A 267367-nucleotide genomic window follows, 5' to 3' on the forward strand; every position below is an offset into this window, starting at 1 on the left:
TGTGTGAACAGAGCCTTTCTGTGTTTTTAATCCACTCCTGGTTTTGGTTGCAATATTGACTGAAATATACTGCCTGAAATATACATATACTGACTGAAATATACGTAGTGTGAACGCAGCCTAAAGGTATGTTCACACAGGACTGATTTGCTGGAATTTTCAGCTGAATTGGGCTGTTTTGGTACCACACACAGAAATTTCTGCAAACCCATTCAACTGAATGGACAGCTGACCATATACTGCAGGATAATGCAAGAGAATTTATCTTGCTGGCCCTGAAAAACCATAAGTGCTCCTGAGAAATGGAAGGAACATAATGAGAAATGGAGGGAACATAATGGAAATTTAAAATCCCACTACTGAAAGCAAATGCAATATTGACTATATAAATTGAAAATTACAATTTGCTTATTCTCTAATATATGATCTACAGTAGTTAAGGTTCAAGCAGAGCTCCTCGAACCTATAGTAAAGACAGTGTAGACACACTAATGTAATTTACAAACTATAGTATGTAAAGGTCCTCCTGTGTTGGGTTGCGGTTTGCTGTATAAATGTAAAACGTAAAAGAAACTATGGGGGATATTTACTAACAAATCTAAAAACACGATTTTGTCAAAGATGTTTTGGCATAATTTCCAATCTAATGTGTTTAGTCAAATTTATGTAAATTGTCTAATAGCATAGTAAATGTGCCTTAAAAATAATAGTCTTTTAATTAGTCTAATAAATTCACCTGGTTCGGAGCAGACGTAGCGATGCACCAATATATGCGACTTTTTGAAAAATTGAGCAGTTAATAAATTTAGCTAAAAAAGAATTCTGGCGCACTTTCGATCTAATTAACAACAAAAAATCTAATTCAAAAAGTTGCATCTAATTTGGATAGTCTTGTCTAAAAAAAGCTTCATAAATTCATATTAAATTTATTTTAAGCGCAAACTAGATATATTAGACTAAAACAGGCGCAGTTAGTTTGATAAATGTCCCCCTATGTGCTTTTTGATTACTGAGCAATGTTTTCTGACACTTTACTGTAAATAAGAGTGCAAAGGGGAAATGCAGGAATGAAGAAAGAGAACACTACTTACTGTTGTTCTTATGATGAGAGGTACAGGTAAAAGAAGTATTGGTGTTAACACAATCAGTAAAAGCCTGCGGTACATCCATAGGTAACTGAGAAAAAGCCGCATTGTTCTGGTGTGCTGGTTCCACTTGTCTATATGAACACAAAAAACCAGGATGACCTTAAATAGATGAGCTTGATTAATGTTTCTCTAAGGAATCACCTTTAACCACTCACATGCAGTTCTCACACATAGTGACCAATAAAGTTTTATTGTTTTACTGTTGGAATTTCAGTATTGATCAAATGAGAAATAATAGAAAATCATAACTACAGACTTTTCTGTTATTCCAATATTGTACTAAGAAGATTAGTCACTAGGTCAGACATTATGAAAAAAAGAAGCAAAGAAATTTCAACCATGTATTAAAAGGATATAATGTTAATAGCGTAACCTAAGGATAGGCCATCAATATGACATATGACATAGGAGAAGGTAGGTAAAGTTTGTCTGTTTGCTGCCGACACAAAAGTGTGCAATAGGGTTGATATTCCTAGAGGTGTCAGTAATATGGAAAATAATTTAGTTTTGCTAGATTAGTGGTCCAAACATTGGAAATTGAAGTTCAATGTTTCCAAATGTAAAATAATGCACTTGGGGAGGAGGAATCCTCTATCCGAGTATCACATCGGCAGTACTGTGTTGGAAAAGACTTCAGAAGAGAAGGATTTAGGGGTAGTGATTTGTGACAGCCTTAAAATGAGTCACCAGTGCAACCAGGCGGTGGGGAAAGCAACTTGTATGCTAGGGTGTATAGCTAGAGGTATAACCAGTAGGAAGAAGGAGATTGTGATCCCGCTGTATAGAGCTCTGGTGAGGCCACATCTGGAATACTGTGTCCAGTTCTGGAGACCTCACCTAAAAAAGGACATTGATAAAATAGAACGGGTCCAAAGACGGGCTACAAAAATGGTGGAGGGTGTGAGGCATAAACCATATCAGGTAAGACTTAAAGATTTGAATCTGTATAGTCTAGAGGAAAGAAGGGAAAGGGGGACATGATTGAAACCTTTAAGTATGTTAAAGGACTAAATAAGGTTCAGGAGGGAAGTGTTTTTAGTAAAAAACTGAGCTCAAGAACAAGAGGACACAGTGAGAGGTTAGTTGGGGGAAAGATCAGAAGCAACGTGAGAAAATATTATTTTACTGAAAGAGTAGTAGATACCTGGAACAAACTTCCAGCAGAGGTGGTTGGTAAATCTACAATAACATAATTTAAACACGACTGGGATAAAAATATATCTATCCTAAGATAATAAGAAAGAAAATACTAAAAGGGCAGACTAGATGGACCCAGTGGTCTTTTTCTGCTGACAATCTTCTATGATTCTGTTTCTAATATTATATTGGGGGTGCATCCAACTTGCATTACTTACCAGATGAGCACTATATTTTCTTCATCATACCAGGCACAAAACTGTAAATTTCATGGTTGTTGCACCTGGTACACTGGAGATCTCTGCAGACCTATGCAAGTTAATGGAAGTTGTGATACCAGATATGGGCACTATAAAATGTACAGAGCTGTGCCTCACAACCAAATCCAGTAGGACAAAACAGGGAAAGGTCTCTCAAGCATGAACTTTGAGAATGATTTCCCTGCAGTGATCTTATAAGATCCATTAACAGTTCTAAGGCAGTAGGCCTTGTTGGCTTGTGTCTGATTGCTTGCTTATTTATGTGCACATATCACATTAAAATCTAACAGACACTGAATTAGACTAAGTGATCACATAGAAAACCCAGTGTCAGTGTTCTCAAAACACTATTAAGAGTTTGAGGAAAAAAATTAAAGTGGAATGTTGGACAACCAGTGTAGGTTTGGATTCAGGCTTGAAATGACTTGGAGCGGAATATAAAACAATTAGACACTATACTGGTGTCTGGAGTCTTTTTTCTCACTACCCAACTGTGATGTGCAGTTACATGCAATGACTGTTTCAATCATATACATCATTAAGCTGAATTTTTTTTTTGTATAGTGGAATAGCTCTGTACCTTAGTGTACAATTGTTAAAGAACATAAATAAACCTATGGATTCTCTAAAACCAATGCAACCTATGCACTCATTCCTCTTATGTTGTAGAAAAAAATAGTATAGTACAGTGTTAGCCAGAAAAATCCATATTGTGGTTGATACTTTGATCTCAAGTATCAACCACTCTTATGTTGTGTAATTGACCTCAGTCATTATAGCTAACATGAAAAAGTTAGTCAAATATAAAGCCTTTGGCAAAGTCTGACTATAATGTCTAAGATTTTCATATAATTGTTCTGCTATATATTTGTATTAGGGTATTTTTCTTTTAACTCAAAGCATGGACTGGCTGGAAGGAGGCAAAGTATCCCGATCAGCCTAGGCTACTGTCTATAGTAGTGCACTGTATGAGGCTACTTTCCTTTACAACTTATTGGTATACATAAGAATAACTCATTGCTTGTTATTGTAATACGGCACACTTAAAAACTGTTGTACACTATATATTATAGAAATAGCATAAGTCATGACATATGAATGAAAATGGTAAGAGGTATATTATATTACAACATTTCTTCTGAAAAAGCAATGTTAAAAAGAAGAGCATTGTACTTACAGAGATGATGATAAATCAGCTTCCAAGTAGGAGTGAAATGCTACTTATGTAAAGTGATCCCTATATTGATAAGAAAGTACAAGGAAACTGGCAACTATACACCATATTTATTACTTATGGGTGTATCCAAGCTAAGACAAGTGACAATACCCTGTTCTAAACTGTAACAATTAGTAATAAAATGCAAATTCTTTAACTATGACATATCAATTGAAGAAATGCTTGTTATATAAATATATATGTCTGTATCCACCAGGGAAAAATCCACAGACAAATCTATATCAAAATCTGCATCAACATTTGCGCTCACGGGTTGCAGATTTTTTTTTCTTTTCAGAAACTTTGCAAATAAATTGACCACTTGTAAACTTAGCTGCAAACATTTAGTAACATGACATTAAATATATAAAATTATAAAAATCTAATAAGAATGAACACAAACATACTGTATGTCCTAGGTTACAGTTGTTGCAAATGAGAACATACCGATACTATACTGGAGAATATCTCTTCAGAATAAAATAGGCATATATAAGTTTTCCACATAAAGTGTACTTACTTGAAGTATAAAAGTATAGTGAATCCAGCAGCGCTCTTTTAAACTCATGTTTGTTCCTGAACGCTTATAATGCATTGTTTTGAGATTTAAGCTTCAAATACCCTGCCTATAATCTTCTAACAATGAATGCTTTCATGCTGATAAATATTCTACGTACAGAAAGGGACATCTAAATGAAACATTTTAGCATCAGTGTAATTCCCATTCTGGTCCTGGTCCTGTTTCATCTATCATAAAAGTCAGACAATTTCTGTGTCAGCAACCAAAGGTGTCATTGTTTTATTTCCCCTGTCTATGTTACAGAGCTCAGACATATGTACTTGTCATTGTGACATAAAGACATTTTTCCATGACGATTATTTCGGGGGGAAAAAACCTTAAGATTTCATAAATTTTATAAATCTGAATGTCAACTATTATTTATTACATATATGAAGAGACACCAAAGGTTTGGTGAGTGCAATACCTTATCCAGACTTGTGCTGTTTGGGGGCAGCTTCCTCCGCCAGCGGTGCTGGCTGGGAGTTTTCTTGGGGGGCATTTTGGGTCTGGTCCTGTGGCATGGGGGTTGCAGGGCTATTCCATGGCCTCCCTTCCCTGCATGTGCACACCTGCGGGGGTGGTGGTCACTGACCGGCACAGTGTGGACTTAGTGTAGGGACCCATGTGTATGAAATACCTGCACGCGGTACATGGGGCACTGTGGCTTGATCAATTCATACACAAAATTCTGATGTTTTTTTATGCAGCCGAGAGGCACTAGTGTCAGCCATAGGTGTGAGGTGCAGCGCTATTTTTCTTCCCTGAACCGTAAAGGTTTGGGAATGTTGCTATAAAGAATGGGTATTTGTATACTGCCTCCTTTTTACATACATTTAAAGCGACTCTGTACCCACAATCTGACCCCCCCCAAACCACTTGTACCTTCAGATAGATGCTTTTAATCCAAGATCTGTCCTGGGGTCCGTTTGGCAGGTGATTGTTATTGTCCTAAAAAACAACTTTTAAACTTGCCGCCCTGTGTCAAACGGCCGTGGGCTACAGTATCTGTGCCCTAACTTTGCACCACCCCTCCATCCCTCCTCCTCATCATTAGGAATGGCACTGGCAGGATATTTCCTATTCCTCTGCAGTGAAAACTACACAGGTTGCCTTAACGATCCAGCCCATGGAGGCAATCTGCCTGGAGCATTCCTAATGATGAAGAGGACAGGGAGGAGGGACAGAGAGGTTTTGCCAGCCTAATGCATAGTCATTCTAGGCCACACCAGTTTGGCATAGGGCTGCAATTTTTTAAGGACAATAACTGCATCACCTGCCGAACAGACCCCAGGACAGATCTTGGATTAAAAGCAGCTATCCGAAGGTACAAGTGGTTTGGGGTGGGGAAGGGGTCAGATTGTGGGTACAGAGTCGCTTTAAGTAATATTGTTACCTTTTTGAAAGCAGAACTGTATAAAATGACTAAATGTCTAGCATGTGCATTCTTTTTTTACATTTCCAAAGTAATTTAACATATTTTTAGACAATGGCACACATGACTTTTCATTAATACATTATTACTTTATCAGTGCCAATTCCCTAACCATCAGAAGCTATTGTATGTACTGTATATTGCATCGATCTATATATATATTTTTAAGTGTTCAGTTGTATAGTAATACATCTATGTCTGTAGGCTATGATAATATTACAAAGCACCATCACATTTTTACATGCAGTTCACGGGAATAGGAGCTGAGCTGCAGTCAGTATGCAGTGAATAGAGGCAACTACCTCTGGTTCAGTTCACTGTATAGTGCTGGGGTAGAGCCTGTGCTGGACAGATGATTGATGGATGACCTACTGTATTCTGAGGATAGGCCATTAGTAATTTTTGCCTGGAAAACCCTATTAGTTTAGGTAGTTTCTGATGAATAATATGACAAAGAATCTCCAATCCTGGCGCTCCACTTTTCATTGACACCATTTACCATGCGGGAATATTATTGTTATGGTATAGTGAACAATTGCACATTCTAGGATAATATGTTTATTTTTAAGGGTTTTATATATAAAGTGGTAAAAGGGCTAATTTTAACTACTATTGGGTATTGGGGGAGATGCTATGTCATATTTGTAAAAACTTTAAAAAAAACAAACATTTTTTTCTCCCTTTTAAAGTCGCCACTATTACATGCAATTACTAGATTGCATATATTGTTCAATGCTATGCCATATCATAGCATTGATCAGTAATATTGACGATCTGCATATAGAGTCTGGCTGTGGCAGACTCTTTGTGAAGATCGCCAAGCTGACTCGGCTCCTGTCTCTGTCAGTTAAATGCAGTGATTGCAGCATTGAAAGGGTTAATGGCGGGAGGCTGCTTGATCACAGTGGCCCATCATTAATAGCAGCTGGTGTTCACACACTATGAGGCGAGCTCAGTTTCTGAGCTCTATTTATAGTTCCATGTCTGGGAGGGTGTACATTTACGCCCAAGTCCAGCCTGTGAGGGGGGCGTAAATGTACGCTCTCGGTCGTTAAGGGGATAATGTAGTTAATAATATTATCTTGCACAAAGCCCTGCTCCTAGAGTACTGATTATAACTAGGGCATGCCATATATCAAGATAACTAAAGCACAATGGCAGGAAAAAAACTATTTTTATTTTAGAGTTTTTACTTTTTATCATTGCAAAAAATAGATTGAATGTCCAAAAATTCAATTAAAGATTTTTGAAAGAGTCTTATATCAGATAAATAAATGTTTATTAGATTAAAATTTTTCACGGTAATGAATGTCAAAAAGTGTATTAATGTAGTGTGGTGTTAGTGTATTAACATTAGCCATTTTTTTATTTATTTATTTTCCAATCTCTTTTTATTAGTTTTAACAATAGAATGATACAAAGCGTTGCACTTTGTCTAAAGAGAGTATCAATAAGTGACTGGGTGTGTGGACCCTACTACAGTGTGATTCATGGATGAATTTGTTGCAAAGACATTTCAATCATACAGTATATAGTGATATTACTTTATTTATGCTTCTTTTCACTTGGTGTGATCATAGGTTCCAATAACTTAACTAATTAAATTTTTCTGAATGTTGGATTTTCTGGTTTGTGCTAATAATTTACTTTTGCAAAGCTTTATTTTTTAGAAAACTTTATGGGTGTTTTGCAAATACTTCTTGACCTTTACAGGAATTTTCTGGCATATAATCTAAAGCTTTAAAGCCAATACTAACCTAAATAATTTAATTCATTTAGATGTCTTAATTGTTGAAAACCTTGGTAATTCTCCATAATTTCAAGGCACCTTAGAATGTTAGTCCAACCAAATGCCAAAGTAAACTATGCCAATGCATTCAATGCAGCCCAAATCTCAAAAATATCAAGTACACAAAAATCACAAGGATGCTTATAAACTTAGTTTATTCATGAATGTTTCAAAAGTTCATGTCAATAGAGTTTCAGTCTATTGCATTTGAAGATCAGTTTACTTATCCAATTGCATATAGATTACATACATAGTATCTGTAAACCATATTTGTGGACATTTCAGTCTGGCAATCTTTGTCAACTAGTACCTTTAATGTGAGGGCAACACCCCGTTAGTGTAACCTTTATTATGCATGTGAAAACATTATATACAAAGGTTTTGATATATTTATCAGTTTATGAATTGAGATTTAAGCTATGTGGTGTAATTCTATACCAAATTTACAAGGACCTATAGACAATACTGAGACCGCAGTAACATCTAGAGCAAATATTGAAGACATAGGCTAATCATAGAGTAGGTGTCATACTCGAATGAGGCCCATTGATTTCTATATCTGTAGTTTTACGGATCCACAATCCATTCCACAAAAAATAGGATATGTCCTAGTGTGGACTGTAATCGAGGAACAATTAGATAGATGCCTATGGATATGCATCTTTTGTGGCTGTTACGTCCAATCCATAACATCCGCAAAAAAAAATGCAAATTTAAACTATCACCTTCCGGATCTGCAAAAAATACGGATTGCTGATGCACTAGGGGCAAATTTTTTTCGGTTTGCGGATGACGATTGCAGTCTTAAAAATTTACTGAACGTGTGAATAAATATAGTGCAACAAACAGGTCAAGGGTGCCTTCACACCTAGCGACTCACAGCATAAATTACGCTGCGAGTCGGGTAGGTCCTGGCAGATCACTTTCACTACATACACTGAACGACCGCTGCATGTATGTAATTCTGCCGGCCCCTTAACCCCTTCAGCTGCCGCCCGGCTCCTGCTTCGCTCCCGCTCTGTATACATTACCTCTCCTCGCTGCACGGGTCCCGACGTACTGCTCTCCCGCCCGGCCAATCAGTGTATTGCCCTGCTGCAGCCACTGATTTGACGGGCGGAAGATCAGTACGCCGGGACCCGTGCAGCGAGGAGAGGTAATGTATACAGTGGAGTGGGAGCAGTAGCTGGGCGAGAGCTGTAGGGGTTAAGGGGCCGGCAGAATTACATACACGCAGCGTTCATTCAGTATGTAGTGAAAGTGATCTGCCAGGACCTACCCGACTCGCAGCGTAATTTACGCTGCGAGTCGCTAGGTGTGAAGGCACCCTAAGGTAGGGTTCAGAGAGTAGCAGTTTATGGAGCTCCTCAAATTACCAGAGTATTTGCCATACCAAAGAGGGGCCGGAATGTGAATGTGCTATCACCCCTGGCTTATATACATGGTTGACACTCCTGGCTTATATACATGGTTTGGCATATTTCCTGGATTTACAACTATACTGCAAATCACTGTCACAAATCAGCCCCAAATATAGTCTCCCATAATTTTCTCATTCTACTGTCCTTGGTAACAAGTTTATTATGTCCTGGTGAAAGTGCTTGCCTTGCTCCTCTGGATAAGCTCCCATGTTTTCTTTGAATTTATCAAAATAAAAATTAAGGATATGGACTTTGACTGACATCCTGAAACTAATTGCAGCATAGTTCTTTATTAGAGTCTGAACCAGGTGCGCACAAGTTTTTCAGCCTTGTCATTACCTAGGAAGCCGTGAGCCTTTGTGATGAAACTGTTCCAAGACGCCTTCTGCTTTCTATTCAGCTTCTAGGGAAATTCTCTGCACTACATGATCTTCTTGATGTGTCGTCTGTTGAAGATACCAGCTGTAACCTTTGCTTCAGACAGCTTAGGAAAAAGATATTGAAAGTATTTGACTCCTAATCTAGAGCCCCAACAAATTGTTTTATGAGCCCTAACTTGATGTGTAGTGGTACCATCAGCACCTTGCAGGGGTCCAAAAGTAGCTCCCACATTATTCTGTCTGCTGAGGCTAGTCCTGCCTGTGATAGTGCGCCTGAGTGTCCCAGCTGTCCCAAAGGCAAAGAAAGCAAGGATACTTTAAAAAACCATGTCAATTCTTTAAGGAGAGAGCGGAGGCGTGCAAGCCCTCCCATTCAAGGAGGTATTCAGCGGAGGCGTGCAAGCTCTCTGTGAAGTCTGCGGACAGAGGTTCCCAACAGAATCTCTGCACTGAATCCGTAGTGTGAATGGGCCCTTAACATTGGTGTATTTCTCTTTCAGGTACATCAAAACATTACTGTGCATTAATTCATTGTACAACAGCTGCCATCCCCATGCTACAAGCCAAAAGAAGGCTGAAGTATCTAGAAACACAAGATAATAAAAACTGTTTTATTAAAACATAAGTCTAATGTCAAGAAGGCTTGAACTTTAAGGCCGGGTTCATACTACGCAACAAACATGGCCGTATGTCATAACCACGGCCGTAATTGCACAAACAACGCCTGTTATTTGTGAATTAACAGCTGTTGTTTGCGCAATTATGGCCGTTGTTATGAAATATAAGGAAAATCCACTTTATTCACACCAATGCAACGTTTCGGCTCTATGTGTGTAGCCTTTCTCAAGCAGTGATACAAAGCACTCCAATAGCATAGTATATATGCAAGTGTACATAATTACAGGTCATTAATCAATCATGTGAAAAGAAATATAAACATTGTGTATAGTGAGTGATCAATAGTCAGAAAAAAGTGCATTCAAATGAATAATCATGTAAAAATAATCGGAGACCACACTCTCATGGTCATAAGTAGTGATCATCATAAATACAGTGCAGAAAATCAGTATATATCATAATAAGGTGTCATTCACAGCTGTGTAATTAATACAAAGAAACAAGGATACATACATACAAAGCGCCAGAGCAAGAAATCCACATGGAGAGGACAGCGCCGGGAACTCTAGCGTCGCCCGCTGATGACGTCACACTCGGCTCTGCGTCCGGATCACGGCAAGCCGCGTCACATGACAAGGGGATGTCACGTGATCAGCGTGATCATGGGCGCATGCGCCGGCCAGCCACCAGCCGTCAGCGGCACACGCATGCCCAGTTAGGTCCAACAAAAGAAGCCACCATATTGGAGAAGGGAAAAGATGCCCTTACAGCATAAGTCATGTAGAGTATGGGTAAGAATATTAGACTGCAAAGCGTATGATATGCTATGGTAAGAGAACAGACTCATGGTGGCTGAAATAATATAAATTGATGGTAATCTTAGTATCTAGTAGTACCTTAGTATCTAATGACCAGTACCAAGATGGAACACGGGGTAAAAGTGTCAAAAGGACCTTTGGGGGTGAACAGCAGGTCAACAGAGGGCAAATAGATGACACACAGCACCTCGCAGTCCTGTGGGCACCAATGTCCTAAGAACCCGCCCCATAAACCGCACAAGTGCAGAAGTAATGGGGTAGGTAACATGACCACATCTGCTCCCTCATGGTAGCATAACTGTATTTACACAGCTTAGACACAAACCCCATCCATATATCCGTACCTATGGTCATACATTCTGGGGCTTAAAGGGGCCAAGGGAAACTCATAATGGAGAGGAATACATCAAAAGACATGAGATATAAAGTATTAAAGGATTTAATATAGTCACCCATACAAAATGACATAAAAAGCTAGTGCATGGAAGAAAAATTAAATAATGGCGCTAGATGACGGAGTTGTGGCATCAAAAAAGAAGCAGAGGAATAAGTTCCATGTGTGGATTCCGGCAAATGCAAGTAGTAGCTTGAAAACAATCCATAGTCATTCTGAAAGCAGTTTTTTATTCTGCAAGAAACATGAGAGAAAAGGCCATCAAAATAAAGTATATACATATATATATATATCATCATCAATATATGATGAAGATTCCCAGACGCGGGTGAATAATGATGTAGTATAGTTAAGTAGGATGAATATAGTAGAGAGGATGGTAGGGGACTAAGTATCAAGAATGTCCCTACCACAGCGCGGGGGCAGAGAGTAGAGCAAGGCATCAGAGGGTGCAAAAGAAAAAGAAGGAAAAAGAAACAAGCAGGAAGAAGAGGATGAAGAGACAAGAGGAGAAAAAGGCCAAGAACAGTTTAAAGACCAGTGGCCGGTCCCAGATTAAAGTCAATGTTCATACCACCAGGTGTAAGGGTCCCCAGCTTGTAAATCCACTCCAATTCAGATTTCTTCAGACGAGCAACCCTGTCCCCACCCCTCCTAGACCTAGGAATGTGGTCCACAATAGCAAATTTGAGGTCAGAGACCTGATGGTTGTGTTCCATGAAGTGTTTAGGGACAGGCAACTCACATTTCTGGGTACGTATAGTGGATTTATGTTGGTTGAGCCGTATTCTGCATTCTCCTGTAGTCTCCCCCACATACAACATGTTGCAGGGACATTGTAACACATATACAACGTATTCAGTTCTGCAGGTGACAAAATGTCTGATAGGAAAAGAGCGGCCTGTCCTAGGATGTGTAAAGGACTCACCTTTGAGCATCTGGTTGCAGTGACTACAACTAAGACATGGAAAACAGCCGGTCTTGGGTTTAGTAATGTAGGTTTGTCTAGAGGTTGTGGTGGGGTCTGGGCCTAAATCTGCTCTGACTAGTTTGTCCCTCAAGTTCTGAGGGCGTCGGTAGGCCATAATGGGTGGAGTGCAAAATTCTGGGATCTGTGGATAAGCCCTGGACAATGTGTTCCACTCCCTACGTATGATTCTAGCAATATTCCTGCTATATGTACCGTAGGTGGAAACAAAAGCAATTCTAGGTTGTCTTTGTTGTACATCCTCAGGTTTGAGTAGGTCTGGTCTATTCAGGGGGGTGATCTTTTCCCTTTGTTTGTGTATTATGCATGTGGAATATCCCCTGTCAAGAAACTTGCAGCACATTCGATCTAGTTGGGTTTCACACTGTTGTGGGTCCTCAACGATTCTTTTGACTCTGAGTAGCTGGCTAAATGGTAGAGATTCTACCATAGAGCGTGGATGGTGACTGGTGAAATGCAAAAGTGTATTGCGGTCAGTTGGTTTAGAGTAAAGATCAGTGCTGATTTTGTGATTTTGTACTGAGATTTTAGTGTCCAGGAAGTTCAGAGATGTTCTAGAGAAGTCCCTGGTGAATTTGATATCGACATCAACCTCATTGAGGAATGTGAAGAATTCATCTAATTGGGGTTCAGTACCCGTCCAGATGACAAAGATGTCATCTATGTATCTCCACCACCTCAGTACATGGCCGAAGTGGTGGGACACATAGATGTGATTTTCTTCCAAGGCTGCCATAAAGATGTTGGCGTACGTGGGCGCAACATTAGGGCCCATCGCTGTGCCCCTACGTTGAACAAAAAAATCATTTTGGAAGAGGAAATAATTTTCGGTAAGAATAGTATGCAGTAAAGTCAACATGAAATCAATAGCGTGTTGTGAAAAGTCACTGGTGTTCAATGTCTGTTTGATGACTTCAAGGCCCCTGGTGTGGTTGATGGACGTGTAAAGGTCTTTGACGTCAAAAGAGACAAGGATACAGTCTGGGATGTCCCCTAGTTCAGATAGTCTAGTGAGAAAGTCTGAAGTGTCTTGAATATAGGACTTGGCTCCAACTGCATATGGGCGGAGGACTTTATCAAGAAATTGTGCTGAAGGATTAAACACAGAGCCCATCCCCGAGACGATGGGACGTGCTGGAGGTTTGATCATAGATTTGTGTATTTTAGGGAGACCATAGAGTACTGGGATAATGGGGGATTTAACAGTCAGAAAGTCTTTAAGTCCTTTGTCAATGATGTTGAGCATGTATGCCTCATCCACTAGGGTGTCAATGGTGTGTTTAATATCATGTGTGGGGTCCTGTGGTAGACGTTCATAAACTTCTCTGTCATTTAATTGTCTTGTCATTTCGTCAATGTAGTCAGAAGTATCCATGACCACCACAGCCCCACCTTTATCCGCTGGGATTTATCCGCAAGGATTTATCTCGTCTAAGATTGTGTAGTGCTTTTTTCTCTTGGAAGGACAAATTGGAAGGAGTAAATTGTGTGTGTTGTTCTTTAAGTTCTAAAAGTTGTTGTTTGGTAGTCAGTAAAAATGTGTCGATCACAGGGTCATGTAAGGGTGGATTGAAACCGCTTTTGTTGCGTAAGCCCACCTCCTTGAGTGTAAGTTCACTAGGCATATATGCTTCCTCCCTCTTGATTTGTTGTGAGAACCACACCTTGAGTTTAATATGTCTGACTAATTCATACAGATCAAATTCAATCTGAAACCAATTGAATGGTTCCACAGGACAAAACGATAAACCCTTTTGCAAAACACACATTTCATCAATAGACATTGTTTTAGATGAGATATTTACCACAGTACAGTCCATTAGTGATCTCTCGATTCCTGATCCCTGTTCTGTGGAGGATCCCTGGTCTGCGGGGGATCTCTCATCCGAGTCGTTGGAGAGTCCTTCTGCATTGTAGGTAATTGGTCCTTCTTGGCAGCGCTTCCATAGCTGGGTCTTGTAGTGTCTTTGGTGCTTCTTGCCACCCCTCCTTGTCTTTCTCCAGGGGTGTCTACTTGGCCTAAAAAAACGGCAGAGTCAGTGAAATCACTGTCTGTGTCAGAGTTTTGTGGGCGTCTTTTACGTTTCTGGGGGCCTTTTGACGGGCCTCCTCTTTTGAGTAATGTACTATCTTTTTGCCACATATAAATTTTTCCAATTTTGTAGTCGTCGGCGTCTCTTTGCCATTTCTGACTTTTGGTGGTTTCCAATGTAGTTTTGAATTCATCAAGTGATTTGTTGGTCTTATCCAGGAAGGTTTGTAATTCTGTGGTGGAAAGTACAGAGTTAAGATTCACATCATATTCAGACATGTGTTTAGTTGCCAGATCTATCTCTTTTTGTAAAAATTCCATATTCAAAACAATCAAGTCAATCGAATACTTGTTAGAAATGTTGATGAACCTTTGACAAAATTCCTGGTTGTTAGGGAATAAATTAGGAATTAAATGTGTGCGCATGCTTCTGGGGATCCTATTGTGCTTGAAATACTCATTCAGGGTTAATAGATGTAATCGCATGTTCAGCAATTTTTTAGACTCTGCTTCCCATTTCCTTTTTATGTTCTCGACCACTGGTTTATGAAGAAAAGAAACACATCCCATTGTCTCGGGGATGGGCTCTGTGTTTAATCCTTCAGCACAATTTCTTGATAAAGTCCTCCGCCCATATGCAGTTGGAGCCAAGTCCTATATTCAAGACACTTCAGACTTTCTCACTAGACTATCTGAACTAGGGGACATCCCAGACTGTATCCTTGTCTCTTTTGACGTCAAAGACCTTTACACGTCCATCAACCACACCAGGGGCCTTGAAGTCATCAAACAGACATTGAACACCAGTGACTTTTCACAACACGCTATTGATTTCATGTTGACTTTACTGCATACTATTCTTACCGAAAATTATTTCCTCTTCCAAAATGATTTTTTTGTTCAACGTAGGGGCACAGCGATGGGCTCTAATGTTGCGCCCACGTACGCCAACATCTTTATGGCAGCCTTGGAAGAAAATCACATCTATGTGTCCCACCACTTCGGCCATGTACTGAGGTGGTGGAGATACATAGATGACATCTTTGTCATCTGGACGGGTACTGAACCCCAATTAGATGAATTCTTCACATTCCTCAATGAGGTTGATGTCGATATCAAATTCACCAGGGACTTCTCTAGAACATCTCTGAACTTCCTGGACACTAAAATCTCAGTACAAAATCACAAAATCAGCACTGATCTTTACTCTAAACCAACTGACCGCAATACACTTTTGCATTTCACCAGTCACCATCCACGCTCTATGGTAGAATCTCTACCATTTAGCCAGCTACTCAGAGTCAAAAGAATCGTTGAGGACCCACAACAGTGTGAAACCCAACTAGATCGAATGTGCTGCAAGTTTCTTGACAGGGGATATCCCACATGCATAATACACAAACAAAGGGAAAAGATCACCCCCCTGAATAAGGATGTACAACAAAGACAACCTAGAATTGCTTTTGTTTCCACCTACGGTACATATAGCAGGGATATTGCTAGAATCATCCGTAGGGAGTGGAACACATTGTCCAGGGCTTATTCACAGATCCCAGAATTTTGCACTCCATCCATTATGGCCTACCGACGCCCTCAGAACTTGAGGGACAAACTAGTCAGAGCAGATTTAGGCCCAGACTCCACCACAACCTCTAGACAAACCTACATTACTAAACCCAAGACGGGCTGTTTTCCATGTCTTAGTTGTAGTCACTGCAACCAGATGCTCAAAGGTGAGTCCTTTACACATCCTAGGACAGGCCGCTCTTTTCCTATCAGACATTTTGTCACCTGCAAAACTGAATACGTTGTATATGTGTTACAATGTCCCTGCAACATGTTGTATGTGGGGGAGACTACAGGAGAATGCAGAATACGGCTCAACCAACATAAATCCACTATACGTACCCAGAAATGTGAGTTGCCTGTCCCTAAACACTTCATGGAACACAACCATCAGGTCTCTGACCTCAAATTTGCTATTGTGGACCACATTCCTAGGTCTAGGTGGGGTGGGGACAGGGTTGCTCGTCTGAAGAAATGTGAATTGGAGTGGATTTACAAGCTGGGGACCCTTACACCTGGTGGTATGAACATTGACTTTAAACTGGGACCGGCCACTGGTCTTTAAACTGTTCTTGGCCTTTTTCTCCTCTTGTCTCTTCATCCTCTTCTTCCTGCTTGTTTCTTTTTCCTTCTTTTTCTTTTGCACCCTCTGATGTCTTGCTCTACTCTCTGCCCCCGCGCTGTGGTAGGGACATTCTTGATACTTAGTCCCCTACCATCCTCTCTACTATATTCATCCTACTTAACTATACTACATCATTATTCACCTGCGTCTGGGAATCTTCATCATATATTGATGATTATATATATATATGTATATACTTTATTTTGATGGCCTTTTCTCTCATGTTTCTTGCAGAATAAAAAACTGCTTTCAGAATGACTATGGATTGTTTTCAAGCTACTACATGCATTTGCCTGAATCCACACATGGAACTTATTCCTCTGCTTCTTTTTTGATGCCACAACTCCGTCATCTAGCGCCATTATTTAATTTTTCTTCCATGCACTAGCTTTTTATGTCATTTTGTATGGGTGACTATATTAAATCCTTTAATACTTTATATCTCATGTCTTTTCATGTATTCCTCTCCATTATGAGTTTCCCTCGGCCCCTTTAAGCCCCAGAACGTATGACCATAGGTACGGATATATGGATGGGGTTTGTGTCTAAGCTGTGTAAATACAGTTATGCTACCATGAGGGAGCAGATGTGGTCATGTTACCTACCCCATTACTTCTGCACTTGTGCGGTTTATGGGGCGGGTTCTTAGGACATTGGTGCCCACAGGACTGCGAGGTGCTGTGTGTCATCTATTTGCCCTCTGTTGACCTGCTGTTCACCCCCAAAGGTCCTTTTGACACTTTTACCCCGTGTTCCATCTTGGTACTGGTCATTAGATACTAAGGTACTACTAGATACTAAGATTACCATCAATTTATATTATTTCAGCCACCATGAGTCTGTTCTCTTGCCATAGCATATCATACGCTTTGCAGTATAATATTCTTACCCATACTCTACATGACTTATGCTGTAAGGGCATCTTTTCCCTTCTCCAATATGGTGGCTTCTTTTCTTGGACCTAACTGGGCATGCGTGTGCCGCTGATGGCTGGTGGCTGGCCGGCGCATGCGCCCGTGATCACGTGACATCCCCTTGTCATGTGACGCGGCTTGCCGTGATCCGGACGCAGAGCCGAGTGTGACGTCATCAGCGGGCGACACTAGCGTTCCCGGCGCTGTCCTCTCCATGTGGATTCCTTGCTCTGGCGCTTTGTATATATGTATCCTTGTTTCTTTGTATTAATTACACAGCTGTGAATGACACCTTATTATGATATATACTGATTTTCTGCACTGTATTTATGATGATCACTACTTATGACCATGAGAGTGTGGTCTCCGATTATTTTTACATGATTATTCATTTGAATGCACTTTTTTCTGACTTTTGATCACGCACTATACACAGTGTTTATATTTCTTTTCACATGATTGATTAATGACCTGTAATTATGTACACTTGCATATATACTATGCTATTGGAGTGCTTTGTATCACTGCTTGAGAAAGGCTACACACATAGAGCCGAAACGTTGCATTGGTGTGAATAAAGTGGATTTTCCTTTTTGGAAGTGCGGTCTCCCTCATCTTCTTGAACTTTCCATACGAACCTGGGTCCGGTTTGGTGAGACTTTCACCCATAACCTCTTTTTCCTTCTTGTGCTGCTGAAAAACTTGTTTTTTTGCATTACGTAGTGTGAACATAGCCTAAATTAGGATCAATAGGCGATTACTAGAGATGAGCGAAGCAGTCCTAAATTCATTTTGTGAGGTTCGTGAATTTTGGGTCAGATTCGCAAATGTTCGTGAATTGTATGCAAACTAATCTCATTGAAACAATCAAACTATAGTAGCTACAATAGTGGGACTATCGCAGAGTAATTTTTTTCAACTGATGCTGTTGTAACAGTGTAAAAAATTGGAAACTGACAATTAAAAAAAACAAAAACGTCAATCCCCCTCCCACCCTCTCTTTGGTCACTCCCAAAAAGCCTCACCCGAATGGTGCATTCACAAGTTGCCCCAGAGCTGCTGTGTAAAATCATCAGTGGATCTTTATGCCATTGAGTACTATGTAGACTTTGGGAAATATGTAGTTTCTTATATCACGTTTGGAGGCCATCATCTTCTGTGCTATATACCTAATCAAGAACCCTTCCTATAGGTTTAAACCACTCAAGAAATCAAAGGAGCCATTAAAACGTCACATAACAAGTACCCTATCAGGAACCATTATGCAAGCTCTAAGCATCCTCAAGATATCTTAAAAACTCCAAGAACAGCTATTGTCCAGTTACCATGCGTCTCCTAAAAATGGAAAACAAATGGTAAAATTCCTTGGCACAAGTGCCAGGGATGGAGCCCTACGGCTATGTTTAACAAGAAGAGAAATGTCTTCTTTGTGAACCATAGTCATTGGGATTTCTGTCTGGATAATCATGTTCTTGGGGCATGTGTGAACAGTGTGTAAACATATCTATAGCGGTTGAATGAGTTTAGGAAGCAGGATGTGCGTATCATCAGCGGTGTGGGAACTGAAGGCTGATATTAAATTATTATTCAAAACCGTATGAAATCATTATTCAATTGGAAGAGGAACCAAAAAGGAGGTGTGACAGAGCCTGGCACAGCCAGAGAGACAAAACTCCTCTTTGACACTTGGTAACACTAAGATTGCACATTTTCTGTTACATGAAAAGATAAGCTACAGGTACCATGTTGAATAGGGTGCTGTGACCTATATAACCCTGTCAGCAACTCGGGTCGTGTCTGAGTGCTGACAAATTACCTTTAACTTATCAATATGAATCTATTAATAAGTAGTTTCTGCTTACATTTTCTCAGTATCCCAAGGACCAAAATGGTATGTGCTCCCCAAAATTGGTTGCACAATTTTCTCCTGAGTACTATGGTATTCCATATGTAACTATATACTTCTGTTTGGGCACACATCAGGGCTCAGAATGGGAAGAGCACCATTTGTAGTGCAGATTTAGGCTGGGTTCACACTACGTATATTTCAGTCAGTATTGTGGTCCTCATATTGCAACCAAAACCAGGAGTGGATTGAAAACACAGAAAGGCTCTGTTCACACAATGTTGAAATTGAGTGGATGGCCGCCATTTAATGGCAAATATTTGCTGTTATTTTAAAACAACGGCTGTTATATTAAAATAATGGCCGTTATTTACTGTTATATGGCGGCCATCAACTCAATTTCAACATTGTGTGAACAGATCCTTTCTGTGTTTTTAATCCACTCCTGGTTTTGGTTGCAATATGAGGACCACAATACTGACTGAAATATATGTAGTGTGAACCCAGCCAAAGTTGTAATGCTTTTGGGCTATGTTCCCAAACAGTATTTTTGGTCAGTATTTTGTTCAGTATTTTGCGAGCAAAACAAGGAGTGGATTGAAAACACAGAAAGGCTATGTTCGCACACTGTTAAAATTGAGTGGATGGCCAATAATGCCAAATAATTGCCGTTATTTTAAAACAACAGCTGAAAATAGCCTTTCTGCGTTTTCAATTCACTCCTAGTTTTGGTCACAAAATACTGAACAAAAAATACTGTGTGGGAACATAGCCTTAGGGTGCAAATTTGCATTTGCTGTATTCCCCTGGTATAAATACAAAGGAACCCCCTAGAAGTTCCCCATTGTAGACACTGTACCCCTTACAGAAGTCATCTAGGTTGTGTAGTAAACATTTAAACCCCAGAGAGTGAAATTGTAAAGGTGCGCTGGCTCTTTAGATTTTATTTATCAGCATGTGCCACAATTTGCATTCCTGCTCCAATCCTACTTCTATTATATACTTATTTAAGGAGCCTCCCACATAGCATCTGTGTCTAAGCACTTTCCACTGCCTGCCTGTGACCTGATTCTGAGTGTACTCTGCCTGCCTTGACCAATTGTCTGTCTTCTTTGTCTGCAGGAACTCTACCAGCCATGAACTCTTTCCCGATTATATATTTGGTACCACAATATATTCAGATTAGCCACATGAGCAGCTTCCCATGAGGCACCACGGCAGCAACCTAGGAGTTCCCTTCTGCAAAAATCTATACTGCAGTGTTGGAGTAAAGGGTGAAGAACCCGAGGCTTGGCTTCTTGGCATGGTTTCATGGTACATGACAGCAGAGAACTGACCACAAAGAAATCTAACCCTGTTATATGGGATTACCTGGCAGCATTTGTCTGTCTGCAAACTTTCACAATAATTTCCAGGAAAACAAACAGAGAAACCTTCAGTCACAGCAAGAGCTTCAGTTTATTCAGTATATGTTACTTAACCCCTTCCTCTGGTGTACATGCTGGGCCATAGTGTCAAAGTAATTTTTATTTTCAATGGTCGCCTCCCAAGCAAAACTTTTTTATTTTTACATTAACATAACTATAAAACGACTTACTTTTTGCAGGACAAGTTGTACTTTTTATTGATACAATTTTGAAATATGTATGACTTTTTTGTTTGTTTTTTAAACAGTTTTTAGGATTAGCAAAATACAGCAATCTTGGGTTTTTTTAAAACATTTTTTAACACTTTCATAGTGTTGGATTAATGAAAAAAAATAGTTTTATTGTTAAGACGGTTGTTATGAACGTAAAGGTTGATATAGACGTGATACCTAATATGTGTATGTTTTATGTAGAAAAATGGCATATAAAGGGAAATGTTTTGGTTATTTTTGGGAGGGGGATGGGGGAATTTTTTTAACTTACATTTTATGTTATACACATTTCTTTGTAACTTCTTTGTTGTCCCACAAGGGGACTTTTACAGTGATCATCAGATCACTATTGTAATACACTGCATTAGTCCTCAATTGCATTGCATTGAGCCTGTTAGCATGACACAAGCTCTGTACCTGACCATGCTGCAGACAGCACTAGGTACAGTACTTCGGTATTTATGGCAGGCCCAAGACCATCACAATGCCCTCAGCTGTCATGGAAACCTATTGGCATCAGTATGTCACCTAGAAGCCAATTGGTAAGTACTGTGAAGCAAACACTTTACATGTTGCAGGCACAATCTACCAGGAATGAAGTAGATACAGTGGTGGCCCGGCTCCCATAATTTCTGCATGGGAGACCCACGCCAAATTAGTTTAAGCCCGCCTTAAAAAGATGGTAGCCAAGAATATGGACCCTTAATGACTGCCGTAAAAAGGTGATCATTAAGAGGTTTAACTCTTATGGTTTGGCCACTCCTTATTTTGAAGATGTCTATAATGGCCAAACCATGCTTCAGAATTCCAGTATGTTTTATGTTTTTAAATTATATATTTTATATTACATATTGGTACTTTTTAATCTACAGATCTAACTTCTAGTCAGTATGGTTTACTTATGACCCTTAAGTCTTGTCCCTTCATTCTAGGGCTTACTATGAAGAGAATGCTTCCCATAAGCTTTTTAACTACAGGGTAGACACACAATCTTATCCTATCTTAAGCAGAAGAGCACTAACAATTTTCTTTCACTTTTTTTACTTTTTTTTTTTTTTTTTTTTACAAAACAGCATCCTACTTTTCAAAGATTTAAATTGAATTAAATGGAATTAGGTATAAGGATAGCAGAACATAGTAGTAAATGCTGCCCATGACATTTCTGTCAAAAGTATTTACTCTTAGATTAAACATGAAGAGGGGAGAATGAAAATCTTAGCATTTACTGTTAGTTAAATGTTCTGATTACGTCTACTTGTTGTGAAATAGTGTGCAGAGTGCACATATAGCTTCATCTATCTGAAGGGACCAGAGAGCTTTTTCTTTGTTTTTGTTTTTTGTTTTTTTTAACGGCTGGTTGAAGGCCTGGTTGCTGGAATTCATGGAAAAGGGTGACCCTGCACTCTGTCCATGTAGTCCTATATCAGAAGCCTGGTGTGCCCATTGAAAAATGATTGAAATGTTGTATAGATTGACAAGATAATATAAGACTGCAGAAGGGATTCAATTTTATAGCTTACTTTTTTAAATTATCATTTATTATCAAATGTTTATTAAGAACTAGTCTAAGGGCCCTATTACACCAACAGATTATCTGACGGATTTTTTCAGCCAAATCCAGGAATAGATTTGAAAAGAGGAGAAATCTCAGTCTTTCCCTCATTACCTGTTCTCTGTTTATAGTAAAATCTGTCAGATCATCTGTTGGTGTAATTGGCCCCTTTTTCATACACACATTTATTTAGTACAAATTGGATACAAACACTCAGTTGGGGGTCATCGCTTAGAGAGGATTGTCCAAGTAGGTAGGGATAGTCACTGGCATAAGAGCAGGTCTATACTGTTCTCTACATTATGTGACAGAAACATGGACCTGACCAAATGTTTCTGGTGACCACTGATTGCAGTATGAATCCTATGCACTTTTTGTGGACCACATACTGTACATGAGTTAACTCAGCTGATCTAGGACTGATTTACTGTAATGAGTGCAACATTAGCGCCTAAATGTCAGCACCTCTTCCCATGATGCAGTTAGAAATCCAGAGTAAACTCCATGAGCGTGTTTCTGAGGATAGGAAACCATTTGTCACCTTCAGGGATAGCTGCAAACTTTATTTACACCTTAGACCTCGGTCTTCAGGGTCTGAGAACTAGAGAGTTGGGATAATAATGTTGTTCTTTCAAGTAGATCCCCAAGGGTGGGCTTTATCTTTCTCATCAGACTCTTCTAAGCTGGCTGATTTATTTTACTTTATCTTAGGGCTACGACATGACTAATCTGATGTTCACAGAATCCCAGTTAATCAGGGACATAGACCAGTGGATACTGTGCAAACTTTCAAATATAGTCTCTTAGGCTATGTGAGAGTTCATTTTCAGCAGTTTTATCAGTACCTAGGTTGCATATATGTAAATTTTAGATACTTTTGATAATTTTTTTCCAATATTTTTGGGGCATGATATGCAATTTTGTATTTCTTTTTTGCCTCTGCCATTGACTGTGCATAATCTTTTTTTAAACATTTTTAACAAATTTTACACAGTCTTTAGGTCACTCTAGGGAACTTGTATAAACATGCGATTACTTATACAGATCAATGCAGTACACATGAGCGAACTGAGCCTTCCAAACCCAAATTTGTTCTGAACTTTGCAAAAAATTCTGTTCACTACTGAACCAAACCTTTTGCAAAGTTCGGCCAGGTTTGGAAAGAGTGGACACAAGAAAGAAAACATTCTCACCTGTCCACGCTCCACATGTGTAGTCTTGTTGCTCCCTATGCTGCTCTGTCCCAGTAAACCTGTGATTGGCTGAGCAGGCTCTTACTCCTAAAACAAGAGTGACAGCCAATCACAGACTGAATAGGAAAAGACAGCACCGCAACCTGTGATTGGCTGAGCAAGCTGTCAATCTAGAGAAAAGAGTGACAGCCTGCTAAGCCAAAAAAAAAAGAAAAAATATAGACACTATAAAAATAAGCACACACACCATCAATAATTTGTAGACAATAATAACAATCTTTATTATATTCACAGAAAAAAACACCAAAGGGTTGAAAACAAATAAAAAACACACACTAAGGTTATGATGAACAATGGAAGGAGAGTCAAATAACTCACTCATCAGGGAATCCTATCATACAGTCTAAGAATTACATGATCCAAGTAAACAGTAAGGATCCTATATCAAAGCAGCTTACACTAGTCTAGTATATTACAACATCTATAAGTAATGAATATATCTGGAAACCTGCACTAAGACAATGCCATATAGTACAATAAGTAAAGTTCTGCAGTGTACACCAAATAATGAAAAGAGATCGATTACACTGAATAGCACAGGTATCACAACAAAGACCAGGTACAGCCACTAAATCGTAAAAAGAAGAAGTATCACCCAAGGATCAGGTAAGGTAGAAGACCCTGAACAGACCCCATGCGTGTCGTCACTTTCGGAGGTCAACAAGAGTGACGACACCCATTGATAGCTGTAGTTTTCTGTCAGTCTGTGTTGTGCAGTGACACGGTGCACAACTACTATTAGAAATGAAAGCCCCCAGTAAAAGGGTAAGTTCACATGTACAGGATTCACAGCAGATCTGCAGCAGATTTGATGGTGCAGATTTAATGCTGTGTTCAGTAATTTAGTTACATTGATATCTGTGGCATCAATTCTGCTGTGGATCTGCATCATCAAATCTGCTGCGGATCCTGTACGTGAGAATGCACCCTAAGGCCATGTTCACACAACGTAAGTTTAGTATTAATCTTAACTTACATTGTGCTGCGGATAGAGGGAATCCTGGCCGGAATCACTAGCAGCCGCACAAAAAACTGACAAGACCGCATGCTCCATTGTTGGCTAGGGTGAATTGGGATGCGGGCGCACACTGAGGCACCCACATCCCAATTCAGCACAGGTCACAGAACGGCCGGTGTTTTACAAAGTGTGAACATGGCCTAAAGGTGCTTTCCTAGCAAAACATATTGATAAGCTATCATCTGTTTGTCGCCCACAATAAATAGTTCTAAGTAGAGATAGGGGTGCATATAAGTTGTGAATAAAATAGTTGTCTGTAAACCAAATAGTAATAAAGTTTGTAGCGCACCTATGTTTAGAATGTGAATAGATACATTTATTAGGTACAAAATAAGGATGGATAGTTTATAGTTGACAAAATGTTGTACCATCAGTTTTCTGAGAAAAATTCAAAAGTAAACGAAATTGTGTGCCACAGCATAGTGGAAAAATATCAATACCTCTGTAAAAAAAAAAAAGTATAATTGCCAAACTCTTGTTGCTACCCTGACTTCTAATTAGGGATGGTCCGAACCCGCCGAGGTTCGGGTTCGTATAATTCCCGCTGTCTGCCCTCTCCGTGGAGCGGGCGGATACAGCGGGAGGAACGCCTGGAAAACTGGGATACAGCCTATGGCTATGGCTGTATCCCAGTTTTCCAGGCGGTCCTCCCGCTGGATTCGGATGCACGGAGCGGGCAGACAGCGGGAATCATTACCGAGGGTTCGGGTTCTTACGAACCCGAACCGAACTCTGTTCGGACCATCCCTACTTCTAATTTACTTTATGTTTTTTGTTGAAAAACTCTTTAAGGCAACAGCCATATAAATTTTAAAAAAATTACCTCCAACTCTAAGCAGCATCTCATGGATTCATACAGACAGCCAAAGAATTTCATTGTTCTAATATTTTGTTGTGAATACAAAAGTATTGTGCAATATTTGTGACTATAGTTGTAAATTACAGTGTTTTCTATTTAATTTTCCAGCTCTTACCTTACTATAACACTGTAATCCTGAATAAGCAGAACTTTCATACTTGTAAATACCAGTTTCAGTAATTTAGCTTCACTTGGTTTTCTATTGGCTTAAAGCTTACTGTATTGTAATACATGTTTCAAAATCTAGTTTAGAGTTATGCCAAGAACTACACCCATAGCTTATATCTGTTTTGGATCTAATTGGATATATTTAGGACTAGAAGTAAGCAAAGTAGTAGTATGTCTAAGCTTAGACTAGACAGTCTAAGGACGCCATGCTAATGCCTAATACTCCATGTTGCCTTTGCACACATGGACAGCTATTATCATGGAGAAGTGAGTCCTGATGTAGAAGTATAGATTTTCTAAGAATATAGGAAAAAACATGAAAAAAGACATTGTGTAATATTTATTATGCTTTCACAAGGCTTTCCATCAGAGAGGGTTTTATTTCAAAATTAGACAGAATTAGCTGGGGAAAATGCATCCATTACAATAAAAGTATACAATTCTATTCTCCTTGAGGAACAGACAGCGGTTGACTTTTGGGGTCATCAAATTTATCATTTGTTGTTAGCTGCATAATCATGAAAATTCCATAAGACAGAATCCACAAGAGGATAATAGAGGACACAAGTCCCATCCAGATTGCAGGGGTGAAGAACGATGTGCAGTCACTTGCATAGGAGAACTGGTTGTTTTTTATGTTAAATCCTTGAATCTGCAATATAGAGGTAACAGGTCAGATTTGTATGCTGTAGGGTAGTTTGTAGGTTAGGTAAGGTAAATTTCTTATAATTAGCAAATAAGCATTAGATATGATATGTTACCAAAGAAGTTTTCTGAATTACTTCTGTAATACTAAAGCCTAGTTTTATGAATTACCTTTTTTAGTGCAACTTAATGGGCATTGCTAAATTCTTTACCAGAATGTAGACCAGTTTATAAAATCTAACATCTTAAAAAAGACCCAAATAGTGTAAATAAGTAATAGAAGTCACATCTTTACACAGAAACTATCAGCATTTAAGCTACAGGCAAATTTAATGACAGTAATATGCTAAATGGCGTCACATTTTAACAGACTGTACTAACCAAATATAAGCTTCGGACAGTGGCTAAAATTGTCCTTTTTTTTTTATTTTTTTTTATAAATGTCCTAATTTTGGTTTGGTCATATCTAGTACAATGCAAAAAATACTAATATAAATTAATGCTGAGTCACCAAAAGGGGTCATTGTCATATTGATTTGCATATTGGCTAATTGATAGTAAAATGTACCTGTCATAAAAAAAAAGAAAAAGAAATGTCACAGGGATCAGGAGGATAAGTGGGGAGACAGGGGCAGCAGCATGCTGTTCTTCTCGTTGTCAATGAGCTCTGTCCATACAGCCCCATAGACTTATACTGGAGCTGCCTGGGAAGAGATTGTTACGCTATTGCGCACATCTCTCTGCTCGTACTCCTGATCAGAAGGGGTCGCAGTAGTGAGCCTCGACTTATCAATACTTTTCCCATGTCCCTGTGACATGTAAAAAAAAGTTTTTGGGTAGTGCCCTTTTCAAATTGTGACCCTCCAGTGTATTTATACCTTTTAAGTAATAATTTATATTTAGTAGAAATGCCTAAAGAACGTTAAGGCATTATAGAAACTACTGTTTGATAGACAATAATGCAATTTCTCATTCCAATATATGGGCATGGTGGCTGTTACCACTAGGTGGTTGTATTATGTGTGAATATAAGTTCAAAAATGCATTCTCATGATGAACAAGGAAACAAGTTGAGTATGCTCTCACCTGAAACTCAGAAATGAATATTTCCCAGTTGGTCGCCTCTTTATTGGAGGGAACTAATCTCTCGCCATATGCAGAGCTTGTTCCTATTTGCTGGCAATGATAGGAGTATTCTGCAGGTGCAGAGGCATATGTTGTATAAAAAGAAGCATTCCTCAGCATATCTTGATCGGGAATTAACATAACAGATTCTAATTTGAACCAGTTTCTAGCGGAGCCAGGGTAAAATGTATTAGTCATATAAAATCTAAAATAAGAAGAAAGAGAAACTTTTGTAGCCTGGTCATTTATAAAAATACAGTTACTAAAGATCTTAAATATTGAATGTGTTAACGAGCAAGTAATTTTATTGGTTTGGGTTTAATATATTTCACATTTAGAAATGTTAAAGTACTAAATTCAAAAACTACAGGTTAAGGCTCAATAATGTATTATGTATATAAGGATCAATGGATTAATCTTTTATTATAGTGGCATTGCTTATGGTTTGACTGGTCTCCAAACATTTTTTTTGTTTAGTTATTCTTTATTAAAAGAGCTTGCCCAAATAGTACAACCCTTGAAGCTAGTGATTTAAACTTTATTCCTTTAAGAGTACCTTTCATTAAGAAGAACTTGACATTATCAAAGAGGATTTTGTTGCTGCTGTGCTCCCTCCCCCTAATATCATACCAATGGCTATTTTTAATGACATTGACTCTTTAATAACACTCTGACTCTTTAATAACACTCTGTAAATACTATGTCATTATAGTATGTCAATATAATCAACTTTAAAACTACTTCACATACTATATGTATTTTATATTTTATATGTCAATAAAATAACTTCATAACTATTTAACTTACTGTAAATACAGGTCTTCTGGTCCCCCACTGACTGCAACTGCTGCCACCTCTGAGATGGACTGTCAGGTGTCACTCAGATGAGTTTGTTATGGAAGAAGCAGCTGCAGTCAGCGGAGCACCTGGAGATACCAGGAAGCATGTAAACATTTCTTACTTTAAAAAGTTAAATATTTTTATTAAAGGAAAGTAAAACATCTTTTTTTCTCGCCACAATACCTCTTAAATGTTATTGTGCAAAAGTAGTAAGACAGGTATTGAACCTGAACCTATTATACTTACTATACAAGATGCTGGGTGACCTCCAACTGGCAGTGCCTTCCTGCTGTACAGCCTCCTCTCTCATCCTCTGGCCCTGCACCCTCAGGCTAATCCTCTATCCGCGGTTGGTGCCCAAGGGTGGGGCTTATTGGGATGGGGCAGGCATATCAGGACATACTGGAGGCCCTAATTTTCTGGTAAAACTGGGAACTGGAGGGTGAAAGGCTGTGGCATCACTCCACTGGGGTCTGGTGCCCTACATTCTGGGGGAAGCAAGCACTTGCCCAAGTAAGTCGGGTGCTGACACTGGCCTTGGATTGAATAGGCTGTTATACATTACCTCTCCAGCTCCCTGTCTTCTCCTGCCCTCTGCCTGCTTCCTGGTGGTTCCATCTTCAAAACAGGCTTTGAGCTGACAGGCCATTCAGCCAATCACTGGCCACAGTGGGTCTGGTCAGTGATTGACTGAGCAGCATTTGAGTGTGCTGAACTTTTTTCCCTCTGCCACCACATGGCCTAATTGTTCACATCACATGACCTAAAAGGTGACCAAAAAGCCATGGAAAAAAACACCATACGCCAGTTTGCAAAAAAAAAAAAAAAAAAAAAGGCACATCCTCAGCATGCTGCATTTTGCAAAAACTTTTAAACTATTTTGCAAAAAAAAAAAAAAAAAAGATTGCCATGGCCTTTTTATTAGCGGTTTTTAAAGATTTTAAGGCAGTGTGAAGCCAGCAATCCAATTTTGCTTAGCTTGGCTTAGCTGGAGTAGAACAAATATCCTCAAGAACGAATGTGTGACATACAGTATCCACAGTTTATCAGTTGCAAAATCTGTGAGAGAATAAGCATGTGCTGAAATGGACACTAAACTAAGCTTTTAAAAAAAAAATAAAAAATTCACATATATGGCACTGTACTTTGTTTTAAATATCAGGATGAAAAGCCACAATGAGACTATGTTCCCACAATGTAAAAATAAGAGCAAATAACAGATGACTAATAATGATTAGAGATGAGCAAACCGGGTTCGGGTTCGAGTCGATCCGAACCCGAACGTTTGGTATTTGATTAGCGGGGGCTGCTGAACTTGGATAAAGCTCTAAGGTTGTCTGGAAAACATGGATACAGCCAATGACTATATCCATGATTTCCACATAGCCTTAGGGCTTTATCCAACTTCAGCAGCCACCGCTAATAAATGCCGAAAGTTCAGCATGCTAGAGGTTCGCTCATCTCTAATAATGATCATGACTATTAATAACGGCCACTATTGTGCAAAAAAAGCCATTATTTGCTCTTATTTTTACATTGTAGAAACACAGCCCAATCTGCCGCATCTGAATGTAGCCTAGAGAAAGCACTTTTAGGGTATATTCACACGAACGGCTCGCAGCGAGATTCTCGCTGCGAGCCCGGCAGGTCATGGCAGTTCCCACACACTATATACTCGCTGCGGTCTAAACGACCGCAGTGAGTATGTAATTCTGCCGCCCTTAACCCCTTCTGCTCTTGCCCGGCGCCCCCGCTGTAAGCATACATTACCTCTCCTTGCTGCACGGGTCCGGCGTCCTGCTCTCCCGTCCGGCCAATCAGTGGCTGCGGCTGGGCAACAAACTAATTGGCCGGACGGGAGAGCAGGACGCTGGATCCGTGCAGCAAGGACAGGTAAAGTATGCTTACAGCGGGGGAGCCGGGCGGGAGCAGAAGGGGTTAAGGGCGGTATAATTACATACTCGCTGCAGTCGTTTAGACCGCAGCAAGTATGTAGTGTGTGGGAACTGCCAGGACCTGCCAGGCTCGCAGCGAGAATCTCGCTGCGAGCCCGTTCGTGTGAATATACCCTAAAGATGCCTTTACATCCAGTACAAAATGTGAACAGAGTTTCTAATAGTGATCTGGTTAGAGAAAAGAGCAATGTTCCAATACAGTTTTAATTCTTGCTTACCTTATTTCAAGGCTGCTGAGTCCTTTCTCATTCAGTGAATATAATAATGACAAGCTAAAATTACAAATATAATGTTAATTTATGTTTATAATATAAAAAGAACCTCAGAAATTATGCAACCTTAATCTTATATTTATGTACACACATTGATAAAAAAAAAATGCACCCAGATAGAAATATTGGATTGCTGCAAAATATGGCATGCAGTTATGTCTCAGGCAGATATGTCATCTGAGTAGACACTTGGTCTAGCGTACCTCTTGGTGAGAGATTGTTGGTTGCTAGACATGCCTCTATGATGCCCAGTGAAAAGACTGTGCATCATTGGATTGAGAGAAGCAGAATGGTCGTTTTAATGAATTGCCTGCTATCTAGAGAATTTTGACCAAATTGTTAGGAGGTGTTGAGAGCAATGGTTAGTTAGGGTACAAACCCACTTGACGTATTTGCTGCTTGAATCAGTCTTAAAAATAAGCAGGCAAAACGCAGGTTGGCTTTATACGATTGTTCTGCGTTAAAATACGCAGTTGCGTATTTTTGAAGCATGAAGCTTGTTGTTAGCAAAGCATCAGTTGTTAACAACCTGTGCGAAAAACGCATGTAGCTTCATGCTTCAAAAATACGCAATTGCGTATTTTAACACAGAACAATTGTATAAAGCCAACCTGCGTTTTGCCTGCTTATTTTTAAGACTGATTCACGCAGCAAATACGTCAAGTGGGTTTGTACCCTCAAGGGCGCTTACACACAGCAAGCAGGTGCTGAATGTTCCAGGCAGTCCTTAAATGGGTACTACTGCACTTACAAACTGTTGCCTTTATATAAAACATTATACACATCATATTGTTCCCTTACCGCACTCCACTGTTTCCTCCTGTGGCGTCTCTGGATTCCCCGCTGACTGCTGCCGCTGCCATTTCTGGGACAGACTCACCTTGTCGGAAGTGGCAATGGTCAGCAGGGATCCCAGGAAAACTGCGGGAGCATGACAAAGTAAGACTAAAGCCCATATTACATGGGGCGACTGACGGCACTCACTTGCTCCTCGTTCCCCGCTCGCTGCCGCCGCGTGTATTACATGGGTGAGTACAGGGGGGGCCACGGGGAGCTGCACAGGGGGGGGGGCTGCCTGGGTGATCTCTAGATTGTCGTTTGTCAGTCAACAGACTAACGACTGCAATGATCAGCCAACATCGTCCTTCTATTACACTAGACGATTATCGTCTGTAAAGGCCGAATACGGACGATAATTGTTTAGTGTAATAGGGCTTTTATATGTTTATTATGTTTTATAAAAGGACAGCACTTTATAAAAAAATGTTGAAGAGCCAGAGTACCTCTTTAAGGTGAGCAATTCAGTTTTGCCTTTGCTGTGGAGCAACACACTGCTGGTGTAATGATCTGGGGAGCAATTACATACCACAGGCAGTCGCCCTTAGTAATGACACAAGGGATATCAGACAAAATTTCACACTAACCCTAAAGTACAATATGTCATGACGAAAAAATCTCAGAATCACCTAGATAAGTTATAACCACATAAAGTGAGACAAATTTGAAAAATAGGCTTCTGTCCTTAAAGGGTGCCTATCATTTAAACAAACTTCTGATATGTCATAGCAATCAATGGGGGTCTGGGTGCTGAGACCCCTGCTGATTGGTAGAACGAAGGGGCAGACATGCTCAGCAGTGCAAGTAGTGCCCCTTCATCTCTGCTCTCACAGAATTATAATGGAGCCTATGAAACTTCTGGTAGAAGTGACTAATGGAAGTTCCATAGACTGTTATAATTCTTTCCACCACGACTTTATAAGTGGTCGCAGAGATGTAGGTGCAGAGTGCATGCTGCTGAGCGAGTCTGCCCCTTCATTCTAGTAATCGGCTGGGGTCTTAGCACCCAGTCCCCCAACGATACAAACCTCTGACATGCTGCTATGACATGTCAGAAGTTTGTTTAAATGATAGGTACCCTTTAGGGCCAAAATTAGCCTGGTCCTGAACGGGATAAAGTATCCTGGCATCAACATTGTCTTTTAGACTTTTAGGCCACGTTCACACAATGTATATTTTGAATTAATTCAAAATATGCATTACGCTTAAATCAATGGAATCCCGGCTGGAGTGTGTGAACCCGGCCTAATTGTTGTTTAATATAACAAAATCTATTTTGTGGCATCAATAACTTGTCTAAAATGCAATGTAATTAGGGATGGTCCGAACCTGCAGAGGTTCGGGTTCGTACGAACCCGGACTCTCGGCAATGTTTCCCGCTGTCTTAAACCTTCGTGCAGAGGGTGGATAAAGCGGGAAGACCGCCTGGAAAACTAGGATACAGCCTATGGCTATGGCTGTATCCCGGTTTTCCAGGCGGTCCTCCTGCTGTATCCACCCTCTGCACGGAGGTTTAAGACAGCGGGAATCATTGCCGAGATTCCGGGTTCGTACGAACCCGAACCTCGGCAGGTTCGGACCATCCCTAAATGTAATTTAAAGTAAGTGAATACTTACGTGGTATTGGTAGCAGAGCAGTCAGATAAATTGGTGTTTGCCGAGGGTACTTGAAATGTAACATTTGTCAGATCAAGTTCGAGGGATTTGTTAACTCTGATATAAAATTGGGTAGCATAAATAAGGATACAAGTAACATCTGACCCATTGGTCACATTTAGTGGAGAATAAGAAATAGAGGTATCAGTTGCCAGAAGCTCTCTTCCTCTTTTATATACCATGTCAAAACTCTTAACAACCTATGATAAAAAAAAGGAAAAATACATTTTTCATTAGTTTGTCAAAACATAAACTCACAGACAACATACATGTATAAAACAAAAGACTATAGAGCACATTAACTTTTTCTTTTCTACTTTTGAGTCACATTATGATAAACAGTCCACTAATATTTATCTAAATGTTTTCAGTTATATTTGTTTAAGATGCTATAGAAACTTTAAGGCTGGGTTCACACTACGTATATTTCAGTATTGTGGTCCTCATATAGCAACCAGAAAGGATCTCTTCACACATTGATGAAATTGAGTGGATGGCCGCCATATAACAGTAAATAACTGCCATTATTTCAATATAACAGCCATTGTTTTAAAATAACAGCAAATATTTGCCATTAAATGGCGGCCATCCACTCAATTTCCACATTGTGTGAACAGATCCTTTCTGTGTTTCTAATCCACTCCTGGTTTTGGTTGCAATATGAGGACCACAATACTGACTGAAATATACCTAGTGTGAACCCAGCCTAAACGAGGGAAGGTAAGAAAAGAGGAGATAAGATGAGATGATTTCTTACTGAAGAAAGTTCCTTTACAAAGTAGGGATAATACAAATCTGCTGACTAGAGATGAGTGAACTGTTCGGACTTTTATTCCGAAAGCAGTTCGCTCTCTCATTATGCCTGCGATCCCGGCCACATAGTTGCGCTCCTGGGAATATGCAGCCAGGATATTCCAGGGAATCCATGGTGAATTCCCTGGAATATCCTGGCTGCATATTCGCGGGATCGCAACTATGCGGCCGGGATCTCAGGCATTATGAGAGAGCGCCAAAAGTCCAGCGGTCCGCTCATCTCTACTGCTCACCTCCAGGATGAAAAAGTCCTATTAGACAAAGGGATCTACAGGAGGAAACGAGGGCCAACCTGTAAGATCTGCACTCTCTTCCTCCTCCTTCCCCGATCGCTGACACACACAGACATTGAGCGGGGAGAAGAGGGGGGAGCTGCAGGAGGGGCTGCCCATAAAAGAGAGTGTCGGTCTGCTCCTATTACATGGAGTGACGGCCAGCAGACCATAGCTACCATTGTCAGAATTATAGAATATGCTGAAAGATCAGTCAATATTGTGCACGTTGGCTGATTACGCAAAACAATTATTGTTCAGAATGGCCATGGCCGATAATTTTTTTGTGTAATAGGACTCTAACCAAACCAATGTCACGCAATTGTTGACAGCTGCTTTCATGTTCTTGCCCCTTGTCAGCACAGCTAGAGTCAGTACTCCCCTAAACCAAAAATTATTAGGTGTAGGTTCTGAGACATTAAAAGATGTAAGTCTGTGAAACATTAGGGGTATAGACATAGATGCCTTTGTGGCATGTGCTCTTGGTGCTGTTGGGAGCCTAGTAACCCCTTTGCCTCAACCAGGAGTACTATCATACAGGACTTTATGATTTGTCATTTTCTAAAGCTCTGTTAGTTTGTGACTGTGTGAAATCTTCGGACTACGTGCTAAGAGAAAAAAGGGGAGGAGTATATTTTAGTAACTATATCTCTTACAAATTTATAAACAAACAAGCTTAATTCTGGTTAGTTACCATTTCTGCACTCTCAGACAGTATTGTCTACCTACCACAGTCTTAGTGGCACATGAGGTCGCAGACATTGAACGCTAACGTCCGCCATGTCATCTTGGCATTTGTGAAAGAATAGCTATGTGCTGACTGAGCGCCTCAAAAGTACTGTACATAGCAAAAAGGTTAACAAATTACAAAGCTAATCTGGATGGAACTTTAACTAGTCTTTGCAACACAAATAAAATTCTAATGATTACAAAGAGGAGTACAGTATTCGTGTATATCTTTTATAACATGTATAAGTAGTGTTGGGCAAACTTGCCGAAAGTTCAGGTTCAGCAAGATTCGTCTGAACCCATCTGGAGAAGTTGGATGCAGCTCTAGGACTGTCAGGAAAACATGCATACAGCCTATGGTTGTATCCATGTTTTCCAGGGCTCCCTAGGGGGGCATCCAATTTCTCTTGTCGCTTGAAGTCAAAGGCCTAATGTTTGGGTTCAGACGAACTTTGCCGAATCCGAACTTTTGGCAAGTTGGCTCAACACTATGCATGAGCATTATCACTTCAAAAATCTTTTTAAATGTCATAGATACATGCCAAATGTTTTGATCAGTTAGTATCCTCCTCCACTCCGAAACGGGTAAAAGAGGCGCAGGTCCAAGGGGTAACAGTGATATAAAATATAAAATTTATTAAAAGAATTATGCCAGACACAACGTATTTTGAGACCAATCCGGTCTTGAGAAAGAGACTGGACCAGTCTTGAAATCTGTTGTGTGACTGGCATCTTTTAATAATTTTTATAATTTATTAATTCTAAGAGCTATCTTCTTTTTTTATTAATATATATGTATTGCAGAAAAGAGTGGAGTCTTCAGCTCACATATTTCTTTATTATAAATTCATTTAACCCCTTCCCGCACGAGGACTTAACTGTACATCCTCGCGCGGGTGCGGGCGTTCAGAGCGAGGCCGCGCGGCGATGTCCGTTACTGAAGCCGGCCGGGGACCGCTCCAAGATGGCGCCGTCCCCGGCTCGGCACTCGTTTGTTTTTGGCTGCAGCAGCCGAAAGCAAACGAGTGCCGATCTCATTGATCTTTGCTGTATAACTATACAGCAAAGATCTCAATGAGAGATCAAAGTGTATATACTAGAAGTCCCCCAGGGGGGCTTCTAGTATATGTGTAAAAAAAAAAAAAAGTGTTGTCATTAGTAAAAAGCCCCCTCCCCTAATAAAAGTCTGAATCACCCCCCTTTTCCCAGGTTTTAAATAAAAGTAAATAAATAAACATGTTTGCTATCGCCGCGTGCGTAATCGCCCGAACTATTAATCACATTCCTGATCTCGTACGGCGCCAGTGCAAAAAAATCCCAAAGTGCAAAATTGCGCATTTTTGGTCGCATCAAATCTAGAAAAAATGTAATCAAAAGCGATCAAAAAATCGTATATGCGTAATCAAGGTATCAATAGAAAGTAAACATCATGGCGCAAAAAATTACACCTCACACAGCCCCATAGACCAAAGGATAAAGGCGATATAAGCCTGGGAATGGAGCGATTTTAAGGAACGTATATTTGTTAACAATGGTTTGAATTTTTTACAGGCCATCAGATACAATATAAGTTATACATGTTATATATCGTTGTAATCGTAACGACTTGTGGAACATGCATAACAAGTTTTACCCCAGGGCGAATGGCGTAAAAACACATTCCCCCCAAATAAAAGAAATGCGTTTTGGTTTTTTTTCAATTTCACCACACTTTGAATTTTTTTCTGGTTTCGTAGTATACTTTATGCAAAAATTCAGCCTGTCATTGCAAAGTACAATTAGTGATGCAAAAAATAAGGGCTCATGTGGGTCTGTAGGTGTAAAAATGCAAGTGCTATGGCCTTTTAAGCACAAGGAGGAAAAAACGAAAACGCAAAAACGAAAATTAGCCTGGTCCCGAAGGGGTTAAAAGGCTGACATGTTTTGGACGTACTTGTCCTTAATCATGGCTCTGTGAATATGGATAACACATTTCTAAAATAATATAGAACAGCTACAGGAGATTCCACAAGGTGGTGAAAATCCTCATAGTATAGGTCCCCTGTTTGTGTCTGGTATCATTCTCATACACAGACGTGTGGTCTTTATTAATATAGCTATTTTTTTTTGCAAGATAAGCTGTATTTTTCAGTAGAATTATTATGGGCCACACATAATTTATTAAGAAGTTTTTATTAACATTTTTGGAAAGAGAATGATAAACAAAACTCAACAATGCCACCATATTTTTTTCTGTTTCTTCCTGCATTTTACCATGTAGTACATTGATGATGCTATATTTTTTGTGGGTTGGTTTTTGCATTGCTGCATTCCCGGAGCCTAAACTTGCTTGAGTTTAAGTCTTTATTGGGACTATTTAGGGGTACATATAATTAATTTATTTTGGGGATGGGAGGGAGGTTTTTTGCATGTCTATTTTATGATTTATGGTGTAATTGTAGAAGTGTGTTAGCTTTATTGCTCAGGTCGTTACATCATCATGGTACCATGTTTGGAGATACTTTCATAGAACACAAAAATAGAGTTTTGTGTTTTTTTTCCTTGTGCTTTTTAAAGCTTATTTTACTTTTTTGGATTATTTTAAAGTTGCTTTAGAAGATGCCATAATAGAATCTTGAAGTGTTAGGGTAAAATGACCATGCAGTGTCCATGCAGAGAGTCATAATCGTATAGGTCCTGCATGCACCATACTATTACAAAACAGGCTGTCAAGGGTTTAAGGGTTTAATACTGATATTTACCAACATCATAGGTATAGTAAGAAGGTCACACATTTTCATTAACCGAGTCTACATATCACTTCAGTTGTATAAGACACTAGACAGCTGTCTCCATGTATCCTTGATACCATTACAAACAGAAATAAGACACCAAATATATATTACTTTACGTAAATAGCACCGAAGATTTTAATAGTGAATATTTACTAGTGGGTCTGTTACTGTTTGTTTTACCTAAAAAAAAAACAGTGGAGTTTCTAAAACTGATGCACACTAGAATAAAGTACAGCACATCATTATACTATAAGTACCTTTAAACAAATGGAAACACACAAAATAGTGTCAAACAAGCTAAAACTTTGGCTGTCCAGGCATGATGGGAATTGTAGTTTTGTAACAGCTGGGGGGGGGGGGGGGGCAAAGGTTCCCCATCCTTGTTCTAAACGTTTTAAATTATTATGCACCTTTATAAAACTTACCATGATTTAAACTATTGGGCCATGTTCACACAATGTAAGTTTTTAATTAATCATGGTCATTGGTGCCGATTCACAACAACAGCCGTGATTAATTTAAAACTTACATGCACTGCAGGCTGAGGGAATCCCAGCTTAAGTGTTTACACATAATATACACTCCAGACGGGATCCCTAGCGGCCACATGAAAAACTGACTTGTCAGTTTTGTGTGGGCGCTATTCATTGAATAGCAGCCGCACAAGCCTGACAGGTCACACAATGGAGCGTGTGGCTCCAGCCGCACGCTCAATTGTCAGCTAGGGTGAATTGGGATGTGGGCGCACACGGATGCGCCCATATCCCAATTCAGCACAAAGGAAGATTATCCGGCTGGTACTGCAGTACCTGCCAGGATGATCTTCACAAACACTGGCCATTCTGTGACCCAGCCAGGTCACAGAACGGCCAGTGTTTTATGCTATGTGAACTTACTGTATAAAAGCAATATTGATATTATTTCTCATGGTCCCCACGTTACGATGGCCTCTGCGTGACACATTGTAATATTCTCATCACTACACTGGAGAGTTGGGGGATATGCTCCACTGTAAAACGCTGACCTAATTAGGGTAGTAGTAACACCCAGCTTTAATCCTCCAGTAATGGCCATGGATTACGTTAAGATAGTTTCTTTTTGAGGCTTGTTTTATTTTGTAGTGTCATGGTAGGTGAAAGAGATTTTTCAATGAACTCTGTCATGTGTTGTCTTTCCTTTAGTCTATTTAGCTAATAAAAAACCCATGACACCTATGACTCTTCTAAATACTATAGGAATTTCCTCCATTAACTAAATTGTGTGGCATAACAGCTCCACAGGCAAGAAAACAAATGAAAAGAGCTGATTATTTAAGCTCTAACTCCACACATTCTTATATGCACCCAAGGGCTAAAATGATAAGAGGAAATGTGGAGAAAAGTCCAAAGAATAGTGAATTCATACTGGAGAAGATGCTTATGACCATTCCCAGAGAAGATGCTTATGGGAATGGCTTTAAGAAACTAACACAATTAAGCCATAGGGTTTAGCCATTCCTGCTATCTCATATTTAGATCAATGCTACATATTTAGATCAAGGCTAATATGTCTAATTTTGTTGTAATAAGGACCAAAACAATATGTAAGTATGTAAAACAAATTTTAAAACTTACATTTGTGTATAATTGTGTAATTATATATATATATATATATATATATATATATTTCTCTTATCTTTATCATAAAAATGATAGTCTCTCTGTCCTTCTGTCTGTCCTCCTGTCTGTCTGACCTCTATAGACTTCCAAACGCCTGAACCGTTTGACCCCACATTTGGCACACAGATACATTGGGTGCCCGGGAAGGTTATTGCGAAGGTCCCGTCCCCGCCAGATGTACAGGAGGGGAGGGGGAGGGGGAAGAGCGGCGCCCTATAGAGATGAATGGGAAAATCTCCACACTGCAAACAGGTGATATAATTAGCTGCAGCAGACACGGCAGTTGGAGCCTTAGCAACCAATAGGATTACTGCTTTCATTTTCATAGGGAGCAATGGTTGCTAGGGAAGTTGCCTCACAACATCCACAGTAATAACTGGTAGACCCCCTACTCCATCTATACAGTACATGTATATACAGGGCCCCCTACTCCATCTATACAGGACATGTATATACAGGGCACTACAGGTATACCAAACTGTGACTGGGTAACACTGCCACACCAGACCTGACCAATACTGCCATACTGTGACTGGATAACACTGCCACACCAGACCTGACCAATACCGCCATACTGTGACTGGATAACACTGCCACACCAGACCTGACCAATACCGCCATACTGTGAATGGATAACATCGCCACACCAGACCTGACTAATACCGCCATACTGTGACTGGATAACACCATCATATCAGACCTGACCAATACTGCCATACTGTGACTGGATAACACCGCTATACCAGACCTGACCAATACCACCATACCGTGACTGGATAACACTGCCACACCAGACCTGACCAATACCGCCATACTGTGACTGGTTAACACCGCCATACCAGACATGACCAATACCGACACACTGTGACTGAATAACACTGCCATACGGGTAAATACAACCCTGCAGGTATACAGGACCCCAAAACTATACACTACAGGTACACGGGACCTCCACAAAACTATATACTACAGGTATACAGGACCCCAAACTTTACACTACAGGTATACAGGACCTTAAAACTATACACTACAGGTATACAGGACCTCCACCAACTATATACTACAGGTATACAGGACCCCAAACTATACACTACAGGTACACAGGACCCCAAAACTATACACTACAGGTATACAGGAACTCCACCAACTATATACTACAGGTATATAGGACCCCAAACTATACACTACAGGTATACAGGACCTACACCAACTCTATAATACAGGTATACAGCACCTTCACCAACTCTATACTACAAGTATACAGGACCCCAAATATACTACAGGTATACAGGAACTCCACCAGCTATATACTACAGGTATATAGGACCCCAAACTATACACTACAGGTATACAGGACCTCCACCAACTCTATACTATAGTTATACAGGACCCTCAAACTATTTACTACAGGTATACAGGACCCCCGAACTATATACTACAGGTATACAAGACCTCCACCAATTATACACTACAGGTATCCAGGACCCTCAAACTATAAACTACAGGTATACAAGACCTCCACCAACTATACATTACAGGTATACAGCACCAACTATATACTACAGGTATACAGGACCCCCGAACTATACAGTACAGGTATACAGGACCTTCACCAACTGTACACTGCAGGTATACAGGACCTCCCTCAACTATACACTACAGGTATACAGCCCCCCCAACTACACACTACAGGTATACAGGACCCCCCCAACTATACACTATAGGTATACAGCCCCCCAACTATACACTACAGATATGCGAGACCCCTAAAAACTATACATTGTGGGTATACAGAACCCCTCCAACTATGCACTACAGATATACACTAATTCCACTGATTAACTCAAATGAAACAATACCTTTAGCTTGGCCTCCTGGGCACCTTAGAACAAATCTAATTAACACACTGACACTTTATACCCGGGCAGCGCCGGGTACATTTTCTAGTAATTACTATTGTTTCATATTGTATGGAGAACATAGCAAATTTGTAAATAATAATTTGGTATAAGTTTAAACTTGAAGAGGTATTCCTATGTTAAGTTATCCCTATTGCCTATCCACACAAGCTGATCAGTGGGGGTCCAATCACTTAGACCCCCCATGATTTTAAGGACAGTGACATAATTGTCCCTGGAATAAATGCATTGAACTCTTTTGGGAACTCCATATGGCACCACTCATTCCACAGCCATATATATTTCCTTGACCCCCACAAATCAGCTATAGAATATCACATTCATATATCTAACTTTTAGGCTATGTTCACACGCTGTATAAACAATGCCCGTTCCACATGACAATTTGCAAGTAAATATATACACCTATAGTAAGAGGATTGGTTGGGTAAATACAAAATTATGCTTGCTTGGATAACCACAATATATAACACCTATAACCCTCCCAAACCAAATACACACACACACAACTATAATGTATACGTATATATATTTCATTAGCAGAAAATCTATCCATAAAATACATTAAAATATATATAAACCCCTAAAAACAACAATACAATGCACACAGGTTTCGGGTTCCCCTTATTTACATTATAATTATTCAATACATGATATACAACATCCAGCAAATATATAGTTAATATTATACCAAAAATAATAAAGTGCTATAGGTAAACCACAATAAATAAGCAGTAGTAAGTTCAGACTATAATGTATCAATTGCACTTAATCACCCTAAAATAGAGTCACACACATGTATTTAGATATATACATGCCCCAGCTGGTAATTATAGTGCAATATAAGGTTAGGTTCACACAACATCAAAAAACGGTGGTTTTTATATTCAAAATAATGGCCGTTTTTGCCGCGATTAAACAACATGGCAATGCATTGAAATCAATGGGAGGGCGGATGTCCAATGCACACAAAACCGCCGTTTTTTGACGTTGTGTGAACCTAGCCTATATCTAAATACACCTGTACGCATTGTATTGTTCTTTTTAGGGGGTTATGTATATTTTTAATAGTTTTTATTGATACACTTTCTGCTAATAAAATATATATGCATTTAATATAATTGTGTGTAGTTGGTTTGGGAGGGTTATAGGTGTTATACACTTGCAAATACAGCACTTGTTGCCTATTGTGTCACCCCCAGACCTCCTAGTCTGTAAGCTCTTGGGAGCAGGTCCCTCACTTCTTTTTATATTGTTATTTAATTATTTAAATTTGTAATATGTGTATGTAAATTTAACTCATGTGTTGTTAAAACAAAAAAGAGGAAATTATTTATTTTTTATTATTATTATTATTACTATTGTATTCAAATGCACAACATATACATTATAGCTAATATGTAACAGAAGTTTAGTATCTTGTAAAGATCCTACGTTCATTTCATTAACCTTATTAAAATATTATATTAAAATTCTTAAACTTCTTATCTGATTATCTATAATCCTTCTGGTAACTTTCCTCATGGAACACCCAGTTCTTGAATCGCCTTTACTAATAATCATGACCCTAGGTAATATCAGATATGTGCAATGTGAAGTGTCAGGCTTAGTATCCGATTCTTTTCTATTGACATTAAAACATTGTGTAAGGGTACAAGTCGTTCTAAAAGTTTGTATTTATTTTAGAAGATTGAACTTTGACACTGCAAAACTATGCTAACAACTAGAAGGAAATACTTAACTTTGTCTCAGCAATGATTACTATAGCAAAATGTGTTTTCAGTGTATGTGTGCTGCCAGACTGTGAAAAGTTTTAAAATTGCTTTACTGTTTATGCAAAACTCTGAATGTTCTACATGAAAAGGGTTTTGGGGTATGTGAACTTATAGCTAGAAAAGATATACTGTGACCTCATGTATACCGTATCCTACCTAGAAATACAGGCATGTGCAGGTTTAATGCGGTTTTTAAGTAAATCCATTTAAATTTTAAAACAAAACTTAACAGGAAAAGTCACTGATAAATTACAAGTAAGCCATTAACTCTAGTGAACAAACCTTATATGTTTGTATAAGAATTCAGTGACATCCTGGAATTACAGCATTAAGAACATTGCTACTGGTTAGAAGTGTGACCTATGCCGTTCAATAATCTTTTTAGGAGATGAAGTGCTAATATATTACTATTAACAATAAATGTGTTTAATCATTATACAAATAGTGGTGAAAAGCAGGAGACATGTTCCACTTCAGTTATTAACCTATAGAATTGTGGAATACTGTATTGCTAACAATCTTTCACAAACTTTTACTTATGTATGCACACAGTTAGTCTGTTGCAGAATATTATCATATTCAAACAAACAATCTGGTATATTAGATATATAGTGAAGCTTAGTGAAGCTAAGCTAAAATTACAGAAAACAGGGTGCTCCCTGGGGTAGTATTCTCTGGTAAGCACATAACCCATACCAGAAAATCAAGAAAGAAAATACAGTGTGCTGCTCTAGAACTCCTCTCCATTTCTCATTCAATAGATGTGAATATCATTATTAAAATGCCATAATCAAAATTGCTTATTTATGTGTAGCAACCTGCTGTATGACCATGAAAGCCTAATGTAGATCTTAAAGAGGTATTCCACCCAAGAGCTAAAAATGAAATGATCCCATAGCTGATCTTACTCACCAAGTTCCCCTGAGTATTTTGAGCCTGTGTTTCTAAGCTGCCTCTGTCCCGGAGTTACAAGTTTTTCTAAAAGATGGTCTATATCCAAGATGGTGCCAGCCAGGAAACTACATTTTACCATCATGCAGTGTGCTTCTCCCTGATTGGTCAGTTTGTATACCCGCCCCCTTAGCTTTCTTTCCTGCCCACTGCTCATCAGTACTATGTGCAACTAAAGCTACAACTGAAAGAGAGCAGCCCTAAGGGTGGGTTCATACTGCGGAATTCCGTCGGCTGTCCGGGCACATGGCAACGCGCCTTTCCGCCGGCTCCATAGACACCATTGTATGGGCCGAAGGATTCCGCTATCCGCCGAAAGACGGGACATGTCACTTCTTTCGGCGGATAGCAGAATACGCCGGCCCATACAATGATGTCTATGGAGCCAGCGGAAAGGTGTGCGGACAGCCGACGGAATTCCGCTGAGTTTATCCGCGAGAATTCCTCAGTATGAACCCTACCTAACAGAGCAGACTAATCCCTGACAATAGTAATCAGTGAAATCATTCTAAAATATAGTATAATATACCTCCAAAGCCTTTAAACCCCCTGCTGGCATTACTCATGCAACACCTCCTGGCGTTACTCATGCAACACCCCCTGGCATTATATTCCTGCAACACTTATTCTTTAATTATTTGCCTGCAGCACATAGCCCCATGTAAACAGGGGATGTGCCACCAACAATGATGAAACTGAATGGCCACCTTTATATTCCATGGATGGTTTATTCAGCTCTTCACCATCAATTATTGGCCTGAGTAGCGATTAACTTGTGCATCATTGATTGGTGCTTGTATCGGATACCCATCTGCCATCTAATACACCCTGTATTTTGATCACTGTACTGTATTCTAGGTACTAGCTTAATTGACTAGTTTTGCCGAATTATAGTCACAAATAATTCTAAAAGAATTGATTTGATGCACTTGTGAATTCACCTTATGGTCAGGCACCTACATTTTTTGGAAGGAATCAATAAAAACAAGTGTTACACAACCAATCAAGAGCACATACTTTGCACCTTATTTTTAAAGAGAATGCATAAGGTTCCATGTTCCATATGCCAGAGTTCCATGTGCTGTGCTTGACTGTACTTGCCCAGTAGGCACCAAATTTTAAACATTTCATGCCATTGTTTGCATAGAAAGACAACACAGTTTACACCAACCAGATGGTGCTATAAAACTATCATCTTTTTTTTCTGTAAACTTGTAAAATTAATTATAGGTATTGTGATTTTGAAGCCTGATAAGAGAAATAATGCACCTGTATATATTTCATTTCCTGCACAGGTTTTACACTAGGTTCACACACAGTAAAATTAAAGCTGAATACGACTATAATTTTGAGTAAAAATAAAACTATGCATGACAAGATGAAAAAAATCAGATGTATTTTGCAAAAAACATGCTCATTGTTTGTATGGTGGTAATTAGAGGTGAGCAAATTAACAATCGAAACAAAGCAAATCGCTTTAAAGTCTGCTTTGCCCCGTGCTCCCGCCGTACTTTTCATTGTGCTCTATGCCTAATTGGAGTGCAGGCACACCCGAATGTGTCCGCATTCCAATTAAAATAAAGTGATGTTCACCCGACCAAATGGCCAGGTGAACATCACAGACAGTGGCCGTTCTGTGACACAGCCATGTCACACAACAGCCACTGTTTTGCCATGTGTGAACATGGCCTCATCCTGAGTAGCCATTTTAATACCTCTGTAAAGGAAATTACTGGTTGCATGGGAAATAACATTTTACATTCTGATTTTACGGAATCCTGTTTTTTTGTTTGTTTTGTTTTTTATCAAAGCTTAAAGATGTTTAAAGATGTATTTTTATTTACCATACTGTAGTTTAATTCATTAAAGGGGTTATTCAGGATTAGAAAATTAAAGACATATAGGGAACAATACACTTAATTTTCAGTGAATACCTGTTGGTTTTGCCCATTTTTGGTCTATGCGGTATTTCTAAACAACTTTTCAACATGAAAATACTTATTAGATCTGGCTTTGTGTAAATAATAGCATATTCTGGGACTTGCTAAAATTAGTTTTAAAAATCGCAGCTATTAGACCAAACAATAAATTTCCCCCTAAGCCTATCGTGATACACTTAAAAACCATTTACCACTAAAAAACAACCAGGTTTGTGCAAAAATCGATGAGCAGTTACAAGGTCTGCAAGAACAAGTGAGGAAAGAAGGAAAACCCCAACCAAACCCACTATACATTTTACAAAAAATGTATCGGGAAGGATAAGGGGACTCACCTCTTTTTCTTTGTATGTGAACAGGTTTCATAACTATGTACAGTATACACATGAATTGCCTTCATTTTCAAAAGGTTTGTAAGTATATCTCAATAAATGTAGTTTTTTTTATTGTTCCCTATACAGTGCATCTTGGTTTTTTTTTTGGTTTTTTTTGGTCTGATGCTCTAACATCTATAACACTTACTTTAGACAAAACTTGTTTGTTTACAGTGTTGGTACTGTGCCATATGCTATGAATTACTACATATATTTATGTAACACTATATCCTCAAAGTGGAGAGCAGAGTTATTTTTACATACTATAATGATTAATAAGAATCCATGTATAAATGCTAATTTCAGATGTTATTGTATATCATACTGTTAATCTGTGCTGAGCTGCCACATGTCCCAGTGTAATTCAGAACAAGAATAATATATCGACTGATCCTCTCACAAATCCCAAACTATCAATTTATTAGCAGGATGTATGGGCAATCAAATCAAAGATGTTTATAATGCTCTGCTCTGGACATTTTCGATATGACACTGTCTCACAAGGATAATTAGACACTTGGAAATTGATCTGATTCAAAGTAGATAACTGGTAGGCCATGTTTACAAATGTAAATTTCTGCTACAATATCTATCTATCTCCTATCTATCTCCTATCTATCTCCTATCTATCTCCTATCTATCTCCTATCTATCTCCTATCTATCTCCTATCTATCTCCTATCTATCTCCTATCTATCTCCTATCTATCTCCTATCTATCCTATTTTAAAAGGTTTGTAGAGACATAAGTTTTTTTATTTACTTTGGATGGTTTAATTCCTGTGTAGATTGCAGTAAAGTTAAATCCTCTGTCCTTCAGTTCATGTGTGATCCTCCCAATTTGTTTATCTGTAAATAAAAAGAGATAATAGAGTTTAATTGTGGTTGGTTTTATACTGATATAAATATCTAGATTATAAGCAAAAGCATCAATATATAGGAAAAATTAGTGTAATTAGAAAACATAAATCACCAGAATATTAAAATAATATGCTCCTCAAATTGGTACCAATAAAAACAGTTTGTTTGACACAATATGCCCTTACACAACTTCATCAATTAAAAAAGCAAAAAGTTGCCGTCAGAGGAAATGTTTAAACACTTGTTTTTATTAAAATAACGGCCGTTGTTTTCAGTCTTCAATGTACTCTAGTAGTAAGGGAATTAATTATAAACTTAAGTAGCTAACAGCATATATACATATACTACCTATTTTCAAAAAAGGTCAAACTACCACAATTACGGCGGCTGCACATTACATTAAGTGAATGGCTAATTGATTTGCGGGCACACCTGACGGTGTCTGCAAATTGATAGTAAAAAAAAGAATGTTACCTCTGTAACGGCTGCAGAAATGTTCTGAATGCAGCCCGGTGGTCAGCAGCTTAACAGCGTCCGTTGCTGTGCTTTGATATAGTTGTAAACATACATAATGTAACTCATATTACATGGGACAATAATATGCTTACTTGTGCCACATAAGTAAGTGCTGTGCCGTGCATATATTACCCAAGAAGTAATTCCACATTGGACCCTGAATATCCATGCACCCCAATGCGTGGTTCAGCCCTGACAAATGGGCGTCTGGGATGTGTGCAAATTCAGGGTCCAATGTGGAATTACTCCTTGGGTATATATGCATGGCACAGAACTTTGTTATCTTTGTTAGTTATGTTCAATGAGCACTTCACTCCTACAGGGGCACTCAGGTTCCTGTGATTGGTGGGGTTCCAGCAGTGGGGCCCCCACTAATCAGTTGTAGTTTTGGCATAATGCCTTGTTGCTTCCAAAAAGCCACAATATGCAGCCGCCAAAGACTGATGATTTTAGCGCCAATAATTTCCTTTCCCTCCAAATCTTGCAATTTCCCCAGATACCCTATTTGACCACATATGGGGGGGTACTGTACTCAGGAGAAATTGTGTAACAAATTTGAGAGTGCTAATGCATTATGTTCCCTATGAAAATGAGAAATTTTGAGCCAGAAATAATTTTTACTGGGGAAAAAATTTTTTTAGTGGCCCAATGCTAAAACCTTTCCTATAAAATCCTGACTACATCCCTGGATGAGTTTTTTTAAATGGGTTATCCAGTGCTACAAAAACATGGCCACTTTCTTTTAGAGACAACACGACTCTTGTCTCCAGTTCAGGTGCTGTTTGCAATTAAGCTCCATTTACTTCAATGGAACTCAGCAGCAAAACCCCGCCCAAGCTGGAGACAAGAGTGGGGCTATCTTTGGAAGAAAGTGGGCATGTTTTTGTAGCGCTGGATAATCCCTTTAAGGGGTATACTTTCCAAAATGGGGTCACTTTCACTGTACTGGTACCATGGGGGGCACTGCAAATGGACATGGTGCCCAAAAACAGTTCCATCTAAATCTGTGCTATATATGCAAAATGGTGCTCCTTTCCTTAAGTCATACTGTGTGCCCAAACAGCATTTTATGACCACATATGGGGTAGTATTATGCTCATCAGAAAGTGTATAACAACTTTTGGGGTGCTTGTTCTCCTGTGTTACTTGGGAAAATGGAAATTAGGCTGAAACTATATATTTTTTATGTTTAAAATTTAATACATTTTGTGAAACATCTGGGGCAGGGGTTGTCAATAGGTGAAATCTTTGAGGGGTGAATTTTGGCAATTGGTACCTGAAAGAAATACCTTCGTAAAGGAGGTGCTCCTTTATATCTAAGGCCTGTGTGCAAGGCAGGAGGTGCACTAGGGCCACACATGGGATGGGATATTTAAAAAAAAAACTGCAGATTTTAGGTAAGGCTATGTTCCTACTGTGTTTTTGCCTTTAGTTAAATGTATCAGTGTAAAGAGAAAAAATGGATACGAAAACAGACAGTAAACACAGAGTCAGTTGTATGCCACCGGTCAGACAGTGTCTTCCATTGACTGCGTCTTCCAAGGGAAGTCCTGTCTGAGAGCTGGTGATGCTGCGCTGTGGGGGCACACTGATTAGTAGTTATACATTCTTTGTTATGTTCCCCCCAACCCACTGCCTGCATCAGATTTTTTGTTGTGACCGGAATCCTCCTTTAACTCATTTATCCTTACAAAGAATCACAAAATTCCGAAAATGCTAATTTATTTCCAATTTTTTGGCAAAATTCTGGAGTTTTTTTTTAATACAAATAATCACTGAATATATCAACCAAATGTTATAATATTAATCACAAACAATCTGTACCAGAACCCCCAGCTATTGTGCCATTATTTATAATACTAATGTCTAAGGGCTTATTCCCACACCCAGTATTTTACAGGCGCTATAGACGAGGACTCTTTCTATACCCTGCATAGCTGCTTCATTACAGTGCTGTGAAGATTCAAGGACCTTTCCTGCTCCCGGCTTGATATTGATACATCATGCCTGAGAGAAAAGACACCACTACAGGGCTTCCCTGTCCGTAGCATCTGTAAAATACGGAACATGGAAATAAGCCCTTGTGTGGCAGAGGGGCCTTTGTACCTCGTCAACTGCAGCAACTACCTCTGCTGCCCCCTAAGTTGTTATTAATGGCTGATGAGGTTCCGTCTCTCTTTACCCCCCTCCCTCATAATAAGTAATAAAGGGAACACTTGTAACACAATCTTTTATTTGAAATTTAGTTATAACTGTGAATGAATTGAGCGCAATTTCAGAAGAAGGGAAGAAGGGAAATATTACATCAATGAAAAATGGAATTGTGGAATTGTCCACAAAACACAGTGCCACAACTGTCAATGGGTTCTCTAGGTTTTGCACATTTATAGAAAGAAAACAGACGTGATTTTTCTAATCCTGTATAGAACCTTTAGGGCAACTTAGATGATGACATACAGCTATGAGCTAAATGCACAAACAAATGCTGCATTTGATTGAACTTTAGATGCCTAAAAGCATAACAGTTTGTCTCATTTACTGAATATCAGTTCTATTTCTGTTCCTTTCTCGCTAATCCTGGCTAACAATGCTCTAAAGCGTGTTCCAAACATATGTGTCCTTCTCATTAAAGCGTTCTGATGCCCTTAGAAACAATAATACATTATTTAGATCTCTATGGAAAAAGGCGACAACTGTAGCTATAGTTACCGAGAATGTCAGTGACCTTTATTTTTCAGCAAAGAACAAACTCTTATTTAAATCCAGGCTAACATGTTGTTAGTTGTACATAGCTAAGGACAACTATTTTTCATTCCACCTTAATTTGTAAAAAGAAAAAAAAAAATTGACATTTTTCTTACATAGTAGGAGGAAAATTAAAAGTATGAGTTAAAAGTATATCTTGCTAACCCTCTTATCTGTTTCTGCCTGTTAAAAAAAAGTTTAACACAACTAGACATTTTGGCTAAGCAGGGTAATGTGTAGGTTTCTGCTATGCAGGAGAGGACATTGCACTTAAAGCGAATGTACCATCAGGTACATTCACTTCAAGTATTACCCATTTATAGAACGGCGCCGGCGCATGGGAAGCCCTCTATGGTGCTGCTCAATTGATTCTAATGGAGCTGCGTCATAGAGGGGTGGGAGTTTCCTCCCAATGGGGGCAGGCCGGCCTGCCTCCAGTGCTTGACCCCCCGCCCAGTAACCGTGAATAGAACAGCGACGTTCACAGGAACTGGGCCGTGGTTCAAAAATAGGACGCGCCGGGGCCATTCTATTCATGGGTAAAACTTTAAGCAAATGTACCTAATGGTACATTCGCTTTAAGGAACAATATCCTTGTGTCTCACATTGTATAGCCTAGCTGCTAGCTCTCCAGGAGACACATGTAAGTAACTCCCTTATACTTGTACATGTAAGTATACTCACTTGTGCTAATGGTTTTCGGCAGCGTGGAGTTATTTCAGTGCTTTGACCCTGTTCATATCCCGTTGACGCCCACATTACCTCTCCTATGGCTATCCCAAATCCATAGCGCTTTTTCATAAGGATAAATAGAAGACAGTTATTTCCACCTTTTCAACAGAACTGTAGATTCAAGAGAGTCAGAGGAGAGGTAATATGGGCGTCAGCGGGATCTGAGCACCAGAATAAGGCTATGTTCACACTACGTAAGAGACCGGCCATTCCGTGACCCGACCGGGTCACAGAAGGGAGGGTCTCAGAAAAGATCGTCCAGGCGGGACTGCAGTACCATCCAGATGATCTTTAGGGCCGCAGAGTTCTGATGCGGGCACATCCGTGCGCGCCCGCATCAGCACTCCCTACTGCTCACTATCGAGCTCCATAGTGTGCACTGACAGGGTTTTCTGCGGCCACTATTCAGTAAGAAACGGCTGCAGAAAATTAACATGTCAGTCTTCTACCGCGCGGTAACGTATATTTTCGTATTAATCACAGCTGTTGTTGCAATAATCAACGGCTGTATTTTTACGAAAATATACATTGTGTGAACATGGCCTAATTCTGCATCCAGGGAAATTGATCAGTCCGGGTCAGTATACAGGAGAGCCTGTTGCCAGGGCTGCTATAAAAAAAAAAAAAAAAGGGAATGCTTCTTTAATAAAGAAAAATTCTATTAAATTTTGCAGACATCAGAATAACTTAATCAACAGTGTGAAAATATTGTACACAGTAAACCATGTCTGCTTCCTACTTTGCTTTTCTACTTCCTGCTTTGACATCGCTCTGGATTCCTCTGACAGAAGTGTTTTGATAGTTGCCCAAAAACTGAGCATAAGATGTTGCAGGTGACCAAAGGGGCGAGGTATTAGCTGCATTGTCACACTTTCCATTACAGGGATGTCATGACAGCATCTCCAGTATATGAAACTACAGAAGTTATGGTACAGAAGTGATAAAAAGGTGAGGGGTACAGTTCTGTTTTTTTTTTTTTGCATCTCATTTCCTGCCTTTACATAATTAAAAAAAAAAAATGTTTTCGTCATGTGATCATTCAGGCAACTCACTATATTATTATGATCATTATTAAAGCACCATTGAGGTAGCACTCACCCCAAAACATGCTTTTATAGCCTCTCTGGCGATGCCTTTATGACACTTCAGAACACCAATAAAAAGGATAGACTCACTGCTTACATAGCTATTTAGCCATGTCAGAAACTTCTAGCTGACATTTACCCTTTTATTCCAGAGCGCTGTACATATGAAAAAGGGTGTTTAAATTCTTAGGCCGGGTTCACACTATGTATGACACTGGCTGTGTCACAGAAGGGCTGGTGTAAGTGAGGTTCTTCCTGACAGTAGCGGCTGGATGAACTTCATTTCTCTTTAACTGGCATGTGGGTGCATTCGGGTGTGCCCGCATTCCAAATCACCATAGCCGACAATATAAAGTGCGGCCGGAGCTGAAAGCTTACAAAGTATGTAGATGTATGGTAGAAATCTTGGGGCCAGGCAATAAAAGAGAGGAAGGTCTTGTAAATATTAGAGATTTTATAAAGGAATGGGTCAGAGACATATGGAAGCAGCAACCTTATATACTTTATCATTGTTACTCCTCTGAACTGGATTTGCCAGGTAATGGTAATCAGAGAAGGGATTCGCACAGGAGGAATGATGGGAAAGATGGATTGACCAGGCAGCAGAGTTGAGGGTGGATTGAGGGGTGCATGAGTGCTAGATAGAAGGCTACAGAGAAGGAAACCTGTCACCCCTGTGTCGGGGTGAAGGCTGCTGACCCCCGCTAGAGCCCCGGATACTTACCTCATCTCGCCAAGTCCCGCTCCTGGAGCTGGTCCCGGGACGGAGACATCCTAGTCATCCTAGTCATCCTATGCGCACTGCATAGATGAGTTCGATGCCTATAGAGAATGAATGGAGCCGTCGTTCTCTATGGACATCGGACCCATCTCTGCAGCGCGCACGCCGGGCTTCCGACAAGGATATCTTCGTCCCGGGACCAGCTCCAGGAGCGGGACTTGGCGAGATGGGGTAAGTATCTGGGGCCCGAGCGGGAGGGTCAGGCAGCCTTCACCCCAGCATGGGGCGTGACAGGTTCCCTTTAAAGCTGAAAAGGATGAGAAATGCAAATGTTGAAAAAAGTAGAGAAAACAGCTCTTTCAAGAAATGTTTTTGAAGAAGGAGGTGGTAAGAGCTTGGACAGTTTGACAGTTCTTGGATAGCTATCTTTCAATAAAAAAAAATGTATTTGCAAAAATATTTATCTTGAAAAACCCTACAAGTTTACCTATGTTAGATGAGAATACCCCTTCAAGGGGTTATTGCTAGGTTTACACCTGCATTCATAATTTCTTTTTTTTCTGGTGCATAAAGGGGAAAAAAAGAGAAAAAGACATATGAACATGTCCCATTAATTACTATGGGACGCATCAGGTCTCGGCCTTATCTTCAGTTTTGCTCTATAACAATCACTGTCTGTTTTTTAAATAGAGAAAAAATTGTTTGCATGCAAAAATTTCTTCCCCATTCAAAAAAAATCATACAGTGAATGTATATTCAAATTTTGACATTAATGTCTTTGTTTAAAGATGAAAACAGATGGTGCATCCATTTGACATCTGTTTTTCACAGATGCATTCCACAACATGAACAGATCTGTTATAAACTCTTAGGCGCCATAATGATGATGATGATGCAGGGAGTTCCAAGGTCTAGCCCGCAGTATACAGTCTGTGCACCGACCATTTATTGCTGACATGTGAATGGTCCCTTAGTGTCTAGGATTATTTTATAGAATGGTTATTTTGACATTATTTTATTAATTCTATCTTGGATTTGTCTTACTTACCATTCTCGGTGAAGACCATAGCAGCAGAATCTTTATTTGACCTGCAGAAAGAAGAACATATGTTAATTTCATGACAAGAACCATACATGCTATTGCTAATGCGTTCATGCACTGAATGAACTTGGATAGGCATAGAAACACTCTTACCAGCACACGTTACTTTATTAAACTTATCAGGTCTTTAACCCCTTCACACAAATTCACATGCATATACATCTGGGGTTGCTGCATGTAAGCAAGTTAAAGGGAATCTGTCAGCATCTGGGCCCTACCCGAGGTGCTGTCAGTGTGCTGTAGCGTGAGCATGGTAACTTTTGGGAATTTGTCCGTGGAGTGGATTATGCACAATCTCAGGTCTCCTACTGTAAAGAAGAGTCAAAGAGGAGTTGTGGCTCAAGGTTTGTGCTGCACTCTGGCACACCTCCCCACTGCTTCCTCCTCCCACTTCTTCATGAATAATCAATGCTGCCTGACCTCCTGGTCGCTCACTGTCAGTCAGTATCTGCCAAAAGAGGACTGATCTGCAATCAGATGTAGTTGAATCTCCTAGCCTATGTTGGAGCTGTGGTGTAGGGGTAAATAACCTGTCTAAAGACCAGCAACCATTTTTTTTTCCTTTGCTTTGATTCCCCTGATGGAAATTAAATATAGTTATTTATTTTTTCTCATTATTGTACCAATTTTAAAAGTGCAAAGAATTCCCAATCGGGTCCAAATTAGTTTGGTCTTTTTAGTACAATGATGACAAAAATAAATAACTATATATTAATTTTTTACTTTTCTCATCTTTGTATTAAAAAATTAATTTGAAAACTAACTTGCACCCGATTGGGAATTCTTTGCACTTTTAAAAATAATACAATGATGAGACAACAAAAATAACTATATTTCATTTCCATCAGGGGAATTGAACAAAAGAAAAAAAACTGTTGCTGGTCTCTAGACTGGTGATTTACCCCTAGACCACAGCTCCAACGCAGGCTAGAAGATTCAACTATATCTGATTGAAGATCAGTCCTCTTTTGGCACAGCAACAAAGGAGGAGTCCAGCTCCCGGCCAGGTAAATGCAATTCGAGCTTTTATTGTCAGCTTCGCACCGTGCACACACTGCGGCAACCCCCCCAAAAAGACGCCAACGTGTTTCAATTGCCCACCGCAATCTTAATCATGGCTGACCTGTATCTGAGAGGCTCACAGCTTATAGCCACAGGTACCCAGCGTGTATCGGGCCCAGCTCCTCCCCTCACTCGCACCCGTGCCGTCAGCACCTGTGCTAATTAACTGGAACCACCCAGATGGTCAAGTTTGACTGTGCAAATAAAATCAATATAAGATGTAAAACATTTGCAACTATGTATACAACCCTAAATAATAATAAACAATCATGATAATCAAAAAACAATAAGAACAATCACATGGAAAAAAATGCAGTACTGACAAATTCAGCTATAAGGCTTCATGCACTCGTGGACAGAAGGAGAAGTGTGAATGAGAGCCTATGGCAGTGTAATAATACAACAGCATTTCTTTACGTAAGTTCATGCCATGCGGGAAACAGGTATTAAGGCAGAACATCCAGAATGCCTCTTTGTCTTTTAACTTTTTTGCTGTATCACCGCCCCTAGTGGGCACACGGATTTTCTCTATGGCAAAGATACAAAATGGTTGTGTGGAACCCCCGTGTGCATCAATGAAATGGCGGGATGCCCCCGAAAGTGTTCTGCCACCTGGGTGTTTTATGTCATGTAGGTGTTCGCATGCTCGTATCTTCAGTTTGCGTGTAGTGCAGCCTACGTACATAAGATGACACTCTGTACATTGGATGATATACACTACATTGTAGCTGTTACAATTGAGAAATGAATTAATTTTGTACGTTTTAGTGCCGGCTGAATCACTATACTCTGTGCATAGTTTTACATACAAGCAGGTTTTACAAGGATGGTGTCCACATTTGTGGAACCCATTAATAGTTAACCACGTCGGTTGTTTAATTTGTTTTTTTTATTCTGGTCTCAGGTAGCGAAGGTGAAAGGGTGTCTCCTAACGTTTTGGCTTTTCTGGAAACTACATCGATACCCTGTGAAAGTATGTTTTGCAAGATGGAATCTTCATGTAAAATTGGTAAATATCTTCTGACAATTTTGCCTTTGTCGGTAAACTGAGGACTGTATCTGGTAACAAATGTGGGTCTCCTGTTTTTCCCTGTAGCCCTATTCCTGGTCTTGCCGCTGAGTAGCTCATCCCTGTCTCTCGTATCCGCTATTCTACATGCTCTCTCTAGCATCCATTTTGTATATCCTCTATCGGAAAGACGCTGCATGCATACTGATTTCTCACCTGCATAGCTGTCAGTTAGATCACAATTTCTTTTCATCCTCAGTAATTCACCAACTGGGATGGATTTAACAGTATGTGTAGGATGGTGGCTGGTGGCATGCAGTGGTGTTGCCTGAAATAATTTTCCTGTGATTGGTGGTGTGGACTGACTGCCCTGTTTTGCCCTCCAATGTTAGATCCAAAAAGACCATAGTGTTGGAATTTGTGTTCGCTGTGAACTTTAGGTTGTAGGGGTTGGAATTGGCATAATTTATAAGGAATCCACATCATCCACAAAGCTCACAAAGGGGAAATACCTCCCCCTATGCGTCCCATTGTCTCTGGACGCCAGTCATTGTGTGAGAGACTTTGTGCATGGCTAGATGGGGTATTACAACCCCTAGTACAAACTGTTCCAGGATATCTCCAAGACACTACAGATGTATTGCAATCCGTACAGCACATGACATAGGAACCACATTATGCATGGGTGGGAATGGATGTAGTCTCGCTTTATACATGTATTCCACACATTGTAGCTTTGCAAGCTTTGGATTTTCATTTACAAACACATAGCGAGTACGACCAAGACCTTATCACATTCATTAAGCTCACCACATGGTTCCTCATGACACACAATTTTTTCTTTTGTTCCAATCATTATTACCTACAGATCAGTGGAGTCTCCATGGGTGCAAAATACTCACCAGCGCTCGCTAACCTAACCATGTCCTTCTGGGAGCATCAGTACATTTACACGGTTTCCAATCCCTTTCTCCGCTCCATACAATGGTATGGGAGGTACATTGATGACCTCCTCATTGTATGGAGCGGAGAGACGGATGATGTGGATTCCTTCATAAATTATGCCAATTCCAACCCCTACAACCTAAAGTTCACAGCGAACACAAATTTCAACACTATGGTCTTTTTGGATCTAACATTGGAAGGCAAAACAGGGCAGTCAGTCCACACCACCAATCACAGGAAAATTATTTCAGGCAACAACACCCTGCATGCCACCAGCCACCATCCTACACATACTGTTAAATCCATCCCAGTTGGTGAATTACTGAGGATGAAAATAAATTGTGATCTACCTGACAGCTATGCACGTGAGAAATCAGTATGCATGCAGCGTCTTTCCGATAGAGGATATAAAAAATGAATGCTAGAGAGAGCATGTAGAATAGCGGATACGAAAGACAGGGATGAGCTACTCAGCGGCAAGACCAGGAATAGGGCTACAGGGAAAAACAGGAGACCCACATTACCATGTTACCAGATACAGTCCTCAGTTTACCGACATAGGCAAAATTGTCAGAAGATATTTACCAATTTTACATGAAGATTCCATCTTGCAAAACATACTTTCACAGGGTATCGATGTAGTTTCCAGAAAAGCCAAAACGTTAGGAGACATCCTTTCACCTTCACTACCTGAGACCAGAATAAAAAAACAAATTAAACAACCGACGTGGTTAACTATTAATGGGTTCCACAAATGTGGACACCATCCTTGTAAAACCTGCTTGTATGTAAAACCATGCACAGAGTATAGTGATTCAGCCGGCACTAAAACGTACAAAATTAATTCATTTCTCAATTGTAACAGCTACAATGTAGTGTATATCATCCAATGTACAGAGTGTCATCTTATGTACGTAGGCTGCACTACACGCAAACTGAAGATACGAGCATGCGAACATCTACATGACATAAAACACCCAGGTGGCAGAACACTTTCGGGGGCATCCCGCCATTTCATTGATGCACACGGGGGTTCCACACAACCATTTTGTATCTTTGCCATAGAGAAAATCCGTGTGCCCACTAGGGGCGGTGATACAGCAAAAAAGTTAAAAGACAAAGAGGCATTCTGGATGTTCTGCCTTAATACCTGTTTCCCGCATGGCATGAACTTACGTAAAGAAATGCTGTTGTATTATTACACTGCCATAGGCTCTCATTCACACTTCTCCTTCTGTCCACGAGTGCATGAAGCCTTACAGCCGAATTTGCCAGTACTGCATTTTTTCCATGTGATTGTTCTTATTGTTTTTTGATTATTATGATTGTTTATTATTATTTAGGGTTGTATACATAGTTGCAAATGTTTTACATCTTATATTGATTTTATTTGCACAGTCAAACTTGACCATCTGGGTGGTTCCAGTTAATTAGCACAGGTGCTCACGGCACCGGTGCGAGTGAGGGGAGGAGCTGGGCCCGATGCACGCTGGGTACCTGTGGCTATAAGCTGTGAGCCTCTCAGATACAGGTCAGCCATGATTAAGATTGCGGTGGGCAATTGAAACGCGTTGGCGTCTTTTTGGGGGGGTTGCCGCAGTGTGTGTACGGTGCGAAGCTGACAATAAAAGCTTGAATTGCATTTACCTGGCCGGGAGCTGGACTCATCCTTTCTCTGTTGCTTATCCCCACGCCTGTTGGAGCGTGAGCCCGTGCTGGGAGGCCAAGGTGGAGGCGGTAAGCTTGCTTTTTCTTCTCTTCTATGTCTCTTTTGGCAGATACTGACAGCGTGAGTGAGCAGGAGGTCAGGCAGCATTGATTATTCATAAAGAAGAGGGAGGAAGAAGGAGTGGTGACGTGTGCCAGAGTGCAGCACAAACACTGAGGCACAACTCCTCTTTGACTCTTCATTACAGTAGGAGACCTGAGATTGTGCATAATCCACTACACAGACAAATCACCAAAAGGTACCATGGTATCACAAAGGTATTACCAAAGGTATCACAACAGGACTTCTAAGTACAGTACACTGTCAGCAACTCAGGTAGGGCCCAGGCGCTGACAGATTCCCTTTTGGCTATGTTCCCACCATGTAATAACAATGGCCATTCTTTAATGAACGGCCATTGTTTAACGCTAAATCATGGCCGTTGTTGTTAAACAATGTCCAGAATTAATGATCATAAACTTTAATTCCAGCCTTTGTTTTACAACAAAGACTGTTGTTTGCACTTTACAGTATGAAGTAGGAACAAAGCCTTAAACTGGGACCTATCATCGTTCGTTTTGGCTGGGAATCACTTTGATTGATCAATCAGTCCAGATGGACCAATCACAGTATAATATATCAGGAGGGGCTGACAGCTCTTTGACAGCTCTTCAGTCTCTGACCTCCTCAATTGTATGTGTATTATTTTTTTTTTACAGCTTTCACCACATGGCATAGGTAATAACATAATTTTACATTTTGGGTTATTACGGATATGACAATACCAAATATGTATAGTTTATGTTTTGATGTAGTATCTCAGTCCCCACAGTGCCAAAGAACTTGCCATGAACTGGCCATAAACTTTAGATAGCTTCCTGCCAAAAGTTATCAGCAGCTTACTAATGATTAAAACAAAAATAATAGAAAAGTGATGATTTTGTGATGGTCCTGCTCCGAGACCTGAAAAACTTTTCACACCATGTTTATTTAGATGAAAATGCAGCCGTATTTTAATAATATCAGTCGCAAATAAAGAGCATAATCATTCTTCATGGGCATAGTTATCCAACTACAGCCGTATTTCTGCACCATCCTATGGTGTGTGAACATGATCATAAGGTCTCTCGAAGTGTCCCAGAAAGCTTTTAGGCTATGTTCCCACACAGTATTTTTGCTTAGTATTTTGCAACCAAAACCGGGAGTGGATTGAAAACACAGAAAGGCTATGTTCACACAATACTAAAATTGAGTGGATGGCCGCCATTAAATGGAAAACAGTGACCATTATTTTTCAATAAATGACGGCCATCCACAAAATTTCAATAGTGGATGAACATAGCCTTTCTGTGTTTTCAATCCACTCAGCAAAATACTGAGCAAAAATACTGTGTGGGAACATAGCCTTCGTCTGCCCTTGGAGATGTGTAGGCTCAAAGGGAGACACACTGTTGCATCCCATTCTGAACTAGAAAGTGAGATGGGACGCAGTGGTGTACAGTTGAATTCACAGTAGATGGGAGAACACCTTAAAAGACTTTAAAGTGAGATTTTGTTTAAAGATGAGAAACTATTCCATATGTTGATAAAATTGTGTAATTCCCAACACTATATTCCTTCATAAAGTGAATAATGTTCTTGCTGTGTCTTTATCACAAAGTGATATAAGATACAGTACAAACAGAGAAGTGATGCAACAAAGGCATTACCTGGGTCCCCGTCAGCAATAATGCATAGGCGTCAACTATAGATTTTTCAAGCTTCTTATAATAGAGTTGTCTTTTGAAGGGGTTATCCAGCGCTACAAAAACCATGGCCACTTTTCCCCCTACTGTTGTCTCCAGTTCAGGTGCAGTTTGCAATTAAGCTCTATTTACTTCAATGGAACGGAGTTTCAAAACCCCACCCAATTTGGAGACAACAGTAGGGGGAAAGTGGCCATGTTTTTGTAGCGCTGGATAACCCCTTTAAGTTTCTGCTTCTGGATGTTAACTCTTGTAGTCTTTATGTATGTGTTATATACAGTCATCTCCTTTCTTCTGAATTGATCTGTCCCAGCAGTCTGACACTAAAATGATAATGTTTACTGTACCTGGGTATAGATTGAAGTCGTATTATAATCAGGTTTGGTTTATTGTGATCCAACTCTAAAGAGGATACATTGAAATTGTCAACGCTGACTATATTCCAGTCATCTTGCTGATTTAGGTAGCTTGGCAGGTTATTTACTGCTTTCTTCTCTACTGAGGGCAGAATTAAAGTGGTGGGTGATGAATCCAAAATTTTCTGTAATAGATGCAAAGAGTATATTACACCTTCAGCAAATATACGATTAGCCTATTAACATGTATCTACATGTATCATCGCTGAAAGATTTATGTGGCACACGATAAACTGCAAAAGTATCATTCCATGAACCAGCAATTATGTCTAGCAAATAGTTGTATGTAAAGGTGACAAAGTGCTTCAGTACCTTATGCATGACACATAGGCTATGTTCACACAATGATTTTTTAAATAAAGTATTGAAGTATTGTCCGCTAAATTAATTTAAAATAACGGCCGTTGTTTACTAATTTCAATGATCCGCACTGAAGTCAGTACAAACGACGGCCATCAGTTCACACATTGTATTCAATGAGGGCCAATGTGCAACTTAATGTTCAGGACATTTATTTGCGGCTAATATTTAGTGAACAGCGGCCGTTATTGATCTCCTCCCCCATTCAGAAAACTTGTATGTTTATGAGGGAATTAGGAGAGAGAGCTGTCAGATAAATATCAGTATGGCAATACACAAAAAGACAAATTTTGGCACTTACTTGAACATTGAACAGTGGGTTTTCAGTTCCATATGCTGTGCTGTAGTATGTGAAATCATCAATGTTCAGCTAAAAATGGGAAAAAAAAAAGAAAACTCATAAACACAAGACACGTACATACATTACAAACAAACTTATTTGAATTCATCTATGTGGTTAAAAAAATGGAGGAGCAGTGTGTGACCACTCTCTTTGGTGTTCTTGGCTTTCCCTGCACTAAGCATAACAAAGTGTGATGCCTTTCTTATTCCTTTATTAAAAGGTACTTACAGTGTCTTGGAGAAACATGACAATAAACCTTGTTTTTCTATCATCTTGTTGCAACAAATGATAAAATTCATTGCTTGAAGTAATATGCCCAGCATTTATGGTTGGCGCTGTACCCCATGTAAACCTGAAAGAAGAAAAATCTTCTTAATCCTTGAGTTATATATTAATACAATAAAATACTTTGTAAACTGGCACATCATATAATATATTTTTTTATAATTTATATGTTTGTATTCTGCTTTTGTTCACAGGTATGAATGATGAATATATTTTAATTTTGCAGCACAGAACCTTTGAAAAAATATTTTCTACTTTATTTTACAATGTGTAAAGAGGCCCTGTAGCCAACTTCCCCAAAACAGAGAAGTTATTGTCAGTAAGTAGCTTAGGGTGCCCTGATTACACACATTTTTCTTCATATGCCCTCCCATTCTGGAGATATAGTTATAATATGACAAATAAGTTAATAGTCAAATGGGCGTGAACGTAATTTTAGCAATGGGAGTGAATATCAGGTGATGGGTTTCATTATACAGTCAGGGGGTGCTGAATTTTGATATTCCTCTATAAACTAAGAGCACCTTCCAAAATGTGAAAACAATTTTTATTTGGCCATAATGTAGGATGGTTAGTTGTAGCAAGGCAGCATACTAAGTGCAACATAAAGGTCTATTAGCTGGTAGCTCCAGTCAAAGTTATATATACTTTTTAGTTGGCACGGTGTCAATTTACTAGCTTATTCAAGTGTCATTACTATTGCCAAACTGCTTCTTGTCACAATAGAAATAAAGCTGGCATCTATCCGATACTTCTACATATTTTCCTGGTATCTATGACCTTTATTGTGCACCTGGGAATAAATAGTACAGTTAATAAGACAGGGGCATTCTCTAATGAATTGTCATATTAACATGCAGCCCTTTTCTTTGCCAGTATTAACAATAATTATATGAAAAGATTTGCACTGTACAGTCTTGTAAGGCTTGTTAGCATTACATATTCAGTGAAATAATAAGATTCAGTTGGAGTAATCTAAGTGTGTCTTGGCAAACTATCTTATTCACTGTGTTCTTTTAAAAGCACAAAAATGCAGTGTTATGGCTGTTACTGTACTGTAAGCTGTCAGTTATAGGAAAACTCATGGGATTTCAGGGTAAGAAGAGAAAGAGTAAGGTCTCACAAAACACACACACATACTAGCACAAACTTGTATATGTCAGTAGCAGAAGCCCAAGTTCTGATATGGTGATGGGCCCCTATTGTCTTATGGCCTCAAAAACTAGCAGTCAGCAACTTCAGTTTAAAGTATTTTGGAGCAAATCACTTATTCAAGGGATTATTTTTTATAAATCTATTTATAAATCACCTATTACTTTTTTGTGACCTTTTAACCCCACAAATACCAAAAGCAGACATATTTATAACAGTACTGAAGAGTCTAAAGAGTCTCTAAGAGAGGGTAAGTGCGGTAGCCTGTCTATTAAAAAGACCTGGTCAATCCTGCCTTCAAAAAGGCTACAACATTCAAGAATGGTAGATGTACTGGTGAAAGGCCTGGTCAATTCTGCCTTCAAAAAGGCTACTAAAGCATCCAAGGAAGGATAGAAGCTACTGGTGAAAGACCTGGTCAATCCTGCCTTCAAAAAGGCTAAAACAACATCCAAGGAAGGATAGAAGCTACTGGTGAAAAGCCTAGTCAATCCTGCCTTCAAAAAGGCTAATACCAAATCCATGGAAGGATAGAAGCTACTGTTGAAAGGCCTGGTCAATCCTGCCTTCAAAATGGCTAAAACATCCAAGGAAGGTAGAAGGTGCTGTTTAGCAGTTTGAGCACCGCCTGTTGGCGCTTACCCACGGCACTGCTGCTGCGCCTAAAACTAAAATAGCCGGATTATGGCTAGATTAGAGATGCGCAAATACGATTTGATCGAGTAGGCATTCGATCGAATATTGCGGTATTCGAAAGATTCGAATTCAATCGAGTAGTGAGGCAAATACGCGGGAAATATTCGAAAGCCCCCCCATTGCAGTTGGCGCTTTTTTTTAATCCAATGACCATGCAGGGAGGCCGTGAGGGACCCTGGGAGTATGCACGCAACGCGAAACCGGCGTATACCCTCATATGATAGCTGAACCACATGACCTCAAATCTTAAATACTTGCCTCCCGCCTCTCGACCGCAGATGAGCTTTCAACCTAGCCAGGGAAAGATCTTGCAGCAGGGAGAGATAGGTTTTAGTAGCGTTTTGGTTAGGCAGGATTACTACAGAACCCAAAAGTCCTTTTCAGGGCTAAGATCAAGCGAAAAAGTCATCTCTGAATCAAAAGCACTTCTCAGTGTTAAGAAATAGATGATATAACAGCAGCATCAGTATCAGCAGGTGTATTCATTCCAGTACCCTGTGTGTACAAGTGATTTATAATGTCCCTGTTTAACACCACTAGGGGCACATTATACATACTGTTCCAGTAGCCCACTATGGGCACTTGATATATACTGTTTCAGTAGTCCAGTAAAAGGCACGTGATACATATTGTTCCAGTAGCCCAGAAAAAGGCACGTCATACATACTGTTCCAGTAACGTTCGTACAGCATTACGCGTGATACGCGCGAATAACATCGAATCTGCGGACGCACATTGAAAATTCTCGAAAGTCGAATATTTCACTACTCGCTGATCTCTAGGCTAGATTTAGCCTCACCCCCTCATGCAGTTGTGCGTGAGAGGAATATCTTTGGAGATAGGGACGAAGAATAACAATACAGTCAATACAGGCCCCGGAATTTGAGTTGATCGAATGAATACACTTTCAATCCTTTAAAGAGTCTCTAAGAGAGGGAAAGTGCGGTAGCCTGTCTATTAAAAAGACTTGGTCAATCCTGCCTTCAAAAAGGCCACTACAACATCCAAGGAAGGATAGAAGCTACTGGTGAAAGGCCTGGTCAATCCTACCTTCAAAAAGGCCACTACAACATCCAAGGAAGGATAGAAGCTACTGGTGAAAGGCCTGGTCAATCCTACCTTCAAAAAGGCTAATACAACATAATAATAATAATAATAAATTTATTTGTATAGCGCCAACAGATTCCACAGCGCTTTTTTTTTCTATGCATACAGTACAGAGGTACATAATACGCTGTTAAATTGGAATAAATAAGTACATAGTTAATAAAAATAACAAAAAAAAATACAAAATACAGAGTATAGACGAGACCTGCTCGTTGGAGCTTACAGACTAATTTTCATAGACACCAGGCATAAGTGCTTTATTTGTCCATGGTCCAGCCATTGTACATAATTAGAATTACAGGATGAGCCAGTAACAACGCCAATGTCTGATGCAGGTAAACATATAAAGTGCAGGAACAGTCAGAGAAATAGAGCAAGGGAAACAGAAGGGGGAAACAGTTTAGGGAACGTTATAAGCGAGCCTGAAGAGATGAGTCTTCAGGGCACGCTTGAAACTATGGGCATTGAGTATTAGTCTGATGTGTTTGGGTAGGGCATTCCAGAAAATTGGTGCAGCACGAGAGAAGTCTTGGAGGCGGGAATGAGAGGTTCTGATTATGGAGGATATTAAGGTTAGATCATTTGCAGAGCGCAGAGCACGGGAAGGATGGTAGGTGGAGATGAGGGAGGAGATGTATGGAGGGGCAGAGTTGTGGAGAGCTTTATGGGTGAGGGTGAGGAGCTTGAAGTGGATTCTGGATTTGATGGGTAACCAGTGCAGTGACTGGCACAGAGGAGAGACATCGGTATAGCGGCTGGAGAGGAAGATGAGTCTGACTGCTGCATTCAGGATAGACTGGAGAGGGGAGAGCTTAGACAGAGGAAGACCGATTAGTAGGGAGTTACAGTAGTCAAGACGGGAGTGGATCAGGGCGACAGTCAGAGTCTGAGCAGTGTCAGTGGTGAGGAATGGGCGGATTCTGGAGATGTTTTTGAGATGGAGATGACAGGAGCGTGTAAGAGCTTGGATATAGGGAGTAAAGGATAGATTGGAGTCCAACAAAACCCCCAGACATCGAGCCTGATGCACAGGAGTGATGCTAGTACCACAGACTGAGAGGGAGATGTCGGGTTTAGGAAGGAAAGGAAGCAAAGGAAGGATAGAAGCTACTGGTGAAAGGCCTGGTACACTCTGTGACACCCCCTTTACACTCTGCAAGCAGTAGTGAACTTAAATATGGTCTGAGTAAAAAAGACAGAATTCTGGAAATATACTAGTGGTCCCACTAGTTTTGGGGGGGCTGTGGGATACAATCTAGTGGTGGCTGCACCAATACACTCTGTGACACCCCCTTTACACTGTGCAAGCCAAGCAGTAGTGAACTTAGATATGCCCTGTATAAGAAATACAGAAATCAGAAAATTTAGTAGATGTCACACTAGTTTTTAGGGGGCTGTGAGATACAGTACAATCTGGTGGTGGCTGCACCAATACACTCTGTGACACCCCGTTTACACTCTGCAAGCAGCAGTTAACTTAGATATAGCTTGAGTAAGAAAGACAAAAATCTGGAAATATACTAATGGTCCCAATAGTTTTTGGGGGGCTGTGAGATACAATCTAGTGGTGGCTGCACCAATACACTCTGTGACACCCTCTTTACACTGTGCAAGCAGTAGTGAACTTAGATATGCCTTGTGTAAGAAATACAGAAATCAGAAAATATAGTACAGGGCCCACTGGTTTTTAGGGGTCTGTGAGTTACAATCTAGTGGTGGCTGCACCTATACATACTCTGTGACACCCCCTTTACACTCTGCAAGCAGTGGTGAACTTAAATATGGCTTGAGTAAGAAAGACAGAATTCTGGAAATATACTAGTGGTCCCAATAGTTTTTGGGGGGCTGTGAGATACAAACTGGTGGTGGCTGCACCAATACACTCTGTGACACCCCCTTTACACTCTGCAAGCAGTGGTGAACTTAAAGAGGACCTGTCACCCCCCCCCGTGCCGGGGTGACAGGCTCCCGACCCCCCCGCTAGAGCACCTTATACTTGAGATGGTTTGGTGAAGGAGATTTCAGCACCCGAAGCCCAGCGTGCACGCTCCTGAGATGAGTCCAACTCTCAAAGAGACTGACTGGTGAGTCTGATGCTCCGTCATTCTCTATGAGTGTTGGACTCATCTCAGGAGCGCAGAGGTCAGACACTTCCTGGTCTTGAGAAGGGACTTGGGATGTGACATGTCAGGCCTATTCAGCCAATAAGTGGCTGTAGTGTTGTCCCACCTCTAACGATTAATGGCTGAGCTGTCATGTCACATCCCAAGTCCAGTCTCAAGACCAGGAAGCGGCCAGACACCCTCTCCCCGGGCGTTCTGAAAAAAATGGATCCCAGCCAGAGTTCTCCTTTGAATAAGTTAAATGTCTTATACAATACAATTAATGTATTGCTACTATTTTTCTTTTGCTTTTCATTAAAATTGAATTTTATAATATCTTAATATACTCTCAGAATATATATGTACATTGGATATTACCTTTTGTTCTCAAACCTAAATGATATTGTGATAAGTGTAAACGCCATGGAAGGTTCTAATACGGGGAAGAATAAAGCATATTGGATATGTTCCCAATACTGTAAATACGCTAGCAAATTATTTCTACTGACAACACAGCATGGTGGTGCACTGTGCCAAACAATGTGCTTATTTCTGAGGAGGCCACTTCTCTTGAAATCAATAAGATTTATGATGTCCAGCCAATTTCTGTCATGAAATGTGCTTTTAGAACATTTGTCCCTAGGAAGTAAAATGTGATCACTGCTATCCCTACTGGTAACACATTAGTGGCAAGATTTAAAAATAGAATCTCAGTCCTTAAATAAGTATACCACATTCAGCATGCTTCTTTAAACCTACTACTATTTGTAAAGCATATGCTGTATATCATTTGTGGTGTGAAGTAAGATACATTTTTTACTGAAGTGCTGCCTCTTGTGTTTATTTGGATTTCCTCGGACGTGGGTCCAGTCCGTTGAGGTGGGCATTCATCTCTATCAAGCTGTGATATCCTTGTGCTGCTTTGCCCTTTTGTATTTGTTCTTTTTCACTATCACTCAGAAACAATCCCCTAATATTAGATCCAATCTCATCTCTCACTAATAGGCGTTGTTCACACAGAGTCAAAAATAGAGAAAAGGTGGACGGTTTTGCTTTTTAAAAAACGTCCAGTATTGCCGCAATTCAACTGACTGCAGTGCAATGCACTGAAGTCAATGAAAAGACGCACGTCCAATGCACACAATGTATTGAATAACGGACTTTATCGCCGCGGACATCAATAATGATCATGATAATTATTTTCGGACGTCTTTTGCAAATAGCGGACGCTTTTTATTAGTTGTTCTTACACAGTTTTTCTTTTGTCACCGTTCTTTCTCCGTTTTTACTGTTAAATTCAATGGACTTTTTAATTAGGCCGTACCCAAAGGGCAATTAGTAACCCAAACTAGACTAATGTACCAACAGCATTAAGGGGAGGCCAGACAGCTAAATGAGGTCTGTTTTTTTTAGACTCAAAATGACAGATGTAATTTTAAAGTGAACTTAAAAAATTTGTGTGAACATAGTGTGAAATACTGTTATGACCCTCATGACTATCCCATGCATATAACTTGCCAATTCCTGGGAGCAAAGTGCTAAATACTGTGCTAAGCCATATAAAATGTTCCTGGTGGTCAGTCACTTTACTGGTGTTGCGGCACAGTATTCCTCCATCTGGCAACAGCATGGTACTAAATTAATGGCATCTGAGCAGCATAGAAAGAAAAATCTTTCTTTTAGGATGTTTCTTTAAAAAATAAGTTATAAAATGATCAGTACTGATGTAAATTCGCAAGCAAGTATAGTTTGACAGCAAGTATAATGCTACTGCTGAGTTGCTGACCTACAGAGGTATATACCACAATGCAGATCACAAGACTTTCCATGGTTATTTTTTAGCAGTTACTCTGGCTATAACTGGTCGGGACCAGGATCTATGTGTATGCTAGTCACAAAACTCCACCCTGTCTGTTGATATATAAACTGTGACAAGTTAAGAGCTGGAATAAACTGCTTGGAATAAGCTCTTCACACAGTATGCATTTTCTGTGTTCACTGCACTCAGGTATAGAAACTCAACCAACCACTTCAAGAGGGTTTGTTTTCCTAAAATACAACTTATTTATACACAAACAATCTTTAATAGTTATAAGGTTAGCATGTTTTGTGCTTGAAAAGTAAAGTCACATGAAGTATAATACATTGAACAAAGCAACTAAATGTTTATGGCTATGCTCACATGACGTTTCTTCAGTCCACTTTTTTTTCTCAAATGAGGGTCATTTATACATGCAAATCATCCTTGTCCTACTAAACTTCATATTTAGTACAGTTAAATAAATATGCAAAATCTTATTTAGTGGGTCATTCCCCCCCAACTGATATAGGTACATTTGTAGAGCATGTCCAGGTAAATATTTTTGCCGTCAAATAAATACGCTTGTGGGGGGGGAAAAAACTTTACATGTAAATAGTGGGCAGGTTTGTACTTCCTTCCTAAGTATGTATGAAGGCTGGCAATAATTTTTATGTTTTGGAAGAACATTTGCTTAATTTTGGGGTCATTCATCAGTGTGATTACTTTATGTCCACAAATCTGAGGCCATGACAAAGTTTCTCAATGTCCATAACATTAACATATTAGAGTGGTCGGGTAATTGGTCTGACCTTAATAACATAGAAAATGCCTGGAATGCCAGGTTCAAGAGACACGACTCGGCAACATCATTAATCTAAAGGAGTCGCTGAAGACACTGTCTTCAGCGCCTCCAAGTGCTTCGCCAGCCTTGCTGAATCCATGCCTAAAGGACTGCAGATGGTGATAAAATGTAAGAGTGACATGACAAAATTCTAATTGTACCAAATATCTACAGTCCAGTCATACACTTAAATGTTAAGATTGTGTTTTTGTTGAATTATATATATATATATATATATATATATATATATATATATATATATATGTAAAATATATAAAGATGGAGATATATATATAAGACAGACCACTGCTTTTAGAACAGAGTGGTGGTTGATAACCTCCTAGACAATAAACTGTCAACAAGGGGAGGTAAAGAGCAGCATATCAGGAAAGAAGGCATGTTTGCTAAATTTATGTATTTGTAAAAAGGCTAGGTTCACACTATGCTGTTCTTTTAACATTTAAAGGAAAAAAGAAAAAATGTAGTGTAAACCTAGCTTAACTTGACATGCCCTACTAGCTTACTTATATTAGTTGAGCTTGAAATACACCTTTAACTCCTTAAGGTCAAAGCCAATTTTCGTTTTTGTGCTTTTGCTTTTTCTACTTTGAAAGGCCATAGCACTCTTATTTTTACCTAGAGACCCACATGAGCCCTTATTTTTTGTGACACCAATTGTACTTTGCAATGACTGACTTTATTTTACCATAAAATATGCTGCGAAACCAGAAAAAAAATCATTTGCGCTGTCATATTGAAAATGAAAAAAGGAATTTGTTTTCATTTCAGGAAGTTTCGTGTTTACGACGCTCGCCCTGGGGTAAAAATGACTTGTTATGTCTGTTCCTCAAGTCATTACGATTACAACCATATATAACATGTATAACCTTTCTTTTATGTGATGGCTTGTAAAAAATTCAAACCATTGTTAACAAATATATGTTCCTTAAAATCGCTCCATTCCCAGGCTTATAGCGCTTTTATTCTTTGGTCTATGGGGCTGTGTGAGGTGTCATTTTTTGTGCCATGATGCGTTCTTTCTATCGGTACCTTGATTGCGCACATGCGACTTTTTGATTGCTTTTTATTACATTTTTTCTGGATTTGATGCGACCAAAAATGCGCCGCTTACCGTGCGAGATCAGGAATGTGATTAATAGTTCGAGCGATTATGCGCGTGGCAATACCAAATATGTTTATTTATTTATATTTATAAAATGGGAAAAGGGGGGTGATTTGGACTTTTAATAGGGGAGGGGATTTTTTATTAATAAAAAACATTTTTCCTTTTTTTTTTTTTTACTTTAACTAGAAGTCCCCCTGGGGGACTTGTATATACACAGCACTGATCTCTTATAGAGATCAATGCTGTGTATATACACAGCAAAGATCAGTGAGATCGGTGATAGATTGCTTTGGCCTGCTGCAGGGGACAGCAATCTATTGCCGAGCTGGGAGCAGCATCATTGCGACGCTGAGGCCCGGCACAGGCAGAAGGACGGATCTTCCCCCCACGATCACATCGCGGGGGGAGATCCGACCCACTTGACACCAGGGATGCACAGAGCAAAACCTTTAAATGCAGCTGTCAGATTTGACAGCTGCATTTAGAGGCTTAATTAGCTGGCGCAGCAATGGGACCCGTGCCGGCTAATAGAGGCACTGCCCGGCTGCAGATAACAGCCGGGAGCAGCTCCACTCAGAGCGGGGTCCCAGCGGGACCCCTCTCTGAACTCCCCCTGCGGCACCATGACGTATCAGATATGTCTTGGGTCGCTAAGGGGTTAAAGGCCCTTACATTACAGCAAGTGATTATCAGCCATTAGGGCCAATAATTGCTTGATGTAATAAATCCTGTTAAAAGGCAACGATCAGCTGAAATGTACAATGTTGGCTAATTCTTGTCTTTCAATATGTTAAAAAAAATTGGAACAATTAACAACGGTCTGCTGGTTGTCACTAGGTGTAATAGAAGCAGAGGCAGCAGACCACTACTATCTTCTATGGGCCACTCCTGCAGTTCCCCAGCCCCCCCCCCCCCGTCCTTACCCACTTGCTGTTGATACATTTAACAGTGTCGGCAGCGTAAGGGGAACGAGGAGCAAGCGAGCGTTGATCGGACAGGTAAGCGCTCGCTTGCTCCTAAACATCAGCCCATGTAATAGGGACTTTAGGCTATCTTCACACATAGTATTTCTCTCAGTCTTTTGGCCAGTCTTTTTTCAACCAAAACCGGGATTCAGTTGAAAAAAAAAAAAAAACTCTGCGCAAATCTTTCCATTATAATTTTGCCCCGTCAGTTCCACTCCTGGTTTTGGTTGAAAAAAGACCGACCAAAAGAGTGACAGAAACATTATCCAGGCTTAGGAAAACATAGTCGCTTTCTTTCAAAAAACAACAAGGGGGAGATTTATCAAACATGGTGTGCAGTAGAACTGGCTCAGTTGCCCCTAGCAACCAGTTGGATCCCACTTTTAATTTTCCAAAGAGTCTGTGAGGAATAAAAAGTGGAATCTGATTGGTTGCTAGGGGCAACTGAGCCAGTTCTACTTTACACCATGTTTGATAAATCTCCCCCCAAGACTTTTGTCTCCAGTTTGGGTGGGGTTTTGCAAAACCACACAACACATGGAGATAAAAGTTGTGCTGTTTCTGGAAGAAAGCAGACATGCTTTTTTTTTACTCGTTTAACAAAATTATTTATTTATTTTTAGTGCCACGGTACATGTAAAATAGGTGACTAATACATACTATGTCAACATACATATAAAACAGTTAAATGAACATATACAGTAGAAAGCAGAACATTTTTGTAGGATCAGGGGCCCCTCTGTTTACTTTCTACTAGTATGTACTGTTATATTTGATGTGTACTCATCGTAATGCTTGGATTAATGAATGGTTACTTAGTGTTTTACTAAAATTGTAATGAACAAATGTTCATTAACTAATGAACCTGAATAAATAATTAAACAAATTAATAAATAACATTGTGGCATAGAACATGAGGAATATAATAGGTCAAAGTTCAAACAGTAGTTAGTGTAAAGCTGGAATAGCTGTAAAGGTACACATAAGAGCAAAGCTAGCTGAACCCTGACCAGCTATTGCCTGTGCATTGAGGTGTGTTGCTTGATGTTGAGGGACGGAATGATATGAACATAATGAAATGTAATGCCTCATCTGCTTTGTTTTCAAAAGAGAAAAGATGCAGTGTCACCAGTGTGTCTTACAGGGGCTTGTTCCCATCCACTCAGTATGAACACATGGACACTCAGCAGGTTTGATAGTGTGCATATGTATAGGGAGTATGGTAGAAATCGTTATTAGCCTGCAACTATTTAGGCTAGGTTCACACTACGTAAGTTTCCGGCCGTAGCGCGTTCCGTGAATAAGCGGCCGGAGATTTACGTAGTTTGCGTACAATGGAAAGTATAGTATATACGGCTGCACAGTTCACACTACGTAAGAACTTACGCCCGGATCGTATGCGGCGCCGTAAAAAATGAACCAGACCATTGTTTTGGGACGGAAATGCTACAACTTATGCCCGTAGCGTAACATGCGGTCCCGTACGGAGTGGTGATTTCTTCATTTTTGCACTTTGATTTGCCGATCCAAAAGGTTCTGTGGGGTGTCCGGGGCTAGCCGAAGATATCCAAGTAAAATACTGCTGTCAGATCGCTACATACGCCGCTCAGGAAGCGTATGTAGCTTACAGGCGTAAGTTCGCGGACCGTACGTAGCTGGCCGCAACTTGCGTAAATCCCGGCCGGAGTTTTACACGTATATGTCCGGCCGCGAAAAATATGCAGCCGTACATATACAGTATGTAGTGTGAACATAGCCTAAAGGTGTATGGCCACCTTAAGTCAAATGTTGGTTTAGCAGTAAACTGTATCCCTTAACCTAGAAATACAGTATTCATGCTCTAAAAAGGGGGTCATACTTGTGGCGCTCCAGCTTTTGTTGCAAAACGACAATTCCCATCATGCCTGGACAGCCAAAGCATGATGGAGCATGATGAAATCAAACATATGCAACCTGCTTGCTAAGAACTCACCTGCCATGGCTCCTGCGGCGTCATCTTCAGTCCCGGCTCCGTCGGTTGGCGCTAGGACTCAGCACCGACGCGGCCGCCCTAGCCGGGTGACGTCACGGAGACCCGACGGCGTCCCTGGTTACCAGGGACACCGCGGCTCCGAGTCACTCACGGCGGCCGCCCAGACTCTGCAGCTGAACGGCATTATGCTCGGGCTGAGGGGCGGATCGCTTCCCCACTCGGTCCGCAGCATGCCAGCTGCTGTGTGTTTGGGATCAGGAGGTCGGACCAATGGTGTGCTGGTCCGGCCTCCTGACCCAGTATAAAGTATTCTCACTAACCAGCTCACGTCGCTGGCTATTAGTTGTTTCTGATCCCAGCTCCCCAGTCCCCTGTATTCTGCCATACCCTTTCTCTATTGTCTTGCCTGGAATCTGACCTTTGCCTGTCCCCTGACTTCCCGTGTCTTTCTGATTTCGTTCGGTTTCTGACTTGGCTAATTGACTCCCCGCATTGTGTTTGTCTGTCTGTCTGCGTTTTATGTTTTTGCACGTATACAGCATAGGGATTGTCTTCGTGGTTGTCCGCGACCGCTTAGGATCGTCCGAGGCAAGTAGGCAGGTGTCAGTGGGTGGGATCAGATTCAGGGCCCACTGTCCCGTGTCTTGTCTTCACCTGCCTTTCTTGACACTGCTTCTATACAAGTTTGATTTAGATGTCTAATTCCAGATCCTAATTACTATTATTGAATATATATGGGTGGCTGAACATTCAAATGTATCCATACCCTAGGCTTTAATGTGACAACTTTTTGTGAAAAATCACAATTCATTGCATGATTTTAAATTGGGGAAGCCTTGAAAAGATATTATTGATGAGTGGGATTAAATATACAGTGTTACCTTGGTTTAAGAGTAACTTGGTTTAAGAGCGTTTTGGTTTAAGAGCGCACAGTTTTTCAAAATTGTGACTTGGTTTAAGAACATTACTTTGGTTTAAGAGCTCCCTGTACTGGGTGGGAGCGTGAGTGGGGGAAGGGGCATGTTCTGCATAGCGGGGTCTACAGCACTGTACTCTGACCCAGGAAGTCTCCCTCACCTTCCAAATCATAGCAGGTCCTTTTCAGGCTGGGGCTTGCATCAGGGGACAGGACTGTGGAGGTAATGTCTCCATAGCTGTAACCCCTTTCTCCCCAGAGAGTGCTGCATGTATGTGCCCACATCTGCCCTTCTCATTCCTTCATGTTCCCTACAGTCTCTGTCAGCCCTTGTGTTTCCCATCCTCTCCATTACTGTACAGTAACTTATAATATCACATATTCTGCTGTTTCTGAATGTGTGTTTCATCTGTTTTGCATGTTATTCAGAATAATAAAGCATTATTTTTGGGGTGTGGAACCAATTGTCTGCATTTCTATGATTTCTTATGGGAAAATTTGCTTTGGTTTAAGAGTGGATTTGGATTACAAGTATGGTGCCGGAACAAATTATGCTTGTAATCCAAGGCACCACTGTACTAAAGATGCTTACAGAATGAGAATAACTGAAAATGCGGCCTAAGGCTTCACTCCAATATTAGACATTTTTAAGGCATGTTCACACACACAGTATTTCCCTCAGTCTTTTGGTCAGTCTTTTCTAAAACCAAAACCAGGAAAGGGTAGAAAACAAAAACTGTGCAAATCTTTCAATTATAATTTTGCCCTTTCCGTTCCACTCTTGATTTTGGTCAAAAAAATTTCTGACCAAAAGACTAACGGAACTGACTGAACATAGCCAAACTGTGCAAATCTTTCCATTATGATTTTGCCCTGTCAGGTCCACTAAAAGGCTATGTTCACACAACATTTATTTCTTTTTTTTTTTAAAGAACGCACGCTGATTGCAATAAAATCAGGGTCTGCTCTTTTCTGCAGTGGTGGCATTGCAATGTGTTCCGACCATTATTTTACCGTCCATTCTTTACAATGGACGTTAAAATAATGAACATGCCTATTATTTCCGAACGCTGTTTTCCCAACAGCTTCCGGAAAAAATACCTGTTCACACAATGTAAAATATGGCCAGCGGCCGTACATTAAATTGTAGTCAATGGTTAATTGAATTGGGGGCACATCCAACAGTGCCCACAATTCAATTGTAAAAAGATAATGTTCCTGCAGCAGTGTCGCCTGCAGGAACGTGCCAAACACTGCCCGCTGCCCAGCAGTATATCACTGTTATACGTAGTGTGAACATAGCCAAATACTCACAAAAATACTGACCAAAATATGATGTGTGAACATTGCCTAATGCAGATCTTTCTCTCTCTATATATATAGGCACAATACACACCACATGACAAAGCGCATTATGCAACTGAAAACAAGTCCAGAGCATAGATGGACATTTTTCTATAGACTTTAATATAGTACTTTATTATGGCCACATTTTATTCCTATTTTACTTTGTCATATTTTGCTTTTATTTTACTGTGTATAAACATAACCTCACAATGTTCCCAACACTATATATTGTTATCATCATAATATCTGTTCTTTTGATTATCAGTCACAAAGTGAAAATCTGCCCATTGTGCCAGGGATATATGAATACATTTCTAATTGGATTAGATTGCATCATGTAATGACAGCTATTGTGTTGATCCTCAAGGTAATACTGGAAATCAGAGTCATCAGTGTTTACATTTCCCACTATATTATATTTCACTAGGCTGGCTTCTAAATGCCATAAAATCTTGGAAAAATGTCAATAAAAACACCAGTGGCCAGTTGTTAGCTGGAGGTCAATGGAAGTTTACAATCTGCCTTACACACATCCAAAATGCAGCATGCTGAGGGTGTGGCATTTTTTTTTTTTTTGCAAACTTTGCAAATTTTTTCTATTATAGACTTCAATGGGATTGTTCTGGTTGTCTCAAAAACACCATTGCTGTGCGTATGGTGTTTTGTTTTTCTTGGCGTTTTTCTCATGTGATTGCAGAGTAAAAAAGTTCGGCACACAAAAAAGGTCACTCACACATAAAAGTCAAAAACAACAGAGAAAATGCCAGAAAAAAACGTGAATGCATGGAAGTAACACACTGGCAATTTTCCTGAGGTTTTTTTTGGAGGCATGAAAAACGTCACATGAAAATGATATGTGAGGGCACCCTCAAGAAAGTACACAGCTACAAAACTCAACAGAACCCATTCCACACAGGTATGTTTATACCACATTGCTATTGTTAGGACATGATCAGGGGTTTTAATACATAATAAAAGTCCACCTCAACTAATGTATTAAACAACTGCATGAAACCATCCATATAGGTTAGCTGCACAGGGGGGCATTTAACAAAAGGCGGCCCAGGTGTACGCCACGAAAAAGAGCACATTTTGTCCTTTTCTGTGACCTCCTTCCGCGCCTGTAGATTTGTGCGCCTGCCATGGGGCATGGATCAGGTCCCTGCTCATTTACTTCAGCTATAATAAGAATAAAAATCTCCATACTATAATGCAAAGAATAACACAATCTGAAAAAGCACATGATGGAAATACAGCACATAACATAGTTGCTAAGCAGTAACTTTCAGCAGTGGTGGAGTCTTGGTTCAAGAGCTAAAAGGACTAAAACATAGAAAGTCAAGTTTTCATTGTGACCATAGCTGACCTAAAAAAACACTACTAGATTTAATGGTTATGTAAAGATTCCAATTATATACAGAATAGGTAGGGTGCCTCTCATGCAAAGTATAATATTATTTATTTTGATCACTTTGCTCACTGAGATTGTAGTGTTACTTTCTTTTAAAGGATTCATGACAGGCTAAACTGTGTGTGTGTGTGTGTGTGTGTGTGTGTGTGTGTGTGTGTGTGTGTGTGTGTGTGTGTGTGTGTGTGTGTGTGTGTGTGTATAAACTGCACAGTTCTATTGGTGTCACACTGAACTATAATTTCGTGTTATATATGTTGTTTGGAAAAAAAATATGTAGTGTAATAAAAGTAATGCTGTTTCAGTTAAATGTTTGGCCTGAACCCTCCCTTATACTTGCCCCCTCCTTAGGGTGGATTCACATGTGGTGTCATAACTTCACATCCAAATCCACTGCAAATCTCCATGTCTCACATGCAGAATCTTAGGGTGATGCAGAAGAGGAGCTAACAAGCCTTTCTGACTTTTAATAGTATACATAAAGTGCCAGAGCAGCATTTTTTTGCCCTAAATGAAGGAAAGATCTCTAAAATGTATGCAGATTTAGCAACCTATTGTAAAATCTGTAAGACAGATAGCAGCAGATTTGTCTGTGGCATAAAAATATGCTATATATATAATTCCACCCTCAAGTTTAAAAAGGTGCAAAGGTTTTGCTTCCACAATAGTTAGTGAGTTTGTGTTGTGTGAGCGCTTGGTGCAAAATCATAAATTCCTCTATGCCTTAAAAAAAAAATGTCCCCTTAAGGCCTCATTTACACATCAGGAAAATCTATCCAGGTTTCTAATCAGGAAATCTGGATAGATTTCCTGACCCATAGGGTTCTATTGGGCATGGGCACCCTTCAGTATTTTTCCTGCAGGGTGTCCGTGCCAGAAAATAGGCTAGGAAATTATAGGACATGTCCTATAATTGTCTGGAATCTCCGTATGGATGCCCCATAGAACCCTATGGGGGCAACTGGAATTGCAGACAACTCCAGATGCGCATCCAGAAATGGTTTGGAATTCCAGATGCACTGCTTACAGCCTGGACCAGCGCCAGCACCTGGGCAAGTGCAGCCGGGTGCTGACATTGGCCCTTTAACTGTATGCTCACCTAATTAGAAGCGTATACAGTTAAAAGCAGCATTGTATTTGACAGGGCGAGGAGCAGTTGCTTAGGTGCTCCTTCTACTCTTCAGTTGTTGTTTTTTTTTTCATTTTAACCCTTAAAGGACCGGGCCATTTTCAGTTTTTGCTTTTTCGTTTTTTCCTCCTTGTGCTTAAAAGGCCATAGCACTTGCATTTTTCACCTAGAAACCCACATGAGCGCTAATTTTTTGCGCCACTAATTGTACTTTGCAATGACAGGCTGAATTTGTTCATAAAGTACACTGTGAAACCAGGAAAAAATTAAATGTATGGTGAAATTGAAAAAAAAACAACACTTTTTTTACTTGGAGGGATTTTTGTTTTTACGCCGTTCGCCCTGGGGTAAAACTGTCTTGTTATATATGTTCCTCAAGTTGTTACGATTACAACGATATGTAACATGTATAACTTTTATTTTATTTGATGGCTTTTAAAGAATTCAAACCATTGTTAACAAATATATGTTCCTTAAAATCGCTCCATTCCCAGGCTTATAACGCTTTTATCCTTTGGTCTATGGGGCTGTGTGAGGTGTCAGTTTTTGCGCCATGATGTGTTCTTTCTATCAGTACCTTGATTGCGCATATTCGCTTTTTATTACAATTTTTCTGGATTTGATGCGACCAAAAATGTGCAATTTTGCACTTTGGGATTTTTTTTGCACTTACGCCGTTTACCATGCGAGATCAGGAATGTGATTAATTAATAGTTCGGGCGATTACACACGCGGTGATACAAAAGATGTTTATTTATTTATTTTGATTTATAACATGGAAAAAGGGGGGTGATTCAAACTTTTATTAGGGGAGGGGGCTTTAATAATAATAACACTTTTTTTTTTGTTCACCTATACTAGAAGCCCCCATGGGGGACTTCTAGTATAAGTCTACTGATCTCTCATTGAGATCTATGCCGTATAGTTATACAGCATAGATCAATGAGATCGGCACTCTAATAGCCGCGGTCCCGGGCTACATGCGGCACCCGTGACCGCCCCGCTCTGAACAACCCTAGGCGGCCCAGGATGTATGGGTACGCCCAGGGTCGTCTAGGAGTTAAATCCATAACACACAGGGAGTGTAAGTATAAGTAACATATGTTTTCTATATTATCTAATTCACCTGGTTTTGGCTTTTAGGCTATGTTCACACTGTGTACAAACAATGGTCGTTGTTTTAATTTATGGAGTCTATTAAATTCAATGATGTTCATTTTTTAAAGGTTAGTATGGCTGTTATTTTAACGTCTGTTCTTGTTTTTAAAAAATACACTGTGTGAACATACTCTAAAGGTGCAGTAAAAACCATGTAAGGGAAGCCAAACACTGTGTTATGTGAACAGTCTAGTAAGCATAATGATCTAGCTTTGGCCATACCAAGGGAATTGTAGTTTCGCTACAGCTGGAGGGCTACAGGTTTGAAACTTGTTAGTCAAATGTGTTGTCTGTATTGCTTTTGTTTGCCCATTATAATATGCGTGAAAATATAGATAGATAGATAGATAGATAGATAGATAGATAGATATAGATAGAATGAATCCCTATTTACTTGGCCTGTCTTCAGTGTGCAGACATGACCTTTTGTGAAACTCATTAGCAAGGAGTGACACACCAGGGAGGGGCTGAATCCCACTGGTCTTATCAAATATTTATACTCTTTTTGTGACATGCTTTTTCTTCTTCCTATTAAATCAATAGTCTTAGCATTTTAATAATCAACATGAGCATTACTTGGTAATAACAGAGACAACACAGACTAAAAACTGACAAAGGCTGAATACTATTACATAAATGGTCAATAGCACATATATTTGGAAACCTCTTTGTTTTTTTGAACAAATAATTTTGTCATGGGAGTGGAATTTTTAATAAACTTTCAAAATATCAATATTGGGCAAGATATGAATTAATAATAAACAGATTATCCCCTTAAGGACAATTTTTGTTTTTGTACTTTAGTTTTTTCCTCCTTGTGTTTAAAAACCCACAGCACTTGCATTTTTCACTTACAGACCCACATGAGCCTTTACTTTTGTGACACCAATTTACCTTTGCTATGACAGACTTAATTTTTCCATAAAATATTGCTGCTAAACTGAAAAAAAAATATTTGTGTTGTAAAACTAAAAAAAATAAGGCAAGTTATTTATTTTATTTTTTTTCATTTCGGGGAGTTTTCGTGTTCACACCTTTTCCCCTATGGAAAAACTGACATGTTATCTATGTGATAACTCACCATGTGCAAGTGTAGCCCATTAGGAAGTGTTTCCCATAGAAGATAGGAGCAAGGTAAACCAGGGAATAATGTCTGTTTCACCAGCTGCAAAATCATGTGAATGAGGAAAGTCCACAGCTCCTTAAAAATGTTTGCATTTATTTCATGTCCTTAAAATGGTACTAAACGAAATAAAAAACACACCGACGTGTTTTGGATCGCGGTCCCTTATTCATGGCAATAGTATCAAAACAACATCAATCATTTATATATACAAGGAACACCAACCCATAATAACAACACATGGGGGTAGAATGAAGACCATATGATCATGAACACAAAACATTATAACAAAATCATTACCTTGTAAATGAATGACAAATTACTCCTATATTTCAGGCCTCAAGGAAATCACAATATCCAAAAGGCCTCTCTCTTTCTAGGCAGATGCAACTAGTCTCCCTCACGCCATGGACAGCATACTCTTTCAATAGCACGAATTGTGAGACTAGGGAGCTCCCCTGGTGGACATCAAAAAAATGATGAAAAAAAAACAGACATACAGTAGTTTTACTATATGAACGAGTAGAAACTGGAACAAGCCCCCTCATGGTGCGAGTCCTGGTGAGCAGCCGCAGCAGTGACTGGTCCTGGAGCAGGACATAGGTGATTGGGCACACAGAGCTGTGATGGAACCACGGATGGTGGCCGGAGTGAGTGAAGGCTGGTGGTTTGTTGGCTGGAAGCCCTGGGAGAGCTAATTAGCAGCAAAGAGCCCAGGTGAGATCACTCCATGTTATTTGTGCTACTGCTTTGCTAAAAGTTTGGGGTTGATGAACCGGTGTGACTAAGAAACAATGGGGCAGTGTAATGCTGGGTTTACACGGAACAATTATCGTGCGAATTTGCACGATAACGATAGAATTCGAACGATAATCGTACGTGTAAAACCAGCGAACGATCGCACGCCGAGCGAGAAATCGTTCATTTTGATCTTTTAACATGTTCATAAATCGTCGTTCGTAGTTTGCAAAAAATTCGCTGATCGTTCCGTGTAAACAGTCGTCCGGACGCCCGCAGCCCCGCCCGCCGCCTGGCCCCCCGCTCGCAGCCCGGCCCCCCGCTCATCCGAAGCCCCCTGCGCCGGCTCGATCGCCACCCCCACAACCATACTTTACCTGCTCCGCGTAGCAGGTCTTCCACATTCCCGGCTCCCCTCTTCAGTGCACTGATTTGCTGAAGAGGGGAGCCGGAAATTTCAAATGGCTCCTCTTCAGCCAATCAGTGCTCCTCTTTAGCACTGATTGGCTGAAGAGGAGCCGTTTGAAATTCCCGGCTCCCCTCTTCAGCCAATCAATGCACGGCAGCACTGATTGGCTGAAGAGGAGCCGTTTGAAATTCCCAGCTCATCTCTTCAGCCAATCAATGCGCTGAAGAGGGGAGCCAGGGATTTGAAGACCTGCTACGCGGAGCAGGTAACGTATGCTCGTGGCGGCGGGGGCAATCGGAGCGGCGGCGATCAGAGCGGCGGGGGTGGCGATCGGGGCGGCGCAGGGGGCTGCGGTTGAGCGGGGGGCGGGCGCGCGATCGCAAAACGATTTTTTCGTACAATATATCGTACCGTCTAAACGCTGATCGTTATAAAAAAAAAACGTTACTTCGAAATCGTTAATCGTGCCAATAATCGCCTCGTGTAAACTTAGCATAACTCAAGACTGGCGATTCAGCTGAAGCAAATTTGTATTTCTTTGTGTTCCATACAAATGGAACCGTCAGATAAAATTGATATACTAAATTAAATCACACCAGTATAAATTGACAGACTCATGGTGCGTTTACACAGACAGATTTATCTGACAGATTTTGGAAGCCAAAACCAGGAATGGATTTGAAAAGAGAAGAAATCTCAGTTTTTCCTTTATGACTTGTTCTCTGTTTATGGTCTGTGCCTGGCTTTGGCTTAAAAAATCTGTCAGATAAATCTGCCTGTGTAAACGCACCATAAGGCCTTATGCACACGTTCAGTATTTTAAGTCCGTAGATTCTTCCCGCTATCCACCCGTACAATCTGCCAAAAATTATGGCTGCTCAAGCTAAGTAGTGCATCCGCATTAATGTAATTTTTATTTTTTACTCTGTCCTTATTTTTTAACATGTAAATTATAGCTCATCCGTATTTTTTTTTTAACGGAAATACGGATGACAACCAGATTATAATATGTAAAAAAAATAGCAGATCCTATTGATTTCTATGAGAGGTTCAGTAAAAAAAAAAAGTCTGCACTAGGACACGTCCTTTTTTTTCCGCATTGGTTTGGTCCATGTAATCTACTGATCGTGAATAGCCCAATAGACAACAATGTGCACTAACTTGAATATGAAAATACAAATCCATAGATTATGGGTCGTGTGAATAAGGCCTAACGCTGAGGTTCCACCATTCAACTTATTACCTTAGTGTTTCCCTCAGCTAAGCAAAATGATAATATCAGCTGCTAAAAAAAAGTCATACTGAATTTGTGATGTTATCCTGCATTAGAAAAACATGGCCACTTTCTCCCAGAGACAGCACTACTACGGTTTGGGTGGGATTTTGCAGCTCACTTCCACTGAAGTGAATGGAGCTTAATTGCAAGCCACACCTGAACTGGAGACAAGAGTGATTCTGTCTCTGGAACAAAGTGGCCATGGTTTTCTAACACTGGATAATCCCTTTAATCTATCTTTGCTCTAGGCTGAGCTACCAGGTGGATTTAAACCAGTGCTTCTCAATGCCAGTCCTCATGGACCACCAACAGGTCACGTTTTGAGAATATCCTATGCACCTGTGTAAAGAACAGCTGTGATAATACCTGAGTAGCACGGAGTATAACTATATCACCTGTGAAATACTAAGCAAATCCTCAAAACATGACCTGTTGGTGGGCCATGAGGACTGGAATTGAGAAACACTGCTTAAGGGTATGTTCACACTTACCGGATCCGCAGCTGATTTTCTGCTGCAGATCCGCAGCAGATTTCATTTAAATAGCTGAACACAGCATCAAATCTGCACCATAAATTCTGCTGCAGATCTGCTGCGAATCCTGTAGATGTGAACGCACCCTAAGGTTGCCTTCACACGTACCATATCGCTGCTTATTTCTCGCACAAAACTCGCATCAAACTCACATGAAAGTAGCCGTGTTTTTTGTCGTGTTGAACTCGCCTGTGAAAATCAAAACTTGTAAACTTGTACGCATGTAAAAATCGCACCAAACACGCAGCGAGAATACACATACAGTGGCTTGATAGCAATCAGTATCACTGTGGATTTATGTGCGAGAAACAGAGATAAATACACAGCGATACGGTACGTGTGAAAGCACCGTTAGGGTACATTCACACGTACCAGATCTGCAGCGGATTTCTTGCTGCGTATTCACAGCTAGATCTGCTGCGGATCCCTGCCCAGTAAACTCTATGGGCAAACAAACTCGCAGCAGGATGCACATCCTGCTGCCAATCAGTGCGCTGATTGCTCGAGCGGGACGTGCCGAGAACCCCCGAAGCAAGCCGAAGCGTGGACCAGGTGATGTATACGCTCCAGCGGCCGGGGGGTTAACGGGGCAGGCTGCTGACAAACTCGCAGTGGGATGTATATCCTGCTGCGAGTTTGTCTGACAATAGTTTACTGAGCAGGGATCCGCAGCGGGTCTCGCTGCGAATTCCCTTAGAGAAATCCTCTGCAGATCCGGTACGTGTGAACTTACCCTAAGGGTGCCTTCACACGTACTGATCCGCAGTGGATTTCACACTGCAAATTCGCAGCAAAATCTGCTGCGAATCCAGTGCCTTTCATTCCTATGAGAGCACACACTCGCAGCGGGACTGACATCCCACTGTGAGTATGTGAGTTAACCCCCGGCCGCCTGACAGACTGACAGAAATACGTGTGTAATATGTGTAAACATAGCCATACACTAGGATTTTCTTCATAAAACCCTGTTTCAGAAAATCTTTAGCATCTGCCCCTGTATGAACTATACATATTGCGTAGTGTGTGTGTGTGTGGAGGAAGGGGGGGAAGCAATGTTTTGTCAGCAGCCTGGGGCACATGGTACAGTTAGAAACATTTTTGAATGCACTGTATTACATGACTTATGATGAAAAGAAACATGGAAAAAAGTGACAAAAACCACATACACTTTTACACTATTCTTCATACAGTATTAAAGATTATGGAGGACATAAAAAAATAAATAAAACAGTTTATATGGCACTTTTTCTGAGCAGAAATGTGTGAAGAAAGACTTATTAACAATTTTCTTGAATACTATTTTAATGCTCTAATATTAAATTAATGGTAAAATGTTGTTATAATTGGATGTTAATGCTTCTGCTCTACTGAAAAACATCGATTTTGAGGAACACCAATTTTCTGAGCCTGTTAGCTGTTGATTTGTAAGACTATTTCTCAGAATACCAACTGACATTCTATTGTACACAGGCGAGCAAAGTCTTCTTTCAATACACAATCTCATAAAAAATTAATCTGAATGATCTGCTGGCCTATACATTTTTCATAAGTCTGCCTAGTGAGCAAAAAGACTTGGACGTATAACCAGATGGTCCCCTCAACTGGGAGTAATATGTTTCATACTGGACACTTTCTGTAGATGACAAGCAATAACAAAGAGAGAACTTTTTATTGTAATTGATTTGTAATAAAGTATTTAAATGTTCATAATAATGCCAATGAACCCCAACTTATTTATTTATTTTTACAAAATATCTAAATAGGATTATCACTATATTGCAAAGCTACAATGTAATAAACTGTCCCAGGTGCATGTAATAAACATTTTTCAAAGTGCTACTGCTCTGAACAGTTTCTGACACAGACAGTGGTGGCAGCAGAGAGCACTGTGTCAGACTGGAGAGAATACACCACTTCCTGCAGGACAAACAGCAGCTGATAAGGATAAGTATTGGAAGGCTTGAATATTTCAAAGAGAAGTAATTTACAAATCTGTATAACTTTCTGACACCAGGTGATCTGATTTTTTTTTTGTTTTGTTTGGAGTACCCGTTTAGCCTAGCCTGACATACAACCCCTTGAAATCAGGTCAGGAATTAACAACTGCAGCTGTCACCAAAACTGATATTCCAGATAGCTCAGGCAGGATTGTGGGTACAGCCATGATCCTGATTTTCTTTTATTGCCAAGGATCTGAACTTTAAAAATGTCAGACATATGATCCCTAGTAGCCTTGACATATCCGATATGTCTTTGGCTAGTGATTTGCCACCTTGCCATGCAGAGCCGGACTGGACATAAAAGGTAGCCTGGCACAAGCCCACATACAATATCGATTGTTGGCACCTATTGTAAAAAATAGTGCATTTTGTTGTAATTTTCATCTTCCTTCCTCACACCACTCACTTCAATATGTAAACCCGACCATAAACACAAGAGTAATTAGAAAAGTAATTAGAGTGGTACATAGGAGAAACTGACCATATGGCCAGCACAGAGGCTCGATTCACCCCAGTGTAGGGAGTAAAAAAAAGGTATGGTAAACGATAGCAAACTAGAGCTTTTTGGAACAACTTGAAATCGTTCACCATAACACACAGAATGATAGTCGTTAGTTGCAATTGTTACTGCAATCATTTATTCCTTCTGATCCCAGCAAAAGAACAAACAATGCGTATTTAGTGAACATTTAGCAAAGGATTAACGATGATCTTATGGTCATCTTAAAGCGAATGTACCACTATACATGAACAGACTGGCGGGGATGCCGATGCCGCAGTCCTTTCATTGAACCGTCGCCCTGTTCCCACGCATGGCGCTGGTCTATTACCTAGCACAGGCCAGGCTTTAAGTACTGGAAGTGCGACCGCCGGCCCCCAATGTGACAATATCCCCTTCCCTCTGTGACACAGCTCCATTGATTCTAATGGAGCCGCACCACAAAGGGATGGGGCTTTTGTCACACTGGGGGCCAGCAGGTCCCCCCATGCTGTATATAGGCAGTTGGGGGGGGTTATGTGGCAAGAATCCTATTCTCCTGCATATTAGGAGAATGGCTAAACAAAATGATTTACCGTAAGTAATACACCAATCTGTTTAGCATTTCTGTCACTATTTTATGCTGCCCTCATTTAAGGTTCACACACAGTATTTTTGCTCAGTATTTTGGTCCCCATATTGCAACAAAAAACAGGAGTAGATTGAAAACACAGATAGGCTATGTTCACACCCTGTTGAACTTTAGTGGATTGCTGTCATTTTATGACAAATAATAATAATTACGGCCATCCACTAAATTTTAACAGTGTGTCAACATAGCCTTTCTGTGTTTTCAATCCACTCCTGGTTTTGGTTGCAATATGAGGACAAAAATACTGTGTGAACATAGCCTAAGGCAGCAAAAACCTAGAGACAGATTCCCTTTAAATTCAAACAATATAACAATTTTTTGCTTGATAACAGGGCCCTTACACCTGGTAGCCCAAAGGCCTTATTGCCACATGAGGAAATAGTCATATAAACACAACCTGGTAGTTGGGAGCTCAGTTATAGATATTACATATGGGTCCAGGACATACAGGTCAAGGCCAGACTACAGATAGCATGGAATTCAGTACCATAAACAGAACCATAGTAGTTATATAAGGCTGGGTTCACACTGCGTTTTTGCAATCCGTTTAACGTATACATTTTATGGAAAAAAACAGATGCATAAAAACGGATGCAATTATTTGTCATCCGCTTGGATTAGTTTTTCGAATCGTTATCGAAACGGATGCGTTTTTTTTTAACAGATACAAAAGTAGTGTTGACTACGTTTTTCTGCCCATTAAAAATTAACCAATTTAAAATGGATATGTTAAACAAATTGCAAAAACTCAGTGTGAACTCAGCGTAACAAAAAGACATTTGTCATATCAAATTGGAATGATATAAAAGTTTTAAAGGATTAAAATTGAAAGCACTTTATGTCTTTGTCCAATGTTCTTTTAACCAAGGCTACTTGAGACTCATCTGAGGGGCCTTACTAGCTGGCCATTTTGTATAATAGAGACATGACTCAGAAGCATTATATCATCATCAGAATAAGTTCTATTTCATTAGCAGAATTTATGGAGACTGCTCATTGAAATTATTGTGACTGATTACAGTTCGCCTCCTAAAAAGAAACCCCCCTCTGGTACAAAATGTTCTGCTCTTGAATGTGAACCTAATTTCCCGCTGCACATAGAAGTTTGGGAATAAGCTGGGTGACAGGGAGTACATTTATAATCTGTTATCTGCAACAATAAATTATGCCTGAATGGAACAGTTTGCACAGAAGAAGAGCTTTTACTGAAAGGCCTGACTTCTTTTTTTTTTGTGCACAAGATGAAATTTAGGATGTATCATTCATTATCTGGAAAAGACTCAATTAAACAATTGAAACAGCAATTCAGTGAAACATATCAAAATTATTACAGCATTTCTTCATTCAGGCTTAACTACTTGTTAACATGCAGTAAGACCTGAAACTAAATTTTCATTAAGGAATCATTTCATAGCGATAGAAATAGAAGAAATGATATGGCATTAATGCTATCTTCAGACTATGCAAATAGTCTCCAATGAAATCTGTATCAGGTAAACTTTCCCTTTTCAGACTCGGTTGCTCTAGTGTAATTATTATTGGCACTGGGATAGCTATGTTGCACATTTTGCTGTATCTAATATACTGCCATACCTATGTTACAGTTACATGTAATAATTTCCAATCTGAAGCACTCACCTTTCAGTTGACCATAGAAGGACGGGTACATGACTTAAAGAGTTCACTTCTGAAACACAGATACAAAACAGGAGCAGAAGCCCAGACAGAAGCTGCATGTCTGCAAGTGGAGAAGAATAGAGAATGATTCTATACAGCTAACTAAGCCTTACAAAAGGAGAAAACCAGTTGTATCCACAGCTTCTGGTTAGGACCAAGACAGGGTGCCCGCTGTTTTGGGTAAACAAATGGCAGCTTGTATAAACAGTAAATACACCACCCCCGCCTTGTTTTCTCTTTCAACCCAAAGTGCAGGGTAACTAAGGCACATAAAGCCATTTTAAAAGTTTAAAAGCAGAAGCTTTAGCCATGAAGGAGCACCTTGTGGATTTTGGGGCATCCCTTAATGTAGGATATTTTGCAGGCATCATTTAACTTTGCAGAAGCCTTGGGGTGCTAAAACTATTTTGATAGTTTATATTTTTATTAGTGCCATTTTGCGGTACATGTGACACCCTGAACACTTTTATAAAAAAAAAATTTATAATGTGAAACAAATTGAAATAATATTTTCTGCAGGTTGGTACATCTACAACTATACCTATTATACATAATTTTAAATGCTCTTTTACATTTTGACTTAAGGCTTAAGCTTAAGGCTATGTTCATACAACATATTTTGTGTATTAATCGCGGTTGCACACTGCAGTAGCGGCCAGAATAAACTTCACTGACACCGGCCGTTCTATGACACAGCCGGGTCACAGAACGGCTGGTGTCATACATAGTGTGAACCCGGCCTATATCTGCAAAAGGGCACCTGTGATTGGTCTCAGTACCCTTACTAGCGCTCTTTCGTGTACTCAGCTTTCCCAGTACCCTGATCGTTGCCTTGTTTCCTAACCTCGGTTCTGCCTTCTGATTTTGGACCTGATGTGCTATCCTGGTTTAACTGTTGGATTCTGATTTTGTATTGGGCTGCTATTTCGGTTCTGATTCATAGATTATAAGCTCTTGTGAGCAGGGTCCGTACTCTATATTTGGCTTGATGGTTATATGTGTATCTCTGTAATGTCTGATTTTGTCAGTGCTGCAAAATATTTTGATGCTATATCAATAACATTATTATTATTCCTTCCTGTCTCCCCTCTATGTAGTTCAGTATATGCATCTTCACCCAGTTGGGGGATGCCATTTAGGGCAGAACATCCAAGTAGGTAAGATAGAGGCTGTGTGAGAGGAAAAGGCTGCACGATCCCTACCTACATGTGACACTGTGTTTTGATCTGAGACCTGTAAAAGAGGTGTGGTGTTTTTTTTCCGGGTTAAGTTGATGTTTTTTTGCAGAACTATTTTGGCATACATGTGACATTCTGATCACTATTTATATAATTTTTAGGGAAGAAGGATTAACAAAAAAAGAGTAATTTTGATGAGTTTTTTATTTGCAGTCCTGCCACAAGTGTACCAGTTTATTTGAACATGTTTATTAGTACATGTTTTTAGTGCATATTTAACCTCAAGCATCTTTGATTTCATCACTTTTTACTATGGCCTTAGTGTCCATATTCAACAAGCCCATTGCCCCCTTTAAGGAGATAGTTGTCACAACTGTTGTGTTGTTTTGAGTGCCAAATATCGTCCCTTGTTTAGCATGATCCTGCAGATGACATCACAATATCAGCTGAAGGAACATTATTATTTTACTAATAAGCCCTTTTGGGTGTCTCTAATTTAAAAGATCCATAGACTTCAATGGGAAAGGTTGGTCCCAAAAATAATGCTAGAGCTTGTTATTAGTAGGGTGAGCTCTAGTTTCTATTGGTACCATTTTGGGGGACAAACTTTATCACTTTCTTTTACAGAGATAAATACAAACTGCTCCACCATATAGGGTTTTGCAGTACCAACAGACATATAGGGAGAGATTTATTACAGGGCTTTCCCACTTTATAGTAAAATAGTTCAGTGTGCAGTTTTAGTAACTGAATTCACGGCACTTACTGACAGCAGCTCCCTGTGTGCCTCATCATAGAGCTAAAATCAGGCTCCCCTCCTCCAGGCTGTACTACCCTGCTCTGTGGTGAGTCTGTCCATAAGATGGCCGACATGGAAGAGCATGTGACCATGCCCCCACCCTCCTCCATGTCGGCCATCTTATAGACAGAATGCCCACAGAGCAGCACAGCCTGGAGGAGGGGAGTCATCTTAGCTCTACAAGGTACACAGGAAGCTGCTGTCAGTAAGTGCTGTGAGTACACTTAATGATACTGTAGACCGAACAGTTTTACACTAAAGTGGTCAACTGTTTTAAGGCTGTGATCGGGGCATACGCCAAGAAGAAGGCGCAAATTCACCCCTTCTCCCTGTTGTACACCTGCCATATCGGGCAGCCGCAAGGCGAAGTGGAGGTGTGGCCTTGCAGGCGTGGTGCTTGCAGGCTCTAATCATGATACAAATCTACTGTACACCTGCTAGAAGCAGGAGCAGACTGCTGGCGCCCGGCGCAGGGCCAGCTGGGTTTGCATCTTTTAGTGAATCTGGCCAGGAAAAACCCATATGCCAGTCTTCAAAAATGTCCCCCATATAGTACATCTAGAGGATTTCCTGATAAATATCTCTGAAATTGTTAAAAATTAAGCATTTTCTACTAGATACTTGTGTATAGAAATAGCACAGTCTGCTGTACTACTCCACACAGGACAAGAAAAAGGGTAAACTGATGTATAACAGCCTACAGGATGCCAAATAGACACTCTTTCAGCAACTATCCAGTAAATATGTTTGATATAGGCATTAGGAGCGTTCCTGGCAAATGCAGAAAGAGTTCACTGCAAACACTGTGCAAATGTAGTCTTAGGCTATGCTCCCACACAGTATTTTTGCTCAGTATTTTGCAACCAAAACCAGGAGTGGATTGAAAACACACAAAAGCTATGTTCACACACTGTTGAAATTCAGTGCATGGCTGCCATTTAATGGCAAATAATTGCTTTTAAGTTAAAACAATGGCTGTTGTTTTGAAATAACGGCCCTTATTTGCCATTAAATGACGGCTATCCACACAGTTTCAACAGTGTGTGAACATAGCCTTTCTGTGTTTTTAATCCACTCCTGGTTTTGGTTGCAAAATACTGAGTAAAAATACTGTGGGAACATAGCCTAAGCCTCACACAAAGTATCTTTGTTAGTATTTTTAATTTTTTTTACCCAAAACCACAAATCCAGTAGTGGGACTGACAAAGAGAAGCAGCTTTTTTATATTTTGAACTCACTCCTGGTTTTGCCTAAAAATAAAGATAGATATATGTATATATATATATATATATATATATATATATATATATATATATATATATATTTGCTGTTATTTTAAAACAACGGCTGTTATATTGAAATAATGGCCGTTATTTACTGTTATATGGCAGCCATCCACTTAATTTCACCATTGTGTGAACAGATCATTTCTGTGTTTTTAATCCACTCCTGGTTTTGGTTGCAATACTGACTGAAATATACTGACAGAAATATGCTTAGTGTGAACACAACCTTAGGGTACAAACACACACACCGTATACGCAGCAGATACGCAGCAGATTTGATGCTGTGTTCAGTTATTTAGATCTAATCTGCTGCGTATTTGCTGCTTATCGCAGCAGTAAATACGCAGCGTATATGCCGTGTGTGTTTGTACCCTTATAGTGTCAGATAGGTGACCTGTATGTTAGTAAGCGCCCAGACGGGCAAGACCTTTTGTTTGTTTTTGTTCTTAAAAGCACAGTGTTGCTGTATTTCTGTTTGCTGGACTGTTTATGCTGCAAATAAACGTCAAGCTGTTATTTTATAAGTCCAAGTCTGCTGTGAACTGTGTCCAAACACACCATCCCCCGGGAAGAGCCCTACAATATATATATATATATATATATATATATATATATATATATATATATATATATATATATATATATATCCAGGGCTGCCATCAGGAATTCCAGGGCCCCATACTGCCAACTTGTCTGGGCCCCCACCTTACCAAAGGCATTAATCCAAAAAATCTTCAACTCAGGACATACGTTTGGCTATTTAAAGCCACACAAAGTGACACGTCTATAGCTCAGATACAGATATCAGTGACACGTCTATGGCTCAGATACGGAAATCAGTGACACGTCTATAGCTCAGATACGGATATCAGTGACACGTCTATAGCTCAGATACAGATATCAGTGACACGTCTATAGCTCAGATTCGGATATCAGTGACACGTCTATAGCTCAGATACGGATATCAGTGACACATCTATAGCTCAGATACAGATATCAGTGACACGTCTATGGCTCAGATACGGATATCAGTGACACGTCTATAGCTCAGATACGGATATCAGTGACACGTCTATAGCTCAGATACAGATATCAGTGACACGTCTATAGCTCAGATTCGGATATCAGTGACACGTCTATAGCTCAGATATGGATATCAGTGACACGTCTATAGCTCAGATACAGATATCAGTGACAAGTCTATAGCTCAGATACAGATATCAGTGACAAGTCTATAGCTCAGATACAGATATCAGTGACACGTCTATAGCTCAGATACGGATATCAATGACACGTCTATAGCTCAGATACAGATATCAGTGACACGTCTATAGCTCAGATACAGATATCAGTGACACGTCTATAGCTCAGATACGGATATCAGTGACACGTCTATAGCTCAGATACGGATATCAGTGACACGTCTATAGCTCAGATACGGATATCAGTGACACGTCTATAGCTCAGATACGGATATCAGTGACACATCTATAGCTCAGATACGGATATCAGTGACGTCTATAGCTCAGATACGGATATCAGTGACACATCTATAGCTCAGATACGGATATCAGTGACACGTCTATAGCTCAGATACGGATATCAGTGACACGTCTATAGCTCAGATACGGATATCAGGGACACGTCTATAGCTCAGATACGGATATCAGTGACACGTCTATAGCTCAGATACGGATATCAGTGACACGTCTATAGCTCAGATACGGATATCAGTGACACGTCTATAGCTCAGATACGGATATCAGTGATACGTCTATAGCTCAGATACGGATATCAGTGACACGTCTATAGCTCAGATACGGATATCAGTGACACGTCTATAGCTCAGATACAGATATCAGTGACACGTCTATGGCTCAGATACGGAAATCAGTGACACGTCTACACTCTCTCCCACATACACTCTCTCTCACACAAACACACATATACACACTTACTTTTTATCCTTGAGGCCCCAGGGGGGGGGTCACTAGTGAAGTCTCTGCTCCCAGTCAGCATCCTGCAGCCCCTCCTCCTTTCCCCCGACTGCAGAGCTGTATACTGGAGGGAACAGACGTCACAGCTGGGAGGGAGGGGGAGGCAGGAGAGGGGGCCCGCTGCATCTTCCTATCTCCTGGGAGAGCACACAGGCCGGAAGTCACCAGCTTCGCACGAGCCTGGGAGCTGCTGAGGAGGGGGCCGGTCCATTGTGGAGGGAGGGGGGGGGGGGATTCTGCAGCCTGGTCCACAGACAGTGCAGGGGGGAGGAGGGCCTAATGATATTAGTTAAGTAGAAGGGGCCCCTTGCATCTGCAGTAGCTCTCCCCTCTCCCTGCACTGTCTGTATACCAGGCTTCTCACAAAGTGAAGTGTGTGGGAGACCCGTGCCCCCCCATAGGCCGGGCCCCATACACCTGTACTGCCAGTAATGCCATGATGGCGGCCCTGTATATATCTATCTACAGTATCTATGATGAGTGAAGCCATAAAGTTAGACACACAGAAGAGGGTAGATATAGACTATGCATATTGACGTCTATAATTTCACCTTGATTATTTATTAATCTTCCTCCTTGGTATATCTTCCCTGCCCCATGCAGAGTTCTAAAGTCCAGGCACATGAGCTCTGGCTAAAATCATTCTTTACTCGACTTTGATCTTTATGTTCAGATTATATTCACCATAATTATATGCTGCCAAAACGTAATGATATCCTGAATGTGAAGACTCCTTCAGAGGGTACAAATCTGTGACTGCAAATTGTATCATGTCACTTTAAGTAAACACCTATCTAGCCCTATTACTCATGAATGATTATTATTATAAATGGTTCACTATTACAACTGAATGCTATTTTTTAAACCAAATTTATGATGTAATATATTGAATACAAGGTTATTAACTTTACTTGTATTCATACAATGGCCCTACATGCCAAAACTGGAAAAGGCATAAGGTTCTGTTTTGTATACAAAACTGTAACTAATCTATCTAAAACATGTTGTTTTTTTAATGAAAAACATGATCATGAGTGCCCAACCTGTGGCCTTCCAGCTGTTGCAAAACTACAATTTCCATCATTCTTGGACAGCTAAAGCTTTGGCTTACACACACACACACACACACACACACACACACACACACACACACACACACACACACACACACTGTCGTGGAACCATATATAACAGTATAAGGCACCTCTTATCTAGTCTAGTGGAATGCAGGGGTGAATCTGGATGAAGCACACACAGAACCTTTGCTGTTGTTTACAGAAGGCTGGTGGAGTATGATCTGCCAGGATAAGCTTGTTTCTGGAATAAATTATATTCATTCATGTCCATCAAAATCTGATTGTTTGTGGTCTAATCAGCAGTCTGCCAAAGCATCAGCACCTGTACACAGTGCACGGAGCCAGAAGTAGACAGCTCATCCATTCCTGGCTTTGGCTTCAAAATCTGTCAGATAAATGTCTGTGTAAACGCACTATAAATCAAACTTCTGTGAAATCAAACTGTCCTCTTAGGAAGCAACACTGATTGACAATTAATTTCACATGCAAATAGCAAGACACACTCAATAAAAGAGTCGATCTGCCGGTGGGGACCAGAGACCACTTCTCAGTACCTATGCTTTCTGGCGGATGTTTTGGTCACTTTTGAATGTTGGTGGTGCTTTCCCACTCGTGTTAGCATGAGATGGACTCTACAACCCACACGAGTGGCTCAGGTAGTGCAGCTCATCCAGGATGGCACATGAATGCAAGCTGTGGCAAGAAGGTTTGCTATGTCAGTGTAGTTTCCAGAGGCTGGAGGCACCAGGAGACTGGCCAGTACACGAGGAGATGTGGAGGATGCCGTAGGAGGGCAACAACCCAGCAGCAGGACAGCTACCTCCTCCTTTGTGCGAGTAACAGGAGGAGCACTGCCAGAGCCCTGCAAAATGACCTCCAGCAGGCCACAAATGTGCATGCATCTGCCAAACAGTTAGAAACCGACTCCATGAGGATGGTATGAGCATCCAACGTCCACAGATGTGGGTTTTGCTCACAGACAAACACTGTGCAGGACGCTTGGCATTTGCCAGAGAACACCAGGATTGGCAGATTCGTCATTGGTGCCCTGTGGTCTTCACAGATGAAGCTAGCACATGTGACAGACATGGCAGAGTCTAGAGACGCAGTGGAGAGCAATCTGCTGCCTGCAACATCCTTCATGACCAGTTTGGCAGTGGGTCAGTAATGGGGTGGCATTTTTTTTGCAGAGCCGTACAGCCCTCCATGTGCTTGCCAGAGGTAGCCTGACTGCTATTAGGTCTCGAGATGAGATCCTCAGACCCCTTGTAAGATGATATGCTTTTGCAGTTGGCCCTGGCTTTCTCCTAATGCAAGACAATGCTAGATCTCATGTGGCTGGTGTGTGTCAGCCGTTCCTTCAAGATTAAAGCATTGAAGCTATAGTCCGCCTATTCCCCACACCTGAATCTGATTGAGCACATCTGGGACATCATGTCTCGCTCCATCCACCAACGTCACATTGCAACACAGACTGTCCAGGAGTTGGCAGATGCTTTAGTCCAGGTCTGGGAGGAGATCCCTCAGGACACCATCCTCCACCTCATCAGGACAATGCCCAGGTATTGTAGGGAGGTCATACAGGCACGTGGAGGCCACGCACAATACTGAGCATCAGTTTGACTTTTTTTAAGGACATTACAACAAAGTTGGATCAGCCTGTAGTGTGTTTTTTTCACTTTAATTTTCTGTGTGACTCCAAATTCAGGCCTGGTTAATAAATTGATTTCCATTGATGATTTTGTGTGATTTTGTTGTAAGCACTTTTAACTTTGTACAGAACTAAGTATTCAATGAGAATTTTCATTCATTCAGGTCTAGGATGTGTTCCCTTTATTTATTTATTTTTTTTTTGAGCAGTGTATAAAAATTATACAGTGCTACTAAAACCTCATTAGAGAAAGAAATGGCAAAATCTATTAAGGAGGGAAATAAAACCTTTAGATATACTAGTGACAGGAAGAATTTCAGCATTACTAAAACAAGTAATGGGGAGAATGTTTATTGATGGAGATAAGGCAGTTTCTGACTATTTGAAAAGGAGAATTTTCAGAAGGAGGCCTTCACAATCACAGTATGGTTGGACATAGGATTGGCTTCAGTTGTAAGGTTTCGGCTCCAATGTTTTCAAAAGCTGATGTTTCAGAGGAACTTGCCCGTTTAAGCTTGAATAAGGCATTGGGTCAAGATAGTGTCCACATCAGGGTTACTAAAGAACTCTGATTTGTGATTGCTGTCCCCTGACGGATCTGTGTAACCAATCCCACTGATCCCTCCTAACAGGAGATGTCCCTGATGATTGGTGGACAGCCAATGTTATACCCATCCACAATAAGGGTAGTAGAGAAGAGCCCAATAACTACAGGTCAGTCAGTTTAACATTTGTAGTAGAAAAAATTATAGAAACACTTCTTTAAAAAAAAAAGATAATAGATCACCTTTGATGGATCCAAACCAGCATGGCTTTACTGCTGGCAGATCATGTCAGACTAATCTCATTGATTTCTTAGATTATGTCACAAAAGTGCTGAATAAAGATGGTGCCGTGGATATCGGCTATCTGGACTTCAGCAAAGCCTTTAATACAGTTCCTCTATAAAGAGCTGATAGAGAAGTAAGTGAGAATTGGAATGGAGGTGTCAGTAATATGAAAAATGATTTGGATTTACTAGATAAATGGTCCAAACAATAGAAACTGCAGTTCAATGTTTCCAAATGTAAAATAATGAACTTGGATAGAATTCGGTAAGTAGAATTCGCCAAGTATCATATCGGCAGTTCTGTGTTTGTAAAGGCCTCAGAAGAGAAGGATTTAGGGGTACTTATTTCTGGCAGCCTTAAAATGAGTCACCAGTGCCAGAATTTACATGTCAATTCATTGGGCCGAAAGCGTAATCTGCCTGCGAATAATGGAGACTATGGGATGGGTGGAAGTTCAAGCTTTGCCACACGGCGGAATCTGCTTAAAGTTCTTGATTTTCCATAGTGTGCACATACCCTCAAACAGGGAGAGGAAAGAGGGAGAAGACAATTCAGTTTGCAGCTTTTCAGGGATTTGGGAAATCCTCTTTGATTCTTTGTACCAGAGAATAAAAGCATTTTTTCTATGTTACAGGAGAACAGACAGACATATGAAATGAAATGTGTGTCTCCATCACTATCTTATCAAACAGTGTCAGCAGAGCCTAAGGCTATGTTCACACACAGTATTTCTGTCAGTCTTTTAGTTAGTATTTTTCAACCAAAATCCAGTGTGGAACTGACAGGGCAAAATTATAATGAAAAGATCTGCACAGAGTCTGTGTTTTAAACCTACTCCTGGTTTTGGTTGAAACAAACACTGACCAAAAGACTGACAGAGACACTATGTGTGAACAAACCCATAGTGTGTACTCTACAAGTATATATAAACCCTAAACATGTCTACTATTCTTATAGCTTTTTTACAATTCTTGACCATGATGTTGAAAAATCATTTAGTAAGAGGATAAAGAACAGAAAGTATTGGTTACACTTTCACTACAACCATAAGGCATTGATAGTATTAATACAGTACAGAACAGAAATATAAATGTATGTCTACATCTGTGAGTGTTATTTTAAAAGGGAAACAAATAAAAAAAAATACAAAACTGTGGCAGTTTATATTCAATGTCTTTCTTTATTCTGATGACAGAAACATATTATCCAAATCATGTTTAGCTGTAACTCCACCTTTACTGGATTTCACAGAGCAATTAGTCTAGCATTTCATAATACAGTCAGTTTGTCAGTACAAGGCTGTCACACGAATATTATAAATGCATTCAGTGGGGGAAATCATCTAGACTTGGAGACTGGCTGCAAGGGGTTTACTAATAACCAGATCATTAACTGTAGACATCTGATCGGATTTCTCCCGATGAAGGAATGGTGCCATCTCAGGGATCTGTGAAAAATAATTCTTGGCAAGATTGTGCCTATGCTTGATCTTTCGAATAAAAACAATGCCATAAGCCTAGATAGGAAGAGATAAAAATAAATAAGAATTGGAAACATATACATAGCTGTATTATCCCAATTATATGAGGAAAGCAGATTGGATCTCAACAACAACTTTAATGTACAACCTCTTATTGTGCATGATCATAGTCATAAGTGCAGGTCTACAAGAGTAAATGAAAAAGTACATTTGAACTCCACAAAAGGTATTTTGGCATGTATGATTCCTTTCCTGCTAGTTACTCTTGTAATTGATCATCTATATAGATTGCTAAAAATCATGTAATCATAAAAAATCATATAATCATAAAAAAAAGCTGTTGCATGTATACATGATGAGTTGCACTACATCTGTATAAATCTCCCAAACTATATCCATTATTAATCTTTTAGCTGCCTTTCCCTCTTGCTCTACACTCCACACATCTCATCTTCCTCCTCCTCTCACCATAGACTTGTAACTTGTTTAGGGATCCGATTTTAAAGCGACTCTGTACCCACAATCTGCCCCCCCCCAAACCACTTGTACCTTCGGATAACTGCTTTTAATCCAAAATCTGTCCTGGGGTCCGTTCGGCAGGTAATGCAGTTATTGTCCTAAAAAACTATTTTTAAACTTGCAGCCCTGTGCCCAACGGCCGTAGCTTAGATTGTGTATGTATTAGGCTTGCACAACCTCTCTATCCCTCCTCCCTGCCCTCATCATCATTAGGAATGCTCCAGGCAGATTGTCTCCTATTCGTCAGCTGTGTGAATACTGAACATGGGCTGGATTGTTAAAGGGAACCTGTCACCCCCCGTGCCGGGGTGACAGGCTCCCGACCCCCCGTTAGAGCCCCATATACTTACCTAATCCCGCCGGGTCCCGCTTCTGGAGGTGGTCGGGTGACGGAGATCTCAGCCGCTGCAGCCCGGCGCGCGCGCTGAGAGATGAGTCCAACGCTCATAGAGAATGAAGGAGCGCTGGACTCTCCTGTCATTCTCTATGGGTGTTAGATTCATCGCTCAGCGTGCGCGCCGGGCTGCAGCGGCTGAGATCTCCGTCACCCGACCACCTCCAGAAGCGGGACCCGGCGGGATTAGGTAAGTATATGGGGCTCTAACGGGGGTCGGGAGCCTGTCACCCCGGCACGGGGGGTGACAGGTTCCCTTTAAGGCACCTTTGCAATGTTCAGACAGGAGAAAATGTTCCAGTGGCATTCCTAATGATGAAGAGGGTGGGGAGGAGGGATGGAGGGGTGGTGCAAAGTTAGGGCACATATATTGTAGGCCACACCTGTTGGGCATGGGGCTGCAAGTTAAAAAGTTGTTTTTAGGACAATAACTGCATCACCTGGATAAAAGCAGCTATCCGAAGGTACAAGTGGTTTGGGGGGGGGGGGGGGGGGGATTGTGGGTACGGAGTCACTTCAAGTCATATCCAGTAAACAAAACTCATTGCTAAGCTGATTTTGAGAGTGCATGACCATTTAGCAGGAAGGAGGGAGGGGGAAAATCATTGATAACAGGAGGAGGTAGCATGTTTGTCAGATAAGATATATTATAAAGTTTCTTATAGTCGCTTGTACTATAAAAGTTTGCTGAAACATTGCTCAGAGGGCTCATACTGGGCCACCTCCCCAACTTCTCCAGTAGTCTAAAATATTTACAGTAACTTCGCTTCATCATACAGTAGTCACAGCAGACCCTGCTACCTTTGCCAGTAGTCACAGTAATCCGTCTATCTAAGCATACCAACTCCCTACAGCAGTTACAGCAACCCTTAAGCTATGTTCACTTGTCATATAAGGGTAGCTTCACACGTACCAGAATTGCAGCATATTTTACGCTGAGATTCCTGGTTCTGTCAGTTTTTTATGGTTTTCCATACTCGCAGTGGTTTTTTCGTTCTGCTGTATGTAAAGCTCATCCTCCTAACCCACCGCTGACCGGTGAATACTTTACCTGTGCGTGCTCTGGCCTGCTTCTGTGGCTCCTGGCTCCCTGATGTCCCATTCAGTGTGCTTTTCTGCTGCAGCCACTGATTGGCTGAGCCACAGAAGCAGGCCGAAGCGCAGACAGGTAAAGTATTTACCGGTCAGTGGAAGGTAAAGGGGGGCGTGGTTTACATACTTGCAGCGGAATGAAAAATCCGCTGTGAGTATGTAAACTCATTCAAACTGACGGTACCGGGAATCACAGCGTGAAATCTGCTGCGATTCTAGTCTGTGTGAAGCTACCCTTGTAGTATTTTTTTGCTTAAACCAGCAGTGGGTCCAAAACATAGAAAAGTTTTTCAATTATTATTGTTGTTTCTCCCTGTGTCATTCCCAAAATTAGCTACAAATACTGACCAAAATGTCATGTGTGAACCTAACCTTTATGGCAACCTGTCACTATGTTTCGGGGCACTAAACTATTAATACATTTTTATGCAGCTGGGTTTTAGTGCCTGAAAGTTGCTTACATTTATTTCACCCATTCCCACATTCCTACTTCATAACTTTACTGAAGGACACATCTCCAGCGGCTTTGATTGATCGTATGCCTATTGCAGTACACTTTGCTTTTCTACCCATGCACAATAGAGTTAGGTGTACTATTCTCAGCTTTATCAGTACATACATAAAAAGCCCATGGAGATGAGTCCTTGACTCATCTCTGGAAAAATAAATTATAATAAATGTAAGAACATGGGAATGGGTAGAATTAATGCAGAAAGCTCTGAGACACTAAAGCCCAGCTGCTTAAAGATATGCTGGTGGTTTAGAGTCCCTAAACTTAGAAGCTGCTTTCCTACAGAAGTCCCCCTGCCCATATAGTAGCAGTCAAAGCAGTTCTTCCTCCTTCAGAAATAGTTACCCCTTTTCAATAGTAGTCCCAGCAGCCCCACTCCCCTTCAGTAGTAACAGAGACCACGTTCGGGTGGCGCTGTCATTATAAGGCAATGCTGTGCGTTTAATCTGGCCTGCCAGAGTGGTGATTGGTCAGTGACTTATGATGCATTTACACAGAAAGATTTATCTGACAGATTTTTTATGCCAAAACCAGGAACAGACTATAAACAGGTAACGGTTCATAAAGAAAAGACTGAGATGCCCTTTAAGGCATATGAGCGTAATACATGAGAATTTGCCATGTATATTACAGAAATAAGTCCTGGACTGACCACTCTGATGACCTGAATTGACAGCAGTCAGTTTGGGTCATCATAACTGCAGCCAGTCCAAGATTTGCATCCATAATACTCTCATCTGTGGGGAGCCATAGGGGGCTATGGAACGGACTTCGGAACTCCTGGCATCATCATTAATTATGATGCCAACAGCTCTGAAACTGTTTAAATCATCTCGTTACTGTACTGACACGCTGTGCTCATAATACAGAAAGTGCAAACTGCTAAACAGATCCAGTATACTGTATATAAGATTCCATTGGTAAAAGAATTAACTTACTCACTAATTGGGTTTTACAAAATAGAAAACTTATCATGGTGCTATTTTAAGAATTTCACTGGTACTAAGTGACTATCACTTTGAGATAGCAAAGTACACATTTCCTGTGAATGAAGCAAATAAGTTGCAGCCTCTCAGGAACGTGCAACACGTTTCTTGCTGGTTTAATAATTAAGACCGCAAGAGCTGATTTGCAATGCCATCTGTTGGCAGGAATCTATAGTCTAGAGCTAGTGAATGGAACAAGCACACGTTACAGAGCCATGTGAGTTATGAAACTTTCTGTAAGAGATAAATGAATCTGGCTGCTGAAGTAAATTATTACTTTAACACATGCATACTCTTTTGGTCACAATGGAGTATCACTGTACTTGTTAGAGGGGTTATCCAGCGCTGCTCTTGTTTCCAGATTTGGTTGGGTTTGAAACTCAGTTCCATTGAAGTGAATAGAGCTTAATTGCAAACCACACCTGATCTGGAGACAAGAGTGGGGCAAAAGTGGCCATGTTTTAGTAGCGCTGAATAACCCCTTTAATAATTTTTATTAATCAAGTTACTGACTGTCCTCTTCTTTATGCAATATACTTAACATCTTAGCTAAAAAGTTATCTACCTCTACCCCAGCTTAATAGGCTTTTACTGCATTGCTATATCTGCACAATTAGATATACATCACAAAATCTCTGGGAAAACCAACCTGCAGCTAAATACTTACACCTGATTGCCTGCATTAAAATGGAGCCTTTCTAGCTGACAAGCAGGGGTGAGAAGGGAGTCAAACCAGGGAAACTCCCTACAAAGGTGTTTTCACCTCCAGCTTACCACTTTAAACGCTTATAGTAAGTGCATCATACAAGATTATTACAAATGGACAGAGGAATAGATACATCTACACAACTAGGATTGTGCCGCAATTTATATTAATTAGCACATTAAGGCTATGTTCCTACTACGTAGCAACAATGGCCATTCTTTAGTGAATCCCCGTTGTGTAACGCTAAACCACAGGTGTTGTTGTTTAACGATGGCAAGGGTTTTACAACAACAGCCGTTGTTTGTGCTCATCTGTATGTAGTGGGAACATAGTCTGACACTTTCCCATTGCGGCAATTCTTACTGCTTAAGGGTACTATTACAGGGAACGATAATCGGCCGAATTGGCCCGATTCGGCCGATTATCGCTCCGTGTAATAAATGCAACGATCAGCCGATGACAACGATCATCGGCTGATCGTTGATATAGGTTAGACCCTATTTTCGTAGGGCGCCGACCGCGCACCGCTGCGTGTAATAGCGGTGCGTGGCCGGCGACTAACGATATACATTACCCATCCACGTTCCAGGGCTGCTCCTGCCGTCCGCTTCTCCCGGGGTCCCGCGCGCGCTCTAGCTTCACAGAGGCCTGTCAGCTGATAGGCCACTCAGCCAATCACAGGCCGCGGCGGTCCCGGCCTGTGATTGGCTGAGCGACCTACCAGCTGACAGACCGCTGTGAAGCTAGAGCGCGCACGGGACCCCGGAGAGGCGGACGGCAGGAGCAGCCCTCGAACGTGGATGGGTAATGTATGCCAGTTTAGCAAGGGCTGCAAGGACATTGGTAACGATGTCCTTGCAGCTCTTGTCAAACGATTATCGGGCCGTGTAATAGGCCCAGTAAACGAGCAACGATCTAGCAGATCGCTGCTCGTTTACAGGTATTATCGGGCCCTGCTCGGCCCGTGTAATACCACTCTTACTGTTCTTTTTGCATCCTAGCCTTCTAAGATCCATAATATTTTGAGGGCTTAGTTTTATGCACGGCACTTCAATTTGTAATACAATGCAACTAACAATTTGTAATATAATAAAATAAAAAAAACAACTGTAGGTTAACACAAGTGCACAATGTTTGGAAGCTTTTATTTGGTTTTCGGAGTTCACTGTAAAAAATGGCATGCTATTTTTTTTTCTGCCGATCAATGAGATTACAGCAATGCAGAGTTTATACTTTTTTTTTTTTTTCATCTTTTACTACTTTAAAAAAATAATTTTTGTTGCTTTTCATTGTCATACTTTGACCGCTGTAACCTTTTTTATGAGTGAAGTTTTATTTTTCCAAAGTGATATGTAGTTCCACTATTTAATAACACCGGATCACAGGACGGGTTACCGAACGTCCGGTGTTACTGCAGTATCGGCCGGACGATCTTTACTTCTGCTGTATTCGGGTGCACCGCTGCATTAGTGCAAATTAGTGCTTGATTACAATGGGCTGCTGGAGCTTATAGTAACCAAGTGCCAAGCCAGGATCAGCGTCATTGTGGCCTGGCAGGAAGCAGGGATTGCCCCTCAGCGAGGGAAGGAGTGGGGGGTTGGAGGGTTGATCCCTCAACTAGACCCCAGGTGATGTCAGAATGGGTTAAGGGGTTCAATAATACTATCTACCATTAAGCACAAGGAGTGAATGATGCATGTTGCATTAGGTTTTTTCCATGTGCCTTTTGATGCAGTTCTTTAAACAAAACTAAGGGTGGATTTAAACAAAAGACAATGGGGCAGATTTATTAAAGGATGTAAAATTTAGACTGGTGAAAAACTTTCCCTAGCAACCAATCACAGCTCCTCTTTCCTTCCACCAGAGATGTAAGCTGAGCAGTGATTGGTTGCTGTGGCCAGTTTGCACCAGTCTAAATTTTGCACCCTTTGATAAATCTCCCCCACGGAGATTCTTTCCACTTTCTTTCACTTTTTCCAAATACATACTAACATACAAATCTGCATCAAAACTGCAAGTAAGAAGGCACCCTTAACTTCTACTTAAAAAAAACAAACAAGGAACATCATAAATACAGAAAGGTAACTGTGAAATCCAGACAAACCCATTATTCATTACCTGATCAGCATTTGCAAGCTTCAAATGAGCTGCTGCCTCCTCTTTTGTTAACAGAATACAGTTCCACGGAGACCACTCATAATATTTGTTCCATCTCACTATGGCTAGTTCATAGAGGTCATCACAGGCACTTAATGCAGAATTAGAGCCCCAAATATTCTCAACAAGATACTGAAGATCTTCTTGCTGCAATGAAAAAGTCAAGTTCATTTGAATAGCCAAAACTGTATTAGGAAGCTAAAAAACAATGAGATAATTAGAAGTACTCAGCAATCAAGCAGATGTTTTATCTAAACTTTATAAATCCTCTACAATTTTTGTGATGAAATGCAGAAAATTCATAGGTATAAAAAAACACCACAGACTATCAACATTGCATCAATACAGTGTCATTATGAGGAACCAGCTCATGTGAATTTCCAACACCATCCAGCTGCGCATGCAAGAGTGTTTATGCGTCAGTTCACAGTGTTCAGAAAGCCTACATTAACACCTAAACAGAAAACACTGGAACATTTAATGCCAACAAGAGCGGAAAATGTATTCTTGAGCTCATAGGCCTATTATAACCATGTGCAAAAAGTAATTATTGTTCTGTGTCATATCTGTAAATTATGTATTTGCCATGAACAAAAAACTCTAAATAGGGTGATCCCACAATTTTTCCAGGGGTTGTAATAATAAAACTTTCGCCCATGGCCTCTGAACCATGTCTAGGTACAGAAGAAACTACTGTCTGATCAAGTTTGGCATAAATATTTAAAATAGATAATGGATGTGATTTTTGTATCAGATATGCATTTTAAAGCTATGCTCACACTATGTAAAAACGGGCGTTATTATGAAATACGTCCATTGTTTTTACATAGTGTGAACATAGCTTAAGCATACTGAAAAACATTTAGAGATTTTTTAAATACTCCTTTTCAACAAATGTTTCTCAAGCTATGTTCATACATCGTCGGAATGATAGACGTTGTTTTAAAATAAAGGCCAGTATTTACCATTAAATAGCAGACGTAAATTTGACGGTGTGTGAACATAGCTCGGTTTTTCTTTATATATATTTAGACAATGTTTAGCTAGCCAAGCAGTCCTTTCTGTTCATTGATATAAGCAGCACCTTAGTTTTTAGTTTATTAGTGTTTACATTATAAGGATAAAATGTGTAACATTACTTCTTACACTTGCTTTAAAGGGTACCTATCATTTAAAGTGTCATTGTCTTTTAATTTTTTTTGCAGAAATCAATAGTACAGGCGATTTTAAGAAACTCTGTAATTAGGTTTATTAGGCGAAAAATGCATTTTTATCATGAAAAAGCAGTTTGAAGCTCTCCTCACTGTCTTCATGGTTATCTATGGGGTGGAGAGAGATGAGTCACCAAAACAGGACAACAAAGAGTTAATTTACAGCTGCATCACTGGGCTATCTCCTCTGAAATAAGCACTGACCTCTGAATACTGGCTTTCACACATGTCCCGCTGTGTAATCCTTTGTTCTCTGCTCTCTGCTGGCGATTAATCTCCCTCCTCCCTCCTCCCCCCTCCCCTCTTCATAGGTTACACAGGACACGTCTGATGTAAACAAGATGCAATTTCCTGATAATGAGCAGTAAATGACAGGGGGGAGGGGACCTGGGAAAAGTCTTTTTGAATGCAAATAATGGCATATTTCCCTAATAAATCCAATTACAAAGTTTCTTAAAATTGCCTGTACTATTGATTTCTGCAAAAAAAAAAAAAAAAAACAACAGTGACACATTAAACAAACTCCTGAGTCCTGACATGTCATAGTGATATGTCAAAGGTTTGTATAGGTTGAGGTCAAGGTGCTGAGACCCCCGACGATTGTGAGACGGAGATGAAGAGGCAGAACGCACACTACTGATTTTAACAATCAGGTTCAATTTAATATTTAAAAATAAATAAAAGAAACAGAAAGTACATGCTGAATAATTAGTATTAAAGGCGTATTCCTGTCTCCACTAATATAATTAAACTCGTGGGGCACGTCTCATTGTCTAGGTTACTGAGCAACACTCTGCTTTTAAAGCACTGGTGGGACCGATATATATACAAATACAGTGGTGCCTTGGATTACGAGCATAATTTTTTCCGGGACTGTGCTTGTAATCCAAATCACTCTTAAACCAAAGGAAATTTTCCCATAAGAAATCATTAAAATGCAGACAATTGGTTCCACACCCCAAAAATAATTTTTTATTCTGAATAGCAGCTAAAACAAATGAAGCAAACATTTAGAAAGCTAAATATATAGTAACTAGGGATGAGTGAACCAGCTGAGGTTCGGGTTCATATGAACCTGAACTATCGGCTTCTGATTCTTGCTGTCTGCCGCTCCGTGGAGAGGTGGATACAACCTTGAGGACCGCCTGGAAAACTGGGATACAGCCATAGCCATAGGCTGTATCCCAGTTTTCTAGGCAGTCCTCAGGCTGTATCCACCCTCTCCAGGAAGCGGGCAGACAGCGGGAATCAGAAGCCGATAGTTCAGGTTTATACGAACCCAAACCTCAGCCGGTTCGCTCTGAAGCAGGGCTGCTGTCAGAGGTCTGTGTGGTCACATGACAGCAATGGGGAAGGGGTGTGTATTTAGCATGGACAAATCAGGAATCACAGAGCTGTGTAGGAGGACACTGACAGAAACTTTTCTATACACCAGTGTGTATAGCTGAATGTAAGTGCAGGCACATTATAGCAGCAGTGTGTATAGCTGAGTGTGAATGCAGGAAAATTATAGCATCAGTGTGTATAGCTGAGTGTGAGTGCAGGCACATTATAGTAAGAAAATGGGAGAGAAAGAGCTAGCATATCAGGTAAATGAATGTATTTGCAAAACAAATTAACTTGGCAAGCCCTACAAGCCCTACAAGTATATGTCAGTTAAGATGAAAATACCCCTTAAGTAATCACCTGCCAGCGCACAAGCACACTGAATTTATGTAGAGAGCGCACACTTCTACATAAATCCTGGCATATCTAAGGTGTTAAAAAGACAGATTTTTGTGCAAAGCGGATGTTTGCTTAAAAATGTTGCAACTTTTTGAAAAATACACTAGCTGTAGGAATGATAACTCACCTCCATTATTTTTCTGTTAAGAGAAAAAAGAAAGATAGTTCCCAGCAGCAGCTTACTTCCTCTAACTGGTGCCTGTTTTCTGATCCTTTTAAGTGCCGCTATATTTGTGTAATTCAAACGTATTAAAAATATATGCAAATTAACCTGTCAGGAGCACTGGGGAGCTTCCATCCTGCCTGCCGACTCCTGACCCATATTCCAGCCTGCTTGCTTATGCATATGCATAGGTAGTCAGGCATCTGAGCTGGTGGGCAAACCGAGGAACGCCCTATTGCTCTTAACAAGTCAATTTGTATTTAAAAAAAAAAAAAAAGACTGGTGCCTTTCAAAGGAGGTAAGTGGCTGCCAGGAACCAGTATGCACAAATTTGCTGATAGTTTTCCTTTAAATAAAGTTTCAAAACTATATGATATAAAAACAACTTACCTGGAGTAGGAATGCAATTTTGGCATCATCTCCATAATCTGCTTCAGATTTTTTCAGTTGCTTAAGTAACATCTTGTATTTTGTAAACTCTTCTCTCTGACGAGCTTCATTGTCTAGTTTCGAACATTTTCGGCAACGCCCAATAGTGCGTGCATTTGCAGACAGAGAAAACTCAGTTGAGGGGAGATAGCTTTTGCAACTGGGACAGAAATATATGTTTTTCCTTAAGACTGCAGAGTCCTGAGGTACCTGAAAGTATACATACACTGTAGGTATTATTATTCTGTACAAAAAAGTCTACACAAGAGTAATACTGTTAAGAGGATGTTCGATTTCCATGGGCTAAATTAAAGTAGGACTCCAATGAACAGGGAAAAATCCAGTAACATAATAAAGAAGCTATACTTACACACCCCAGTCCCCCGTAGTGGAGAGTCACCAACTCTCTCTCTTTTACCATCTGGCCTCGGGTTTCTCCCGGCTTCTAGTGTCATCGCCACCAGGCGGAAACTACCCACTCAGACAGTAAAGAGAGGTAAAAAACAAAAAGTGCAACACCAACCTACAGGTGCAAGTGCTTACCATACATACTTCTCCCCGCCATATACATGATAAAAACTTTATAAATATTAAAAACAGTGTGGACAGAGGCATTGGGTTGCTGCCAATTTTTGCTTTTTTCTGTTGTATGTGGAGGGTGTGACTACCTCCTGTTGGATTGCACTTCACCCATGTCCTGTAAGTGCTATAAACAAAGATCATTTGGGCCCTATCTGTCCTGTGGTAGGCTTATTGTTAGTTCAGGAGAGGCCATAGTCAGTGTGAGAATGCTAGAGTAGGACCATGTCTCTGAGGACACCTTAACGTGGTGACATGGTACACTCTGTTTGATCAAATAGTTAGGTAAGATCCTCATTTAAAAAAAATATCTATAGAGCAGGTTTTTATTGTGTGTACGCCGAGGGGAGTATGTACGGTAAGCACTTGCCCCTGTAGGTTTCTGCTGCACTTTTTGTTTCTGTACTCTAGCCACATGCAGCATGCAACTTACAGTGTGAACAGAGGCCAGTGAATGTAGAGGTGTCCCACTTCAGTCACTGACTAGCTAAGAGGGCATTTCTGAGCCGGTTGTAATGTCACAGACGACGAGAGCTACAAGAGGTTGTTGGGGGGAAATGTGAGTGGTGACGTTGCACTGTGGGGACACAGGGACAGGTAAATTTAGCTTCTATTATGTCACCACCAGCCCCTGCCTGTTCTGGATTATTACTGTTCGCTGGTACACACTACACTTTATTAAATACCATTTGTAAACATTGTGAAGCCATGTTGTCTGAGAAACTTACACAGAGGCCCAAATGTACTAACATTTTCTATGTACAAACTTAGAGTAGACAGTCTTCAAGTGTTACCAATTTATCAATGTGGCACAGGCTGTTTGATGAATCCCATCTGTGCCCATCTTAAGACTGGCTTCTCTATCTTTAGAACAAATATAAGACTTCTGAGAGAGATGTTGGCACATGGTTTTGTGACTTATGCTGCATTTACACGGAACGATTATCGTGCGAATTTGCACGATAACGATCGAATTTGTATGATAATCGTACGTGTAAACGCAGCGAACAATCAAGCGACGAGGTAGTAATCGTTCATTTTGATCTTTTAACATGTTCTCAAAAAATTGTTGGACGTTCTCAAAAAATTCGCAGATCGTTCCGTGTAAACAGTCGTTCACTGATTTAGCCTATGTGCGAGATAGGCTTAAGTGATCGCAAAACGATCGCGAAACAATTTTCTGTACGATATATCGTTCCGTCTAAACGCTGATCATTAAGAAAAAAAATTGTTACTTCGAAATCATCAATCGTACGATCGGGCGGATTATCGCTCCGTGTAAACAGAGCATTAGGCCATACCCTTTACTGGAGCCACGCCTCTTTTTTGAACGTGAAGAAAAGTCCTGTGTGGCACATTTTGGACAGAATTCTGGCACAGACACATTGGTACCTAGGCTAGAGTTACCTAGAGTAGATATTCTGATATATGTATAAAATATTTCACAATAACAAATTTGTTACATGTTTGCTGTTGCACATTCCTGACACTTTTCATTACTTTCATTATACATGTTATAGAAAAGCTGATTGATGGATGTATGTCAGTTTCAATTTGCTTTTATACATATGGAACAAGACTATCACATTTCACAAAACTGACATTTTTTTTATACACTATTATAAAATAAGTTAACCTGTATTTTATACTGTCAGTGACACACAATGTTTGAGACAGGATTCGGCTATGTTCACACAACGTTTTTTCAGCCCTTTTAAAATGACGTCGGTCATTTTGAGTCTAAAAAAACAGACGTTATTTAGCTGTCTGGCCTCCCCTTGGTGCAATGACGGGTGTTGGTACATTATTCTAGTTTGGGATTACTAACTGGACTTTGGATGTGGCTTAATTGAAAAATCCATTGAAATTAATAGTAAAAACGGAGAAAGAACGGTGACAAAAGAAAAACTGTGTGTGAACAACTAATAAAAAATGTCCGCTGTTTGCAAAAGACGTCCGAAAATAATAATCATGTTCATTATTTTGATGTCCGCGGTAAAAACGTCTGTTATTCAATACATTGTGTGCATTGGACATCTGACTTCCCATTGACTTCAATGCATTGCCATTGCAGTCAGTTAAATCGCAGCAAAAACTGACGTTTTCTTTAATAGCAAAATCGACTGTGTTTTCTCTATTTTTGACGTTGTGTGAACATAGCCTTCCGTTGTCACGGATACAGTCTGTCACAAATGGCGGCCAGGCATCCAATCAGTTTCCGGGAGAAGGTGTGCTATGCTGGCTGTGCCAAGAGATGCTCCTCTGTCTCTGTATAGTAATGATTCACTCCTGTGCCTCCATATAGAAATAATGCCCCCTTAGCACCCACATAGTAATAATGCCCCCCTTGTGCCACTATACAATATTGCCCCCTTAATTTTTTTCTTTTTTAATGTATGTATTATTTGCCATCTCATTAAAATATAAAAAATATGCCTAAAAACTTACTTAATAAAGCTAGAGTTACTCTCTAGAAAAAAAACCTTATACAATTTACCTTGAGCATCCTTGTAATTTCAGGGTTAAAAGTGGGTGTTTTTATATATTGCATGAAAAGTGTAGAAATTCTCTTTCGAAGTCCCTCTAGATTACAGTTTTGCACCCCCCGCATTAAGAGGTCAGCTTCCCGGTCAATCAGCTCTACAATCTCTTGGGTTAATTTGCAATTGTGTTCCTGAAAATAAAAGCACAATTAAATAAGTGATCAGTCAGGAAAAAAAACCTTGCAAATAATTTTCACAAACTATTTACATAATGTATTATTTGTAACTTAATGAAATCTATATTTAATAAAAATGGGTTCTGGAATCCTAGCCTGGACAATAGATGAAAGGGCAAGAACAAAGACTGTAAGGGTGCCTTTGCACGTACAGTATTGCAGTGGATTTCATGCTGCAAGCTCCGCAGTAAAATCAGCTCCCATGCGGTGTACTGTTAACCTCCGCCTAGACCCGCCCCCCCCCCCCACAGACCCCCATCAGGTAATACAGAGCCAAAAGGGGAAAAGGGGGGTGATTCTGACTTTTATTAGGGGAGGGGGCTTTTTATTAACAACAAAACTTTTTTTTTTTTACTCATATACTAGAAGCCCCCCTGGGGGACTAGTATATGCACACTGATCTCTCATTGAGATCTATGCTGTAAAGTTATACAGCATAGATCGATGAGATCAGTGTTCTATTGCTTTTGGCTGCTGCAGCCAAAAGCAATAGAATGCCGAGCCGGGATCAGCGCCATTACGGGGCAGACACCGGCCGGCACCAGACACAGAGATCGCTCCTCCGTGACAACGTCACGAGGGAGCGATCTCCCCACTAGACAACAGGGAATCGGTTGCAGTAAGTCTTCAGATGCAACCGTCAACTTTGACAGCTGCATCTGAAGACTTAATTAGCGGGCACGGCGATCGGACCGTGCATGCTAATAGGCGCAGTCCCGGGCTACATGCGGCACCCGGGACCGCGGCGGTTCAGAGCGGGGTTCCCGCAGTTACGTCCTCATGCGGGAAGGGGTTAATAATATTTTAATGTTTACATTTTACATGATTTGAAACTGAACATTAACACATGTGGGAATGTTTTTGCCCAATTCAAAGGAAAAGTCACAATTTTTTTGTGCAAGTGATTAAAACCAACACAAAAAGCATTTATAAAGACCCTATAACTTATCAGTCCAAGCTCTAAGTTAAACACTAGGATGAGTTAAAAGACTAACTATAAGCTTGGAGGGTAAGGCTATGTCCATATAACGGTTTTTCCTCTTAATTTAAAATGACGTTTTTGTTTTTACTATTAAATTCAATGGACTTTTCAATTAAGACACAACCAAAGGCCAATTAGTAACCCCAAACTAGAATAATGTGCCAGCAGCTGTCATTGTACTAAGGGGATGCAAGGCATGCCAAATGACGTCCATTATTTTAGGCTCAAAATAACGGACGTCATTTTAAACGGAGTTCAAAAGACATTGTGTGAACATAGCCAAAGATGTATTTTTCTGTGATGAGACATATTTCAAAGACTGCTTATTTAATATAGTAACTAGATAAACCTTTAGTAAACTGAATAACCTATTATATGACTGCTTCAAATGTTACTTCAGATGTAAATATGCTAATGATTAATAAACTGATTGAAATAATAATAACAGCACAGGACATTAGTGAAAGTAATCTTACCTTGACAGTATGTTTAAGTGTTAAAAGTGCATCAAGCCTCTCATCATGAGTAAAATATTTAGTGTTAATACTGTTGTATATGTCACGTAGTTCCCTGGCCCGGATAGTGAATTGGGTATCCATCTCAGTAGTTTTTCCATCAAACGCTTTCCATCGTTTAGGTTCACAGCACTTTATTAAAACATAAAAATCAAATATCATCTAAAAGGAAAATATGCCAGGCCACTAAAATTTTACTGACTGAACTCTCCTCATACCCAGTGAGAAGACATAACCCCATGTTTTTTTTTTTTACTTGATATTTAATTTCAAATGAAACAAAACCATAGCAATGATATCAGTAGCGATCGTAGCATGCAGGATGGACTGTTATATTCCACACAGCAAAAGCAACATGATCATTTTTCACCAGACAACCCCTGTAATAATTCAGTGATTAGAGCTTCTGTGAGTGACGGAATGTGTCCATTTGTAAATGAAAGGGGAGGGAGTGTTTACAATTTTATTCCACTTAAGATGATTATATAAAACTGAAACTACACCTCCGGGACCTTGAGATTGGAGAATTCCAATCAGTGAGTAACCCCTTCCATTTTAGAAATGCATTGCCACAAATGCTCTATGGTGCCAGTTTCTGGTATATTTTTTAAAATGAAATATGTTAAAGAGATGGTTTGGTGCACTGGGGGTGTTCCTTGGCCCGTTAGTTCACTGTCTCATCCACTCACACTACACCACCTATTTATGCATATTCATACACCCTTGTGCAGTAATACTAACCCGGCGCAATATGTGTTGCTGGTGAGATTTGGGAAGGGAGAGGTCAATACCGATGCATATATGAATATGTATAAGTAGGATAAAAATACCATAAAACTGCGCCACTGAGGAACATAAGAAGAGCTGCGCTGGAATATGCTTGTCTTTCTCTATGGGTACATATTGGCAGGATCATTTGTACAAACCTGCTGAGAGTTTCCCTTTAAATAAAATATAATAATGTTTATCTAAAAATGTGAAAAGGTAACATGTTATCTAAACTGCATAGTGGATGACATTACAGTTAAAAAAACTGCAGAATTTTCTTTCCATTACTTCACTGAAAAAAATAAAAGTTAATAAATAATTTATGAGTATAAAATCTAAAACCTTAAGCAGCATTCGACAGCAGAAAACAACAGCTTTATTGTAGCATACAACAGAGAAAAACCTTTTCAGCAATTCATACAGCTGACATGTTTCTTCCTTTCCATTCTTATAACCTGGCTGAGTAACAATGAGTAACAATGTAAGCTTGAAAAGAGTCAGCTGTCTGAATTGCTAAATTGTTGTATACCACAATAAAGATGTTGTTTTCTTCCTGATCCTCCAAGGTGCTAGATGTTACATAATAAGTTCTTGGTGACTGGTGTCTTTGTTCTTCCGTGCACCAAGGTGTGAAAGTACACTGTTTTTCCTGCTCTTTTTGCGTTTATTTCTGGCGTTTTCTTTTTTTAATGTCATATGATATTTAACAAAGTGATTCCAGGATTTCTATTGATGAAGTGGGGAAAAATACTCCAATATGCATATAGACATGATGTTTTACTGGCATTTTTACCACCCTGTAGACATTTGTGGGAGGAAAAACGCTAACATTTCTGTGGAAAAATGCTGAACGTAGGCCCTGCTGCAATTTTAAAAATTGCAACACAACTGAAAAACACCTAAGCAAAAAAACGTCAAGTGGGCATTGCATTTTATATTTCCCCATTGACGCTCAGTTAGCATCTGGGCGCAGCATTTTTTTACAGACAGCCTAATGAAAAGATTTACACTTTTTTGTGTCTTTTCAATCCACTTCTGGTTTTGGTTAAATATATTGACCAAATAACTATGTGTGAACTTAGCCTAAAGGTAACATGGTATTTATGCAGCATGTTAAACAGTGCCAAGTTTAAAATACAAACAGTAAAGGTTACTGTTTACACACAGTAAAATCAAATCAAAATACAGCCGTAATTTTAAGAAAAATATGTCTGTATTTTCAATGTAATATGTTCTATTGAAGTCTATGGGGAACTGACCATCAGAGCAGAGTGGAGAAAAACAGGTGTAAGGCTATGTAAAAATAATTAATGACCATTATTAATGACCATAGACACTTATAACAGCTGTTGTTTTAAAACAACAGCCGTTATTCCATTAGCTGTTTTTTTGTGGGAACATAGCTTAATGGAGTACAGTTGTAAAAATAATGAACATGCTCAGTATTTACTACTTGTTTTTGAAAAAAAAAAAAAAAAATGCAGTTTTCACCTGTTCATAAGCTTTTTATTTGCAATCAATATGATGGCCATATTTTGGCATTATTTTACTGTGTATAAACATAGCCCTAAAGTAACGACTTTTTTTTAATAATAAATGTTGAAATGTTTGCCTGTATAATAAAGGACTGCACTAACAGTATGTATTCTTCTTATATATTTTAATTAAAGGACAACTCCGGCAAAAATTTTTTTGGGCTTATTTAACACACTACACAAAGTTATATAACTTTGTAATGTGGTTAAATACCCGGTCTGGCCCCCTTCCCCCACTTTCCGACCCCCGACCCCCCACCCCGGAAGTTAAAGAATATATACATTACCTATTACAGTCGTCACGGTCCTCTTCTCTGGTGTCGGGTGATGTCAGAGCTGGGGGCGGTCCGGGTCTTCTTCCTCCTCGGCGTCTTCATTGAGAGTGAATGGGAGAGAAAAGGCTGCTGGTGCACATGCGCACCAGCAGCCTTTTCATTGGCTGGAGCGCATCACATGGCTTCCAGCTTGCTCAGCCCTGATTGGCTGAGCTTGCTGGAAGCCATGTGATGCGCTCCAGCCAATGAAAAGGCTGCCGGTGCGCAAGCGCGCTGGCAGCCTTTTCTCTCTCATGGACCCGGAAGAAGGAGACATCGCTGGACGGCGGACGCAGGTGACGGTGAGGCGGACGGCAGGCGAATGGAGTGGCGATCGTCACCGGAGGGATGGTGAGTATGGTGTCTGTGTTTTTTTTTTGGGGGGGGGTCCCGCCGGAGTTGTCCTTTAAAGAAAAATCTAACCTGCTGATAAGTCCCTATTACACATCACATGGGGCACTAAGGATAAAGGTACGTTTCTTCCGTATGCTAAAGAGGCCCTTTGGTACACTAAAGGTGGTCTGCTAAGGCCGGGTGGGGTGGATGGGTACACTGGGGGTGGTAGTCCCGACCCCGGGAACCAAAACGCCTAATCAACACAGGGATTAAACCCCTTAAGGGTGCCTTCACACCTACTGGATCCACAGCGGATCTCACTTCTGCGGATTCGAAGCGAGAATCGCTGCGGATCCGGTATCAATTCACCCCTATGATAGCACATATTCGCAGCGGGATTAACATCCCGCTGTGAATATGTGCTTTAACTCCCTGGTGCCCGCAGCCCCGCCGTCGCATCCCCCATCCCCGGCACATCCCTCCCATCCCGGCCAAAAACCCCCATCAGCCCATCTCCGGCCCGCCGCCGCGAGCATACATTACCTGCTCGGCGGCGCGGCTGCAGTGAGGCTCCAGGCTCCGGTCCCACTCAGCTGATCTGAGCCGGGCCGGAGCCGTCAGCCTCACTGCAGCCACACCGCCGAGCAGGTACTGTATGCTCTCGGCGGCGGGATGCGGGCAGCGGTGGGCTGATGGGGAATTGTGGCCGGGATGGGGGGATGCGACGGCGGGGCTGCGGGCACCAGGGAGTTAAAGCACATATTCGCAGCGGGATTAACATCCCGCTGTGAATATGTGCTATCATAGGGGTGAATTGATACCGGATCCGCAGCGGTTCTCGCTTCGAATCCGCAGAAGTGAGATCCACTGTGGATCCGGTAGGTGTGAAGGCACCCTAAATCACAGAAACTGTGCAGAGAATGAAGGTAAGAAATTTATCTTTATCCTTAGCATCCTGTGCGCAATAGGGACATATTAGTAGGTTAGATTCTTCTAACCTGCTTATACAGTGGTGTCTTGGAGCACAATTCGTTCCGGGACCATGCTTGTAATCCAAATCCACTCTTAAACCAAAGCAAATTTTCCCATAAAAAATCATAGAAATGCAAGCAATTGGTTCCACACCCCAAAAATAATGATTTATTATTCTGAATAACATGTAAAACAAATGAAACAAACATTCAGAAACAGCTGAATATGTGATATTATAAGTTACTGTACAGTAATGGAAAGGATGGGAAACACAAGGGCTGACAGAGACTGCAGGGAGCAGGAAGAAATGAACAGGGCAGATGTGGGCACATACATGCAACACTCTCTGTCCGAGGAGAGAGGGGTTACAGCTATATAGATATTACCTCCACAGTCCTGTCCCCTGATGTAAGCCCCAGCCTGAAGTGGATCTGCTATGATTTGGAAGGTGAGGGAGACTTCCTGGGTCAGAGTACAGAGCTGTAGACCCCGCTATGCAGACTATGCCCCTCCTCCACTCGCACTCCCACTCAGTTAAAAGCAATGCTCTTAAACCAAGTCACAATTTTGAAAAACTGTGAGCTCTTAAACCAAAACGCTCTTAAACCAAGTTACTCTTAAACCAAGGTACCACTGTAATTTCCCTTTAAAAGAGATTTCCACCCTAATAGCACTAACAACCATATACTGGTGTATTGCAGCATCCGCTTATTTCCTGATGGTAACTGTGCAGAGGAAAAATAGTGAGGGTGAAACAGCATCAAACCAGTGCTGCATACTTTAAGTTCTCATACTAATGGGGGTTTCAGAGGTTAGACACACACTGATCATGGGATCAAGTGATGTCATTTTCTAGAGTATGCCTTCACTTTATGAGATAGGAATAGCCCTTTAAAATCCTTTTTTTTGTAAACAGAAAAAGAGCTTGTGTACACAAATCCATGAACCATGGTGTGTCAACTAAGGACATCTATTTATTAGACTTTTATAGTAGAACACAATGTTTTTATAATAACCAGTGAGTTTAGGTTACCCAATAACCACAGTTTATGATCGACATGGACCAGGTAATAGATCTGTATGATGATTCCTAAAGAGAATTTAAGTACAAAGTTCAACAGCACATTTACTCTGGGGGAATCTATTTCCTTTCTGAGGTAATGTGAAACTATTTTACCACTCGATTTGCACATAATATAATTAGCTAGCCATCAAACAGAGCGCTGCAGGATCTGTTGGCACTATACAAATAAATATTATTATTATTATTATTATTATTATCAAACACACAGTATAAACAATATACTGGTGCTCATATAAAATTTTGGAATTTAGAAAACATATTATTAAATAATTCATTCATTATTCATTTAAATTCATTAAACATAGTTAAAAATATTAACTATATTATTTTCCAGTACTACGAAGAAATCAGTTCTGCTTAATTCTGACAAGATATATACAAAGTGTGGGATTACAGACCTTATTTAGAAGATCTTGTATAGCTCTCTGTTGGTTTTCTTCTCCTGCATCTATTTTGTGTCTGCCAATGGAGCTGATCAACTGAGTCTCTTGTTCCAGAAGAGCACATAGGGCAGCTTTTCTTTCAGCTCCAGAATAGTTTTGATTAATTTGCTCCACCTCTTCTTTTCGCCATACTATATCCAAAATATAAATACATTCTTTAATATTAAAATTATAAATTCAATATATGCAACAGAAAATAATATGATAAATAATGAACTACACTTACCTCCCTGGCTCCTGCGTTGCTGACCATCTCAATGCTGTGTCCTTGCTGTGCCACTGCTTCCAGGTTGTGGGGCAGTGTCCCGCCTGAGCTGCTGATTTACTGAGGGGGACTGCAATGTCACAACCCCAGAACATGGAAGTGGATGCACAGTAGGAACAGTGGTAAGATGTCGGCTACAGCACAGGAGCCAGGGAGGTAAGATCGAATAGACTTCTATTGGTATGACTGTTAATTACAGTCCACACCAGGGCATGTCCTTTTTTTATCGGAATATGGATCTATAAAAGTACGGAAAGTGTAAACAGCCCAATAGAAATCAATGGGCCTGGACTGTGTTTTTGCAGTCCTTTAACATATCCATTTTTAAATGGTTACTTTTAACATACACAAACGTGGTCAAAAAGAAAAAAAGAAACGCATCCACTTTGATCTGTTTTTTTTTGTTTTTTTTTTTGTTTTTTTTTTTAGAATAGAAGCCTATGGAAAAACAGATCCAAATGGATTTCACACGATTGCTTCCATTTTTTCCATAAAACGTATACATTAAACGGACTATAAAAACGCAATGTGAACCTAAGTTTTCCATCTGCAGACACATATGAGGGCTTTTTTTGTTGGACCAATTGTACTTTAGGCTTTGTTTACACATGGTTGAAAAGGGCGGCTAGCATTTAACACCAAATAATGGCCATTATTTGTATAATCCTTAGGGTGCCTTTACACGGAAAGATTATCTGACAGGTCCCGGCCTGTGATTGGTTGAGCGCTCTGTCAGCTGACAGGCCATTCTGAAGCTAGAGCACATGGGACCCGGGGAGGAAGACAGAGCGGAGGAGAAGACCTGACAGGTATTGTATGCTGCGCTTCTCAAATCGTCGGTCGCCCGCCGCGCACCGCTATTCCACCGTAGCGATGCGCAGTGGGGGACCGATGATTTTAGGTCTGGCCCTAAATGAACGATCAGCCGATGACACGATCATCGGCTGATCGTTTTCTCTATTCCACCGAGCGATAATTGGCCAAATCGGGCCGAATGGGGCTGATTTGGCCGATTATCGCTCCCGTGGAATAGGGCCCTTAGGCTTTCCTTTATGACCTGATCTCTGTTTATAGTCTGTTTCTGACTTTGGCTTCAAATCTTTGGCAGATAATCTGTCAGATATAATCTTTCTGTGTAAATAGACCCTTAAAAACATCAATTAAACGGCCAAAAAAAGACTGTGTGAAAATAGCCTCATAGTGCCACTTTTCATTTTAATACAAAATGTACAGCAAAACCAAATTATTTTTAAGGTAAAACTAATAAAAAATAACATTAGATGGCTTTCATTTTTATGTAGTGTACTTTACAGTATAATGACAAATGGTATGTTTTCTGTAAAATTTACAGCAATACCATATTTATATAACTTTAGTTTTATTTCACTATTTTAGGCCATTTTAACACACTGATCTTTTAGGGCTGTTATTTGATACTCAAACTAACATCCGTTGTGTTGAGTGATACAAACAGCGGCCGTGGTTGTATTCATTGTACGAACCAACAGCCAAAGACTTTTAAAATTCAAATAGAGCCTGTTATTTTACAGTGTGTGAACATGGCCTTAAAATGTTTTTTACTTCTACTTAAAAATTAATTTGCTTAAAATTTCTGATCTCTATAACTGTTTTATTCTTTTTATCTTTATTGTTTGTGCTGTTATATGTAGTTGTTATGTCAGGAACTCACCTGACCTGGCTCCTGCGGCGTCTTCCCCGGCCTCTGCTCCGGCGGCCGGCTCGAGAACGCGCCGGAGCTCCGCCCGCCGGAGCAGAGTGACGTCACGGAGACCCGACGGCGTCCCTAGTAACCGGGGACGCCGCGGTCTCACGTGACAGTCAGTCAGCTGACTAGTCTTGCAGCTGATGCGGCTCGTGCGGGCTGAGTGGCAGATCGCTCTGCCACTTGGTCTGCAGCACCGCAGCTGCAGTAATTGCTGGATCAGGAGACCGGACCAATCAGTGTCTGGTCCGGGCTCCTGGTCCAGTATAAAGTAATGTGAAAGCCAGCTGGTAATTGCTGGCTATTAGTTCTTCTAGTCCCAGCTCCCCTGCTCCGTCCCAGCGTTCCCTGCCCTATATCCCGTTCTGCTTGACTTCTCGTGTTCTTGACCCTCCGCCTGACCTGTGACTATTCTTTGCTTGCCGATTGTGTACTGCGTTGCCCGTGTGGTTTGACCTGGCTTGTCGACTTCTCTTTATTGTGTTTTGTCCGTCTGTCGTGTTCTGTGTTCCACGTGTTCAGTGCAGGGAACGTCTTCGTGGTTGTCCGCGACCGCCTAGGGTCGACTGAGGCAATTAGGCAGGGACAGTGGGTGGGATCAGATCAGGGCCCACTGTCTGGTTGTGTTGCCGTTGCTGACAGAATAGCCAGCCCAGATTTTACCGCCATGGACAATCGGACGGCCATGTCTAATATCGTGGACCAAATGCAGCGGCTCAACACTATGGTTCAGGAGCTTGCTGTAAGGGTCCAAAACCAAGAGACGACACCCCGACAACTCACGGTGACTTCCCCAGCATCTCCTGAGCCACCCGTTCAGCTCCCAGATAAGTTCTCGGGGGACAGGAGCAGGTTCCGTGCATTCAGGGAGGGGTGTAAGTTATTTTTTAGATTGCGCCCCCGCTCTTCAGGAGACGAGTCTCAGAAGGTCGGGATCATCATATCCCTCCTTCAAGGGCCGCCGCTAGAGTGGGCATTCTCCCTGCCCCCTGACTCCCCTGACCTGCAGACTTCTGACCAATTTTTTTCGGCCTTGGGGTTACTTTATGATGACCCAGACAGTGCAGCCAATGCTGAGCGTCAATTGACTGGGTTGAGACAGGGTCGACGTCCAGTGGAGGAGTACTGCTCCGAATTCAGGCAGTGGAGTGGTCTCTCCATGTGGAATGACTCGGCCCTCCGGTTTCAGTTTCGGGCAGGCCTTAGTGACCGACTGAAAGATATGTTGGTGGCATACCCCCCTCCTGACTCCTTAGAAGAGAGCATGACTTTAGCTATCAGAGTGGACCGGCGACTTAGGGACCGACAGAGAGAGAGAGGTACCCCCGACCTACCAAAAAACCCTGAGTCACTGTTTCCTAACCCCAAGCCTTCCCTTCCTGTCTTGTCCGCACCTGAAGAACCCATGCAGGTAGATACTACTGAGGCTAAAACTCGAAGAGCCCATCGCAGACAGAATAATCTGTGTTTCTACTGCGGGAAGACTGGACACCAGATCCGACAATGTCCTTCTAGGCTGAGGTCACCGCCGGAAAACTCCAGCGCCTGAGAGATTATCGAGGGGGTCTCTCAGGCGCACAGGTACCCTCCAAAAATAAGCTACTGTTACCTATTTCTCTATCTGTGGGAGGTAAAAGTATCAATGGGTACGCCCAGATTGATTCTGGATCCTCCGCAAATTTTATTAATCCTGTGTTCTTTTCTGGTTTAGAGGTATGTCCCCTGCTGCTCCAGCGTCCTGTTAATGTCACTGGAGCAGACTCTGCTCCCTTTGCCCAGGGGGACGTACGATATGTGACCCCGTGCCTGGAAGTTAAGGTGGGGTCGGTCCATGTTGAAAGTCTTGATTTTCTTCTTATGCATATTTTGTCATCAGATGTAATTCTGGGGTTATCATGGTTGGAGACACATAATCCAGTGTTTGATTGGTCAAGCAGGGAACTGGTCCGGTGGGGGCCTGGATGTGATTCTCATTGTATTGCTGTGTCTCTCTCAGGATGTGCTCCTGAGGAAGGAGAAATTCCAGAATTTTTGTCAGACTATGCTGATGTCTTTGATGAGAAAGCGGTAGAGGTGTTGCCACCCCACAGACCGTATGACTGCGCCATAGATTTAGTTCCTGGTGTCAAATACCCGCGAGGTCGCATTTTTAACTTGTCATGCCCTGAGAGGGAAGCTATGCGGGAATACGTTAAAGATAGTCTACGTAAGGGTCATATCCGTCCCTCCTCTTCCCCCATGGGGGCAGGGTTCTTTTTTGTGGGTAAAAAAGATGGGGGTCTCCGACCCTGTATTGACTATCGGGAACTAAACAAAATCACTGTTAAAAATCAACATCCGTTGCCGCTAATCCCCGATTTGTTCAATCAGATTGTGGGTGCTAAATGGTTTTCGAAGATCGACCTGAGGGGGGCGTATAATTTAATTCGTATCAGGGAAGGTGATGAATGGAAGACCGCATTTAACACCCCAGAGGGTCACTTCGAATATCTCGTCATGCCCTTTGGGTTGTGTAATGCCCCAGCGGTCTTCCAACACTTTGTGAACGACATTTTTCGGGAACACCTTGGTCGTTTCCTTGTTGTATATCTTGACGATATTCTGGTTTTTTCCTCAGACTGGTCGACTCATTTGCAGCATGTTCGTATGGTAATGGAGCTTCTGAGACATAATAATCTCTGTGCCAAGTTGTCGAAGTGCCAGTTCGGTATTCAAAAGGTCTCGTTTCTGGGTTATAATATTACCCCTGATTCGTTTAGTATGGATCCCATCAAAGTAGCAGCCATTGAGAATTGGGAGCGACCTTGCAACCTGAAGGCCTTACAAAGGTTTTTAGGTTTTGCTAATTATTATAGAAAATTCATCAAGGGTTTTTCTATCATAGCCAAACCTCTCACTGATTTGACCAAAAAGGGGGCGGATCTGGCACAGTGGTCCACAGAGGCTATCAAGGCCTTCGACACACTTCGTCACTGTTTCTCAGAGGCTCCAGTGTTAATTCAGCCAGATTTTGAGCGCCCATTGATTGTTGAAGTGGACGCATCCGAGGTAGGGGTAGGAGCAGTTTTGTCACAGGGATCGAACACCCTTACCAACCTCAGGCCAGTTGCGTACTTCTCGAGGAAATTCTCGCAAGCAGAACGCAACTATGATATTGGTAATCGGGAGTTACTAGCCATTAAGATGGCATTTGATGAGTGGAGGCACTTCTTAGAAGGTGCCAAGCATAAGGTTACTGTATTAACTGACCACAAAAACTTAGTATATCTCGATACTGCCAAGCGTCTTTCTCCACGTCAGGCCCGGTGGGCCTTATTCTTTGCTAGATTCAACTTTGAGATCACCTATCGACCTGGTTCTCGCAACATCAAGGCTGACGCCCTCTCCCGCAGTTTTGATCCCGAAAACAGTTCCGAAAATCAGGTCGATACGATTTTACGGCCTGGGGTGGTGGTGTCTGTCCTGCAACCAGACCTGGTGACACTAATCGCGCAGTCACAAGACCTTGCCCCCCATAACACACCTGAATCTCTCCTCTTTGTGCCGCCGAATCTTCGTCTCCGAGTGTTGGAGGAGATCCATAGTTCTGTGTTGGCAGGGCATCCGGGGGTGGCAGGTACCAAGTACTTACTCTCGCGTCACCTTTGGTGGCCAACCTGGGCTCGTGATGTTAAATCATTTGTTGAAGCCTGTGAAATCTGTGCTAGGTCCAAGGTTCCCCGTAGACCACCGGAGGGTCTATTACATCCCCTGCCGGTTCCTACGAGACCCTGGACGCATTTATCCATGGATTTCATTACAGATTTGCCGGTGTCTAGGGGTAAGACAGTCATTTGGGTGGTGGTGGACCGTTTCTCTAAAATGTGCCACCTCATCCCACTACGTAAACTCCCTAGTGCTCGTTTACTAGCCACGCTGTTTGTCAATCATGTTCTGCGCTTGCATGGGGTACCGGAGAACATTGTTTCCGACAGAGGGGTCCAGTTTGTTGCTAGGTTTTGGAGAGAATTTTGTGGTAAATTGGGTACCTCGTTATCCTTCTCTTCTGCCTTTCATCCCCAGACCAATGGACAGACTGAGAGGGTTAACCAGTCACTGGAACAATTTCTAAGGTGTTTTGTGTCAGATACTCAAGACAAATGGCGTGATTTCATTTCCCTCGCCGAATTTGCTATCAATAACCATGAGCAACATTCTATCAAAATGTCGCCATTTTTTTGTAATTATGGTTTTAACCCCAGATACTCATCCGTTCACTCCGCCGAGTCTGTAAACCCCTCTGCTGAGGCTATTTTTTCGAAACTGTGCACAGTTTGGGCCCAAGCTCATCAGAGCTTGGTTAAAGCCCAAGAATCTTACCAAAAGTATGCTAACAAAAGACGCATATCTGGCCACCAATATGTAGTGGGTGATAAAGTCTGGCTCTCTACCAAGAATCTTAAACTAAGAGTACAGTCCGGGAAACTAGCACCCAAATACATCGGGCCATATACCATTCTGGAAATCATTAATCCTGTTACTTTTAGACTTAAACTGCCTACATCTTTAAGAATTCATTCGGTTTTTCATAAAGCCTTGCTGAAAAAATATGTACCGCCAGTGTTTCCGTCACCTCCTCCTGCTCCGCTAGTCGTCCAGGGTGAACTGGAGTATGAGGTAGAGAGAATTCTAAACTCTCGGTGGGTGCAGGGTTCATTACAATACCTAGTCCACTGGAAGGGTTTTGGACCTGAGGAGCGTACATGGGTGGCAGTTAGAGATATACACGCTCCTCAGTTAATCCGACGATTTCATACCCAGAATCCGTCTAAACCCGGTCCAGTGGATAAGGGTCCTGAGGCCCCTCATAAGAGGGGGGGTAATGTCAGGAACTCACCTGACCTGGCTCCTGCGGCGTCTTCCCCGGCCTCTGCTCCGGCGGCCGGCTCGAGAACGCGCCGGAGCTCCGCCCGCCGGAGCAGAGTGACGTCACGGAGACCCGACGGCGTCCCTAGTAACCGGGGACGCCGCGGTCTCACGTGACAGTCAGTCAGCTGACTAGTCTTGCAGCTGATGCGGCTCGTGCGGGCTGAGTGGCAGATCGCTCTGCCACTTGGTCTGCAGCACCGCAGCTGCAGTAATTGCTGGATCAGGAGACCGGACCAATCAGTGTCTGGTCCGGGCTCCTGGTCCAGTATAAAGTAATGTGAAAGCCAGCTGGTAATTGCTGGCTATTAGTTCTTCTAGTCCCAGCTCCCCTGCTCCGTCCCAGCGTTCCCTGCCCTATATCCCGTTCTGCTTGACTTCTCGTGTTCTTGACCCTCCGCCTGACCTGTGACTATTCTTTGCTTGCCGATTGTGTACTGCGTTGCCCGTGTGGTTTGACCTGGCTTGTCGACTTCTCTTTATTGTGTTTTGTCCGTCTGTCGTGTTCTGTGTTCCACGTGTTCAGTGCAGGGAACGTCTTCGTGGTTGTCCGCGACCGCCTAGGGTCGACTGAGGCAATTAGGCAGGGACAGTGGGTGGGATCAGATCAGGGCCCACTGTCTGGTTGTGTTGCCGTTGCTGACATGTTACTGGTAAAATTTTATTTTAGATGGGGCTTTTGATTTGCTTTTTGTTCATTTTTTCAGCAACTTTAGCATTTTTTTGTTTATGCTGTTTACAGTGAGGGAGTAATATATTTAAATAGTTCAGGCAATTACACATGCAGTAATAACCAAATCTTTGTTTATTTAACAAATAGGGACATACTCCAATTCCGGCAGATTAACCCTGTAGATCCTGTGGTCTGCAGGATTGACAGAGGCAGGGGTCCCAATGGTTGCCTAGTTGTCGAACATCATCTTATGACCTTGAGACTGCTAGGTAAGGAAGCCTGTGAGGATCCGCCAATTTTGAGAAATTAAGGTCCCATTGCTTTCTGTTGGGCTGTTCACACTGTCCGTAGTTTTACTGATCTATAATCTGTATTCTACAGATCCTCAAAATATACCAACAAATTCTGCTACAGACCATAATTGCAGCACAGATTCTCCAATAGAAGTCTATGGGAACGTACGTAATTTTGTGCATCTGCAATTTTTATGGAAGAAACGCCCTTAACGTCTACAAATACGGATAAAAAATACGAATAAATAATAATTGTAAACCATTCCCACTTATTTAAAGAACAAATGCAGGGACTTTTTTTTAAATGAAGTAGGGAGGAGGTGGCTAAACATAACATAAACCTACCTCCCCGGCTCCAGCACAGGGGTCCACTGTACTCTGAGGCCACTGACTGGCTGGGCGGGCCAGACATGCCAGACCCGGGTCCCCGCTCAGACCAGGAAGCGGCAGGGGGACCGGAAACCGGAGCAGAGAACAGCAGACACCTATGCTGGAACCAGGGAGGTAGGTGTAGGTGTTGTTATTGTAAATTGTAAATGTAAATTGCACACTGTCTGACAGAAGTCCTCAAACGTGGCGCCTGTACCAGTCCAGCACTTCTCCCACCAGCTGCTCTGCACACAACACCCAGGACATCATCTCCTGCTGAGGGAGCTCCAAGTGAACTCCGTGGGTTGGGGGCTGCTTGCAAAGTGAAGCTCGTGAAGGGTGGAGAGGGGATGTGCTGCTGATTACTTAGTAAAGTCTGTAAGGGGGAAGTGCTGTGGGCCTACATACAGTGTGAGGGCTGCCTGTTATTTGTTGCTGTTTGGAAATCTGTCCCAAGCTCAGCCAAGGTACAGATTTCCAGGGTGGCGGGGCAAACAAGAATTGACAAGTAACGCAGAAGCAGATACAGGGTTGAGGGGAAATTCAGCTACATGTAACTTATAAATCTATATTGCAAAAATTCTTATCATGACCTAAACTAACTAAAACCAAATTGTCAAAATATTTTATAGTTACGCTTTAATTTGACGGCCACTGCAAACAACAGACTTTATTCTATGCATTTTGTGAACTAGAGGTCCTTGTCTCCATAGTCTTCAATAAAGAATCATTGAAGACAAAAAATAAAGGACATTATTTTGAGTATCAAATAATGGTCCGAACCGAGTTCGGTTCGGGTTCGTATAAACCCGAACTCTCTGCAATGATTCCCGCTGTTTGCCCTCTCCGTGGAGAGGGTGGATAAAGCGGGAGGACCGCCTGGAAAACTGGGATACAGCCATAGCCATAGGCTGTATCCCAGTTTTCCAGGCGGTCCTCCCGCTGTATCCACCCGCTGCACGGAGCGGGCAGACAGCGGAAATCTGATGACGAGCGTTCAGGTTCATACGAACCCGAACCTCGGCAGTTTCGGACCATCCCTATTTCCTGGTGCACACACTGGTGCACACGGGATTTATGTAGAGGCAGTGCACCTCTACATAAATCACCGTACAGGGGACATTTTTACGCCTGGTGCAAAAAAAGCCGGACTTAATAAATGTCCCCCAGTGTGTCAATATGGACTAATACTGACAGTATAGTATGCAGCAATACTGACAAAAAAGGAAATAAAAGTTGAAAAAATGTTTCTTTAATAAAACAAAAAATAAAGTGTGAAAAAGATTGTCCTTTTCCAATTAAGCCCTTTATTACAGAAAAGTGAAAGGAAAAAAATACATAATATTAGGTATTGCTGCATTCGAATCAACCCATACTATTAAGCTATAATTGTTAGGAATATGACTTTGCGCTCCTCGGTCCGTGCCGGGCGGCCGAGGAAGCGCTGAGTTTGTCTGTGTTTTTTGCAACTGTGTCTTTCTAAATTGTGTTTGAATTTACCAGCCACACCCGCCTTGCCTGTCAGACTTCTGGCAGTGTAGGGGTTACTGCACTGCTAGATCTGCTCAGTTGAACTTCAATCATCTGCTGGACCTAGTCTCTGATCATTGGTAAATAGCAGCAGGCTGCTCAGTTCCCTGCTGACTATTAGAGTTTACTCGTCTACTCAGCTCCCTGTTCATTTACTCTGGTCTCTGTGTTCCTGACCTTCTGCACCTGACCTTGACTATTCTCCTGCTTACTGTTTTTGTACTACGCTGTCTGACTGTTGCTGACCTGGTTTGTCTGACACCTCCTATTGTGTTTGTTTGTCTGTCCGTGCTTTGTGTTCCAGATAGCGAGAGTAGGGAGCGCCTTTGTGGTTGTCTGTGTCTTGTGGCAAGTAGGCAGGGACAGTGGGTGGGGTCAGCTTAGGGCTGTCTTGTCAGACTGGCTTTGCCATACCTGACGCTAACAATAATGTTATTTATCTCACACGGTGAATGCCATTAAAAAACTCCAGAAAAAGTAAGCCAGAATTGCTGTTTTCGGTTACTTTGTCTAAATAAATAAATAAATAAAAATGACCAAAAGGTAATGTACCACAAGAGTGGTACCAATATAAACGTCACCTCGTCCCGCAAAAAAATAAGTCTTAAGACAACTTCATCAGACCTAAGTTTTGAATCATCACCTTGTAAAATTCTTCTTCTGATACTTTATACCTACATTCAAGAGCATGATAGAGCAACTCAAAATCTTCCTTGCTCTTTGGGTTCATTCTGCGCTCATATTCCTTCCTGAGTCTTTCCTCCTTCTCTTTTCTTTTTCTTGATTCCTCTTTTTCCTCCCATTCAAACCTTAGTCTTTTCTCTTCTCTCAACTGCTGCACCACTCCTTTGGCGTGAAAACGGCGGAAGTAGGTCTGTATTGTAATCACCTAAAATGATACATACAAAAAACATGTATGCAAGCTTTCCCTCAGAAAGGACCATAACAGAACTGCATTTACAAGGCTGAATAATTCAGCTCATTATACTGTAAGCATACACACAAAAAACATCCATTCTCTGTGCATCTGATGTACAGTCCTTCTTTCCTTAGCTCAACCATTTAGACTTCTTCATTTCTCCATTTAGACTTTACTCGCATAAACAATTCATATACAAAGGATATACAGTAATACCTCTGTTCTCAAACACAAACCGTTCTGGAAGTAGGGGAGGAAGGACGTCCCTTCGCACCAAGCTCCGGGTCACCCCATTACCTGTCTGTGAGAGAACTACTATGCACTGCTAAACACAAAGGTGGGATAACTGTCACCAGGGTTCAACCTTGCCTACACAAGGGATTTGTAAACAGTCAGGACTATCCACCTCCAGGAATAGTCCGCAGTGGAGCAAATAGCATAAGCTGAAGTACTCCATTGGATCTAGCTCGGCCTGCTTGGGGACCCTTGAGAGGTTAGATTCACTCAGTTGTTAAATTCTGGGACTTGTACTACCAAAACCTGGCACTCGCTGGTTTTGTTTGGTATAAGGTGGTCTTTTTTCCAATCTTCTGATTCTAACCGTGAGTACGAGAGTCTTCTTCCTACACAAAGTCACTACCACCCATTCCAGCAGAGTACTGCACAGCTTAGGCAATAATAATAATAATAATGTTTTTATTTGTATAGCGCACACAGATTCTGCAGCACTTTACATAGTTTCACCAATTATTGCTCCCTGTCCCCAGTAGGGCTCACAATCTAAACTCACAATCTAAATTCACCTATCTGTATGTTTTTTGGGGTGTGGGAAGAAACCCACGCAAATACAGAGAGAACATACAAACTCTTTGCAGATGTTGCCCTTGGTGAGATTTGAACCCAGGACCCCAGCGCTGCAAGGCTACAGTGCTAACCACTGAGCCACCAACTCATTATCAACAGGAAGAACAATGTATTTTGTGAAAATTTAGGCGCATTTTTAACCTTTCAAAAGTCTTAACTGTATTGTACTGAAGATTTTAAGTAAAGTGTTATCCCAATTCAAGTACTGGACATTCATTACTCTCCACCAAACCTGCATCCACACTTGTGCTACCTTTTTAAAGCCCAGTGCCTGCGTGTCCGGGGGTGGGTATCACCACTCCTGGCCACTATTACAAGTGCCCAAGCAAAAACACCACCTAACCCACTGCTGTTGACACCTAGCAACCCCAGGCTACAGCACATACCCTACTGAAGTCCCAATAAGTGACGGACAGTGAATCCCTCATAAAAGATCCAGTAATAGCTTATCTGCCTAGTTAGGAAAGACAATCTCAGTCACCAAGATACGTGGCACACTTTTCTGTGGCTTCAAAATTCCCACACATTTTCTACAATATTGAAGGGTCTATTCACTTACTGCTTTTAGCCTTCTTGTATGGAATTCATCAGCAGTCACATACTTCTTTGGCTCTATTAGTTTGTCTGTTACATTTGTAACATAGCAACCGATTTTTGTCATTTGTGTGCCCATTGTATTCCTTGACTGTTGGGGTTTGTTCTTTTCAAAAACTGTCTAACAGAAAAACAAAGACTGTAACATTTAAAATAAGTAAAATAAAGTTCATATGAAAAATCAGTTTAAGAAGTAGAAGAATTACACATTGTTATTAATAAACTGGTTTTCCAAATATAAATATTGATGGCCAGTCCTTACGATAGACCATCGACATATGACTGTCATAGTGCCAATTAGCTTGGCTTGCCTCGGTTCACTTTATGGTGTCCGTGCCAGATTACTGCAGATCAGCTCCCATTCATTTTATTAGAAACTGAGTGTCAGTAACCTGGTAAAGCTACTAGACCAGGGATGTCAAACTCAGGCCCTCCAGTTGTAGCAAAACTAGTCCCAACATGCCTGGATAGCCAAAGCTAAAGCTTTGGTGTCAAGGCTTGATGGGAATTGTAGTTTTAAAACAGCTGGAGGGCCTGAGTTTGACATGTCTGTACTAGACAATGAGAAGAGCCATCTGTTTCTGGCTCAGTGTAGATCTGGTCGCAAAAGCTCTGCTGAGCGGTTGAATGCTGGGAGCATCAGGTGTCAGCAACCCACCAATCAGAGAATAGGCCATCAATTTGTGTAATGCTACGTTTACACGGAACGATAATTCGCCCGATCGTACGATTAACGATGTCAGAGTAACGTGTAGGGCTGGGCGATATTGCCAAAAAATAAAATCTCGATTTTTAAAAAATTTTGGACGATTCTCGATTTAAATCTCGATTTTTTTCATTTTGCTAAATAAACAGGACATTTTTCTCCCTGCAGCATCAGATACTATTTTATTGACGTTTGAGACAACGGTATTGCTTCCCAGTGTACCAGTGCTCCCCCTGTGCCCCCATATAAGTAGTTTTCCCAAATATGTGCCCCATATAGTATAGGAGATCTTCTTTGTGCCTCCATCTAGGTAGGGAGTAGTAATGGGGGTATAGTGGATAAGGGGTGTAGTAGTACAGGTAAACATGAGGAGTGTGGTAGTAGTACAGGTAAAGATGATGGGTGTAGTTGTAGTACAGGTATAGATGATGGGTGTAGTTGTAGTACAGGTATAGATGATGGGTGTAGCTGTAGTACAGGTATAGATGGGAGTGTAGTAGTACAGGACTAGATGAGGGGGGCTGGGGGGGGACTGGGGGTGACAGAGGGGCTATGGGGCAGACTGCGGGTGACAGAGGTGTTATGGGGCAGACTGGGGGTGACAGAGGTGCTATGGGGCAGACTGGGGGTGACAGAGGTGCTATGGGGCAGACTGGGGGTGACAGAGGGGCTATGGGGCAGACTGGGGGTGACAGAGGGGCTATGGGGCAGACTGGGGGTGACAGAGGGGCTATGGGGCAGACTGGGGGTGACAGAGGGGCTATGGGGCAGACTGGGGGTGACAGAGGGGCTATGGGGCAGACTGGGGGTGACAGAGGGGCTATGGGGCAGACTGGGGGTGACAGAGGGGCTATGGGGCAGACTGGGGGTGACAGAGGGGCTATGGGGCAGACAGAGGGGCTATGGGGCAGTCTGGGGGTGACAGAGGGGCTATGGGGCAGACTGGGGGTGACAGAGGGGCTATGGGGCAGACTGGGGGTGACAGAGGGGCTATGGGGCAGACAGAGGGGCTATGGGGCGGACTGGGGGTGACAGAGGGGCTATGGGGCAGACTGGGGGTGACAGAGGGGCTATGGGGCAGACTGGGGGTGACAGAGGGGCTATGGGGCAGACTGGGGGTGACAGAGGGGCTATGGGGCAGTCTGGGGGTGACAGAGGGGCTATGGGGCAGACTGGGGGTGACAGAGGGGCTATGGGGCAGACTGGGGGTGACAGAGGGGCTATGGGGCAGACTGGGGGTGACAGAGGGGCTATGGGGCAGTCTGGGGGTGACAGAGGGGGTATGCGGGACTAAGACAGGTGCGGTAAAGTGTGGGGCCGGAGAGAGTTGCAGGACGGCGCGGTGAGGTGCAGGGACGGCAGTCAGGAGAGATGCGGCACCGGCGGCTCCAGCCTCTTCACAGAGCCGCGGCTGACCTCTCCCGCCCCTTACACGTTAGTGCCGCGCTGAGCTGCGTCCCGCTCTCTTCCTGTCACACGTGCAGGTCCTGTTCTGTGGAGGAGGCGGCAGGGATCGCAGCAGAAGGAGATCGCGCCGCTGCGGGTCCTGGAGCTGTACAGCGGGCAGCGGCGCGATCTCCTTCTGCTGCGATCCCTGCCGCCTCCTCCACAGAACAGGACCTGCACGTGTGACAGGAAGAGAGCGGGACGCAGCTCAGCGCGGCACTAACGTGTAAGGGGCGGGAGAGGTCAGCCGCGGCTCTGTGAAGAGGCTGGAGCCGCCGGTGCCGCATCTCTCCTGACTGCCGTCCCTGCACCTCACCGCGCCGTCCTGCAACTCTCTCCGGCCCCACACTTTACCGCGCCGCCCGCCATGATTTTTTGTGAAAATCGAATTTACGATTTTCACAAAAAATCAAATCGATTCTAACTGTCTGGGCGAATTAATCGAATTAATTCGATTAATCGCCCAGCCCTAGTAACGTGTTTTTTTTTCATAACGATCAGCGTTTAGATGGTACAATATATCGTATGGAAATTCGTTTTGCGATCGCTTAAAGCCTATCTCACACATTGGTTAAATCGGCGAACGACTGTTCACATGAAACGATCTGCGAATTTTTTGCAAACGATCAACGACGATTTGAGAACCTGTTTGAAAGATCAATCGTTGATCGTTCGCTGCGTTTACACGTACGATTATTGTTCGAATTCGACCGTTATCGTGCGAATTCGCAAAATAATCGTTCCGTGTAAACGCAGCATAAGACCCCCTTTTTTAAATGAATAATAAAGTTTATTAGGATGTGTAACAAACAAATACAATACAGCATATATTTGGCATGTACTTATCCATACACCTGCAGATAAAAGACAGTGTTATGTTCTGTGTATACAAAATTAAAGGGGCAGTGCAGTGTAAAACTTTTTCTCACTAAATAACACACATTGCAAAGATTACAAATTACACAATTATTGAGCGCTGCAAAGGATTGCCAATCTTTGTGCTTGTTTGCTGTGCTGTTCACAGCAGCTGTTGTTTGGCACTCAAAAACAATGGCCGTTGTAGTGAGTGTTAAACAATGGCCGTTATTGCACTCAAAATTGCATTGATTACGATGCACAAACTGCTGGAAATAATTGACAATTTTTTCCACATCCATACCAAACAACGGCCGTTGTGAACAATTTTTTTTATGCAGGTGTCGATCCAATTTCTGTGGATATGTATTTTGTAAGGGAAAGTTGGATGTTGGTAAATTGTGTGACATTATCACTTGGTAGTGTTTTTTTTATCATCCACTGGAGTATCTGTATATATAACTGTGTGAACAATGGCCGTTATTTGCATTGACTTTAATGCAAAACACTTTTTTATGAAAAGAAAGGCTGTTGTTTAAATACTAAGAACCACTGTTCTTGTCATAAAAAATACATTGTGTGAACATAGCCTAAAGGCCGCATTACACGGGACGATTATTGTGCGAAAAATTGTTATATCTTTCGAATTTAAACTATAATCGTTCAGTGTAATTGCAGGCAACAATCGAGAAATTGTTCGTATGTTATTGATCATTTTAGATCTGGACCTAAAACCATCGTTAATCGTTTGCTGTAATTCCACATTCGTTCGCTTAAGTTCTGCATTTTTTCACTAATCGTTCAGTGTAATAGCACATTATCTATTGTTTTGCTGGGATCAGAAGGAATAAACGATCATAGTAACAATCGCAATAACGATCGTAACTAACGATTATTGTTCTGTGTAATATGGTGAACGATTTCAGGTTAACGATAAACAATCTCGTTTGCGATCGTTTATTGTTAGTTGTTAATCGTTAAAAAATCGCTTTGTGTAATAGGACCCTTAGGCTGTGTTTCCATATTTACCTTTGAGAACTGCAGAGAAAACATATATAAAAAAATGCATGCCGAAAGAATTTTTTAGATTGATTTTGATAACCAGTAACTGGCAGAACCAGTCTTTCTTTATTATAAACAATCAGACGCTCCTGATTATACTGATCACACTGCAACCCAGACAGACAGTTTAGCTTTTGATTATGTAAACCAATAACATGAAAGCGAAAACATCACCTTGGAAAATCCTATTTCAGCAAAGTAAAGACCGGTTTGAGGCTGTAATGATATTGAGTTACACTGTCTATGGGGAGGGACCTAGGTGGAGGAGTGAGGTGGATGAGTGAGGGGGAAAGAAAATGCAGCACAGGAATGAACTCTGCAGGCTTACTATCACACAGAAAGTGCCGGATCAACAGGTTACACTGGTCACTACTGTTCTGTACACAGCAGTTTATTAGAGAGGTTGGGAAGCAGGATCCACATTTTTTTGTCTATCAAGTGTATGGGGCCATCATACAGACAAATCTGCAAAAAGATTCTGCAATATAGCATCCAGAACCTTTTTAAAGGTGCCTTTACACCTACCGGATCCGCAGCGGATTTCACGCTGCAGATTCGCAGCGAGATTCGCTGCTGATTCAGTGCCATTCATCCCTATGAGAGCACATACTCACAGCCGGATTGACATCCTGCATGGCATCCCTGCGCTGCAGCACTGATTGGCTGAGCGGGAACAGATCCAGGAGCTTCACATGCTGCTGTGTCGCCGAGCAGGTAATGTATGCTTTCGGCTGTGGGGCTGCGGGCGGCAAACCCACATACTCACAGTGGGATGTCAATCCCGCTGCGAGTAAGTGCTCTCATAAGGATGAATGCCACTGGATCTGCAGCGGATCTTGCTGCGAATCTGCAGCGTGAAATCCACTGCGGATCCGGTAGGTGTGAAGGCACACTAAAGCAATTCTGTATCCACCAACCAAGCCCACCAAACCACTGGTACCGTCCATTTGATGAGAGTAAATCTTTACCGGTCCTGTCTTTGCCCTAGGTCTGCGGCGCCTCTTCTTTCTTCAGCCCACCCTCCTCATCATTACGAACACCCATGGCAGGATTTCTATTCATTGCTAGTCTAAAATGCACCTGTAACGCTACAGCACAGGTGCAGTTTAGACAAGTGCTAAATATGAGAAATCCTGCTTGGTGGTGTTCGTAATGGTATAACGGGTGTGTTTAACACAGAAATGTCGACCAAATGAAAAGTCTGTACAGTAAATGCCCTCAATACTTGGTCGGGGCACCTTTTGCATGTCCATTCCATGTCCAAAAATTTTTTCAGCATGAAGTGCTCTAAAATTTCCTGGTAGACGGCAGCGTTGACTTTGGTGTTGATGAAACACAGTGAACCTACACCAGCAGATGACATGACTAAACCTCAAGCAGCTTGGATTGTGTGCTTCTCCACTCTTCCTCCAGACTCTGGGACCTTGATTTCCAAATGAAATGCAAAATTTACTTTCATCTGAAATCAGCACCATGGACCACAAATCAACAGTCCAGTGCTTCTTTTCCTTGGCCCAAATAAGACGCTTCTGGCGTTGTTTATTGGTCAGGAGTGACACATGGAATGCAACACTTGTAGCCCAGGTCCTGTAGACATCTGTATGTGGTGGCTTTTGAAGCACTGACTCCAGCCGCAGTCCACTCTTTGTGAATCCCTCCCAAGTTTTTGAATGGCATTTTCGTTCCTGTTAAGACTGCGGTTCTTCCGATTGCCTGTGCACATTTTTCTACCACACTTTTTCCTTCTACTCAACTTTCCATTAATATGCTTTGATACAGCACTCTAAGAACAGCCAGCTTCTTTAGCAATGAACTTTTGTGGCTTACCCTCCTTGTGGAGTGTGTGAATACCTGCCTTCTGGATATCTGTCAAGTCAGCAGTCTTCCCCATGATTGTGTTGAATACTGAACCAAACTAAGGGACCTTTTATAACACTTAGGAAGCCACTGCAGGTGTTTTGGGTTAATTATTCTTATTTTCAGAAATAATGACTTTTAGGTTTTTCTTGGCTGTAATCCATAATCATCATCTTTAACAGAAATACACACTTGAAAAAGTTCACTCTGTATGTAATGACTCACTTTTTGAATTGAAAAACTGGAAAAAAAAAATTTTTGTTGATATTCTAATTTATTGCAAACCACTGTAGATCTGCTTTAAATATTACATGAATAGACAAGATTCGGGTGCTATGCATAAAGTGTAAAAACCAAAATGCATCAGATGCCTGTACACGTGTATACATCGTTTCCAAGATACATATTAAATTGTAGACACGAAAACACCACAAAATAATAATGAAACCGTACCTGTGAATCTCTGCAGAACACTACAACATTTCTTTCTGGTCTCTTTTTGGGTACAGTTTGTGTTCCAGCATGATGAAACACCACCCCAGTCACTTTATGCCGATATCCACCCAAATAAGGTTTTCTGTAGTTAAGTCTTTCGATTTCTACTGCTATATCTTGATAGGATTCATCTCCTAAACAAATAAATAACAAATATACCTAACAGATATCAGATGCTTCTTGGACACACTTTCAGTATGCTCAGGAAGCAATGAAAGTAATTTATATATCTAATTTAAAAATGTAAAGTATAGTAGAAAGAAAATGTCAAACCTGTTTGTACCCTAACGGTAATGACATCTGGCATGCTGTATTCATGCTGGAGTTTCATGGCTTTTATAGGGTAGTTTTCAGGATCCACAGACTGCATGTCGAGTTGAATCATTCCATGAGGTTTAATTCCAAGATCCACTAAAGTCTGAGAGTCTTCTACAATTCTGCCTAAAGTGACAGGAAAGCACGTCAACTATGTTCCACACATACCGTGAAATTATGAACAATACAACAACGTGCTACAACTTCAGTGACCAAATATTGTGACCAGGTCATTATTAACATAATACCCAGTGCCACCAGTTCTGTCAGTGTCTGGTCTTCTGAATCTCCCAAGTTCCTGCTTTATCACAGCCCCAGAGAAACTACTCACTCAGCCAGTGGGGGACTGCAGGAGTGTCCCAGTGTCCCAGTGTCCCACCTGCAGTGTGAACAGTCATAGATGTGCTGCCAACATTTCCCTTTTTTTCTGTTGAATGTAGGGGGTGTGGCTACCTCCTGTTGGCCTGCACTCCACCCATGTCCCAAGGTATAAAAGAGATCATTTGGCTCCTATCTGCCCAGTTGTAGGCTTATTCAGCCCAGGAAAGGCCATTGCTAGTGTGACCGTGTCTCTGAGGACGCCTTAACGTGGCGACATGGTACACTCTGTTTGATCAAATAGTTTGCTAAGATCCTCACTTTTCAAAAAAAAATAAAAAATTATATTTAAATTTTTAATATCTACAGAGCAGGTGCTTACCGTGTGTACGCTGGGAGGATAAATATACGGTAAGCCCTTGCACCTGTGGGTTGCTGTTGCACCTTTTGTTTTTTGTCTGTACTTAAGCCACAAGTAGCGTGCAACGTGCAGTGTGAACAGAGTCATAGATGTGCTGCCAAAATTTCCCTTTTTTTCTGTTTTAGTGTCCCACCTCAGTTACTGATTGGCTGAGCAGGCATTTTTGTGCAGGGCTGTTATGTCACAGGAGCGGGAGCTTCGAGAACCCAGTGGGGAACTGTGAGCAGTGGCGCTGTGCTGCAGGGGAACGGGTAAGTAGGAGTTTTTCATTATGTTCCCACCACCCCCTGCATTTTTCAATTTTGCCCAGAATACCTTTTTAGACTATGTTCACACTACTTAAAAAACACAGCAGTATTTCATAACAACGGCGGTAATTGCGCAGACAACGGCCATTGTTATGAGATACGGCCGTGTTTTTTACGTAGTATGTACATAACCTTAATGTGTATACAATTAAATATAAAGGTAAATATAAAGGTTTTTAATATTATACTAGCATTTATGTTAAATAGGAACTGTCATAAAAAATAACTTTTAACATGTGACAGGGACATGTCAAAACTTTTGACTGGTTGATTGGTCAGAGTCTCAGCTGAAACCCCCAAAGAATAGTAGAACAAATCAGAAAAAGTGCATGGTAGCATTTCAGTCTCTGGCTTGCAGCAATCTCCATCCAGGCAGCTCCATTGTATGTCTATGGGGGTGCCTGAGTGGAGCAGATTGACGGAGAGGAAATGCTGCCTAGGGCTGCTCTCGGCTAGGTCTGCTGATCAGTGAGGGTCACATACAGTAGGTGAGACACCCCCCCCCCCATTGATCATAACTTTTGACACATGAGTTAGCACTGAGAGGCACAGAGAAATTTCTATATGAAGCACTATGGCAAAGCTTTAATGCCATTTTTCCTACCTCTTCCTTATACCAAGAAGATACAAAGGGACTGCTGAGAAGGTGGTAATTACATGGCCCCAAGATTTCAATAATCTCTCTTTTAGCGACTTTTTCACTAAAACAATCAGTAGGGCAACTATAGGAGTGGAAATATAAATATGTTTATTTTTTACCTTCATACATTATTTTTATAACTGCTTCAGGAATTTTCATTTGAGATGCAAAGTAATTCTTAAGGTGCTCAATAGATTTTCCAATAGAAAATGCAACAGTAATTACTTGGCCATCTGGAACTAGCATCACCTTCACTGAAAAGAAGAAAACAGTTACAATACAACTTATCTGTGGGCCCCTCTCAATGTTTAAGTACTATATATATATTATATTTCTGCCCTTTTTGTAGACATAATAAACATGTTATGCTTACATATGTGCTGACTGTAGCTTCACAACTTCTGAGACAAACTTGTCTCTGGAGTGTCAGCCCACTTAACCAATCACTGGCTGAGAAAGGACAGCACAGTGGCCAGTGATAAGCTAAGCGGGCTGTCACTCCTGACGCTTGTTTGTCTCGGAAGTAACAGAGCTGCAGGACAATGGGGAGACAATGGAGAGGCGGCATCGGCGTAGAGAGTTAGGCATTACATGTTTATTAAATTTACCAACAGTGCAGCAATATATAGAAAACAATTAAAATGCTTGATAACCGCTTTAAACTTCCTGAGACCTCTTCATACTTTTATTAGCCAACACCATATTTTTAAAACACTTGCACCATTTTCCACAACATACAGAAATCAGGAAAGAGCTCATGCTCTAGGTTTATATACTAGATATCTAGAAGAATAAATACCTGTAGCTGTAGCACTGGAGTCTTCTGAAGAAATGTTCTTTTCAAATGTTTGTTCTGAAAACCTCTGTGTATCAGTATCTGGGTCCTTCAGAGACTGGATTTCCTCCTCTGATAGAATAGAAGACTGCACATTGCTTTCTTGCATTTGATGTACCTCTTGAAGGTGCTCAGTGCTTCCCTCAGATTGAAAAACACTGTCTCCATTGTTTTCGACTGTTTTTAATAATCCTTCATCTAAAACAAATTCAGATGATTCTACTTCAGGTGTTGTACTATACTGTTTTTTATAGAATAGCTTTTCTGAATATGGCCACTCACCTGTTAGGCTTCCTGTTTTCTGCATATTTTCATCTTCTGCAATATCTGGTGTCTCTTCACTCTCCATACGGGATAGCTGACTGAGATTTTGTACTTCTCCATTCTGAAGATCAAGGCTCTGGACTTGCTCATGATGTATCACCTCATACTGTACATGTTCTACAGAAGCCATTTCTTGCTTTACTTCAGTATTTTCTGATGTAATCTCTGTGTCTGTCTGCTGAGCTACATCTGAACTTCCAGACACAATTGTATTTTCCATCTTACACTCTTCCATCTTTATTCTACTTGCTACCCTGTGCAAACAGAACATAAGAAATAAACTTTCCAGTAAATAATTACTATTCTCCTACACAGGGCCGCCATCAGAAATTTCGGGGCCCCATACAGCCGAAGTGTCTGGGCCCCCCCCTTAACAAAAAAAAAACATGGGATGTATTTTTGACTGATGTCTTTGAAGAAACTGGGTGGCTGTGGGATAATTCTGGAAAGCTGGGTCTCTTTGGATACATCCTACGCCAGCCAAGTTCCGTGCACTATTAATTAAAATAAAAACGATGGAACCCAAGGGCCAGGGCCGGTTTTAGGTCAAATGTGGCCCTGGGCACAAGTTAAAAGTGGGGCCCCAAGTGCTTAGACATTAAACCACTACACAGTCATAGCTAAATAAAGAAGGTGGTCTGAGAGGAGTGTTGCTGGGGTCTTAAAAGATCAGGAGCACAAGCCCCCTACACATGGCCACAAAATATTTCTATGCATTGGTACCAAATAATACTGCTGGGATGTGGGGGCAGACAGGGTGCAGGGATGTGGGGGCAGACAGGGTGCAGGGATCAGGGATGTGAGGGCAGACAGGGTGCAGGGATCAGGGATGTGGGGGCAGAAAGGGTGCAGGCATGTGGGGGCAGACAGGGTGCAGGGATCAGGGATGTGGGGGCAGACAGGGTGCAGGCATGTGGGGGCAGACAGGGTGCAGGGATCAGGGATGTGGGGGCAGACAGAGTGCAGGCATGTGGGGGCAGACAGGGTGCAGGGATCAGGGATGTGGGGGCAGACAGAGTGCAGGGATGTGGGGGCAGACAGAGTGCAGGGATGTGGGGGCAGACAGGGTGCAGGGATGTGGGGGCAGAAAGGGTGCAGGGATCAGGGATGTGGGGGCAGACAGGGTGCAGGGATCAGGGATGAGGGGGCAGACAGGGTGCAGGGAGTTGGGGGCAGACAGGGTGCAGGGATCAGGGATGTGGGGGCAGACAGGGTGCAGGGATCAGGGATGTGGGGGCAGACAGGGTGCAGGCATGTGGGGGCAGACAGGGTGCAGGGATCAGGGATGTGGGGGCAGACAGAATGCAGGCATGTGGAAGTAGACAGGGTGCAGGGATCAGGGATGTGGGGGCAGACAGAGTGCAGGGATGTGGGGGCAGACAGAGTGCAGGGATGTAAGGGCAGACAGGGTGCAGGGATGTGGGGGCAGACAGGATGCAGGGATCAGGGATGTGGGGGCAGACAGGATGCAGGGATCAGGGATGTGGGGGCAGACAGGGTGCAGGGATAAGGGATGAGGGGGCAGACAGGGTGCAGGGAGTTGGGGGCAGACAGGGTGCAGGGATCAGGGATGTGGGGGCAGACAGGGTGCAGGCATGTGGGGGCAGACAGGGTGCAGGGATCAGGGATGTGGGGGCAGACAGAGTGCAGGGATGTGGGGGCAGACAGAGTGCAGGGATGTGGGGGCAGACAGGGTGCAGGGATGTGGGGGCAGACAGGATGCAGGGATCAGGGATGTGGGGGCAGACAGGGTGCAGGCATGTGGGGGCAGACAGGGTGCAGGGATCAGGGATGTGGGGGCAGACAGGGTGCAGGGATCAGGGATGAGGGGGCAGACAGGGTGCAGGGAGTTGGGGGCAGACAGGGTGCAGGGATCAGGGATGTGGGGGCAGACAGGGTGCAGGGATCAGGGATGTGGGGGCAGACAGGGTGCAGGGTTCAAGGATGTGGGGGCAGACAGGGTGCAGGCATGTGGGGGCAGACAGGGTGCAGGGATCAGGGATGTGGGGGCAGACAGAATGCAGGCATGTGGGGGCAGACAGGGTGCAGGGATCAGGGATGTGGGGGCAGACAGGATGCAGGGATCCGGGATGTGGGGGCAGACAGGGTGCAGGGAGTTGGGGGCAGACAGGGTGCAGGCATGTGGGGCAGACAGGGTGCAGGGATCAGGGATGTGGGGGCAGACAGGGTGCAGGGATCAGGGATGTGGGGGCAGACAGGGTGCAGGGATCAAGGATGTGGGGGCAGACAGGGTGCAGGGATCAGGGATGTGGGGGCAGACAGAATGCAGGCATGTGGGGGCAGACAGGGTGCAGGGATCAGGGATGTGGGGGCAGACAGAGTGCAGAGATGTGGGGGCAGACAGGGTGCAGGGATGTGGGGGCAGACAGGATGCAGGGATCAGGGATGTGGGGGCAGACAGGATGCAGGGATCAGGGATTTGGGGGCAGACAGGGTGCAGGGATCAGGGATGAGGGGGCAGACAGGGTGCAGGGAGGTGGGGGCAGACAGGGTGCAGGGATCAGGGATGTGGGGGCAGACAGGGTGCAGGCATGTGGGGGCAGACAGGGTGCAGGGATCAGGGATGTGGGGGCAGACAGAGTGCAGGGATCAGGGATGTGGGGGCAGACAGGGTGCAGGGATCAGGGATGAGGGGGCAGACAGGGTGCAGGGAGTTGGGGGCAGACAGGGTGCAGGGATCAGGGATGTGGGGGCAGACAGGGTGCAGGGATCAGGGATGTGGGGGCAGACAGGGTGCAGGGATCAGGGATGAGGGGGCAGAAAGGGTGCAGGGAGTTGGGGGCAGACAGGGTGCAGGGATCAGAGATGTGGGGGCAGACAGGGTGCAGGGATCAGGGATGTGGGGGCAGACAGAGTGCAGGGATGTGGGGGCAGACAGAGTGCAGGGATGTAAGGGCAGACAGGGTGCAGGGATGTGGGGGCAGACAGGATGCAGGGATCAGGGATGTGGGGGCAGACAGGATGCAGGGATCAGGGATGTGGGGGCAGACAGGATGCAGGGATCAGGGATGTGGGGGCAGACAGGGTGCAGGGATCAGGGATGTGGGGGCAGACAGGGATCAGGGATGTGGGGGCAGACAGGGTGCAGGGATCAGGGATGTGGGGGCAGACAGGGATCAGGGATGTGGGGGCAGACAGGGTGCAGGGATCAGGGATGTGGGGGCAGACAGGGTGCAGGGATCAAGGATGTGGGGCAGACAGGGTGCAGGCATGTGGGGGCAGACAGGGTGCAGGGATCAGGGATGTGGGGGCAGACAGAATGCAGGCATGTGGGGGCAGACAGGGTGCAGGGATCAGGGATGTGGGGGCAGACAGAGTGCAGGGATGTGGGGGCAGACAGAGTGCAGGGATGTAAGGGCAGACAGGGTGCAGGGATGTGGGGGCAGACAGGGTGCAGGGATCAGGGATGTGGGGGCAGACAGAGTGCAGGGATGTGGGTGCAGACAGAGTGCAGGGATGTGGGGGCAGACAGGGTGCAGGGATGTGGGGGCAGACAGGGTGCAGGGATCAGGGATGTGGGGGCAGACAGGGTGCAGGGAGTTGGGGGCAGACAGGGTGCAGGGATCAGGGATGTGGGGGCAGACAGGGTGCAGGGATCAGGGATGTGGGGGCAGACAGGGTGCAGGGATCAGGGATGTGGGGGCAGACAGGGTGCAGGCATGTGGGGGCAGACAGGGCGCAGGGATCAGGGATGTGGGGGCAGACAGAATGCAGGCATGTGGGGGCAGACAGGGTGCAGGGATCAGGGATGTGGGGGCAGACAGAGTGCAGGGATGTAAGGGCAGACAGGGTGCAGGGATGTGGGGGCAGACAGGATGCAGGGATCAGGGATGTGGGGGCAGACAGGATGCAGGGATAAGGGATGTGGGGGCAGACAGGGTGCAGGGATCAGGGATGAGGGGGCAGACAGGGTGCAGGGAGTTGGGGGCAGACAGGGTGCAGGGATCAGGGATGTGGGGGCAGACAGAGTGCAGGCATGTGGGGGCAGACAGGGTGCAGGGATCAGGGATGTGGGGGCAGACAGAGTGCAGGGATGTGGGGGCAGACAGGGTGCAGGGATGTGGGGGCAGAAAGGGTGCAGGGATCAGGGATGAGGGGGCAGACAGGGTGCAGGGAGTTGGGGGCAGACAGGGTGCAGGGATCAGGGATAAGGGGGCAGACAGGGTGCAGGGAGTTGGGGGCAGACAGGGTGCAGGGATCAGGGATGTGGGGGCAGACAGGGTGCAGGGATCAGGGATGTGGGGGCAGACAGGGTGCAGGGATCAGGGATGTGGGGGCAGACAGAGTGCAGGGATGTGGGGGCAGACAGAGTGCAGGGATGTAAGGGCAGACAGGGTGCAGGGATGTGGGGGCAGACAGGATGCAGGGATCAGGGATGTGGGGGCAGACAGGATGCAGGGATCAGGGATGTGGGGGCAGACAGGGTGCAGGGATGAGGGAGCAGACAGGGTGCAGGGAGTTGGGGGCAGACAGGGTGCAGGGATCAGGGATGTGGGGGCAGACAGGGTGCAGGCATGTGGGGGCAGACAGGGTGCAGGGATCAGGGATGTGGGGGCAGACAGAGTGCAGGGATGTGGGGGCAGACAGAGTGCAGGGATGTGGGGGCAGACAGAGTGCAGGGATGTGGGGGCAGACAGGGTGCAGGGATGTGGGGGCAGACAGGATGCAGGGATCAGGGATGTGGGGGCAGACAGGGTGCAGGGATCAGGGATGTGGGGGCAGACAGGGTGCAGGGATCAGGGATGAGGGGGCAGACAGGGTGCAGGGAGTTGGGGGCAGACAGGGTGCAGGGATCAGGGATGTGGGGGCAGACAGGGTGCAGGGATCAGGGATGTGGGGGCAGACAGGGTGCAGGGTTCAAGGATGTGGGGGCAGACAGGGTGCAGGCATGTGGGGGCAGACAGGGTGCAGGGATCAGGGATGTGGGGGCAGACAGAATGCAGGCATGTGGGGGCAGACAGGGTGCAGGGATCAGGGATGTGGGGGCAGACAGGATGCAGGGATCAGGGATGTGGGGGCAGACAGGGTGCAGGGATCAGGGATGAGGGGGCAGACAGGGTGCAGGGAGTTGGGGGCAGACAGGGTGCAGGCATGTGGGGCAGACAGGGTGCAGGGATCAGGGATGTGGGGGCAGACAGGGTGCAGGGATCAGGGATGTGGGGGCAGACAGGGTGCAGGGATCAAGGATGTGGGGGCAGACAGGGTGCAGGGATCAGGGATGTGGGGGCAGACAGAGTGCAGGGATGTGGGGGCAGACAGGGTGCAGGGATGTGGGGGCAGACAGGATGCAGGGATCAGGGATGTTGGGGGCAGACAGGGTGCAGGCATGTGGGGGCAGACAGGGTGCAGGGATCAGGGATGTGGGGGCAGACAGGGTGCAGGGATCAGGGATGAGGGGGCAGACAGGGTGCAGGGAGTTGGGGGCAGACAGGGTGCAGGGATCAGGGATGTGGGGGCAGACAGGGTGCAGGGATCAGGGATGTGGGGGCAGACAGGGTGCAGGGTTCAAGGATGTGGGGGCAGACAGGGTGCAGGCATGTGGGGGCAGACAGGGTGCAGGGATCAGGGATGTGGGGGCAGACAGGATGCAGGGATCAGGGATGTGGGGGCAGAAAGGGTGCAGGGATCAGGGATGAGGGGGCAGACAGGGTGCAGGGAGTTGGGGGCAGACAGGGTGCAGGCATGTGGGGCAGACAGGGTGCAGGGATCAGGGATGTGGGGGCAGACAGGGTGCAGGGATCAGGGATGTGGGGGCAGACAGGGTGCAGGGATCAAGGATGTGGGGGCAGACAGGGTGCAGGGATCAGGGATGTGGGGGAAGACAGAATGCAGGCATGTGGGGGCAGACAGGGTGCAGGGATCAGGGATGTGGGGGCAGACAGAGTGCAGGGATGTGGGGGCAGACAGGGTGCAGGGATGTGGGGGCAGACAGGATGCAGGGATCAGGGATGTGGGGGCAGACAGGGTGCAGGGATCAGGGATGAGGGGGCAGACAGGGTGCAGGGAGGTGGGGGCAGACAGGGTGCAGGGATCAGGGATGTGGGGGCAGACAGGGTGCAGGCATGTGGGGGCAGACAGGGTGCAGGGATCAGGGATGTGGGGGCAGACAGAGTGCAGGGATCAGGGATGTGGGGGCAGACAGGGTGCAGGGATCAGGGATGAGGGGGCAGACAGGGTGCAGGGAGTTGGGGGCAGACAGGGTGCAGGGATCAGGGATGTGGGGGCAGACAGGGTGCAGGGATCAGGGATGTGGGGGCAGACAGGGTGCAGGGATTAGGGATGAGGGGGCAGACAGGGTGCAGGGAGTTGGGGGCAGACAGGGTGCAGGGATCAGAGATGTGGGGGCAGACAGGGTGCAGGGATCAGGGATGTGGGGGCAGAAAGAGTGCAGGGATGTGGGGGCAGACAGAGTGCAGGGATGTAAGGGCAGACAGGGTGCAGGGATGTGGGGGCAGACAGGATGCAGGGATCAGGGATGTGGGGGCAGACAGGATGCAGGGATCAGGGATGTGGGGGCAGACAGGGTGCAGGGATCAGGGATGTGGGGGCAGACAGGGATCAGGGATGTGGGGGCAAACAGGGTGCAGGGATCAGGGATGTGGGGGCAGACAGGGTGCAGGGATCAAGGATGTGGGGGCAGACAGGGTGCAGGCATGTGGGGGCAGACAGGGTGCAGGGATCAGGGATGTGGGGGCAGACAGAATGCAGGCATGTGGGGGCAGACAGGGTGCAGGGATCAGGGATGTGGGGGCAGACAGAGTGCAGGGATGTGGGGGCAGACAGAGTGCAGGGATGTAAGGGCAGACAGGGTGCAGGGATCAGGGATGTGGGGGCAGACAGGATGCAGGGATCAGGGATGTGGGGGCAGACAGGGTGCAGGCATGTGGGGGCAGACAGGATGCAGGGATCAGGGATGTGGGGGCAGACAGGATGCAGGGATCAGGGATGTGGGGGCAGACAGGGATCAGGGATGTGGGGGCAGACAGGGTGCAGGGATCAGGGATGTGGGGGCAGACAGGGTGCAGGGATCAAGGATGTGGGGGCAGGGATCAGGGATGTGGGGGCAGACAGAATGCAGGCATGTGGGGGCAGACAGGGTGCAGGGATCATGGATGTGGGGGCAGACAGAGTGCAGGGATGTAAGGGCAGACAGGGTGCAGGGATGTAAGGGCAGACAGGGTGCAGGGATGTGGGGGCAGACAGGATGCAGGGATCAGGGATGTGGGGGCAGACAGGATGCAGGGATCAGGGATGTGGGGGCAGACAGGATGCAGGGATCAGGGATGTGGGGGCAGACAGGGTGCAGGCATGTGGGGGCAGACAGGGTGCAGGGATCAGGGATGTGGGGGCAGACAGAGTGCAGGGATGTGGGGGCAGACAGAGTGCAGGGATGTAAGGGCAGACAGGGTGAAGGGATGTGGGGGCAGACAGGATGCAGGGATCAGGGATGTGGGGGCAGACAGGGTGCAGGGATCAGGGATGAGGGGGCAGACAGGGTGCAGGGAGTTGGGGGCAGACAGGGTGCAGGGATCAGGGATGTGGGGGCAGACAGGGTGCAGGCATGTGGGGGCAGACAGGGTGCAGGGATCAGGGATGTGGGGGCAGACAGAGTGCAGGGATGTGGGGGCAGACAGAGTGCAGGGATGTGGGGGCAGACAGGGTGCAGGGATCAGGGATGTGGGGGCAGACAGAGTGCAGGGATGTGGGGGCAGACAGGATGCAGGGATCAGGGATGTGGGGGCAGACAGGGTGCAGGGATGTGGGGCAGACAGGATGCAGGGATCAGGGATGTGGGGGCAGACAGGGTGCAGGGATCAGGGATCAGGGGGCAGACAGGGTGCAGGGAGTTGGGGGCAGACAGGGTGCAGGGATCAGGGATGTGGGGGCAGAAAGGGTTCAGGGATCAGGGATGTGGGGGCAGACAGGGTTCAGGGATCAGGGATGTGGGGGCAGACAGGGTGCAGGGATCAGGGATGAGGGGGCAGACAGGGTGCAGGGAGTTGGGGGCAGACAGGGTGCAGGGATCAGGGATGTGGGGGCAGACAGGGTGCAGGGATCAGGGATGTGGGGGCAGACAGGGTGCAGGGATCAGGGATGTGGGGGCAGACAGGGTGCAGGCATGTGGGGGCAGACAGGGTGCAGGGATCAGGGATGTGGGGGCAGACAGGGTGCAGGGATCAGGGATGAGGGGGCAGACAGGGTGCAGGGAGTTGGGGGCAGACAGGGTGCAGGGATCAGGGATGTGGGGGCAGACAGGGTGCAGGCATGTGGGGGCAGACAGGGTGCCGGGATCAGGGATGTGGGGGCAGACAGAGTGCAGGGATGTGGGGGCAGACAGAGTGCAGGGATGTGGGGGCAGACAGGATGCAGGGATCAGGGATGTGGGGGCAGACAGGATGCAGGGATCAGGGATGTGGGGGCAGACAGGGTGCAGGGATCAGGGATGTGGGGGCAGACAGGGTGCAGGCATGTGGGGGCAGACAGGGTGCAGGGATCAGGGATGTGGGGGCAGACAGGGTGCAGGCATGTGGGGGCAGACAGGGTGCAGGGATCAGGGATGTGGGGGCAGACAGAATGCAGGCATGTGGGGGCAGACAGGGTGCAGGGATCAGGGATGTGGGGGCAGACAGAGTGCAGGGATGTGGGGGCAGACAGAGTGCAGGGATATAAGGGCAGACAGGGTGCAGGGATGTGGGGGCAGACAGGATGCAGGGATCAGGGATGAGGGGGCAGACAGGGTGCAGGGAGTTGGGGGCAGACAGGGTGCAGGGATCAGGGATGTGGGGGCAGACAGGGTGCAGGCATGTGGGGGCAGACAGGGTGCAGGGATCAGGGATGTGGGGGCAGACAGAGTGCAGGGATGTGGGGGCAGACAGAGTGCAGGGATGTGGGGGCAGACAGGATGCAGGGATCAGGGATGTGGGGGCAGACAGGATGCAGGGATCAGGGATGTGGGGGCAGACAGGGTGCAGGGATCAGGGATGTGGGGGCAGACAGGGTGCAGGCATGTGGCGGCAGACAGGGTGCAGGGATCAGGGATGTGGGGGCAGACAGAGTGCAGAGATGTGGGGGCAGACAGAGTGCAGGGATGTGGGGGCAGACAGAGTGCAGGGATGTGGGGGCAGACAGAGTGCAGGGATCAGGGGTGAGGGGGCAGACAGGATGCAGGGATCAGGGATGTGGGGGCAGACAGGGTGCAGGGATCAGGGATGTGGGGGCAGACAGGGTGCAGGCATGTGGGGGCAGACAGGGTGCAGGGATCAGGGATGTGGGGGCAGACAGAGTGCAGGGATGTGGGGGCAGACAGAGTGCAGTGATGTGGGGGCAGACAGGGTGCAGGGATGTGGGGGCAGACAGGGTGCAGGGATGTGGGGGCAGACAGGGTGCAGGGATCCCAGCACACATGCACACATCATCCCCCCCAGCACACATGATTACACACACATCTACACTTACTTGCTGGGAAGCTCCAGGACCCATGTGCTTCCTGTTTTCCTACTGCTCCTCACACAGCATGGCTCTGGGACCCTCCCCCTTCTCCTCCGACATTGCAGCACAGGAGAAAGCTGCCAGATAAGGTTGTGGGGGGCGGGGGAGGGGCCCGGGGGAGTGAGGAAGAGGAGGGGGCCCAGGGAGAGTGAGGAAGAGGCCCTGTGTCTTCCTGCCTGTGCGGTACAGCTGTCAGGAGCTTACATACAGGGAGGCTGGACTGCCGGGCCCCCCTGGATCTTAGTTTTAGCCCGGGCCCCTGACAGCTGTACCGCCAATACTGCCCTGATGGCGGCCCTGCTCCTACACAGCAAATACCACAATGTTAACCAAAAATGATCATATGTATATGCAGTGTCCAAGAGCGGGTGTAGACAGCTTCTTTAAGCATGTATAGGTCGGTACTATGTTTGTCTATATGCACTTAGACTGAAGCTGTAGTATGCTGCTCTCACCACCAGGTGTCACTGTGACTTGTACCTTACATGGCACAACTGAAGGAGAAACTATGTTAAGGGTTAACTGAATTGCCTATTGATTTTATGTATTCCATGCCACTGTCTGATGGTTTATGTCTAACCAATCCTACCTCAGAGGTCACTACCCTATGACAGAGGGTTATCTTAGTGCCTTTGCCCAATTAGATTCCCCCTTAAGAGCCATATATGTAGTGAGGTTGTGTGTAGTCGGGGCAGATTCTAGTTACAGTGTTACAGAGAGAGAGTACACTATATATCCAGAATACTGCTGCAGAGATCCTTCAAGGGCCTGGCCTGAGGCCAGGACCCGTTTGTGGGACTTTATGCAAAAACTTATTCTTCCTCAAGCTTTGTCTTCCTAGCCATGTCCGGCTAGTGTAGAAAGGTCGAGGTTGTGGTAAAGGGGAACAAGGTACAACCCTGTCTACACTGGGTGGCTATTCTTCTTTTATCCTGATGTTCATTTCAGGTACAAGTCAGTAGTTAAGCTAAGAGTCTCCACTGCAAGTGCAAACTGCTAGGTTTTCTAAGGGGTTGTCCCGACGGCTAGCTCTACCCACAAGGTGGAGCCTACATCACTGGTTCTATGTCACACATGCCCACAGACAGCATTAGGTGTAAATTCATACCTATGGGTGTAGGTAACTCTTCTCTGAAGCCCCACGGCTGAGAACCTTAGGGTCTAGAAAGGGCCCCACTACCTGAACCACTCATAAGCCCACTACTGTCCTCAAGTGATTACATCCAAAACAAAGTCTATTTTAAGTAACTATTGTATTCAAAGACTGTGTCAAGTGTTCATCCCTATCTTCCTCCAATCGCCAATGCTAAGTCTGAAGAGTATCATCTATTATATTCTCTTATCTGCCAGCAAGCCAGCTGTGATCCGTACTAGTGAGAAACTACAAGTTTTCATTGTCTTACAAATATTCCTAATCTGTGTAAACTTTATATTGTACTCAGAAAGAATTGTAAAGATTCCCAAGTAAGGGTAGCTTCACACGTATCATATTGCAGCTCAGATTTGACTAAGGGTACAAACACATACACCGTATATGCAGCAGATACGCAGCAAATACGCAGCAGATACGCAGCAGATCTGCAGCAGATTTGATGGTGAAGACTTGATGCTGTGTTCAGTTGTTTAGATCTAATCTGCTGCGTATCTGCTGCGTATCGCAGCAGTAAATACGCTGCGTATACGGTGTGTGTGTTTGTACCCTTAATGAATGAACACAGCATCAAATCTGCACCATCAAATCTGCTGCGAATCCGCAGCTGATTTGACAGTGTGGATGTAATGCTGTGTTCATTCATTTAGTCAAATCCGCTGCAGAAAAAGAGCTGCAATACGGTACATGTGAAGCTACCCTAAAGACTTACCTGTTATAAATTACCAGGACTCAGTATTTGTTAACATGCAACACCTGCAATAACTTTAGCCAACAATATGAACAGGACCTGCACTAACTACCCTGTCCTACAAACCAAGAGGCTGTGTGTCAGTGTATGTAGGGGTGGGCACATACCACCCTTGGCTATCGTGACAAGTGCCCCAGTGGTACGTACCATCTAGTCCAGCTACATAATATCTGGCCCCCTGGATTGTTGCATACAACCGTTAACAAATGCTAAAAAATGTTAAAAAATTATAAATAACACTGTAATGTGATCGTTGCAATGCATAAGAATGCACTGCAGCGCCAGGAACAGTCACAGTGGATCAAACGGATGGAGAAGCCATGTAGTGGACTCTTTCTCTGGCCTATGTATCAATATCATGCTGGGAGCGGGGAAAGTGTTTGAATCTCTGCAGCACTGTAATGAAGCAGCCGTGTGATGTGTCATTGAGTGCTGCGAAGATTCAAACACTTTCCCCGCTCCCTGCATGATACTGATGCACAATACTGGGAGGGGAAATGGTTCATTACAGGGCTTTCCCATTCATAGCATCTGTACAATACAGGACATGGGAATAAGTTCCTGGGCGTGAAACACGTGTCGGGCCACCCGGGGATACTTTTGGTTCTGTTAAAGTAAGGCCTTAGAGATTTTTTCCCTATATACTGTGCTTTTCTTATATGCTTGTTTCTGTGGTCTATGGGGGAGATTTATCAAAGGGTGTAAAATTTTGACTGGTGCAAACTACCCACAGCAACCAATCACAGCTCAGCTTTAGGCAGTGCTGAAAGGAAAGCTGAGCTGTGATTGGTTGCTGTGGGCAGTTTGCACCAGTCTAAATTTGACACCCTTTGATAAATCTCCCCCTATGTGTTTATAACCTGTGACTACCATATGCATAATTGCATGGGCAGGCTATTTTCTACACAAGTTTTTGTATGAGGTGTGCTTTGCCAACACAGACCAGTAGATGGTGCTAACATGCCATTACATACTCCATTTAGTTTTTGTGTGGTATCAAGTTATTATTATAATCTTAAATCTAATATTGTACTTTTACTTTATAGCTCCACCTGGGATACCAAAATCCAGATCCTTTCTTGTCTGTGTGGTTTTTCCAATGGTTGTTGTACTACATGTATTTTATTGGTTATTTTTAATATTAACATGCACTAATAAAGATATATTTTTGTATGAAATTTGTGTTGCGTTGATTCTATAGGAGATATGTTTTAATTTTGATTGACACAAGATACTGTACAGTTATATGACTAGGGGGCACAGCTACCTATTGGGTGGGTATAATAAGACTTGATTTAAACAACAGGTCATTCTCTGATGACACACTCCCTTTAAGGGCCCATTCACTCATACAGGACCTGCAGATAACAATGTAATCAAATGATGGAAATCTGTAGTTATAAATCTGCTGCACATCCTGTAGACGTCAATGGAACCTAAAGCTGTAGTCACTAAGAAGGAAGGCTGTTATACCTACAATAAACATGGGGGTGACTGATGTGACTACTATGGATGTGAGTGGCTGCTGATATTACTGGGAAAATGGAGTAAGGCTGGTAAATTTACAGGAGAAGGGAGAGTGGGTGCTATGGTTGCTTTATATGTGAGAGGGCTGATATTACCATTGGGATAGTGCAGCAAGGATGCTGTGGCTATTTAGAATTTAGGAGAGTCTGATGTGACTACTGAGTAAGCAAAGTGTGGGCAATAGGTCAGGGACACACGGAATACACTGCTCCCCCCAACTGTCCCTGCCTTTGGGGAACAGAACTCCTTAACAGGCCCCAACCTGAAGACTGCAACTACAACATGGTGGGGGTAGTAGTTACATGGGGGCTGAGGTCCTGTCCCCATAAAGGGACTCTGACATAAAGGGAGCTCATGCCTCTACTGGGGAAGTCAAGGGGGCTGCTGTGACTACTGAGGCTGCTATGCTTCTGTGAATTAGAAACCTTACAAAATGCTTTTGTATTTAGAGACTATTTAGAGGTTGGAAGTGCAGAGAGGAATGGAGGACCAGCTGTGTGTACAATGATGAGAACTGTGACTACTGCGGAAGTTAGGCTGGGTTTCCATATGTATAGTGATCCACTACTGTGACTGATAGGACATTAGATGCTACAAGCTGGATCCTTTACATCTGGTCTCCCATCCATTACCTCATGGGCTAAAATGGGGCATAGTGCCATCACTCTTACTACAGTCATCCATGTCATCTTCCTCATACAGCGTAAAAGGTTCCCGGTGACTGATTCCTATAATGATCTCTCTCGGGACACGCTGGGAGTTGTAGTCCTACAACATTACAGACCACAATGGTATTAGCTGCTCTATCAGTCGCACTGTCTGGGTCACAGACACAACAGTAATAAGCAAAGTTCAGACAAAGTGTATAAGCTCCGGTCCCGGACAAGGATTCATTACGATAGCTGTGGGTAATATAACTATTGCTCCTCATACATTACATTCCGCCCCCATCCCACCACTCACCAGCCCCGGTGTCCTGGATAACTTGTTGTCACCGGCGTGTCCAGGGCAACGGCCGGCAGGCGGGACACGCGTTTCTTTGGCAACACGAGGGCGGGGCGACCCCGCCCAGGGCGGGAACCTGTGCAGTGCTGAGTATTAGGTGTCTCGCCTCCCGGCCGCCCCGCTGTACCCGGTGAGAGGCGCTACCGCCTGTCAGTCCCCGAGCAGAGGCCACATAGTGAGTTAGATTTCAATTGGAGGCAAAATACATACTTGAAGGTAACGTTAGCGCTTTTCAAGGTTTAACATCCCCACAGAATGGAGCTGCAGGGGAGAGCTGAGGCTGCATGGAGCTGGCTTTGGCAGGTTGGAGGGAATGTATGGAGCAGCGGGGCCCACATGATCATTCCTGCTCTCCATTGCTGTTGGGCCCCCAGGATCTGTTTATTATGCCCTATCATCTGCATGCCTAGCACAGATGGAAATACTCCTAAATTGTAAAAAGAAAAACCCTCTAATAATAAACGTTCTAATCTCTGACACTTTTCAAATAAAAAATGTAAACATAAAAGAAACATATCTGGTATTGCCCCATGGTCTATTACAAGAAAACTCTTAAGAGTTAGGTTTTTGTTTTGCTAATACATTATTACATAAAGCACTGTATAGAAAACAAATTGCCACACTTCTGGTCCTCTTTTAAAAAGAAGAGAGAAGTACAAGTCCTCCCTTTATATTTCCCATCCTATTTGAAGCCACTTCTGGCTTTGGCGCAAAAACTGCAGTGGCAGTTTACCAAAAAAACTGCCATGTGTGAAACCGCCATAAGTTTTCCATTTTATAGTTGTTTCATCTTCTCCACCCAGTGGCGTAGCTTTCATGGAGGCAGACCACGCAACTACTATGGGGCCCATATGGTCTGCCTCCATGGTACTAGCTATGGCACTACAAGCTACGCCCTCCCCCTAACCCAGACATCAGCTTGCACTAACCCTCCCCCAGACCAGCATACTTATACTCACCTGACCTGACGTAGTCCCCCAGCCCTCATGCACTGGGTAGCTGGGAGAATGAAGCAACACAAGGGCACTGTGCCAGGCTGGGTGAGTATGTGGTGGTGGGGCTTACAGGATTCATCGGGCCCCATACACATTTTTGCTATGGGGCCCCAAGCTACACCCCTGTCTCCACCCTATCAACAGTTCCCTTTCTTCCACCTCCTTTAGAGGAATGGTGCTGCTGAGGAATCGACCACACAAACAACTTCCTTTGCTGGTAAGAAGTCATGATTGGCATAGGCCAACTGTAACAGCAACAGGTCCAGGGGTTAACTGGCATGGTGGCAACTCCAAAGTGCCGTGACAGTGCCACCCATCAGGATACGTGCGGACCGCCTGAAGTAACTGGCTAGCACCTGAAATATGCCACTGTCTGATCAGGAATGACTGCGAGGTAATCAGAGAGTAAAACACTAATTAAATTAAGAAAGAAAAAGTTAGGGCATGTGCACCAAGACCTCCACTGATCAAAATTCAGGTGGATAGGTATCATTCTGAACTTAACGAAATATTGAAATATACACAAAAAAGCCAGTTATGTTGAAATAAAAACAGCGGCACTAAGCCATGTATGCTTTTGTGAGCTGCTTCACACTCACATTGTGCTTCTGTATTGAAGTGAAATGTGAGCGTAAAACGGTTGTCACCATAGATCCGGCTGGCATCTGTTTATGTCCGCACATTGTATGTGATACAGTTTCATAAGAATAAAGTCCGTGAAAAGCATACAGGGGTGAGTGACGCTCTTTTTCTACTTGCTATATGATTGACTGTTCTGTGGGTATGCAGGTTGAGTGCCACCTGGCTTTTCTTCTGCGATTTCCAATTGACTGCAGCCCACATACACTGGTGTACTGCTGGCATGCTACTTCTATTGCAAGTATGAGGAAATGAGATCTGTGCAGATCAGTACTTGTAGGGTTTACCAAGTGAAATATTTTTACAAATACATTATTTAGCAAACTTGTTTCCTCCTGATCTGCCACTCCTTTCCTAACATTGTTGACAGCTTGTTGTCTAGGTTACTGACCACTTCTCTGCTCTGAAAGCAGTGGTCTGGCTGGTATACATTGCTATAGTATACATATTTGTAGATTCTGTAATATGTATATATAACAGTCCACTGCTTTTAGAGACGAGTGGTGGTCAGTAACCTAGACAACGAGTTGTCAACAATGGGACTGAATAAGCTGGTATGTCATGAGGAGGAGGAGGAGGCAAGTTTGCCAAATGAATGTGTCTACAAACATATTTACCTGGCGAGCTCTACAAGTATAACTATGTTTGTTGAGACAGGAATACCCCTTTAAGAAAAATGGTAAATTAAAATCAGATAATGTTATTTGTCTAAAACAGCCAGAATAGCTCCTGATTTTTTTCATGTAATTGTAAATTTCCTTGTACTGTTTCCTTTGCATTTACATTTAGAAGCCCTTTAAAGCCTAGATGAAGTTTGTGTAATACAGAACTGCGTGTTGGCACCTAAAGGTTATTTTACAATGCACTACGCATCTTTTAAATGTCATGCAAGACAGCAGTAATTCAAAAGTTGTTACTTTTTGATGAGGTGCCATATCATGTTTTTCTAAAGGTTGCTTCATCTGACAGCTGGCAAGGAGTAAACTAAGCTGGTTATAAGAAGGATTATCAGATTACATTCATTTCTATCACTGGCATATTTAACCCACATCAGTAGGTTCACATATAAAACGGATTTCACAAGTAATATATTGTGTACAGTAAACTAAAATAGGAATCTGATGAGATCTTAGATGTTGAATCACAACTGTTTTGACATTTTAAAAGCCACCTAATGATGGCTTCTGGAAAAAGAAACCCTTTCAAAGTCGTCCTATGAACTCTACTGAAGAGAGGCAGAAAACTGGTGATTTCATTAAAGTTCAATACCAGAAACTAGACTACGAATTCCAAATAACAAAAATGTATAGTATAAGAAGGGGATAGCTATGTCTTATGTTCTCAGCCCACTTTGATGTTTGTTGTGGACAATTTAGTCTAAAGTCAACATTTTTACAGACTAATTGGAAACTCAAAACTGACCATAAAGATTTATAAGTAACAAATCTATGGCTGCTGTCACTGGTAGCCAGCCAGCATGGTGGTACTATTGGTTCGGTATAAAAAGTGTGTGAAAAAAAAGTTGAAAACTATTTACAGTTTGTGTATATATATATATTTTTTTTTATACAAATTGAATGAATGTACATTGGATGACATTCTCTAAATCACACATAACTCAGCCTTATTTCAACCACCCGATAACTACCACATCTGAGGTCTCGGCGTTGTGCAATCTCCGCTGTGCAGCTGCATAACAATACAATAGCTAGACTAAGGGGTCATTCACATGTCCTTAGAATTCCGTCCGTACATGGACAGTGTTCTGCGGACTGCACCTGGGAGTTCCCAGCATCATGAATAATTATAATGTAAGGACAGAATTCTACAGATGCGTGAATGACCCCTAAGGGTGGGTTCACACTGAGGAATTCGCGGGAGAAGTTCACCGCTCTCCCACATCTCTGCCTGCCCCATAGACTCCATTCTATGGTCAGGCAGATTCCGCTGTCCGCCCAAAGAATGGACATGTAAATTCTTTGGGCGCATAGCAGAATCCGCCTGATCATAAAATGGAGTCTATGGGGCAGGCAGAGATGCAAGCGGGAGCGTGGGGGGCAAACAATGGAATCCACAAGAACTTCTCTGCACAAATTCCTCAGTGTGACCACACCCTAACAGGCAAAAGCTAGTAAGCCCTTGGAAATTTTTTGTAAGTGCTGTTTAAAGGGAAGCTGTCCCTAAAGGCATATGGGGAGCTGAGGATGAAGGGAAGTTTTTTTTGTAGAAGTAATTTACAAATCTATATAACTTTCTGATACCAGTTGGTTTACAATTTTATTTTGTGGTGCAAAAATACCAGTGTGCTATTGTGTATGAAGAACAAGACGAATGCTCCAATGACTAGGTAGCAAGGTAGGTGATGTAGACACTTTTAGTGCACAACTATAAAAAAAAAAAATCTATAGTAGGGGAAAAAAAAAACAGTAGTCTTTAATTTTTTTTGTTGAAACTGTTTTCCTACTGTCCACTAGATGGCGCACTACTCACAGAATGCTGGAGGATGTGAGGCTTTCCACAAGATTTTATAAGGTCAGGTCAATCATGAGGTCCAGCTCAGATATTTGGGTCATTTTTGGTTGATGGTTAGTGAGACGTTTTTTGGTATATGTAAATTAGCTTGCCTGGTGCACTGGGGTGTAAAAGTTGAACTTTTTATTGGTACCATTTTGGAATATGTATAACCCTGAGTTTTTGCATCCAACTTACTGTATCAGTTTTTGAGTGTTTAATTTTAATGTTCAGAAAAACGTGGTCAGCCATGTTTGTGTACGCTAAAATCTAAAATAAAATCAGTATGTGGGGAGACCAACCCATTAATCCCCGGCCAGCCAAAGCTTATAAATTACCTGCTCTATGATCCAGCTTGCTTCAGGGGTTCCCAGCTGCACGTCCAGCTCAGCCAATCAGTGTACTGCCCCGACACAGCACACTGATTGGCTGAGTGGGAGGTGCACCCTAGAACCCCTAAAGCAAGCCAGATTGCGGAGCAGGTAATGTATAAGCTCCGACAGGGAGTTAACGGGGTGGTCTCCCGACATACTGGCAGCGAGTATGTCTTCTCATAGACTTTACAGGGCAGGGATCCGCAGCGAGAAATCCGCTGCGGATCCCTCCTGTGTGAAGGCACTTTTATAAAGGAAACAGAGTAAAAACGCAGTTTGAACCTAGCATACGTGCAGAGCATACTCTTTACACACTCTGAACATGACATATAAAGGGTTAGGGCTTATTCCCACGTCCCATATTTTATGGATGCTACGGATGGGGAAACCCTGTAGTGGAATGTTTCCATCCCCGGCATGTAGTTTATCCCTGGGTCTAGCTGACTCCTGTTTCACTGCCGAAGGCACCAGAAACATGGTGTTTGTCATCCTATGTCACTTACACCTCTACCCTACAGTTTACACAAAACCTGATCCACCATGTAGGCTGCAATTTTAACAAGAACACAACAACAGCTGCAAAAAAAGTACTTGTAGAAAATATAAAACCAAACAAGAAGAAGATATATTTTATTTTAAATTCAGAAGACATTATGTTAAGTTGATGTCCCGTGCTCCCAATGTATACACAGATATGTACAGTTAGCAAAGTTATTAGATTGGCCATTTCCATTGGTTTGCAGGAGGTTCATCAATAAGGGGCTCCCACGGCTTCCACTCTAACATTTTTCTTGCCAGCTGCAGTTCATTTTCTGCCTGTTACAGATTAAAACATAGGTTACATTTGAAAATATATACATAGTAAAACTCCTGAGCCAATTTTCTTTTTTGACTTCCTTTCCTCCTAGTCATAACTATGTTTCCATCAACTGAGCCATACGAAGGCCTTTTTATATGGCACCAATTGTACTTTTCTAATTAAACCTTTTAGTTTACTATAAAATGTACAGTAAAAAAAGTTACAGATAAAATGCTGCCTTGAAGGTCTCCTTGCTCACAATGACTTTTACTTCTAGCCATAAATTTTCTATAGGATGGACATCATGGCTTTGTGATGTCTCCTTACCTTCATTTTGTTGTCCTTAGGCACAACAAGTTTGTAAGTATGCTTGGTGTCATTGTCTATTTAGAAACCTCATTTGCATCCAAACTTCAACATGTTGCTTCAATTTATCCACGTAAGGGAGGAGATTTATCAAAACTTGTGCAGCAGGCTGTGTGTATGTATGTATGTATGTATGTGTGTGTGCTATGGCTGCAGCAGGCTCTGTGTGTGTGTGTGTGCGCGCTATGGCTGCAGCAGGCTATGTGTGTGTGTGTGTGTGTGTGTGTGCTATGGCTGAAGCAGGCTCTGTGTGTGTGTGCGCTATGGCTGCAGCAGGCTCTGTGTGTGTGTGTGTGTGTGTGTGTGTGTGTGTGTGTGTGCGTGTGCGTGCGCTATGGCTGCAGCAGGCTCTGTGTGTGTGTGTGTGCTATGGCTGAAGCAGGCTCTGTGTGTGTGCTATGGCTGAAGCAGGCTCTGTGTGTGTGTGTGTGCTATGGCTGAAGCAGGCTCTGTGTGTGTGCTATGGCTGAAGCAGGCTCTGTGTGTGTGTGTGTGTGTGTGCTATGGCTGCAGCAGGCTGTGTGTGTGTGCGCTATGGCTGAAGCAGGTTCTGTTTGTGTGTGTGTGTGTGTGCTATGGCTGAAGCAGGCTCTGTGTGTGCGCTATGGCTGCAGCAGGCTCTGTGTGTGTGTGTGTGTGTGTGTGTGTGTGCTATGGCTGCAGCAGGCTCTGTGTGTGTGTGTTTGCTATTGCTTGCCCCCACAGTGACCCTCAACATCACTATGTGTGACTATCAGTATGGCTGACCCCTCTGTGTCACAGGGATTTGGCAGTGTTAGCAGTGTTTCTTCGTGTATGGTGAATATTAGTTAGAAACATCGAAGACTGTCAGCAGGAAAAACTCCATCTAGTCTAGTTGTGAAAAGTTCAGGACATGGAGGCTGGAGACTGGCTGAATCCTCTGCACACACAGGAGAATCTACTTTATATACAGTATTCCTTTATTCACTCAGAAGTTGTAACAGGATTATGTAGGACATTAGGGAGAAGCTGCTGAACCAGTGTGATAAATAACTCTACTGGTTTCTGACCGGCCATTTATGAAGGAGCAGGAGTTGGAGTCGGGAGTCTGAGTCGGTCCTGATAAAATTCAGGAGTCGGAGCTGCAGCTTACCGACTCCACAGCCCTGTAATATAATTGCAGACCACCTGTTGGGTGGTCCAAAATTAAAGGTAGTGTGGTATAAAACCTATTTTTTTTTCTTTTTTTACTAAACAAAACACATTACAAAGTTATACAACATTGTAATGTGTGTTATTTATGTGAATGGCCCCCTTCCCCATGTTTCCACCTCTTGACCCGGAAGTGTGATACTGTATACCCACGGAATCACTGTCAACTCCGGCCGCCATCTTGGGATGATCACGTCATCTTCAGAAGGCCAGCCTGACTGCTCCAGCCCTCCCTCATGCCGTGAGTATACAGTATCACACGCCAGGGTCAATGGTCGAGGGGTGGAAACACGGGGAAGGGGGGCAAACAACATAAATAACACACATTACAATGTTGTATAACTTTGTAATGTGTGTTATTTAGTGAAAAAAGGTTTTATACCGCACTACCTCTTTAACCCTGCAATGACGTCTCTAAACTTCCTTTGAGCTTGTGCGCGCACAGGGTGTTTCTATTGTTTTTTCCAGCGGTTTTTTTTTTTTTTTTTTGCAAACTGTGCAATTTAGTTAAAATACCACGGTACCAATTTAATGCTAATTGCATAGTCCCTTCACTGATAGAATGGTTATAGTGCTAGGAAAAGAAGTTCAAGTGTTTTACCTGTACAATGACCTCTTCTATTTGGCCACAGTTAATCTTCTCTTCCAATTTTTCAACATTACTTTCCTACATGGGATAAAAAAAAAACAAAAAAAAATCATCAATCTGACATAAAAGCAGTCTGACTTCCCCAGGGCAAATGATCAGATCTGAGCAACAAGAGACTGTTCTGGGCACCTTTTTCCTTAGACAGACTGGTAAATCTGAGCCAAAGTTTTGGTTTCTGGCAGAGTAGCACAGTTTTCAGGAAATGCTTCTGTTGGAACATGAAAGGAGTTTATCACCAAGCTCATTCTGGGCCAATAATATTGCCACACGGACCTTGTTGTAATGCCTCTTGATGACTAACATGTCCCTGTCTCTGGCACGAAGTAAGGCAAAACCATTGCCCCAAATATAGGTGTTATTGTGCTGCAGACTACAGTAAAACAAACGTTTCCCAAACCCTTTTTATATGCAGTGTAAAAAATAAATAAAAAAACAAAAATCACCAAGTGCCATGTCTCTTATTTCAAAAGGAAATAAATGAGGACAAGCCCTATTAACTGTCAGGATGCCGGAAGCCATAGTGGAGCGTGGACAGTGGCACTTTACATACTCACAGCGGAATGAAATATGTAAACCTATTCAAAATGACAGTGAATTGCAGCAGAATTTGCGGCGTGAAATCCGGTATGTGTGAACCCACCCTAAGATTACATTCACATTAACAAAAGGGCACTATGAGTGGAGCACTTTTGTTATTGATTTTCAAAGCACCCTTGGTCCTAGAGCGCTGTAGAGAAAAAAAAAAACACAATGGTCAATGAAATAACTTAATAATGACAAAATATAGACCTGTATGGGCGGCTGGAAGAAGAAAAGAAGCCCTGTCAGAGGAGAAAGAAGTGATTTTCTTTTATAAGATATAGTACAAGTAGTAGTTCACTTATGTACTACTGATTTATGAAAAATATTCTGAAACAATGACTAAGGGTGCCTTCACACCTACCGTATCGCAGCAGAAAATCCGCTGCGGATCCGCAGCAGATTTAACTAAATGAATGACCACAGCATCAAATCCGCACTTACAAATCTGCTGCGGATCCACAGCGGATTTGACAGTGCGTATTTAATGCTGTGTTCATTCATTTAGTTAAATCTGCTGCTGATCTGCTGCGGATTTTCTGCTGCGATACGGTAGGTATGAAGGCACCCTAAAAGGTAGTTCACCAAAAAAAAAAAAAAAGTTTCAAATCAACTAGACATTGGTAATTTACTTCTATTAAAAAATCTCAAGTCTTCCAGTACTTATCAGCTGCTGTAATTCCTGTGGGAAGCAGTATTCTTTCCAGTCTGGATGACAAGAGAGATTTTCTATGGGGATTTGCTACTGCTTTGACAGTTCCTGTCATGGACAAAGGAGTCAGCAGAGAGCATGTCAGAGCAGGACATACAGCAGCTGATAAGTACTGGGATACTTGAGAGTTTTTTAATAGAAGTAAATTACAAATCTCTGGACCTTTCTGGCACCAGTTGATGTGAAAGAAAAAAAATTTTGGTGGATAACCCCTTTAACCCTTAGGCGACCCTGGATGTACCCGTATGTCCAGGGGCGCCTCCCCGCATTTAGAGCGGGGCCGTGCGGCTACCGCGTTCTGAACCGCCGCGATCCCGGGTGCCGCATGTAGCCCGCAATCGCAGCTATGACAGCTGCCTCCGATTACCTGATTAGCGGGCACAGCGATCACACTGTGCCCGCTAATCAGGTAATCGGAGGCAGCTGTCAAAGATGACAGCTGCCTCCGATTACCGGCTGCAGATGATCGGTGGTGGTATAGTGGGGAGATCGCTCCTCCCGGCCAGGGACCGCTCCAAGATGGCGCCGTCCCCGGCTCAGCACTCGTTTGTTTTCAGCTGCAGCAGCCGAAAGCAAACGAGTGCCGATCTCATTGATCTTTGCTGTATATCTATACAGAAAAGATCTCAATGAGAGATCTGAGTGTATATACTGGAAGTCCCCCAGGGGGGCTTCTAGTATATGTGTAAAAGTAAAAATAAAAGTATTGTTATAAGAAAAAAGCCCCCTCCCCTAATAAAAGTCTGAATCACCCCCCTTTTCCCAGGTTATAAATAAAAATAAATAAACATGTTTGCTATCGCCGCGTCCGTAATCGCCCGAACTATTAATTAATCACAATACTGATCTCGCACGGTAAATGGTGTAAGCGCAAAAAAAATCCCGAAGTGCAAAATTGCGCATTTTTGGTCGCATCAAATCCAGAAATATTGTAATAAAAAGCGATCAAAAAGTCGTATATATGCAATCAAGGTACCGATAGAAAGTAAACATCATGGCGCAAAAAATTACACCTCACACAGCCCCATAGACCAAAGGATAAAAGCGCTATAAGCCTGGGAATGGAGCGATTTTAAGGAACGTATATTTGTTAACAATGGTTTGAATTTTTTACAGGCCATCAGATACAATAAAAGTTATACATGTTATATATCGTTTTAATCGTAACGTCTTGAGGAACATATATAACAAGTCAGTTTTACCCCAGGGCGAACGGCGTAAAAAACACAAACCCCCCCAAATAAAAGAAATGCAGGGTTTTTTTTCAATTTCACCACACTGAATTTTTTGCTGGTTTCGCAGTGTATTTTATGCAAAAATTCAGCCTTTCATTGCAAAGTACAATTAGTGGCGCAAAAAATAAGGGCTCATGTGGGTTTCTAGGTGAAAAAATGCAAGCGCTATGGCCTTTTAAACACAAGGAGGAAAAAACGAAACGGCAAAAATTTAAATTGGCCCGGTCCTCTAAGGGTTAAACAGTAAATCATGCTATCATGTAGAATTCACAATCATGGACATGTGAACGCATCTTTAGGTTAATAAACAGACAATGAATAATCTTCTGAAACTACTTACAGTTTTTATAGCAGTAAATCTGTCATTTATGATTTGCTCAGTGTATTTCCGGTATGCTGCATCCTTTGGAACGGTCTGCAGTGTAGCAAGTATTTTTGTATATAATATTCTCAAGCGCTGTCAACGAAAAGAATACAATGAACTTGTTAACACAAAATAGCACAGCTATATAGCTTTAAATATGAAACCATGAAAGATATATGCATTCGCCTGGACAGAAAAAAAAATGCTGGTACCGTTTTGCTGTCCTTTCCAGAGGTCTGCCTGTGTATTTGGTGTAAAAACAACTTTCATTATGGCGGCTGTGCAGGGTGTCAATGAGGCGGGGCCTAGAGTATCCGTGCCCTAGGCCTGCAACACCTATCTTCCCATTTATTTCTTTTTTTGGCACACCCCTGGGCTGGATGAAGGCAGGGAGAAAGGCGCTACAGGCCTAGGGCACGGATGCTCTAGGTCCTGCCTCACTGACACCCCACTACTGGAATAGAAGTTGTTTTTACACCTAATACTGGCAACAAGAGACAGGCCTGGGAACAGGAAATCAAAACAGTACTGTTAGGCTCTCTGTTTTCCAGGACTCCCTAGAGCTGCATCCAACAGTATTCAAGTGATCAGTGAGGCAGGGCTCTGACTCGACCTTGCTCATCTCTAGTCCTTAACCCATAGACAACCTAGGACGTACCTGTAGGCCCTGGCCGCCAGTCATCAGACGACCCTGGGTGTACAGGTACGTCCTGGGTTATGAAGCACGCTCTGGAGCGGGGCCGGGCCCTCACCGTTAATGACAGCCTGCAGCGATCGCACAGCAGCCTGTCATTAACCCCTTAGATGCTGCAGTGTTTAAGTGTAAGTGACAGGAGCAGCTCCTGTCACTTACCGCGAGGAGTCCCGATCGCCACAGGCAGGCTCAATAAGCAGAGCGCTTATTAAACTGATCAATGCTATGCCTATTTTTAAAAATACCCCAAAGCCTCTCCCCCAATAAAAAATTTAAAATCACCCCCCTATCCCATAGTATAAATAAAACATAAAAATAAATAAACATTATGTATCGTAGCGTGTGTAATTGTCCAGTCTATTAAAATATAACAAGCGTTATCCCGTACGGTGAAGGGTGTAAATGAAAAGAGGTAAAAAGCGCCAGGATTACCGATTTTTTTGTATATATATATATATATAATAAGTGATCAAAACATCTGAGCTACACAAATATGGTATAAATAAAAACTAGAGATCATGGCGCAAAAAAAATGACTCCCCATACAGCACAGTAGGCGAAAAAAAACGTTATAGGAGTCACAATAGGACCATTTTATTAATTGGAGAAAAAAAAAAAAAGGATTACAAAAAAAAAAAAAACATTAGAAAATATGTATAAACCTGCATAGGGTTGTGTTCGGACTGACCTATAGAATAATTGTATCATGTCACTTTTACCATATAGTGCATTACGTAGACACAGGAACCCCCCAGTAGTTACCATATTGCATTCTTTTTTCCGATTTCACCAATTTATATTATCATAAATTATATTTTGAGGGTTCCGTCACACGTTATGGTAGAATGCAAGACACCATTACAAAGTACAACTATTCCTGAAATAAATAAGCCCCCACATGTCTCTGTAGACAGAAAAATTAAAGTGCTAGAGCTCTTACAAGGGGAGGAGAAAAAAAAACCAAAAATGCAAAAATGAAAATTGGCACGGTCCACTGGGTCATTTTGGGCTTGGTCCTCAAAGGGTTACAGGGGTACTCTGGCCAGGATCCTTTTTTCCACAATGGCCGGGTAGGGGATGGGTGAAAACAATTACATCTATTTATCTCCCCTGCTCCAGCTGCTTCCTGATCGGTCTCCTGCTTCTGCTGGTGAATGGCTGAGCGGGCCTGAGAAGTCACATCAGGTTCCCTCTCACATCAAGTTCCCTCTCAGACTAGGAAGCATCCACAGACCTGGGACCAGAGCAGCCGGATGAAAAAAGGGTTGCCAGCTGGAATACCCAGTTAACAGTTCCACCATTATGCTGCGTTTACACAGAACATTTATCGTTCGAATTTTCGCGATAACGATCGCATTTAAACGATAATTGTTCTGTGTAACACAGCAAACGATCAAGTAATGAGCATTGTGATCTATCAACATGTTCTTAAATTGTCGTTGGCCTTTCAAAGATTCACCCTGTGTGTGAGATGGTCTTAAGCGATCTTAAAAACGATCGCAATAACTATTTTTCTCCGTCTAAACGCTGATTGTTATAAAAATCAAATTGATGCTTCAAAATCGTTAAACGATCGATTGGGTGAATTATTGCTCCGTGTAAACGCAGCATTACACTTCCTAATGTATAAACATAGCAAAAATTTCAAAGTAGACTTACTTCATGTGGATTTTGGGCAACAGCCAACCCAACTAAGCCAGTGGTCTGAAAGAGAAAAGCGCAGGTTTCAGCAAAGAACCCCACAGTAAAGTCACACAACAATCACAACAGACTTCCTATAAAAAGGGACATCGGAATACTTTACAGTGTCTCTGTCATCATAACTTTCAAAACAACTGTGTGAAGGTAACAGCATCCAGACGTTATAAAGTGCTTTATTCTCTCATGGCAGTAACATAGCAGCTATGTTACTGCCATGAGGGAATAAAGCACTTTATTTTTGCACTTTACAATGTCTGGATGCTGTTACCTTCACAGTTGTATGGACTTTTATCCTGCTGGGCTACAGGAGTGGTACCTTTGTTTCATCCTATTCCATAGAGAGACTTTTTTTGATATATGTCCTGAGTCTGGAAAGACCTGTAGGAGTGCTATGGTATATTTTTGATTTTATCATAACTTTCAAAATCTAAATCAACAGTAGATGTGATGTAAAGCACGTTTGTAATTTACATTCATTATTTTTTTTATAATTGGAAACTCAGCACTTCCTCTGTTCTGACTTTTTTTCTTCAAAGAGTCTAAACACAGGAAGTCCTGTGTATCCCAGGCCATCTGAGAGCTCACGGAGAGAAGGCAGTCATGTGACTGACATATTGAGCCGTGACACTCTGGACTGCCCAGAATTCCTGTGTCTAGTCTCTCTCTCTCAACCAGAACAAGACTAAAAAGCCTCAGGAGACTGGACCTGGATTTCTGGTAAGTACAGCTTTGTTTTAAAGCATGATAACTAACAAAAAAAATAACAAATGTAAATTGCAAATGTTTCCGAGCCTCCTCCGCATAACTAGGAGCTACTTCTCCATTGTACTATTAGGGTGCCTTTACACGTACCGTGCCGTTTATTGCAATGAAATCCGCTGAGATAATGATTACTATGTAACGCAATGGCAATGTATTTCCGCCGCAGCAGTGTATTATGTGTGTTTATTTGTACCATGCGGATTTTGTGCGGGAAATCCGCTACAGATCCTGTACGTGTGAACGCACGCTAAAACCTGGTACACAGAGAGAATTTCCTGCTAGTGAACGGTTTTATCGGAGTGTCTCTGGACAGAACCACAAGTTGGGAAATCCTGGGCTAATGCACATTAATGGGGAGTGTCTGGATACATGTGCTCACCAGAGATCTTAGGCCCCTTGCACTTCAGTCAGGAAATCTGTAATCCCATCATCTAGATCCTTCTACATAACTGCAGCTGATGTGTGTGTACAAACAAATCTAGGTTCATTCACTAATAAAATCCTTCTGCTAGCAAGTCAGGCCCTTGTAGACTAGTGGTAACCCTACTCTGCCATGTTTCTGTCACCCAGCTCCTCTCCTTACTGTGTATGAGAAGGCAGGTATTAGCATACAGCCCTGGGGGAGCGGTGACAGATGACGGCAGGAGATCATTGTGTGGGTACATGATCACATATGTATATAACACTGACACATGACTGCATAACGAGGCAACACACCGACACGGTACAATGTCATACTGAGTACCGGCAGATTTCCCTGCACAGACACACATCCCAGCTGCACGTAGTCCCGGTGACCTCCCCGGTCTCACCTTCTTCAGAACGCCAGCCATGGCTGCTTCGCACTGCACGCTGGGTAGATGCAGCACTAGGCTCAACCAAGCGATGCCAGAGTAATAGAACGCACAGGGACAAGGAGCACTTCCGCCTACGTGCGGATTCTGCGCTTTACGTCATCACGTAGCTCTACTACTGCCGGATCTGTAGTAGTGTGCGCTGTTATGTGGCCTGAGCTGTGCGGATGTCAGGGCGTTGTGTGCGGCACATATACTGTGTATGTAGTGCAGAGGCGGAGTGCGCATGAGTCCCAGAGATGATATATAGTGTGCGCAGGCTTCTACATTACCTGAATAAAATACACTGGTCACAGGCTGAGAAACAGTGCCATAGTAAGTAGTGGCCACAGTTCCATCCACTATGTACAGCCCTTCATTACAGGTACCTTAGAAGAAGCTGCAGCTTTCCTGTAACCTGTTCATGTGTGACATGGTGCTTTTATATCCTAGATCGGAGCAATAGGGCATATCTCCCAATGCTATCACAGCATAGATAGATAGCTCTCAGCAACTCATATTCTGGTTCTTGTCCTAACTTTTATTTTTGTGGCAGCTGCGCATGGCTGTAATGGCAGGTCTACACTGCGCATGGCTGGGGCCACACTGCGCATGGCTGTAATGGCAGGTCTACACTGCATGGCTGTAATGGCAGGTCTACACTGCGCATGGCTGTAATGGCAGGTCTACACTGCGCATGGCTGTAATGGCAGGTCTACACTGCGCATGGCTGTAATGGCAGGTCTACACTGCGCATGGCTGTAATGGCAGGTCTACACTGCGCATGGCTGTAATGGCAGGTCTACACTGCGCATGGCTGTAATGCTGGGGCTACACTGCGCATGGCTGTAATGGCAGGTCTACACTGCGCATGGCTGTAATGGGAGGTCTACACTGCGCATGGCTGTAATGGCAGGTCTACACTGCGCATGGCTGTAATGGGAGGTCTACACTGCGCATGGCTGTAATGCTGGGGCTACACTGCGCATGGCTGTAATGGCAGGTCTACACTGCGCATGGCTGTAATGCTGGGGCTACACTGCGCATGGCTGTAATGCTGGGGCTACACTGCGCATGGCTGTAATGGCAGGTCTACACTGCGCATGGCTGTAATGGCAGGTCTACACTGCGCATGGCTGTAATGGGAGGTCTACACCGCATGGCTGTAATGGCAGGTCTACACTGCGCATGGCTGTAATGGCAGGTCTACACTGCGCATGGCTGTAATGGCAGGTCTACACTGCGCATGGCTGTAATGGCAGGTCTACACTGCGCATGGCTGTAATGGCAGGTCTACACTGTGCATGGCTGTAATGGCAGGTCTACACTGCGCATGGCTGTAATGGCAGGTCTACACTGCGCATGGCTGTAATGCTGGGGCTACACTGCGCATGGCTGTAATGGCAGGTCTACACTGCGCATGGCTGTAATGGCAGGTCTACACTGCGCATGGCTGTAATGGCAGGTCTACACTGCGCATGGCTGTAATGGCAGGTCTACACTGCGCATGGCTGTAATGGCAGGTCTACACTGCGCATGGCTGTAATGGCAGGTCTACACTGCGCATGGCTGTAATGGCAGGTCTACACTGCGCATGGCTGTAATGGCAGGTCTACACTGCGCATGGCTGTAATGGCAGGTCTACACTGCGCATGGCTGGGGCCACACTGCGCATGGCTGTAATGGCAGGTCTACACTGCATGGCTGTAATGGCAGGTCTACACTGCGCATGGCTGTAATGGCAGGTCTACACTGCGCATGGCTGTAATGGCAGGTCTACACTGCGCATGGCTGTAATGGCAGGTCTACACTGCGCATGGCTGTAATGGCAGGTCTACACTGCGCATGGCTGTAATGCTGGGGCTACACTGCGCATGGCTGTAATGGCAGGTCTACACTGTGCATGGCTGTAATGCTGGGGCTACACTGCGCATGGCTGTAATGGCAGGTCTACACTGCGCATGGCTGTAATGCTGGGGCTACACTGCGCATGGCTGTAATGGCAGGTCTACACTGTGCATGGCTGTAATGCTGGGGCTACACTGCGCATGGCTGTAATGGCAGGTCTACACTGCGCATGGCTGTAATGCTGGGGCTACACTGCGCATGGCTGTAATGCTGGGGCTACACTGCGCATGGCTGTAATGCTGGGGCTACACTGCGCATGGCTGTAATGGCAGGTCTACACTGCGCATGGCTGTAATGGGAGGTCTACACTGCGCATGGCTGTAATGGCAGGTCTACACTGCGCATGGCTGTAATGGGAGGTCTACACTGCGCATGGCTGTAATGCTGGGGCTACACTGCGCATGGCTGTAATGGCAGGTCTACACTGCGCATGGCTGTAATGCTGGGGCTACACTGCGCATGGCTGTAATGCTGGGGCTACACTGCGCATGGCTGTAATGGCAGGTCTACACTGCGCATGGCTGTAATGGCAGGTCTACACTGCGCATGGCTGTAATGGCAGGTCTACACTGCGCATGGCTGTAATGGCAGGTCTACACTGCGCATGGCTGTAATGGCAGGTCTACACTGCGCATGGCTGTAATGGCAGGTCTACACTGCGCATGGCTGTAATGGCAGGTCTACACTGCGCATGGCTGTAATGGCAGGTCTACACTGCGCATGGCTGTAATGGCAGGTCTACACTGCGCATGGCTGTAATGGCAGGTCTACACTGCGCATGGCTGTAATGGCAGGTCTACACTGCGCATGGCTGTAATGCTGGGGCTACACTGCGCATGGCTGTAATGGCAGGTCTACACTGCGCATGGCTGTAATGGCAGGTCTACACTGCGCATGGCTGTAATGGCAGGTCTACACTGCGCATGGCTGTAATGGCAGGTCTACACTGCGCATGGCTGTAATGGCAGGTCTACACTGCGCATGGCTGTAATGGCAGGTCTACACTGCGCATGGCTGTAATGGCAGGTTTACACTGTGCATGGCTGTAATGGCAGGTCTACACTGCGCATGGCTGTAATGCTGGGGCTACACTGCGCATGGCTGTAATGGCAGGTTTACACTGCATGGCTGTAATGGCAGGTCTACACTGTGCATGGCTGTAATGGCAGGTCTACACTGCGCATGGCTGTAATGGCAGGTCTACACTGCGCATGGCTGTAATGGCAGGTCTACACTGCGCATGGCTGTAATGGCAGGTCTGCACTGCGCATGGCTGTAATGGCAGGTCTACACTGCGCATGGCTGTAATGGCAGGTCTACACTGTGCATGGCTGTAATGCTGGGGCTACACTGCGCATGGCTGTAATGCTGGGGCTACACTGCGCATGGCTGTAATGGCAGGTCTACACTGCGCATGGCTGTAATTGCAGGTCTACACTGCGCATGGCTGTAATGGCAGGTCTACACTGCGCATGGCTGTAATGGCAGGTCTACACTGCGCATGGCTGTAATGGCAGGTCTACACTGTGCATGGCTGTAATGCTGGGGCTACACTGCGCATGGCTGTAATGGCAGGTCTACACTGCGCATGGCTGTAATGGCAGGTTTACACTGCACATGGCTGTAATGGCAGGTCTACACTGTGCATGGCTGTAATGGCAGGCTGCGCATGGCTATAATGGCAGGTCTACACTGTGCATGGCTGTAATGCTGGGGCTACACTGCGCATGGCTGTAATGGCAGGTCTACACTGCGCATGGCTGTAATGGCAGGTCTACACTGCGCATGACTGTAATGGCAGGTCTACACTGTGCATGGCTGTAATGCTGAGGCTACACTGCGCATGGCTGTAATGGCAGGTCTACACTGCACATGGCTGTAATGCTGGGGCTACACTGCGCATGGCTGTAATGGCAGGTTTACACTGCGCATGGCTGTAATGGCAGGTCTACACTGCGCATGGCTGTAATGGGAGGTCTACACTGTGCATGGCTGTAATGCTGGGGCTACACTGCGCATGGCTGTAATGGCAGGTCTACACTGCGCATGGCTGTAATGGCAGGTTTACACTGCACATGGCTGTAATGGCAGGTCTACACTGTGCATGGCTGTAATGGCAGGCTGCGCATGGCTATAATGGCAGGTCTACACTGTGCATGGCTGTAATGCTGGGGCTACACTGCGCATGGCTGTAATGGCAGGTCTACACTGCACATGGCTGTAATGGCAGGTCTACACTGCGCATGGCTGTAATGGCAGGTCTACACTGTGCATGGCTGTAATGCTGAGGCTACACTGCGCATGGCTGTAATGGCAGGTCTACACTGCGCATGGCTGTAATGGCAGGTCTACACTGCGCATGGCTGTAATGGCAGGTCTACACTGCGCATGGCTGTAATGCTGGGGCTACACTGCGCATGGCTGTAATGGCAGGTCTACACTGTGCATGGCTGTAATGCTGGGGCTACACTGCGCATGGCTGTAATGGCAGGTTTACACTGCATGGCTGTAATGGCAGGTCTACACTGCGCATGGCTGTAATGGCAGGTCTACACTGCGCATGGCTGTAATGCTGGGGCTACACTGCACATGGCTGTAATGGCAGGTCTACACTGCACATGGCTGTAATGCTGGGGCTACACTGCGCATGGCTGTAATGGCAGGTTTACACTGTGCATGGCTGTAATGGCAGGTCTACACTGCGCATGGCTGTAATGGCAGGTCTACACTGCGCATGGCTGTAATGGCAGGTCTACACTGCGCATGGCTGTAATGGCAGGTCTACACTGCGCATGGCTGTAATGGCAGGTCTACACTGCGCATGGCTGTAATGGCAGGTCTACACTGCGCATGGCTATAATGCTGGGGCTACACTGCGCATGGCTGTAATGGCAGGTTTACACTGTGCATGGCTGTAATGGCAGGTCTACACTGCGCATGTCTGTAATGCTTGGGCTACACTGCGAATGGCTGTAATGGCAGGTCTACACTGCACATTGCTGTAATGGCAGGTCTACACTGCAAATGGTTGTAATGGCAGGTCTACACTGCGCATGGCTGTAATGGCAGGTCTACACTGCGCATGGCTGTAATGGCAGGTCTACACTGTGCATGGCTGTAATGGCAGGTCTACACTGCGCATGGCTGTAATGCTGGGGCTACACTGCGCATGGCTGTAATGGCAGGTCTACACTGTGCATGGCTGTAATGGCAGGTCTACACTGCGCATGGCTGTAATGGCAGGTCTACACTGTGCATGGCTGTAATGCTGGGGCTACACTGCGCATGGCTGTAATGGCAGGTCTACACTGCGCATGGCTGTAATGGCAGGTCTACACTGCGCATGGCTGTAATGGCAGGTCTATACTGCGCATGGCTGTGATGGCAGGTCTATACTGCGCATGGCTGTGATGGCAGGTCTACACTGCACATCGCTTCAAGGCCGTGGCTACACTCCGCATTTCTGTAAGACTGAGGTTACCCTGCACATGGCTGTAAGACCAGGGCTACACATGCATGGATGTAAGACAGGGGTTACACTGCTTATGGCTGTAAGACCAGGGCTATACTTTGCATGGGTGTAAGATAGTGGTTACACTGCACATGGCTGTAAAACAGGGGTTACACTGCACATGGTTGTAAGACAGATTCTCTTTTCTTTACTATGACTATGAGCTGAAATCCCAGTGCCGTAGTTTGGTAGCTGTAACTCGAGTTATGGCTAAAGGTCTGGACAATGAAATTTTTACATATAAGTTTATAATGAACAATGCATACTAAATGTTTATTTGCCCAGTGACTGCTGTAAATAGATAATCTAGAATATGAAATGATTTTGCTTTTCAGTCAGCATCTGGTATTCAATAAGTTTATTTTTACTCCATCATATTTTTACTTGCATTAAGTCTAATCTACTCCTAAAAATAGTGTAATGGTTCTAATCTGCCACCCACGCTTTAGGAAGCTGTGAGGTTGTGCACATATGAGAGTACTTTTAGTTCTGAAAAAACCCTATTCCAAAATAAACACTTTATTTACTCCATTTATTACTAAGTCAAAATCCACAAAAGAATGGCATATCTAACTTTACTAATCTTCTACATAATAGTTATAAAAATGTACATAGAAATATTAATAGAAAAGTAGAAGGGCTGATAAACTGCTATCATAATGTAAAAAGTCCAGCAATAATTGCAGACCGTGCATAATATATGAAATCAGTGTATTGCAAGCTAGTGACTTACTACATACATTATACTATGTATAAGATTCTGGACATGCATCTGGCACTCTGCATTGATGAGCATATAAGTGATGTCACTGCAAAGTGCCATCCCAATGTTCTTTAGGAGGGGCGAGCTGGCCAGGGCAGATCAGTGCACTAACAGCGGTAATGCACAAAACGGCCTCAATTGCATATCTAATAAAGTGTAGTTTTCTAGAAAACTGCACTGAGGATTAAGGTAAGAAAGCCCCAGGCGCTATGGGGACATAGCTGGTTAGAGGCTTCAAACTGCTGTTAGTTTCCCTTTAAGATGAACTATAATAAAAAGGTTTGCGCTTTTTTTTCTGCTTTAGACTCACTCTTGATTTTGGCTAAAAACACTGACCAAAATGAGGCTCAAATACTGGCAAAAATACTGTTTGTGAACCCAGCCCTGAAGTCATGTGTGGCTCCCCTGAAGGACCAATATTAGAAATAACGTGAACAGTTTTGCCTGGATTGTTCTTTTAAAGGAGAAATCCGGCGAAAATTTTTATTAAAGTATTGTTTTGCCCCCCAAAAGTTATACAAATTACCAAAATACAATTATTATGGGAAATGCTTATAAAGTGCTTTTTCACCGGACTTCTCCTTTAAGTTACTGAAATAGAAAAGTTACAGTCTTAGGCTGGGTTCACACTACGTATATTTCAGGCAGTATTTGGCCCTCTTGTCAGGTCCTCATAGCAACCAAAACCAGGAGTGGATTGAAAACACAGAAAGGCTCTGTTCACACAATGTTGAAATTGAGTGGATGGGCGCCATATAACAGTAAATAACGGCCATTATTTCAATATAACAGCCGTTGTTTTAAAATAACAGCAAATATTTGGCATTAAATGACGGCCATCCACTCAATTACAACATTATGTAAACAGATCTTTTCTGTGTTTTCAATCCACTCCTGGTTTTGGTTGCTATACAGCCTCAAATATACGTAGTGTGAACCCAGCCTAATTACAGTGTTCCTACACAGTGGCTCTATTATGATACCATCCATATGAGCATTGCCATCCCTGCACACAGCTGTTTACCTCTTCTCTCTGTCATGGAGAGATGTTAGCAGCCACTAGAGGGCACACTAATGTATCATTCTAAACCTGCACTGATATCTATGATCAGGAAAGGAAGAATAGAGCAACCATGTAATGACAATACTAAAGGGGTACTCCAGCGTGGGGGCTATTTTGGGATCTGGCCGGGGAGGAGGTGGCTGAGAGAAAAGACGTCCACTCACCTCCCCGGATCCAGCGGCAGGTCCCATATCACGGCGCTCCGGTCCCCAGTTCCCGGATGCTCCCTGGTGTCGTCTCATGTCCGCTCAGCCAGTCAGTGACAGAGGCGGAATCCGTTTCAAGTCTGCTCAGATTCCACCTCTGTCACTGACTGGCTGAGCGACTGGCTGTCACTCAAGCCCGCGTCAGACACCAGGAAGCCGCTGGGGATCGGAGCGCCGTGATACGGGACCCGTCGCTGGAACCGGGGAGGTGAGTGGACGTCTTTTCTCTCAGCCACCTCCTCTCTGGCCAGATCCCAAAATAGCCCCCACGCTGGAGTACCCCTTTAATTCTCTGTGTCAGAAGCTTGGGACGGTCTGCAAAGCCCCCCTCCTGGAGACTAACCGTTCATTCAATACATATCTTCACCTTTTTTGTTTCCTTACCTTAGTTTTAAACATGCTGCTTTCTGCTAAAGACACAAAAAACTGTGGGGCTTATTCCCACATTCCTTGTTTCATGGGCAGCAAGGGTGGGAAAGCCCTGTGGAGTATTTCCCCCCCATTCCCCCGGATGGCTTCATCTACAATATGATGCTAGGAGTTGGGAAACTTTGAATATTTGGGTCACTGTAATGAAGCAGCAACGCTGGGGGAATGATTTAACATATATTTTACCTAACTGGAAAACCCTTTTAAGCCTTTGGGTTTTTAACTAAATTGCTCTCCTGATTGTCACCCCTACCTGGACCAGTACTGATAAGGGGTCTCCATTTCCTCCAAAGTTAGACCTGCAGCAACCATGAGCAGGTTGGGCCTGCTGGGAACTTGTAGATGAAGGATACAGGATACAGACTCCAATCTGTTTGGTCCTCTCCTACTTGGTGCTGTCTGAATTTCTATAACGAATGACTTAAGGTCCTTTTACATTATCCGTTTAAAGGGGTATTCCCCCCAAGAGCTAAAAAAATGTAATGCTCCCAAACCTAGCTGGCTGTACTCACCAAGTCCCCCTGAGTATTTTGAGCCGTCTCCCATCTTTCTAGCTGCTACCGTTCCTGAGTTACAACTTTTTCTAAAACATGGTCTATATCCAAGATAGGAAACTACATTTCCCATCATGCAATGCTTCTACCTGATGATGGTGAAGTAGCAGAGCTGAGACAATGAAGGAGATGATGAGAGTGTAGCAGAGCTGAGTTGGCGGAGACGGTGTAGCAAAGCTGAGTTGGAAGTGACGGTGTAGTAGAGCTGAGTTGGGGATGACAGTGTAGCAGAGCTGAGGTGGAAGTGACGGTGTAGCAGAGCTGAGACAATGAAGGAGATGATGAGAGTGTAGCAGAGCTGAGTTGGCGGTGACGTCGTAGCAGAGCTGAGTTGGCGGTGACGTCGTAGCAGAGCTGAGTTGGGGATGACAGTGTAGCAGAGCTGAGTTGGCGGGGACGGTGTAGTAGAGCTGAGACAATGAAGGAGATGATGAGAGTGTAGCAGAGCTGCGTTGGCTGTGACGTCGTAGCAGAGCTGAGTTGGCGTGACGGCGGAGCAGAGCTGAGTTGGGGGGACGGCGGAGCAGAGCTGAGATGGGGGGACGGCGTAGCAGAGCTGAGTTGGCGGGGACGCCGGCGTAGCAGAGCTGAGTTGGCGGGGACGCCGGCGTTGCAGAGCTGAGTTGGCGGGGACGCCGGCGTAGCAGAGCTGAGTTGGCGGGGACGCCGGCGTAGCAGAGCTGAGTTGGCGGGGACGCCGGCGTAGCAGAGCTGAGTTGGCGGGGACGCCGGCGTAGCAGAGCTGAGTTGGCGGGGACGCCGGCGTAGCAGAGCTGAGTTGGCGGGGACGCCGGCGTAGCAGAGCTGAGTTGGCGGGGACGCCGGCGTAGCAGAGCTGAGTTGGCGGGGACGCCGGCGTAGCAGAGCTGAGTTGGCGGTGATGCGGGCGATTGCGAGGGGCGGAGCTTGCCGACGGCGATTGTGGGTGGGCGGAGCCAGTCGCGGGCGATTGCGGGGGCGGAGCTTGCCGTCGGCGATTGCGGGGGCGGAGCTTGCCGTCGGCGATTGCGGGGGCGGAGCTTGCCTGCGGCGATTGCGGGGGGCGGGGCTTGCGGCGGCGATTGCGGGGGGCGGAGCTTGCCGGCGGCGATTGCGGGGGGCGGAGCTTGCTGGCGGCGATCGCGGGGGAGTGCGGAGGGGGGGCTGTGTGCTGCGGGTGAGTGCTGGACGGTGCCGGGAGGCTCTGGACACAGGGGGTGACCGGGTGGCTGCTGTTAGAGAGGGATGCAGTCACAGCTGCACTGATCACTGTCTCCCTCTCTAACAGCAGCCACCGCATCAGTGTTCTCAGTCACTTCACTGTGCTGGGACTGAGGACACGTGATGCCGACACGGAGGGTGGGGGCCAGGAGCAGGAAGCGTGTCGGTGTGGACTGAGGTCTGATGATTCTCTGCAATCCATGGAGGTGAATGCAGCTGGATAACAGCAGAACTGTGCAGAATACATAATAACTGTATATTGGAAAGATGGAAAGCTACGGGGGGGGGGGGGGGGGGGGCAGCGTATTAATGCAAAAATAATTTTGGGGTGAATACCCCTTTAAGCTGCCACAGCTTGCCACAAATAAGCGATATCTGTGCTCATTTGTAGTGCCTTTACATGACACGAGAAGTCGAGTAGCCAGGCTGCACGAACGATTCATGTATTATTCATGCAGTCATAGAAACTGACAGCACAGATACACATATATCTGTGCTGTCAGTTTCTAGATCATACAGTAGTACATACTTACCTAGTGTGCATACTTACCTACAGTACATACTTACCTGTGATCCGGCATCCTCTTCTCCGGCTCTCCCATCCAGACACTGTGTCTTCAGGGCCTTGCCTCCACCAGCTGTCAGTCATTCTGGAGGAGACGGCAGCCTAAAGAATCAGCGGCTGGACGGGAGAGCCAAAGAAGAGGATGCTTAAAGGCCCTATTCCACTGGCCGACTGACAGGAGCAAGCAGCGAACTGGTGAGTCCGGCAGGGGTGCTGCGTGGGTGATCGCTAGATCGTCCGGGCAGCCCATAGCATACAGCTCCTATTACATGGAGCGACGGCAGCAGATAGCTGCTGTATGAGTTGTTTGTCTTTCAACATGTTTGAAAGACAAAAGACGCAACGATCAGCCGACATAAACAATACGACCAATAATCGTTCCATGGAATAGGGCCTTAACACCCAAACCTATATCTTGACCATCTTCATCCTGGTGTTGGAAAAAGGGTATATCGCTTGAGGGCACTTATTGCTCACAGGGCACTGAGAATGTTCCTTACACCCATCCTCAGCGTTGTTTCTGTTGAGTTTACTCACTAAGCTAATTAGGTGTTTTGGCGCACTGGGGGTGGGACTACTCCCAGTGCACCAATCCGCCTCAAGATCAGTGCACTGCGGTAGGAAGTCCCAACCCCTGTGCACCAAAATAGGGCATCCATATATTAGTTAAGACTCTCTGTGCAGGTAGGATCCCTATAGGTGATATCCACCATGTAGCATCACAAAAAGGTCTTTGTGGTCTGGAGCGGTAGCAGGCTAGTATTGTAAGGCTTAGAAGTGCCAGAATAAAAGGACTTCCCCACCCTGGTGTTACTAGACTTCTGCTGTTTGTTTTTTTACCTGGCTTACACAGAGACACACACACATTATATATACATATATATATACATATATATATATGTATATATAATGTGTGTGTGTCTCTGTGTAAGCCAGGTAAAAAAACAAACAGCAGAAGTCTAGTAACACCAGGGTGGGGAAGTCCTTTTATTCTGGCACTTCTAAGCCTTACAATACTAGCCTGCTACCGCTCCAGACCACAAAGACCTTTTTGTGATGCTACATGGTGGATATCACCTATAGGGATCGCATAACAGGGGGCTGCTACACATATATATATATATATATATATATATATATATATATATATATATATAAATGTGTAGCAGCCCCCTGTTATGCGATAACCAGCCAGTTAAAAAGCCAAACTGGGAGGTGGGTGGTCCTCTTCTCCACTGAGTAGTTTCCTTTTGTCATTAGTGGAGCAGGCTGTCTGCATAGGAACTGTCGGGCAGAGTCAGCACAGCCTCCAGTGACTACCACTGACTCACAAGTTAGTGAAAGAAGCACCCTGAAGGCCCACGCTGCTAAAAGCACATCTGATATACTGAGGGAGGAATATATGTAGCATAACACACAATAACAAAGCTGAGGAAGATGACTGTAATTTGCACCAAAAAGAGATGGGCACAATGTTAATAAATCACAGCAAACAGCAAGCACTGTTCAAATAGAACTGTCATGAATTGTGATTAGTGATGATCGAACAGTAAAATGTTCGAGTTCTAGTTGAACCTCAAACAGTAGTGGTGTTCAGTTCGAGGTTCGACTCAAACCCGAACCCCATTAAAGTCAACGGGAGATGTTCGGGTTAATTTTTATACCTATACAGGTAAGGAGAAGCTGGAATTACAATCCAGAAGAATAAACTGGATACATGGAACAATTTAGTAAAGAAAATTTGGCTCTAAGAATGACAGGAAAAAAAGTAAGAAGGTAAAATACTTTGAATCTTTCAATGGATAACTGAGGAAGCAGAGTTAAGATCGTGACGTAGCAGACTTGAGGTAGTAAGGTAGTGACAGCAGAGTTGAGGTAGTAAGGTAGTGACATAGTAGAGTTGAGGTAGTAAGGTAGTGACATAGCAGAGTTGAGGTAGTGTTGTAGCAGAGATGAGGCGGTAGTGACATAGAGTTTAAGGGGGGCAGTAACGTAGCAGAGTTGAGGCAGTAGTGACATAGCAGAGGTAGTGACGTAGCAGAGTTGAGGCAGCAGTGATGCCAGTTGTAGGTCACTCAGCTTTCCTAGCATGTATAGTAGTCAGTATAATGGAGGTCCCTCAGCTTTCCTAGCATGTTGTATAGTAGTCAGTATAATGGAGGTCACTCAGCTTTCCCAGCATCTTGTATAGTAGTCAGTATAATGGAGGTCACCCAGTTTTCCCCAGAACTTGTACAGTAGGCAGTATAATGGAGGTCACTCAGCTTTCCCAGCATCTTGTATAATGGAGGTCACCCAGCTTTTCCAGCATCTTGTATAGTAGTCAGTATAATGGAGGTCACTCAGCTTTCCCAGCATCTTGTATAGAAGTCAGTATATTGGTGGTCACCCAGCTTTCCCAGCATCTTGTTTAGTAGTTAGTATGATGGAGGTCACCCAGCTTTCCTAGCATCTTGTATAGTAGTCAGTATAATGGTGGTCACCCACCTTTCCTAGCATTTTGTATAGAAGTCAGTATAATGGAGGTCACTCAGCTTTGATATTGGAAAGATGGAAAGGCTATTTATTAATTCAAAAAATGATTTTTGGGGGAAATACCCCTGTGAAAAATACACTTTTTGCCATTGAGAAAGATTTAGCAACAGAGAGAACTCCTGTATACAAGGCGCGAGAAGCGCTGAAACGCGTAAACTTTTTTTATTCACTGTACCTGATGTGAAGAATAATAATCAAGACACATTTTTATGGGAGTTGCCATTTCGGTGCTGGACTTTTTCTCTTTTGTGTGTATATATATATATATATATATATATATATATATATATATATATATATATATAAAAATAGATGTAACTAAGCAGGAGCATGGTTGTGTGAGGACGTGCTAGCTTTTGTCTCCGGGAACAGCTCCTCACTATCAGGACTATATCCTCCACCATCCTTGCCCCGTTATGCCCACCGGCTCTCGGAAGACCTCCTCGACACCTGTGGCGTCTCCACAGGCATTTTTGGCCCGCTTTCTCCTGTTCCGAGAGGCGCAATCCGTCCACGGCCCAGCAGCGCAGCAAGATGGCCGCCGCGCCTGTGACCAGGAGCTCTGCTCTGAAGACGGTTCCTGCCTTCCCTGAGCTGAGCCAGACGTTACCGGAGATCCTGTGGACTCCTGGTGAGCTTGATCTGACCTCCCCGGCCCCCTCTGATCGGGACCCCCGTTCTTCTCTTACTCCGTCCCAGCTCCTGACTGAAGTCCGGTCCCTCCTGCACGCTCTTCCGACTCGGGACGACCTCACGACACAGCTGGCCCGTATGGAGGAGAGACAGCAGTTGCTGCAGCTGTAGCGGGCCTGGAGACCCAACACGCCGCTCTGGACCAAGCGGTAAATGAACTGACCCCCCACATGGACGCACAGGAGGCCGTCCTGCGAGACCTGATCCTGCATGTCGACGATTTAGAAAATCAGGGGCGACGTAACAACATAAAGATAAGGGGCCTCCCGGAGGAGATTGGCCCAGACCGTCTAGTGAGGTACATTTTCAACAAATACTTGGGAGACCCTGCGGGCACCTATATAGAACTTGATCGCACGCACAGAGTGGCGGGCCCGTGCTCGCAGGACAAGAATCGTCCTAGGGACGTCCTCTGCCGCGTGCATTATTTTCAACAGAAGGAAGCACTGCTCCAGCGTGCCTGGAAACTGGGCCCCCTGACCTATGAAGGAGCCGAAATAACCCTCCTGCCCGACCTATCCAGGCGCACTTTGGCCATGTGTCAGCTGCTAAAACCACTTCTGGACATTATCCGGGACTCGGTGGCCTCTTATAGATGGGGCTACCCGTTCCATCTGATTATCAGGTCAGGAACTACTTCTTACATCCTGCGCACGCCTGCATATCTACCCGATGCGCTTCAGCTGCTAGACCACGGTAAACTAAGATTACCTGACTGGACCCTGCCGATCCTCCCGCTTCCCGTTCCCCGCGCCCAGTCACGCGAAGATCTAGGTCTCCGCTGCGAAGAGGTTCTCGTTCCCCTTGCCTAAGAGACCCCCGCTCTCCAGCCCGGCAGCCGGCGGCATCCCGCAGGGATCTGGCACATGAAGCTCTCTCCACCTGAACACCTTCACCACACCTTGGGACTTCGCTGTGAGTTATGTGAGACTGTTGTACTCTTCCGGCTATATACCCCAGCCTGTTCTGAGGTCGGAGCGATACTGCCACAATGTGCCTTCCAATCTAGCGGCTGTGCCATCCGGGTGCCTCCATACTCCTTCCCCTCATCTGTATTCCCCCTCCCCTGATCCCCTCTTTCCCCCTTTCCTCCACCTTGCACAGTGTTGAAGCACCGCATACCTGCCCGTGCCAGGACCAGGACGAGGCAGGCTGCACTGGATCTCCTCCCGTTCTTCAGTGACTGGAACTGTTCGTATTACTGTTTGGGGGGTGGGGGGGTTGTTTTTGTTTGTGTTTTTAGGGGGGAGGAGGGTGGGTTTGATGTTTCTCTAGGGTCTGGTTGTATTTGGTTTATGTTGAATGTTGTGCACATTTACTTCCTAGAGGACCAGGCACTGGAAACGCCTTACCGGTACTCTCCTATGGTGACGTAATTGCCATATCTTTGCTGGGTTGACAGGTCTGGGCAGGGTGGCTGTGTACCCGTTCTCTCATAGACCGGCAGTTGCGTAGTTCCTTACCCTTGCCTTTGGCCATCACGGCTACACGGTCACTCTGTTCTCTGACCTGGACCTGACCAGCTGTCCACTTGCTCACCCACATTGACCGTGCAGTGTTTCAAGAAGGCGCACGCACCCTCTGTCAGTGCCCTCCTCTTGCCGTTAAGCTGCTAGGACTGCTGCAAGGGTATACACAGTTATTCCCCTTCCCCATGAATCTGCTACATTAGCTGTTAGTGTGACCCTCCCTCCCCCCACCCTGTCCCCCGTTTGCCCCACCCTTTACCTCCCCCATCCACCCCCCCTCATCCTTTCTCCCTTCCCCACGTCCCTCCCCCTTTTCCCTCTACCCCCTCTCCCTGCCTACCCATCCTTGCCCCTCCCTGTCGTCTCCCTTCCTTGCCCCTTCCAACACGATTTCTTACACGCCATCTCTATATCTGTTACCTGTCAACCCTTTTTGGGGTCCTTCCCCATGCATCAGTGGCACTCCCCCGTTCTGACGGTTGGGCTGGCATTGTCCCAGGAACATGACCCGAGCTGCAGCCGCTCATAGAGGTGTCTGCATTCTCTGGGCTGCACATATCTTTTTCTAACCTCTAGTCTCAGCTGCTCTGTCTCATCCTTCCCCCTTTCCCCATTCTCGCTTCTCGCTTTCCCATTCTCGCTTGCTAAACACCTCACTAACTAACTAACTAAGCTAAATAGCAGCATGCAAGCTGGCAGAGAGCAGTCTGTACAGCACAGTGAATGAGCAGAAAATGGAATCCAGAACACATCACAGTGATTATATATATATATATATATATGAGATGGTCATGTGATTTTAGCAGTCAATAAGACCCCTACACCTCAGCAATGACGTTTCTGACACTTCTATGTGCTCTGCACTGATTGGCTTGCAGAAAGGCACTCAAACACTAACTCGAAAGAACAGTAAAAAGTTTGGTTCGAGTTCGAGAAAATTGAGACGTTCAACTCGAACTTAATTTTCTTGAACAGTTCAATCAACACTAATTATGATCTCATGAAGGCTTGAATTTCCACCAATCAGGGCACAACATTTTCTCCCCCCCCCATAGAATTCTATAGGGGGTAGAGCTACTTGAAAAAAAAAACCCTGTATATATATATAAAACATGGCCACTTTCCCCTCTCTCTTGTCTCCAGTTCAGGTGTGGTTTGCAATTAAGCTCCATTTACTTCAATGGAACTGAGTTTGAAACCCCACCCAATCTGAAGACAAGAGAGGGGGAGTGGCCATGTTTTTGTAGCGCTGGATAACCCTTTTAACTAAGAAAACACTAGAAAAAGGACCAGAGTACCCCTTTAAGAAGATTTATTAAGAAACTGTCTAGGAAAAAAGATTCCACTCACCATGTTCAATGGGAAGCTGTGGTGTCTGTAGTCTCATCTGTAAGTAAAATGTTCTGTAGCAACTGTGGTAGCTGCCTTGGGATTTTCCAGTTCTAGTAAACAATGAACCCTATATCTAAGGTGATCATAAGGCGACATTCACACGTACTGCATCCATGGCCGTCTTACCCATTGGGCATGGTAGGCGGCTGCCCGGGGGCCCTTGCGTCCTAGGGGGCCCCTGCCCTCTGTGACATACCTGTATTTTTTGCTTTATAAGACGCACTTATAAAACTAAGTGCGTCCTATAAAGCGAAGACGGCTCCCAAGCAGTGCTAAGCACCGCAAGGAAGCCGTCCCGCCCGCCATCTCTATTGCCGGTCACTATGCATATGCATAGTGAGCGACACCTCCGCCCGCCCGCCCCTTCTATCACTTCTCAGCTGAGCCGATCAGAAGCCCAGGAAAGTGCAATGAGCAGCACCTTCCTGGGCTTCTGATCGGCTCAGCTAAGCGGCGATAGGAGGGGCGGGCGGGCGGTCCCGGAACTCACCCGTCCACCGGCCCCAGCAGCTCCTCTCCGGTCAGCGCGCTCCCGTCATCCTCCGGGAACAGGCAGCGGGGTACAGAGACGCTGCCTGTGTCCCAGAGTGTCGTGCAGCCTCTATCATTCATGATAGAGGCTGCAAGACACTTCCGGCACAGGCAGTCTCTCTGTATCCCACTGCATGTGCCGGAGGATGACATGAGCGCGCTGACGGGAGAGGAGCTGCTGGGGCCGGCGGACGGGTGAGTAACTGGTTTGTTGTTTTGGGGGCACTGGCTACTATGGGGGCACTGGCTACTATGGGGGGGGGGCACTGGCTACTATGGGGGGGCGCTGGCTTCTATGGGGGGGCACTGGCTTCTATGGGGGCTCTGGCTTCTATGGGGGGCATTGGCTACTATGGGGGCACTGGCTACTATGGGGGGCACTGGCTACTATGGGGAACTGGCTAATATGGGGGGCACTGGCTACTATCGGGGCACTGGCTACTATGGGGGGCACTATCTACTATGAGGGGCACTGGCTACTATGGGGGGATTGGCTACTATGGGGGGCACTATATGGGGTGATTGGCTACTATGGGGGGCACTATATGTGGGCATTGGCTACTAAGGGGGGCACTATATGCAAAGATGCGGGGGATTTGATGGGGGGGGGGGCAATTCGCACCTCTGCCCAAGGGCCCATAATGCTGTTAAGACGGCCCTGACTGCATCCTCTGTGGATTTTAAACCTAATGTTACAAATTGCAACTGATGTTAGCGCAAGTCTCTCCTCTGACCTGGAACTTTACAACAATGTATCTGTTTGCAGTGAAATGTGTCATCCATACTGGATGTGTGGATGACGCAGTGATAAGTGTTAGAGGCTATTACAACTAGAGTCATGGCTGATGGATCACATTGACACCATTAGTAGTAGCAGATCGTGCTATACTTACCATAAAGAAATACCAAAAATCCTACAGGAAACCAAGATGTTGGCACAAATACAAGTGTGAACAATGAGGCCTAGAAACATTTCCAGCATTATAATGTAGACAAGAACACTCTCATTCCATTACAGCAAGCAGAGATTAGGAAATTTGTTTAAAAAAATGAATGTAAACATAAAAAAAAAAAAAATCCAGACTGTAGACAAGTACATAGGGGGACATGTATCATTTGGCGTATCTTTGATTTCCGGCGGAAAGTGCCGTTTTGAGAATATTTTATTCGCAAAACGGCCATTTTGTGAATAAGATATTCGCAAGACGGCACTTTCCGCCGGGTTCGCAGGGGGGGGGGGCGGGGAGGGTGTGTGGAGGGGGCGGAACGGGGGCGCGGACTATGAGTTCATTATCTTTTTCTGTTAAAGTTACGCCGAAAACCTACTCCAGTCCTCAGCTGGCGTAGGTTTTCGGCTGTGCGCATCGGCGCGCACGGGATTTATGTAGAGGCAGTCCGCCTCTACATAAATCTCCGTAGCGCGGGAGCTGCGGGGGCATTTTTAAAACGCCGGACTTAATAAATGTCCCCCGTAGTGTCTGCACATTGTGCTATTTTTTCCATCCATCACAGTTTACCATCTGTGCCCCAGTAAGAGTAGCGCTATTGTGATAAAGCACATAGAGAGCTAATAGCCCCTACAGTCATGGTCAAAAGTTTTGAGAATTATATAAATATAAACTTTTACAAAGTCTAGTGCTTCAGTTTTTAAAATGGCAATTTGCATATACTCCAGAAAGTTATAAAGAGTGATCAGCTTAACAGCAATTACTTGCAAAGTCAATATTTGCCTAGAAAATGAGCTTTATCCCCCAAGACACATTTCAACATCATTGCAGCCCTGCCTTAAAAGGACCAGCTAACATCGTTTCAGTGATTACTCCATTAACAGGTATGGGTGTTGATGAGAACAGGGCTGGAGATTAATCTGTCTTGATAAAGTAAGAATGACACCACTTGACACTTTAAAAGGAGGCTGGTGCTTGGCATCATTGGTTATCTTCTGTTAGCCATGGTTATCTCTAAAGAAACACATGCAGTCATCATTGCACTGCACAAAAATGGCCTAACAGGGAAGAGTATCGCAGCTAAAAAGATTGCACCTCAGTCAACAATCTATTGCATTATTAAGAACTTCAAGGAGAGAGGTTCCACTGTTGCCAAAAAGGTTCCAGGGCGTCCAAGAAAGACCAGCAAGCGTCAGGACAGTCTCTTAAAAGTGTTTCAGATGCGGGATCGGGCTACCAGCAGTGCAGAGCTTGCTCAGGAATGGCATCAGGCAGGTGTGAGTGCATCTGCACGCACTGTGAGTCGGAGACTCTTGGAGCAAGGCCTGGTCTCAAGAAGGGCAGCAATGAAGCCACTTCTCTCCAGAAAAAAACATCAGGGACAGACTGATATTCTGCAAAAGGTACAGGGAGTGGACTGCTGAGGACTGGAGTAAAGTAATTTTCTCTGATGAATCCCCTTTCCGATTGTTTGAGACATCTGGAAAACAGCTTATTCGGAGAAGACGAGGTGAGCGCTAGCACCAGTCTTGTCTCATGCCAACTGTAAAGCATCCTGAAACCATTCATGTGTGGGGTTGCTTCTCAGCCAAGGAAATCGGCTCTCTCACAGTCTTGCCTAAAAACACAGCCATGAATAAAGAATGGTACCAGAATGTCCTCCAAGAGCAACTTCTCCCAACCGTCCAAGAGCAGTTTGGCGATCAACAATGCCTTTTCCAGCATGATGGAGCACCTTGCCATAAAGCAAAGGTGATAACTAAATGTCTTGGGGAACAAAACATAGAGATTTTGGGTCCATGGCCTGGAAACTCCCCAGATTTTAATCCCATTGAGAACTTGTTGTCAATCATCAAGATACAGGAGGACAAACAAAAACCAACAAATTCTGACAAAATGATGCAGGCGTGTGTCTCCACCCGTGTCATAGACCATTCTATGCACGGGCGGATTCCATCGTCCATCCAAAGAATGAATACGTTGGACGGAGAGCAGAATCCGCCTGTGCATAGAATGGAGTCTATGACACGGACGGAGACGCGCGCCCGCATCAGTCCGCCGGTGGGTGCCAGCTGCGGAACGCATGAAGGGTTATCTGTCCCGATTCCGCAGTGTGCACGTACCCTTAGAGTGTATGATGGAAGGGACACCCCAATCCAGCCCCCAGATGCCCCCCCCCCCATCCTCGGACTTAGTGGGGAGATCGTTCGGGAACTGATCTTCCCACTGCTGCATAAAGGTTACCACCTGTACGGGGATAATTTTTATACCAGCACCCCCTCTTCCGTTCACTCGCTGCCCGAGCTACTGTAGCTTGCGGCACGATCCAAAAATATCAGAAGCAGTAATAGAGCTCTAATATTTAGCAGCCATGGAGCGGACCCAGCGCTTCTGGATATGAAGGACCCCGTATCGCACCAGGGCAACATTTTCCAGGTGACGTCCCGCACACTGGAGATTGGGAGACCCCAGAAGAAGTGCAGAGTGTGGCGTAATAGGGGGATCAGGAAGGACACCATTTTCCAGTGTGACACCTGTTCTGATCACCCCGGCCTCTGCATACTGGATCGCTTCAAGGCGTACCACACGTCATCGGAGTTCTACATTTTCTAAATTCTGTCCCTTATTCCTATTTCAGGGGTCACGTTGATCTGGGGATTATTCTGATTGCCATTATGGAGTCAGGAAGGAATTTTTTCCTAGTGATGAGGCTACTGTCGTCTGCCTCACAAGAGTTTTTTGCCTTTCTCTGGATCAACACAGGTTGAATTTGATGGACACCTGTCATTTTCAACCTTATAAACTAATAATTGAAAAAAAAAAAAAAAAAAAAATTCACTGCCAGCATAGGTATAAGTATTCCTCCAACTGAAAAAATGCTCGAGCATCCATCGACTAGCGTCTATCATGTCCATGCGGTGATGTATGACTGCGGACGATCATCTATTTCCTATCATTGGGTCTCCTGACGATTTAGGATATGAAACGCGTTGAGACCGGTATTTGGGAGGATCGATAAGTATATGAACTTAATTGTTCACCCGATTCTACCCTCACGTATCAGTAATTTTAAATCTTTGTTTTTGTTGTGTTCTGGTTATGCCCGTGCATTGGATTAGTGTTGTTACAACGTTGCTTTCTATGTGATTGAGGGAAATTGGGATACATATTATCAAGCATCGCTGTACATTACTATTAGGTACTTATCAAGTGTACTCTTGAGGTGTCTTCTGTGGTTACGGGGCCAATATGTGTGTCCATCTAACCAGCTAACCGGCACCACTACTGAACAGCTGGAGCCTGTAACAGAGCGGTGTGGCAGCCCGCTCTGCTGGTGGAGACTGTGACCGGGGACCCGGTCACAGCAACAAATAGATACTTGGTTGGCTTAGGATTACGGACATACACTATAATTTTATTGTTGCCTTTTCTGACATATTGATGGCCAGAGTCTGACACCTCACTGGATAGAGACACACACACCTGTACCCGTTGGACATCCTTGGGATGGGGTAAAACGTTTAGGTGTTTACCATCGCCCCACATAATACTGGTTATGTTCTATCACATATAATTTATTTACCAGCTTGTGTATGTGTGTGTCTCCTCTTCTTTATCTCTTTCTGCCCTCCTTTTCTTCTTTATCCCTGACTCCGCCCTGCGTCTGGTAATACCATACCTATTTACCTCTGGAGGCTAGTATTTTAGTCTACTCACTAGTACATGCGAGCCTAGGCAGTTAATATCAAGTGAGACAGCATAGCTCACTGTGCGTGTGTAGGGTTATATAGGAACTAGGGTTAGGTTCCAGAGCGGGGCCGCCCTTATCAGGGCGTTTACTCCGCCTAGGGCAGGATATATAGGGAGAAGGGAGTATAGGGGGAAAATAGGTCCTGTCCCTCAACATTGACCTGAGCCCCTCCCCGATACCCGGATCCACATACTACAGGGGTACACACATCAGGGTTCCCCTAGTATATTATATTACTGTGGCATATCCATTCTTTTGAAACTAATGTGAACACAGCTTTGGTTGGAGAATATCAATGTTTGTTTTGTTTTGTGACTTTTTTAGCGGAAATATTTATATTAAAAGTTAAGTTTTAGAATTCCCTATTCTTTTTTAAACTAATAATTGGCCTAATACCGCCAGATAAATTAGAATTGTCCCTTTTCCCCAGCTAAATAGGTATGGCCGCCATTCCCATTAGAGCAGGGGTGGGGAACCTCCGGCCCGCAGGCCGCATCCGGCCCCTGAGACCTCCCGATGCGGCCCGCAGCTCCCCTGTGATGCGCGCCGCTCTGGAGGAGGAAGGAGCCGGCATACACAGCATCCTCCGGTGTCTGTGACAGCTGCCGGACACAGGAGGATGCTGTCTATGCCGGCTTCTTCCCCAGCAGACGTCATTTCATTGCGCGCCGCCTGCAGGAGAAGAGCGGCACAGAGGACTTGGGACAGAAGAGGACCTGGGCAGCGTGGGAGCGGAGGTAAGGTGAGTGGGATGTTTATTTTTTTTATTTGGGGGTTAACTAGGCCACCAGGGACATGCCTGATGGGGGTTAACTAGGCCACCAGGGACATGCCTGATGGGGGTTAACTAGGCCACCAGGGACATGCCTGATGGGGGTTAACTAGGCCACCAGGGACATGCCTGATGGGGGTTAACTAGGCCACCAGGGACATGCCTGATGGGGGTTAACTAGGCCACCTGGGACATGACTGATGGGGGTTAACTAGGCCACCAGGGACATAACTGATGGGGGTTAACTAGGCCACCAGGGACATGACTTATGGGGGTTAACTAGGCCACCAGGGACATGACTTATGGGGGTTAACTAGGCCACCAGGGACATGACTGATGGGGGTTAACTAGGCCACCAGGGACATGCCTGATGGGGGTTAACTAGGCCACCAGGGACATGCCTGATGGGGGTTAACTAGGCCACCAGGGACATGCCTGATGGGGGTTAACTAGGCTACCAGGGACATGCCTGATGGGGGTTAACTAGGCCACCAGGGACATGCCTGATGGGGGTTAACTAGGCCACCAGGGACATGCCTGATGGGGGTTAACTAGGCCACCTGGGACATGACTGATGGGGGTTAACTAGGCCACCAGGGACATAACTGATGGGGGTTAACTAGGCCACCAGGAACATGACTTATGGGGGTTAACTAGGCCACCAGGGACATGACTTATGGGGGTTAACTAGGCCACCAGGGACATGACTGATAGGGGTTAACTAGGCCACCAGGGACATGCCTGATGGGGGTTAACTAGGCCACCAGGGACATGCCTGATGGGGGTTAACTAGGCCACCAGGGACATGCCTGATGGGGGTTAACTAGGCTACCAGGGACATGCCTGATGGGGGTTAACTAGGCCACCAGGGACATGCCTGATGGGGGTTAACTAGGCCACCTGGGACATGACTGATGGGGGTTAACTAGGCTACCAGGGACATGACTGATGGGGGTTAACTAGGCTACCAGGGACATGACTGATGGGGGTTAACTAGGCCTACCAGAGGCATCACTGGGGGGGGGGTTAACTAGGCTACCAGGGACATGACTTGGGGGTTAACTAGACTACAAGGGGCATCACTGGGGGTTAACTACAATAGCAGGGGAACTAGGGGAACAATACTTTGCCTTGCCCCGGGTGCTGCAAACCCACGCTACTAACTGCCGCACACGGTATGCGGCCCTCGAATGATTTTATTAATGCCCGACCGGCCCTCGACATGCAAAAGGTTCCCCACCCCTGCATTAGAGGATGCCATGATGCAATTAATAAAGCCTCTGTGCGGCCAGGACAGTAGAAACCCCCAAGTGACCCCATTCTGGAAACTACACCCCATAAGGAATCTAACAAGGGGGGCAGTGGGGATATGGCCCCCTGGTGACGGCCACATTTGGGACGTGAAAATGAAAAAAATTGTATTTTTTATTTTCACACCACATGTTCTACATATGTGCCCGTCACCAGTGGGGTCCATATGCTCACTGCACCCTTTGTTAGATTCCTTATAGGGTGTAGCTTCCATAATGGGGTCACGTGTGGGGGGTTTCTACTGTCCTGGCCCCACAGGAGCTTTGTAATTGCGACATGGCCTCCATCCTCCATTCCAGCCTCTAAATGGCGCTCTGTCCCTTTGGTGGCTTGCCCTGTGCCCATATGGCACATTATGTGCACATGTGGGGTATTTTCGTACTCAGGGGAAATTACCCTACACGTTTTGCATTTATTTTCTTTTTTTAACCCCTTGTGGAAATGGAAAAAATCAAGGCTAGACCAACATTTAGTGTAATTTTTTTAATTTTTTTTTACTCTAAATCATTGATCTTGTCATGATTTTTTCATTTTCACAAGGGGCTAAAAGATAAAAAGAAACACAAAATGTGTAGAGCAATTTCCCCCGAGTACGGAAATACCCGACATGTGGACATAAAGCTCCATGCGGGTGCAGGGTAAGCCTCCAAAGGGAAGGAGCGCCATTTGGTTTTTTGAGGCTGGATTGGATTTCGAGGGGCCATGTTGCTTTTAAGCCCCTGTGTTGCCAAGACAGTTGAAACCCCCCACAAGTGACCCCATTATGGAAACTACAACCCTCAAGGAATGTAACAAGGGGTGTAGTCAGCATATGGACCCCACTGGTGACGGGCACAAATGTGGAACAATGTGGCGTGAAAATGAAATATTACATTTTTTACACTATAATGTTGGTCTAGCCTTGAATTTATCATTTTCACAAGGGGTTAAAAGAGAAAAAAAAAATGTGTAGAGCAATTTCCCCCGAGTCCGTAAATACCCCACATGTGGACATAAAGCGCCATGTGGGCACAGGGCAAGCCTCCGAAGGGAAGGAGCGCCATTTGGATTTTGGAGGTTGGATTTGGCTAGAATGGATGATGAACGCCATGTCGCATTTACAGAGCCCTCATGCTGCCAAAACACTGTAAACCCCCCACAAGTGACCCCATTCTGGAAACTACACCCCTCAAGGAATTTAACAAGGGGTGCAAAGAGGATATGGACCCCTTGATGACGGGCACATTTGTGCCATGAATGTGAAAAAATTAAAATTTTCACTTTCACGTCACATTATTCCACATTTGTGCCCATCACCAGTGGGGTCCATATGCTCACTGCCCCCCTTGTTAGATTCCTTGAGGGGTTTAGTTTCCAGAATGGGGTCACTTGTGGGGGCTTTCTAGTGTTTTGGCAGCACGAGGGCTCTGTAAATGCGACATGGCCCTTGAAATCCATTCCAGTGAAATCCAGCTTCCAAAAGCCAATTGGCGTCCCCTCCCTTTGGAGGCTCGTGCTGCGCCCGCTTGGCACTTTATGTCCACATGTGGGGTATTTCTGTACTCGGGAGAAACTGCGCTACACGTTTTGTGTTTTTTTTTTCCTTTTATCCCTTTGTTAAAATGAAAAATTGAAGGCTAGAACGTTTTAGTGTAAAAAATAAATTTTTCTTTTTTCACGCCATATTGTTCGAAAAATCTGTGAAGCACCTGTGGGGTCCAAATGCTCACCGCACCCCTTGTTACATTCCTTGAGGGGTGTAGTTTTCTAAATGGTGTCCCTTTAGGGGTGTTTTTTAGGTTTTGGCACCCCAGAGCCTCTGCCAACCTGAAGTGGTACAGTCAAAAATGACCAAGTATAACAGAGGCGTTGAAATTGACTAGGCACTCCTTTGTATCTGAGGCTTGTGGTTGTGTCAAATAGCGCAATAGGGCCACATATGGGGTATTTCTATAAACTGCAGAAACGGGGCAATAATTATTGGGGTGCATTTTTGGGTAATAGGTTTATAATTATGAAAAATATTGGATTACAATAAAATCTCTGCACAGAAAATTAAAATTTTCAAATTTCTTACACACTTAGCTTTTATTTCTGTGACTCCCCTAAAGGGTTAAAACACTTTCTGGATGTGATTTTGCAGAGTTTGGGGGGTGCCGTTTCTGAAATGGGGTGCTTTGTGGGGCTTTCTAACATACAGTTCCCTCAAATACACTTTAAACCTGAACAGGTTCCTAAAAATATCTGATTTTGAAATTTTACTGGAAATTTGCTGCTTATGTTTTAAGCTTTCTATTGTTTAAAAAAAATGAAAAATAGTTTAATAAATGCCGCCAACATAACGTAAACATGTTGCTAATGCTATTTAATATATAATTTGTGGCATAACCATTTTCTGTATAAGCAAAAAAGTTTCAAAGTTGGAAAAATGCATTTTTTCAAATTTTTTCACGTTATTTTGTTTTTTTTCATAAAGATTTGTTATAAGTATCGACTTCAATTTACCAGAAATGTAAAGTACAATATGTCACGAGAAAACAATCTCAGAATCAGCCAGATAGGTAAAAGCATCCCGAAGTTATTAATGAATAAAGTGACACTGGTCAAATTCATAAAATTTTTCTCTGTCCTTAAGGCCATTTCAGACTCTGTCCTTAAGGGGTTAAAGGCCTGGTAAGGGCTATGGGAGGGCCCGGTTTGGGGGGCTGGGGTGGGCCTGAACTGGTCCGGGTGATGGTAGGGTCCAATTTAGTGGCCTTGGGCAGCCCTGGGCTGGGAAGGCTGATGGGAGAGCCCAGTTTAGGGGGTTATGACGGGCCTGGGCTGGTAAGGGCGATAGGAGGGCTCAGTTTAAGGGGTTGGGGCAGGCCTGGGCTTTGAAGGGTGATGGTAGGGTCTGATTTAGGGGGCTGTGGTGGGCCTTGGCTGGGAAGGATGACAAGAGGGTCTATTTTAGAGGCCTGGGCTGTTAAAGGAGACGGGAGGGCCCGGTTTAGGTGGCTGGGGGGGTTAACGCTGCAGGGTTGGGCCTGGGCTAATAAGGTCAAGGGAAGGGTCCGTGATGCGGGGGTAGTTTTAGGGAAGGATAAGTAAATTTGGGTTTGGGTGGATAATTGGGTTAGGGTGGAGGGGCTCCTTCTTTGTGCCTTCACCTTGACGTGGTGAGGGAGCTTGCATGCCTTAGTGATCCAATGAGCTTAACTGCTGGGAGTAATACTCCTGGTGGGGACACCTGTGCTAAACAGGTCAATGGGGAGAGGCCAGACTAAGCAAAACACCTGGAAGAAAGGGCTGGTTCCTATAAATATTTAAATACTAAAAAATGTACCCAGTGTCAATGTGTTAATTAGATTTGTTAAAAGGGTGCCCAGGATGCCAATCTATACCCTCATTTATGGGGAAATTGTCAGGAGCCCTATATAACCCAACAGTTATGCACTGTTTATGTAAATTGTAACTAATGCACATTAAAATTGTAATCATATTGATTGCTAAGGCTTCAGTATACTTTCCCAACTACCATTATTGTGTGTGTAAGAGGAGGGGGGCATGGTCAGACACTAAAATGAAGCTGCCTTTGAAAATGAAAGTAGTAATCATATTGGTTGCTAAGGCTTCAGTGAACCTTCCCAACTACTATTATTGTGTGTGTGTGTGTGTGTGTGTGTGTGTGTGTGTGTGTGTGTATACATCCCAAATGTCCCTCTTTTGGAGGGACAGTCCCTACTCTTGACCCAAGTCCCTCTTTTCCCCTTACATGTTTCTTTTTTTTTAACCTAAGAATTAGATTTGCATTAATAAATTTTTATGTAGCTCTAGAAAGTGTCTGGTTTCTTACTGTAAAATAGACCCAAACTTGCATATTATTATATCATGTGGTGCAAGTTGGATCCTAAAATTTTTTATATTATGATGAATCCTGTGACATTATGGCCTTTTTCACACACACGGTTCATATAGCCCTATACACACACATCTGTGGGAGTTACAGATCCGTTTTGGGGCCATGATCTGTTCCACAAAAAAACGATTAAGTGACAGTGGGTGCCTGCAAATGCAGACAATTACTGTCTACAGTTCCATAATTACAGACAAAGTTTTATGTGTGATTTAGACCTAAGTATGCATTCACACATACAGTATCTTCTGCACATTTGCAGATATCAATGTAACTAAATGTATACATCAATCTTCAGCAGATCTTGTATGTGTGATTGCATCAATCTGCAGCAGATCCTGTATGTGTGATTGCATTAATCTGCAGCAGATCCTGTATGTGTGATTGCATTAATCTGCAGCAGATCCTGTATGTGTGATTGCATTAATCTGCAGCAGATCCTGTATGTGTGATTGCATCAATCTGCAACAGATCCTGTATGTGTGATTGCATCAATCGGCAGCAGATCCTGTATGTGTGATTGTATCAATCTGCTGCAGATCCTGTATGTGTGATTGCATCAATCTGCAGCAGATCCTGTATGTGTGATTGCATCAATCTGCAACAGATCCTGTATGTGTGATTGCATCAATCTGCAGCAGATCCTTTATGTGTGATTGCATCAATCTGCAGCAGATCCTGGATGTGTGAATGCATCCTTGAATTAAAAAGTATAAAAATGTTTGTAAATTTTTCCTAGAGTGAACCACGTGTCCCTCATTGGCCGTCCAAAAAGTTGGGAGATATGTGAGTGTGTGTGTGTGTGTGTGTGTGTGTGTAAGAGAGAGAGAAAGAGAAGGGGGATGTAGTCATCATCTTTGTGCGGTAAAATCTGATCTCCAAAACATTTTACCAGTTTTTTCTATGGGTCTGTTTTTTCCCAACCCTCTCCTCGTGAGCTACCACCAGGCCTGGCTGTCATATTTGTGATTGTGATTCATTGAATCTGCACCTTTATGTCTCTATTAGAGATGAGCGAACCGGGTTCGGGTTCAAGTCCATCCGAACCCAAATGTTCGGCATTTGATTAGCGGTGGCTGCTGAACTTGAATATAGCCCTAAGGCTATGTGGAAAACATGGATATAGTCATTGGCTGTATCCATGTTTTCCAGACAACCTTGGAGCTTTATCCAATTCAGCAGCCCGGGGAAGACACCCAGCTGTAATTATGTCACCTGTGTGTGCAATGTGGAGATTCTCCCATTGATTTCTATAGGGCAGTCATCCCCATCCCCCTCCTCTCATGTACATCTGGCAAGAACGGGATCTTCGCTCTAATCTTCCTGGGTACCCAATACATCTGCGTGCCAAATTTGGGGTCATACAGTTCAGGAGTTTGAAAGTCTATAGAGGACAATCAGACGGATGGACAGATGGACTGCCAGACATTCATTTTTATTATATAGATTTAAAATACAATGCAAATATACTATAGGTTATACATTACTACACTACACTACACTACAGTCAGAGGGACACACCACACACATTACTATTCTTGCTTGCTTTTGTTGTTGACTACTGAACTTTGTGATTGGCAAACCGGCGCTGACAGGACCTCTGCACCTAAGACTCCTGTCTACCACTAAGCTCTATCTGCATTCCTGCTAGACCCTCCACCCTCGACATTAAAGGGGTTATTCTCCCCCCCCCCCATTCCCTCACCTTACCCACTAAGTTATTGTTGTCCCCCAATCCCCCGAAGTCATAATTCCTATATTTTTTTGTCTATATCACCTTGTGATGCTTACTCTTCTTGGTAAAACACAAAAGTATCCGGTTAGATTAGGTTAAATGTATGTTGAATCATCCCCCCTCCTGGAGACTAACACTTCATTCCATACATGTCTTTACCTTTTATGTCTCCTTCCCTTAGTTTTGAACATGCTACTTTCTGCTAAAAACACAAAAAACTGTCGGAGCTGTAAGTCCATCTCGGCTCTCAACCACCTCTCCCCCTTCCTTGTCAGACGGCTAATGTAAATAAGTTCCCATCTGCAACATTGTAGAATGTTTGTAATGCTGTGAAGGTAAATTTAAGGTGATGTTGCTGATGAACTCCCTGTGATTTATCCTGCCAGCATTAAAACATTGCAGATAGGGACCAGCTGTCTCAGAAGGAAGGGTGTAGGAGGGAGTTGAAAGCAGAGGCGGACTAACAGCTAACTTCATGATGACTTCTGGTCACAATGCATCTCCATAGAATCTGACATTTTAGGCTCTTGACTCCAACACTCACCTCACTGTATTACGTCACACTGTAATGGGGCCCACTTTGTGCTCCCATGTAATATTTAGACCCAATTTGGGCCCTCGTATAATACTAAGGCCTCCTCTATGCCCTCACATAGTAGATAGCCCCCCACTGTGCCTCCATATAAGACCCTCTCTTTACCCTCAGTCCCCTCTGTACCTCCATATAGTAGTTAAGCATTCTCTGTGCTAGCTTAAAGGCTCTTTCTCCAGTTCAGGTGTGGTTTACAATTAAGCTCTATTCACTTCAATAGAGCTGAGCAGCAAAACCCCGCCCAAGCTGGAGACAAGAGTGGGGCTGTCTCTTAAAGTAAGTGGCCATGTTTTTGTAGCGCTGGATAACCCCTTTAATCACAGCACCGCTGTCAAACTGTCTCCCCGCTCCCAGCATGATATTGATACATCATGCAGTGCGGGAAAACAGTCCAGGGATTTATCTTCAGTGTCTTCCATGCTTCACAGAGCGAACACGGAACATGTGAATCCAGCCTTAGACAATGAATGGACCGGCAGTGCATACGTATGACATTGACCTCATTTTGACCTGAGACTTGAGGCCCATATTGTCAAGATCATGAGGCTACCCCTTGCAAGTATACGCTTATCCACTATACTGTGGCTAGGAGATAGCTGCTGTAGGACAACCCCTTTAAACGGACATTAATACTTTTCACATTCTTGCTTTGTTGAACAAATGACTTTTATTAATAACTATTTTGGTGCAGCAGTGTTTTCCTTGTTTATACTGCCTGATTGAGTGTTCCAAGGAATTTGTTGTAATCCACATGTAGTTCTATTCTATGAGAATGCATGTACTTGGATTGCTACTTCACAAGGTCATAGCTAAATATAACCCAGCACTTCATGTTTAATTTTAGAAAGCATGCAAGACCAGTGTTTTGCAGGCTTCTGCTCTGGTCACAAGTAAAGGCCTCTGTTAAGTCATGTTCTATTGAGGACTGGAAAAGGTGAGGAACACTTTATTTGTTGACTTTAAAGGCATTTTTACTTGTAAAATAATAAGCAAACTTCTAGCTATAGCTCAATGGCCAATTAATAATCTGCAGAGCTGTTTAAGGTGTTCTCAAGGACTGGGTAGTAAGGCTTCTGACGTGGATATGGTATTCACTTCCACTTTCTAACTGTACTCTATATAGCAAATTGGTCACTGTGGGAGGATTTATGAAGGTGGCGCAGATGGCAACAATTCACATCGTTTTGACAAAGCCCCTGTGTTGCGCAGAAACAATGAGATTGTTTGCCACCTGTGCCTCTCTCACTAGAGAAGTGTGGAGAGGGCGGGGCAGTAGGCGTGGTCATACTCAGGGAGGGGGGGCTTGGCCTCTGCACGTGCCGTATTTCACTGAAGGTGGACAGGGAGCATAAATCCTGGATGTGCCTGGATTTCAGTGGATGCTTGTGCCTCTACATAAATCCTGTGCACCCATGCACTAGCAAGGGATTCCAGCGTGTGAGATGCCAGCATAAAGGCACTATTACACTGAGCAATTATCGTGTACAAACCTGCCAAAACGATAGATTGTTAGCGGTCATTGTTAGGTGCAGTAGGTGTAAGCCAGCATACAATGAACACAAAATTGCTATATTCTTGTGAGCTTTCAGCATGTTGAAAAATTGAGTGGTCATTGTTGGTCTTTCAATGATAATTGTGTAATAAGAAATCTTTCAGTCGCTCTTAGGTGCGTATTTATGCAAATTATTATAATTTGGTTTGTTTATACAAAGGAAACACGTCACAAAGGACCACTAAAGCATTCACCATTTCAGTGAAAGTCTTAGGAAAAGGTAAGAGAACCTATATATGCTTTCCTCATCTCTGGGCAAGCTCTATGGTTAGTGCCAGTAGCCTGGTCATTGATATTTGCACTTAGATGCCAAACCAATATGTGTACTGTATTATGCCCAGCTCCTGGCACATTGATATATGCGGTACTAATCACACTGAAGCTGCCTTGCACACATTGAACTGCTTCACTCTCATAACAAATGAGCGATAAATCACTGGTCGGCGTCTTTCAGCATGTTCTCAAATCATCGTTGGACGTGTTTAGATCTTTCATAGATCTGTTTGTGCAAATGTTCTTTAACTGAGATGTCCACCTTGTAATGTTGCAGTGGCATGGCCAACAATATGCATTTAGTAATGTTTATATCTACTTATAAAAAATGTATCACCTAGATTTATTTTTACTAATTAGAGATAGATACTTTACCATGGTTTTATTTCTAATCTATTTCTATTTTCTGATTGTAATTTTTTATAAATTTCATTTGTAGTACATTATTGTGGCATGCCCAACAGCAAGCCTCATGGGCTCATTTCACAGAAGAGGGGGAACTCTACATGCCATGTATATACTGGTGTCACCTGTTTATAAACAAAGCACGGCTGGGAAATCTGTACAGGATGGGAAGTTTCAGCTTAGTTTTTAGACTAGCAGTCAAAAGGGAAACAGCAAGATTTTAGAATGCGTTAATAATATACATAGCAAAATGAAAAATAATAATAAAAAAACACAAAGTTCATTAAAAATATTCTTAATATAGAAACAATTTAAATACGTTGTAGTTTTTTTCATAAACATTTTATTAAATAATATTTGTTTATATAGTGCAAACAGATTCTGCAGCACTTTACAATTTTGGTGGTATATACATATATAATTATCCATACATGAGGAGTGAGGGCCCTGCTTCCAAGAGTTTACAGACTATGTGGAGAGGGTTGGGGACAAAAGGCAAAAGTACTTCATTGTTACTATGGTCTAGCCATATTAAACTTTTTTCGCTGTATACAACTCAACAGAAACATTAACTGCAAAAAAGAACAAAAGTAGGAATAGACAAGCACATTTCATTAACGGAAGTTCACTTTGAGGCCATGTTCCCACTGCATAAGTTTTGTAATAGTCACAGCCATTGTAACAACGGACGTGATTAATACGGAACTTACAGTACGTAGTGGTACCTTCTGAGGAATCCCGACCGGAGTGTATACACATAGTATACACTCCGGACGGGATCCCTAGCGGCGCTGCAAGAAACTGACATGTCAGTTCACACTAAGGAGCGTGCGGCTCTGGGGAATTTGGCTCGGGGGTGCAACTCCGGGGAATTCTTTTTCTGACACCAGCCATTTCGTGACCCGGACGGGTCATGGAACGGTCAGTGTCTTACAGAGTGGGAACATAGCCTGAAACTGGATGCTCTTAATGGACAAGGTGTTTTTCACATAAAGTTAGACATGCCTATCCACCCACCAAACAATAACAGAAATAAGAAAAAAAACCAACAGACCAATTGGATCCAATTGATACAGCTCAGCAGTCAAAGTGTAAACCCAAGGGCTCCCCATCTCAGACAGTATTTAGACCCTGGAGGAATGTATCGCATTCTACCATTTAGATAATACCCTTAGAAAGGCCAGGACACTGCCAAAGTTCAAGTGTCTTCTTAAAGGGATATTCTCTTCTCATCTCAACCAATATAGTTATACTTGTAGGGCTCATCAAGTTAAGTATTTTTTGCATATACATTCAATTAGCAAAGTTCTTCTCATATACCCGATCAGTTTCTTCCCTTTTTGACAGCTAATTGTTATATAGCTATAATGTAGACATATCGCAAGATAGTGTGTGTATATATACTGTATAATATATATAAATAAGTATACTTTATCTATATATACACCAGCCAGACCATTGTTTTGAGCAGAGTGGTGATCTATAACATTGACAACAAGCTGTTAAAGGAGAAGTCCGGGAAAGTTTTTATTAAAGTATTGTATTGCCTCCCAAAAGTTATACAAATCACCAATATACATTTATTATGGGAAATGCATATAAAGTGCTTTTTCCCTGCACTTACTACTGCACAAAGGCTTCACTTCCTGGATAAAATGGTGATGTCACCACCCGACTCCCAGAGCTGTGCGGGCTGTGGCTGCTGGAGAGGATGATGGCAGGGGGACACTGAGGGACACAGGCAACTGGAGGGACACTGAGCATCCCTCTGCCATCATCCTCTCCAGCAGCCACAGCCCGCACAGCTCTGGGAGTTGGGTCGTGACATCACCATGTTATCCAGGAAGTGAAGCCTTGATGCAGTAGTAAGTGCAGGGAAAAAGCACTTTATGAGCATTTCCTGTAATAAGTGTATATTGGTATTTTGTATAACTTTTGGGGGGGCAATACAATACTTTAATAAAAATTTTCGCCGGACTTCTCTTTTAAGAATGGAAGGAAAAGAGTGGGATATCAGGAGAAGGAGGCAAATTTGCTAAATAAATGTATATGTAAAGATATATACAAGTATAACTATATTAGTTGAGATGAGAATACCCCCCCCCAACTGTTTATTTTCTAAAGTTTTTCACTTTACAGACAAAAACAAGGTATAATCCAGTGTTTGAGTGCTGAGTAAAGAACAAACAATATCTCAAAATAGGCAGTAGGTACAAAAATGAAAACTTTAAAGGCATAAACAGAGAAGCCTTGAAAGCCAACTCGAGGAGATACCAGATTTATATAAGCAACTAATACAGAGAACCTCACAAAGAAAAAGTCAAAGACCGACATAAAAGGGGAAGGAGAAAAATTAGGAAAGATTAGGTGTATGAAAAGCAGCATCCCATGGATCCCATATAGCATGGACTTTTCTACAAGATTGTCATCAAAGTTCAGTGACTTCCCATTTGTAGAACATCTGTTATTTTACGAAGTTGTTTAAGCTGCCGTTAGTATATGGAGAAGGAATTTAGCTGCCGGGTTTGTGAATAGACTTTGGCAGAATATTAAGAAGGTAAGACCCTACCTCTAGAGCAGGGATGTCAAACTCAGACCCTCCAGCTGTTGCAAAACTACAATTTCCAGGCTGCACAGGCATGATGGGAATTGCAGTTTTGTAACAGCTGGAGGGCCTGAGTTTGACACCTGTGCTCTAAAGGAATATCCAGGGACAAATATGTCTATAGAAGCACAGTTGACCAATATCCCCCTAAGAGTCTGTTCACAGAGAGTAAAACAGGCGGAATTCCACACGGAACCCCTGCCACAGACTCCGCTCAGAATCCAGCCTGCTTTACTCAGTGTGAACAGACCTGTGCCATAGAGTATCGCTCTTGGAAGTACCTCCAACATAGCTGAAAGACTTGGGGGAACATACGATGTAGTATCTCTGGGGTGTGGTACCAGTGAAAGAAAATTATATATTTATATATTTATAAGTCTCCTTGTATTGCATGCATACTGAGGATTTAGTTGCTCTTGACCAAATTGTCTGCCACATCTCTAGTGCGAGCTCTCTTCCTAGATATGATTCCCATTTGTGCATATACCCAAACTTTGAGGAAGAATCCTCTGGGATAGGGGACGGGAGATTGTAAATATCAGATATCAACCCCCTGGTGGACACCAAAATTTAGCATAATCACTCGAAAGACATGGGCAGAATAATCCTTTTAAAATCCTCAGTAAAGTACCTTCAACTTGAAAGAACTTCTAATATCCCTGCCCAAATGTGAATTATCAAATCACAGTGGAAGAGGGGCCTCGGTGGCAAATGTCAAATCTGCATTATGGATAGAGATGAGCGAATTTGCCGAAGTTCGGGTTCATATGAACCTGAACTATAGGCTTCTGATTCACGTTGTATGTAGCCTCTGTGAACAGGGTGGATACAGCCTTACGGACCGCCCGGAAAACTGGGATACAGACATTGGCATAGGCCATACCTCCCAACTTTTGCTGGAAGGAAAGAGGGACAGTCACGGCAATGGGCCACGCCCCCTATAGCCACGCCCCCATAGCCACACCTCCATAACCGCATCACCTATTACCATTATATAGGAAACAAATTTTACCACCAGATCTTCACCGCATAGTGACTTATCCCCCCCTTATACCATTACTACATAACATCCACTATACACAGAGCAGTACTCTCCCTCAGCAGTGACCATATAGCGGTGAGGCTGTATACCTGCTTACCTTATAGGTGATTATATTGCAGTTATTCAGTGACTCACAGGGGACATCTTCTCTTGTTGATCACTTTTGTGGTTCTTCGCCATCATGCACGGCCATCTTGAAAACCTCTCCGGCCATCTGCGAGATAAACATTTTAGGCTCCTCTCTCCAGTATCATCCTCATCTGCTTCACAGTAACTCTCTGTGCCCCATATGGTACAGACCCCTCTGTGCCTCCATATCTCACTGTAGTAACCCCCATCTCCCCATAGGACACACTGTAGTAGCCCCCATCTCCCCCACACACTGTAGCAATCCCCCCTCTCCCTAGTAAATCCCCCTGTAGTAATCCCCCCTCACTTTGTTAATCCCAGTGTAGTAATCCCCACTCTCATCTTAGGTCCCAGTGTAGTATCCCCCCCATCATAGGTCCCAGTGTAGTAATCCCCCCCATCATAGGTCCCAGTGTAGTATCCCCCCCCCCATCATAGGTCCCAGTGTAGTATCCCCCCCCATCATAGGTCCCAGTGTAGTATCCCCCCCCCATCATAGGTCCCAGTGTAGTATCCCCCCCATCATAGGTCCCAGTGTAGTATCCCCCCCATCATAGGTCCCAGTGTAGTATCCCCCCCCATCATAGGTCCCAGTGTAGTATCCCCCCCCATCATAGGTCCCAGTGTAGTATCCCCCCCATCATAGGTCCCAGTGTAGTATCCCCCCCCATCATAGGTCCCAGTGTAGTATCCCCCCCCATCATAGGTCCCAGTGTAGTATCCCCCCCCATCATAGGTCCCAGTGTAGTATCCCCCCCATCATAGGTCCCAGTGTAGTATCCCCCATCATAGGTCCCAGTGTAGTATCCCCCCCCCATCATAGGTCCCAGTGTAGTATTCCCCCCATCATAGGTCCCAGTGTAGTAATCCCCCCATCATAATAGGTCCCAGTGTAGTATCCCCCCCCCATCATAGGTCCCAGTGTAGTATCCCCCCCATCATAGGTCCCAGTGTAGTATCCCCCCCATCATAGGTCCCAGTGTAGTATCCCCCCCCCATCATAGGTCCCAGTGTAGTTTCCCCCCATCATAGGTCCCAGTATAGTATTCCCCCCATCATAGGTCCCAGTGTAGTAATCCCCCCCATCATCATAGGTCCCAGTGTAGTATCCCCCCCATCATAGGTCACAGTGTAGTATCCCCCCCATCATAGGTCCCAGTGTAGTTTCCCCCCCATCATAGGTCCCAGTGTAGTATCCCCCCCCTCATAGGTCCCAGTGTAGTATCCCCCCCCCCATCATAGGTCCCAGTGTAGTTTCCCCCCCATCATAGGTCCCAGTGTAGTATTCCCCCCATCATAGGTCCCAGTGTAGTAATCCCCCCATCATAATAGGTCCCAGTGTAGTATCCCCCCCCATCATAGGTCCCAGTGTAGTAATCCCCCCCATCATAGGTCCCAGTGTAGTATCCCCCCCCCCCATCATAGGTCCCAGTGTAGTATCCCCCCCATCATAGGTCCCAGTGTAGTATTCCCCCCATCATAGGTCCCAGTGTAGTAATCCCCCCCATCATAATAGGTCCCAGTGTAGTATTCCCCCCCCATCATAGGTCCCAGTATAGTAATCCCCCCCATCATAGGTCCCAGTGTAGTATTTCCCCCCATCATAGGTCCCAGTGTAGTAATCCCCCCCATCATAGGTCCCAGTGTAGTATTTCCCCCCATCATAGGTCCCAGTGTAGTATCCCCCCCCATCATAGGTCCCAGTGTAGTATCCCCCCCATCATAGGTCCCAGTGTAGTATCCCCCCCCATCATAGGTCCCAGTGTAGTATCCCCCCCATCATAGGTCCCAGTGTAGTATCCCCCCCCATCATAGGTCCCAGTGTAGTATCCCCCCCCATCATAGGTCCCAGTGTAGTATCCCCCCCCCATCATAGGTCCCAGTGTAGTATCCCCCTCCCATCATAGGTCCCAGTGTAGTATCCCCCCCCCATCATAATAGGTCCCAGTTTAGTATCCCCCCCATCATAGGTCCCAGTGTAGTAATCCCCCCCATCATAGGTCCCAGTGTAGTATCCCCCCCATCATAGGTCCCAGTGTAGTATCCCCCCCCCCCCAATCATAGGTCCCGCTGTAGTATCCCCCCCATCATAGGTCCCAGTTTAGTATCCACCCCCCCCCCCCTTCCAGGCAGACCCATCCCTAATAGAAAATAATAAAAAAAAATATACTTGCCTAGTCAGGGATCAGTCACTGAGCTGTCTGTCTTCTCCCAGCTGCTGCTGTGGTCACAGGTAGTCAGGAACAGAGCAGGAGAGAGGCAGCCTGACACACAGCCCCCTGCCCCCGCAGCTCACAGCTCCAGTCCCGCGGCTCCTGCTTTCTTCTTCTCTCTGACCTTTCACTGACCTGCGACGTCACCAGCAGCCGCGGCAGCACACAGGAGATAACAGGAGAGAGGAGGAGAGAAGAGGAAAGCAGGTACCGTGCGGGGCTGGAGCAGAGAGCTTCCGGGGCAGCAGCTGACCTGTGTGTGGGGCTGTGTGCTCCAGAAGCTCTCTGCATGTGACTGTCTGTCTGCTCCCTGAAGCCATCCGACACTGTCAGCAGCCCCAGGGGCCGCCGACACTGTCAGATGGCTTCAGTGACGCCATGAGGGGGGGCGGCGGGACACAGGGGGGCCGTTCCGGGACAGCAGGACATCACCCGAAAATCGGGACTGTCCCGCTTGATCCGGGACGGTTGGGAGGTATGGCATAGGCTGTATCCCAGTTTTCAAGGCAGTCCTTACGCTGTATCCACCCTGTTTACGGAGGCTGCAGACAGCGGGAATCAGAAGCCGATACCAAAAGACATGTGAAGTGAATGCCACCATTATTTAATCATACCGGAAAGCCATAAAACAATTTTGTTGTTGTATTACTTTTATGACATTTTGTTAACCGACACCTGAGATTGGAAAAACTACAGGAAACTGCATCCAAATATTTATATTGTAATAAAACACAGTATACTTCTTATGTTTCTCTTCCCATGCAGTTATCATTTCAATATCAAATTGCTTTGAGGTATGGAGGAAACTGATGAAGAACAGTCAGATAGTTATGAAATCCAGTTGGGCATTCAAGAATCCTTGCAAGCAATGGTGCCTTCTATTCGTCAAGATGGGTAAGGAAGCAGATTGCTTTTTACAAACAGGGTAGTTATATTTTACCCTCAATATTTTGGATTAGAAAAATTACCCAGTGCTTCCCAAGTATGTTTTTTTGCATGTATAAAGCTCTTTTTTGTACCTTCACCCGCCAGTTCTCTGAACAAGCTGTATGTTGTGAGGTTCCTGCTGCTTTCTTTGGCAGGGGAGCCATGGACTATTAGGCCTAGTCACAGTTGGGATCATTGCAACCTCAATAGTCATGCCACATCCATAGTTATTCCACTTGGATACTACATTTGGAAAAAACAGTGGGTAGAGTCCTGGAAAAGCAAGGAGGCTAAAATGTTTGCACAGAAAATTCTGTAAAGTTGACAAGGTGGCATGTGTTTAATGGAAAATAAATGGAACATGCCTGAAGGGCGCCTGTGTAGAACTGGTATCTATCACCATATATATATATATATATATGGGATAATATTGGTCTTAGTATAGTGACTGTTTATTCAGTCACACTTTGGTGGTATTGTTCAGTCAATGTGATGATAATTTGTGTTTATAGTCTGTAAGTATTATTTGTTTGTGCTTTATCAGTATGATAGTATGATCTGTATACTGATAATATGTTACTTGTGTAGTAGTACCATGTATGGTAACCATATGTCTTATTTAGAGATACACAATATCATCATACAAAGAAGATTACCTCACAGCGATGTTGTCTTTTAGAAAGAGATAGTCAAGTAGGAAAGGTCTTTGAGGTTGGGAGTGGCACCAGTTGACTTTTCTGCCTCAGGCACAAAAATACCTTGTTCGGGCCCTGTAATTCAGGGGTCTAGACATTAACCCCTTCACTGTCCAAGACCACCTAGACAATAACCTTTGGTGCACCAGACCTAGATGCTGTTTAACAACATTTGCCTGGATATCTGGCTAGGTTTTATCAAATTAATGGGGTGCTGTATATCAGTATTTATTTGCTGTGGTTCTTGTAGGTAACATTGCCAACAATGCAGATGAAAGACAGAGAGACATGCCATAGCTAGAACCCATAAGGAAAATTTGTGAGACCCAAACTAAACTTTATCACCTGGGGTTCATGAGCCTTTAGATATGCCCCTTGGTATATCTTACATGCACCAGAACAATTCCATTTGCATCATCAAAATCAAGTTTTCAGTAGTTTAGCAATCACCAGCACCTGCTGTCTGCATGGCTGCAGATGCTTTGGTAGCCCTCTGTTCATACTCTATATCATGGGTCTCCAAACTGCAGCCCTCCAGACGTTGCAAAACTACATTTCCCATCATGCCTGGACAGCTAAATCCTAAGCTTTAGCTGCCCAGGCATGATGGGAGTTGTAGTTTTGCTACAGCTGGAGGGCCTCAGTTTGGAGACCCATGCTCTATATATACTAGTAGGTAGATTTCTTGCTGGGTCAAAAGGATATAAGTGGGTTCTATGTAATTTAACTTGTAGAAATGAATGATGGATCCTGTTTGGTGAAGAATATGAGAAGGCTAAGCTCTATTTTGGTATTCCTTTAAAGTGATAAACTGGCCAGGATAAAATTGCTAGGGGTCAATTGGAGATCTGTCCCTGAATCTGAGCTGTAGGATTAAAGGCTGGAATGTTCATTTCACTATCAGATTCACTCCAATGAGTAGGCGTAAGTAAGAAAAAGTGCTCTCGTAGAAAGGCACAAGAGTAACACATGAGATGTTCTGGCAGAATATTGGAGTTAGTATCAAAGCAAATAGGTCACTTTAGGAAAGATGAGCAAGCAATTTCCTTGTGAAGGATGCAAAGAAGATTTTCATAATTTATAAACTTACACTATATAGCTCATATATCCAGTGGAAAGACTACTAATGGGAAAAGAACTCATTGACATCTGCATACAATTAACACCCTCAGGAATGGGCCAATTTTGGCCTTAAAGGGATTCAATTACCACCAAAACAGCCCTGCAGCATTACATATACTGCTACAAAGCCCCCAGCACTAATTCTGACCATATAACTAATTGCTACCAGCTCTCTTCCTGACCCCTGAAAGTGAACTTTTAAAATTTCCTGTACAGCATTCTAATTACTTCTATTTAGTCATTGGGGCGATCCTTTTCGGCCAAGAAGTTATGGCTGGCGGGAGATTTCTGCCTTTCTGGCCACCCTGTAATCTTGTATGGATGCCGACATCATTACTAGTTTGGACACGATTTGCTCACTCATTCACATTTTGTATTGTAATTGATTAATAAATGATTTTGACAAATTTAACTTTCAAGTATGTTTGTGGAACAAGCTATTGCACCAGCATTTCTAACATAGTCAAGCACTTAAGCTTCTGGAGCTCAGTAGAAGATGCAAGCCTGATAGGAATTCTGTGTCATAGACCAATAATGTCTGATGACCAAATGGTTTATACAGAATTGTCTCTGGTTTAGAAGCTGATTTGTACGTGCCAAATGACTGGAATTGTTTTGTCAAGATAAAATTAGAAGAAGAACATCCTGGTTTAAGCTTATTGTTGTACAAACAAAACACCAACTTGAACTTATTTATTTTACAGGTTGTTATGATAATTATGGACTCTTTGGTTGGATAGTGGATCATTTTTTTTAATGTTTTGTATATAGTAGAACATAGTGCTCCCAGAAGTATAGAAAAGTGGATAATAGACTGTAGTATACAGGTGTACAGAATAGGAACCACCAGTCTAATATGAGGCCCAGCGGCCATAGCGAAAATTGCCAGAGATTAAGATTGTTTTTTTAATATAGAAAATTACATGGAAATGCAAAATAAATAAATAATCAAAAAGACTTAAAATGTTTTGTTCAAAAACTTCATTGAAATAATATGTAATTATATTCGGGCATATGGACATCATACAGGAGGTTTCCCACTTAAACTCTCACTCCATCACAGAAAGCTGTTATGAATCCGTCAGCTGCAATTCATGTTCCAAACTGCTGACACTGTTAGACAGCTGCTAGGACAAGGAGACACATTGTACTTTTTATATATCTGTCTGTGCTTCCAGGATGTAGAGACATGCTTTTATTCTTTGGTACACAAGGCCAAAGAGGCTTTAACAAGCTCCTGCTCTTCTGCAAGCTGGAATGCTCTCTTCCCTCTCTTCCACCTCCCTGCTTGATTGACACCTGAGTCCCAAGCAGGGTGATGTATATAAGGGGGGAGAAAGCTGGGAGTAAGGAGGTGTTACAGCTTGCTGCAATTCAGGAGCTCTGGAAAGCCTATTTGATTCGTTTTACTATAGAATTTAAGTATTTCTCTACAGAAAGAGAAAGATATTTGAAACATCCTATGTGTCTCCTGGCCAAAACAACTAGCTAACTGTGTCAGCCATTTGGAACATGAATTACAGCTGACAGATTCCCTATCCTTCACGAGCAAATGCTTGAGCCCACATCCAAAATAATCAGAAATGAAGATCATATATAGAGATCAATACATATCCCGTTTATTCCGCTATGGTAATAAATCAGGGAAAATGTTAGCTAACCTTGCTAAAGGACGTAGACCTACTACACATATCCCTGCTCTCAAAGATACAGCGGGTAATATACAAAAAGATCCTAAAGTCATATCACAACTTTTACAACAATTTTACCGCTCACTATATTCCAAAGATAGGCTTGATCTAGCTGCTGGTAAGAACTTTCTAGAGTCATTAACTCTACCGTCTCTTGATACCCCTTCTCTTGATTCTCTCAACGCCCCAGTCACATTGGAGGAAATTACTGCCACTATCTCTACACTTAAAAATAACAAAGCTCCAGGCCCTGATGGCTATAGTGCTGAATTTTATAAATCTATGTCTTCTGCCATCTCCCCCACTCTTCTTTCTACTTTCCAAACTATTCTGACTGACCATCACATGCTCAGACAAATTAGATTACTCAGAGTGGCAGAGTGCACATGTTTCTTCTGTTGGGGATCTGCTGGATACTAATTCCAACACTTTCTTATCATGGGATGTCGTCAGAACACGATTTAAATTGTCCTCATTTCATTTACCTCAATACGATTCTATAATTGAATTTCTTATTTTCAGAGTGCGGGACATAGCAGAAGCAGAAAGTGATATAGAATTTGATAATCTATTCCCAACACCACCGGTTCATAATTCTTTATCACATACATATGGAGAACTTAGATCACGCTCTCAAAAGAATTTATCTAGACAAATTTTTTTCAAAAAATGGTCCTCCGTAATTTTTTCAGAGGATCTGACCCAACAAATATTGAGAGGATCTCAACTAGTGCATTCTACCACTCCTAATGTGGTTCTACGTGAAATACATTTCCGCTTTATACACAAGGCTATATATGCCTTTAATATTCCTTTTTCCAACTCCCACACTTCTCACATAAACAGTTGCCCGAAATGTTCACTTCCTAAAGCAGACTTGTTTCATTGTGCCTGGGCCTGCACGCGAGTGCAGGAATTTTGGGACTCTGTGCAGCTCTATCTTTTGTCCACTTGGGGCCATGCCATACCACTTCTCCCTCTTAGTTATCTTTTTCATTTTATTGATATAGACTCTACTACTCCCTCTCCTTAATTACTTACTTCTAAAGGAATTCATTTATCTCTATTAGTTTCCCTGAAATGTTTATTAAGACACTGGATACTGGATACTCTACCAGACATTTCTGAGGTAATCTCCGCTCTGAAGGAGATCTTTTATTGGGAACTTTTGGATGTATTCCGCACCAAAGAAAAATCAACAAAAACATTTATGTCCAAATGGTCACAATTTCTAATTCATGATTTTACTATAGAAGAGAGAGACTCTGTCATTAATCAATTTAAGGACACTGATTGGTATAGCATGGCCGCCCAAAGGGAACTCTGGGAGCACTCCAAATATCTTAAGCTTTTCCCTTTCTCTGTTAAAGACAATTCTCTCCATTCTATTGGTAGCATATTTCAATATCTGACATCTATACCATGTTTTAAGGTGATATTATAAATTACTGTTTTTCTACTTACGTTTTTGGTAAGACTACGTTGTATTGTATATGATAATATATCTTTTAAGGTTATTACAAAGTATCTGTATGATATTGTAATCAATGTATCAATTGTATCTGTATGATATTGTAAACATACAATCCTTTGTTGCCTGTGAGCAACTTTCTTTTTGAATATGTAATGAATTTTCAATATGTATGTTCAAATATTACATAAGCCACTAATAAAATATCGTTTAAAAAAAAAGAAAAGAAATGAAGATCATCTGCACTGCAGTACCAGCCAGGATGATCTTCAGTATCACCGGTCGTCCTGTGACCCGGCCAGGTCACAGAACGGCCGGTGTTGCACGTAGTGTAAACCCGGCCTAAGGCTGGAAACACACACAGCTTCTTTTTTTTTTTTCTTTTTTTTTTAAGGAACACTGCCACAGCAGTTTTTGTGCCAAAACCACAAGTGGTTTCAAAAGGGATGGACAATAAACGGGGATGACTTGTACTTCTCTTTTCTGTTGGATCCTTTTCCGGTTTTTACACAGCAGCAGCACTCCCCCCCCCCCCCCCCAAAAAAAAAAAAAAGTGTTTTTTCAGCCTTAATGGGTATTGTTTATTGTTTTACCAATACATTTCCTTATGGTATTCAAAGTGGACCATCAATATTGACTATACAAGTTCCACTGCCACTTCATATTAGTGATCAGCAGGGTCGCAGAAGCAGGTGGACCCCAGATAATCAGACATTGGTGGCCTATCAAGGTAATATGTCTGTGATAAGCCAAACTCTTTGATGATATTTGTTACAATTGGCTTTAAAACCATCTGAATCCATTAACATATAGTGCTGATTAGTAAGAATTAGAAAAAATAAATATATATATATATATATATATATATATATATACACACACTCACCGGCCACTTTATTAGGTACACCTGTCCAACTGCACGTTACCACTTAATTTCTAATCAGCCAATCACATGGCGGCAACTCAGTGCATTTAGGCATGTAGACATGGTCAAGACAATCTCCTGCAGTTCAAACCAAGCATCAGTATGGGGAAGAAAGGTGATTTGAGTGCCTTTGAACGTGGCATGGTTGTTGGTGCCAGAAGGGCTGGTCTGAGGATTTCAGAAACTGCTGATCTACTGGGATTTTCACGCACAACCATCTCTAGGGTTTACAGAGAATGGTCCGAAAAAGAAAAAACATCCAGTGAGCGGCAGTTCTATGGGCGAAAATGCCTTGTTGATGCAGGAGGTCAGAGGAGAATGGGCAGACTGGTTCGAGCTGATAGAAAGGCAACAGTGACTCAAATAGCCAACCGTTACAACCAAGGTAGGCAGAAGAGCATCTCTGAACGCACAGTACGTCGAACTTTGAGGCAGATGGGCTACAGCAGCAGAAGACCACCCGTTACTAGCATGGTGTACCTAATAAAGTGGCCGGTGAGTATATATATATATATATATATATATATATATATATATATATATATATATACATATACACTCACCGGCCACTTTATTAGGTACACCATGCTAGTAACGGGTTGGACCCCCTTTTGCCTTCAGAACTGCCTCAATTCTTCGTGGCATAGATACAACAAGGTGCTGGAAGCATTCCTCAGAGATTTTGGTCCATATTGACATGATGACATCACACAGTTGCCGCAGATTTGTCGGCTGCACATCCATGATGCGAATCTCCCGTTCCACAACATCCCAAAGATGCTCTATTGGATTGAGATCTGGTGACTGTGGAGGCCATTTGAGTACAGTGAACTCATTGTCATGTTCAAGCAGAAATCGAGACTCATCAGACCAGGCAACGTTTTTCCAATCTTCTACTGTCCAATTTCGATGAGCTTGTGCAAATTGTAGCCTCAGTTTCCTGTTCTTAGCTGAAAGGAGTGGCACCCGGTGTGGTCTTCTGCTGCTGTAGCACAGTAAGTTGGACGTACTGTGCGTTCAGAGATGCTCTTCTGCTTACCTTGGTTGTAACGGTTGGCTATTTGAGTCACTGTTGCCTTTCTATCAGCTCGAACCAGTCTGCCTATTCTCCTCTGACCTCTGGCATCAACAAGGCATTTCCGCCCACAGAACTGCCGCTCACTGGATGTTTTTTCTTTTTCGGACCATTCTCTGTAAACCCTAGAGATGGTTGTGCGTGAAAATCCCAGTAGATCAGCAGTTTCTGAAATACTTAGACCAGCCCTTCTGGCACCAACAACCATGCCACGTTCAAAAGGCACTCAAATCACCTTTCTTCCCCATACTAATGCTCGGTTTGAACTGCAGGAGATTGTCTTGACCATGTCTACATGCCTAAATGCACTGAGTTGCTGCCATGTGATTGGCGGATTAGAAATTAAGTGGTAACGTGCAGTTGGACAGATGTACCTAATAAAGTGTCCGGTGAGTGTATATATATATATATATATATATATATATATATATATATATATATATATAATCACTGCAGGAAAAGTGATCCTGGACTGTATGCATTTTACTTCTTTTCTTTGAAATGCAGCATTAGTATTTTTTTGCCTGGTCACATCCAGTCAGATGAATTTATTCCATAGTGGAAACCCCACAGACCCCATTAGAGCCAATAGAGTCCATCAACCTCTGTTGGTGTCCAGCATGAAGCTATATAAGCCCCCTACTTCTTGGTGGCTCTGTTTATTGCTGTTGAATGGAGATTGCAATATAGTCCCCAAATGAAGCCTTCATTACAGTTGTGGCACTAGCTTTATGTCATCTTAAATGACAGCTCTAACATTGAAATATTCTTGCAGATTTGTACCACCAAGTAATATAAACAGAAAAATAGTGGCTGCTATAAAACAAGGTAAGCTAAACAGGTTAGTGCATTTTGGTTAAAGGGGTACTCCAGCAGGGGGGGGGGGCACTTTTTTGCTGGGACTGGGAAGGAGGTGGCTGAGGGAAAAGACGTCCACTCACCTCCCCGGTTCCAGCGGCAGGTCCCGCATCGCGGCGTTTCAGTGCCCGGTTCCCGGCCGCTTCCTGGTGTCTGACGCGGACCCGAGACGTGACGTCTCAGGTCCGCTCAGCCAGTTAGTGAAGGAGGCGCGATCCGTTTCAAGACCGCTCAGATGCTGCCTCTGTCACTGACTGGCTGAGCGGACCTGAGACGTCACGTCTCGGGCCGGCGTCAGACACCAGGAAGCGGTCGGGAACCGGGGACCAGCAAAAAAGTGCCCCCCCCCGCTGGAGTACCCCTTTAAATCATTAGTAAAATCATTTTTAGTAGAGAAAATAGTTAAAATGTTTTGTTTTTTTAGGAGAAATTACTGAACTGCAGACATATATGCAATACAAATATGCACTTGATGAAGCCGATGAAAAAGGCTGGTTCCCCTTACATGAAGCAGTTGTCCAACCTGTCTGTCAGATAACAGAAATCATTCTTGATGGTAAGTTTCTATAAAATACCTCAAATTATTATGATGCCAAGCCAAGCTTTGTTTATATCTGGTATTATACTTATAGACCTTATATGCAGGGCTGTATTTACCATTAGGCAATCATCAACCTGTGCCTAGGGCAGCAGTGTTAGGAGGGCAGCACTTCAGTGATTAAAAAAAAGAAAAGATAAATACTTTTGATTTAGCTGCTGCTGCCATACTGTGGCCTGGAGAGAAGAAAAAAGTTTTGCCCTTTGGTTGACTCGACACAGATCAGAACCAATGTCAAATTTACCTGCAGAATTAGAGATGCTTATTATGAGGTAATATTGTGATTGATAACCCTACAATACACAATGAATTTAGGTCATGTGGTTTCCCCTGCATATTTGTGACAGATCTTCATAAAAAAAAAAAATAATGATGAGGATTTAGGGGGACATTTATGAACATTACGCCAGGGAGAAGGTGCAGATTCGCCCCTTCTCCCTGGCGTACACCATCTGTATGTCCCGCTCACCCGATGGAGGGGCGTGATGAGACGGGGAAGAGACGTGGCCTCCTCCCACGCCTTATTTATCATGATTTACGCCTGCTCGCCGGCGCCTCTTAGCGAATCCTGCAGGGAAAAGGGGCGGGGCTTATTATAAGACTGACGTACTTGTATGCCGGGCTTCATAAATCCCCCCTTAGAGTTCCAAGTTACAATTCTGTAAAGTTCCAGTTCTGAGGCATTCCGCAGAATTTCTGCAGCATGGCAAATTGTTTGCCATTGCCTCCTTTTTCCCGAAAATGTAGTTTTATTATTTCCCGCGTTATATGCAAACAAGCGCTAAGTAGTAACTGTTCCTGGGCTGTAATTACTCCTTTCTATGACGTAACCCCTCCTTTCTGGGTGTGATTCCCAGGACCCTACTACATGATTCAGAACGCACTAGCACTTTATTATTTTTTACTATATCTATATAGTGTCCTACTGTATGATACCTAGTATACATCCCCCTGTGTTGTGATGTAGGTTGTTGGTCAGGGATCCTAGCACATTTGATTCGGTAACAACAGAAACACCTCCAGGATAGCCACCGTTCTTTTAATGTTTGGTTTGTCTCTCTTTTTTATGAATTGTTTTAATATATATATTTAATAAAGATATAATAGTTTTTGCTATGAAAAATCAGCATTTGTTCTTTTTTTTTGGTTGAAGTTACATGATTCAGAGGCAGGATTACAGCCTGGGAACCATGAGTAGTCAAGCATTAGATGCCGTCCACATGACTAGTTAGAGCTGATTTGTATACAGAGCAGGAAGGACTAAAACTATGTTTTCAGCTAGATGGAGGCAACAGCAAACAAGCAATTTAGGAAACGCTGCAGTATTCTTTAGAATATCATTATTGTAACTTAGAACCCTAAATCCTCATGATTGGTTCCCTTTAAAGCAGGGATGGGAAACCTTCAGCCATCCAGCTGTTGCAAAACTACAATTTCCATCATGCCTGGACAGCTAAAGCTTTGGCTATCCAGGCATGATGGGAAATATCGTTTTGCAACAGCTGGAGGACCAAAGGTTCCCCATCCCTGCTTTAAAGGTTATAATATAATACAATTCAGACAACCTTTAGCAAATTGGAATGATTAGTATATAGTATTATGAGCTTTAAGCATACTGTACACTTACTATGTGTAACAGCCTCTTTCTTTTTGTCATTGATACCCTTAACTAAATTTTTCTGTCATTCAATTCATACAGCTTTACATAAAACACAGTGTGAACAGAAGACAAATGATGGGGAGACCCCACTGACCCTTGCTGCAAAGTCCAAATTTGTTGAAAATGTGAAAGCGCTTTTAGAGAAGGGCGTCTGGCCGAACAGCAAGAACAGTAGAGGGGAATCTCCTCTTCTTATAGGTATGGCTTATTACTTTTTGCGAGCTTCAGCTTTTGTTGATCTTTCATTTATTACCTAAATTTACCCCCTTTAAAATAAGGAACATGATAGCTGCTGTCTTCTCTTAATAGCTATACAGATTATTTAAAGCTGACCTCCCTGTTCCATAAACAAAATACATTTGCCAAGTATGATGATAATGGGGCGAACAGAAGGGTTGTCATGAGAGTCCTCAGCACAGTCTATTAGCTTCACTCTGTGAGCATTGAATCTGGTGCCTTAGTTTTTGATTTGCATTTATATTGCATGATATTGTTTAATTCTTCTCATTTTCAGCTGTAAGGATGGAAAGTTATGAAATGATGTCCCTTTTGATCAGTTACAACAGTACCATTAACCAGCCATGTGTGAAGAAATGGTCTGCAATGCATGAAGCTGCAAAACTTGGACGCAGAGATATTATGTCTTTACTGTTGAAACATGGTGGCAATGTCAGCCTTAGAGATGGCTTTGGTGTGACGCCCTTAGGAGTAGCTGCTGAATTTGGCCACTGTGATGTATTGGAACAACTAATACATAATGGTATGTACAATTCTATGGCTGGGTTCACACTGCTTTTTGCAGTCCATTTTTATCATCCGTCTACTCCCCCCCAAAAAAAAACAAAAAACGATGCATTTGTGTGCATCCGTTTTGATTATTTTTTCCATTGACGGATCAAAAAATGGATCAAAATGCATCAGGTTTTTTCCATCCACAAAAATGTCAACCACGTTTTTATGTACGCTGAAAAAAGGTTGCGCTTTGATCTGTCTTTTATTTTTTTTTTTTTTATTTATTTTTTATGGAAGTCAATGGAAAAACAGATGCACACACGTATCTGTTTTTTTTTTTTTTTTTTTTTTTTTTTAAACTCGTTTATTAAACATGTCAGGCATCGTAAATACAAACAGGATATGTGTTCGCATACAGGGAAACATATATACAAGAAGATTCACAAAAGTATAGTCCTTGTGATGCGACATATTCTAGTTACGAGGCAAAAAGCATACTACAGAAACATCAACATAAGGCAAGGTCAGTACATTCCCAAAGCACTTAAAGGGTAAGCCAAATAGCACCGCAATTCACTATTGAAATAGATAAATCTCATCAGTACATAGAAGAAAAGAGAAAAGTTAAAGTATACATCCCAAATATACATAGGGCTAAGGAGGAGAGGCGGTCAAGGTATCCCTAAGATGCGTAAATCCGTTCGTGGAATAATTAGTATCCGAGTGTTTACACCACATTCCCCATACCTTATGGAGTTTGGCAGGGCAACCTCTATGTTTAAATACTAAATTCTCATAGGACACAACAGTATTTACCAAATTTACCCATTCAGATAATGTGGGGGATCTAGGATCCATCCACTTGAGCGCAATAGCCTTCCTAGCCATGAACAGCGCTTCTTTTAGACAGATCAGCTGATGATGAGTCCATACTTCATAATCCAGGATACCGAGCAAACATCCCTTGGGCTCTAACGCAATTGGGCGCTGCATGACGCTACTAAGTAGCTTAATCACATCCTCCCAGAAAGATCGTATGAACGGACAATCCCAAACCATGTGTCTAAAATCAGAGTGGGGGTGGTGACATCTATGACACTCTGGTGAAGGATGCCGTCCCATCTTATGTAGCCGAGCCGGCGTCAAATAACACTGATGGAAAATAAAAAGTTGCGTCAATTTATTATTGATCGCAGGCGACACATACAGATGGGAGGACAATGCTTCCTTACAGTCATCATCCGACAAGGATGGGATCCATGCTTTCCACTTATCCAGCACGGGGAGTGGGGCAGCTTTTATTACCGCATCCAACAAATACGTATAGAGAGTAGAAATTATTCCACGAGGACCTTGAGACCTAAAGATACCTATTAGAGGGTACTTAGACATGGGGCGTTTAGGGATATCAAACTGTGCAGTAACAGCGTGACGAAGCTGCAGGTACTTGTAAAAACTCTGCCTAGGAAGGTCGTACTTTTCCTGCAGCTGTTGGAAAGTGCGAAACCCACCATCTGCGTAGACATCGGTCAGAAAACTAACCCCATGGTCTATCCAGAATGTCGGGTCGAGGTTAGGGCCTAAATGGGTCAGGGAGGGGTCATACCAAAGTGGCATATCCACGTATCTGTTTTTTCATCTGTTTTTTTTTTTTTTTTTTGCAAAAAATGGTTTAAAAAAAAACAGACTGCAAAAACGTAGTGTGAACCCAGCTTAACATGTTATGATAATGACATTTTTAGAAACACCCTTAAAAAGGTGATCCCATCTGAACAGTTGGACCCCCGGCAATCAGTTTAATATGGATAAAGGATTACAAGTAGAGATGAGCGATCCTCAAGCATGCTCGAGTCCATCCGAACCCGAACTTTTGGCATTTGATTAGCGGTGGCTGCTGAAGTTGGATAAAGCCCTAAGGCTATGTGGAAAACATGGATATAGTCATTGGCTGTATCCATGTTTTCCAGACAACCTTAGAGCTTTATCCAAGTTTAGCAGCCACCGCTAATCAAATGGACTCGAGCATATTAGAGCTTCGCTCATGTCTAATTACAAGCTCAGATATTACACCCCACCCTTCCCCCTTTAACAGTTACATGTATTTCATTTCATTTTGACTTGGTTTGTTCTTGATGTGTAACTAGATGTCACAATAAGTTACCATATAAGTTAATGATACCTATGTAGGCATTGAGACAAAGCTGATATGATTTTGCTTCAGCTGTGCCATATAAATTATGGTAAAAAACACATAAAATATGCCATGTGTGAGCAGAGCCTTAATAGTAGAAAAGTAGTCTGATCACTAGAACAAGCAGGGAGAGAACAGCACAGCTGAAACAGATTTACATTGGTCACGTGGCACAGAGGCAGAAGAGAAAAGACATTTAGCGCACACATCTTCCTACCCGTTCTGGTGATAAAGTGACAGTGTCCATTTAAAATTCACAGCTTTAGGCCAGACACAATGTAAGTTGCAAAGTTGTTGCAACGGCCGTGATTGGTACGTAACTTATGTTGTGCTGCAGGCCGAGGGAATCCCGGCCGGAGTGTATACACATAGTTTTCTGCGGCCACTATTCATTGAATAGCAGCCGCAGAAAACCCTGTCAGTGCATGCTCCATAGTGTGCAGTGGGAAGTTCTGAAAACTCTGGAGCACTAAAGATCATCCATCCGGTACTGCAGTACCAGCCGGGATGATATTTTCTGAGACTGGCCGTTCCGTAAATGGCTGGTCTCACACTAAGTGTGAACATAGCCTGCTGATAAGTACTCTGGTATGTTACAGCAATGGTGTCTTGCATCATGGGTCTATTATTATGCGGTAAATAAGAATACAATGAAACAAAGTGCTGACCTTTTACCTATAGAATTCTATATATACTAAGCCAATGATATATATTATTTACAGTTATACACATAAAAATATACACATACGTAATGTTCATATATGCATAAACACATACTGTACACACATGTACATTACATACACATTAACAGTATTAACACACACACAGCTTATTACATAGATAAACACAATGTACAGCTGAATTACAGCAAACAAATGTAGAATTATAGCAAACGATTAACAATAATTTTAGGGTCAGATCTAATTCAACAATCAACATCACACAAACAATTTTTTGATTATTGCCTACAATTATACAGGACAATTGTTTTTTAAATTTGAACAATATAACGATTTTTCACATGATAATCGTCCCATGTATTAGGGCCCTAAGTTCATGGTGAGGAGGTGGGGGAGGGGCCCAGGGTAGTGGGGACGAGCCTTGCTACTTTCTACATAATCACTGTGTCTATATACACTGCTCAAAAAAATAAAGGGAACACTTAAACAACACAATATAACTCCAAGTGAATTAAACTTCTGTGAAATCAAACTGTCCACTGAGGAAGCAACACTGATTGACAATCAATTTCAAATGCAAATCACAAGACACACATAATAAAGACCACAGACCACTTCTCAGTACCTATGCTTTTTGGCTGATGTTTTGGTCACTTTTGAATGTTGGTGGTGCTTTCACACTTGTGGTAGCATAAGACGGACTCTACAACCCACACAAGTGGCTCAGGTAGTGCAGCTCATCCATGATGGCAAGAATGTTTGCTGTGTCTGTCAGTGTAGTGTCCAGAGGCTGGAGGTGCTATCAGGAGACAGGCCAGTATACCAGGAGATGTGGATGAGGCCGTAGAAGGGCAACAACCCAGCAGCAGGACCGCTACCTCCACCTTTGTGGATGGAGGAACAGGATGAGCACTACCAGAGCCCTGCAAAATGACCTCCAGCAGGCCACAAATGGTTAAACACCATGTTAGACCATATGCTGGTGCGGTTGGCCCTAGGTTCTTCCCAATGCCGGCCAATGCTAGTTCTCATGTGGTTGGAGTGTGTCAGCAGTTCCTGCAAGATGAAGGCATTAAAGCTATGGACTGGTCTGCCCGTTCCCCAGACCTGAATCCGATTGAACACACCTGAGACATTATGTCTCGCTCCTTCCACCAACGTCACGTTGCACCACACACTGTCCAGGAGTTGGCGGATGCTTTAGTCCAGGTCTGGGAGAAGATCCCTCAGGAGACCTCATCGCCACCTCAGCAGGGGCCTGCCCAGGCATTGTAGGTAGGTCATACAGGCATATGGAGGCCATGCACAATACTCAGCCTCATTTTGATTTGTTTTAAGGACATTACATCAAAGTTGAATCAGCCTTGAGTGTGTTTTTCCACTTTAACTTTGTGTGACTCCAAATCCAGGCCTCCATTGGTTAATAAATTTGATTTCCATTGATGATGTTTGTGTCATTTTGTTGTCAGCACATTCAACTTTGTACAGAACAAAGTATTCAATGAGAATAGTTAATTCATTCCGATCTAGGATGTGGTATTTGAGTTTTCTTTTGAGCAGTGTAGTAAGCTGGGTGCTTATCCAGCTTTTTGTATGGACACTGTGACTGGGATTACAGGCAGGGGTATAGTGAGCAGTTGGGCACCGACATTTTTAAACAGTCACAGGGGACCAGACACCAGTGCAGGTTTGGCCCCTATGTTTGCAAGGAGGCACACTGAAAGGCATACAGTCATACATACAGATGCATACAGATGTTTTCACCTAAGCAGCAGTGGGCCCCTGCACATGTGGTATGTCCACCACTGTATCTACCCTATTAACAGAATGTCCATAAAAAGTGTATGGACCTTCTGTGATTCCAAACACAGCTTGCGGCAATCTCCTAGCATAGCCATGGAGAGATCAGCAGAGCGCTTGTACCCCTTCTTTTTAACAAGAGGCTTAGTGCACAGATAACTGCCAATCAAAAGTTCTTACATGTTCGTATTACATATCAGCGGTTTTTTGGAACCTTAGGTGCACTTTACAAATATAATTTTTTTCTCTTCTAGGTGGAGATATAAATGTAGAAGCAGATGATGGTTCCACAGTTCTCTCTGATGCAGCTGCTGGAGGAAATCCAGATTGCATTGCTCTCCTTTTGGAATATGGTGCTAGTGGAAATATACCAGATAAAGAAGGTTATCTTCCCATACACAAAGCAGCCTATGGAGGACATTATCTGTGAGTATTTATTGTAAGGGCATAAAATGAATTGGGGAAAAAAAACTAAAAAAAAAAAAACATAACAACCTACCTAAGACCATGTTCACATAACGTAAGTTTAATATTAATCTTGGCCGTTGTTGCCGATTTTCAACAACGGCCGTGATTAAAGGGGTAGTGCGGCGCTAAAAAATTATTCACAGAATAACACATATTACAAAGTTATACAACTTTGTAATGTATGTTATGTCTGTGAATCGCCCCCTTCCCATGTCCCACCACCCCCGCCCGTGTACCCGGAAGTGTGTGGTGCATTATACATTACCTGATCGGTGTCATCAGCCGCTCAGCCGCGATCGGCTAAGCATAACTGTGCTCAGCCAATCGCGGCTGAGCACAGTTGTGACGCAGCAGAGGGGGGACGGCGGCAAGGATTCTGCCGTCCGTCCGAAGATGACGTTTGGCACAAAATGGCGGACCGCCCTCGACACGGATCAGGTAGTGTATAATGCACTACACACTTCCGGGTACACGGGCGGGGGTGGGGGGACACGGGAAGGGGGCGATTCACAGACATAACATACATTACAAAGTTGTATAACTTTGTAATGTGTGTTATTCTGTGAATAATTTTTTAGCGCACTACCCCTTTAATACTGAACTTACATTGTGCTGCAGCTAGAGGGAATCCCGGACGGAGTGTATACACATAGTATACACTCCCGCCCGGGCGCACTAGCGGGCACGCAAAAAAATTACATGTCAGTTTTCTGCAGCCGCTATTCAATGAGAACTTGAGAACTTGTCAGTTCACACAATAGAGCGGGCAGCTCCGGGCACACGTTCTATTGTGTGCAGCGGGGAATTCGGATGCGGGTGCACAATGATGCATCCGCATCCAAATTCAGCAGAAGTGAACATCATCTGGCCAATACTGCAGTATCATCAGGGATGATCTTCAGTAACACCGGCCGTTCTGTGCATCACAGAATGGCCGGTGTAATACGTAATGTGAACATGGCCTAGTATTGTAAAGGTACCCTTTACCAAAACTGTTTTCACTCTTGACCTCTAAGAAATGTAAGGGGGAATCTGATTCTGTACAGCATGTGAATGGGAAAGTGGAGTCTTGTGCTCAGATCTGGCCACAATGCAGGGTAAACAAGTAAATTCACCTACAGTACTTTACATTTTACCTTTGGTCATTTAGTCACTGGTCTATAGAATACAATGGGAGGACTGATTCACTTATTTTCTCCTATAAATTCTCCAAAAATAAATCACCAACCTGTCGAATTAAAACATCAGTGGATCCCAATGGGCAGTGAATCAACTAAATGCAAATCAAGCAAAGGTTTTCCTCAGCTACCACTAAGGGGCAATTCACACCATCGCATATATATATTAGTCCTTGTTTGGAATTATCATTAATTATAATATAGAGAGCTCTGAAAATGTTTAAAGGACAACTCCCGTGCTAATTAAAATAAAAAAACAAAATCAAGCATAAACATAGTTTTCACACTTACCATCCCTCCTGAGTCTGTCTCCGCTTAAATTTCCTGCTGCTTGCAGGTCCCTGACCTCCAGTTGCTGTATTCATTTCTTCTTTACTTCCTGGTTTCGGCTTTCCCCTAATGTACTTTATCTACTGTGATGTCTGTGCCCAACCACCCCACCCCTTCCCCAACAAACACACACACACAGTGAAAGCTGACATCTATTAGTTTAGGGCTGCAGGATGGGGAGACAGGCAGAAGTGACAGAGGAAAGAGCAAATGACTCATTCACTGCCTGAGCTCCGGGAGAGAGAAGTGCTTATCTGCACGGAGGAAAGAGGAGATAACAGGATTCATTTACTCACTGACTGCACTGGGCACTGGGAGAGAGAGGTGGAGGAGGGAGGTCCCTGTAACTGCTGGGGAAAGAGAAGGAGACTCATTCACTGACTCTGTAGAACTGTTAGATGGCTTACAGCTTGCTCAGCCAATCAGAGCTAAGTAAGCTGAGTCATCTGACAAGGGAGGCTGGCCTAATGGGGCTTCGACCTGCCTCCCTCTTGATGACATCATTGTCACAAAATGGCTGCCACAGAGCAGCCTGATGACAACAGTCATCAGATATGAATGGGTTTACTTCACTTCCTGGTTGAGGGGGGAAAAGATAGGGAAGGGGGCAGATAGGTGATTGAAGCATATTACAAAGTTATGTAACTTTGTAACGTTTTTCAGTTACTGGGAAATAGCTTTTTTATGGGAGTTGTCCTTAAATCTACTTTTCTGACACAACATGCCAGTACAGCAGCACAAATATTTAAAGTTATTCCTCTTCCTACTGCCCCAAAATACAGTAAACAGAACTCCGCATGTTGGCTGATTGTTGTTTTGTAACAGGAGCTATTACACCGAGATTATTGGCCGTAACTGCCAATAATTAGACTATAATTGGCCAAATACAGCCAATCCATTGCTGTCTTTGGCCTCAAAAATCTCTCAGATAATCTGTGTGTGTAATAGGGCCTTTACTTTGCTGTAAGATAGCAGCACTGACCTCCCCTTTGTTCAGAGTCTATCTTCACACAATGGTCTCTTCCAGCAGGTCTCTCTGAGCTTTCAAGTTAGGGTCCTATTACACTGAGTGATTTTTAGCAATTAATGACTAACGATAAATGATCGCAAACTAGATTGTTTATCGTTAACCTAAAATCATTCACAATATTACACAGAATGATGGTCGTTAGTTACGATGGTTACTATGATCGTTATTGTGATCGTTACTATGATCGTTTATTCCTTCTGATCCCAGAAAATCAATGAACAATGAGCTATTACACTGAACGAGTAGTGAAAAAATGCGGCACTTGAGCGAACAAATGTGGAATTACAGCAAACGATTAGCGAACGATTAACAATAATTTTAGGTTCAGATCTAAATCAACGATCAACGACATACGAACGATTTTTCGATTGCTGCCTGCAATTACACAGAACAATTATCGTTTAAATTCGAATGATTTAACGTTTTTTTCGCACGATAATCATCCCATGTAATAGGGCACTTAGTGATCCTTCACACTAGCCAATTGCAGCCTGACTCAAGGCTCCCATTCCTTACACATCAGAACTTGATAAATAAATGAAAGAGGAAATCCATTACATTCCCTTATTAATATATTTGAGAAAATTTTTATATTTTTGACTTCTGTTAATTCATGAGGTTTCTTGAGGTGGTGACAGAGAAGATAAGTCTTTTAAAAAGTTGTAAGATGTTGTCTGTCAGGAGCTGACATGTTTTCCAGCACATTTCATAGATGCTCGGATCAGGTTAAAATCGGAGGAATTTGGAGACCGAGTCAATACCTTGAACTCTTAGTCATGTTCTTCAATCCATTTTTGAAGATTTTTTTGCAGTGTGACATTATCTTGCTGAAAGAGGTCATTCCCATTAGGAATTACTGTTACTATGAAGGGGTGTACTTAGTCTCCATAATTTTAAGGTAGATGGTGTGATCAGCAAACAATGCTCTGTGTGTTGCGACATCAGCCCACACAGACAAGCCTTTACTCCCCTTATGCATGAAGGAGCCTAATGGTTCATTTACACAGAGATTTATCTGACAGATTTTGGAAGCTAAAGCTAGGAATAGACTAGAAGCAGAGAACAGGTCATAAAGGAAAGACTGAGATTTCTCCTTTTTTTTAAATCTATTCCTGGCTTTGGCTTCCAAAATCTGTCAGATAAATCTCTCTTTGTAAACAACACACCATAAGGGCCCTTTTACACAGAAAGATTATCTGACAGATTATCTGCCAAAGATTTGAAGCCAAAGCCAGGAATAGAATTGAAAAGAGGAGAAATCTCAGGCTTTCTTTTATGACCTGATCCCTGTTTATAGTCTGTTCCTGGTTTTGGCTTCAAATCTTTGGCAGATAATTTGTCAGATAATCTTTCTGTGTAAAAGGGCCCTTGTATGAGTTAAGGCCCTATTCCACCAACAGATCTGACGACAGATTATCTGCCAAAGATTTGAAGCCAAACCCAGGAACAGACTATAAACAGAGATCAGGTCATAAAGGAAAGACTGGATTTCTCCTCTTTTTAAATCCATTCCTGGGTTTGGCTTCAAATCTTTGGCAGATAATCTGTTGTCAGATCTGTTGGTGGAATAGGGCCTTAAGGGTGGTGTCAGGAAGCAAAGAAGGTAATATTCAGATGTGAACCACATACATATATGGATAGGAGTTGAAATGTACTATTTTTTTATGGAGCACATTATTACATTAAAAATATGAATATATTTTCATCTCACAATTATGTATTAGGATTATACCTATCCATTTTTTTGTTTTAAAAACTGAGACCATGCATTGCCCTTTCTACTTCATAATAGTGGGTATTGTATTTAATAAAGCACATTTAATAAATACCCTGTGTTAAAGGGGTCTCCCTGGTGACAGATTCCCATTATAGTAAAATTCCTGCAGATAAAGAACTGCGGCCATAAAGCCGTCATCAACATTTCTGAATGGGTTACCTGTCCGTGATTCAAAAATGTGTGAAAACACAATACACCCCTCCCCCCTCCTATTGTTCCTTTGCAAAAGTACACCGAAAGTGGCAAGTATTTATTTTGTTTTGTGTTTCCCTTTAGCGCATTAAAGTATCTTATCCCAGTAACATCGCAACATGCAATTCAAAGAAGTGGATTAAGTCCTATTCATTCTGCAGCGGATGGACAAAGCGTGCAGTGCCTAGAGCTACTCATTGAGAATGGCTTTGATGTCAACAGCCTCTTGGCTGAACATTTATCTGAAAATTATGGTGATAAAAGATTAACCGCATTGTTTTTTGCAGTATCCAATAAAGATGTTTTGTGCACAGAGACGCTACTAAAAGCTGGTGCCAATCCTAACCTAGACCCACTGAACTGTCTCCTAGTGGCTGTACGATCTGGAAGCCATGAAATTGTTAGACTTCTTCTAATACATAATGCCAACGTCAACTGCTACTTCATGCTTGTGAATGACACTCATTTTCCAAGTGCAATACAGTATGCCCTCAGTGATGAAATCATGTTGCGGATGTTGTTAAATAATGGATATCAGGTTGAGAAGTGCTTTGACTGTATGCACGGGGACATGTATGGTGGATCATTTGTATGGACAACTTCTGAAGAAGTGCTCCCGGGTTGGACATCATGTGTCATAAAAGATAGCCATGTGAGTAGCCTATTTCTTTTGATATTTATGTACTAATTTTCTTTTCCTTAGAAACTATTTCATTGTTATCGTCTGCTTAAATTGTACCTATATAAGTACCTATATATGTAAAATATATAGCTGCGTTACATTATCTTTGGCTGTACAACATTGACTTTTAAACCATCTAGATGGATCTGGTTGTATGGCCTGTCCTATACTGGGTATACAGCTGTTTTTTTTAGATATAGATATATGGAAAATATACTGTGAACTATAGTGAAAGAAGATATGCTGTTGTATCAGTAACTTACATTTAAAATTGCCCAGATCTCTCACCTGCCTTAAAAACTAGAATATCCGTTTACAATAAATTAACGGTTACATAGTTACATAGTTAATACGGTTGAAAAAAGACACGTCTATCCATGGGCGGATTAACTTTACCATAGGCCCCTGGCTCTTCACCAAGCCTGGGCCCCCCACCCTACTGTAACTATGGCAGCACTAACCTGGCATTCATAGTACAGTATAGATAATGTCATGATGTCCTTATTTGTGCAAAATTGCCATAAAAAAAACTGATTTTTGCAAATCATGGCGGAAGTGTAGCCAGGAGACAGTACACCACTGAAAGTATAAGTCTTTTTGGGTGGTCATGGGCCCCCCAGGAGCTCAGGGCCCCGGGCTGCCGCCCGAAACGCCCCTATTATAATCCACTACTGCGTCTATCAAGTTCAACCAAGGAGGGGATGGATACAGGGAAAGGGGGAGGGGTGATAGGTTCTATACATATGCATTTATATTATTTTGGTCTAAGAACTTGTCTAGCCCTGTTTTGAAGCCCTCTACTGTTTTTGCTGTGACCAGATCCTGTGGTAGACTGTTCCACAGATTTACAGTTCTCATGGTAAAGAAGGCTTGTCGCCTCCGGAGATTGAACCTTTTTTTTCTCCAGGCGGAGGCAGTGCCCCCTTGTCCTTTGAGGGGGTTTTACCTGGAAGATTTTTTCCCCATATTTCTTGTAGGGGCCATTTATGTATTTAAATAAGTTAATCATATCTCCCCTTAAACGTCTCTTCTCCAGACTAAACAAATGTAATTCTTTTAATCTCTCCTCATAACTAAGATGCTCCATTCCCCTTATTAGTTTAGTTGCCCGTCTTTCTACCCTCTCCAGCTCTAGAACATCCTTTTTATGAATCGGGTTCCAAAACTGGACAGCATACTCCAGATGAGGCCGCACCAAAGCTTTATAAAGCGGTAATATTATATCCCTGTCCCGAGAGTCCATGCCTGTTTTAATGCATGACAATATCCTGCTGGCCTTAGAAGCCACTGACTGACATTGTGTGCTGTTCTGTAGTCTATTATCTACAAGTACACCCAGATCCTTCTCCATCAGCGACTCTCCTAGAGTAACTCCCCCCAGGACATATGATGCCATAGTCATAGGCTGTATCCCAGTTTTCCAGGTGGTCCTCCCGCTGTATCCGCCCGCTCCACGGAGAGGGCAAACAGCGGGAATCTGATGCCGAGCATTCAGGTTCCCTAATTATTTTTAGCGAAATAGACACCTATTTATGTGCTTAAAAACGACATGTAAACCTGGCCTTAAGAACCTTGTCTAAGACTGGAATAGATGGGCTAGTTTTTGCTCTTTAAAACCATCTTGTGACTGTTGTATAACTTTAGCCTGTTAGCCTTTTTTACATCAGTTTTTTTCAAGCCAACATTTTGGCACATTGATCCATATTTGAAAGTGTTTTAAGGGCAAGATATACTGATGAGCTATGCACAGGATGATGATCAGCAATTTGGTGCCTGTACCACATAGTGGATTGAGTCACAATGGTGGTGCTACGGTAGATTCCCATTTAACCCCTTCACGTCAGCAATCTGTATATATACGTTCCTATTGCACATGCCCCGTGCAGTAGGAATGTACATATACGTTCCTGACTGAGGGGGGCTTTATGATGAGAGTGGGATCGCTGCAGAGATAGCGATCCCGCTCTCATCTGTGTACAGCCCCGGGGGTAATGAGAGTCAGCTGAGATCCCGCATCTGACCCCCCATTAACCCCTTAGTGACCACCGAAGCGGCGGTCACTAATGGGCCGATGCCGCTGTATTTCATCTCCCTCCACCGTGAATCCACGGTGGGGTGGGGGGAGATGAAATAAGTAAAATCAGACCCCAGACCAGCCCCCCTAGTGCCACCATCACTATCCCCCCTCCCCGCGGCGGCCATCAGATCCAAGATGGCCGCCGCCATCACTGTGAACAGAGTATATCTGTTCACAGTGATCAGAAGTGAAAAATGAATGAAAATCCCATGCTCTCCACCACCAGAGGTAGCGGAGAGCATGGGGCAGTCATCGGGACCCCCCCTGTGGGGTCCCGGTACAAGCGATCAGCGGTATATACTATATACCGCTGATCGCTTGTGCCATGTGCTCCAGGCACTTTTTTATCCCCTGTCACCATGAATGATTGGTGACAGGGGATAAAAAAAAAGTGATGTCCCCCCACCCCCCAAGTCGCCCCTGTCACCCCTGTCCCCCAGTCACACCCCCCCCCCCTACCCCTTATACATTACCTGATCCTGGAGCTCCTTCCTCCTCAATGTCCTGGCTGGTTATGAAGTGCGCATGCGCTCCACAACCTGCCAGCTCTGAAAATTTAAAGTGACAGAGACCAATTTGGTCTCTGTCACTGAACTATGATTACTGTGATAGAAAATATCACAGTAATCATAGTAATATAGTGAAAATGAATGTATAAAGTACAAAAAGTGACAAACACACAAAAAAAAACAAACACACACTTTTTATTATAGTAATAATTGCAGTTTACTCCCAAATTACCCCTAACCCCCCCAGATTACCCGTAACCACCGCACGTTACCCGTTACCACCCCAGGTTGTCCGTAATCACGTCAGATTGCACGTAACCCCCCAGATTACCCGTAACCACCGCACGTTGCCCGTAATCATGCCAGATTACATGTAACCCCCCAGATTGCACGCAACCACCGCAGGTTGCCTCTGACCACCGCACCTTGCCTCTGACCACCGCACGTCGCCTCTGACCACCGCACGTCGCCTCTGACCACCGCACGTCGCCTCTGACCACCGCACGTCGCCTCTGACCACCCCAAATTGCCAGTGACCCCGTCCAGATTGCCCGTAACCACGCCAGATTACAGGTACCCACCTCAGATTACCTATTAGCACTTCAGTTTATCCGTAACCACAGCAGGTTGCCTGTAACCACCCCAGATTGTCCGTAACCACCCCAGATTGTCCGTAACCACCCCACGTTGCCCGTAACCACAGCAGTTTGCCTGTAACCACCCTAGATTGTCTGTAACCACAGCAGGTTGTCCGTATTCAGCCCACGTTGCCCGTAACCACCCCAGATTGTCCGTAACCACCCCAGATTGTCCGTAACCACCCCAGATTGTCCGTAACCACCCCAGATTGTCCGTAACCACAGCAGGTTGCCTGTAACCACAGCAGGTTGTCCGTATCCACCCCACGTTGCCCATAACCAACCCAGGTTGCCTCTAACCACCCCAGGTTGCCTCTAACCACCCCAGGTTGCCTCTAACCACCCCAGGTTGCCGTAACCACAGCAGGTTGCCCGTGACCAACCCATGTTGACCGTGACCACCCCATGTTGACCGTATCCACCCCAGATTACCCGTAACCACCTCTAGATTACCCGTAACCACCCCAGACTGTCTGTAACCACCCTACATTACCTGTAATCTAATTTTTTATTTTTTTATTTTAGTAACTGCACTATTCTAATAACTATTACTAGCTGCGGTTTTGCTCCAGCAAATTGGCGCTCCTTCCCTTCTGAGCCCTGCTGTGTGCCTATACAGTGGTTTATGCCCACATATGGGGTACCGTTGTACTCAGGAGAACCTGCGTTACAAATTTTGCGGTACATTTTTTCTCCTGTTCCTTGTGAAATTTCAAACTAAACCAACATATTATTGGAAAAATTAAAGTTTTTCATTTTTACTGGCCAATTTTGAATACTTTCCTCTAATACCTGTGGGGCCAAAATGCTCATCCTACCCCAAGATGAATTCTTTGAGGGGTGTACTTTCCGAAATGGGGTGACTTTTGGGGGGGGTCTATTCTGTAGACATTAAAGGGGCTCTGCAAACGCACCTGGTGCTCAGAAACTTCTTCAGAAAAATCTGCACTGAAAATACTAATTGGCGCTCCTTCCCTTCTGAGCCCGGCTGTGTGCCCATACAGGGGTTTATGCCCACATATGGGGTACCGTTCTACTCAGGGGAACCTGCGTTACAGATTTTGTGGTGAATTTTCTCTCCTGTTCCTCGTGAAATTGAGAAATTTCAAACTAAAGGAACAGATTATTGGAAAAATTCGAGTTTTTCATTTTTACTGTCTACTTTTGAATACTTTACTCTAACACTTGTGGAGTCAAAATGCTCACCACACCCCAAGATGAATTCTTTGAGGGGTGTACTTTCCAAAATGGGGTGACTTATGGGTTTTTTTTTTTCTCTCTGCTGACACTACAGGGGCTCTGCAAATGCACCTGGCGCTCAAACCTCTTCAGCAAAATCTGCAATGGAAAAGCTAATTGGCGCTCCCTACCTTCTGAGCCCCGCTGTTTGCCCATACAGTGGTTTACGCCCACATATGGGGTACCGTAGTATTCAAGAGAACCTGCGTAACAAAATTTGGGGTGCTTTTTCTCTCATGTTCCTTTTGAAAATGAGAAACTTTAATCTAAACGTATATATTATTGGAAAATTTAAATTTTTCATTTTTTTACTGCCTAATTGTGAATACTTTCCTCCAGCCCCTGTAGGGTTAAAATGCTCATTATACCCCTAGATTAATTCTTTAAGGTGTCTAGTTTCCAAAATGGGATCACTTATGGGGGTTTCCGTATGCAAACCTCCTAAATCAACTTAAAAAAAAGAACTGGTCCCTAAAAAAATCAGTTTTGGAAACTTTCACGAAAATGTGTTAATTTGCTGATAAATTTCTAAGCCCCGTAACACCCTAAAAAAGTAAAATATGTTTATGAAATGAAGCCAGAATAAAGAGGACATATTGGTAATGTGACTTAGTAACTAATTTATGTGATACTACTTTCTTTTTTTAGAAGCAGAGAATTTCAAAGTTCATAAAATGCTAATTTTTTCAATTTTTCATGATATTTTGATGTTTTTCACAAAAAACACACAAAGTAGTGACCAAATTTTGCCACTAATATAAAGTGCCATATGTGACGAAAAAACAGTCTCAGAATCGCTAGCATACGTTAAAGCCTCACTGAGCTATAAGAGCATAAAGTGAGACAGGTCAGATTTTGAAAAATGAGCCTGGTCTTTTAGGTGCAAATAGGCTTGGTCTTGAAGGGGTTAAGAATAAGTAAAACTTCAGATTTTAAAAGAATTTTCTGTTTTTCTCCCTTGTAGTTTTGTGATTTCATCACCGTGTCGTGGATGAGGCATTTGATTGGAAAAGTTATTCGAGTGTTAGTAGATTATATGGATTATGTTCCAATTTGTACAAAACTGAAATCTATTCTTGAAGTACAAAATGAATGGGCTGAGATCCTGGAGATTATAGGTAATATACATCATCTATATTATCTATGTAAGTGTTTCTCAATGTTTCTAAACCCAAGTGATTCAATTGAAAAAAGAAATGTAGCTGAATACCCTTTGGCCCACTGATATCACAACCTTGGCGTGGTGTCTTCTGAAAAGCATCAACCATGTTACCACATAACAAAGCTAGTCACATTGCAGCTTAATAGTGTCATTTACATGGTTCATCAGAGCCAGTCTGTCACTGCAACATGGTCTGGAGGCAACACATGTACATCCTAGACTTTGGGGTTGTACCACCAAAATAGTTTAAAAACTAAAAGTTATATGAATTATGCCGTTGGGATTTAGGCATTTTAGGCATCTACTATTGATCTCACCTGTATGTGTGTATATACTCATTAGTAACAGTAATCTAATGGTCCTTTTACACTATAAGATCTTTGGCCATCAATGCAAACGAGCGCCAATCACTGCATTATTCGTGCAGCCATTTAAATGCATTGCTATTAACCGCACAGCTCCTGTGTGTGGCCAATAGCAATAAATCTTTGGTGTTGTACAAAAGATGTGCTCAGCCGATGAGCGGGCTCATCACTGTCAAATTTTATGTAACAGGTCCTTAATAGGTTGTTACCATTTGATTACTGTTATTATGGATATGTAGGGATGAAGAAGCTGAATGCAGCCCTCAGAAGTTCAGGAAAACATGGATACAGCCTATGGCTGCATCCAACTTCAGCCACCAGTAATTAAATGCCAGACATTTGGCTTTGGACAAACCAAAGCAGGCTCAAGGTTTGCTCATCTCTGTTAATGACCATTATATTTCAGAATGGGTGTGTTTCTAGAATCAAAAATGGCCTATGCAATGAATATAGTAGGTTACACTCAGGGCCAGACTGGCCATCTACCATTCAGGAAGATGGGACAGGCCCACGGAATTCAGGACACCTGCCCCATTGAGTGTCACATTCAGCTGTGTGTGTGCATTTAAGACACACATGCAATATATTGGCTGTAGGCATTTGGAACTTCGGTACATGCAGTGTCTCTTACACACACTGCCTGTGCTGGTAGAGAGGAGAGTGCATGCCTGAGACCAGTGGGAGCTTCGGGGGAGTGTGTAAGAGGTCAGTTGTCTTTTTACTTTTTTTTTTAATCCAGCCCTCTACTGTATGGAAGTGCAAGGGGGGAGGGGGGGCTTAACTACTATAGGAGACTGCATGGGGGGCTTAACTACCATAGGGGACTGCATGGGAGACTTATCTGCTATAAGAGACTGCTTGGTGGGGGGGGGGGGGATCTACTATAAGTAACTGCATGATTGTGAATAGTGCATTTCATAAATATCTCCAGATCCGGCCTGTTATACAAATACACAATTCCTTAACACCCCTGAATATTTCTTCACAATCAGTTCTAACAGAATGTGGGGAGCAAGGGAGTACTTAAGGGAGCTATTTCCAGGGCCAATTTGTCATTATTCCAAGCTAAACAGTCAAACACCCCTCTAACTGTACGGGGTAAGTGGGTACAGGAGATAGGTCCCATTTATGATTCCCAATGGCAAGATTTATTGTTATTATTGTCATTGTTATTATCTCCTCTTTTATCCTTATGTTATTGTCATTATTATTATCTCCTCTTTTATCCTTATGTTAAGCCTAAAGAATGCTGCAACTTTTTAGGATTCATCATTTTTATAAAAACTCATATATTATGCATAAAATAGGTTATAGACAAGACACTAGCTGCCCAAGGTGGGAAATGAAGGAGGCCCATATACTACATATGTTTTTGGGGGTGTCAGGAGTTAGAAGACTATTGGAAAAGTCTAGTGGATTTGATAAAGCAGCTGTATGGTATAGATTTGAACTTTTTACCTAAACACTGCATATTGGGCTTATTAGAGGATAAACAATTGGACAACTATACTGCTCTATACTGCAAAGTGTGCAGAAAACAAGCACGGAAAACAATTGCTTCCTAATGGATCCAGGCAGATCCCCCTACTGAATTCAAAAACAGGATGAACACAGTTATTCGGTTGGAGAGGGTGTGTACATTAAAAGCAAATACCGTCAAAGATTTTTGCAAATATGGTGGAGATGGTTGAACACTCCTGGTTTACCAAGCCCAGTTCTCCTGCAGATTTGTAGGAACCCTTATCAACAATTCCTCAGCACTCTTAGTGGGTAGCGGGTGAACCAAAAACTATAAAGGGGAGGATGATGAGGGATACTTTGGTATTAAACACGCTTTGGGGTTACATTAACACGCCTTGGAGTGGCATTATTGAGAAGGTATTTAGATGACTCTATGCATCATAATTAGCATGACTATGGGAGAATAAAGGGAAAGGAGGTGGAGTTTACGGCATGACAGGTTTTTAGACTTCATGTGTTTTTTTTTCTTTTTACTTGGGGGGTGGGGGTTAAAAATAGTCTTATTGCTGTGCTTTTTCTTTTTGTATAATGTGCAACTGACTCATCTGCAGCAATGTATGTATTATGCATTTACCAGTATGTTGTACAATTGACGTTATTGTGTGTATTACCAAAGTACTGTTTATTTGACTTTAAAAAAAAAACTGCATGATGGCTTAACCCCAGGGAACTACACGGGGGCTTATCTACTATAGGGGACTGCATGGGGGCTTAATTATAGAGAATTTCATGGGGACTTAACTACAGGGGACTACATGGGGGCTTATCTACTATATAATAAATTATGTTAACATAAATAGGTAATTCTCTAGGAGAAAAAACAGACATGCCAGAACATCCATGAACTTATCACAGATCCTTCTGCTTCTTAGCACTATATACTACTAACATCAGGAGTTAGTTGCATTTTGATCGAAGTGCATAAGCCCACATACCATTTCAAGGTTCCTGATAAGTGTGGGCTAACTAAAAATGGTGCAACCCCATAGAATTACTTAACATAAATAAGTGTGGTGGCTGAAGGTACTCCAGTCTGACATATTAGGCCCCGCCACCTCTGATTCGGCAGTCACGGAGTTGGAGGAGCCTATGCATGGTAAAGAACACAAAGGTTGTGAAGCCCCGCCCATACAGCACCCTCCACCAACAATAACATGCATTTTTGAGGGGAGAAACCACCAAGAAATTCTTTAAATGGTAAGATATGAACTGTCCAGAATACAAACTTAAGAATTGTCCTGAGAACTACTTATATGGAAAGGGAGTGACAATATCGCTTTCAATGTTATTCCAGACATGGCTATACAATATATAGCTGAAGATTATGACAGGACCTGTCATGGAGTATCGTTTTTAAAGTATGAATAAAAGTTATATTTTATAGTTCACGTCCCCCGGTGCTGGCTCCACCACCTATAATCTTCAGCTGTTCCTTGCATCGAGGCGCCTAGCCCACGCCCAGGAGCTTGTGCACCTCTATCAACTATTTGACCGCTGCAGTGAATAAATTTATTCGCAAATGGCCACTTTCCTCCCGATGCGGGAATGGGGTGTGGAGGGGGGGTACGGGGGGCGCGGACTCAGAATCCACGCGATTCATCTTTTTTTTTTTTTTTTCATAAAAATAAGCAGGAAACCTAAATCTCCGAAGTGCCGGAGCTGCAGGGACATTTTTAAGTCCGGCGCAGAAAACACCGGACCTAATGTCAGGATCGGGCGATACAGACAGGACAAGACAGTGGGCCCTAGGTCTGAACCCACCCACTGTCACCTGCCTACTTGCCTCAATCGGCCCTAGGCGGCCATGGACAACCACGAAGACGTTCCCTACACTGATAAAGTGCACACAGAACGAGACGGACGAACAAACATAAAAGAATGGTGAACAAGCCGGGTCAAATCCACACAGGCAGCACAGTACAAAATCAGCAGGCAAAGGGATCGTCAAATAGTCAAGCAAAAGGTCAGATAACAAGTCGAGCAACACAGAGGGATTAGGAGAGGAGTTCGCAGGAACAGACAGGGGAGCTGGGACCAGGAGTTAACCTTATTAGCCATCGCTGGAACTCAGTCTCTGCTTTGCTTTTATGCTGACCAAGAGCCCGGTCTGGATCCTCATTGGACCGGCGCTCTGATCTTCCAGGTACAGACAGGCAGAGAAACCTGTCAATCACAGCAACAACACAGGTGTAAAATCAAGTCCAGGAGCTTCTCAGCTTAACTCCTGCATAGCCAGAAGCTGAGAAGCAATCGGGTGTGGCACACAAAAGCAAAACACCAGGTCCAGTTCACACAGGCTATTGCAGATTCCTGACACTAAATAAATGTCCCCCTACATCATTATGTAGCCAACCTTTTTGCTGTATATTATATTGAGAGTATTTAACTGAGTTTCCTGCTTATAAATGTAATTTTTTCTTAGGAAATCCCCGTCCATTGAAGCATTTGTGTCGGCTTAAACTACGTAAAATTTTTGGTTTGGAGAGATTGCAAAACCTATCATCTATGAAGAAAGTTCCTCTGCCTCCACTTCTGAAGTCCTATTTAATGTACAAAGAATATGATTTATATGGCAAGGGCTTACATTTTGACACACAATGAATTAATGTTCACATATTAACGCTTAATAACTCTAATTAGCATTTGTGGAATTTTATATGACCCTATGACTGTCTACTGGACCCTATGGGCACCTGCAAGAAAATAAATTTAGTGTATACCTCTAGCACAGTGTTAAGAACATCAGAAAAAGTTATTTTACTGTACTGTGTTACTACCCTTTTTTGGCAGGATACCTTTCAATATTCAAAAATTTGTCCAGATAGTTTTAGTGCAGATGGTTTTAAGTCATGTCTGGGTTTTATTACGTTAGGTTTATTACATAGGCCATAAAGGCTACTAAGTATATATCTACATTAGCAATACAAAGTTTCATCATTACTACAGCTCTATGAATCTTTTCTTCACAAAGTGAAAAATAAAGTGTAAAAGTCTAAGGCCACTTTCACGTGAGCGTATTTGTAAATGTCATCAATATGGCATGAGTAATGCACTGAATTAAAGGGGTTGTTTGGGAACCAGAAAATATGCTCTCTTCTCCAGCACCTTCTTCCACTATTCTGATGTATACTTCCAAGACAAGAAGGGGCAAGTCCATTGTGCAGGGAGCAGAAGACATAAGTTGTTTTCTGCTACTCTGACAACCTCTTTAAGAACCTGGAGGAATTTATCATTGAATGTGTAAATGTATGTATGTATGTATGTGTGTGTGTATATATGAGGTCTTTGCATATACATGCATGTTGTGCACCAAGTGCATTAGCAAATAGTGTAGTGTATGGGAATATGCACGCTGAGGAATAGGTGAGGAATTGAAGAGAAAAGTTTTCTGCTTGAAATTCCTCGCCTATTCAGCTCTGGCAGAATTTGAGCAGAATTCTAGCCCCATTGACTTATATAGGTTTTCTCTAGCGGAAAGAATTGACATGTCAGTTTTCTGGGCGGACAGCGGAATTTGCCGGAGGCTAGAATAGAGTCTATTGCACAGACGGTAAGTCAAGCAGGGGCAAGCGGTGGAATCCGTGGGATGTTCAATTCTTTAGGCAGACGGAGGAATCCGCCCCAGCCTAGAATGGAGTCAATGGCACAGGTGGAGAGTCAAGTGGGAGCGCATGGGGGCGAGTGGTGGAATCCTTCGGATGTTCTCTGAGCGGATTCCTTAGTGTGAACACGCCCTACCAGGGAAGGTAGATGAGTGGCCTATCCATCATTATTTAATCGAAACCACCTGCAACCAAGAACTAGGGCTAGTAGAAGTAACCAGACAGGTGTGGGGAAGAACCTGTCAATCACAACACATTAAGTACTGGGAATCAGACTGGTGCAAAGGAAACATACAATTTAGACAATTATGGCAGTCTCGGACATACTTTATGGGCAGAGGACTGCACTGAGGCCTGAACAGGCATGAACATAACAAAGCTAAACTTTTCCTTTCAAAGGAACAAATAACAAAGAATTTATTCAGCTATTCTTCAACAGAGGGAGAATAGTTATCCTTCCAATTCAATACTATCAAAATCTTGGTATTACTGAATGATTGACTGAGCAAAATTTATCAAAATTTATGGTTCAGTTGTGTGCAAGAGTTCAGTACCTTTTACATAGGGCGATTTTTGCCAATGATAACTGAGAGTCTCATTTGGCCAGCGATCAGCTGAGGAGTGGGAAAAAGCCTGTTTGCGGCTGGCCGCATCTTTTGTGCAGCCCTATAAATCAAGGTTTATCTGCCACACATCTCTCTGTGGAAACAGGAAATGTGCAGCAGATACCAATGTATTTAAATGGCTAGGGATTGTTTGTGCATCCCGGCTGCTTCAATAGTTGTGCCGTGTCACTGCAAACTTGTGCCGATCTCACAAACAGTCGAAGTGCTGGTGTGGAAGTAGACAAAGCGGAGAGAGTCTCTGCGGGAATTCATTTTCATTAGGTACAGTACCTTTTAAAGTCAACAGAGTAATCCACATGTTACAAGCTAACAGAGGCAAAGTTCTTTTGGTCCAACACACAGCAAAAGTGCCTGTACAGTGGCATCCCAAGGAAGTGGTGACTAGAAGTATCATAGTGGACTTGCCACACAGATGGTTATAGTGCAGGCTAGCTGGTAGTATTGTGCAGATATCACAAGGCAAAGTGATATTGCTAACCTTATGATGGTCCCCTGTGAACCAACAGATCTTTTATCAATTGGGTACTACCTCCCACCCCCAGTGCACTAAGCTGCCTAATTTACATAAAAATAAAGATTAAAGATTTAAATTAAAGATTTATGAAAATGGAGCTGAGGATGAAGATAAAAAATTACCCTCATTCTCATTCTGTGTTCTAAGGGAACATAAGAGCAGGTTAGAGTCTTCTAGTCTGTTAGTTTCTCTTTAATTCTTTTATTGCCATCTGCCATTACCTGATAATAATAGAACAGTGTGAAATAGCATTCATACAGTATGTACAGTACTGTAAAAAGTGATTCCTCATCAAACTATAAGGTATATATGGCATTGGACCACTGCAGAAACAATGCTCTTCCCAATCAAACAGTAGTAAGCCATACTAATAAAATGAGTCAGCAGGAAAGTCTCTGTGTAGTTGTGTGTGGAAAACAGGCTCCCTCTTCCTTCTTCCCCTTTCATATATAGTATCTCTGCTGTGGGTAATATAAATCCTCAGTAAGAACTTCATTTTGTCTTTCCCTCTGTCGTTGGGCTGTCCGTACACATTGAAGTTGGCCAAACCCACCTTAGGGAGATGGGCCAGACACACTTAGGCTGCTGCTTACAATACTGGGGAAATGAAGAATTAAGAGCTCTGAAGGATTCGCTAATTGATAATTACAATGAGGAGGTAGTTGTAAGCTTTTCTGTATTTCTTGGTGTGCTTCTGTAAAGAAACCTTTGTGATCATATCAGAAAGGCTCTATAAATTGTTAAATTAGTTTCCAGAAATAAGAAACTTTTCTAGAACAGTCAGTTAACCTTATGCATTATTAAACCACTTTAAGCCATTCGAGATCATTGTGTCCTGGAAATGTACAGTAACACGGAAGATAAAACATGTTGTTCCGTCTGTGCATACAAAGCATTCAGAGGGCTTTAAAGGAGATTCCCATTTCCATGCAAATAAAGCGTTTTACTGTGTAAAGAAAAGCTGTGTAAACTCTGCAATATACTTATGCTGCTATATTTAACAAACATTGCATATTGAGAGGAACATTGGGAGGAAGACATTTTGTTTATGTACTCAGTTCATAGAGATTTATCTACAACCAAATACAACTATGAAAAACCATCTTTGTGCAGGACTATGTGTGTGAAGTTTTAGTCGATTTGGGTTACCCGATGTAGGCTCTATAGGTGTGTGAAATTATTCAGCCTCTGGATGTAAAAAAGAATGGCCCAATTCAATGACAGCAAAATGAGATTTTATAAAGGTTTTTCTTGGCCTAATTTTGGCATTTACTGGAAGTAAAGCATTATTCCTCCTCCACCATACTTTACAGAGGGCACAATGCAGTGAGGCAAGTACACTTCTCCAGACATTCACCGAACCCTGGTTCATCCATAAGACGTCCATAAAGAGAAGTGATTCATCTCACCAAAGAACACAGTGGCGGAGTGCTTTACACTACTCTATCTGACACTTGGCATTGGTATTTGGTCATGTAAAGCCTGCTGGGATCTGCTGGGATCAGGAGATATAGCCGGGGAAGGGATGAGGCAGCAGTGCTAACCACTCTCCGGCCACCTGCTCTGTCCTAGGTAAACTTTAGACTTCCTTGACAGACGTAACTTTGATAGAGTGATGGAGTGAAGGGCATGGTTGCTGCGGTCTCTCTCCAGCTATATCTCCTGGTCACAGTGGGTGTTAGCGGTAATACCTCCTGTGATTAATTTTGACATGTCTGACGACGTCAAAAAATATTTTTCTTGACAGGTACACTTTTAACCTCAGAGGTCAGTGCTCCTACCCTGTGTGGCCTTCCACTTTATGGCTGAGATCCTGTGACCCTCTAAACACTTATATATCTACTTATCTATAATAGCACTTAAAGGTAATTGTGGCATATTGATAAGGAGAAGAGATTTTACCATCTGACTTGCATTGGTGCCATTCTAGCACAGTACAGCAATGGAATTCAGTGAACTCCTTAGAATGATTCTTTTACAAATGTTTGTAAAGGCAGCCTGCATTGGCAGGTGCTTTATTTTATTCAATTGTGGTAAATGGGATGGAATGAAATACTTGAATTTAATGATTATGAGTAGAGATAATTGATTCTTGCTCGGGTTTGTCCAAACCTGAACATTCTACATTTGATTATCGGTGACTGAAGAAGCTGGATGCAGCCCTAGAGAGTCCTGGAAAACATGGATATAGCCTATGGCTATTTTATATTGTATGTAATGAGAACACAGATTAAACTAATGTATATGCACATACTGTAAAGTAGGGTTGTTAAGAAAAAAAATGATGATGTTAGTAAGTTATGAAAATGTAGAAACATTAGAAGGTTTACAGTAAAGTATTTTATATTTCATTTTTGACAGCACTGAGTAATATTTAGTTATAAATGTACCCTTTATAAGGTAGTGTTTAGAGTGTTAGTAATCCCACAGTCTGACGGGCTGTAATTCACATGTGATGTCACTATGTCACTGTCCTTCTATCCAGCTGACATTTGAGGCTTAAATAGAGTATGCCTTCATCCCTTTTTGTTCTAAGGGAACACCCATTGAGCTTTTCTTAAAAGGCTGGCTCATCTCATCTGGCTTGTCAGTTGGTGCTCACAAAGGGCAGAGCAGACAGCTCAACTATTTTCATCCTCCCCCTTGGTACTTTTAGTTGCCTGCATTGACTGGTTCTAGCCTTCTCTGTAGCCCCCAAGGCGACCATGTCTGCCTTTGGATACAGGAGAGAGATCAGCAAGTATGAAGACATTGATGAGGATGAGTTACTGGCTTCACTGTCACCAGAGGAGCTCCAAGAGCTGGAAAGAGAGTTAGAGGACATTGAACCAGACCACAATCTTCCAGTTGGGATGAGGCAAAAAAGTTTAACGGAGAAATCCCCAACAGCTAACTTCAGCAGAGAAGCACTAATGGCATATTGGGAAAAAGAAACCAAAAGGCTAATGGAGAAGGAAACTGGAACAAGTTCTGAGGTGGGTAAATGAATTGCTTACATCTGACCTTGGATAAGTGTATAAAAGTAACAACCAAATATAGTGTAGCCTGCTCAATAAAATATATTTTTTTAAAGATTGATCTCAGACAGTAGAGAAATATCAAATATTATTAAGATGGTTAGATATAAATGTTTATATACATTTTAATTTTGTACACTGGTATTTGTAATCCAGTTGTATTTATAGATGCAATGGAAGCATAAAATACCATAGGAATAGATATATAATAACAATGTTATTTACATTGTACATCCAGTTGCCTCTTTATTGGATTCCCCTCTGCTTAGTCAAAGCTCTCCACTTGGGTATCTGATTGCTTTCCAAACATGGTAGTTATCAGGGGTTATTATATTGCTTCTATATATAACCACCACATAATCTCGCTTTTGTTTCTCCCTTAGGAGAATGACAATGTGTTGGATGACAGCCTCATTAGTCATCAGATGTAGGGTGTCCTTGAAAACTGTTTGCTTCCTAATGTTTGGGCAACTTATGAGCGACAGCCCCCTTAACCCATGAGAAATTAATAACAAATATATTTAAATCCAATCAATCCATGCAATAGTAAATAGATTTGTGCCAAAAGGGACCCAAGTATTTTAGAAGGGATACCTTTATTAGCTAACAGAAAAAATATATTTACAAGCTTTTGAAGTACACACATTTTGTCCTCAGGTGAGCTTACAAATGAAGAATAGCACAATGTTGGGAAAGGATATAAAGAGTATTATTAGAAGTAAGGGGATAAACTAATACAATTGAGGTTTTGTTACACAGTTGGAAGGTCAACAGAATAGGGGAGACCAAATATCTGGGGTCACTTTGCTGTATGTCCTTATAATGGGTCATAAATCCAGGTGTCCTTGTTTGAGTCTGTGTAAATGACTGGAATCTTGTTCCAAAAATCCAAGTAAAACAATTGGAATCACATACGCATAAGAGTAAAAATTTGCGAATACAACTTCTTAACCCCAACATTTACATTTTTTTTATCAAGCTGTCTTATAGTAAAATGCTCATTTTTGCCGATAGCAAGCAATCACAGCTCAGCTTTCATTTCTCATATTGCTCTGGTAAAATGAGAGCTGAGGTCTGATTGGTCAATATTTGTAACAATGAGACTCATACTATAAAGCTCCCCCAAACTATTTAGACATTTGGATGTCTATAGAGAACAGGCTATGATAATGGCTGATATCATGAAATAGTGGCAAGGGCTGCATACATCCAGCAAGGTTAGGATTTAAAAAAAAACAAACCTTCCTGGGCATCCAATGTACTTAAGAACCAAATTTTGGACTAAACTGTTCAGGCATTTGGATGCCTATACAAGACCAGCTGTGATAATGGCTGATAACAAGTCGGAGCAGGTTATTTGATGGGAACCATGGAAATCCATACACAATCTCATAGTTAACCTCACTGTGCACTAAAACAACAAACACCCACATACTTACCTGGCGCTGCAGCTGTCACATCTTCCAGTCTGCATTCTTATGTTGTTCTTCCAATGATGTTCCTTTTCCCTGTTTTGCATTTTACGCATTTAGGCTGGGTTCACACTATGTATATTTGAGGCTGTATGTTTGAGGCTGTATAGCAACCAAAACAAGGAGTGGATTGAAAACACAGAAAGGCTCTGTTCACATAATGTTGTAATTGAGTGGATGGCCGCCATATAACGGTAAATATGTGCTGTTATTTTAAAACAACGGCTGTTGTATTGAAATAATGGAAGTTATTTACCGTTATATGGCGGCCATCCACTCAATTACACCATTGTGTGACCAGATCCTTTCTGTGTTTTCAATCCACTCCTGGTTTTGGTTGCTATGAGGACCTGACATGAGGACCAAATACAGCCTCAAATATACATAGTGTGAACCCAGCCTTAAAGTTTAAATAAACTTTTATACAACTTTTGACATCACAAGTTGCAATTGTGGGGTCCAGTTGCTTAGACCCTTAATGATCGCTAGAATGGACAAAAATTCTTGAAATACATAGTGATACATAAAGATCTGAAGGCATCCATACGCTCAGATGTGCACTTCTGTACCTTTGTTCTAGTCATCACAGATGTCTCAGAAGCTGGTCCCCCAGCCAGAAATCAAAAGTTGAATAAAAGTTTGGGTACACGTAAAGCGCCACTGTCGTTTGTAAAAACTTTTGACATGTCCTAGACAAATAGAGAAGAACATGGTATGCTTGACAAAGACCCTTGTTTTGGGTTGATACGCTGCAATCCTGTACCCTGAATGAATGTGAATAAAATTTACATTGCTTCAATATGGTTGCTATAGGAACTCTTCTTCTCTAAGTCTACAGTGCCCACCACAAGGATTGTGGGTCTTGCAGTGTACATCCACCTTAACCACCACATAGCCACTTGGAAACCTATGTCCACAAGGTGCTGTTAGACTTTTTCTCTTCTTTGGAATGTCATAGAGACATGTCAAAAGTTTTGATTGGACTGGGTCTGAGTGTTCAAACTCTTACCCATCAGTAGAATGAGTGCTTCCCGCTCTGTGTAAGGGGCCTATTCCACGGAGCGGTAATCGGCCGAATCGGCCCAATTTGGCCGATTATCGCTCCGTGGAATAGGCAGAATGATCAGACGATGATCATGTCATCGCCTGATCGTTCATTTAGGTTCAGACCTTAAATCATTGTTCGCCTCCAGCGCATCGCTACAGTGGAATAGCAGTGCGCAGCAGCGACCGACGATTTTAGCAGCATTATACATTACCTGTCCGGGCTGCAAGTCTTCTCCTTCTCCCAGGATCCCGCGCGCAGCAGCTTTGGAGCGGGGCTGTCTGAACAGACAGAACGTTTAGCCAATCATTGTCGAGCACCGCCACGGCCAGTGATTGGCTGAGTGGTCTGTCAGTTTAGACAGCCCCGCTCCGAAGTTGCTGCGCGCGGGACTCCGGGTGAAGGAGAAGACGTGCAGCCTGGACAGGTAATGTATGGTGCAAGGGTAACTGTAACGATGTCCCTGCAGCCCTCGCTTAACGATCATTGGGGCAGTGGAATAGGCCCAGTAAATCGTTTACATGGTTGATCGGGCCCCCATCGGCCCATAGAATAGGACCCTTAGAAAGAGTCGGGCTCCATAGAGATAGTGTGCCAAGCTCGTTTTTGTAACACAAAGCAGGAGTGGACCTCAGACCCAGACCGCTCAAAACGTTTGACATGTCTCTATGACATCACAAAAAAAGCTTGGTCCGATGCGTCCAGTTGTGAAGAGGGTAAATCTTTTATTCAAGCAACATACCTGGCTTGACAACAACCCAGTTGGGTCGAAATGTTGCCACTGTGTATGCAGCTTGAATAAAAGATTCACCATCTTCACTACTGGATGCTGTCAGACCAAGTTTTTTTGTTATGTTCAATGGTCTCCACTTGGGATTTGAGACCCTCTGAAGTGTGTTTCATTTCTATTATGGGAAGAGGCTCTCTCCCAATATGTTGTGTGACCGTTGCTGCTGGACTTTTGCTTTTTTGTGGTTTGTCTCTATGACATGTCAAAAGATTTTACAAATGGCAGTGACACTTTAAAACCAGCCTTATATTGCACATGTGTATTTTTTTTATTTTTATTGTGAACTAAGAAAGTAAACTGAGAACTATGTATTAGGACTTTTGTTAGGATATTGTTACAAAATAACTATAACATCACAACACTATAATAACTACTTAATACTTTCACACCAATTGCGTTTGCTCTTCAGAATTATAAGGAGGAGGAAGAAGAGGGAAGTGAAGAAGATGACTTTATAGGAAGCAACAGTGAGATTTCTGAGGAGGTTTATACAGAAGAAGATGAAGATGAAGAAGAAGAAAAAGAAGAAGAAAAAGAAGACGTGGAAGAAGAAGAAGAAGTAGTAGTGGAAGAGGAGGAAGAAGAAACTGAAGAAGAACAGCAGGAAGTAGAAGAGAGTGAGAAGGAGGATAGTGACAACGAAGATAACAAAGAAGACATTGAGCGTATAGAAAAAGCTCGCCAAGCTATAAAAATTCCAGAAATAAAATGTAATGGAGTTACAGTGGACAAACCTACCTGCAATGGCTTCACTGCAAATAATGGCAAATATAACAGACAGCCTGGTGAAACAATGAACAATAAGACATCTGCAAGTCTTGTGCTCTCAAACCCAACAGTCATTGATGAAGTTCTAGAAAGTATTAAAATCAACGATCCTGAGACATTTGAAATCAACCTAAATAACATGGAGAATGCAAAGGCTGACACATTGGTGGCATTTGCAGAAGCTCTAAAGGACAACACAAATGTTAAAACATTTAGCTTAGCAAACACTCATGCTGATGACAATGTTGCCATAGCTATTGCTAATATGCTGAGGGTTAATAGAAGTATTACTTGCCTAAACATTGAATCCAATTTTATAACAGGTAAGGGAATACTAGCCATCATGAGAGCTCTTCAGTATGCAAACAATGTGCTGACAGAACTTAGGTTTCACAATCAGAGACACATCATGGGAAGTCAAGTAGAAATGGAATTAGTGAAATTGCTAAGAGACAATACAAGTATTGTGAAGCTGGGTTACCATTTTGAGCTCCCAGGTCCGCGCATGTCTATGACAGGCATTCTAACTCGAAATATGGACAAACAGAGACAAAAAAGAATGCAGGAACAAAAGGAATCTGGTTATGATCCTTCATCTAACCTAAGTCCAAAGCATTTGCAGAGAGGGACTCCAGGGTCCTCGCCATACCCTTCACCCAAAAGCTCACCATGGTCATCTCCAAAAGTCACTAGAAAGGTTCAGTCTACTATTACTATGCCTCCACCGCCCCCACCACCCCCACCACCTCCTCCTGCTCCTCCACTACTTCCAATAATTCAAGAAAAAAAGATTCCAACTAGAAATATAGCAGAAGTTATCAAACTTCATGAAAGATCAGCCAAAAAAAATCAAAATGGACAGAGTAAGACAAGGGGGAAAAAAGGCAAAAAAGAACAAAACAATTTTTTGAAAGAAATTAAAGATTCATTAAGATCAATTTCAGATACTAAAAGTGAAGAAGGCTCAAGACCGTCAACACCACAAAGATCTGCACGTGATGATCTTATGGAAGCTATAAGAGGCAGCAGTTTAAGGCAACTTAAGAAGGTATGATCATACACATAAACATGTAGTATAAAATAAAATGTTTGCGTCACATTGGATTAAAAAAACAAACAATATATTATTATTATTTTATTTATATATTTTTCCCTATAGCAGCATTGCTTCTGTGTGAAAATGTAACTGTAATGTGGTGCCCCACAGAGACACCATAAGTCAGCACATGAAGTGCCAACAGCTATGGAAACATTTTTAACATTAACCCTCTGCTGCCTAATACCTTTCACATTACACTTCATACACAGTCTAAGTGTACTGCAGTAGAACTACAAAGGCTGTTGAATTGATTGAGCTTGGCATAGAGGACGGCTGAACATAACTGCTCTAAAATAGCCTGTCTTGCATGGCACTTGTGAGGGGATGTTTAATTCCATTCAGCCCACCTGCAGAGTATTATCAGAATATATATATATATATATATAATATATATAAAAATTTTCTTTTTAATTGACATTAATTGTAGTAAGCAATGCAATGTGCATTATGCTTCATATGATAATGAGTTGTTTTACACCTGTCAATTACAAGAGAATAATAAAAGGTGCAGATGCCAAATCCCATTTACAAGTTGCAGAAATAGCTGTCTGTATGAATATTGTACTGATGGTTTATATATGGTGTGGTTTGGCTACAATTTGCTAATAATGCATGGATTTAAATGGTTAAAGGAGTACTCTCTTAATCAACTGATGTCAGAAAGTTATATAGATTTGTAATTTACTTCTATTTATTTATCTCAGGTCTTCAAGCTATTTGCTCTACAGGAAGTGGTGTATTCTCTCCAGTCTGACACCTTTGTCTGTGATAGGAACTGTCCAAAGCAGGAAAGGTTTTCTATGGGGATTTGCTACTGCTCTGGTCAGTTCCTGACATGGACAGAGGTGGCAGCAGAGAGCACTGTGTCAGACTGGAGAGAATACACCACTTACGGCAGGACATGTAGCAGCTGATAAGTATGGTAAGACAAGATGTTTAAACAGAAGTCAATTACAAATCTATATAATTTTCTGAAACCAGTTGATCTGAAAGAATTTTTTTAGCCAGAGCACCCCTTTAAAATATTTGGGCCAATATCTCATCAGATATAAGCATCGTGTGTCTGCTTATTGTAAAAAAGGATGTCTTTCCCTAATGTGACCCTGTGCATGAGCCCTAAGGTTGGGGAGAAGGTCATTATAATTAAGGTTTACAATATTTTACTGTCCAGAGCCGAGTATACTTTGACATTTCATTTGTATATTTGCCTGCAACCACACTGATGATAACCATCCCGTGGTTTTGGAAAGAATGGTAGGCATTGCAATCTTCTATTTTCCAAGTGAGAAGCCACAGTCCAGCTGTCAGTAGACTTCACTGGTAGCTGGCTATGCGGCCAATTAACCATTTTAATGCCACTTTCAAAACTGACTGGCATTTAAATGGCTTTTAAAAGTCATTTGTGGTGGTCTGGTGATGGATTGGCTTCCGTGGGTCCTCTTCTGGCTCCCAGTACTGTCCCTGGATTGGCGATTGTTTTAGGCTGACTGCAGTAGCATGAAACACTTGATTATAGATAAAAACGATCAGTACAGTACATATGTATTGCTCATAGGAGACCCCTCCTTTTCTAAAACTATTAAAATATCTTTCCCAAAACTTTCCCAAACTATTAAATTATCATATTTCTGATCCCACATAGTAAACCAAGCATTAAAATCCACCAAAGCATAAAACTGCAGCTTTTTGGTCACATCACATCTAGAAAAGTTTGAATAAAAAGTCCTCAAAAAGTCGCATATACACAAGCAAGATGCCATTAAAAGCGTTATAGATAGTAATAGAGCCATTTTAAATGTATTTATTTTTCTTAAAAAGGTTTTTATTTAGTTGTAATTGTACTGACTTGAGTAACATAAATAACATGTCAGTTTTACCACAGGGCGAAATGAAAATACTTTTTTTTATTATTTTATCGCACAAATATATTTATATATTTTTTTTTTTTTCGGTTTTGCAGCATATTTTATGGAAAAATGTAATCTTTCATTGCAAAGTACAAAAATAAAAGCTCATATAGGTCTGTAGGTGAAAAATGCAAATTGATATGGCCTTTTAAACAGGAGGAAATAAAAACAGAAGTACGAAAATTGACCTGGTCCTCAATGAGTTAATGTACAATAACATTTCCTTAATACATGGTAACAACATCTTTTGTTTTTTTTTGCAGGTGGAGGTCCCAAATGCTTTCCGATAATATTAATTGTAGAAAAGATGAAAAACAACAAAAAGCTTTGCTGAATTATCTGCAGCTTTTCATATGTATCCCAGAGCTAGCAAAGTGCACTCTAACAGCTGAAAATTACAACTCTAGCATTTTAACCGTCTGAAAGGAAATTTTTCTGTAAATAACTTTTTTTTAATGTTTTTTTGTTTAATGTAGAATAAACTATTTATGTTGAAAATGGTCACAAGCCTTGTGTTTTGCACTAAAATGTTTTCCTTTTTTGGCTTGTATTTTTTATGAACATGCAATAAAAATTACAATATTTCTGTTTGAATGTTATTTCTCTGAACAATTATAATGTGGTGTCTTAGTCAAAAAGGGTGCAAGCATCAAGCAACATAAAAGAGAAGTTTAAGGATTTTAAAATATTGTCAGCCAGCAGGGGAGAACATAATAAACAATTACTACTTACCTGTGCCTGCAAACTGCAGTGTGACATGCTCCAGGACCCTGACTGGAAGGCATTTTCCCTCTTGCCCCCATAGCGTTGCCTCAGCTATACCGGACAGCTGCTGAACCCTAGCAGCTCCTGCTGCTGGAATGTGATGTACCCTGCAGATGGATTGCCTGCTCACCCAATCAGTGACTGGGGTGGGACACTACTTCAGGCACTGAGTTGCTGAGCAAGCACTTCATGAGCAGGGCCATGACGTATGGAAAAGCCATCCGAAAATGACTTCCAGCAGTTTCTCAGAGAAATGGGTAAGTATACAGTAAGTATAAAGTTCCTCTTTAAAGTACTACTGTTGTTATAAAAAAAACAACTTCTGACCCATTACATACCGCAGTCAACAACTCGAGAATCACAGGAGGTTGTAGCCACCAAGGGCATCGACATTGCTCTACTATTCCAGAATGAGGAACAGTTAGTTTCACCAGGTTATGTTATTTACTTTTCTTTGCTTCTTGAATATGATCACACATCATGTATGTCATGTAAATCAGCATTATGTGCACAATAAAATATTGTTTAAAAAAAATGACACTGAAAAAAAACTGATATTGCTGTGTGTAATTGACCCTGTAGGGGAGGCATCCCTTTTAATCCCCCTTGCTGGTGGGTTCTCTCCTTGACATCTTCCTGGATACATTTTTAAGTGATGTGAGAGCATTAATTAATTTGGTTACTGATATAAGGTTTCTGAAGGTGAAAGGAAGGCATTAGATTGGCTGAAATCAAGGAATGAAGTCATTGTGAGACCAGCTGACAAGGGCAGCAATATTGTGTTCTCTTAGTTACTGTATGGTTACTATTTGGCAGTTTGACCATCCAAATACATATGAATTGAGATCTGACATGTGGGTTTGCTGAAAAATTGCTTAATTCCCCAATGCCTGTATGAGGTGGTCATAGACATCATGATTACTCCTTACCGATCCAACCAATCTTTTTATCTCTGTAGACGCAATAATTATCTTTGGTGATCTGAAGATTGGTTGGATTGTTAAAAATGATCATGATGTCTATGGCCACCTTTATGGTGCGTTCACACCTACAGGATCTGCAGCAGATTTTCTGCAGCAGATTTTCTTTAAATAACTGAACACAGCATCAAATCTGCTGCAGATCCTGTAGGTGTGAACGCACCCTTAGGCTGACTTCATACATAGTATTTTTTCAGTGTTTTTAGCCTAAATCAGAAGTCAGTTTAAACCAAAGAAGCTGCACTTACTCTTATACCTCTTAACTGATGTGCTCGTTCTCAATCCCAATTGAGCACTGTCCAAGCCTGTGAGCAGAGAGCCAGCACCACAGTCTGCTGTATCCTGGAGGATGGTTTGTGGAGTAGGTGCTGGTCCCCGGGAGGAGATGATGTCGAGTATGCAGGTCCTGGCGAGGGCGCCAAAAAAGGCTGGAGGCCTCTGTGTGAAGTGCCGGAGGCTGCGCTGCCCGAGGCTCCTGGCAGCGTGGCGAAGGAGATGGCCAATAGGATATCAGATAAAAAGAGGAAGCAAGGCACTCAGAAGTAAGTGGAGGGGCGGGCCTTAAGACGTCACATGCCAACTCTGTCCATCGTGGAGACGAGCTGCCGCCTCTGTAGTGTAGACCGGGGACATAGGAACATTTCCGGCTTCAGCAGTCAGGCCAGGGAGTAAACAGATCTCTTCAGGGAGACTACCCGAAAAAAAGACATTGAGGCCCACATCTTCCTATGAGTCTATGCTGCAATGGATTGCTAAATCAAATGAACGAAACCAACATGCTGGGGCCTAATAACTGCACAACTCAGGGATGGATATGTTTATTTTCTACCTCCTAGGCCAGTGATTTTCAACCTTTTTTTGAGCCGCGGCACACTTTTTATACTTAAAAAATCCCGGGCACACCACCAACCAAAATGGCACAAAATGACACTAAAACAGTACATATTATACATATAGTTAATAATATAGATTCTAAATGTATTTATACTCACTCAGTGTGAAACCTGGGCCTGTTTTCTTCTCCCCCCATGCTTCTCTCCACCATACTTCTCCCCCATGCTTCTCTCCTGTGTTTCTCTCCACCATACTTCTCTCCCCCCTGCTTCTCTCCACCATACTTCTCCCCCCTACTTCTCTCCTGTGCTTCTCTCCACCATACTTCTCCCCCCTACTTCTCTCCTGTGCTTCTCTCCCCCATGCTTCTCTTCTGTGCTTCTCTCCCCCATGCTTCTCTCCTGTGCTTCTCTCCACCATACTTCCCCCCCCCCTGCTTCTCTCCTGTGCTTCTCTCCACCATACTTCTCCCCCCTGCTTCTCTCCTGTGCTTCTCTCCTCTGCTTCTCTCCCCCATGCTTCTCTCCTGTGCTTCTCTCCACCATACTTCTCTCCCCTCTGCTTCTCTCCACCATACTTCTCTCCACCATACTTCTCCCCCCTGCTTCTCTCCCCCATGCTTCTCTCCTGTGCTTCTTTCCCCCATGCTTCTCTCCTGTGCTTCTCTCCACCATACTTCTCTCCCCCCTGCTTTTCTCTGCTGTTTCTGTCCCCCATCCCCATGTTTCTCTCCCCTGTTTCTCCCCCATCCCCAGGTTTCTCTCCCCCATGCTTCTCTCCCTGTCTCTCCCCCCCTGTTTCTCCCCCATGCTTCTCTCCCCCATCCCCATGTTTCTCTCCCCCCATCCCCATGTTTCTCTCCCCCCATCCCCAGGTTTCTCTCCCCATCCCCAGGTTTCTCTCCCCCCCCCCTTCCTCCTCACCTCCTCCGAGATGGTCGCCTCTGCTGTTGGCCTCACCTACTGGCCGCCTGTAGGGCCCGGATGTGCTCCTCCAATCAGCGGAGACCGGGAGCATGGTGCGCTGCGGCGGCCGTAGCGCACACTTTGATTGGATGCGTGCATCACGGCCTGACATAGCGCACCACACTCTCGGTCTCCGCTGATTGGATAGGAGGAGCACGTCCGGGCGCTACAGGCGGCCAGTAGGTGAGGCGGACAGCAGTAGCGGGGCGATCTGCAAGGGGCACCATAGTTTGGGGAACTTTCCCCACGGCACACCTGACCATGTGTCGCGGCACACTGGTTGAAAATCACTGTCCTAGGCCAAAGGATTTTAACTTAAAGTGTCACTGTCGTGAATTTTTTTTTTGCAGAAATCAATAGTCCAGGCGATTTTAAGAAACTTTGTAATTGGGTTTATTATCCGAAAAATGCATTTTTATCATGAAAAAGCAGTTTGAAGCTCTCCCCCCTGTCTTCATTGTTCTCCTATGGAGAGAGCTAAAGAAAAGACCAAAACAGGACAACAAAGAGTTAATCTACAAATCCCTCACGGGATATCTCCTGTGACAGTCACCAGTGACCTGTCTGAGCTCGGATTACAGCTGTCACCCAGCTCCGTGCCTGTAATCCTCTGTTATCTGCTTTCTGCTGCTGGCTAACTCCCTCCTTCCTCCTCCCCCCTCCCCTCTCCCCTCTCCCTAGAACAGACAGGGTACGTCTCCTGCAACAAGTCACAATTTTCAGATTTTTTGGAGTGGATGAAAAAGAGGAAGGAGGGGGGGGGGACCTGGGAAAAGGCTTTTTACATGCAGATAATGGCAGATTTGGCTAATAAACCCAATTACAAAGTTTCTTAAAATCGCCTGGACTATTGATTTCTGCAAAAAAAATAAAAAATACGACAGTGACTCTTTAACCCCTTAAGGACAGAGCTTGAAATGGCCTTAATGACAGAGACAAATTTTATGAATATGACCAGTGTCATTTTATTCATTAATAACTTCGGGATGCTTTTACCTATCCGGCTGATTCTGAGACTGTTTTCTCGTGACATATTGTACTTTACATTTCTGGTAAATTGGAGTTGATACTCATAATGAATCTTTATGAAAAAAAACCAAATAATGTGAAAAAATGTGAAAAACTGCATTTTTCCAACTTTGAAACTTTTTTGCGTATACAGAAATTGGCTATACCACATAAATTATATATTAAATAGCATTAGCAACATGTCTACTTTATGTTGGCGGCATTTATTAAACGATCTTTCATTTTTTTTAGACGATAGGAAGCTTAAAACATTAGCAGCAAATTTCCAAATTTTCAGTAAAATTTCAAAATCAGATATTTTTAGGGACCTTTTCAGGTTTAAAGTGTATTTGAGGGGCCTGTATGTTAGAAAGCCCCACAAAGCACCCCATTTCAGAAACTGCACCCCCCACACTCTGCAAAAGCATATCCAGAAAGTGTTTTAACCCTTTAGGGGAGTCACAGAAATAAAAGCTAAGTGTGTAAGAAATTTGAAAATTTTAATTTTCTGTGCAGAGATTTTATTGTAATCCAATATTTTTCATAATTATAAACCTATTACCAGAGAAATGCACCCCAATAATTATTGCCCCGTTTTCAGTTTATAGAAATACCCCATATGTGGCCCTATTGCGCTATTTGACGCAACCACAAGCCTCAGATACAAAGGAGCGCCTAGTGAATTTCAATCCCTCCGTTATATTTGGTCATTTCTGACTGTACCACTTCAGGTTGGCAGAGGCTCTGGGGTGCCAAAACCTAAAAAACACCCCTAAAGGGACACCATTTAGAAAACTACACCCCTCAAGGAATGTAACAAGGGGTGCGGTGAGCATTTGGACCCCACAGGTGCTTCACAGATTTTCCGAACAATATGGTGTGAAAAAAGAAAAATTAATTTTTTACACTAAAATGTTGTTCTAGCCTTCAATTTTTCATTTTCTTAAAGGGATAAGAGGAAAAAAAAGACACAAAATGTGTAGCGCAGTTTCTCCCGAGTACGGAAATACCCCACATGTGGCGATAAAGTGCCAAGGGGGCGCAGGACGAGCCTCCAAAGGGAAGGAGCGCCAATTGGCTTTTGGAAGCTGAATTTCACTGGAAAGGATTTCAAGGGCCACGTCGCATTTACAGAGCCCTCGTGCTGCCAAAACACTGGAAACCCCCCACAAGTGACCCCATTCTGGAAACTACACCCCTCAAGGAATCTAACAAGGGGTGCAGTGAGCATATGGACCCCACTGGTGACGGGCACAAATGTGGAACAATGTGACATAAAAGTAAAAAATTTAATTTTTTCACTTTCATGGCACAAATGTGCCCGTCATCAAGGGGTCCATATCCTCACTGCACCCCTTGTTAGATTCCCTGAGGGCTGCAGTTTCCAGAATGGGGTCACTTGTGGGGGGTTTCCAGTGTTTTGGCAGCACAAGGGCTCTGTAAATGCGACATGGCGTTCATCATCCATTCTAGCCAAATCCAACCTCCAAAATCCAAATGGCGCTCCTTCCCTTCGGAGGCTTGCCCTGCGCCCACATGGCGCTTTATGTCCACATGTGGGGTATTTACGGACTCGGGGGAAATTGCTCTACACATATTGTGTGTTTTTTTCTCTTTTAACCCCTTGTGAAAATGATAAATTCAAGGCTAAACCAACATTATAGTGTAAAAAATGTAATATTTCATTTTCACGCCACATTGTTCCACATTTGTGCCAGTCACCAGTGGGGTCCATATGCTCACTACACCCCTTGTTACATTCCTTGAGGGGTGTAGTTTCCATAATGGGGTCACTTGTGGGGGGTTTCAACTGTCTTGGCAACACAGGGGCCTTTTGAATGCAACATGGCCCCTCGAAATCCATTCCATTTAAATCCAGCCTTCAAAAACCAAATGGCGCTCCTTCCCTTCGGAGGCTTACCCTGCACCCGCATGGCGCTTTATGTCCACATGTGGGGTATTTCCGTACTCAGGGGAAATTGCTCTACACATTTATTGTTTTTTTTTATCTTTTAGCCCCTTGTGAAAATGAAAAAATCATGACAAGATTAATGATTTAGAGTAAAAACTTTACAAAAATTACACTAAATGTTGGTCTAGCCTTGATTTTTTCCATTTCCACAAGGGGTTAAAAAAGAAAATGAACACAAAACGTGTAGGGTAGTTTCCCCTGAGTACGAAAATACCCCATATGTGGGCATAATGTGCCATATGGGCACAGGGCAAGCCACCAAAGGGACAGAGCGCCATTTAGAGGCTGGAATGGAGGATGGAGGCCATGTCGCAATTACAAAGCTCCTGTGCTGCCAGGTCAGTAGAAACCCCCGACAAGTGACCCCATTCTGGAAACTTCACCCCATAAGGAATCTAACAAGGGGTGCAGTGAGGATATGGACTCCACTGGTGACAGTCACTTACGTAGAACATATGCCGAGAAAATAAAAAATACAATTTTTTTTCATTTTCACGTCCCAAATGTGGCCGTCACCAGGGGGCCATATCCCCGCTGCCCCCCTTGTTAGATTCCTTATGGGGTGTAGTTTCCAGAATGGGGTCACTTGTGGGGGGTTTCTACTGTCCTGGCCGCACAGAGGCTTTGTAATTGCATCATGGCATCCTCTAATGGGAATGGCGGCCATACCTATTTAGCTGGGGAAAAGGGACAATTCTAATTTATTTGGGGGTATTAGGCCAATTATTAGTTTATAAGGTTGAAAATGACAGGTGTCCATCAAACTCAACCTGTGTTGATCCAGAGGAAGGCAAAAAACCCTTGTGAGGCAGACGACAGTAGCCTCATCACAGGAGAAAAATTCCTTCCCGACTCCATAATGGCGATCAGAATAATCCCTGAATCAACGTGACCCCTGAAATAGGAGTAAGGGACAGAATTTAGATAATGTAGAACCCCGATGACGTGTAGTACACCTTGGAGCGATCCAGTATGCAGAGGCCGGGGGGATCAGGACAGGTGTCACACTGGAAAATGGTGTCCTTCCTGATCCCCCTGTTACCCCACACTCTGCACTTCTTCTGGGGTCTCCCTTTCTCCAGTGAGGGGGACGTCACCTGGAAAATGTTGTCTTGGTGCGATACGGGGTCCTTCATATCCAGAAGCGCTGGGTCCGCTCCATGGCTGCTAAATATTAGGGCGCTATTACTACTTCTGATATGTTCGGATCGTGCCGCAAGCTACAGTAGCTCGGGCAGCGAGGGACCGGAAGAGGGGGTGCTGGTATAAAAGTTATCCCCGTACAGGTGGTAACCTTTATCCAGCAGTGGGAAGATCAGCTCCCGGACGATCTTCCCACTTGTTCCGAGGATGGGGGGGGAGGGGGCATCTGGGGGCTGGATTTGGGTGTCCCTTCCTTCATACACTCTAAGGGTACATGCACACTGCGGAATGGTGAAGGATAACCCTTTGTGCATTCCGCAGCTGGCACCCACCGGCGGACTGATGCAGGCGCGCGTCTCCGTCCGTGTCATAGACTCCATTCTATGCACGGGGGGATTCAGCTCTCCGTCCAACGTATTCATTCTTTGGATGGACGACGGAATCCGCCTGTGCATAACATGTAGTCTATGACACGGGTAGAGACATGCGCCCGCATCAGTCCGCCGGCGGGTGCCAGCTGCGGAATGCACGAAGGGTTATCCTTCGCCATTCCGCAGTGTGCACGTACCCTGGATCTGTAAGTGTACCCTGAGGTACGCTCACAGAGTTTGGAGAATTTCACACCATACCGTGATCTCTTATTGGGACGGTACTGGCGGAAAAGACGTGTCTGGGGGGCTGCGTACGCTACGCTACCCCCAGACACGTCACTGGATGATGAGGATGAATGGAGGAAAGAAGGATCCCCCCCATTCATCCTCACTGGCTGTTTCGGTGTCGGAGGCAATAATAACGTATCCCTCTGACGCCGAAAACACCCTGGGGGCCATCTTTATACGGGGATTGGTATATGGGGTATGTAGTGGTGTAGTGTCAAACTTTATTCAATGTAGTGTGGTGTAATGTAGTGTTTTTTACGTGTTTTTTTTACAGTAAGTATAAAAAAAAAAACCTACGCCAACAAAGGAGTTGCTGATAAATGCAGCACTTATGTGCGGCACTTATCAGCAGACCGTGGCAGTAGAATATAGAAAAAAAACCACCCTACGCCAAAAAGGAGGAGTTGCTGATTAGCAGCGCACTTTCGTGCGATGCTGATCAACACTCAGCGGCGATAGGGTGCGGAAAATAGAAAAAAAAAAATTTGGAAAAAAAAAAAAACAACTTTTTCTACATTCTGAACATCCCTATAGTGGCTGATACGTGTATTACACATATCAGCCGCTAGAGGGCAGCAGAGCGCAAAATCCGGAAAATGACGAGGCTGGAGCCGAAAATAGCCGAGAGAAGACGACGGGGACCGCCGGAAAGATCCGAAGACCGAACGGAAAGATGGAGGACGCCGCGAACCCGGAAGACGCCGATCAGGAGCCCGGGACAGGTGAGTAATGTACAAATACCTGCTCTGGACCCCTCCGCTACCTAGCTGAGGGGTCCAGGGCAGGTATTTTTTATTTTGTGGGACTCTGATCGCCGTGCCACCGGCCCGATCTCCGTGAACGGCCGGCCGGCCGTTCACGGCGATCGGGCCGGTGGCACGGTTACCACCATTACTTTTTACAGTAATGGCGGTCGGTGCCGTCCTCGGACAGCACCGACCGCCATTTTTTTCCGGGTCATCGGGTCACCGATGACCCGGAAAGGTTCCGATCGCCGCTATTGGCTGATCTGAATTGATCAGCCTATAGCGGCGATCGTAAGCACGGGGGGTGTTACCCACCCCCCGTGCCGAGAAGCTAACATGGCCTGCTATGATTTAAAGCAGGCCATCTTCCCCGATCGCTGTGTCTGATGCGCCAAGTACCAGGGCGCGAGGGCGTAAATTTACTACCGATGTCGTTAAGGGGTTAAAGTTAGATGCAAGCTCCAGCTATTAAGTGCTGAATATCCACACTTAAGTGGCTACTGCCTTATTTCCTACAGCTAAGCTAGTGATTATCTGGGGTTCCTCACAGTGGTGTGCTATGGTGCCCCTAGTGCTGGCCAGGAGCATTGTGGGGCAAGCTGGGGAAATAAGGCCCCTTCAGGAGACGTCCAGAAGTGAGAATTTGATACTCTCACTTGGCACAGCAACTTATTTCTAAAACAAAGAAGGGTGTAAATCTTTCCATTATAGTTCTTCTCTGTGTTGGTTATAGTCCTGGTTTTAGCTAAAAATGCTGACCGAAATACTATGTGGGAACCAAGTCTTAGGCAAGTTATGTAGCGGTAGAAGTTGGTATTCAGCACTGAATATTTAGGTTTTCCATTAACAGCCACTGATTGGGCTGCTTGTTTGTGAATGGTAGGGTCCAATTAGGTCCCCCAAGGGACTCCTGATGACTCAGGTCAGCTGGGGTACTCTCTACTATATATTTATAATGGAAAACATGTGTTTCAAGACTGTACATCTAGCATATTTCTTTACCCATCTAAATAGCAGATAAAATATAATGTCATGTATGAAACAACTGATATTAAATAGTCAGCAGCAGCTGAGGGTTCCTGTCACCTGTTAATATCAAGTGAAACCTTACCCTTTGCTGTGTTTTGATGGGAAATTGGCTTGAGTGGTGCTAGATAGAGGATCCCAAGCTTATCATTCTCAGTTTAAAAGGAAACTCACCCACAGGAGATATAAGAGAGACCCTATTTCCGGTCTTTTCTAACTTCCTAAAATAAACTGTTGGGTGATGGCAGAGAGAATAGTGTGAGCAATGTCATACAACATACTGTATATTCCACGTTAATATGTGTATCTTCTCAAGTTTTTTCTTTTGATCGCAATGTGCAATCTACATCTAAGGAGAAAAGGTGTAATTTCAATTGTGATCCCATGCCTTATTTTACATTAGGAGTCAAAATGTGCAGGTAGTGTGGCTAGTGGTGTATTGGCTTAGGCAGACACTCAGGTGCCTTGTACAAGTGTTGATTAAAGGAGTTATCCCCCCCCCCATTAAAGGGGCTATCCAGCGTTAGAAAACATGGTCATTTTCTTTCAGAAACAGCACCTCTCTTGTCTCCATTTTGGGTGCAGTTTTGCAGCTCAGTTCCATTGAATTGAATGGAGCATAATTGCAAGCCACACTCGAACTGGAGACAAGAGCCCACTCCACTTCCTCCCCTTCCCACAGAGAACACAGGGTCGCTTAGTCGTGCCAAGTGTTCCTGTGTGTGGAAGAGATGGGAGCCAGTTGTGAGAGATAACTGATGGATGACAGGTGTATGGCCAGCTTTATCCCCAGGATAAGGAATAATTGTATGATCATGCAGTGTGACTGTTGGGACCTCCAGTAAATGGGAGTGGCAATGACTGGGACTGCCAGTCCTTTCTAACTTGAGTCCTGAGATTGCAGGGGTTCCAACAGAGGGATATTATACAATTATCCCCATCCTATGGATAGGTTATAAGTCTTTATTAAAGAACACCCCCTTTAATACCAGACTGTGGATTGCTATGCTTTTGTTAACCATTCCTGTCTTTTATTTGTAGAAATGTTGCAGATTTGCAAATGTTGTTACCTGTTGTGCATTGTACACGTCAATGTTGTTTACCTTTTCTTTATGTCACTAGCTTTTTAAAAAGAGTAAAACAAGAGTTACACTTTAGGGTCTGTTCACACGTAAAGACTCGCTGCGTAAAACTCGCACAGAACTCGCACGAAAGTAGCTGAGTTTTTTGTGGTGTTGAACTCGCCTGTAAAAATCATGTGAAAATCAAACCTCGCATGTAAAAATCGCACCAAACACGCAGCCAGAATACACATACATTGACTTGATAGCAATCAGTATCGCTGTGGATTTATGTGCGAGAAACTCACAGCGATAAATACGCAGCGATACGGTAAGTGTGAACAGACCCTTAAAATGTAAAACTACTTTGCAGAAGTCAATGTGCAAGCGAATATAAGAAGCTTTGTAATAAATCTATTAGGCAAAAGAGCTTCCTTCTGAATGTGTGTTTACACTGAGAGACTTTAGAGCGATTAGGAAAGATTTCGAGGTCAGCTCAAAAGATGCCATTAATGACATATGAACAAATTTTCATTTGTTGTTTGATCATTGCCGCATTTACACCAGAAGATTATTGCTTAGATTTAAACAATTTAACAATTTTTTGCACAATAGTCGGCCTGTAAAAGACCCTTAAGGGAAAAAGTTCAACAGCAGAGTAAAGAAGAGTGAGGATAAGCTTCAATTGCCCATACAAACCTCTGGAGAGAGGAGGGGCCAAGGGGCACAAGTTGCTCACAAGTAGAGACTGATGCAGGGTTTCTGGTATAAGAAATAGATGAAATTACTAATGAGATGGCTCAGTGCTGGTTTGGGAACTTTTGAAGGTTTACTACAGTGAGGCAAGATTGTTTTTAGTGACTATATAGTGTATAGAAGGCAGCACAGAGGCTAGTCTGCAGGCTGCACACTGAAGCTGAGCATGGGACAGCTCAGGGTCCATGGTGGTAACTAGGCAAGAAAACTACATATACCAGTGATAGAATGGCCAAAAAAGGCAAGTGGCTAGGAAGCAGCACAGAGACTGAGCAGTGTAGGCCTTGAAGCAGAGTCATCAGAGAGAGACTGAGAACCTTTATTACATTATGCCCTTGGTGCTAAGGCCTAGTAGTGGGACTAATCTGTCTGCCTCAAGGTTCGGAGCATAATCAAAATATTACCAATCTGGAATTGCCAAAAAACCAGAAAGGTCAACATCCTTCAAAGGGTTAGCTATAAGTTCCCTCCACACATTTAGGCCATCTTATAAATAAATGACCCTCAATGAAAGCCAAGGCTGTTGCTGCTAACATACAACAGCTCTCACCGTGGCCTGTTTCACCTGTTAATGTAATAGATTCGTACCATTTATCTTAATGACTGCCATATAATACTAGATTTCCTCTACAGTGGCTTCTGTGTGGGATATTTCAGATGATTTTACCCAAGGAAGCTGCAGTCAGTTTCCAGTTTTAGGGGCTGGCGGTGCACTTTATATTTATTCTCCTGGGTATTTAGAACAGCTTACATTGTATTCAGCTCTTCGTGTAATATTCTTGTACACCAGCCTATATATTCTCGACAAATGGTGCAGAAGGCAAAGCAGTAGCATGTGAGGATTTACAAATGTTTCAAGCTGATCCTTTTGTACCCTGGAAACAATCCAAGTTAATACGATATCACATATTCTTGGGATGCATGTCTGCAGCTACCACATAATCTCAGACAGTACTAGACTCAGAAGCTATACATAGTAAAACATATTAGGTTGCAATTGTAAGTTTGCCAGCATTTTCTCCCTTTTGAGTATCTAAACATACAAGTTGTCTAGACCTGTAAATTACATAGCTTTCAGTCACTTAATGTATACTTATATTTACAGTTGTATAGCTTAGTCATGGCCATAGCGGTATTCACAATTCTTCTGGCTGTTACTTGAAAATATTCAATACTATGCTGCCACACATATTACTGTTTAAAGTTTCCCTGTGGTTACAAAAAAATTGTCAAAAGTTTTGATCATTACGGATCTGAGTATTCAGACCCTGACCGATCGCTCAGGAACACACAAATCGCGGTCCTCTCCCAGCTCTGTCATGTGATAAGGCACCTTCATAATGGAAGACTATGGGGCATGTCTTTTTTTAATGTTACAGTCTGGGGGCGGATTGTGCGGTCCTCTGACGATTGGTTAGGATTAAAACACCCAGAACCGGACTCTATACCCACAATCTGACCCCCCCAAACCGCTTGTACCTTCAGATAGCTGTTTTTAATCAAAGATCAGTCCTGGGGTCCGTTCAGCAGGTGATGCAGTTATTGTTCTAAAAATGTATTTTTAATCCTACAACGCTGTGTCTAACGGCTGGGGCTTAGATTTGTATATGCTTTAGGCTGGCACAACCTCTCTGTCCTTCCTCCCCACCCTCCTCATCATTAGGAATGCTCCAGGCAGATTGCTTCCTATTCCCCACCTGTGTGTATAATGAACATGGGCTGGATTGTTAATACACCTATGCAAAGCTCAAACAGCAGTAAATGTTCCTGGATCATTCCTAAAGATGAGGAGGGTGGGGTGGAATGACGGAGAGGTGGTGCCAGCCTAATACATATACAAATGTAAGCCCCGGCCGTTAGAAACAGCGCTGTAGGATTAAAAGTTGTTTTTTAGGACAATAACTGCATCCCCGCCGAACTGACCCCAGGACAGGTTTTGGATTAAAAGCAGCTATCTGAAGGTACAAGGGGTTTGGGGGGGGGGGGGGTCAGATTGTGGGTACAGAGTCGCTTTAAGTAAAATCCTGAAATGCAATATTACTGGACCACTGTGGGAGTATTTTTCATCAATCACCATCTGTATATCATTGTAGAAAGTTCTACTATAAGTTCAGGTGTGCTCTTCTGATATAGTCCAGTAATTGATCTTTTTTCCTTATTTTTAACTGAGCACAGAGTTTACTTTCTTGAGAAACTCCTTTAAGTCAACAGTTACTGAATGGCATTTAGGCCTGATGTAGTTAATCACAATAAGAAAAGGTTAGCTGTGACAGGGCTGATTTTACCTACAATACTAACAATAATAACACAAAACTAAAAAGGAGCCATGTGTACAACTTACGATACAAAAGGCACTGGATTGGCAATTACGACCTGAATGTTACAATTTATGGAAATATGAAAGAATACATTTGAGTACAGTACTTGGGAGATTAGGAGCAGAGATGACAAGTAAAAAAGAAGTGTAAAAAATAAAAATCACGCCACTTACAGAAATAACACTTGATATTTAATAATGTAAATGTGGAATAAAGTGTTTTAATTACACAGATAAATGTCCATTGTAATTATCAGGGAGATAGCTGTGTATTACTAGATAAAGGTGCTTTGTGCAGGGACCCAAGTTCTATCTAGTCAGCAAAGGATGTCACATGAAGTAGTTGCTCTTTGGTAGTATGTTTGGGTGAATTTGTACAACCACCGACACAAGGACTTGCTCAATGCTTGGAGAATAACAAGTCCTAGAGACCGGAGACTGCACTTATCAGTCAGCATTTGGACTGTTTTCATCACAGTGGAAGGACAGCATTTCTAGTCACTTGGCTTATCTTTGCAGTTTTTATTTAGGAACACAACACTTGCACAGAATTCTAGGAATCTGCCAGAGATAAGATTATACATATTTTAGAACATGAGTGGTCTCTATCTGGAATACAGGGTCTACCTGATCAGCCACTTTGTTTATTGACAAACAAATAAAACAAGTGCTTATTTAAGAAGTTACATTTAAAAATGTGCACATAGAACCTTCTGACATGGCAGTGATTGTACCATGAAATTGTGATATGATTGACTCGGTGGAGCCTGTTATGCAATACCCATGGACCCAGTGTCTCCAAATAGGCCAGCGGTATGGGGGGGGGGGGGGGGGTGTTGCAGCCTGCTGCACTTCAGGAGCTCAGGGAGGCCTCTTTGACTCTGATTCTATAGAATAAAAGGTTTATTTTTTCTACATTCTGGGAGCACAGACAGATATATGAAATTTAACATGTCTCTCATTGTCCTAACAGCCATTTGGAACTTGATTTGCAGATGACAGATTTCCTTGGGTGTGACTTGTGATTCAGTGACTTTAGAAGAGTGCCCCATGATTAGCAATGCAGTCCAGTGTACATCTTGTGCAGCGTATGTTCTTGAAAAAACATTTAAAGGTGCCTATTGTTGTGCAAGATGTGTTCATGTTGCACATTTTGAAGCCCAGATCTTGGATCTAAATGGTCAATTTGCAACATTGCAATTTATTGCTAATATGGAAAGAAGTCTGCTGCTGACTGAAAGGCACTCACTGAGACAAGGTGGTGGTGGGGGTAGCATGGAGGTACATTATGGGAAAACCTGTAGCGGATTACGTAGCTCACACCCGGACTCTGGCGGCCACGCGTGTCTCCGCCCATGTCATAGACCCCATTCTATGTACGGGCGGATTCCGCCGTCCATCCATCAGAATGAAAGGAAAAGTGGACTGGCACCTTGTTGCACAAGAGCCATAAGACCTTGGTTCTTCACATATAATGAGTTTCATAAAATCTATACAAGTCATGCCTTTATATCTGTATTGTTTCCTTTTGTTATAATCAGATCATTTCTTGGGGTAAGTAATGCAATTTGTGTTTTACCAACTTTTACTACACAATCTTTCAGTAGGATTTTGAAAAAATAACCAGAGAATTAAACGTACTTACCTTGTCTGTCTTCACAGGGACATTGTTCATTAATTTTTTTTTTTAAAAAAAGCTTATTTTGTGACAAGGGTATAGTAACTGGAATGGAGTGAAATTACAGTATTACCGAAGGCAATCGATTGGTAAGCTTGGGAGTCAGTTAATC

At 43.1% G+C, this 267367-nt stretch overlaps 6 protein-coding genes across 12 annotated transcripts in view; 2 read left to right on the forward strand and 4 right to left on the reverse strand.

The window, feature by feature from the left end:
* Positions 1-1219, reverse strand: part of SLC13A1 (solute carrier family 13 member 1) — a 57124-nt gene extending 55905 nt beyond the window's left edge. The window contains exon 1 of the mRNA XM_069976626.1: positions 1092-1219. Within this exon, the coding sequence (XP_069832727.1) occupies positions 1092-1193 (102 nt within the window). The 5' untranslated portion in view covers positions 1194-1219. The remainder of the gene's footprint in view (positions 1-1091) is intronic.
* Positions 1220-23786: 22567 nt separating this feature from the next.
* On the reverse strand, positions 23787-94072 carry LOC138796900 (V-type proton ATPase subunit S1-like). The gene is made up of 11 exons (XM_069976635.1): positions 93628-94072; positions 88368-88467; positions 61744-61867; positions 61474-61542; positions 60744-60937; positions 53874-53914; positions 46929-47014; positions 32927-33165; positions 30419-30472; positions 27367-27610; positions 23787-26287 (listed from the first exon to the last, which is right to left on the reverse strand). The coding sequence occupies exons 1-11, from the start codon at positions 93686-93688 to the stop codon at positions 26078-26080; spliced, it is 1422 nt and encodes a 473-aa protein (XP_069832736.1). The 5' UTR covers positions 93689-94072; the 3' UTR covers positions 23787-26077.
* Positions 94073-98398: 4326 nt separating this feature from the next.
* On the reverse strand, positions 98399-154545 carry IQUB (IQ motif and ubiquitin domain containing). 4 transcript variants are annotated; one of them, XM_069956086.1, is made up of 15 exons: positions 154462-154496; positions 154170-154266; positions 140519-140814; positions 140201-140434; positions 139521-139655; positions 137673-137840; positions 137358-137533; positions 130944-131099; positions 129280-129490; positions 118799-118974; positions 113353-113523; positions 111673-111849; positions 108558-108806; positions 105030-105215; positions 98399-98739 (listed from the first exon to the last, which is right to left on the reverse strand). In XM_069956086.1, the coding sequence occupies exons 3-15, from the start codon at positions 140793-140795 to the stop codon at positions 98566-98568; spliced, it is 2490 nt and encodes an 829-aa protein (XP_069812187.1). In that variant the 5' UTR covers positions 140796-140814; positions 154170-154266; positions 154462-154496; the 3' UTR covers positions 98399-98565. The 4 variants fall into 4 exon arrangements, with proteins under 4 accessions (XP_069812187.1, XP_069812185.1, XP_069812186.1 ...); XM_069956084.1 differs by having other exon boundaries at positions 154131-154266; XM_069956085.1 differs by lacking the exon at positions 154170-154266 and having other exon boundaries at positions 154462-154545.
* Positions 154546-159639: 5094 nt separating this feature from the next.
* NDUFA5 (NADH:ubiquinone oxidoreductase subunit A5) lies at positions 159640-168972 on the reverse strand. Its single transcript, XM_069956097.1, has 5 exons — positions 168869-168972; positions 167253-167297; positions 164876-164992; positions 161962-162027; positions 159640-159838 (listed from the first exon to the last, which is right to left on the reverse strand). The coding sequence occupies exons 1-5, from the start codon at positions 168887-168889 to the stop codon at positions 159737-159739; spliced, it is 351 nt and encodes a 116-aa protein (XP_069812198.1). The 5' UTR covers positions 168890-168972; the 3' UTR covers positions 159640-159736.
* On the forward strand, positions 168970-239495 carry ASB15 (ankyrin repeat and SOCS box containing 15). 4 transcript variants are annotated; one of them, XM_069956094.1, is made up of 11 exons: positions 199570-199627; positions 200406-200465; positions 207678-207806; positions 215594-215646; positions 216101-216232; positions 217974-218132; positions 218449-218694; positions 223592-223763; positions 228397-228964; positions 234422-234575; positions 238928-239495. In XM_069956094.1, exons 3-11 carry the CDS (start codon positions 207709-207711, stop codon positions 239104-239106), a joined length of 1761 nt encoding a protein of 586 aa, XP_069812195.1. In that variant the 5' UTR covers positions 199570-199627; positions 200406-200465; positions 207678-207708; the 3' UTR covers positions 239107-239495. The 4 variants fall into 4 exon arrangements, with proteins under 4 accessions (XP_069812193.1, XP_069812196.1, XP_069812195.1 ...); XM_069956095.1 differs by lacking the exons at positions 199570-199627; positions 200406-200465 and adding an exon at positions 169163-169225; XM_069956096.1 differs by lacking the exon at positions 215594-215646.
* A 4306-nt stretch (positions 239496-243801) lies between these two features.
* LMOD2 (leiomodin 2) lies at positions 243802-251874 on the forward strand. The gene is made up of 3 exons (XM_069956098.1): positions 243802-244222; positions 247981-249387; positions 251609-251874. Exons 1-3 carry the CDS (start codon positions 243953-243955, stop codon positions 251633-251635), a joined length of 1704 nt encoding a protein of 567 aa, XP_069812199.1. The 5' UTR covers positions 243802-243952; the 3' UTR covers positions 251636-251874.
* Positions 251875-267367: the final 15493 nt, after the last annotated feature.

Source organism: Dendropsophus ebraccatus, chromosome 1 (assembly GCF_027789765.1).
Source record: "Dendropsophus ebraccatus isolate aDenEbr1 chromosome 1, aDenEbr1.pat, whole genome shotgun sequence".
Lineage (NCBI taxonomy): Eukaryota > Metazoa > Chordata > Amphibia > Anura > Hylidae > Dendropsophus > Dendropsophus ebraccatus.

What these genes read in the sequence shown, in the direction of transcription:
- LOC138796900 (XM_069976635.1), bottom strand. Translation starts at nt 93,688, where the DNA reads ATGCTGACTGGGAGCAGAGACTTCACTAGTGACCCCCCCCCTGGGGCC. An exon ending in CGACTTCAATCTATACCCAG is followed by an intron (nt 53,915 to 60,743) that starts GTACAGTAAACA and finishes TTCTTTCTGCAG; the next exon opens with GTCAAATAAAGATTCTGCTG. An exon ending in TATTCATTTCTGAGTTTCAG is followed by an intron (nt 26,288 to 27,366) that starts GTGAGAGCATAC and finishes TCTATATTGCAG; the next exon opens with ATTCAAGGATTTAACATAAA.
- IQUB (XM_069956084.1), bottom strand. An exon ending in TACCGTTAGGGTACAAACAG is followed by an intron (nt 137,534 to 137,672) that starts GTTTGACATTTT and finishes TTATTTGTTTAG; the next exon opens with GAGATGAATCCTATCAAGAT. An exon ending in TACAAGATCTTCTAAATAAG is followed by an intron (nt 113,524 to 118,798) that starts GTCTGTAATCCC and finishes GTTTTAATAAAG; the next exon opens with TGCTGTGAACCTAAACGATG.
- NDUFA5 (XM_069956097.1), bottom strand. Translation starts at nt 168,889, where the DNA reads ATGGCTGGCGTTCTGAAGAAG. An exon ending in TTGCCCAAAATCCACATGAA is followed by an intron (nt 164,993 to 167,252) that starts GTAAGTCTACTT and finishes TTTCGTTGACAG; the next exon opens with CGCTTGAGAATATTATATAC. An exon ending in GATTTACTGCTATAAAAACT is followed by an intron (nt 162,028 to 164,875) that starts GTAAGTAGTTTC and finishes TATCCCATGTAG; the next exon opens with GAAAGTAATGTTGAAAAATT.
- ASB15 (XM_069956092.1), top strand. Translation starts at nt 169,150, where the DNA reads ATGATATATAGTGTGCGCAGGCTTCTACATTACCTGAATAAAATACAC. An exon ending in GGAACAACTAATACATAATG is followed by an intron (nt 218,695 to 223,591) that starts GTATGTACAATT and finishes TTTCTCTTCTAG; the next exon opens with GTGGAGATATAAATGTAGAA. An exon ending in TGAGATCCTGGAGATTATAG is followed by an intron (nt 234,576 to 238,927) that starts GTAATATACATC and finishes ATTTTTTCTTAG; the next exon opens with GAAATCCCCGTCCATTGAAG.
- LMOD2 (XM_069956098.1), top strand. Translation starts at nt 243,953, where the DNA reads ATGTCTGCCTTTGGATACAGGAGAGAGATCAGCAAGTATGAAGACATT. An exon ending in AAACTGGAACAAGTTCTGAG is followed by an intron (nt 244,223 to 247,980) that starts GTGGGTAAATGA and finishes TTTGCTCTTCAG; the next exon opens with AATTATAAGGAGGAGGAAGA. An exon ending in GTTTAAGGCAACTTAAGAAG is followed by an intron (nt 249,388 to 251,608) that starts GTATGATCATAC and finishes TTTTTTTTGCAG; the next exon opens with GTGGAGGTCCCAAATGCTTT.